Source organism: Lepidochelys kempii, chromosome 7, assembly GCF_965140265.1.
Source record: "Lepidochelys kempii isolate rLepKem1 chromosome 7, rLepKem1.hap2, whole genome shotgun sequence".
Lineage (NCBI taxonomy): Eukaryota > Metazoa > Chordata > Testudines > Cheloniidae > Lepidochelys > Lepidochelys kempii.
In genome coordinates, this window is record NC_133262.1 from 8,834,336 (window position 1) to 9,122,693 (window position 288,358).

Consider the following 288,358-nt stretch of genomic DNA (forward strand, 5'->3'; position numbering starts at 1 on the left):
AGCACAGAGGGGATAACTGGTCCCTGTCATTGTTGATAGGTCACATTCTGCCTTCTAGTAAATTGTGCCACCTCAGTCAGGTCCACAGAGTCACAACTGCAAGTGTGAGCACGGTTTGGCCAAAGTCTGTAACGAAACAAACCTCCCATCCGATGGCGAGCCCCATGCCTTGTTGGCCCCAACACCTTCCTTCCGGCATTTCTGAGATGGGGAGTAGTCAGCTCTAGGATATTCCCCTTGAGGGGAGTTAAAAGCTTTCTCCTCTTCACCCTGCGCTGAATGAAGAAGGCGCAGTGCTGGTGCCGAATCCTTAGAGGCCCCTGCGTTACAACGACTCGGCAGGCGGTGTCTGTTAAATGTGTTTTATCATAAAAACACACACCCATAGGACTGTGTAGGTATATGGTCGAGAAAGCCTCAGCCACGCAGGGAGAGCATGCCCAATCCTCCCTCCTCCACCCACTGACCGGATGGGCTGGAAGGGGGCGGTAACGGATGGAGAGGCCAGAGCCTTGTCACTCCTCCTTCCCCCCCACACACACACATCCACTCCCACTATGCCACTGAGCCAATGTGAAGTGGGAAGTAACCTGCACCCAATAAAAGGATGTAATATCTGACTTCTCTGCAGGAACACAGTTCCTTTCTGGCGTTCTCCTAGTGTGGTACAACTGAGCGCTTCCCCTTGCCCAGGGCTGGGCCAAAAGCTCAGTGTAGCCCATATTGATTTCTGTGGCAAGATTTCATTGAATATCATTTGGTGTCACGTGCTGTAATCACGTGATTACACTACTGAACTGTTCTCCTTTCAAGTGCACAGAATTTCCATTAGCATTAACGGGAGTTACACACACACGCATTGAGGTAGAACAGCCCCTGAAGTGTTCTAACAGTAATTAATTTCTTCTTGTGGTGACTTTGTCTTCATAGCAATAATAGAGCCATAGGGCTTTATAAAATGCAAAACAACTCTTGCACGTTAATGAGGCTGTTATTCTAAACCATTACCTATGTGAATTTCCATCCAAATGAGTAAGAGTGGGAGCTGACACCTACATTTATGGAACTGGACTATGGGGACTAGCTTGTAAAAGACAATTTTTAAATGTTGGGTGGGACTTTCAAAAGTGCACGAGTGGCCAACTGTGTCTCTTCACTGCGAATAAAAGGAGTGTTCTTAACTTGGGTTAGCTAACTTGGATTCATTAGCAGGGAAGACACGGCAATTCAGCCTTTAACTCAGTTACGCAGGTTCCCCTACAGGTTTTAACTCACGCTGCTAATCCAAGTTTAAAAGCCAAGTTGCTGTGCTTCCCAGCTATTTTAACCTCAGGGTTACACAGGTGAGTTAACATGATTTAAGAACACACCTTTTTTTGCAGTGTAGACATACCCAGAGGACCCCACGTTTCATTGGAAAATCGGTGGAACATGTGCTCCTAAATCACTTAGGGTAGGGCTGCACTGCAATAAAAGGGCCGTGGCATTGCCTAGCAGGCCAGAGTCAGCTGACTCAGACTCATAGGGATCGGACTGTGGGGCTCTAAAATTGAAGTGTAGATATTTAGAGTTAGGCTGGAGCCCAGGCTCTGAGACCCTCCTCCCTTGCATCTACACTGCTATTCGTACCCATGCAAGAGCAAGCCCCATAAGCCCAAGTCAGCTGACCTGGGGTCAGAGACTCGGTGTCACGGGTTTTTTTTAATCACAGCATAGACATACCCTTAGGCACTTTGGGCATCCTACCCTTTTATACTTATTTATATTATGGCAATGCCCAAAAGCCCCAACATTGTAATGGGGTCCTGATCCCTAAGCTAAAATGTTAATACAGCTCAAGTGGAGCTCAATATATACTGCAAGCACCACAAATAGATTGAAGATCTCAGCAACCTTGCTTCCATGCAATGAGAAGTACTGTAGTCAAAATCTCCAACGTTAGGCAGAGTAGGTCAGCGTCTCTACTTGGACAAGAGAGACCTCTGGGGATGTGTCCACACTGCAATAAAAGATTGGCAGCACAGACACCTCTGGCCCTGGTGAGCTGACTCAGGCTTGCAAGTCCCAGGCTGTAGGGCTATAAAACTGCAGCACAGACATTCAGGGTCAGCCTGGAGCCCGGACTTTGAGACCCCGCGACAGGGGGATGATCTCAGAGCCCAGGCTCCAGCCCCAAGCCCAAACATCTACACTGCAATTTTACAGCCCTGTAGCCCAAGCTCCACGAGCCCCAGGCAGCTGACTCAAGCTCTGCGACTCAGTGACACTTTTTTTATTGCCGCGTAGACCTACCTTAAGCCCAGGCTCTGACTCAAGTTTGAGCCCAAACTCCCCTTCTGTCCACGCATCGATCAGGTCAGACCCAGACGCTAGAACCCTGCTACTAGGGGTGGGTCAGAGTACCACTGTGATTCAGGTCCAACCCTGGTCATTTTGCAGTGTGGACACAGGTCAAGCTGCAGACTCAAGTCAGAAGGGCTGCATAGTGCAAAGTGGACATGCATGGCTGTGAGACCTGCATCCAGCAATTGTAAACCGAGGTTTATAATGCAGTGTGGATGCTCAAGCATTAGCTTGGAATGACCAAGTCCACAAGCCCAGGGTTTACAGTGCAGTGTAGACATACCTGAAGTGCTGGAGTCAAGTGCCACAGGAATTAGATGAGCACTCCTTTCTCTGAGTCTACCCAGATCAAGGCCATGGCCTGGTGCTTGAGGATGTTGCTGCAGGTACTGTCTTTCAGATGAGCTGTTTGCTTAGTGGACATTAATTATACCATTACAGATTGTGCAAGAGTACATATGCTAATACCAGTGTCTCTCTGAATTCCAATTTAAGCAACTGCATTGTGCCTACCCAAAAGCTCCATATAATTTCTGCTGGCTACTATATTCCTCACTTCAAGTCCAAAATGGTTCATAGGGTTGATGTGCGCTACCAAACAGTTTAAATGTTTTGTGCAGAAGTTGCTGTATTTCAGTAGTGACTGAAGTGATTCCTATTGTTATAGTGAGAGTCACCAGATGGTACTATTAAACAGTCTTACAGATTACATATATTTTTCTTAGTGTGTGAGCAAGGTTTTAGTCTGTGAAGAAATGCTGTATTATTGTATGTTTTTAATATGCTGTGGTCCTTTTGAGAGATGCTGCAGCAGATAGAGTTTTCTCTCTCCATTATTGTCTATATTTGGAGACAATTCTCAGAAGAGAGTAGCTTCCTAGGAGCAAAGCAGTCTGGGCTGAGATTTCTGGAAGAGAGGATTGCCTGCATGCTGTTTGTGACCATCTCTGTTCCAGGATAGGTGTATATAGGTAAATAAACCAAGTTACATTTAGAACATACCCAGACTCTGCACTATAGTTTTCTCCTCCAGTAGGAAGCTGACTTGTAAGGCCCTGTAATTCTACCACCCAGCAGAGGGGTGATGCTGATGTCGGAAACGGGACACTGGTGTTAGAAGAAGGGGCAGCACCATACCTAAAGCTAGATAGATTACAGTATGTGCAATGAATCCAGAAAGGGTGTATATCAACCTGAGATCCTTTGAGAAGAAAGCTGCTTTATAAATATAAAATCATTATCATAGGATGATGTTCTAGGAAGGCAAGCTGTACATTGCATAACCTGTGTTACTGAACTTATGTCATTGTTTTCTTCCTCTTTAGTGGCTCTGAAATCTTATCTTCAGTATGTCTGCGTCAAGGTACGTAAGGTACTGTATTGCCTTTATTCCATCCATGGAGAAGGCGAATGACCTTGTGGTTACTGGGACACAGAATGCCTGGGTTCCATTCTCAGCTCTGCTACCGACTGACCATGTGTGATCTTGGGCAAGTCACTTAGGCCTAGATCCATAACAGACCTTAGGCATCAGCATTGCAATGCCTGACTCTTTGGCTATGTCTACACTGCACACCACGGGCAGCGGCGTGTACATGCAGCTACAAGCCACAGTGAAAAGCAGGCTTGTCCACACAGCAGTATGCAGCTACACCATCCGTGAAAGGCCCTGGGAAGGACGAAGCAGCAGGGAAAGGCTCCTGGAGCCGGAAAGTAGCAGGACACTACACTGCTAAAAATAGTGGTGTAGATGGGGGAGGGATTGCTTAGGCATGTAGAGTGCCATATGAGGTATATACCCACAGGCTTCAGGCATGTCTTCACTCACCTATGCAGTGCCTCAGCATCTATACCGCTATTTAGACCCATGCTATGTGAGCGTGCAGTGCACATACTCGACGGGCCGCCACCAGGAGTGCACGGTGTAGACATACTTTAGCTGCCTTGCTGCCCAGTGAATCCACAGCTGCCCATTCTCCCCGTACAATGCATGGGGAAAGCTAGGTGCCTAAGAAAGGGATTCATAGAAGCCAGCAAGCTGAGACCCATCCTTGACTAGCCAGTAGCCTGAGAGCTAGGGCAAGCTCCTGGGAGGTGGGAAACCTGCGTTTGAGCCTCTGCTCCAAATCTGGCATAGTGGAGAGTAGCTTCTTTCTACCAGCCTTTGTCCACCTTGTCTATTTAGATTATAAACTCTCTCAAATAGGGACAGTGTTTTATTCTGCGTATGTTCAGTGCCTACCACAACAGATAAATAATAATCAAGCCTAGGCTACCATGACAAAGTAACAACAATCTTCACTTAAAACTATATCACTGGGCATGTGTGCATACAAATAGTTTAAATCCTTCAGGTGATTCTTTAAATTTACTCTTAAATTACAATGAAAAAAAATCAAAATGTTGAGTCCATTCGAGGGGCAAAGGCTGTTAGGTGGAATAACTATGCAGCTTTCAAAACATGTAGCAGAAAAATTCTCATTTACTTATTAACAAATACAATAGCCACCATGATCTCAGCAGTGATCAAAGGACATAATTAAAAGTGAGAGACCAAAATCAAAATATAGGGCCTGCTCTTCCTCCCACAGGAATCAAAAGGGAGTTTTTCCATTGATTTCAATGGGGGTAAGACTGGGTCAATATTTATACTCACTCCAACAAAACAAACTAAACAGCTTCACATTGTTGATGGTATTTTTCCCATAAGCTAGAAAGCTTGTGCACAATGAACTAAATTAGTGCAACAGTCTCAATTTTTTGGCATTTCTGGATATATAAAAAACCAGTTGCATGTTATTACAGTAATATTTACATAAAGCATAACAATGTATTCAATAGCTGGGTTAGTAGCAGTTCATCTGCATGATATCTGTCTGCATCATTGCATTTAATTCTGTCCCAGTGCACCTGAAGCCATAAAATGATGCAACCATGAAATGACGGACTGCAACTGCACCTCCTTTTACAGTTCTATTTATGAAGTCTGATGACAAAAAAAAGTGTAACAGTCAGGCAAGTAAGAAAAGCAGAATGAGATACATCTAAAATAATATGAAACAATGATGTGTCACAAAGTATATCAGCTTGAAAATTTAGTCTGTCAAGGAAGTGGACACTTAATTATTATCATTATAAACTAGAACTAATTGAAAGTGAAGATCCCTTTTTTATCTAGGACTTATGAATTTTAAGTAAGTTACCTATTAGAATACAACCAACGCTATGAAAATCTAAACAGATTACCGTTCTTCCAGAAAGCTTTCCTTATGCAGTTCTAGTTTCTGCTCTTGTTTTGAAGCATCTGAATGAATGTTTCTAGCTAATGGCTAAATTCTCTTCCATATCTTGTATCAAAGAGGCAAGGAATATTTATACTTTGTTATTCCCTTAGAGAACGGATTTATTTAAGACAATAAAATCTGCATCTACTTTCAGATTTAGTCTCTTCCCTGCATTCCCTCACTGCCACTTATGAATGTAAAATTTAAAATAGCTGGAACTATCTACGGAAATAAATATAATTGCACAGATTGTAAAAAAACGTATGGCATACGCTAAATGCTACTGATTTACGAGAGTCATTTTTTCACCTTCATACATTACCAATATTTACTAAATCACAGCTGAAAATGCATTGAGACATGGTTTACCACCATTATCCCTTAGGTTCATTTAGCTTTTAGACCAGCTTTACATTGGTCCATTGTACTGCATGATAGATGGTACCGTCTAATGAATTTATGCCAGTTCTTTCTAATGTAACCATCTTCCCCCAAGCTACTTGAAAGATCTAAAATCATTTAAATGATTTCACAGCCGTCAGTGCCGTAAATAAAGTCTTATAGTTGATGTGCTTCAGAAGAACAGGTCTGCATTTCTATGAATTGCTTGCAGGTGTAGGATCCTGGAGAATCCAAAGTGTATTTTCAGTAGAGTCATAAAATTCTTCCCCCCCCCTTTTTTTTTTTTTTAAATTAAAAGTGTATAGTTCTGCATGGGGAAATCCTGCATCAAGAAGCGCCACCATAGTCAAAAGAAGTATTGCCCTTCTAAGCTCACTAATTTTGTAAGTTTGAAGTGTAAAGTCTACCGTATTCTCAGGAAAAAATGGGACTATGTAAAATAGAAAAGGAACACAGCTGCAAATCCCATTGTTCCAGCAATGACACACAGGTTTATCCTTTGCTATCGTGTTACCTACAAAAGGAGAGAGAGAGAGAGAGAGTTACACACATAGAAACTATCAGAGCAATGGTGATAAAACTGTTTTGTTCCTGCAAAGGAATTATTTAGATGAACACATGTTAAATGATTACATTACATTCAGCATATCTATGTACTGCATATTACTTGCATGTAACCAGAAGTCATATAAACTAGTATAGAGTACAATGCTATTTGGCAATAGAAGGAAAGATTCTCAAAAACACATATTTACAGTTAGACTCCTAATTCCCTTTTCCTGGGAATAAGATGCCTGCGTGCCATTTGTGCCTTTGAAAACCTCTCCTTATGGCATTATCTTGTATAGCACCTTTCTTTAAAATGATATCCCAGAATGCTTTACAGAGCCAGACAACATGAGGCCCAGTTAAACACTAAAAGCACAATGAGAGCCAACGTAGCGGTTTAGGGAGGGAGAAAAGACGGGTTTTCAGATAAATGTGGAAACCAGATGGCGCGTCAATGACGCAGAGAGATTCAGGGCTCTGGAAGGCATGAGCTGCAGAGTGGAAGGCACTTGCACCACCAGAGTAATCATGTGTAAGGCCTCGGAGAGGAGGCTGATGCTAGGTGAGTAAAGAATGTGAGGCAGAAAAGAGACAGAACATACAGAGAGTCAGTAAGGCCAGCGGAGCAAGTCTGTGCAGTTTCATAAATAAGGAGGGTCATTTTGAACTGGATTCTGGACATGGGCAATGGAAACTAGTCGAGTTTAGAGATTCAATATCTTCAATATGTTCATAAATAATTTGGATAATGGCACAGAGCAATACACTTATAATGTTTGCAGATGATATCAGCTGGACAGGCTTGCAAGCACTTTGGAGGATGGGATTAGATTTTAAAATGATCTTGACAAACTGAAGAAATGGTCAGAAATAAATAGGATGAAATTCAATCAGGGCAAATGCAAAGTCTGAACTTAGGAAGGAATAATCAATTGCACAAATACAAAATGGGAAATGACTGCTTAGCAAGGAGTACCGCAGAAAAGGATCTGGGGGTCATAGGATCACAAACTAAATAGGAGTCAACAATGTAATACTGTTGCAAAAAAAGCAAACATCATTCTGGGCTGTATTAGCAGGAGTATTGTGAGCAAGACATGAGAAGTCACTCCTCTGCTCAGCACTAATAAGGCCTCAACTGGAGTATTGTGTCCAGTTCTGGGCAGCACTCTTTGGGAAAGATGTGGACAAATTGGAGAAAATCCAGAGGAGGCATCAAAAATTATTTTAAAATGAGGAAAGATTGAAAAAAAATGACTTTGTTTAGTCTGGAGAAGAAAAGACTGAGGGGAGATGTGATAACAGTCTTTAAGTGTATAAGAGGAGGGTGATAAATTGTTCTTCTTAACCACAGAGGAGAGGACAAGAAGTAATGAGCTTAAACTGCAGCAAGGGTGGTTTAGGTTGGACATTAGGAACAGTTTCCTAACTGTAAGGATAGTTAATCACTGGAACAAATTACCTAGGGAGGCTGTGGAATTGCCATCATTGGAGGTTTTTAAGAATAGGCTGGGCAAACATCTGTCAGGGATGGTCTAGACAATACTTAGTCCTGCCTCAGTGCAGGGGACTGGACTAGATGACCTGTCAAGGTCCCTTCCAGTTCTACATTTCTCTGATTCTGTGAGTCAATGTGGACATGCTCCTATATCTGTGTGAGAAGGTGGGCAGCAGCTTTCTCCAGGGCAACTTGAGAAAGCCTTGGAGAAAGGAGTTGAAATAGTCCAAACTAGAAGGTGGAAGCATTGAGGAGGTCAGAGGAGTTGGAGCTGAGGCAGTGGCAAACACAGACAGTGTTTCCAGAGAGGGAGATGGGCAGATTTGCAGACACGGGAGTTAAAGGAATCCTCAGACTCATGAATGACACTGAGATGATGGACAGTGGGGGCAAATGAGATGCCTGAGTTCAGAGGAGATGAAGCCCTGCTTGAGAATGTTGCTTTTGCCCAGGCAAGTGCTTGTATCTTTACAAACAGTGCTTGAAGTTTAACACATGTATATACTCCCTGTTAAGTTTCCCAGAAATTTTTCAATTGCTAGCTAGCTGGTCAGCAATTAAGCACATCAAAAATCTAGTTTCTAATCACAACTAAAATGTATTTTAAAACAGCTCTGTTGGTCTGCTTTCCTTGATGAATATAAACATGGGCAGAAAGTATTCCATTCATTTTTATTTGACTTCACAAGACAATTACTCCAAGAAAGAAGCATTTACTTGTTTCACTCTCCTTGATTAGTCATTGTAACTACATCTATAAATACACAATAAATATATGAGTGTCTCAGACTGCATGTCTGGCTACTATTTTGATGAAATTGAAAGTCAACGTAAAAAGTGATCAAAGGAACTTGCTTTCTGCAATGCATATTTAGTCTGTGGAACTCCCTGCCACCAACTATCATCGAGGCCAAGACCTTATAGGCTTCAAAAAGGAATCAAACATGTAAATCAATTAAATAAACCTTGTTTTTAAATTTGGAATGGATTTAAACCTTCACAACTTGAGACATAAGCCAACCACTAAATTGTGGGCATTAAGAAGAATCTCCCCCTTTGGGCAGGTCATTCTAGAGCTGTCTATCTAGAGGTTTCTTATAACTTTTCCCTCGGAAGCATTCAGCCAGCTGCTGTGACTGGGTCACCCGGACCACTCGTCTAATCAGATACAGCTATTCCTATGTTCTCCTATTTTATATCAACTAGTGTCCAGTTTCAGTACCACTCGCCTAATGGGGAATCAAGATTTTTGTCCATTGAAGTGCTATTTTTGTCAATTCTACTTAACTCGTTTTTTAAAAAATCCTGATCGCTGATTACAACATACATAATTCTTCTCCCACAGGACAGTAATGATTGTAAAATCAACCTGTTTATTTTACAGTAAAATCTTCTACTGTACACAGTTATTTAGAAACTGCAGTGCCAGACTTCATAATTTTTTGTAACGGCCCTACACGATAGCTGGAAGCAGTAATACAAATGAATTTACTGTATATGCATAAATTAATCAAGGACATAAAATGTTTTATACCTTTCCAGTCAGTCTTGGCTGGATTAATAAAGTTTTATTATTTGAGAATTATTCTCAAGTGGCAGAATCCTAAAAACCAATGATAGTGTCATGACAACTTGGGGAACAGTACTATGAGATTTTGTCTTTTTGCAGTGCTAAATGAAATGTCACTACTACTGGGGATTTAGCACTGTTGCATTCATAGTCCCACCTCACACAGTACACCTCACAGGTTTACCTCCTGATAAAGGAATGCAGCACCATAGATAGATACAGAAAGGCCTGGATGGGTAAGCAAATTGTATGTTTGGCTGGTGAATCTTGCCCACATGCTCAGGGTTCAGCTGATCACCATATTTGGGATCGGGAAGGAATTTTCCTCCAGAGCGGATTGGAAGAGTCCCTGGGAGGTTTTCGCCTTCCTCTGTAGCATGGGGCACAGGTCACTTGCTAGAGGATTCTCTGCACCTTGAAGTCTTTAAACCACAATTTGAGGACTTCAATAGCTCAGACATAGGTGAGAGGTTTATTGCAGGAGCGGGTGGGTGAGATTCTGTGGCCTGTGTTGTGCAGGTCAGACTAGATGATCATGATGGTCCCTTCTGACTTTAATATCGATGTGTCTATGTATATGAATACAGAGCATAAGCAGTAATGTGTCTGCATTGTCCGCACGCAAAATACATTAAACAAAATAACCACAAAGAAGCAGTGATCTATCATAGAGTTCATACTAAGAAATGTGCATTGCTGGGCAGCTCATTGGGTGGCCTTTCTTTTGAAGAAGCTATTGTCTTGTGCCCAGAAGGAAATGCAGCCTGTCACTGGTTCAAGAGGATCCCAAGCTTAGGTGACATTGAAACATAACGCTACTTATTCTTCATCTTTGTATTTATATTAAAGCAGTGCCCAAAGTCCTGAGTCAGAATTAGGGACCTCATTGTGGCGGATGCTAGACATACACTTATAGAAAAGCAGTCCCTGTCCTCAAGAGTTTACCATCCAAAAGGAGGGAGAAAAAAATTCCAAAGGGAGTGGAAAAGGGAAAAAGCATGCACACAGCATAGTCAGAGCATTAATTCCAGTATACCTATCTCTCTGTATTTCTATCGATAAGTATTTGCCAATATATGAATTCACATATCTGCCCATTTAAGAAAACAATTTTTTCCCCTCACTGCATTTTACAATGAACATTTCTTATATTTAAAATATGCTAGAACAAGTGACGTGCACCTGTTCTTTGCATACCCTTTCCATTAAATGTCCCTCCAGAGTGGTCTGCTACAGTGCAGAACTTACTCCACGCCCCAGCCAAGGAAAGGAGGGACTTCACGAAACAACACTAGCTTTCTCAGGGACAAACTCTGCCCTCAGTTGGACCCCAATGGGTTTGGGTAGGTCTAGGAATTCACACAGGTCTAACTGAAGGCAGAATGATTTGCCCCACTCTGCCTTTCTGAAGACATCCCCATGGCCATCAAAATGCATTAGCCTATTCTTTCGTTTGCTGGTTGCAGGGTGTTTTATTTTAGGGATAATAATATAAACGGCACCTGCTGAATTTGCCCCACGCCAAGCTCCTGCTGCCTCTTTTCACTGTTTATGAGCCAGGCCCCTCAAACACTCACATACATCAGCAGTTACACTCAGATGCCTGGTCAGTCCCACTGAAATCAGTGGGAGCAAAGGAAACCAAATGCGTTGAAGTGCTTGCAGCACCAGCCCTTATGTTATTAATCCTGGCAATGTTCCTAGTTTGGCCTTTTAACCCTTTCCTTTGTTCATTTTTAAAGCCATTGAGTATACCTAACCCGTGCCTAATTTTTAAAAATTATTTTAACTTGCCTTTTACTAGATATATAGAGCTAGATCCCTCACTCATGTCAATGGGGGTAGCTCTGTTACTTCCTATATATAATTTCTACTTTCTCCAGCTCACTCCTTTGTTTGAAGTCATCTCTCCTTATTCCATGTCTGACTTACTGCCTGATCCCATGAGAGCACGCCACTTCTATGGACTTTAACACAGATGGAAGATAATCAGCAGTTTGCAGTAGGAGCTTAGCAACTCACAGGAATGGACCCATCCCCCCGCAATCCTGCAATTTACAATGCACTGTACATATGGACGGTCAATTGCAAGATCCGGGCCAGAGATGGTAAGCTGCGGGAGGCAGGGGTATGGCAATGATTTATATGTTTTTACCAGGACTATAGTATTACGCAAATATTAATTTTTAACAATTACTCTAACCTTGAAAACAGCAGCAGTGTTTTTCAGACTATGAATTGTACCTCTCTACTTGGGTATTTAGTTAGCCCATCATCATGGGATCTGGGTTGTTATCCCCCAGCTAATGACTACTCACAGTATCACATAACAGTTGCCTGATACACTTAATTTTTTCTGATCTAATATAGAATTTATTATATCCTTTCACTACTGTGTGAAACAGTCATTGTCAAATGGAATCTGGCAGCAACATTTGCTTATTAACTCATAACCAACAGCCGAATCCATTCTCAATTTGAAGCGATGTGGAGAGGGGTCAAAGGCTAACCATTTAACTTTACAGGTTGTTGCCTGCTATTTTCACAATGTATTTAGACACACAGTCCACTATGTGTTGCCAAATCTTAGCTCCTTGAATTAATTTTAGCTTGTTAAATAGTCAGAGGGATGAGATATTTGCCTCATAGTCAGTGGTCATTAGTTAGGAATCTGGGCTTCCTAACTAAGACCTTGGCCAAGACATTAAAAAATGGGCAGCTGAAGGTAAGCCCACAATTATGCCCCTAAGTTGGTGGGCAGACCTTCCATGGTGCAGAGAGCTTTACGGCTCCTCTCAGAAATCAGTGCAGATCCTCCACACCTTCGAAAGTCAGGTCACTCATTTTGGTGTCTAACCACAGAGTCGGGAACCAAACTTTAGTCAGCCACTTGTGAAAATCTTGGCCCTGCAGTCTCATTTTGCAAGTCAAGGTCATTATCCTGCTATCAATACAAGTGAGCTGTCCTTCCTCACGCAAACAGTCTGACCTCCAGGGGACTGTTCACAGCAGCATGGTTTATTCACCGATCAAAGGCTGAAGAGTTGGGCCCAAAATGAATTTGGTGGGCTTGCCTGACTGAATATTTGCCCGTGACAATGACCCTCTCTGCTGACGGGCACAATAAGGCATGCTCAGCAATCTGTCCTCAGGACAGACCAAGCCCGGCCAGAAGGGGCAAATCCTGCTCCTGCCGTAGGGCACTGGTGACATCCTGCTGAAAAGGGATGAGAGGGCAGGATTTTGGGGAGACAGTGCAAGAGATGCTAACCCCCATGCGGTGCAAAACTCAGCTCTCTGGGAAGACTTTTGAGTTTGAGGCAGAGCTAGCCACGTGATAACCCACTAGGAGGATCCTAGCCCTTCCTCCGTTGAGAATGAGAGAGGTGCTAGGGATGTGCAGGCCCTAACTCGGCCCTCTGTCGGATCAGTATAGCACCCAGCTAATTTAATCAAGCTAGGTGCTGGAGAGAGGAGTATTTGCTCCTCAGCTAAGATCCAGCTGGGAGCAACCACACACATCACTGTTTTAAAAAAACCCAACACTGAAGATGGCGAGACTGATGCTAACTGCGGAGCAGGGGCAATGGAAACGAGCGCATGTTGTCACCAGACTGTCACCTTTAAATATAGAGAGACAAGGTGGGTGAGGTAATAGCTTTTATTGAACCCACTTCTGTTGGTGAGAGACACGAGGTTACACGGATAAGAGCTCTAGGTAAGCTCGGAAGCTTGTCTCTCTCACCCGGTTAAATAGAAGATATCACCTCACCTACCTGGTCTCTCTAATATTCTGGGACCAACATGGCTACAACAACACTGCATATCTTTTAAATATACACTCTCTCTGTACTTGCCTTTGTGGTTTTGACTTTATTTCCGCTGCTGCAAGACCAGCCTGAATAGTCCGGTAGCACTTTACAGTCCTCTCCATCCAGGCAAGGGTTCATGCGACACCACCACTTCTGGATGACAATGGAGGCTAGAAACAGAAACAGAGCACAATCTTTTCTATTCAGTTGATCGTTTCAGCTACAGGAAAGTGACCTGTGAGCCACTTATTTGTTTAAAAATTATAGTGTCCTGTTCTTTTTATATTTAATCTCGCATTTATCCATTCGGCGGAAAATGTATTCACCATGATTAACCAGTCTGCAAAGACCTGATTCTAAAACCCTTACTCGCATGAGTACTGCAGTCCCCTTGAATTCCCTGAGTTGAGTTATTTATGCTAGCCAGCGAATGTTTAAGTTGCCCTGGCTTCTTGCCTATGGATGTTAGCACTTACAAGTTTGTCTACACAGTGCAATAATGCATACCAAAACTAGTATTAGGTTAGCAGGCACGAGGGGATTTTTGTACACACCATCAGGGTGGACACAGGCCGGTTAGTGCGCAGCACATTGGTGTGCGTTAGAAGTCACACCCCACTGCTGAGCATTACTGAAGTGTGTAGCCAAGTACTACTTGTCCACAACTGCTGCATCCATGTCTCAGGATAGACAGGATATCGGTTCCATGATGCTGGTGTGGAGATGGACGCTTAGATATCATGGTGATAAACTACCTTAGCTAGACAAACAGGTGTCAGAATGGCAGTAAGGATCATAGTTAGGCTTCAGTCCTCACACCCTGCAGCTGACATGGTCAGGAGGAGGTTGGGGCTGAAGTGGTACCATCTCTTTCCCATTGTGATGGACTGGGCATGGCTCATGGTCTTGTCTCTAACCAAAGAACTATCGTCCCAAACAGGACATGCAGGGACTGGGAAGAATTCTGGCAATTACTTCCTTATGACCACTCCAATCTGGTCTGAACTGTTAATGAAATGGATTTCCAAGGGAGCCCTGAACCCAGCCACAGCTGATAGGCCCAAAAACCTAGTGACAAGATGGAGAGTAAATGGCACACGCAGATGATGCTCACATCAGTGTAATACAATTAATAAGAACAGCAGCAGCTAATGAGAATATCACACATGTTTGCTATGAAAAGTGTACACTCAAATGGAGTCGATCTGTTGAGTGCAGGATAGTAAATGTTTAACCTGGATGTATGTGCTAGGCTGGAAGCAGCTCTGTCAGTGGGTAAGAAAATATAATGGCTCAGACCTTTGAGCTACAAGAGTTCTCTCAGAGATTCACGTAGAACAAAGACCCAGAAGTGGGGACTCTATTTTAATACCATTGAAAAAAAACTGAATAGGAATAGTTAACTAAGAATCTACTTTCAATTGCATCCTGTAACTCTTACAGTAGACTATTATACTTTATGCAGATTTAACAATTTTCTACTCAACACAATTGGTCTCCGACTGTGCTTTTTAGTTTTACAAAAGTAGCCGTGACTTCTTACTAATGCAAACAAACAACAGATATATTTTGCCACAAAATGTTACAAACTTTTGCAATGCGTTCCTGACTTAACATTAGTACTGTAGGTGGGATTAATCAAATCACAGAAAACAATTTGGAAGACATGGGTCTGCAATTTTACATAATCTAACGTGGATTGCAAAATAAAATAAAGCGACAAATGTTGATTTAGTTCCTTTGCACTATTTTACTATGTGCACAAAATACTGAACTTCATACTTAACAAAGTACCTTGTTCTAAAGAGATGTACAAAAATAACACAGTTTACTTCATGTAAAGGATAAACAATTTTTCATTAGTCCAAAGGTACTTTCCTACTGCTGCAACCGTCAAATTAGGTTAACGAACAGCAAGCTGACACTGGAAGATTCAGTTGCTGAAATGCTGATTCAATTACTTATTTTCCAAGGTATTCTTTCAGTCTAGGTGGCATTTAGAGGCATCTGTGGACTGAAAAATACCTTTTTGGAATAACAGTTTGACTTTTGATACTTTCCATTCAACCTATCGGAGATATAAATGAACAAATACATGGTTCTTGTCACCAGATATTTGCTTCTACTCCAGCTGATTGATTATTGATTGACTAATTTGAATGAAACTTAACTGTGCATCGTAGTACTTTAGAGATCATTTCCATTCTGAGTTTATTACCAGCTGATCAGTTTGTTTTATATCTTTGCTATTTGCCAAAATTCTGATTTGTTTTCCATGCTACATGTATTTAGGTAAGCATGTATTTCTAAGTACAAAGTTGTTTCACTAACCGAGCACAGATTCTCTCTATTAACCTCCCAGTTTCCATGTACACATGCAATTATTTCTTTTCTTTCATTGTTCTATCCAGCTTCTTTTTTGTACTGAGAGCAACCATTATAATTAATTGGTCATGATATGTTTTGAGACTAACCCACACTGGGCATCACTAAATGTGAGGCTATTTTCGTTTGTGTTCTCAACCTACATTCTCCTCTCAACCCCTTTCCAACACCTGATTGAATATCCCTTTCAAAGCAATACTTCAGGAATGAATCTCCAATGCCAGCTGAATAACACTGCAATATAGAACCTGATTCACTCCTGCACTATTAGAGTTTTACGTCCGAGTACCTCCGCGGATTTCAAATGGTGTAAAAACGGAATAAATATGACAGTGAATCAGGCCCATAATTTCCAGAAGTACCCTATTCCATAAAAAGCCAGCACAGCCACTAACTGAAAGCACCAAAGAGTAAATCAGGCATTGGACCTGCAAGCTCTTAAATGGCCCAAATATTTCAACTTCAGCTCATTTCTAGTTGTGATTCTTTTTCAATGATATTCCAATTTCTTTTCTTTCATTGGCTGGTTTCTGCTCTGTGTTGATACCTTTCTTCAGAATAAGTGAAACCCTTTCTTGATATACTTAATATATTTTACTCTATCTGATGTAGAAAACCACCAATTCTTTGCTATAGTATCGCACCAATTCTTATGTCAATTTATGCCAGGATTCTCTTGGGTCCATAATGTCTATATTGTAGTGCTGTATTTCTTAGGTCTCTGGGCACATTTACTCATTTGAAAAATGCATTCTGTATTACTATAATAGGAAAGTTCTCAGGCTGGATTTTAGACTAAACTCTTCTTCATAGAAACAGTTACTTAACTTTTGCTGTCCCTACCACTGTTTGAATCATGGAGTGATTCAAAATATCTCCTCCCCTTACCAAATTGAAGAGTTCTTGGAGAGGTTTCAGTAACTATTTTTTCAAATAGAATCATAGAAATGTAGGGCTGGAAGGGACCTTGAGAGGTCATCTAGTCCAGCCCCCGGTGCTGAGGCAAGAGCAAATATACCTAGATCATCCCTGACAGGGGTTTGTCTAACCTGTTCTTAAAAACTTCCAACGATGGGGATTCCAAACAACCCTTGGAAGCCTACTCTGGAGCTTAACTATCCTTATAGATAGAAAGTTTTTCCTCATATCTAACCTAAATCTCCCTTGCTTCAGATTATGCTACTTACCTTAAGCCTTGTCCTACCATTAGCGGACATAGAGAACAATTGATTTCTGAGTATACTAATCTCATATACTACCAACATCTTGAGGGAACAGAAGACTAGTTTGGCGTGACATCTACCAATCGACTGTGGACTGCCCTACCTGGAATAAATCTGCTGACACAGCTCCGCAGGGAAGTGATAGTAGATTTCATTACTAGTAAATAGTGTATTGCCCTGGGTGAAGGATAGTTCAACTTGTGATGATTTACTTAGAGATACATTTAACACATTTAGGAAAGGTAGCTTCACCACAGAGAATAATTATTAATGCTTTATCCTCTTGGTAGTGTCTGTCATCCTAGCTTTAAGTACTTACTCAAGGAAGTTTATTTCTACAAAGGAAATGGGAGAAAACTAAATGTCATAATGATCACTTTGAATTTAAGTGTTTACCGCTTGTTCATAGCACAAGGAGTTGACCTTTACTAAACCAAATTTTCTATGGCTCTGATCACATCTTACAGCTGCAACACTAGGCAATTATGCAGGTTCTCTTTTTTTTTTTTTACTCACTGTTTACTAAAAATTCTTCCTTTCATATTCTGCGCTCTCTTCTGAGCTTGGCAGCTTAATTTATTGACAGTAGTATTTCTCAAAGCATGCGGCTGGCCTGTCTTCGGAGGCTCAAAGAACCCCAGGGAAATGAGGCTTGCAGGGCAGGGGGGAAGAAATAGTCTTCCCTTTTTTTTTTTTTTTTTTGCTCAAGACTTTCAAAAACCAAAAATCTAGCCAATAGCGTTCAGTACTAAAATATCTCTCTCTGTATATACGATACGCGTACACACAAATAGATGGTTCCTTGTTTGCTGTACTCAAAGTGCAATGACCTTAGTGAGAAAAAATGTAATAAGTTGGCTATCATGAACATGGAATAAAAATATACGGCCCCCATGCCTTATTTTAAAAGGAAAATACTCTTTACCCCCTGCACCCTATTTTAAGAGTATTTCTGCCAGGGAATACCAGAGGGGTTTTCCTGTGTTTGGTGGGAAAATACACCTTTCCACTCTTCATTTTAGAGAGCTACTTTGACTTCTGCTACTACCAACATTTTAAGTTCCCTGGGTGAAAGACTCTAGAAGTGCAAAGCATGTTACAAATACTAATTAAGCCTCACAACACAGAAAATATTACTAGACCCATTTTACAAATGAGATTGGGTAAAATGAATGAGGATTCAATTTAAGGCTCGATTTCTTACATTCAAGGCACTTAAGGCTTTCCCAGGATTTAATTAATGTTGCATTCCTTTCTGTAGCACATGGTTAGTTGCCAACAATCTTCTGACCAACCTTCGCCTCTCCAGGCACATTCCAGAAGAAGGTGTTTTCCAATTAGCCCCACGTTGGTAGAATTCCTCACCTCGCCAGATTTGCTTGGGAAATTTTAATTTCTACATAACAGTTAGGGGCAGATTCCCAGCAGATGTAAGTTAGCATAACTCCATTATGGCACTCTGTATCCCCTGATTCCCAGGGTGGCGGTGTGGATAGATTGACCATGTATGGACCTCTGCATGCCCTGTGCTCTGTAAAAAGGGTTCTGTGCTTGTCAAAACCAGGCCAATGCACATTGGTAGCTAGAGCTGAGCTGAGTAAAGACCCAAAGCATCCATGACTACGTATATCCAGAGGTCCTAATACACTACAGCGGGTATGCTGAGCAGCAGTAGACACTATTCTAGCCTGTGGGTTTGGATAGTTGCTGTGGACAGGCTGCATTGTGGCATTCCATCTCTCTCACTCCCAGTTTGTGTCCCACCCAAAGCCTCATTTCTATATTTATGCAGCTAAGGTGACTGCCACACTCGTTGACCAGTGAAGTACCAAGTTTCCATGCCTAACTCTGTAGTGACATTATTTTCTAGAGCAAACATGCAATATCCAGGTCTACACAAAATGCACATGGGCACTCACCTTGACCGCATAATCCCAAATTTACGTGCATACATGGCCATTATGAATTAGCACAAAACTGAGGCCTCATTGAAAATTTGGCCCTAAATGTCACCATGTTTGTTTGAATGTATTTTTAAGTCTGACCCACCAGTTCACTACATTGTACTCTATTTTAACATACAGTATTCCTGTAGTAAGATTGCTGTTTTAATTTGACCTTCTGTGATATTCTTTAACATCTGTCCAAGCTATTTTAAAAATTCAAATTACCCAGCTGAGCTATGATTCTACTCCAAATGCCATAAGGATTATTTTTTTAAAAACCTATTTCATGGCCTACTTACACCAAAAGCCATAACACACAGAACTTAATAACAAAGGTCACTTAGGGCCCAATCCAGATCTCATTGAAGTCAATGAAAAGGCTCCCATTTACTTCAATGGGATCTGGTCAAGAAACAAGTTAATGAAACAAGAGAAAGACCAAACAAAAAAAAAAACAAAAAACACTCCACCCGGGAGCCAGTATAATTTCCCAATTTGCTGAAGAGCCAAGAAAGTCTCATGCTGCTAGCAGCTATGCAACTGACAAGAATGTTAATTTCAGACCCCAGGGCTTCCAGACTCTCAGGTCAGCTCAGGAATTGGTAGCAACTGGCCCAGTAGTCTGGAAGCCCTCCGGTCCCCATCCTAAGGCAGTCCACATGGCAAGACTGGTCTGCAACTACAGACCCTGGAAACCTACTCCAGGACCTCCAGGGTCCTGGTTCCACGGCAGAGAACCTGGAAACCCCACAAGCCCTGTCCAAGAGCCATGTGTAGGCCGTACTTAGTATGAGTGGCCCCAGTAGCCAAGAGCAGGAACGAGATAAGCTATAAAAACAGGGGCAAGAAATAATTGGGTCAGAAGCAATGGCTACAAATGTGTAGCAGGAAGATAAGCACAAGGGGAGGAAACTAACAAAATACAAGGAGGAAACTAACAAAACAGGCTGTGTGCATGTGGCAGGTGAACAACGGATGATATGTACAGGAATTGATCCTGAAAATAACCTGGCCAATCATAAAGTTCACAATATGATGTAGAATGGAAGACGCATGTGTCAATATAGGTTTCATTTTTATATAAAGTAACGAATATTTGTACTCCTTGGATTTGTGGTATGCCCTGTACCCACCCCTACCCATGAGTCTGATCAGCTCTGTGTAGTTTGATTGTATGCCAACAATGAAACCTGATGAGGAGTCCGGAGTCGAGTTGGGTCCTTGGGAACCTGAGAGAAATCCCAACACCACAGAAATAGAAACTCTGGGATCCCTGGCCCCAGGATAGTCCACATGGCAGACCTTCACCAGAGCCACAGATCCTGGAAGCCTGGGGTACCTGGCCCTAGGGCAGTCTGCATGAAATTATGTCCATTACAAAGACTACTAAGTATAGACTGGGACTCAGGAGAACTGGGTTCTATTTTTGGCTCTGACACTGTTTTGCTGGGTGACCCTGGACAAGTCACTTCACCTCCCTGGGCCTCAGCATCCCCATCTGTAAAATGGGGATAATGATGCTGACCTCCTGTATAAAGTGCTTTGAGATCTATAGACAAAAATCACTAGGTAAGAGAGAGGGATTATTATTATTTAAGGTATTTTTACTAAGGGCTTCCTATTCTTCCTTAATGATTTTTTCCATTCTGGCATCATAATTCTTCCTGAACTAATACCATTTGTATCACCCTTGTTTACATAACGGTACATAAACTGATGTGAGTAGCACCACTGAAATCAATAGGACGAATCATGTGAGTAAGTATTCATCAGGTTGAACAAGGGTTTCATGTTCTGGCGTAATATGGAGACCTAGTCCTGGACCAGGACCCCACTGTGAAATTGTGTGTCAAGTCTTTTGTATTTCACTTTTCTCCTACTATGGCTGTATAGATGGTCAAGAATTTGGGGGCAGGAACGGGCTTTTTAATATTATTATTATGTCATGTATACGGAGTGCTTGACACAAAGGGAAGTGTGCTACCCGAATATAAATAACATTAGCTAAGTTTAAAAGAAGATACCTTAAAAAGCCACTCAAAATAAGCACTCTAAATTACACTTTGTTTCAGTTAGAATGTCACCAGTAACACTGCGCTTTCAACAAGACCTTAACTCTCATGCAGAATGTGGTCCAACTAAATCTTCTTGACCTTGGTACAATCTCTGGAAAAAGAATAATGAATCTCTTTCATTATATTTAAAATAATTAGTTATACAAGTCGGGCCATGTTGAACATTATCTCTTTCTGGCTTTTGCACTGTTGAGGCTTTCAGAAGTCTGTGTATATAGTCAAAAATCCAATTTTGAGCCTGTGAGCAGATAGTTATGGGTTCTGCGCAACAGGAGAGGAATAAAATGTCATCCACTTACAAAAATACATAAAAGTATATTAAAACATCACCTTAAGGGGGAAACAAATCAAGAGCTTCTGCTTTTATAACTAAAAATCTTGCATTCTAAATGTTTGGTCTTATTTAATCTCAAGCACACTTGAAGGAAAAGAAGTCATTAAATTGTTTCAGCAAGTGTTTGCTCTGACAAAATAAATTAGACTTCCACTGCACCATGCACTTCATTCTGTCATGAAAGCAGAGAGTGTTACCTTTGTAACGCTAAAGTATATTTTCATAAATGTCTAAACTTTATTATCCACCATAAAGAACAGTAAAACTGTTGCATGGAATGTTACATAAAAGGTACCGGTACTGCATATGATTCTACAGGAAAAATTATTCAGTAAACTGAAAAATTAAGGTTGAATTGTGCCCCTGCATTACAAGATATTTCAGACATCAAGCCAAATCTAATTCCTAAATAAAATAACAGGGTCTCAGAAATAGAAAACATATAAATAGGTAAAAGTAAGTACTAAAATCAGACAGTTACATTTATTTGTAGGATTGTTCCTAAAGTGAAACATTATAGAAAGTCAGAGAAACCGAGGGTATTTTATATTTAACTTTTAAAGGTCATGATTTTGTGAGAAAAGCAATGAAAACAGAAGATAAGTATCTTACTTGTGGATTAACAAAAATGTAGGACAGTGATTTCTGTGTCAATATTAATTAGCAGTAAACTACTAAAAAATTTCTGCTTTATTTCAATTTAAATGTAAATTTCACAGACTTTTATACATAAAGATCCTTTTAATTCTTACTGACAAAGAAGCCAATGAAGACTTATATTAGCCATTTCCTAACATAAAAACATCCCATGGCCAGAAGCAGAATATGTGTTCGGAGACAAACAATGAAATATTTAGATAGATTTGAGTCTTTGGGGGTTGATATTTCAGCTACACAAATTCACTCTAGCTGGCTGCATTATAAAATCTCAACTCAAGAGAAAATTTCTTCTTTCATAACTTTTTAATTTATAAATCAGTCTAGTCCAGTATTATTTTAAAAAAAAGAGATATTTAGCAGTCCCAACAAACTGAAGACTGTAAATCTATCTTTAAACTGTGCCATTGTGCCTATGGATTGTAAAGTTCTTCAAACTAACCCGAAGGCAAGGGTGATGGACTAGATCAGTTTGTACTATGCTTTTGCATTTATCAGATCATAGGGGTGCCACCTACTGTTTGTGGTATCCAATTCAATGGTACATAATCAACTCTCTTGGGATTCTTCGCCCACCATCTCATTTGGGTCAGAATGCACAAAAAGTTGATTGGATATAGGCCAGAGGAGACACATGGGGGTCCAGTGCAGACGCTCATCATCAATATAGGGTGCTAGATTACGCCAGCCTAGAGGAGAGTTCGCACAAACCAGATGTCCCAGTACTAATCTGCTTGCCCATGGCTACGAAGTACTGGATCGATGACCAGCCAGTGGTTTCTTTACATCCCAATGATTCCATGGCCATGCTGCTATGTCTAGAGGCAACTGGATGAGTTAATGATTAAACTCAAAATGTCTTGACTTGTGTAGTTTTGAGGCTAGTTTAAAGTACAATTGTTTATGTGGAGAAACTAAGAAGTTTTATTGGCACAGACATGAAATGAACAAGAACATATATTAAGGAGATTAATTACACCAAGATTTATGCGCACTCATTATCATCAACAAACAGAGATGTTTCCAAAATTAACAAAAGGAAGGATTATGCTTTCTAGACAGCAAGAAGTCAAATAATCAAGGAGACTAAACATCTCAGAGAGCCAAAGAGCAGTAGGAGTGAGTGGGAGATTGCTTACCTTCGACGCAAGAGGGCTGGGCCCTTGTTGTTCCAGCCACCTGCCCCGGGAAGCAAGAGCACTTGACTGTTTGCGACCGTTCTTCAATTCGGTTCTTATTGCAGCAACGATGCACTGCGACGACCTCACACGTTCCTTGCTTGACTTGGTGGTGGCCTAAAAATCAGAGAGGTAGAAGTGTTAGAGGAGAGGGGTATTACTGTCATGGTGCCAAAAGGGAATCAATGCAAGGAAAATGTAGCAGTTTACTGTGGCGAGAGTACGCACAGTCCTGCAAAACGATGAGCCACTTTGATTCTCGCTGGAGCCCCTGGAAAGGAAGGCACAAAGTGCCCCCTGCAGGATCAGGCACATGACTTGCCCATCACATGTTATATTTACTTCAGATTAGTTCATCATAACAGGGCTTGTTTTTTCTATCTGCCTCCCTCCATCAATTAGCCAGCCCTTATAAACGCATAGAGAGAATGACAAGTTTACTAGATAGACTAGACAGGCGGATGATATAGACAGAGAGATCTACAAATACATCTAAACATCACTCTCCTGCTTAAATACTTCCACTGGCTTCCTGTTTCTTATCAGATCAGATTCAAGCTCCTTGTCTTCATCTATGATAATGTTACCTTGCTCTCCTTTCCCCCTACTCATCCTCCAATTCCTCTCTTACTCTCCCCTTCATCTCTTTCCCCCCACTTATCTTCATGCCTCCTATCAAGTCCCCCACTATGCAGGGGAGGATTTCCTTCTCCCTATCTGCCAAACACCCGCTCTCCGACTTCCAACTCCTCCCCAGTACCACCACTTCAAACAATCCCTCTCCCCTTCTCATCATTAATTATCTCCACACTCTCAATCTCCTGAACTGCTGACAAGTGCCTCGCCTTGTGTTTGTCTTGTCTTATTTAGATTACAGGGTCTTAAAGGCATTGGATGGGTCTTATCTATGTTTGTAAAGCACCCTGTCCATTACCAATGCCATATAAAAGATTTTTTTAATGAGTTAGCTGGACACAAAGATGAGGCAGAGAGTCGGAAAGTATTTGCCATCAAAGCAGCTCTGGGACTTTGTCTGAAAAGAATGCAAGGTGCACACATAAGTGTAAGCAGGTACATAGTATCAAAGGCCTGGTTAAATAAAAAGAAAGTGAAACCTAGACGAAGACCGTACAAAATAGTACATCAGCTACATCAAAAAAGCGGGAGAACTTTCTGGCGACAAGCCCTGGAGAATTGTTCTGTTCTCCCAGCCACAGAAAAGCTCACAAGTCAGTAGCAGTAATGAACTGTAGCATGGACAGTTCCTAAAAGCTAATGACCACCTGGGCCAAGATGAATTAGCTCCCCAATTAACTGCCAAGAAATTCCCTCCCCATTGTCCACTAGTACTCAGTGACAATATGTTTGATTATTAAGTGATCATGACGTGCCAGCAAATTGAAAAAAAAAAAAAAAAACCACATTGTCCACAATGGGAAAAATATGCCCTGGTGCATTTTAACTACACCACAAGGCCGCTCCAAGGAACTTGTCATATTAAGACGTTGCCATTCAGTGACTGCTCTACCCTACAGCATGGCTCTGGCCAGAGCCATCCTACTACCCCTCAATCGCCCCTTATTGGGGACTGTGTAGGAGAGACACATAGGCACTGACTTTAACTACCCCTAAGGTAACATTCAACGTGAGTGATCAGATCGGAATCAGGCCTTTAGTGCCTGTCCCTTATTTCTAATATCAATTGAATCAAAATCATTGATCTGAACACCCCTAAATTTAGGGAAAGTGAACCTAGAACAGAACTCTGCAGTTTTGACCCATCTCTAGTTAACACATGAAGACAGCAGTGCACAAAGCAGACATGCATTCTCTATTAACATGCATCAGCAAATATCAGTGGGCTAAATCCTGCTCTGCTCACTCACGCAAAAACATCCCGTTGAAATGAATGGAGTTTTTCCACTTGCAAGCGCAAAATACCCAGGATCCAGCCCAGAGTTTGCAAAACAGAAAGCCACAGAAAAAAAATCAGCAAAGCTGGGAATATTATATTTAAGCTTCTAAGGAGGTTTTTCACACATGGAGAGTATAAAAAAATTTAAATTTTTTTTTAATTAGATTGGCTTATTTCGATTCCTTGTGTGTGTGTGTTTTGCTTTCACAAGTATTTCAAATCCAGTGGGAGATATGTCTGATTTCTGCTGTCAAATTGGTATGTAGAACAATATTAATAGACAGAAAACTAGATATATATAATACTGAAAAAGGAAATTTACTCCTCCATTTGGAGACTCAAAATGTAAAATATATGTATTATTTTTTCCAGAGAGGGGGAAAACACACACACAACTGTTTTAAGCAAAATATGCGACCACAGTAAAATACATAAGGCATTTTATAGAATGAAAAATGTTGAACACAGCATAAAAGTATCTCTCTTATAGTTACCGTATTAGATTTATTGGCAGGCTGTGTATTTTCATGCAAGTCCCTAATAGTCATATAATAAATAATAATAAATAAAAACCCTGCTTCTAGGACAGTAGGTGTTCCATAAGTCAATATATAAAATAAAGAATGAAACTGGCCACACCACTTTATTCCAAACGATTGTTCTACATAATTTCTCTGTGTAGTAATTTTTAGCCACAATAAACAGAAGCCTGAAGATCTGCAAGATTTTATAGAAGCTTGTTTTTAGTTTAAAAGAGCTATTTATTTATTGTTAAATAGAATCAAACAAAGGGCCTGATCCAATGCCCAATGAAATCAATGTAAAAACTCCCATTGTCTGCAGTAGCAGCAGAATGGATTCAATGACTGAGATGGTCCCTTCCAGTCTTATGTTCTATAGGTAATAAGAACTTGATCCAGTGCTCATTGAAGTCAATGACAAGACTCCCATTGTCTTTAATTGAGCAACATCAGGGCCTAGATTGGGCCCAAAAAGATGATACCTTAAAACAGAGTGAGGAAAAAAATCAAGAATTGGTACACATACGTTACATAAATGTACATATTTGAATCTGTGATGCACTATATATGAAACATCAACGCTTAGCATCTGGTGTCCAGCAATTAACGACTAGGAAAAGATGCTAACCTGTTATGCTGAGAGATACAAATCCTCACAGATTTGTATATCATATGGATGGAATATATCCAACAATAAATATGTAGCTGAAGGAACATACATTTTAAAAGTCAAATCCTGCCTATTTTACATGAGTAGTCCTGTTAAGCCAATGGGGCTATTCATCTAATTAAGACTAGCAGGATTCAGCCTTAGGCATGCAGCCTAAAAAAATAAGACCTGTTTTGAAATGATTGTGTGTGTGGAGTTTACAGCCATGACACCATGTTAGCAAAGTGCAGGGTTTAGGCCATGCTGGTGCTCAGTGACAACAGGACACTTGAAGAAAGCAAAACTGAATTTTGTACCTTGGCTTGGTAGCTACTGTCACTCTGTCTGGAGTAGCTCACAATAGTGAGTGCCTACCTCAGGGCAGGCTGTCAGAAAACAGGGCAGACACCCCAAACTGGTGGTGTGTTCTACAATTAAATTTCACCCAACCAGTACCAAATGTGAACTCCTGGATCATTATACCAGTCTTACCATGGAGTCACAGAGAGTCCCCCTTTGACACGCTTGCTACCCAGATAAACTGGACTTTATGATAAAAGCTCACTTAAACCAAAAATCACATCACGTCAGGGTGCTCCCAGTCCCAAGAGACCAGTCACTTACCCCAGATCAATCGGTACTCCATAGCTTATACAAAAGACAACACTGGTAGCCAATTCTATAGTAAACTAACTAAAGATTTATTAGCTAAGAAAAGGAAATGAGAGTTATTGAGAGGTTAAAGCAGGTAAAATATATATACAGATAAGTCACAGTCTATAATTCCAAAGGGTAGCAGAGATGTTGTAATCTGCCAGTTTCCCAAAAGTCTCTCAGAGCTACCCAGAATAATTCTGGGGATCTCCATCTTCTCATTCAGTTATTCTGCCCTGTTAGAATCCAAACAGTCCAGAGATAAAGGATCTTTCTTTTAATCCATTCTTATAGCTTCTTCTCACGGAAAACAAGCTGACTGTCACTACCTACATGGTCTTTTCCTTTGATGACACTGAGTGAGGAATGTATTTAGAGCCTTTGACCTCCGATCATCACTCACAATGACCACTTGCTTTCAAATTAGCACTCTTCTGTTAAAATTCTTAATTTGCATTCCACAAGGCTTCTTCCGCATTTGGTGCGTTATTTACTTACAGGGGTATGCACAATGTAAATACTTGCTACTACATTATAACAGGATACAAATAAGTGAAAACAATGCAAGTAACAACCTATTAGTTTTCATGAAGTTTACAAATACAATTACTTTAATCTGTACTAATACACAAGCGAATTGACCTGGGGCTTCAGCATGAGCTGGCATCTGGTCTGCCAGCATCACAACTACATTACTATACAATTTTTCATATTTCCAGACTGCTCAAGAAGGCTAGGAAAGACATCCTCCAATTGTCTCTTGGTAAAGGTAGGGTGCTCAGCTTTGAGAGTGGAATAAAAGACCTTCTTGATTGCCCTTTCTCTTCTTAGTGCAGCTCTTTAGTTCGTTGGGGGTAAAGCCATTCCTCCCACTTAGCAGTGGAAGTCACTGAAAAGCCAGATGATGTCTGCTATGTGCATCATCTGCATTCACTGCATTGCCCTTTCTCCATCCTCATGGTCATGCCTACTTTTTGCTCATCCATGCACATCTTTAAAGGTATTTACGCTGATTGCTGAGCAGCAGGCACTTTCTTCTACCTATAAGGAAATGTCTGTGAACAGGTGCTGAGCGAATGCTCAGTACTCAGTGTCCGGTGGCACCTTAAAGACTAACAGCTTTGTTTGAGCATAACCTTTCGTAGGTAAAAACCCCATGGGGGTTTTTACCTACGAAAGCTTATGCTCAAATAAAGCTGTTAGTCTTTAAGGTGCCACCGGACTCCTTGTTGTTTTTGTGGATACAGACTAACACGGCTACCCCCCGGTACTCAGTGTTAGCTTGCTGGCTTTCCACACTCCGCTCCTGAGAGCTCAGCAGCCTGGAGCGTTGAGTCTTTAGCTTGTGGTGCAGCTTTTAGAGTTAGCAAAACCCACAAAACTAACGACCAACTCAAACAGACTATTCTTCTGCCTAGATCTATTGAAACCTATTGCACCCACCCAAAGGCAGAGAACCCCATGAAGGAGGAACTTAAGAATGGGGATTCCACTTTTCTGCACATTTTAATCTTCATCTTGCATTGAATAAGAAACCTTCCTGTCATGCTTTTAAGGCACAGCTTACAGCATAAGGACAGAACAGCTTATGAATAGCCCAAAAATATCTTGTAATCAATGCACTCTTGGGAAGCCAACACAATAGAGAAGCAGGGATTAAAGAATTTTAAAAGACTGAAGACCATAGGAAGTGAACTCTGTGCCAGAAGACATCAGGAAAGCCATTAAAGAGTGAACTGCAAAGAGGGGTAGGGGAAGGTGATCTCTAGAGAGTCAGACTTTGAAGAGCAAAGCCCCTATTAGCTCTCTTATAAAAATGCTCAGAACTCACAGTTGTTCCCCTATTAAGAGCTGCAATCCAAATACTGCCCTTAGTTACATCCTGGCATGCCAACAGGGGAAATCACCAAGAAGGGATACATTCTGTTGGTAACAGATCAAGAGCAAGGTTCTCCTCAGGGAGTTTCTTTGGCCACCTCCATTCAGGGAGGAGGGCATTCATACCTGGCAGAGAAGACAAGGTGTGAAACCCTGTGCGACCCGCGGTTCCATCCCCACAGAAACTGGGCACCTATGCAGGCCACCAAATCCCTATTCCCTTGTATCTTGGCTCCCTTAGAATGGACAGTTCACTCTTCACATAGGCCTTAACTCGCCCTCCAAATGGGAGAAGCAATGTAGGAGAGGACTCGATGCTGCTTGGTGCACTACTAACTTGCAGATTTCTGCTCAGAAATTCACCAAGTCCCAAAAGGAAGTATGTTGCAGCTAGCAGATGCTCCCATGTACCTACCCCCAGAATCCCTCCTCCCACTCTGCATAGGCCCAACTATGTGGAGTTGCTGCAGAAGGTCCCCACGACTCCCAGGGAAGAAAACACGCAACACAGCACCAGATTCCCCTCCCAGAGAATGGGAGGAAAGCATTGCACCCAGAGTATTTTCTGAATTAGCCTTCAGGGATGCTCTGAGGGACAGGCGACCTGGGCAGCCACCCAGGGTGCTGTGGTCAGGGAGGCACATGGGGGTCAGGCCAGGAGGGGGGCCCTGGCCTGGGGTGTGGCTGGAACATGAGCACAGCAGCACAGGGTGGTTGGAAGGGCAGCATGTGGCCAGCATACACAATAAGCGCGGGGCGTCGCAGTTGTGGACACTCAATGCCCCCCCTGGAGCAGGGTGAGGGGTGGGGAGTCCAGCACGAGTGACTATGCAAGAAGCCACTGGGAGCTCCAGCAGATTGGGTTGTGACCAAGCTGTAAAAGGACTAAAGCAGAAGGTCTATATTAACGATCACCACTGCATCCCAACTGTGTCCAATTTCACTCGTCAGAGCTATGAAGTTGATGAGAGCCAGTGTGAAAGTCTCAGGATGCTAGTCTCAAAGGAGGGCTCTGGACTGCGGAGCACCTCACCACAAGAGATTAGAATGAGCTCAAGCCCAGCTGCTTTCAGGGTAAATATTTAAGATGGGCCTTTTAACAATGACCTGGACACAATGAACAAAAGACAACGTGGTGCAAAAAACGTCTACTAGGCAATAATGGCCATTCCAAACAGCAAGGAGCTAAGTCTGTTGTTCCTTGTTCTTGTGCTCCTTAAATACATAGCTGATGCCCAGCTATTCTACCACGATTGTTGGTGCCCTAAAATCATCTACACAAAGCAAGCAAGCAAAGATGTGGTGCACTCCTTATTTTAAAAACTGATTTCAATGCTTAAGGACTTCTGAGTCCCAAAGCATTTATATTGTTAACCTCTTTGCCTTGAGCAGCTAGTCAAAAGTTTGGGGCTATGCAGGTTGTTTCCACTATGAGGAGAAACTGATGATAGAACCAGGTATTTTCTTTGATGCAGTCTTGTTTATTTACAATAATTATGTATAAAGTCTAGTTTCCCTGAACGCAGTAGAAATCAAATAGCAGGAGACACTTCCTTTGGTCACTGTTCCATACCTGCCTTTCCAGCCAGCTCCCCATGTCCCAAGCCTACCTCTCTTAGCCTTCTCTCGGGGCCACATTATCCAGTGCTGTCTACTTTGCCTTCTGGCCACTCGGTCTCTATTCTCTATCTGGAGCACATATTCAGTCTCCTGTAAGCTGTAATATTTTGGGTTGCTGGGTTTAGGGTAGGGTGCTCGGTGGTGTTTGGTGGCCAGATAGATGATCTGGTGGCCTTAAACTCTATGACTTTCACTTCCTATTCTCTCACACGCTCTCAGACAGAAACAGCTCCACCAAACCAAACCCCTTCATCTGAAACCCCTCGGGCCCCCTAGTTCAGCTTCTTCTCAAGCCTTCCATGTGCCTGGGTTTTAGATGCTACTGCTATTCTTTCAGCCAGTTCATTGCATTTATCCTGAATGAAAGGCGGCAGCCCATAACACCAAGATTTAACCCAAACCACAACGTGAATAAGACTCAAAGCGTTAAAGCCTTCATTCCCTCGAATATATTTGCACTCCCTGGGTCACGCAGCGTAAATGATACAAGCACATGCAAAGAACAACAAGCCAGCATTGCAAAATTCCAGCTGGAGAATGAACGCTGATCACATTCCTCATTTTGGGCTGGACGTGATGAGCTGAGGCGACAACTCCCTTCAAACAAGCAACTTATTTGTGTGGAATCCTAAGGGCACAATAAATCTAGAAATGTATTGGCAAGCCAGAAGAGACCCAAGAAGTTAATCAAATCAAAAGCATGACCTCTCAGATATGCAGGCGCATGGACGTGCTGACAAAGCTGGAGTGAATCATGTAGTACAGTGAATTCTTTGGCCGGTGTCAGAGGGCACATCCATATGGAGATTAAAATCCCCTAAAATAAGTAGTGTAGGTGACTTTAGATCAGACACGAGCTCCAAGGCTTCACCAAGGAACAAAGTATTAAATCAGAGTGGTCGATAAATCAAAACAGCTGTGACAGAAGCAGGTGTTGCAAATGTGGGGGGGCTGGGGGGCGGGGAAAGTTGCTGCACAAAAAAGGACAGTGATTGGAGAGTGACCTGGACGCAAATGAAGAATTAGAAGATGAACCACCCTGCATGCTTTGGTACCGAGGTAAAGTTAATGAATACGGATTTTCCTCATCCAGGTATCAGTAATCAGTCTGGCCCAAAACGTGTGTCATTTATATAAACGAAATCTAAGATCATAAAAAGAAAAGGAGTACTTGTGGCACCTTAGAGACTAACCAATTCTTTTGTCACTTTGGATGGGCTATCACCATCAGGAGAGTGAATTTGTGTGGGGGGGTGGAGGGTGAGAAAACCTGGATTTGTGCTGGAAATGGCCCACCTGATGATCACTTTAGATAAGCTATTACCAGCAGGACAGTGGGGTGGGAGGAGGTATTGTTTCATATTCTCTGTGTATATATAAAGTCTGCTGCAGTTTCCACGGTATGCATCCAATGAAGTGAGCTGTAGCTCATGAAAGCTCATGCTCAAATAAATTGGTTAGTCTCTAAGGTGCCACAAGTCCTCCTTTTTCTTTTTGCGAATACAGACTAACACGGCTGTTACTCTGAAACCTAAGATCATAAAGTGTCTTGCACCTCAGAGTACACGGGTGCTAACTGTTTCTTGTCTGGAGCTTGACATCTTAGTCCAGTTCTTTTCAGTTCTGTGAACATGTGGTTCTGAAGGAATGCAGGGAAAGGATTGCATTTTCCAGTCTATCTTGTAGCAAACAAGCAGTATTCTTCTCTACACTGCATCAATATTTCCCCCATGGCCCATTACCATTCACTCACTAGCATATATATAGGCAGCCCTCTTCCTGTTATTTGCCCCTTCTTTCACACTTTTATCGTGAGTGAAAGAGAGAGGGAATGTGACTAGCACCCTGGAGGACTCTTCAGCTCCCGGGGTAAGGCACCCACCTTGATGGAAGTGGCTACGTACTATACACAGAATACAGTATGGAGGTCCTGATTTTGTAAGTTATTTAAACAGAGGCCTAATTTTAAGTACACAAGTAGTCTCATTGGATTCAGTGTTTAAGTACCATGATGGACTGGGTCTATAGCCCCTTAATTCACCTGTTAGTGAAAACAAATGCTAGGATGACAATATTAATATAATTAAGTGGACGATGCTGCTAATGTACAGATACAAGCAATATCTGACTAGAGCAGGAAAGCAGTCCCTTCATATAAAAGCACAGATCCTATTCCTTGGGTCTGGTTCACTACCAAATTACCCCACTTTTATGCCAGTGTAACATCATTGAAATCAAACAGAGAACTGCAGTGAGGCAGATGAAAAGGCTTAGAAATACATTTGCTCTTTTCCATCATCAAATAGATTTCCCATATTTTTCTATCACGGTCTCACCCATCCCACCCGTCAGCCTCAGAGACATCCTTGATTTTTGTTTTATTCTTGTGATGGTCTCAGATTGTTCTGGAAATTTTGTATCATTCAAAGATACAGCAGAGAATTCTTTTAAAATATGCTTATATATATTATGTGAGCTTCCCCCCTTTTTGATGTAGTATTCATAATTTATTTCTACATATAACCACTCATCCACTTCCCGGTCAGATCATATACAATGGATGAGCATTAGGTTATTCATAATCATGTGCCTCTTGCATACCTGTTATTTCCTTTGTGAAACATATGGCTCTCTGCAACACAAAAAGGAAATTAAGTTCTTTTAACCAAACAAATTTTGAGGATCAAGCCTTTTGGATACCCCATCACCTGGGATGTCAAGTGGCCAGTTTTGGCCTTATTGCATTGAACAATTAATCTAGTCAATTCAAAATGTATCATCCTCCAGGCGACAGCAATGACGTGAGCTTGGAGAGTGTGAAACAGCATTTTTAGCTCCGAAGATATTGCTTTAGCTACCTGTAGATTAAGTAAATGTCACGTGCTAGAAAACAGAACACATTTGGAAAGAAACATTTCCTTAATTTTAAATGAAAATCAGCCCCGTAGCCTCCAAGTATGAGGGGTGAAACTCAGACAGCCCGCACAAGGCATATGAGCTAATTAAATCTCTCTGAAGCACTCAGAATAGTATTTAAATGGAATTTAAGCAGTGCAAAGAACCTGTGCTGGTCCTTTATACGAGGGTGTATTTCACCTATTAAATAAAATCAGTTTGCCAAATTCAGACACAGTCCTATTAACTTGGACATCCTCTACAGAAAAGTAGATAAATAATTACTCACTATTTAGCCATCATGTGAGATTCTGCACATGAAAGATCTAAGAGTGATGTTTGTCTTTAAAAGGTGGGGTTGTATAAAGGTTTTTCTTTTCCTATTTCTCCTTTTATTATTCTTAATTGGAAAGAACAGCTTCAACAGTAATTCCTTCTCACTGTTAATTGGTTTGTGTTCATTACAAACCATGTGATGCCACTAACAGAACTGGTTCCTGGAAAAGCAAGAGCTGGTGGAGGTTACTGTGAATGAGTAGGACACATTTGGCTGGGAAATGTGAAATGACATTTTAAAACAACAGGCACATATTAAAATATAAGGTGACTGGAATGTAAAGAGATGTTACAAGAAATCAGATTGGCTAACATACCGGGCAGAGGGCCACCAACAAAATCTCTGGGAAAGACCCTGTGCCTTGATCATTGTTGCTTAATGATGTTCAGAGTTTGCCTTGTTTTAAAACAAGTTTTATATAGCTGTCATGGTTGTCTTGGGTGTATTCTGATGAAATAGACAAGCATGATATTGGAATAGTCTAAGTTTAAGATCCAATTGCCAGCTAAGCAATAATAGGTCATGAAACTAAACAGCGCAAATACGTTTTTAATTCTGAGTGGCATGAGAACATTTTAAAAGGTTTTATTATCTACCAGAGCTTCTGTTTTGGTTATACAACTATTTGGACTTGGGATATTTTAGCAAGTACATTTTTTTAAGTGCAAAGCACGAGTGAAATTTCAAGCACACTGAAGAAAGAAACAGCCATTTTTTATTGCTGCTTTTTATTTTTAACCCACCTCCCCCCCGCTGCATTTGCATCGTATTTTATGCCACTCTGCAATTGTGAAAGAGAGAGAGCCATGTAAAAATATTCTCCCAAGAAGCTGCAGAGCACTTGATCCTCTCAACCGTCCCTTTTTATCTGCCTGGTCTTTGAATAATAATTCTTGAAAATTTCAGTGCTTCAGTTCAGTTAAAGTCTGAGAAAGAATGATGATGTAGTCCAGGCACTGGACTCAGAAGATCTAGGTTTAATACCTGGCTGTTTCTGTATGTACATACAGGGCCAAGCGCAATGAGCCCTGCTCTCAGCTGGAGCCTGTGAGAGAGGTACACACTCAGGTTTAAGTCAAACCTGTATTTTAAGCAAGAGCATTCCTTGAAATTATAATTACTATTAAAGTAGGAAATGACAGACGTACAGAAAAAGGAAATTTTCCATTCTCCTGGAGAGCAGACAGGTCGTGTTAGATTTATTCTAGGATGTTCCGACAGCCCTTACAATCTCTCTCTCATATTTATACTCATCCAAATTACATAGTTATTAGTTCCTCTTCCAATCACCACTGAATATCATGAATATTAAGTATCTTACATACGTCATACAATATGCATGAATCAACTTTCTGTTTGTGCTGTCCAAGCTATTTTCGTGCTGTTATTCTCTTTTCTGGTTGGTTTACCACGATCGATTACACATTATTTGTGCAAGTTTGGCCAGGTCATTTTGACCAGTTTCTCTGCAGAGGGACTTTTTGAAAATTTCCAGTCCTTTCCCACTGGTCTTCCCACCCACCCCGCAGTTACTTCAGGCAGAACATTTTATAGATACGTTACGCACACCCTGGTTTAAAAAACATCACCTTTATTCCACATAGCAACTTATAAACACAACAACATCCAGGCCAAAAAAAGTCTAGGTCAATAGTCAGCCTCTCCGCACATGTCCAAACTTACGCATTAGAAAAGGACCCTTAAAACAATTCAATATGTAGGTACTATTGTAATACAAATAATTAATGGTTCTCTATTCCCCTTATTCGTTGGTAATCCCTCGAGGTCGAGGCTGATCTCTTTCACATGTTTTATTTTTCATGGGTCCTTTGGTGACTGAGGAGTCCAATCCTTGAGCCACAGGTTCACTAGCAGACATTGCAGGTGGTTTTGGAAGACAGGGATGGGCCGCGATTGCTGCCTGACAGTTATCTTTCCTTTCTTTTCTGGGGTTTTCTTTTCCTGGTCGCAGAAAAATGCCAGATTCCCCTTATTAGTCCCTTAGTGTTAACCAGAGTTGTGCATAGATTAGACCAATAACTGCATTTTTATTTTCCAGTGCAAAAACCTGCCGTCTCTAACGATGCGGTACATTGTATCCTAATTTGGTAGTTTTCTCATTTGGCAAGTTGCAGTAATGAATATTTCTTGAAGCTATATTTATGTATCAGATATTTTCCCAGGCTGATAATATGATGGGTTAATACAACTTTCTATGAAGAAGGCACCATTTAAAGTTACATATATGCATGTGGGTGTGTGCGCACGCATGTGTGTCATTCCTGTAGTCAGATGGCAGTAGTTACTTACAGATCCCACTCGGAACACAAGAGACTTTGCCAGAACATTGATAGGTCAAAATTCTAAGGCATCTTAGTTCTCTAACTCTCAGGTCCTGCAGCAAGAACACTTCAGCATCGGGGCCTTCAAGTTCAACCTCTTAATTGAAACAGACCCTGTCCGACAATGAGTCATTCGCATTCTCAGGCGCACTTGCTCTCCACAGACTATTCCACTGTGGATAAATACTACAACGGTCATTGGACCAGAGAAAGAGAGAGGGAGAACCGGATTGACCAGTGCTTAGGAAGCCCACCTCGGAGATGGGAGACCCCAGCTCTAGTCCCCCTGTTCTAACCACCCTTTCATTATTTATCCAGAGTGCAACAGCTTCAACAGGAGAGGCTAAGGGGGCCCCACCTCAGAATATCCCATAGTTAAGAAGTTAGAGCACTTTCCTGAGAGTAGTAGATCCCTCTTCAAATCCTTTCTCCCTCACCAGCAGAGAAGGAGGATTTGAACCGGGGTCTCCCACATTGCAGATGAATGCTCTACCTACTGGGCTAGAAGTAAGATCTGCTCCTTGCCCTCCTCTTTTGCATGGAGTAAGGCAGGGGCCTAGTTCCCTCTCTCAAAAGCCAGCTCAGGCACCGAAGCATCCTGTCTTGAGGCAGCAGGTTCTCGTTTGTGGATCACTAAGCTGACAAAGGCGCTTACTTCTGAGAGAGAGAGGTAGGGCTTAGCACACACCCCTCTGAGCAGCATCTCCCATAGGCTAACATGCTAGGTGGCTGCCCACCTAAGCTAGCTTTTCTGGATTGTATCCTTAGCTGCCTGTCACCCCCACTCTTCCCCCCACTCACGGCACAGGGCGCCTGGGCACCTAACTCAGCCTTGGGGATCGCAGGAGTGTTCCTGTGATTTTCTAGGAGCCTGAACAATAGACACTCAGCACTGCAATGCTTACATCCCTTTGTGGATCTCACCCTAACTACACAGTCACCAGGGCACCTCCATAATCCATGCAACAAGAACAGACCGTAGAAAGCTTCGCTAGCCCGTGCCTTACGCCTGGGCTAGAGAGATCGCTTCTGGGGAAAGCCAGTATGGCATTTCAATCCTTATTCTCTTCATTAAAAGCACTGCCAAGATGGACAACTATTGCAGATTGCAATATTTAGGAGGGTTTTTTGCCCCCATAACGTGGAAACCCACTTGCTGTGAACTGAGCTGAAGCAGCCAAACTCATCTCAGAAGCCAAGCAGCTGTGATTACTTCTACCTACGTTTGTAACAGGAAACAATGACAGTGCAACAGTAGCCAGCAGGTCAGTTGTTACCACAGCGATAGCAGCTACAGGCACAGCGGTTAAGACAAAATTTTTGAATATCTGGATTTTGGTCTCCACTGAAACGCAAAGGAGTAGGAGAGTTTTCTAGAAGGAGTGTGTGAAAAACAGAAAATGGCCTGCTGAAGAAAACAGGGCCGGCTCCTTCTAAGCAGAAAACACTCAGCATACGGGGGAGGAGGCAGAAAAATTGCACGGAAATGGCATTTTCAAAGCACACTGGTGAGTGTCTCCGCTCTGAAGAACGTTTATTTTTCAAGAAAACGTTGGGCTTCTCACCAGGTGAATGTTCCCCAAACCCTAATGAGACTATTCTAATTCATTTCTGCACTTGCTGATAGCCATTAAGGAGGCAAAGCATAAAAAATGAGCCACAGGAAAGGTCAGAGCAATGAGGGCGAACGAAGAGGAGCATGTGCTTTGTCACAGTCGCTGCAGATGTGAGGGAAACAACTAGGGGAGAGAAGCAGATGTCATTTCTGAAACTGTTAGACATTCGACGGCTGCTTTGAAGGAGAACGTAGCAGCCACAGGTGGCGTGAGAGGGCACACCATTAACTTCTGCAGTGCTGCTCACGCTCCCCGAAGAGCCATTGACTTTAACAGCCATGCCCTGCCATCTCCCCTTTTAGAATAAGATTAAAGGTGACCTCGTTCAGTGGTCATTAGTTCCACTATCTTTCGACAAAGATGTTCCTCTAATTAGAATGGTCATTTTCCATTGTAATTTGTGCACGTTACCAAAAAAAAAAAAAAGAAGAAGAAGCTCTCAAAATGTTCCCTTTGGTCATATTCTCAAAAGACGAGCTCAACTGTTCCAGTTTTGTTTTTTCTTTTGTTTTAATCCCTGTTGCTTGTGTCTCATTAAGAAATATCAAATTCTTGTTAACATGGTTGGGATACTTCTTCCTGATCTTAAACTGGCTATCACCTTATTTGCAAGCCAAGTCATATTAATGATAACCAAGTTCTTAGACCTATAGGCATCTTAAGAATGTACTAGGCCCCTCTGTACCTTATCCAGTTCAATGCACCAAAGGATAGAGTTTGGATTAAGTGAGTAGATGAGGGGGTAATGGTCATGGGATATGGAATCCCTCATTTTCATTGCTGAAGCAGGGTTGATGAGGGAAGCGAGCAAAAGGCCCTGCTCCTGACAGATGTGCCGCCGTGTAATAGAGGGCAGAATGCAACGGGTCTCTGCAAGACATCTGGTTTGCAGGTGCTTGAGACCTGCATGAAGTGCAGTTTAATTACTGCTGAATCATGACAGCAGGTGCAATCAACTTTGTTAATGATTTTATCACTGATCAAAATCTGCAAGAAAGATGGAGGTTCATATTATGAAGACCTACACACACACTGCTCTGAAGTAGGCTTGTTTTGGCATCTCAATTGGGCAAGGTGGTGTTTATAGGTGAGGCTTCCCCAAGAGTACCATTCCTCCTCCTGCTCACTCAGGCACACACTTAACCCCTTCCTTCTCCAGAGCCTCCACGCTGGGGCACTTCTGCCACTCTAGGTCTCTAACAGCCTCTACTTAATGGGCCTTCCCCCATGAATAACTTCACTTCCTTCCCCTACCGCCACTCATCACCTTTCCAAGCAGCGGTAGTAGCCGTAGCCACAGAAAAGTAACATTGATTCTGGACCGTTCCCCCGGCTGCCCTCAAGATTCTGAACAGCAGCAGTGAATCTGTCCAGAATCTTGTTAATTTCACACTGCTGCTTGCCAAAATTATGAGCAGCAGAAGCACTGTGTCCAGTACAGGCCAGAGGGTAGTTTCCAGTCTATCTGCACTCATCCCAGAACCTCCCAGAAGAGACTGCCAAAAAGAAAGCCCCTGTGATGGTGACTTTTCCGATGGGGCTATCTATTCACTAACAGTACTGAGACCTTCAGCTCATTTCACACCAAACACCTGTCAGAAGGTACTCGCAATCCCTCCAATCAGATCTGGATTAGAAACAGTGACCTTGAGGTGAAAGGCTCTGTATCTTATTACTAATGCCCTAAGCCATCCAGTCCCCTTGCAACTGCATCTGTGATTATATAAAACGTTCCTCTGAACACAGGAAATTAGAAGACTTGCTGTTGGGGGAAATTAAACATCCAGTTTAATTTTTGGAGTACACACTACCAGTCACTGGAGATTAAATAATGAAACTATAATGCCAAACTGTATTTTTAAAAAACCCGAGCACTTTAATATCACTGTGTAAAAAATACCTAATAGCTTATTAAATAAGAACCTCAGTTGTTATTAGACAACTGGCAAAACATTCAGCATAAAACTGCTGACAAAGTAATGGCTTTGCAAAAGCTTTTTATCTGATTTGTCATCTTATATATGATATATGGCCTCAAAACTTCCCGCTGACATATTGTTAGCCACTCACTGATCGTAGATATAAAGTGGAAGAAAATTTTGACGTAGGTTTCCATGTTCTTGCTTCTAAAAGCATAAATATTACAACACAGAAGTCAAAGTAAAATTTCCCCCTTCATGGTTTTCCTGCCCTTGCTGGGTGTGGGGGGGGATTGAGAGAGAAGAACAGGCTGAAAGATTCTGACATAGATACAAACCAGTCATTGGATTTAAAACAATAAAATACAGTGCCGGATATACAATGTTGTGAGTCCTTTGCTGTGATGAGGCTCTGTTTATGATTCTTCTTCATTCTGAGATCAGTGGCAGATCAGGAGATGGCTTGGGGTGATCATAAATATGCAAGCCCTGGCAGTGGCCTTAGTTGAAAAGCTTTCACAAGGCAGCTGTGTTCCACAACAGTAGCACAGAAATGGTTGCTTTCAAAGCAGTTTTTTCACCCCATAGAAAGTGTCCCGAACATACTGTATTTTGAGAATCTAGAAAATAATGATACATGTTTAATCTCAACCACCTGAAACTACATAACCGGCTCCGTTTAAAAAGGCTACATCTTGATGGATTTAGGGCTCAACTGGCGAAGTGCTCAGTGGTGAAGAGCTCCCGTTGGCTTAAAGTATAGGTTTAAGAGCCTCAGCACCTTATAGAATTGGGCCTTTGGGCATGGCCTATAAAAATGAAGTTTGCCTATGTACTTCACTTCAATTATTTTGTTTACACTAAGAAGAATTTAAATTACTACCTCACTGAGAATGGGTCAGAATCCAAACCTGTTCCCAGCAGTTACAAATTCTTGTCCTGGGATACCTGAGCTATGATCAGCTATATATAATCATTTTAGCTTCATCCATTGCATCCCTGCATGTCAGTTTTAATGCTAATACATTCGAGGAGTGAGAACATAAAACTGGTATTGTCGCTAAACACAAGGACAATGATAATCCACCAAGTAATCCACCTCACTGGGAAACCTACATCCACTGGGCTGGATCCTGGGCCCCAAACCACCTCCCTTTGCATTGATGGATGGTGCAAGGGAGAAGAAAACAGACAAGTCCCCAACTAAGCCAGCGTAACTGACTACTGTGGTGTACTTCATGCACCATGCAGTACAGGAGGCATGGCCATGGCCAGCCAACATAATTTAGAGCAGCCCATAGGCCTGGCTTCTGAACTGGCCCTGAAATCAAGGACCTGAGGATCTGGCACACTATTTAGTGCACACACAACCTCCTCCCTGCCGTTTAGATATTTGGTAGCTCAAATACCAATAATGAAAATCTCAGGCTTTCTTCCTAAGCTTGGCTTTCCTAGGGTTTCCCTGCAGAGACTTCTCTAGTTCCCTTTAACCAGACAGCCACTCCATCTCCTTTATTTCCAGGACAGAGTTCAGAAGCCCCATCTGATGCAATGATTCAGGGAGATTCAAATCGCATTTCCTTACTGGATTCCAGCACTTCCCACAGGGCTGTGGGGAGCTATTTGAACCATCTCGGTGCCCCACTATTTTGGCGGGAGGGGAGGTTAGATCGTGGGCTGCTTGTAGATGCCCAGCTAGTTTCTGTAGCAAAAAGCACTTTTCCCATTTGTGGCAAGATGAGCGTGGGCCGCTCTCTCCAACGCGGACCTTGCCACAAGTATCCGCTCCTTTGTCACCTCAAGATCAGATTGCCCGAATGAGCTCTACTTGGGGCTATGCTTGGGGATGGAATGCTACAGCCGGCTCACTCAGGGGTTATACACTGGGAGCTCATTAAACCCTCGGTAATCTGCACTGGCTTCCCACATGCTTCCAGGTAGAACTCAAGATGCTGGGTTCAACCAATACATCCTTACACGGTTTGGAACCTGGTTACCAGAGAGGCATTTCTCTCCCTGTGATATACTGCCCAGCCCGAGATCAGCAGAGGCATTTGTGTGGGAGCCTCCTCTGTACAAACAAGCAGCAGCTCTGGGCAGAGTATTCTCCGAAAGGGGTCCTTGGTTCCTAGAATTTCAGGCCAGGAGGGGCCCATTAGAATCAGCTAGTCGGACCTCCTGCATAACAGAACCACACCCAGTAATTTTTGCATCAAGCCCATAACATCTATTTCAGCTATGCCAGCTGTTTTAGAAAGACAGCCAGTCTTGATTTAAAGACTTCAAGAGATGGAGAATCCACCACGGTCCCTTGGTAACTTATTCCAGATACCCTCTTTTTTGAGCAATGGAGCCTTCTTTCTAGTCTAAGTTTGTCCAACCTCAGCTTCCAACCCCTGGCTGTCATTAGGCCTTTTTCTGCTAGATTAGTGAGGCTTCTAGTAACAGAAATATATCTTACCCATGTAAGTACTTGTAGACCATGATCAAGTCACCTCTTACCTTTCGCTTGGATAAACTAAATAAATTGAGCTTCTTTAGTCTCTCACGACAAGGCAGGTTTTCCAGACCTTGAATCATCCTTGTATTTCTTTTCTGAACCAGGTTTTGGAATTCCCTCCCTGCCTTAGTCCAGATTTCTTAACCTTCTGGTCAGCCACAAAGTCTACCCTCCACCCCCCTTCTCTAAGGTAGCTGAGGAGGGTCTAGGTTGAGGTGGATTTATTTATGGGTAGCCTTTTGTCTATGTTCATGGTGTGATTTTTTTTTTTTTTAATTTATGGAAGGGACACCAATAGGGGTATTTCACAAAACTGAATGAATATAAAAAACAAACAACGAAGTGGGTCAAAAAGAAAAAACCCAGCAACCCTCCTACTGGGAGCCACTGCAGTCTGCAATAAGTATTCATTAAATTTTGCTAACTGCTAGACACTGAATCAGAGATGCTATTCAGCAGCAAATTTGACAGCTACTTTCAATGTACTAGAAAAAAAATAGTGTTGTTTATCCCCTGCAGTAAGACGTTTTGTATTCAGCAATTAAAAGGTACACAGCATCTGTAAAGCATGAGTTGGGGGGTTTTTTCATTATTTAAAATCATTGAAATTTCTCATCAGGAATGCTTAGTCATATAGAGCTAGGAAAGACACGGAAATTAGGTAAAGGAGACTGAAATGAATAATTTTTTAAACACTCGACAGTTTCAACTACAGGTAGGTCTTTTCTTTAGATAAACTTTTAAAGTGTCTGTCAATTCAAAGCAGCAATTCAGCCAAAAAACAAAAGTAACAGATAACTGCTAATCTAACCATGTAGAGCACAGGGGCACTTCAGTGAAACACCAGAACATATCCTCCCTTGAATTATCTTGTCAAAAGTGGGACTGTCTTCTTTTACAGGATTTCCTCACTCTTCCTTGTTAACAGTAGCAATCATCATGTTGTGACTGATCACGATGCACAGCTGGAAGAACAGGTAAGGTCCGGAATAAGGATACCTGGCAATATACTAGAATGAATATAACCTATGTTTAGATTCAACATGATAGCAGTCCAGTACCTTCCTTAAGAGCATATAAAGGGTAATTTAAAGCATTTGAGGAGGGTTGGACTATTGGCTTGTTTATGTTTCAAGGGATGCAGACAATCAATTAGCTTAACATTAGAAACAGAAAATATCTTTGCTCATAAGGTTCTCTCTACAGCTCCATAAAATATATTCACCTTGCCCTACCTGACTTCTCAACTGAGAATCCAAACAAAGGAAATGCATCTCAACCTCAGTTTGGGGCTATGGAACAGCAAGAGGAGTTTGATGAGGCACCAGTACCAGGAAAAAAAAAAAAAGAGTATTTTACAGTAACTGGCAGAAGAGACATGGTCTTAACTTCACCCGGTAAGAAGCCAGGAGACCAGATACAATTTGGTTTATGTCCTGTCTTGCCCCTTCACCAGCACCGAGCAGAGATAAGCAACTGTCAGATGCCATTGGGCTCGGTATGATAAATTATTTTGTTGTTTACTATCCAGTATGCTGTAGCAGGGGCTCAACTATAAAATCCTTTCCTAGAGGTCTTTGCCTTGCCCCTAATTCACTGCAATCAAGACACAAGATCACTGCTGCCATTTTAATCCATTAAGCTACCTTGTGCCCAGTTATACAGCAAAACCGCTTAATATAAAGAAAAAATCTTCCCCTCTTCCCTCGCAAAAACTTCACCTCTAAGGGCCCAAGTCTAAGCTCTCTGAAGTCAGTGATGTCACTAGTGCAAGGTAATGCCTTAACTTTTAAAAATGTAACATTCTGAATTATTTGATGCACATATTTAGCTCACAAGCACTAAGCACTTGTCACCCATAACTACCATTCAACAGTGAATACATATAATTACTGTTCAATTAGCTAATCTCATTCTGACTGCTTTGGAAACGAGCAGAAAGATATCGACAGCTTCAAACCATGGTCAGCAACTGACACATATTTTGCTTCTATCTGAAGGAATTGCTGTCACATCAATCACTTGAAAAGGTATTGGATAGGTTTTTACAGTAAGTCAGGGATAAAGACTGGCTAACAAAGATTTCTGAGAGTATTTGTTCTTGCTGTACTATCAAGATCTAGGTTAACAAAATGAAAAATACTGGACTTCCTTCCTTTATGGCATATGGTATTGACAAATTTGGAAAGCTACTTATTTATATGTGGCCAGTATTTTAAGGGATAAAAAAGCCATTTGAAAATATCAATTGCCAAAAACAGAGAGGCAAATCTTGACTTTTTCAGCAATATTCACTAAATATTTAATAAGGCATCCTGGAGCTCAGGAAGGTTGAAGACAATATGTTAGGGTATTGAACTAACAAGCTCTTCCAGAAACCCTCTAAATGCATATAGTTAAACACTACCTCGTTTATTTTAATTATTTAGCACAGAGACTGAAGGAGGTTAATATGACCCAGTGGACTTGTTCATGTTGAAAACTAGTGCCTCCTCTTACTCAGCTATCTGCATACTGCATCATACCACAGGGTTACAAGGGAGAGATACTGAATTAAAATGTACAGCAGTTTGAAAACATCCTCATGCAGAGGTGGGCAAACTACAGCCCGCAGGCCACATCCGACCCGTGGGACTGTCCTGCCTGGCCCTTAAGCTCCCGGCTGGGGAGGCTACCCCCGGCCCCTCCCCTGCTGTTCCCCCTTCCCCGCAGCCACGCCGCCGCGTGGGCAGCACTCTGGGCAGTGGGGCTGCGCGCTCCTGCCGAGCGGAGCGGCAGCATGTCTAGCTCCGGCCAGGCGGCGCAGTGGCCGGACATGCTGCTGCGATTGGCATGGTAAGGGGGCCGGGGGGGGGGTTGGATAAGGATCAGGGGGTCCCAGAGGGCAGTCAGGGGACGGGGAACAGGGGGAGTTGGATAAGTGTGGGAGCCCCGGGGGCCTTTCAGGGGACGGGGGTGTGGATAGGGGTCTGGGCAGTCAGGGGACTGGGAGCAGGGGGGTTGGGGTCCCGGGGGGCGGTTAGGGGCCGGGGGTCCCAGGAGGGGGCAGTTAGGGGACAAGGAGCAGGGAGGGTTCTGAGGGGGACAGTCAGGGGACGGGAAGTGGGAGGGGGCCAGGCTGTTTGGGGAGGCACAGCCTTCCCTACTCAGCCCTCCATACAGTTTTGCAACCCCAATGAGGCCCTCGGGCCAAAAAGTTTGCCCACCCCTGTCCTAATGGTAGTGTTTACACCCACTCTGCATTAATGTAAATGAATGCACAAGGTGCCCTCTTGACCCAGGAAAGCACTTAAGCACATGCTTAACTTTAAGCAGGTAACTGTCATGCTCAGTGATCACTCAGTCCCAGATCCTCCAATATATGAGTTAAGTGTGTGATTAACTGCTTTCCTGGATCTGGATCGGGACCCTCATCTTCAAAACTGGTTTTCCCCTTTTGTCCACCTATGAGCTGACAAATCATTAGTGCAGGCCCTTGGCCATTCTCTGCTACTAAGCCAGTCTATCCTTCCTTTTTGTCTTCAGCCTCTTCCTCTGGTTAGGATGGCGGGACAGATGACTTCCGTTAATGAAGCCTGTAGCTGCCACCCCCAAAACTAGTGCAAAAATAAACCCAGTTAATAAAACACATAGGACTCAAAGCAAAGCACAAAATTAAAAGGGAAAACATTCCTAAGTCCATCTACGGTATGGCTGACAAAGGATGACATCCAAAATATTAAACAAGAAAAAAAGAAAAGAAAAAAAAAAGAGGGAAAGATAATCATTGTAAAAAAATCACCACAGAACTAGACCCACAATAGGAGGAAAGAAATCTAGCAGCATAACCTAAAATCCCTCCTGAAGTATCAATTATATTAATCATAGTTTTAGATAATGCCAGCTGAGCCCAGTGTGTCCACTTGAACATCCTTTCTTCCTTAACAATATTATACCAACTGCTGAGTCCTCAGCTGAGAAGGAAGGGTTTGATATTCATTTTAACTGATAGTTAATGAAATTTTGTTCAGTGATACAGCAACCCCCTTGCATTCTTTTTCATTTGTCATACCTTACAGCATGCAGGCATGGTGAAGAAGCTCTCTGCAAAACCGATGCTTATGTTGAGTTCCTTCTGGCCTGCTGCTCAGTGATCTCTTGTAGATGCACAGCAAAACTCAAGCCACACAAATGTTGGCATATGCCAAGGAAAAATACAGCTTATCTCTGGCCCAACTGAATATTTGGGGGAAAACAGCCAGGGTTTTCATTTTAAAGTTCTGCAATCTTGTACTTATTCCACAAACAGCTGTTGATTTAAAAACTAAGGGCAAACATATTAGAGTGGCAATCCCACTGTTTCCTAAGCAGTCCTGTGACAAACGATAGGTCTACACTTGGAGCGGGGGGCGTGATCCCCAGCTCGAGGAGACATACTTGCACTACTTCTCATTGAGCTAGCATGCTAAAAATAGTCGCGTCGCACAGGCAAGGTGTCAAGGTTCCTCCCCCACTCTGAACTCTAGGGTACAGATGTGGGGACCTGCATGAAAACCTCCTAAGCTTATCTTTACCAGCTTCGGTTAAAACTTCCCCAAGGTACAAATTAATTTTATCCTTTGTCCGTGGAATATCCACTGCCACCACCAAACTCTAACTGGGTTTACTGGGAAATGTAGTTTGGACACGTCTTTCCCCCCAAAATCCTCCCAACCCTTGCACCCCACTTCCTGGGAAAGGTCTGGTAAAAATCCTCACCAATTTGCATAGGTGACCACAGACCCAAACCCTTGGATCTGAGAACAATGAAAAAGCATTCAGTTTTCTTACAAGAAGACTTTTAATAGAAATAAAGTAAATAGAGGTAAAGAAATCACCTCTGTAAAATCAGGATGGTAGATACCTTACAGGGTAATTAGATTCAAAACATAGAGAATCCCTCTAGGCAAAACCTTAAGTTACAAAAAAGACACACAGACAGAAATAGTCATTCTATTCAGCACAATTCTTTTCTCAGCCATTTAAAGAAACCATAATCTAACACATACCTAGCTAGATTACTTACTAAAAGTTCTAAGACTCCATTCCTGGTCTATCCCCAGCAGAAACAGCATATAGACAGACACAGACCCTTTGTTTCTCTCCCTCCTCCCAGCTTTCGAAAGTATCTTGTCTCCTCATTGGTCATTTTGGTCAGGTGCCGGCGAGGTTACCTTTAGCTTCTTAACCCTTTACAGGCGAGAGCATTTTTTCCTCTGGCCAGGAGGGATTTTAAAGGGGTTTACCCTCCCCTTTATATTTATGACACAAGGCTTGGGCTAGCCGCCCACATAAGTACGCCCGGGGTCCAGACAGGTTTGTACTCAGGGCGGCTAACCCTGCCCACCACTAGTTGCTGCAGCTACACTAGTGCTTTCAGCACGTTGGCTCAATGAGAGCTAGCATGAGTATGTCCCCTTGAGCTAGGACTCAACCCCCCTGGTCCAAACGTTGACATACCCTTAGGGGTTCAGTTTGCAGACCTTATAGTCTGGTGCTTTCGTGCTGTGGAGCATTTGGTGCAATAACTTTATTTGTTCACAACGTAACAAATAATGGAGATTTCACACAACTTTCACAGGAACTAAGAATCTCTCATGACAGATGAAAGATCAAAGATCAATCTGGATCAATGCACCTTTGTGCGTTCCTTCGAAATGTTATGAGCCATATTCTCAGCCAAAGGAGTTTGGCTGATTTACACCAGCTGAGGATCTGGCCCTAAAACTTTAAATTCTGTTTATTTCAGCTTCTCTAAAATGTAATGTGTTAGGTGTGTGTGTTGTGGAAAGAATAATTTTACCACCTGAAAACCAGGCAGCAGGAGACTGGATGGCTCCAGGAACTGGCAATGGGACCTAGAACCTTTCACCGGATTCAAATGTGGCTCAGGTCAGTAGCAACCAAAAAATGAATATCTAATCGATCTTCTGGCCCTTTGGGAAATCAGTCTCAATCCAGTTTCCAGGTGTAATGGACACAAAGAGAGAGAGCAAAGGTAGAATCACACCTCCATCTCATTGCTAGAGGCAGCTTCGAGTTAAGGTACATCGGCAAGGCATTGTGGGAAAGCCTTCACTCTGACTAAATAGAGCTGTCGTTCTCCAGGGCTGTCACTCAGGGGCTTTGTTTTATGTGTTTCATATGAAAACAAATGTAAAACCCAACCCCCACAAAAATAACTAACCTCATTTGAAAAAACAGAGCTATCTGCATGTAAAGCTGAAATAAGCTGGCTAAGGTGTGAAATAAAACCAGGGATATAAGCACTGATAGGATTGTCTTCAAATGCTTAAGACTTCAGAGATCGTGAGATTAGTGGAGAGAAACAAAGGGAGAAAGCTGCCAATATTAGCGCTCGGTGAGAAATGTTCTTCTTGTCCCACACAGAGACTAAACCAAAGAATTTATTGAAATGTTTCCACAGTAAATCGGAGGGACACCCCCACCCCAGAATAGCCACCAGTGTAGTGGTTAGGACACGGAGACTTGAACCTAGATCTTCCGTATCAGGGCCCTAACCACTGGGCTAAAGAATCAGTCTCTCTTGCTCTGACAAGGCGTTTTCGAAATAATTAGTATTCAATTGTTTTTATCTGCAAATGAGTCCGAGTGGTGCCAGAGATTTTTTTTTCTTTCCAGCCCTAAATAAAAATAGCACATGTAAGCCTTGATTTTGTTGGATATTTTTCCCCTCCCTCCCTAACTTCCACGACTGTTTTTCCCCTAAAGCTCTATCAAGGTTCACTTACATGTTCGGAGAGTTTTTTAAAGGAAAATAGCTTCCTCACAGGACATCTTTTTCCAGCCTCTCTGAGCTCTAATTACACGGTAACGATTAAAAAGACTTACGGGTTTTATCATCACATCCTTGGCCTTTTGGAAGGAACAAACAAAACAAAACGAAAAGAGTTGAGCTTCCAACCTTTGGTAAACTGTTGAAGTCAGCAGCTCATAGTGAAGCAAAGAGACGAAATCCAATTTATGGGGAATTTCACTACAAAGCTCACATGCCTTGTGGCAGTCTTGCTTCAAACACAAAGTTGTGCAGCATGCAGGTGACATAATTAGGTCACGAGGGGCAAGAATGCTTAGAACCGTTACACAAAGAAAGCTACAAGACGTCTCAAATTAGCCTCCTTCAGATTTCAAGGGTAGACTTTTCCTTTCTGCCTGCTGGGATTCAAACGTGAGACTGAGAAATGAAAGTGCATCTCTTCTCGAGCAGTGCATTGCACTGCAGTCATCTGGTTTGGCTAACTAAATACTTGTTTTCCAACGTTACGGTATTACCATCTTGAAATTATTTATGGCGTACTGTTAAAATACACTTCACAGCTTTGGCACTGAACATGACGAACAAGATGCGATAGGCAAGTTGCCATCGCTGTTTCCCTGTCATTTTGGAATGAAAAGTGGCATCACTAGCATAATCAAAGCAACTAACAGGGGGCAGATTTCGACAAGTGGGATTTCAGAAGCATCTAAGTCAGTGGTTCTCAACCAGGGCTCTGGGGCCCCCTGGGGAACCGCAAGCATGTTTCGGGGGGGCCGCCAAGCAGGGCTGGCAATTAGACTTGCTGGGGCCCAGGGCTGAAAGAAGCCCCACCGCACAAGGCTGATCCCTGGGGCCCTGAGTCCCACCACCCCAGGCTGAAGCCAAAGCCTGAGCAACGTAGCTTTGGGGGCCCTGTGTGCATTGGGGCCTGGGCAAATGCTCTGCTTGCTACCCGCTAACATTGGGCCTGGCTTTTATATGAGAAAAACAGTGGTGGCACAGGTGGGCCGTGGAGTTTTTATAGCACTAGAATCAGTTACCTGAGCAGAAATCAAGAGATCTGATAAGTCGACCGCTCAGGTATTCGCTCGAGAGGTATGCTACAAAGGCTGAAATTACAGAGCAGTCATAGCTGCTTCAGCTAGCTTTCCATTGCCAGTCTGAGTCCTAAACCTGTGCCAGCGTCCGCAAAAGGAAGCCAACCTTCCTGATGTTAAATAACTCCCCATCTCATCTAGCTTGGGTAACACTCAGAAGTTTATAATTTACGGGGTTTTGAAACTTAACTGATTCTTCACGTTTTTTTGAAAATTGCCTTAAGCTTTTGCTTGCCCGAATACTGATCCCTCCACCCTCCCCTAAATGGCAGACCACTGCTCTCAGTTTTGCTCTGCAACAGACCCATTTGGTCTGACGTGCAAACATTCAAGGTCCCTCCTGAATTCGTCAGATTGTTCTAGCCATTAGATCACCTGAGAAGAGTTATCATCCTACATCAGAATGAACTGTAATGAAATACATCAGCCGGACACGAGGAAGACAAGCTATTTTATGACAGCAACCAAAAGAGTATCCTTCCCAAGCTCCAAACATTCCTGCTGCACAGCAGATGACACCAACATAGGGATCTTACTTAATAGCAACCAGTTCACATAACTATTTCAACTACATTAATCATCTCTTTAGATGTGCAATTGCATCCTCTTCTAGCAAATGTACAAGGCGAATCCCAGTCGACAGTTATGGTGTGCCCTTAAAACTCCCAAGTTATGTGTGTGCGCACGCATGTGTGCCTGTCAGCAAAATAGACTCCAACTGTCCTCTCCCTGGACCTTAAAACATGTGCATTCGTTCATCATCAGCTACCTGGGGCATTCAGCAGCACCATTCCCACAGGGTCAATCGCAGGGCTAGATTAATACGGATAACCAGTTACCTTAGCTGGATGACACAATTAACCCTAATTAAGAGATCTCTTTATTCCTAGAAATCCTCCTTCAAAGAGATTTCTACCTTTGGGTTTTTAAACTAACCAGGGGACCCAAACAGCTCTGACAATTTTATAAGCCTGACAGCCGCGATTTCCATAGCGCAGTACAAGATAATTTATGTAGCCAGTGTATGTGGCTACTACACACACCAATAAATTTCACAAAGGTTTTTTATCTCCATCTGTCCAAGCAAGTTTGGAGATAGGTTGCAAAGAATGTGTTTTGTCATGAAATTAAGGACCAAATTAATTGTACAGGCCTAAAGGAGAAAATTCATATAACTTCCCCTCACTTCACTATCTATACCAGAGGTGGGCAAACTGCGGCCTGCAGGTCACATCTGGCCCATGGGAGCCTCCTGCCTAGCCCTTGAGCTCCCGACCGCAGAGGCTAGCCCCCGGCCCTCCCCTGCTGTCCTCCCTCCACCACAGCCTCAGCTCACCATGCCACCAGCACTCCGGCCGGGCAGCGCGGCTGGCTCCAGCCGGGCGCTCCGAGTGGCATAGTAAGGGGGCAGTCAGGGGACAGGAAGCAGTTGGATATGCATGGGAGTCCTGAGGGGCCTGTCAGGGGGCGGGGGTGTGAATAGGGGTCAGGGTGGGTTGGATAGGTGTGAGAGTCCCAGGGGGGGCAGTTAGGGGCGGGGTGTCCCAGGAGTTCTGAAGAGGAAAGTCGGAGGTGGGAAGTGGGAGGGGGTGGATAGGGGAGGAGGCCAGGCTGTTTGGGGAGGCACAGCCTTCCCTACCCAGCCCTCCATACAGTTTCAGAACCCCAAAGTGGGGGCCAAAAAGTTTGCCTACCCCTGATCTATACACGCTCGCCTGGTGTCATAACAGATACCCTCTGGCTGGGATTCCTAACGGTCCTGCTAGAACTACTGTAGAGAAAACCTGGATTTGTGCTGGAAATCACTTTAGATAAGCTATTACCAGCAGGACAGTGGGGTGGGAATAGGTATTGTTTCATATTCTCTGTGTATATATAAAGCCTGCTGCAGTTTCCACGATATGCATCTGAGGAAGTGAGCTGTAGCTCATGAAAGCTTATGCTCTAATAAATTGGTTAGTCTCTAAGGTGCCACAAGTCCTCCTTTTCTTTTTGCGAATACAGACTAACACGGCTGTTACTCTGAAACCTGTAGAATCACAGTTCACTCTCCATTCCCGGCTGCACAGCATGGAGACCCTGCTGCCTGTAGGGGGAAATAAACGGTGTGATTCAAACTTGTATTCCCTGTTTGGAAATATATAGCACTGCCTATCCACTGGACTCTAATACCATTTTCAGATGCCCTGGAAAAATAAGATCACTTCTTCTTAAACTAGGAACCAACTCCAAAGATAGAGAGTATGATATTCATATGAACATAAATTGAAATTGACCACAGCTATTACAAAGTAATCTAGAATACAGGAGAACACATTGTCACCAGACCCACAGATGTCAGGAGACTAGAAATCCAAGGATAATAAAAAAAACTCATGCTGTTGATTTAGGGTCACTCCCAAATGTTGCATTTCTCAGAAATCTCACCTTCGTGAACCTGGAGACTTCAAATCTATCACACTGCAGACAGCGCCTTTACTACGTGAATCTCTCCCCTCCTGCTAGATGGACTGTACAAACAAATAGACTGAAAATACAGCACCAACACTGATGTCAATTTCCCATATTTTCATTCTAATAGATTGTTAACTTCAGAGACTAGCTGGCCACCATTTAAATGCAAACACTCTGAAATGAAGGAGCGTGTGCACAAAACTACACCATAAAACCTTGATGTTTAGCTATGAAACATTTTATGCTGCAAATGTGCAATGCAATACAAAATTTTGTTACAAATTTTAGTGAAGTAGATTGCTTTTTTTAAATCACCACATCCGTGCTGAAGCTGCTCTAAACAACAATGGGACTTTTGAAGGGCAAATATATTTACAAAACCAGCTAAGATGGGGATAATTTTTAAGCGGTGATCAATTAAATTGTTTGTTTGAGCTATCTGGAAGTAAATTCCTGCATATTTTAATTGCTTTTGATATAGCCTAATAAAAACCAGAGGGGAAACGTTCATATTCAGTGCCAGTTATCTTTCCAGGTAAAATTCTGACCTGAATGTTCAATGGTCTGGACTGTTCATTGCTGCAGTATGACCCATGAAATTCACCCTGGTACATCTCTAATGTACTATGTAGTTACTCAGCCACCTGGGTCTTTTAACAACCAGTACAGGGATTTTTTTTTTCAGATGCAACAGAGGAAATTAGATAGTTGTTGTGTCTCATGGATGCAGAGTGACAAAGTATAGAAGATTAAATAGGATCAAAACCCCTTAACGTTGGGGGAAATATGTTCTAAATTGGACAGCTCTGTATGTTATTCAGCCAAGAAGCTGAACATAACATGTTGCTATATTCCTGTACTGCCTCCTAGTGGTGAAGATGATTTTTTTTAAATCAGTGAGTAAAGATGGCTGACCACTATAAGGTATGGGATGTGGGTTCTTGTCATATGCTTAGCTGAAAATTATTGTGCATCTTGCCATCAAAACTCAGCATAGCTGTCACTTTCAGAGGAATAAAGAACAAGTCAGCTCCTAAAGAATCCTAATGAGATATAATTGCGCTTGTCTACTGTTATTGTACTATGATGGAAGAAGTACTTTGCCCAGCAATTCCTGCTTTGAGCCACAAAATCTTATCACAGCTGAAAAACACATAGGATCAAAATGGAAAGAATCAGCAGAGCAACTCTCACAGGCAAAGTCCTATGACCTGTATCATACAGGAGATCAGCCTGTAACATAGTAATGATCCTTTCTGGCCTGAATAGACCGATAGAATTTAAAAGATGAAGTGGAAGAAAAGGCTGTTTTCTACATTAATCTGTGTATCAGGGGCAAGGCCTCCCAGAGAACCCATAAGAAATACTGGGAATATATCTTTTTTCCCCTGAATTAGGAGAATGAAAAGCCTCCCTCCTAAGTACCGTATCTTTGTAAAGCACCTAAATTCACCAAGTGAAAATATCAGTTTCTGAGCTCTAAGGGCCAGTTTTACAACACTATTTAGGCACCTTTAGGTACTTAGGCTTTTGTAAATATCTAAATACCACTAGGTGCTTATCCGCATCTTCAGGTGCCTAAATACCTTTACAAATCTGGTCCTAAATTCCTGTCTCTGCCTTGTCGTAATACTTGGAAGCTCCATGGCTCTGAAATACAACAAAGCTGAATAAAATACTAAAACTTGATTCTCTCTTTTCTCTACTTAAACACCCCATGGTAGGTAACTGAAGGCCTCTGAATTGATAAATGACAGCTTTACATTTTCATCATCCACATCATTACTGGTGAATAATGAAACAGAGGCCATGATAATTTAAAGCCAAGACAAGTTGCCAGAGAACAATCTATGACAAAGGTAAATTCCTGATGTTAATGGGCTTTTACAACAAGGCATCAACATGTGGAAATTCCTGCAGCAAATCATGTGAAAGTGTGTGTGGGGGGGGGGGGGCGCCTCATGTTGAGGCTAGAACATGAGGATGAATCTGTCAGGCCATATCTTCAGCATGGTTTTGCCAGTAAAACACTGCTGCACCTGTGTGTTATTCTCCCACCCCTATCCTTTGTATACTTTCATAAGATGTGTTATGGAAATACAACAGATTTAAAATTATCATTGCATCCAGTCTTGGAACAGTCCCACCTCCATTTGTTCTTATCATGGTCGGAACTTTCCCAAACAATAGCCAGCAATCAAGATTCTCTTGGTGGTGGATCCCAAATGCCCGCTGACCCCTTAGCTTGCCAACTCCTGACCCTCGCATGCTCATTGGACTTTCAGCCCAGGAACAACCTTCCACTCACCGTGGTGCAAAGGGGCTATAAAGCCAGTTTACCTGGTCACACAGGATTTCCTTCTGCTTAAGGACAAGTCCCAAGTAATGTAAAGCCAGCACAGTGATTCTATGCTTCCCTCCCCTTGAAGCTCTTGGTATAGGGGGCATTCCTGGAGATGTGGAAACACAGCCAGAGTGACTCTACTCTCCAGCAACTCCTAGCTTCTAGAATATTCCCTTGGGCTTATGGGCAGCTAAGCATAATTTAGAGCAGCCCTGAGGCTGCTGGAAACCAAACTAGACCTTGGTCAGCCACAGGGCAGGGATCTGCAAGTGTAGCCTATACCTGCCTTTGCCCCACCACTCCTGTGTTCAGTGTCACTTGGACCGAGAAGAGAATTGTGCCCAAGGTCCCCAACAGTGTGCTTAATTCTTACAGCACTACGGTCCAGTTAGTTTATATTTCTGAAGAGCTTTTCAATTTTATGGTCAGTAAACAAATGTCTTGGATTTTACTACCGAAGCTGTGGTTTATAAAAAAACCTCTCAAAAATAAACATTAACAAGATGGCTCTATAATAGCAAAGAGCCAGTAATTAATAAATGCATATAAACATTATACAGACAAGATTGCTACAGTGTGTAACATGAAAAATCATCTTTGTCTTGGCACATTTTCAGTGGGTTACTGCTTAAAATTGTTTTGGATTCCAACCCTTGTTTGAAAACAGGAAAATGGAATTAACTGAAGAAGTGCAATATATTATTTAATCTCTGATTCTAGTCAAGAGGGGATGTAATCACTAGAACAGACCTATTTATCTCCATCTCATTTCATCACCCAGTAATTTAAATCTGATTTCTGATCCTCAAGCCGCTTATCAAGCGCTAAACATTATCATGAGACCCTGTCTCCACCGAAAATGATTTTTTGCCTTTCGTCCTCCTTGCAGACTGTCATGTCCTGCTCACTTTATCAATCAGCTTGACATTCTCTCTCTGTCACAGCATGGATAGTTTATGTCATCAGATTTATGCAGAAAAAACAACAAGTAGCTCTCATAGCACAAGAGAGCTCTTTGGAATTGGATGACATTCTTTATACACCAATACTCCTCTCAAGGTTCAGTGTTTATCCCGGTGTGTGTCATATCCCCTTGTCTTTCATTTTCATCCATTTTTTTCCTTTACACTTTATTTACAGCATGTTACAGCACCGTTGACAATTTTTCTTTAGTTTATTACTTATCAATTTTTAATCAGATACAGAGGAGAAAAAAACCCCAAAGGGTGGAGAGAAGTGACAGTCTGATATTTAAGGAACACATTACAAAAGAATGCTCTGAAATAAGATTTGCAATGAATATATACTTGTGAGTTGCAGCCTAGAACTCCTCTAGTGACACACAAAACTCTACAATAAATGCACCAGCAGCAGGAGGATTAGATCTGTGCACTTCCTTGCTTCTACACCATTTGCCTTCCAGCATGGACAGAAAATACCTTCTCCTGTAAACTTGCCTCTCATTCCCCAGCCAAACAGCATCATAGAATCATAGAATATCAGGGTTGGAAGGGACCCCAGAAGGTCATCTAGTCCAACCCCCTGCTCAAAGCAGGACCAATTCCCAGTTAAATCATCCCAGCCAGGGCTTTGTCAAGCCTGACCTTAAAAACCTCTAAGGAAGGAGATTCTACCACCTCCCTAGGTAACGCATTCCAGTGTTTCACCACCCTCTTAGTGAAAAAGTTTTTCCTAATATCCAATCTAAACCTCCCCCACTGCAACTTTGGCATCTCCAGAGCCAAAAGCAAAGAAGGGTGTCAGACTTAAAAACAGATTATTGGATTTATCAGAGCATCTGAACCAGAATCTTACTGAACCCAACTCTGCTTTAGGACCCAATTTTAAGGCACTGACCCCTGCATTAGGAGCAATGGGGAACTGTACTGCCCCTGAAGTACTCTGGGACCATTGTGCAAAGGACCACTGTGATCTTCTAGTCTGACCCCCTATATGACACAGGCCATAGATTGCCCTCACAATAATTCCCAGGGCAGATCTTTTAGAAAAACATCCAATCTTGATTTTAAAATTGCCAGTAACGGAGAATCCACTATGCCCCTTGGTAAATTGGTCCAATCATTAATCACCCTCTCTGTTAAAAATTTACACCTTATCTCCATTCTGATTTTGTCTGGCTTCAACTTCCAACCATTGGATCATGCTTTCTCTGCTCGACTGAAAAGCCCATTATCAAATATTTGCTCCCCATGCAGGTACTTCTAGACTGTGGCCAAGGCACCTCTTAACCGTCTCTTTGTTAAGCTAAATAGATCCTTGAGTCTATCACTCTAAAACATGTTTTCCAATCATTCTCATGGCTCTTCTCTGAGCCCTCACCAGTTTACCAACATCCATCTTGAGTTGAGGACACCAGAACTGAACACAGCATTCCAGCAGCGGTCACACCACAGATACAAAAGACAGAGATAAAATTACCTCTGCTCCTACTTGAGATTCTTCTGGTTATTCATCCAAGGATCACATTTGCCCTTTTGGCCAGGGTGTCGCACCTGAGGGGGTTCAGTGGGCACTAACCAACATTTCTGCTGGTTGGTACAGTGGGCAGTCTGGATCACGGCCCTGCCTCTGCCCAGCTCTTCTGGAGCTGGCTAGCGACGCTATGGGCAATAATGAGGAGTAGTGCTGACAGGCATGAAGGTGAAATCACCCCTGTGCAGGGGGCCAGGGCAAGCACCCTTTCAATACTACCGTGAATGGAGCTTAAGTGACAGGTGGTCTTGTAGAGGCCCCCTGCAGGAGATGAATTGTTACCCACTGGAGTAGACTCTCAGCAGCTGTGCCAATCCCTGCAATGGAAGTGCAAGAGAAGCTGAGGCGCTTTGCTTTCTTCTCTCCAACACACTCCCATCCTGGGGAAACCACAGTCTGGTGATTAGCAATGTCCGCTTTCTTATTACAACCATCTGCTAGAGCAGCACCAAAAACTTGTTCTTCTCCTCCCCCTCCCCCCCACCGCATTGTCTGTTCCCTGCTTGGTTTCATCATTTCACAACTCAGTTTTTCCTTGATCGGGCATAAAATAATACTTGCTAATACTATTTACTATGTCACAACACTCTGTCTAAGAGTCCCCCTGTCACATTCCATAATAAAATACAGTGAGCAAAACGTAATAGACTGTAAACGTAAGTAGTTAGCATTCACTGCAAAATGCTAATAATATTTCAAGAATACCATTTCTGTTCATGGCCTTTTGGCCAACTTAGCTAATGGACTGACGCCTAGGAAATACTGAAAATAATTTCAGTCGGCGCTTACCAATCATTTGTCAGCCTGGAATTTTGCATAGCTTTGGAGCAGCTAGCCAGCAAATGCAGCTATCAAAAACTAGTTTGGTGATGTTATTTAAGCAATTGGTCTATACTTTGCATAAACAGGAGCTAAGCTGCAAAGTCCAAGACAAGGCAAACTAAAAAAATCTTGGGCACAGTTCTGCACCTAATCCAATTTGCTCATCCCTTAGGCCTTGAACTTGCAAATACCTAACATGCACATGGATAATTTTACTCACCTGAGTGTGTCTCAGTTTTCTCATCTGAGCAATAAGGATACCTACCTCCTTTGTAAAGCACTTAAAGAGCTACAGATGAAAAGAGCTTTATAAGTAGGTAGGCATTATTATTATTATGAGTAGTCTCTGAGCTCAGTGGATCTGTTCCCGTGAGTAAAGTTACCCCATGGACAAGTGTTTACTCAGGTCATGTTTAAAACAGGAGCATTTTACCAGTATAGTATTATCAGAAAAGTGCTCCTACCACTTCTACCAATATAGCTTATTCCACCACCCCCAAAGTGAAAAACTATACTGGCAAAAATAAGTTGGTAAAACTGCACTGGGGGCTTTTGCCAACCCAGCTGTGTTAGTCAGGGATCATACCTCTTCACATCCTGCACCCACATAGCTTTGCTGGCAGATGTCTGCACTGCCCACATCCCCTTAGACTGTAAACTCTTTGGTGTAAGGAAAACTTTTTGGTTCTGTGTTTGAATGGCACCTAACAAAATGGGATCCTGGTCCATGACTGGGGCTCCGAGGAGCTATCACAATGTAAACAAATACTGAGCATTTTGCATGATTGGGGCCAAGCTGAATATGCCACCCCAAATGTTTCTCTCTAGAACTGAGCATTTAAGCAGCATCTTCCTTAGGCACTGAAACAAGTGGCCTGATTCTCAAAAGGTACTGAGCACCTACATCTAGTCCATTGGGTACTCAGCACCTCTGAATGTCAACCCATTTATTAGGAGCCTAAATCTGGTGCTTTACTTTAGGCATTCATGGCTAAATGTTGGCCTTGGAGCTCATCCTCCAATGATGGGTGCATGTGTTGCATTTTATTTTCTTCAAGTCAGAACGCTGTTTTGAAACTTAGAAAAATGTGTCAAGAAGCCCATGTTTCAGTCTACGAAGTACTGTAGCCCGGGTACTGCCTAATATGGTCACTGCTAGAAATCAGACAAAAATTGGAGTGGTTTTGCAAAACCAAAACCAGGTTTGGTTCTGATCCAGGTCCCAGCTAATCCAAATCTCCACATTTTGTGGGAGCTGGATAAATGCTTCTAGTTTTTGTCCCACTGATAGTCACTGTTCCACTATTTAGGTGGATTCTTCCCATTGGAGGGGGGTATGCTTTCACAGTAAACTGTATATCTCTGTTTAGTTTGGCACAAACTAGCATGCGATTCAGTCAGATAAAAGGGATGTTTCTTGACATCAGCACAGCAGAGTTATTCATATGCTGCAGACTAATCATCTTGGCTCCTCGTTTGGGGACTGGGACATCACTCAGAGTAAACTGCATTTTGCTGATGCCAGCATTTTCACACTGTTTCAACAGAATGTCTGCCTTCGGTGGCATTTTTTGCCTTTCCGGTGGAAATAACGAACAACAACAACAAAATCACCACACCCCTGTCACGGTATTACCAACAGAAATATCACACAAATGCTTTCTTCTGTAGTTCAGACACAGAAACATAGCATGGGGGCAGGCTGGAAAAAATTACTGTAATCTCTCCCTCTCCTTTGCCCAGTTCCATGAAATGATAAAAATCAAAGAGGTGAGCACAATGCAAGGAAGTTATTAAAATCTCCAAGACAGAGGGCACTCCCAAACTCAGACAGCTCATCCTGACAGACAGCCAAGCTGGGGAAATCTCTAAAAGTCAACTTCCAGCACAATCATGGTATTGTTTTTTAAGCAAGAGTCTTAGAAATGTAAAAAAATCTGAAAGGAAAAAAATCACTGCAGGTAACGTGAATTTTCAGAATTCTAGCAACACCAACTCCAAACAGAACAGAGTCAGAAGCCAGCAGGCCCCCCTCTGTACAGCCACAACAGTTGGGATGAGAAAAACTGAATAATTTGAACCCTTTTGTTACAGCTAGATGACTTAGCAAGAGAAAGATACATCTATATTTATGTACACAGACTTTGGGCCAGATCCTCAGCTGGTGTAAATCACTGGAGCAATGTGATGTCAGTTGCACTATGCCAAATTACTCTACCTTTTTATTTCTTTCATTCTCAAATGAACTGATTTGGGGGGGGGGGGGGGGGGCGGGAAAGGTATCTGAAAAGGACAACAAATGCCAGTGAGACTATATGGTGCATCTCATCTGAAGAGGGCCCCACCACTTCAAAAATGTCAAGTCTTTGAAGGAAACTCATCATTTCCATTGGTGACATTTACTCTGTCATTTAAAAAAGCACAAATCAGGATGTTCCCAAAGTTACTGTTCATGTGAACTGTAATCACATGGGTCCAAATGCTCCTGCGTTTTCAGACCGTGCCTAGTGTACCAACTGGACCTTGCCGAGGACTTCTTTAAAGGGAACAAAGAAAGCTATGACACCTTCTAATGACACTGTGTGCGTGACACTGTAAAACAGTGGGGAATGGGTGCACACAGCGGGGGCTGATTTACAAGAGGCATGGTCTTTGCTCCTTCAAAGGTGTCCCACAGCAATTGAACCTGCTGCATCAGCCATTGTCTGACATCCAACAAAGATCTCGTAGGACTCAATTTCTGGCTCTTCAGCAACAGCTGATGTGAAGGGGGGCAGGGACGTAGCTTGGCTCTTTCTGGGGAGGCTAACATTCGAGCCTGCGTCCTTGTGTTTAACTCCTTATGCTGCCTCCAGCCTCTGCCCAAGGGCGGGAGGCATGAGGAAGGCTCATTGTGCTTTCTACAGCCTGTGCAAAGCTCGGCACAGCTGAGCCAATATTCTTCTGAAAAACAGGACTTGAGTAAGGGGGGGGGCGGAGAACTGGAAAAAGTAGGCTGAAAAAACAGGACTTGAGTCATGGGGGGGGTGGAAAATGTAGGCTGAAAAAGAACAGAATCTAAGAGATGCACTAGGCATGTCACTTCAGTGCACAACTGAAAATGGGGTTACCAGTCTCAGCATTGTCCAATCTTTGAGCACATCAGAAACTCCCCAGAGCTTCTCTTGAGACATACGAGTTTACACGAGCAAGGGTGTAGGTGGAGTAGATGGTCTATGGCAGTTTGCACAATTCAGGGTTTGAGTCTGTGCTGTTAGCTGATCGCCCTCATGCGCAAAAGATTACGTTAAATCTTTTAAGTACGTTTATTTTTGCCAAGCAGGACTTCAAGCAAACATAACAGGAAACAAAATCAAAGACAAAAACATAACGAAAATACCTTATGAGGAGGATTGTGCCATTCCATACCAGAAGCCTTACCTGTGACCTACTGAATATACTAGCGACTCGCGTCATCACTCAAAGCAGAAAATAAAAGCAGGGTATATCTTTCCATAGCACTTATGGGGGGGTCTCATGGTGCCCTTTGAGAAGATTGCCTTTAGGAGGATTATGGGGAGAGATGCTGATGAAATATTGCAAGAGGTACATAAAAGCTTAATGACAGGTTTCAGAGTAGCAGCCGTGTTAGTCTGTATCCACAAAAAGAAAAAAAAGAGTACTTGTGGCACCTTAGAGACTAACAAATAGAAACTCTTCCTCCTACTTATCAAACAATATGGCTTAAAATTCTAATATAACCATGACAGCAATGGACATCATTGGATCCACTGATATGTGGATGATGCCCCCGCAGGAAAATGAAAGTGGAAACCCCCAAAGGAAGGTGGGTCAGATACCAGGTAATAGAAATGTTGATCCTGGAGTTGCCTGCTCATAATTTTTTTGTATTCTAGCGAGTACTGTTAAAGATTGCTATCCAGGAAGATAATGAATGTTGAGCGTGGCATCCATTCTTGTGCTGATGGATATCATTTCCAGTCTGATGAGAAGAGATTACCCTGCTGAACCCAACAAGACATGCTTAATCTCCCCATTTAGACTCCACTGTCCTCCAGGGGTTGTCACTTTTCTGAAAGAATGCAAGATTACCGCAGTAAACTAAAAAACAGACAGCTGCATTTCACTTTGAAAAGCAGCACTTGGGAGAGGCTCTTTGACCAAAGCAAAATGCCAAGGAACTGTTGACAGCTTCACCCGCTATAAATTAGCTATTCTTTGGTTTACAGAAACAGAGGTCAGGACAAGAAATATTCAGACAGTCGCGAAGAGCCTGATCCAAACCCACTGAAGTCAATGAAAAGACTCATTGATTTCCATGGATTTGTTATCAGACTGTAGGCTGGTATTTGTTCAGGGTGAAATTCATCCCTGTGCCGCACAAGGCCTACGTATCACTTAAGTGCCACTTCAGAGTCCTATTCTGAAGTTCATTCTAAGGCCCTTATTCGATAACCCGGGGCTACTCAGGTAAGCGCTACTCAGCATGAATATGGGTACCCGAATCAGGCCCTAGAGCAACTTCCATCCTTCCACACAGCAGTGATTTGCAGCGCACTGCACTTTGAGTCATGGGCGCCAACTCTGGGGGTGCTCCGGGGGTGGAGCACCCATGGGGGAAAAAATGGTGGGTGCTGAGCACTCTCCGGCAGCCCCCCCCGCCCATCAGCTCCTCCTCCTCCCTCCAGCGCCTCCCGCCCACCACAATCAGCTGTTCCACGGCATGCAGGAGGCGCTGTGGGGAGGGAGAGGAGCAAGGGTAGAGGCACACTCAGGGGAGGGGGTGGAATGGGACAGCAGTGGAGCGGGGGCAGGAAGAGGCAGGGCGGGGTGGGGCCTGGGGCAGAGCCAGGGTTCGAGCACCCACCGACATATTAGAAAGTCGGTACCTCTGCTACGAGTTCCATAACAATGACTGGTCTCCTCTTCAATAAAGGTCATATTGTAAAATCTAACCTTTTCTGCTGAGAGTTGTTGTCCCAAATATTCTGGGTTGTACAAACTTCAGTGAGAGGTATCAGACAGACAGCTCTGGAGTGTGAAGTCCTCTATCCACAGACGAGCCGCAACATGTGCATTGGCAATACAGAGCTTCTCTACTTACCCCGTAACGTGCTCAGACCTGAAGAGATCACCTCTACAGGTTCACTCTCCTTTCCACTCAGTCCTGGGCATCTCGGTGGAGACTAGCTACAAAGCTGCCAAAGTGGGCCCTTCGTACTGGTGAAGTGAGAGAGGTGAATGCTTGTCCACTGGGAACTGGACCAAAAGGATGGATTTCAATAGACACAGGCTACCAAACACTGTTAAGAACATAAGAATGGCCATATTGGGTCAAACCAAAGGTCCATCAAGCCCAGTATCCTGTCCTCTGACAGTGGCCGACGGCAGGTGCCCCACAGGGAATGAACAGAATAGGTAATCATCAAGTGATCCATGCCCTGTCACCCAATCCCAGCTTCTGGCAAACAGAGGCTAGGGACACCATCCTGGCTAATAGCCATTGATGGACCTATCCTCCATGAATCTATCTAGCTCCCTTTTGAACCCCATGATAGTGTTCTGATGGCCAACACTGAGCACCACTAGGCTGAATTCAAACTGATTAAACAGAAGTGAAAGGGTCTTCAGCCCCTTTCCCTGGCCATTCTAGGCTCCAGACAAACCACCCTCCTGCCCCCCACCCTCACCCCCCAGATTAATTAATGAAAAGTTTTGACCTGTTAATCATTAATCTAGATGATTTCCTTCATCCTACTTTTTACAAGTACAATAATTTCCAAACACTCGGCAGAAAGGCAAAATCAGCTGAATCTCCAGTTGTGTTTCTTGTAGTTCCGGTTAAGTTAATATTATACCCTTTACCATTATCATCATCATTTGCATTCCAGATGCACCTATAGACTCCAACCAACCTCAGAAATCCACTTTGCCAGGCACAGTACAGGCACATAGGCAGAGACAGTCCCTGCTGCCATGACCAACTTACAATCTAAACAGACACTACACAGTGGGATGAAAGGGACCTGACATTCAAGGAAAAGATTGAGAACCTTTTGAGAATTCTGAAAACCTGAATTAGTCCAAACAAAGAGACTCCTGATATAACTGAAGTACTGGGTTAAGATCCTGTCTGGTAAACAAAGCGTGGAACCAAAATTCAATTAACCAAAATTGTTGTGTTGGAAATTAGGTCTAATTGGTGGACGAAATAATAAGGGGATGAGCTATTCCACCATTGCTGACTAAAAGAAGGGAAGAAGTGAGTTTCCCTAACATGAGTACCACCCACATCATCTCTTGAGATGCTGGGATCAGAATGACAAAGGCTCAATGATGTTACAGTTACTCCTGGGGGAATTCTGCATCACCTCATGTGCACAAAATTCATGTCCCCCACAGATTTCTTTACTTCCCCGCAGAAAAATGACTTCTGATGGGGAAGCAAAAGGAAGCAGCAAGAGTAGTCATATATCCCTTCCTGGCAGCACAGGCAGGTTGGTTTGGGCACCCGGAGCAGCTCGTAGAAAGGTAAATCACTGCTGGGGTGGGTGTGGGGGAGAAAGATGGGCAGTCATGCGTGTGAGAGTGACACACTGTCCCGCTCGCTTGCTACTGTAGCATGCCCAGCGTGGAAGGGCAGGGCTTTGGGTGTTTCTGAGGAGGTAGGAGTGGGGCAGGCTCTCTCCCCTCAGGCAGAGCAGAGTGTATACTCCTGCGGGAATTCTGCACCACTGCACAATTTTGCAGAAATTAACGTGCGCATGGAATTCCCTTTCCCCCACAGAAATGGGCTGCAGTGCTGCTAGCTGCCACTAGGGGCCACTAGACCCACCCAGCAGAGCCCAGCGCACACATAGAAGGCACTGCTGGGGGAAATGAGGGTTCCTGGCAGCTGCAGTTCCCAGCATGCCCTGAGGGACGGAGGGTGATAAGCAGGCAACTGCATGGAAGCCTGGTAGCAAGCATCAGGCTGTTTCTCCCTCTGGGTCCCTGGAGAGGGAGGGGACGGGTATCTGGGCTGGGAGAGAGGGGCACTGATGGGCTCTGGAGGGGAGAGGGTGTGGGTATCTGGGGAAGGGGGGCCTTGTGGCTGGGCTCTGGGGGGAGGGGGTAGAGAAATGGGAACTAGGTTGGCATAGGGTTTTCTTTAACTCTCTGCTCCTGGGGGAACTTTTGTGAGTGTCAGTCTTGTTATAGACATACATGCTGACAGGTATTTTGAAATAAATTACCCAAATAATTGAAACCTGCATGAATATGTAGTGCTATTTTGATCAATAAAATTTGAAGAATTTTGCAGAATTTAAAAATAGTGTGTGGGATTTTTAATGTTTTGGCACAGAATGTCCCTAGGAGTATACAGTGAGTCTCAAGAAATGTCCTGACCAGACCTGGCCAAGAGAGGGACTGTGATGACATCACCAGTTCCACCGGATCAAGATGAATCCCAACCACCACCTGGGATGTGAGACTGTGTGTGTGTCTCTCTCTCTCTCTCTCTCACACACACAGAGTACTTTTTCTTCTCCATCTTATTTCTTCTCTTTCCTATCCTTCTCCTTTGGCCTTCAGTCTAATCAGAGACTGGCTTAGCCACCCAAGACTGTATACTTTGCAATGCTTCTCTGAGCCGGTGACCAGAGAGGCTGCTAAAAGCAATGCCCTAAACAGCCCAATGCTGGTACAAGTTCGCCAGGTCTCGAAGTGGCTGATGAGACATTGTGCAGTGCCTGTGGTTTTCCAGCAGCGAGGCTGCATGTGAGACTCAACACCAAAGATAGTTACATTTTCTATCTTCACTGTTCTTTTCTTTCCCCTTCCACGTGCATCTCGTTTTATCTTCCAGGAAACAGAATCAGACTTTAACGATACCCATCCCAACTCACTTCTCCTCCTTTCCCCAGAAAGGACAGGTATTACCATCTCAAAGACTGTCAAACAAGCCACTTTTCCTTACAAAACCTCTCCAGTTAAAAGGGAAAGGAAACAGAAACCTAGGATATGGTTTAAACAAAAGCCTAAAGGCATACTTTACATTTGAAACGTGTCAATGCTTTTTCCATCTTTTCTGTATCTTTAATAAAAGGTTTAAATGATTTTAATGGTATTTTTGCCATGGTACTAAGCAGCCCTGAGGTCTCTGTATATCAAACCCTGAACCTTGTTTAAAATGGTTTAATGCTGGACAGTGACAGGGTCATGTTAAAACTTTTGACCTTTTGGGCCTATGTAGAACATCTAAATTAAAGCAACAGGTCACCTGGGAAGCCTGTAAGAGCCAGGAATCGAATTGGAATTGTCTGATTTCCAGTTCAAGGCCCCAGAACCTTCCTTCCTCCCCAGTTCTGTCTTCACTAGAAATACTGGACACATTAATGACTGGTTGACTTCCCCGGCACACCTCACAAGGTTGTCATGGGTGCCAGCCACCATCCAAGAAGTAAAACCTGCTCCCCCTCATGCACCATTGCTACCATGCTCAGTTCACTCATATGAATGCTGAAGAGGAGATTCCGTTCCATTCTGGCTGAAGATTTTGATTTATCAAGCAGGTCCAGGCCCCAGCCACACCAGCCTTCTAGTGCAACAGAAGAAACTGCTTCCATTCCCTTCATATTTGCATGATCCTGCTCTTTTACAGCTTTTTCTTTTTTTAAAAAAAGCCCAAACAGTTATAAAAAATAGATCAGGCAAAGAGGAAAAAAAAACCGCTTGGTGAGGACTTTGGTCAATGAGATGTGAGGCTGTATCATTTATTGCAGATAGCTCGCTTATAAAAAATGACGCTGTCAATGTAAAATGAATAAAATAAGTTGGTATTTTCACAAGCTTTTCCCAATGGCTTTAGAATAAGGTCACCTTGATATTGTGGGAAAGAGCATAATTTCAGCCTCGTGCTACACAGATTGCTACACTGTAGTTGGCCGTGTGTATGTTAAATGAGACAATCATTCAGAAAGCCCCCCTTCCTTTGAGAAAGGACAGTATTTTTTTCAGGATCCTGAAACACGTTATGCAAAAGCTTTGCATTAATCAGTTAATCTGTAATTTTTTCTGGCTTTTTACAATACAAAAGTCTATTCACATACGATCACATTCCACAAGGCAAAAGTGCACTTTTGTGGAAAACTACACCAGAGGCTATATTTCACATTATAAAAAGACCAAATTAACGTTGAATTACTTCCTAGTGGTAGCAGACCCATGCATCCAAAATGAAGTCTTTGTCAAAATCTATCCTCCGCGTACCAAGCCCCTATTGTTATTTAAAATGAATAAACACTACAGAAAATAGGAACAAGGTTTTTTTCCTTCTATTTCTGCTCATAAAAAAATTTCCCGCAGAGAACTCTGTCTTTGTAAAGGGATCCTATTGTTAAAACGGAGTTGCCTTTCGCACTTTAGTACTTGAAGAGCCAGGACTTCATATTGCGGCTACCTTTATATTTGGTAGCAGTGTAATAAAACAAACACTGAATAACAGGTTTCAGAGTAACAGCCCTGTTAGTCTGTATTCGCAAAAAGAAAAGGAGTACTTGTGGCACCTTAGAGACTAACCAATTTATTTGAGCATAAGCTTTCGTGAGCTACAGCTCACTTCATCGGATGCATACTGTGGAAAATACAGAAGATGTTTTTATACACACAGATCATGAAAAAAAAATGAGTGTTTATCACTACAAAAGATTTTCTCTCCCCCCACCCCACTCTCCTGCTGGTAATAGCTTATCTAAAGTGATCACTCTCCTTACAATGACAGGTTTCAGAGTAACAGCCGTGTTAGTCTGTATTCGCAAAAAGAAAAGGAGTACTTGTGGCACCTTAGAGACTAACCAATTTATTTGAGCATGAGCTTTCGTGAGCTACAGCTCACTTCATCGGATGCATACCGTGGAAACTGCAGCAAACTTTATATATACACAGAGAATATGAAACAATACAATGTGTATGATAATCAAGGTGGGCCATTTCCAGCACAAATCCAGGTCGCGTTCCCCTCTCCCGGAGAAAACCTGGATTTGTGCTGGAAATGGCCCACCTTGATTATCATACACATTGTAAGGAGAGTGTAAGCTATTACCAGCAGGAGAGTGGGGTGGGGGGAGAGAAAACCTTTTGTAGTGATAAACACTCTTTTTTTTTTCATGGTCTGTGTGTATAAAAATATCTTCTGTATTTTCCACATACTGCATCCGATGAAGTGAACTGTAGCTCACGAAAGCTTATGCTCAAATAAATTGGTTAGTCGCTAAGGTGCCACAAGTCCTCCTTTTCTTTTTGCGAACACTGAATAAAACATTAAGACATAGGAGGAGCTAAATGGAACAAAGGGCTAAAGCATATTGTGCACTAACCATGTCTGCCTCATGGAAATACAAAGGGCTCACAATTCTAATTAGTAAAATGCACAGTTATGACTTAGATCATGAGACAGAGCTTCCTGCCTGTCTGCTATTCTGCATTATCAGAGCTGGTTTTTAGCATCACAGGGCCCTCTAGTGGAACTGAAAGCCTGCTGGAAGTACACTTTGACTAAAGCACCTTCAGCTTGGAACGACGACTGTCCCCATACATGCAAATGTCATGGGGAGAACCACAGCAGGAGGGTTCTTGCCAGAAAGCTGCATTGTTGGTGGCATGCATTGCATGACTGCATTTTTTGGAATCTAAGGTGTTCAATCAAACACATAGGGTGAAGTCTAGGCACCAGTGAAGTCAAATGAGAGTTTTGCCACTGACTTCAATGGGAGCAGGATTTCACCCATGAAGTTGACAGTCTTCATGGCTGAGCTGAACTGTTGTCTTGAGTCTGCAGCAAAAAAGCCTGACACAAAAACATGATCAAGAGAGGAGAATGTCCCTCACTGATCTTACTAGAAAGATACATTTGAATTTCAGTTTCAGTGACAATGACATTTCAAGTTCATAGGAATGAGAAGGAATCTCAGCAGAGCAAACATTGTTAGACATATACACTGAAACACAAATTGCAGTTTTGTGCTTAAGGAATGACCCTCTGTTTTTTGCCCTTCTGGTTACAAAGATTTCATTTGTTCTGCTGGCTGCCACTCGGCTCCCTAATCCACCCCAACAACATCCAGTCCTTCTCACACACACACACACACACACACTCTCTTTCAGACTTTTACTGTGTTGCTACACTACTCTTTCCCCTGTTTCTGATCAGATTCCCAAAACCATACCCTACTTTACTTATGTAATATTTCCCCAACACCACACACACACACACACACACACACACCCATTAACTCCTGATAGCAGTTAGGCTGTCAGCTATAGTAGGCCGTTATCTTGTACTTAACTAACCACTAGAGAGGGGGACAGTACACACTTTGCCCGTGCATTACATTAGCTTTTGCCAGGCTGATGATTGCTTCTTCAGCTTTGGTTTGCTGAACAGAAAGGGAGTTGGTTAAAGATATGATTTTCCAAACATTCTCTTCTGGTGCTGCAGACAGTCTGCCAGTCCATCAACGGTAGCTCTTTGCTCCCTGCCCATACACATAGAACACTCGCACACACTAAATGACAGGAGGTTCTCGCATGGCGGACGAAGGACTTAATTTGATGGTCCCACTGCTAGGCAGAGCTAACACCTCCCAGGAAAGCACGGCGAGAAGGGGGAAAAGCACATTTGAAAAAGCCACTTCTTTCCCTAAGCCCAGCAAGCAAGAAGGGAGAGTCTTTGTTTTCGATGTCTCCTGTATTATTCATTAAGATGGTTTGTATAAAAACCAAGCCGTTACATATCTTGGTGTTCCCTATTCATGCATCACTTATGTAAGCAGTGTCAGGATGAGCTCCACCCTGACATCTGGTGGTGAGGTGTGGCAACTTGTGGAAAAGAACTTCAGGGGCCGATCTCATTTGCATAGGCACACCCACCACGCCTAGAATGAGACCATAGCTGCCCAAATGGTCACTTTGGCTGCTGTGGGATCCCCAGTGTCTCTGTTATTGGGGCAGGAAGAATAAATTGTTATTACCCTGATAATGGGAACTGTGCTTGGAACTGTACGTGGCCTTTTGTTATGCTGGAGGGATTCACCATCAACTAAGTAGCACTCGCTAGGCAAGGGTCATGGGTTCCAAAACTGTGTGAATGGAGAGAGGCTGGGGACAAGTAGTAATACTTGGTGGTATAGGCCCCTTGGTGAGGGCCTTACATGCTAATTGCACTTCCTCCTCTCTCCACTGTGGAATATCAGAGCTAATTTTGATTTCATTAGAAGTCTAGTTAGAGGCTGCTGAGCTCACTTTGGGCTGACAGTGCACCAGCACTGGGGCTCCCCTACTACAAACTGAATTCACCTAAGAGCTGAAATCACTGAGTGTTGTGTTAAGTAGTGGGGGAGCCTGAAGATATATTGTGGAGCAGTTTGCGGGACGGCTGGTGAAGCAGTTCAATGCGGATCAGTGTGTGGCTGGCAGGAGCTGCTTGTGGGCCATGGAGCTGAGTGAAGGAGTTCGTGGGGTGGCTGGCGGAGCGGAGCGCAGCTGAGCAAAGGAGTTCGTGGGGCGGCTGGCGGAGCGGAGTGCAGCTGAGCGAAGGAGTTTGTGGGGCGGCTGGCGGAGTGGAGCGCCGCTATGGAGCTATGGGGCGGTCAGCTTCAGATCATGTAAGGTGCCTCTTACCCCCGTCCCATTTCCACCCAGGTTGGGAGGTAAAGCTCTGCAGATAAACTTTCGAACTCTGGGGCTGCCCTGACCAGGGACAGAGACTTTTGGGGCATTGGACTTTTGGGACTTTGGGACTTTGGGTGATTTGGGGTTGCTGGACTCAAGAACCAAAAGGAAAAGGGCATGCCCCAATTTGCCTGGGGTGGGTTTTTTTTTTGCTCATGGGTTGTGTTATGAATCCGGTTGGTGGTGTTTCCCCAACATAATGCCACATTGTTTCTCTCTGTTATTAAAAGGCTTTTGCTACACTCAGACTGTGTGCTTGCGAGAGGGGAAGTATTGCCTCTTGGAGGCGCCCAGCGGGGGTGGTATATATTTGTCCCAGGTCACTGGGTGGGGGCTCGAGCCGGTTTGCATTGTGTTATTGGAATGGAACCCCTAGATACTGAACCCGGCCCTTGTTGCTGCCAACTCTGACGGGCAGAAGGGTTACACTTAAAAAATGCAAAGTAGAACACTAGTGGAATCCCAGAAAATGGTCATCAATATGAGTACAATCCTGCCCCATCAGCGTTTGCAAATGAAAGCTGGCCCTTGCATTCACTATAAATCGCTGTTCCTGTGTAAACCATACAGAGCAGGGCTCTGCTTTAAGGAGTCGCTAGAGAAGGTTGCGGGCTTCAGAACACGGATTTTCCATTGCTGGGTAAGAACAAGCCAAGTATTATTTGGTCACACTACCCAGCCACTTGCAAGCAGACCCAGGGTGGGAGCACTTCAGGTAGCTAGTAAAGGAACAAGGCACAGCATGAAGAAAGCCAAAGCTACCCAGTTGGCTTGTGATAGAGGCAGTGAACAAAAAATAACTGACCTGCAAATCTTGCCTCTAAATTAGCGGTTAGCTGAGAAAGCATTTATTCCACACATTCTAACTTGCCATCTAGGACTGCTGAACAAAGACAGAAACGATACCTTGTTGGAGTAAAAGTGGCCCCACCCCATTCCAGCACAGTATAGGGATGATATTTCTTCCTGCTTGTTGCTTATTTACCTCTGTCTTAAAGCATGTTTTCGAAATGTACGTCAAACAGATTACACTATTTTAAGTACAAACAAGCCCAAGCCTCTATGTTGGGGTCAAGATCAGGATCGCGGAGCTCTAGTTTTAATGCATTGTATCTGGACAGTCTACGCTGTGTTGCTGCCTTCCAGCAGTGAAGGATGTTTTGCAAAACAAAGGAGACAGAGCAGTGGGGCAGTACAGAGAGAGGGTGCAAAGATTAACCCTTGGCTTTTCTAGTCTTCGTATTACTGTAGTGCCTAGATCCTATTTCTCAGACAAGATGTTCCAGGATACCTTCTCCACTTTGACAGCATTCTGCTGATTGCTGGCTTCTTATGGACAGAGTCACTCGTGCAAGCGGAGTATTGGCGAGACTGCTATAGAACTTGGTCTGGGCCATAAAGAATACAAACACCAGTGAGGTCAATGGGAGTCTCTCCTTGAATCAGGGTCTTAAAAAGGGGAGGGGGGGGGAACCTAACAGGGTTTTCCAGCTTGAATCCTACCAGCCCCTGTCATTAGGGGTTAATCACCTTCCTCAGTAATAATACTGGTATTTGGATCTACATTTTCACAAGTGACCAGTGCTTTGGGAACTTGAGACATTTTAGGGGGCCTGATTTTCAGGGGTGGAGGCTCGGCACTTTCTGAAAGTCAGGTCCTTTTAAGATGTTTCAAACTGGGAACCCAAAACCACTAGTTTCTTTTGAAAAGCTAGGCCCCTGGGGGATACTATGAACATGCTGTAATGTTACCTGTTCAGTGTGCATAAGCATTTCTCAGAAGGTGTGCAGCCTCTCCTTCTGGAGTCTATCCAGACCAAGCTCTGTGGACTCCTGTTAAAGTGAAACTATTCTTAAAAGGGAGACTGAACATTACTACCTACTGGCAAAAGGTTCCTCTTACACGATCACTTTTGAAAAACAGTGGTGCTGTTTTGGGGCTGGAGGGAGAAGGTACAAAATCCTCAGAAGTTGCTGGAACTAAAGAACAGCTCTTTGGGAGCAGAATGTCGGGAAGGAAGGTCTAATCTGTGAGTCTCTTCCCCTCGATCATTCCTGGTGTACAGTGAACTCGAACACAGATGGTGCAGTTTTAACCTTTGCTCAGATTTCCATTGTAATGTCACTGTAGTGAGACATATTTCTTATCTCCCCATGTGAACGACACACTGCAGCTATTTGACAAAGGGGCGAAGGACGATTTCTGCACTGAGATGAAAGGTTGAATTTGTTCTTATGCCCTCTCAGTGCCTCCATGGTTAACACTTTCTCCCAGCCACTTTGAAAGCAGCCTATCGATGTTTTCCTAGACCTCCACCCAAGAATTGGGTCATTGCTTCTGTACCAATAGATAAGTTTAATCACTTAAATACACAGTCTTATATAAAACAAAGGTCAAATTCCAGTTGAATGGGAGCTCTGCCTGAGTTCGCACCACAGATTCTGGCCTAATTTATCATAAAAAGCAAAAGTTTAAGAGTCTATTAGTTGTATGTGTCTTGGACCAACCCAAGAGTGATCCACTTAAGCAGATTGATGTAATTTTCAAGTAGGTTGCTTATACTCTACAATAGCTGCTTGATATGGAGAGAAAGAATTTTTTTGTCAACTCAAAATATGCAATTAATTATTCTGACATGCAAAGTGACATCATTTGCACTGTTTCATAAACACCCATCATGCATACACATAATAGATGTTCTCTTCCTGTCACAGGTATTTCCCTTGGGATTGTCTGTAAAGTGCAGTTTAAAAGGCATGAAAAAGCTAATTTTTACAAGGCTGTGATTGAATTCTTGGTTGAATGACAACATCTATAGAAGCGTGTTTTCCGACTGCTAATTTTCTTGCATTCTAGAAAGAAAATTCAACTGTTGGGTCGGATCAGGAACCTGCTGCTCAGAAATGACTTTTCAGGAGAGGCCACACTCAATTGTCTGCATCCAATCCTTCCCTTGGTCAATGTGCAATTGTCTGTAACCAATCTTTCCCCTGTAATGTGAGCCATTTCCACAGAGGAGGAAAAGGACTACCTGAGAGACAAGGGTAGCACTAGATCATCCTATGATGTTCAATTAACTGAAGTGCTGAAACTTTTTAGCCAGGTACAGAACATTTTACAGTGTGTCTTACCTAATTAGAAGGTCATCTATCAGTTGGTGCAAGCAGCAGCAACCAAGCACTTCCAGCACACGTACTACCAAGCTATCACGTCTGTTTCAGATCAGATTTACATCCAACCATACATATTACGCCGTATCCACAGCTAGTGTAAATCAGTTCATTCCTACTGACATGACTGGAGCTATGTCAGTTTTCCCCAGCAAATATCAGTCCTCAAATAACTAATGTTTACCGTTTCTTTTCTGTTTAATTTCCCATAAATCCTACTACTCCAGGCATCAAAGTGAGCTTGAGACCTTTTCTGAACAACAGAAAGGTTAAATTGCAATAGCTCATGAATCAATCAGTGCACTCAATGTTTTCAAGTTGCAAAAACAGTGCCAGGTAACACATAGCAGCCTGATAAAGAGGCTTCACATGTTGGAGAACCCCAGGTGATACCTGGGTGGCAGCTGATTGTTATTTATAGTACAAATCCAAGTTAGTGCTTTGTACAACTCTTCAAGACGCAACAATGCTGATTAGCATGAGCATGTAGACAAATACAGCAGCTGTATGGAGTTCAAATCCAGGTTGCTGGAACTTGTTTTAATTAGAGAAGGTTTTGGCAAGAACACAGGGATCCTTTAGCTTCCACCTGGACAAATCACTGGAAGAGTCTTAGGAAGATCATCAATGTATTGTTTCACCTAAAAGATGGAACCTCTAACAAATGAAGCTCCACTTTTTAGTACTGAACAGCAGAGTTAGCACTGGGAATGAGCCCAAGTCTGGGAATCAGACTTGAGCCAGACTTGAGGTTCTCATTTAGAGATAAGAGTGCTACCATCTAACATAGCAAGAAAGCAACTTCCTCTTCTGATTCAAATCATATCTTCTCACTGTTTGCCTCAATACCCATGCTAGGGAAATGGATAATATACAGTAAGGATTAATTTAACAAGAAGGGTATGGGTAATTTAATGGAAGGATTGACTCGGGTAGCACTAAGGGCCTGATCCAATAGGAATCTTTCCATTGATAAGGGCCTACATTAACAGAAACTATCCGTATAATTGTTTAAGATTTTAAAAAAAAAAAAAAAAAAGGAAAATAAAAAATAAAGTCCCAAAATCTTAACAACTGTGAAGTTGCTCCAAAACTGCCTTGTGAACAGCACTACATAAAATTACAACAACTCTTTTTTGCTGTTATTTTAACCTTTCACACTGATTATAACACATTGTCAACAGCTTCATCAATTATCCATGGCTAAAAAGTGGACTCTAACGTTCTGCAAGTGTTATTAATTGGTCTCAGTGGCATGTAATGAGTTTAAAAGCTCCTACCTGTGTGCCCTCGGGGATGGTGGCTAGAGGCGGACAACAATTTACAGCACACCATTAACACATAGACCAGAAAGAGCCAGTGAGATAGCAGCATTGATTTGGCACAGAATCTCATCCTGTAGGCAGAAAAGAAAGCAGCTGCGTGAAAGAACAATATAACTAGGGAACAGTGTAAAAATGCTTCTGGGAAGAGGAAAGCTGAAAAGATGCCGACGAGTGATTGAAATGGTTTATTACCAGGTAATACTGACAAAAATCAAATTCACAATTGGGTTGGGATCAATTCCTTGCTAAGCGTGTTTCATCATTAGAAGCGCTGCAGTGGTTATTGACACACCCATGTACGTTCTTAGTGACTTCATTAGGCTCTGTGAATCTGAGGTTTAAAAGTAAGAACCTTGCACACTCAAAGCAACATTAAATTTAAATATCTACAGATTGAATGTTACTTTGAGCAGGTGAGGTCTTAAACTGGACCCAGCTCAGATTCAGAAACAGAACAGGAAAATCCCTTTATGAGTTAATAAATTTTCAGAACACATTTTCAAAATAAAAGCTCAGCTCCCATTTAGGCACTTAAGTGAAGTAGCTGGGTTTTTTACAAAAGACTCAGTATGCAACAGCTCCAATTGAGAATAATGGGGGCTGAGCCTGGGTAGAAACCTGGCCGCAATCTGCTTTGCGAGCATTGCCTACCACATCAAGGTGTTGGGGAACTGCTCCTCACAGCACTGCTGCAATATAAAAGGTCAGATTCCTGTATTCTCATTCATGCTGAGTAGCAAATTATTCCACAGCTCATTCCAAGGAAATCAATGGGACTATTTGAGGAGTAAGATACATTGCCATGTAAGGGTGGCAGAATCAGGCCCAATGGAGGGCAGCGTTAGTGCCCAGGTCTTCCCGGCTTTCATTCCTCTGCCATGGCTTCCACAGTAGCATTCATCGTATGGAAAGGTAATGTGATCATTTTCTTAAATTGAATTATGATGATGTATTATTTATACAAAGTACCCAAGAGCGTGCTGTGCACTTGTACCCTTAGATTCCATCTTTTCAGCAAATGCTGTACGCGAGAATGTCTCAAACGAATTCAAAATTAGTTTATGGATGTGCATAAATTGAACTAAATACGGTTTTCAGAGCAGCAACTCCTGATCTGCAGTTAACCAGCATGTTGGGATTTGGAAAAGTCTACCTTGAGCATTCTTATTGATACCAAACCACCACTCAAAAAATGAACACCACAAAACTACATGGTCCTTTTTTTTTTTTTGGCGCAGATTTCAGTTCAGCTTTCCCGACGCAATTGCAAGGCAGTTTGTTTATTCGATTATAAAGTCAAACTTTATCATCTAAAGGCTATAGTAATCTAATCTAAAGGCTTTATAATCTAAAGGCTAAAGGCTAATCAGATCACGCAAGTGGGCGAACATTCTGAATGTTTACAAATTATATAAAGAGGAGACCTCACGAACTGGACACCTCGACCATAACGGCTTGAGAAAGCATTTCCATTTGATTTTAAACATTTAAAATACATACCCCATCAAAACCCAGATCTCATGTTTTCTCATTTAGAACAACTTGCCTCTTTTTCCTTTCCTGCATTTCCTTCTCTGCTTTTTCATTAGTGGCAATATTGGTGCGGCCCAAACAGCTCACAGGAGTACTTTGCAATATCACAAACCATCAGGCTAAGAGCCTGTTGTAAATATATTTTAGCAACACCCATTATCTTACGATTGAAAAAAAAAATACACTGGTGAAGAATTCAGAGTAACAGCCGTGTTAGTCTGTATTAGCAAAAAGAAAAGGAGTACTTGTGGCAGCTTAGAGACTAACCAATTTATTTGAGCATGAGCTTTCGTGAGCTACAGCTCACTTCATCGGATGCATACTGTGGAAAATACAGAAGATGTTTTTATACACACAAACCATGAAAAAATGGGTGTTTATGATCTTGTTATAATATATATTGTAAGGAGAGTGATCACTTTAGATAAGCTATTACCAGCAGGAGAGTGGGGTGGAGGGAGAGAAAACCTTTTGTAGTGATAAACACCCATTTTTTCCTGGTTTGTGTGTATAAAAACATCTTCTGTATTTTCCACAGTATGCATCCGATGAAGTGAGCTGTAGCTCACGAAAGCTTATGCTCAAATAAATTGGTTAGTCTCTAAGGTGCCGCAAGTCCTCCTTTTCTTTTTACTGGTGAAAAGTAAACTGATCAGTGCCTGCTCAGCTGTCCTTGCAGCATCTGCCGCTCCCCGCAAATTTCTTTTATAAACCATCTTTGTTGTACGGTGACTATTTAAAAAGTAAATAGTGTCTATTGATTTAAGAAAATGGAGTTATACTTAGAGCAGCCAGACAAGAGTTTAAGATCTTCTTTAAAGGGAAGGAGATGTCTGCCTATCGTAAGCAGCTACCTGCCTCTTGAAGCCAGTGTGTGGTTATGCTGTGCAAACAAAGCTGTAAAAGGGGAAACACACAGGGCCTGATTCCCATTTACACAGCTACAATGGTGTAAAAGGAGTCTTGGTGTAAATGAGGATCAGACCCACAAAATGGAGACTCACACTGGGCCATGCATTGGAAGTACTCCCCATGTGGAACTCATTCAGGACTGGGCCAGCTGTTAAAGTTTGAGGAGCTCCATTTCCGCCGATCAGTCTGGGGTTTGAGTCACCTCTCACTTAAACCAGTCTGAATCCAGCAACTCCATTAAAGTGAATCTGTGAATCTGGTGTAAGAGGGATAATCAGTGTTTTCAGCTAGGGCCTGATCCTGGTTGAAGTCTATGGCAATCAGGAAAAAAAATAATAACCTACTCAGCTAGGCTTTAGAATCCGCTTACCTCTGCCAAGATAACTTCTTTTAGTTAACTTTTAGTTAACTTTTAAGATAACTGCCAGATCCTTCTTTTATTTATCCCCATAGTCTTCGAAGGGGAGTCACTGCTTAACAGAGAGCAGAATTTCACCTTCACACTTCCCTTGCTTCAAATGCCCCTGAATGCATGATCTGGAGCCCATGATTAGCACGGTGTTTAATAGTGCACACAAAATATGTAGCTTGGATATATGCGGTTATTCTGGTCATCAAGATCATTCAATTGTTCTGAGCATAAACGTTGGAAACAGACCAAACTATCTGCTGCTAACCCAATTCAGACCTCAGTTTCCCTGCTGTAAACCTGAAGGAGCATGACTGAAGCCAGCGGTGTTCCTGCAGACGCACAACAGTGTAACTGAAAGCAGACTTAGACCCTTAGAATTTAAACATTTGGAGCCTGATTTTCAGAACTGCTGGGCACCCACAACTCCAGGCGAAGTTAAGGGGAGTCTCCAAGATCTGACAATCAGGCACAAGGAGGCAGATTTTTGAAAATTCTTCCTACCTCATTTGGACATCTAAGTAAAGTGCTCCGGCTCCCGCAGCTCCCATTATTCTCACTGAGGGAGGAAGCTGATTCTCCATTGTTCTCGATAAAAGCAGCCGGGTGCTGAGCACTCTTGAAAACCTAGCCCTCATGTAGGTGCTTAAATGGAAGTTGAGCTCTTTTAAAAATCTGGCTCCAATTAGGAGTGCTGGACTTGGCTGAAAATCTGGCCTCCGCAACCTGCCAAGTTTTAGGTAGTGCAGGGAGGAGCAGTTTGCTGCCCACGGTATCATGCAATTACTCTCTAAAAAAGGCAAAAAGTTCTTAAATGTACTGATCTAGAGAGAGGAGCCTGGGCTGTAGATGTGAATATGGAACCCCTGCAAAGGTCAGAGGAGGCGTGAATCCAGGATTTCAGTTCAAGGCCCTCTTGACCAATATGAGACAAATTCTTTCACTGAGGCCTGGCCTACACATAATAAAAAAAATCAACTCCCTAAATGAAATAGTTATACTGGTACAAAATCTAATGTAGTTACAACTCGTACTATGGATGCAATTATACTGGTATAAAAGATGCCTTATACCAGCAGAGCTTATTCCCATTATCATATAGAAACAGCTGTACCAATATAAAGCACCTTTAGACGGATATAAATGCATTGCCACTAGGGGGTATTGTACCAATTTAACTGTACCTGTATAGTTAAGCATTACAACCTTTGCATTAATAAGAAAATGACTAAGGTGTTGTCTACAACTCACTAGTATAAAGATCTCTTTTAAAAGAAAAAAAAAACTGAAGTGAGATGACACTAAATAATAGGAGGTGGGCATTTCACCACATTTAGCAGCAGGTGATGTCAGCAGAACTCTCTCAAAAATGAGGTGAAAGCTGTTAAGAAAGTTAAACAGTCCTATAACCAAGTGGCTGTGCTTGGCCAGCTTGTTGGGGAGACAAGGTTGTTGAGAAAGGAATGTCTCCATGCTAGTTCTGGAAGTGAACAGTATGTGGCCCAGGTCAAGATGCAGGCTCTTAACCAAGAGAGCCCGAATTGCAGCCCTCCAGACTGGAGCGCTGGGAGAAGACCCGATCCCAGTTTGACCCCCGGGGGATTTTGGGGTGGCAAAAGGGCACGGGCCGCATAAACCTTCCCACATGCGGCATGCGAGTGCTATCGACCACCCCCAACCTAAGGGAGGGCGTGAAACTGGAAGGGCCTGGTGCAACTCCCACCAAGGAACGGGAGAGATGCTGGGGCATCCATGGGAACGTTGGTGACTTTGAATTTCAGTTAAAGTGACCCTGCTCAGTTCGGTCTCAAAGGGGGGAGAGATGTGACGAAGCGGGACTGTTCTTAACGTTTCCTCTGAATAGTGTGGGGGTGCCTCAGTTTCCCCTATGCAGTTTCTAAGTATCTAGGTGGTGGGATAAGGGTGTATGATCATTGCAGAGAGCAGGTATGTGCAGGGGTCTGGACACAGAGAATGGCCAACACCCTGTTTCCTGGCGACTGAGGGCCTGGGCCCTTCCCCCGTGCAAGGTGAGAGCTAAAGGGTTGTCTGTTCCCTTTGACAGATTCAAATGGGCATTACTGCTAACCAGAATGGCAAATCTTCATTGCCAATTCCAAAGATAAAAAGTTGTCTTACCTTGGGGACTTTGCAAGAATTTTGTTCCAGTCAAACACAATTATTTCAGTGCGATTTTCACAGTTATTCCAAATTCCCATTTGCAGCTACAAACAAGCATTTCTGCATTTCAGAAATTTTCCTTCACTCTGGGGACCTGCAGAGGAAACCAGATAAGACAGCAATTAGAATTTGGAGTGGTGATGTTTAATAGAGTTCTGTCAACAAAATCATTGCTTTACAGTGCCATCTACAATGCAATGAGAGTCAAAAGGCAGCAAAGTATTGGAGAGCTAGTTAAAACTGTTTTCAAGTATACAGAGAAAATATTACAAGGCAGTTTTGAAAGATCACTGGATTAACTATGCAGAGATCATCCCATTCAAAAATAATAAATACAATGAATACAGTATTTGATCATACATGTAGTTCCTTATAGCCATAAGGCTGCCCAGCCACCAAGCAAGTTCTAGGGATTGGGAAGGGCTCCAGACCCCTCTGGGACCTAGGAATGGCATTATGATCCCATGATCACCTGAAACATTGTCTGCTTCCTGTCCTGCTCAGGGTCTAAACCAAAGGCCATCGGCGTCCCTGCAAAAAATCCCATTGACATCAATAAGGTTTGGATCAGGCCCTTTGACTTCAGTCTCTTATTCCATCAGGTAAAGACCATGGGGCACATTCTGCATCCCACCTAAGCATTGCAGAGAGCCATTTGTTCTCTCCCTGTTCCTCAGCAACCTGGCCCCAGTGCAAGATAGAGCTGCTCCATGCAGCTGTAACTTCTATGCAGGCATAACAGAGCTCCATTCTGCTGGGCCACCTCCCCACCCACCCATTGTCATGCCCGCTCCTCCCTCTTACGATGTGGGTGGGGCCAATGCAGGATGCAGAGAAGAGGGGGAAACTCTCCACGGGCTATTGGAGTCCCACAGGTTCAGATGCATTTCAGGAATTACCCAAACCTCTGGTGCCTGCAGAATTGGGCTGGAAATCTCACTAAAAAGGCTTTCTTGGGAAATTCCTGGTGCATTTGGTGTCCAGTTGAAACAGAAATACTGGAAGAACTCCAGTATTTCCACATCTGGCCAAATCCCAGCTGTTCAGAGACAGCATCACACATCCACACCCCCATCCCCGTTCAGTTTCAGGGTGGGGAGGGGTAGGAGATGGGTGGGGAGTAAGCACTCCATTTACTGAAACCAAGTTGCAATTATGACACCTTGCACCATTCCCATTTTGAATTAACTGCAACATTAGTAGCGTCACCCTGGATCTAAAGAACAGAGGTTCCGAAGGATCGCATATGGCTACATTTTGACAATGGATCACATTATTCTCCGGGTCTGCTATCAGGACTAGTCAGTGACAGTCACCAGATCTCATGCTGATAAGTGTGTTTTTCCAGAAGCTGCATTTTCAAGAAATTGTTCTGCAGAGAAACTCTAATAGCTTTATTGACATGTGTTCCATAAAATAATGAGCTGAAAATTTCATCGCATAAAAATTCGAGTCCCTTTGCTTTTATTGTTTATATTTGTTCTCTCTCCTACCCCGGGCTCAACTTGACCTTCCACTATCAGAAATATGACACCGTGTAATTTGTCAGCGCTCACAATAATGTGCTCTTTGCCTACCGAGTGATCAAAATGACCTTTTCTTATTTTCTTCTATCACCACTATTCTTATTTTGCTACGCAATGGGAACAATTAGGAATTTGCTTTTAAGAAATACAAAATTACACCCTTCCTTTGGAGGGCATAGCATCTCTGGGGTCATTAAAGCATGTTAGCAGGTGCCTTTCAGTGGCTGATGCTCAGAGCAGGAAAGCCCATGCTTTGCAATGTTGATCTTTTGCTGTTCAGTTTGCAGTGAGAAAAACAGAAATTGTTGGAATTAAAGTAATATCAGGATAACAAGCTACAAATTAAATCACTTTCTTCCTCTTCCTTGTTTGACCAACATGGAGAGTATTGGCATGTGCCTGCATCCAAACAATGCAGCAACTCTATTCAAGAAAGGTTTTAGTAAGGTGGCATCTGAAGACAAAGATCTATTGTCTTTATTAATAATTTCTTCTATAAATATGAGTGAAGAAAAAACAAACTTCTCAGCTTTAGTTAAAAAAAATTCTAGGATTTTTTTTAAATACAAGAGAGAATGACTGATGTGTTTTGTGTCCGATACATGTTTGTCCATTTCAAATTAGACAGATATTTTTACATTGCCCTTTCAGAAATCAATACCATACTATACTACTAAGTTTTTAGGTCATACCGGTTTCCTACTCAAATGTAGTAGTGTATATATCCTGCAGGTTTGTCTAGAAGCAAAGAGAATTTTATTGTAACCTGCTCTGTGTGTTTACTGATTAAAGAAAAACAAAGTATGGGTTATTCCAATTTGCAGTCACTAAACAGAGAGAGAAAGACTGAGGACACTGCCACTACCATAATTCAAGGCTTCCCCATGCTATCTGGATGCAAAACTTCTTGAAAGAATGGGGTTGTTTGTGGGGACGGGATTGCCACAATCCAGTCATGGGGCCGAGACTAGCTGCTTCAGGTCAATAAGAGAAAGAAAATAGAAAAAAAAAAAATCCTCACCTGATTATGTTAAAAGAAATTCCAAGATTTTAGTCCTGACACTGGGTTTTGTGCCTGTTTTCCATATAAGTAATGTTCCCCTTGGCAGATTTTAATGCTGGTTCTTGCATCACCCAGCGGGTGTGGCAATGCTTTCAGCAGCAGAACAATTACTTGTTTACAGATTGCACAAACAATACAATTACTCCTGACCTTCCGAGTCAAGATCTCTCCTGGGGAAGTCTGGATTTCTAATGCAGCCAGTCCCCAGTGCCAGGGGCAGGTAACGATACTCTCATTGGCCAGTTACAGGCTCAGAGCCTGATCCCGGAAGGTAGCAAGCGACTTAATGGCAACTGGCCTCAATGGGCCAGATCCTTTACTTCACTGGAGATGTGCTTCGCAATAACCGGCCCATGGGCATTGTGGGTGCTCAGTACCAGTAAGTGGCACTCTGAAATTTGCAGGATTGGCCCCCTGATATACTTGCATAAGTAAGGGTTTGCAGTAAGTCTGAAGGGCTCTCTAGGGACCCCAGTTCTGCCATCCCTGAGCACCCTTTCAATGGGGTTTTCAGATGTGTAAGTAATGTAAGATCATGCCCTTATTCATTAACCTGATTTCAAAACCTAACTTAATGGGGAGACTGTAAAGCTCTCTCATGTTACATGGAAAATGCAAAGTCCATTTAACCTCCGTCTCCTCATGCTCTAGAATAGTACTACAGAACCCAGTGACAACTCCCTGTCCTGAACAACATGGTACAAGACAACAGGTGTCCAACAATTCATTCTTTTTTAGCCTACCAGTGAAATGAAGATGGTTTGTTGTACAGAGTAAGTGTTCCATCCATCTATTAACTGAATCTGAATCAAGCAACCTGTTTTCTTAGATGCACATTGACAGAAATTTAACTGTTCTTTCATAGAACGTAAGGTTTTTTACTTCCACATATGTTACTGTCGTGTTAATAAATACTTAAGAACACAAGAAAGGCCATACTGGGTCAGACCAAAGGTCCACCTAGCTCAGTATCCCGTCCTCGGACAGTGGCCAAGGCCAGATGCTTCAGAGGGAATGAACAGAACAGGGCAATCATCAGCTGATCCATCCCGTTGCCCATTCCCAGCATTTGGCAGTCAGAGGCTTAGGGACACCAGAGCATGGGTTTGTATCCTTTACCATCTTGGCTAATAGGTCCATCAATGGCTATCTTCCATGAACTTATCTAATTCCTACATTAAGCTTCCATTTATGACATTGAAACAGATTATGCAACCGTTATTCATGCAGGTGAGCACTTACTTACATGAGTAGTTCCACTGAAACCAATGGGACTGTTCACATGAGTAAAAGCTTACCAGCATGAGCAAAGGCTGAATAAGATGGGTCAAGTCCCGGCTCCCCTACAGACTCTGGCAAGTCACTTAGCCCCTCTGTGCCTCAATTCCCTAACTGCAAAACACTGCCCTGCTTCACAGTGGGAGGTTGTAAGGATAAATACATTAGAAGATTGTGAGGTGCTGAGACACTAATGGTGATGGGGGGCAGATAACTAAACAGAAGTACAAAAAAAAAAGTGGGCTTTTTTCCTGCCAATAGTTGCATGTTATAAAGTATCTTTTTATAGCTAGTTTTAACATCTGTGAAGAGGTTATTACCAGTGCATTTTATAACATCCTTTATAATGAGCTATTAAAAGATAAGGGTGTCCAAGAATTTATAAATAGGACCTTAATTTGAAATGTACCCAATATGTCCTCAATTTAAAAAAAAAAAAAAAAGGGGGGGGGGGGAGAGAGAGACAGAGACAGATGGCCCATCTCTTAAGAGGCTCTTCTTCTGTAAAATAATTTGCATAAATGAAATAAATTCACATGCCATATATTGTACAAGGAGATTTGTCAGCATGAGAGCTGAGAAATTCCTTAAACTACTGAAGGTCTTTATTTAACCATTTTGAACCATTACATTTTAGTAAATGAAGCATAATGGGGGGTAGCTATCAAGATATGCAATTTGTTAGTGGAGGGGGCGGGGGAAGAGATTAAGGTCCAAGTTTTACAGGCCACACATTTCAAAACCATCCATGCTCAGTGCTAAGGTTTGATTGGAAAACATCTGGCATGACATTAAAAGTGCTAAAACAAAATGTCCAAGTTGTCCTAAAGAGAGACCACCCATTTCTAGAACTAAACAAATGTGACCAGTAGTGGATATTTAGCTATTAATCGCCAAAGGCCTAATTATCTTTACTAGAGAAAATTGTGTGTGTTTGTTTTAATTAGTCCAGGTTATTTAATTGGACTTTGTCCCTCATCTCTAATTCTTCATGTAATCTAAACGGAGTGTCAAAGATGCAATTCTCAAAACAATCCCAAACCTAATTTATTCTTCAGGAAATGTTTCCACCAGTTAAAACCACCTGATTCAGTGAACTGATTTTAAATGCAGCAAGCATTCCTTATGACTCTAATGACAGGCAATTTTGTCTAGTGGCTACCACACTGCACGAGGAGTCCCAAACCCTGGGTTCTATCCCCAGCTCTGCTATTAACCTGCTGGATATCTCGGACATGACATCTCATCCCTTTGTGTCTCCACTTCTCCATCTAAAATGGAGGATAAGGCAGTAAAATGTGGATAAGAACACTGACCTCCTTTGTAAATCCCTTTGCCATCTACTGATGAAAAGCATCTATATAAGCGCCAGGTATTTCATAGTTGATCATGAATGGTGCAGAGCACCTCCTTGTGGCGTCAATGGGAACTGAGGGAATGCAGCACCTTGCATGGGGGGGGGAAGGTCCTCATACATAAGAGCTATGCCTGTGTGACTGACAACATTTTGCTGTGAAGAGAAATAAACTAACATGTAGCATTTATTTCTGAAATAAATCAAAACTCATACAACGGGGGGGGGGGGGTTGCAATCTATTCTTCTCTCACTGTATTTAAGATCATTTGGTCAGACACGTCTGCAATTGTTTAATGCCATCCACATAGGCGTTATTTCCTTTTAATGTGTAGCAAACCAAGTATTTTTAAGGCAATAGATAATACGATCACTTCTCTTTCAAACCATCCTGAGGCGAAGTTCAGATTAAAAGAGTAAGAGCAGGTTAAAAAAAAAAAAAACAAACAGAGTCTGAAAATACTTTGCAGATACTTCACAATGCTCAGCCTTCCTTTAGTGGGACATGGGTGCCCCCTAGTGGGCTAGAAACATATTTCCAAAGAATGTCATGCCAGCAAAGCCACTTGACTCTTCCATTCGCTGTAATTACAGTTGTGTTTTAAGATATCGGAAATGGCCTAAATGGAATTCTTTGCAATTTTATAGTAAAAAAGAGTTGTCCCAGGCTGATGTGAAATAAGGCAGTGCCCTGGACTGTGTATACATAATTTAGCAAAGCGATATTAAACCGTTCCAACTTTCGACATTACTGGAAAAAAAATCTCATTAACTCTCATCTATAGAATACGCAGCAACTGCTCCTTCTGAAACCTCACTCCTTATTGTTCTAACTCAGAACCAGCCTCTCCCTTGGAGAAATCCCCTCAATGTCGCCTGCTTGCTGCAAAGCCTCTCATTTGAGAGTTCTCCTTTGTGTTCGAATGAGCCATCCGTGCAAATTAAGTTTTGTCATTAATCATATTAATGTGCTGGTGTCAGTCTCCTCCAGTCATGCCCCCCCCCCCCGGCACCAAACAAATGTTGTGAGCACCGTTTCTCTGCCACGAGTAAGATCCACTCTGTCCATTCAGTCCTGAACTACAGGGAGGCCACTCACATATTCCCAGGAATGGTATGCCCACCACCACCAGTGTGTCCTCGCATGCATGGTGATGTAAGGTCACACCAGCGGGGGCAGAACCTCACGTTCCATTTTGTTTCAGTACTGCACAGGAGACAAACCATCCAAAAGGAGGACTGCCCAGTTTAAAACTGGACAAGTGGCCCGCCTACCTGCAGGCCTTCTTGCATAGCTGGCTGTCTCTGAAGACTCTGCCCAAGACCTTGGCCTGCATACTGGTGCAGTGGCAGAAAAGGGATCAAGACCCTTGTCCCTTATCCTCTTGGTCTTGGCTATGTAGGAGGTGAACAGCTCCTACTCCTTGCCCCCCATAGCAGGAGCCTGGGGAGCAGGTGAAGAGAGGGTAGGCAGAGCTGAGGCAGCGCATGGCAAAGGGGGTCATGATTTGCAGATAATATAGGCGACTAGAGAAGTACTTACCACCCTGAGCTGGCCCTAGACCAAATGGTGCCACAGGCAAGGAGCGTCTTTGGTGCCCCTCCCCTCCATTTGTTAAACTTTTGAATACCTTATTTTTTTATTGCATTTGTAGCCCATTTCATGACGTTGAGAAACAATTTGTATGCATGATTTATCGCAGACATTTAAGAGGATACAGATTTACAGATCCTACCGTGCAAATGTATTTATGCATGACATATATAAGCAAATAAAAAAAAATTGTATCCTCTATAGAAGCTTTTTAATTTTAAGAACGCCTGGAAGGTTCCATGAGATTCTAGAAAGGTCCAGGACATTCTAGGAGGTTAGTGAAAAATGAACCCACATACGGAATACCTGAAACATTTTACTTCAAAAAGTTCTCTTTTCCCTTTTGTTGCTAACAACTAAAAGAGCACCCCAAGCCCGGTGCCCCCAAGCAGTCACCTGGGTTGCCTGGCCCTAAATCCAGCCCTGTTACTACCTTCCACCCAGAAGCAAGGGTGAAACAGGCAGGGGGACTGTGGCTCCATGAGCCACAATTCTTTCCTTGTTATGCTCCTGGAGTGGAAAAGCAACATGTCGCCCTTTCCTAGGGGCCATGTTCTTGTGACACAATCTAGCCCCCTGTAGCCACCCCAACCACATTTCATAGATTTTTTTTAAGGCCAGAAGGTGCCATCTAGTCTAGTCTGACTTCCTGCCTCACCTGGTGATTCCTGCATCAGGCCGGTAACTTCTGTTAGAGCTAGAGCACAGCATTTAGAAAGACAGCCATACAACGCTAGATGAGAGCTAGACAGTCTATTATAATTATTGATTTAAAGACTTGAAGTGAAGGAGAATTCACCACATCCTTCGATAAGTCGTTCCTGTGGTTAATTAACCTCATTATGAAAAATTTGCACCTTTTCTATGCTCAATTTGTCCAGCCTCAACTTCCACCCAGTGGATCTCATTATGCCCTATTCTGAAATATTAAAGAGCCCTCCCCTACCAGAAATCTTTCCCTCCATGTCAGTACTTACGGATGGGAATCAAGTCACTGCTTAAACTTCTCTTTCACAAACTTTAGTCTCTCCCGGTCAGGCAGGTTTTCCACACTTGTACCTCTTTTCTGCAACCTTTCCAACATCCTTTTTGAAGGGCAGACTCCAGAACTGGACACAGCATTCCAGTAAGTGGGTCACTAATGCCATATACAGCAGTAATAACACCTTCCTATTCCTACGTGATATTCCTCATCTCATCCGTCCAATGACTGCGCAAGTCCTCTAAGCTACTAGAGAGCATGTTGAATTGGTTTGCTACCATGACCCTTAAGTCCCTTGCAGATGGTGCTATAATACTCTTTAAAGGAAAACGGAAATGACTCTGCTTCGGGTAACATCTCCTTAGTTGAACTCCAAGACATTCCCCCAATATCCCATCACTGTAAAAGGCAAGCCCTTTAAGGGCCAGATTCTGCCAACTGGACTCTCACGGAGTAGTATCTTACTACATGAGAGGTCCTGTGTAATAAGACATGACCCCGCATGGGTGAGGCTGGCAGGGTTGTGCCTTTAATAAATACTGAGATGATTTGGAGATTGTGTGTGCAAGAGGACAAAAAGAGCACCGTACCCTTCATACAATGGGCCTGATCCTCTTCTCATTTTACACCAGGTAACTATTGACTTCAGTACAGTTGCCCCTTATTTACACCAGAATACAGGAGGAGAAAGTCAGGCCTTATCACTTCCAACTGCCTACCTTACATCTAACTGAAGTAAGAAAGCTCTTCAGACAGTGAGGTAATAGAAGCTACAAATGTTCTGTTAACATTAACACACACAAAAACTAGGCACACGGCCTAAAATTCAGTTACAAAGAGATTGCAGACAGTTCCCAGCACCTTTCAGACTTCTGCAGGAACACAACAGGCTTTACTAGCAATTTTTAAAACCTCTAAGCAAAACAAACCCTCTCAAAGTGCTTTTTAATGACGTCACATTCACTCTCCGCTGGCAGCCTTTCAACCTGTCACAGCTAGTCAGCCCTTTCCACTGGAATATTTCAAAGCCCCGTTTAACAACGACTGGGGGAACAAACAAGACAATACTAACGAGACCTAAATAAAATAAAGCCATCCAGCCCATCAGTGCACGCTACACATAGAATATGGGATTATCTATACAGAGCCCTGAGGTGTCCATCCCTGTGGCATCCGGGCTGTTCACACAGAATATATGCCATCTCAGGGCGTCTCAAACTTCAATTTCACCACAACCCCCTTTGACAACAAAAATTACTACATGACCCCAGGAGGGCGGACTGAAGCCTGAGCCTGTCTGCCCTGCCACCCCGGTTGTGGGGGCCTAAGCCAAAAGGCTTCAGCCCCAGGTGCGGGGAGCTGTATTCTGACCCTCCGACACCCAGGGCTGAAGCCCTTGGGCTTCGGCTGCAGGTGGTGGGACTTCAGGCGTCAGCTTTGGGCCCCAGCAAGTCTAACGCCAGTCCTGGTGACCCCATTAAAACAGGGTCACGACCCACAGTTTGAGAACTGCTGCGTTATCGCATACCATATACTTGTGTGGAAACACCTGCTCTTGTCTTCATTGACATGTGATGTTCTCTCTCAGGAAGACTCTTCATTCTCAAGATTATGGGAGGGGGAGTGGGTGATAGACACCTGAGCAGCCGTAATCCCCTCCTAGTCACTACCAACTGCCTCCGGTATGTGTCTGTAGTTAGTTCTGCAACAGAGCAAGTTATTTGTTAGGTGGGAAATGGTCTCTGTGAATTCATGTTGGGGAGCCAAAAATCGAGCACAGGGATGCTTGGGTCTAATCAATCCCCTTTTTGCCCCATTGTCTCCAGGGCGCAATCCTGGTAGGTGTAGAGAGCAGAGCAGGAGCATCAAACACTGGGTGCCCAGAATACAGAGTAAATACCCTGCATCCGGGGTGCCTCCGTCTCCTTTTTGCCGAGCACCCAGCCCCAACATAGGCCAATACAGCATCAGCCTCTGAAGACAAAAAGATGCCCCCAAGGGCAGGCAAGGAAACAGCTAATACAGTTAAATAACTCCTGGTACCATTAGCACGGCTACAGAGAAAGGTCTGCTAGTGTTTACCCTATAGACCCACTCATTCAAGAGTTTTATAACGAAGACCTGTATTCAGATGCATGGCCAGCTCCCGGTGTCACCCTTACTCACGCTGAGTAGGACTTTACTCCTCAGGCAGTCCTGTGCAAATGAACGGGACCAGTGATGCAATAAAGGTACCATGCCCAGCGAAACAACAGTGGCAGCAGCAGTCTGTGGAGTATTCTAGTTGCTTTTGTCTAGACAGAACAAATTAGCAGGGGGCTGGGCGTGCTTCAGCCCTGGGAGATAGGAGGCTGCTTTGTGTTATTCAGTGTGGACTCCTTCTGGAAGATGAAGGAGCATTCTAACACATGTGAAAGGGGTTCTGTGCACATCTCAGCTGGAATGACGCTACACAGGCCCACAGAGGGGTTAAGAGAAGGAGCAAAGGGCACAGGGATGACTTCTCTCTTCCCCACACCAAGGCAAAGAAGTTGCTGAGTGCCTGGAAATGCATTCAGAGAAAAATTTCCTGAAGATTCAGATTACTGCACAAGTCTAGCAGGAAAAACGAGACATCTGGATTACAACATGGCAGACCAAAATGGCTCCTATCAAGCCAAGGTAGTGTATTTAATCCAAGTTAACCGAGTGACTGAATCAGCTCATTTTACAAGTGTTGCATATATTAGAAAGCACTTATGACCAGTATGGCCCTTGTGGAATGGGGACGTGGGCGAAAAGTCTTATTGCACACCCCACACAAGGGCCACTCACAAATCACAGCTCCCAGCTACACACAGAGTGTGGGGGCGCTCAAGGAAACACCATCTTGAGGGTCCTGCAACATATCAGGCCACTCAGGATTGGACTGTGCCACTTAGCGGCCCGTACAATTGGTGCAATTCCACGCCACTCCCAACATGAGCCAGTGACTAAACACCACAACAGGGCTCTTAGTAGAGGTCATTTCTGTGCTTTGAATGTCACTAGGGGCAATGAAGCCAAGGGGATTGGACGTTAGCCTGGGAAACCTTGAGTTCTTAATCCCATCTCTATTGACACCTCCTGGCATAGCCTTGGATCAAGTCGCTTGTGTACTTACGAAAATTTTGGCCTCAGTCTTGTCATTTGGGGCCTGATTTTTGAACGTACTAGCCTGACGCACTGCAGTTTAAAACAAGTGGGAGTTGTGGGATGCTCCATACCACTAGAAATCAGGCCCACGTGGTCTCAAGTTGGGCACGCACAAATGGAGGGCCCCAAAGATGAAAATGGTTTTTACCCTCTGCCAAAGCCTCCCCAACTGAAAACGGGGGACAATACTACTTACCAACCTCACAGCAGCATTGTAAGGACCAGCTAATATCTGTGCAGTCCTTTGGGAAATATGGCGCTGTTCTCATTGCTTTAAAATTGCAGAAGTGGAATGCAGAGACAGAATCCGGGGCTAAAGAGTGAGGCTGGGACTCAAAAGTTGTGTGGCTGTTGGAACTGGCCTAGTAACAGTTGAGCAGGTACGTGTTTTCTGCGTACACACCATTAAGAAATTACTATTGCTCGCTCTAAGAGCTTAGTCTCTCCGTATGATGGATGCAACAGAAAGCCTTCTAACTAAAGTATGATCCCTAAACAAACTCTGAACACCACATCATCATCCATAAGGTCAAAAACCTACCTCTTCCAGCTTGTGAATCATGGATTTAGGCAAACCAAGTAATATGGATATTATAGTGACTGTCCAGCTACTCAGCAAGGCATCAATCGGAAGTTACAGCCTGTCAAAAATATTATAGAATCATGGATTTGCATGGGGAGAAATCCTTTTCCCCCTCTGTCCAATGGCGCAGAGGGCCAACAAGGTTTCACCTACAGGAGCAGAGCAAGATTTATTTTTTGGAGCAGGGATGTCTATGCTAGGCACACACATGTCCTGTGTGTTCCCTTGCTCCATGGGTGCTGCACCTGTGTGTGGTCATGCAAGGCACTGGAGCAGATAAAGGTTGGGGCTTGAGGGTCTACCACTGTATAAATGCATCAGCCACCATCCCTTGCAGCATGACCACATTAGACCTGGAGGAGCCACTCTGCAGCCAGATGAAGAGGATTCCATCCCCCTTTTCCCTGCAAAGATCCACAAACAGCCAAATTTCTCAAGCCAGGTAGAAAAATTTTAAAATTTCCATCTCAGATCTCGTGGAATAGCCTTCACTCCATGAGTCATCCCATGAAGATCAACAGCACGACTCATACAATAAAGTGCAATTCAGTGTGAGGATGGGAGTCAGAATAGGGCTCCTCCTTCATATAGCGTTATTTATTATTCATCATCATCCTACCTGAGAGGTAACACAGATAACACTGCTCCACTGGGAAGGCTACAGAGCCAGAAATCAGAGCTTCCCTACGCAAACACCAAAGGCAGAGAATCTCTCAGAGTCCAAGCTTTCAAGTCTTTCATTGAGATTTACCAGGGAGATTTTTTTTTCCCCCCACTTGCAGAGAGCCAAGCAAAGCTATTCTGCAGCCTCACGCTCCTGGGCAGTGCTTCCAGCCAATCACACGTGCTGAGCAGGGCTTGGCTAGGAGGTGTTACAGGGAAACGTAGATTGCCGCAGGAAGTGGCGCGGGTGATCCAGCGGGAGACGTGTTTCCCTCCAGACAGGTGCTGAGTCTAAGCCAAGACTACATTATCCCACAGGGAATCCCAGGAAGGATCCAGGGAATCAGACTGTAATTACACTGAGTTGGCAGGATTAATACGAACTCTAAGGGTAATGAAAAGCGAAGCATGCCATTAAAGTATAAATACAGCTCCTAGCTCCCCCAGGAGATCTGTCAAGAGACCTGGCCATTACAGAGCGGGAAAGGGCTCAGAAACCCTTCCCCACTCCCCAGCTGTAGGGCCCACAAAAGGGCCATGCAGAAACGCAGTCCCTGCATTCAGAGAAGCACAGGGACTGCTCCTCTCCTACACCTAGAGAGGGCAGAAAGGAAACAAGCCCCCATCCCACTCCACACTGGCCCCAGAGCAGGGCTGGGGTACATAAGGAAATGCAGGCATGCTCAGGGGTGCTGGAACAATTTGTATAGTGGGGGTGCTGAGAGCCATGGAACCAAACTGTAAACCCCGTATATGATGGAAACCATTTCAAGCCAGGGGCTGCGGCAGCACCCCCCGCACCCTAAGTTCCAGCACCTATGGGCATGCTCCCTCTGCACGCAAAAGAGGAATTCTGCTTCCTTCCAGCAGGATGCCTCCTGGTGCTCCCCTTTGGCCCCTACTATGGGCTCTGCCTAACAGGCATGATGTAGCCCAGTCAGCAGCTTTTGCAGTCATCACTCAGGTTGAAAAGGATGAGCCGGTTCATATCCATGGTTTGGAAGCAATGCCAGCGAGATTCCCCCTCCTTTTAAAGGAAAGCATGGCTGACCTGCAGCCTTGTGGCCGCTCGGTGAACTATCCCACTTGCAGACCCAAGTGTGGGCCCTGAGACCCTCAAGACAGCAGCCATTTGGTGTCCCAGTGCAGCTCCCGGGGGAGAGGTCCCCTCACATCACTGCCTTGCTCTGCGGCTAGACATGCAAGGCATCAGGGCCACCCAGAGGGGGGGGGGCAAGTAGGGCAATTTGCTCCAGGCTCCAGGCCCCACAGGGGCCTCCACGAGAGTTTTTGGTGGCAGGGGGGGTCCTTCAGTGCCCCCCCCCAATGCCTGAATTGCCCCCAGGTCCCCTGAATTCTCCAGGCGGCCCTGCAAGGCAGAGGTGGTGGGCTGTAGAGGAAGCTGCATGCAGCCCTCCTCAGTGGGTGCGTGGGGGCTGCTAGGACAAGCCATGGCTCAAGGAGTAAAGGTCTTCCAGTGGCTTCCTCCTAGCCATGCCCATCACAAACAAGATGTGGATGGTCACTGGCTGTGAATAAGCTGGAGGATAACACTCAATCCTAAAGCCAAGAGAAGGGGAAAGATGGCCCCATGGAAACCCCAGCAAGGGTATGTAGAGGAATGGAGCTGGAATGTAGAGGCTGAGTGAATGGCCACTGTACAACAAGTCTGTGTTACAGAGACAGGGCCACGATTTGGGTGTATTTAGGCCTCTTTTAATGCTTCTCTGGTGGCAAGATCTGGACAGTTCAACAAAATTCTCTTAATGGAAGGAAGCTCTCTGATGTCACATCGCCAACATACCTACTCCTGTGCTATCCCCAAAACCAGCCCCACTTCTGGAGAGGGGAGTGTCGGGGCAAGGAGGTGCTTGCCACAGGCATGGCCCTCACACAGGCTGCTGTATCATACCCTGGGACCAGGACCAGGGCTGAGCCTGATGGCCTCCCTCATTCAGTAGCCCCAAGCAGAGTCTCAACCTGGGCCCGCCGCTCATTTTGTCCCAAGTTCTTAAAACTTTATGCAAGGAGAGAAAAGCCCAGCAATAGCTACGGTTCGAGGTGCAAACGCCGCACCGTGTGCTTGTCGAACGCATGCATCCATTCTGAGCAAGAGAGTCAGACTGGCAGAGTCTCTGCTGCGGAGGGGTAATCACGCCACATGGGACTCATTAGCTAATTGTTACAAAAAAGTAATGGAAAGCATTTCAGAAATGCAGTGCTAAACTTCCAGAAGTGTCATTACAGGCTGGACACACATTTCTGGCAGCCATGTTAGCATGAACGTGGCCAGCAACAGAACATCTCATTTCTCACAGCCCACTGCACCACTTAACGCACCAGTCCCCATAATCTATAGCAAGCCCAGACATTTTCAGCTTACCCGTTTCTGCACATGCACCTGCCAGCAAAAATGGCTGTTGAGCTAATTAGTGCATTCAGCTAGGGCAGCTGGGCACCCAACCACATGCTCTGCATGCATGAAGGACCCTATTTGCTGCACTGGCTTCAGTGGAAGTTTTGCCAGAGTACATTTCAAGTAAGGAACGCAGGACCTGGTCCAAAACAGATCTACAGCCACATCTCTGTGCAGAGCAGCTATTGCAATGAGATCAGTTTGGGACTAGCTGAAAATTTATCCTTAGAAACCAAGGATTATTTCTTTGTTTATACCGTCAAAGATATACATGGTGCTTTATGCAAAAATAAACATTAAATAACCATGAGAAATGCAATATACAGAAGTCAGGGAAGCATAGGGTCAAATGGCTATACCTTCAACCCTCAGCATCCTAATAGCATTCTGTCTAGAAATCCTTTAAAATGGTTCTTTTGGGGGGGACAGTAGTGCCCCCAAATGGGAAAGCATTCTGCTGCCAGGCCTAAAAAACTGCTCATCTAACCTAAGGGAGCATGTCCATAAAATTTATTCTGATGAGTGAATGCACTTTTAAAAAGCTGTTCCTTGTGAAATGGGGAAAGCCCCATGTTTCCCTCCCTCTACAGATCCTGCAGTTCAACAACTATTCCTGAAAAGGGTTTGTTAAACTCCACTCCTCATTGTTCAATAATCACTGACTGAAAGCAAAATACTGCTAATAGGTTAGCAGGGCATTCCTGCTAGTAGGATGAGTCAAAGTGAGATCAATAAATAATTGCATTTAAAAGATTATCCCAATCCTGTCCAATCTTTTTCCTAGTTAAAAGGCTGAAAATACACCCAGACAGGGGTTCTCACAGATCTTTACTTATTTATGGATTACCAGCATCACAGCGGATAATAATGTCTAACATTATACAGGTGCTTTCAAAACCAACGGCTTACCTTAAAAAGGTGATTTGTCTTTAATCCTGAAGGAGGGGTGAGCAAACAGGTAATGGGAACAGCTGATGTAACGCGGCAATTGGGCATTCAGGATGAATACTGGACTTGACTCGGTGCCCTGCTCAGGACCTCACTGACTTCAATTAACATTGGACAAGGCCATTGTTGCATCATGTTCATGCCATGCTGTTCTGTCACTGGAAACCTCATCAGGTTTCCTAGCAGTGAGCAACAGGCTGCTGAGAAGTCAGATAGGGTGTATGGAGGATGGCAGCATGACTGGAAAGGTGAGGGACTAGTTTAAGGATATCCCCTCAAGCCAGCCACCAACACTGCCCTGCCAAAAGCATTGCCATTTTCCACCTCCACTAGAGAGATTCAGGACATGTCCTAGAAGACGCCCCCTCCACCCCAAGGAGCCCTGCAAATTCCATACAGTTTCCTCCCCAATAAAAACAAAATCTCCCTCCCCTTCTTCCTCCTCTATGCAAACTCCTAGACCCTTCTATCCCTCCCCTTCATTTCCTGCACTTTCCTCTCGTCCCATGTAGGCTGTTCTATGTAGCTCACCTACCTAGCATCCGTTCCTCATGGTGGGTGCCCTGCCATCGGTGGGATGGCTGGGAAGCAAGCCCCCTGCGGCAGTCAGCAGGGAAACGCTCATCTATTCTGGGGAAGGCAAGTATCCTCTGACTGTGGGCGGTCGTCCCTAGCCAGTCTTGGTGAGGTTTCCAGTCCTGATGAGGTTTCCAGTGACAGAACAGCATGGCATGAACATGATGCAACAATGGCCTTGTCCAATGTTAATTGAAGTCAGTGAGGTCCTGAGCAGGGCACCGAGTCAAGTCCAGTATTCATCCTGAATGCCCAATTGCCGCGTTACATCAGCTGTTCCCATTACCTGTTTGCTCACCCCTCCTTCAGGATTAAAGACAAATCACCTTTTTAAGGTAAGCCGTTGGTTTTGAAAGCACCTGTATAATGTTAGACATTATTATCCGCTGTGATGCTGGTAATCCATAAATAAGTAAAGATCTGTGAGAACCCCTGTCTGGGTGTATTTTCAGGTGGAGCAAGGGGGCCTCAACTAGCTGGTGAAGGATCGGTGGTGAGGAGGGTCTCCAGGCTTGCTCCCAGTATTGGCTTTTCTAGCCCTTTGCTGAGGATGGGCAGGCAGGCACTGGCATGGGGAGGCTGGCTGCAGCCATCACTGGGGAAGCTAATTGAGTCTATAGCCATCAGAGAGCCGACCCCACCTGTCAGGCCTCAGCACTGTCTCACCGGCACATTCCCCATGTGATCCTAAGGCGACAGGGGAGCCAAAAGCAACTTTCTCCAGCTGCAGCGGGTGCACCCCGGTGTAGCAGACGACGGAGGGTCTGAGCCAGCTCCCATTATTGCCCTGAGAGTGAAACCAGGCCCTGAGTGAGTGGCAGTCAGATGCATCCCAGGCTCAGAGAGGGCTAAAATTTTAAGCCAAGCCAGGCCTAATAGTTTGGAAAGAGCCTGGGTAAGTTCCCCCAACATATACACCCCATAGCTAATTTCATTATCACATTATTACCAAGGATGGGGAGTGCGCGGGGGAAGTCAGCGAGAAGATTCTTTGGTATACATAGTATTGCCAACACTAAGCATTCAAAAACCATGAGTCAAGACCCTCAAAAATCACGTGACTGCCTTAAAAAAATTGTGACTTACTTTAAAAATGTAATTGTGGGCTCTGTTTGTTCACTTTCTGGTTTTGAGGCTGCATGTGGGTCATGTTCTCAAGCTTGTCTCCACCATCAGGAGGACTTAAAAAAAAACAAAAAAAAACTTTGTTGTTGTAATTAAATTTGAGATTCTCACCCAACCACATGCCTCCAGGAGGTAGGGCTTTATTACAAACAATAGAACGGCGAGGCGCATGGAAAGATCGTGCGCGCTGGCAGCTTGCCTTTTTAGCTCCTACTCCATGGGCACTCCTGCAAACAAACAGTAGGAACAGGCGAGAGTGATCCTTCACTCACTCATTTTACGTTAATGGCTGGGCTACACAGCAAGTTACTGCAGGACAAGCCAGGGCATGACTCCGCGCAATGACATCCCATGTGGACACTGCCACAGTACAGTGAAAATCCCGTGTACACAAGCGCATGTTGAGGCAGCGGGGGAAGACACAGCTTTAGGCCCCAATGCCCAGCCTCCAGCTGGAGCAGCAGAGCTCAGCTTCTTGCTCCTTTCAGCCCTAGCAATCAAGCTGCATGGGTTTCTCTCTTCACAAGAGAAAAGGATAGAAACTTACTTTTGGGGTGGTTTTTTTAAAAAATAAAATAAAATAAAAGCGGAGAGATTCTCCTGTGGGGCCCAGATGCCTGGCTCTGTTAATGAGGAGCTTGTGCAAGTCCCCCTCCACCTGCCAGTGCAATGAGACCACTGCCTCAGGCCTGTAACCCAGAGTGACTCTGCTTCCCCGCCACAGCTCACTTCACCTCCGATTTCCAGTAGCACGGTCCTCCCTCCTCAGCTTCCGGAATTAGAACTGCACCAGCAGGATCTCGCTCTCCCATCCCTACTCTTGCTTGTTTGCAGTAGTGCCCATGATGAAGGAGCTAATAAAGCGAGTACAATTGCTCTAATTGGGACTGCATTTCTGGAGCCCTTTCCAAGGGAGCTGCATTAAGGAGCTCTGATTAATGACAAATATTTCCAAAGAGCTTGGGCTGACTAGCTATTACCTGGGCTATCCGTCAATTTAAAACAAACTGCTGAAGCCATTCACATCCCTAATATTAATCTAGGCATTCCCCGACTCTTCTTTCAGAAGCCTGCCTAATCCCATGCTGTCATTTACACCTCACTTGATGGGTTATCTGTGCATTCTAACTCAAGGGAACCAGCGCACATGTGCTAAGCCAGGTACATAGAGCAGCACAAGTTGTTCACACTAGAATTTGTAATGGGCACAAAACCTCCATGGGTCCCTAAGTACGCAAGCCTTCTGAGTTTTCCCAATGGGACATCCTTCTCCCAACTGGTCCCCATCAGTCATCCTGTGAAAACCCTCTGCCCACTTCCTCATCCACTTCCACCCTGCTCTTACACCCATCTAGCCCCAGACACTGGATATCCCTGAAGTTCATCTATAAGCAAATGAGATCTGGTAACGGCACTATCCACAGCTCCCCAGAGAGGCAGCGGCATCCTGGAACAAATCTCTAAATAGGTATTTGGCCTCTGGGCCGGGGAGACGTGGCAGCCCAGGTCCTGTGGAGGTGCAGGCCAGCCAATGCACTGCTTTTGGCAGGAGGTCACAGGGAAAGGGTGTGTGTCTAGCTGAGGTTGTGGTTTGGAGGTTCTCATAAGAACAGCCATACTGGGTCAGACCAAAGGTCCATCTAGCCCAGTATCCCTGTCTTCCCACAGTGGCCAATGCCAGGTGCCCCAGAGGGAATGAACAGAACAGGTAATCATCAAGTGATCCCTCCTGTTGCCCATTCCCAGCTTCTGGCAAACAGAGGCTAGGGACACCAACAAAAAACACCTTTCTCCAAACACAGAAAGATGCCCTTCTGGAAGGCATGTGTTACTCAAACACATTACTGGGCTCAAATAGAAATTTAATGTTCTGTGAAAAACTGGTCAGACTAGATGATTTAATGGACAGGTGCGGTTTGAGTTAATTAATCACTCCCTAGTTAGGACCCTAATGTATGGATGTTTGTTGTTTTTAATTTAACTTTGGAGATTTAGACTCTTTCAAAAAAAAAAAAAAAAGGATTCTTCTCATAAATCAATCAATCAGTTTTAGGCCCATTTGACCTGCCAGCATCTCTGTAATGATTGATGAGCTGGAACACAAAAGTGAAACCCACTCACTTTAACTGCTCCCATCTGAATTTCCTTCACTGTACAAGTTCCATGGGAGACATTTTTAAAGGCATTTTGAGTTTGTCACCGATTCCAATTCTAGGTTTATAGCATGCCGTACTTCCATAGCATTGTAACATGCAGAGCAGATATACAAATGGAGAATGGGCCATTAGCAAGAAATATAACAGGACTATTTAATGAAAACATGCTCTTATTAGAAATGCACCATGTCTCAGGGACCACAGCAGAAATTTGTTAGGGTCTTTTAGTTTACTAGTGGCTACTAATTAGATGCAAAAAGCAATGAGGAAAATAGTTTTAGATTTCCCGCCCCCTTTCCAAATGAAAACATCCCCTTACAAATGACACACTACTTGGCCAAGATTAATAAGAAGACAGCCTGCAGATAATGAAATCTTCACTCAGCAGAGGGTGTCACTGCATTCAAAAATGGAGGGGAAGCGTTTAGTTCAGAACGGTCATCAGCCTTCTCTGATATGCCGTTGGCATGAGTTCACCTGGTAACCTGTAGATTTCCCATATCTCCCACTCCTTAACGATTCGCTTGCCACCCGAACAACTGTCAGGTGCTTAGTTGTCAAACTCCCAAATGCTGCTCAAATTGGTCAGAGGACTCTCTAATCCACTCCCTTCCAATAGAGGTTGTATGCAACGCCCATGCAGCTTGCTTTCTGTTTTATGCCCTTGTTTCTTGTTGCCTTTTCTTCACTAGAAGGTTAGTCTCAAATAAAGTCAAAAGACCTCTGTAAGTCACTGTACACCGCAGCACAAAGCTTCTATTTTAATCTCTCTCTGGACATACAAAAGTCTCCTTTTCCACATTACTGCAAGGACTGTTCTTTTAAGCCTTCTGAAAAAATCAAACCCCTCCCTGACAATGTGATGCACCCTGACATACTCCGACAATGTGATGCACCAATGGCAAGAATCAAAGGGAGAAGCTACCTCAAGATCATTGAAAGAGATTCAGCAGAGGACTGTGATGTTTATAATAGCGCAAACATTTTCAATACATAAAACACTCTGTGTGCACGTGCTCCTTCACACTTTGCTAATCAAAAGTACACAGTATCAGATGACCCTGAGAACAGACTGATTCTGCTTGTGTCAAACAGAGCTGCATTATCTCAATATTGAATCCTATTATATGAAAAGAGGTTTTCGGAAGGGGTGGGGGGTTAGAAATAAGCCAAATATTTTGCTGCATCTTTGAAAAGTCAGTTCTAACTCCTGTACATATTCCACCATTGTGAGGACCTGCATATGCAAGTATGAAATATTCACTAGCATCTGTATGTCAGAAGATGCAGTCCACATTGGGAGACATGGATGTGGTTTATGATCTTGGCTAATTTTGGTTACCCACAACAAATATGTTCATTTTCCTAACCCAGACTTCTGCGCTGTTTAATTTTGCCTTTCAAATACATAAGGATCTTCCTGATTATTTCTCCATTGGCAGGAGCCCTGATCAACTTAATACCTTTGAGTAGCAGTGTCTCATGAATAGTCAACATTCTTTTGATCCTCCAAGGTCTCCACAGCTAATCTTGAAGATTATGAAAAGTCTCTGGCTTGGTAATGGAATGTCCAGCGAAAGTGAATACTACTAGGAAAAATACGTAGTAACTTCTGCTTCATGCAGTCTTCTCTCCATTCAGGTAGGTTGGCACAATCCTGTCAGGGCAGCTAATGGCAGAGCATCTTCTAGGACAGTGGTTCTCATCCAGGGGTCCCTGGGGGGCCACCAAATAGGACCAGCTTTAGACTCGCTGGGGTCCAGGGCAGAAAGCCGAAGCCGCGCAGCATGGGGCTGAAGCCCAGAGCCCTGCCAAGTGGAGCTGAAGCAAAAACCTGAGAAACTTAGTTTCTAGGTGCCCCTGGTGGTTTGGGGCCACGGGCTATTGCCCTGCTTGCTACCCCTTAATGCCAGCCCTGGCTTTTACATGCAGAAAGCCAGGCATTGTGGCACAGATGGGCTGGGGGATTTTATAGCATGTCTAGGGCGCCTCAGAAAGAAAAAGGTTGAAAAAACCCCTGTTCTAGGGAGACACCTAGGAATGGGGTCTGGACACAGTGTAAAGATCTTGGGATCCCTTAGATTGAAGCTTTTTTTCCCCCATAGATCCCTGGGCTCCATCTGTTTTCAGGACCACACCCCTCAGCCCCTCTACACAGTCACAAGCAACTCAACCACTCAGGAGAGTATTCAATAGAAACTTATCAGCATGAAGCTTACAAAGATCTGGGTCTTCTTCTCACAGTACAATAAGGCCCCAAAACAATATGAAAAATTGAAAGTGAAGATCAAAGTGGGAACATCTGAAGGAAATTCAAGTCCCAGCCTGTTGCTTGCTGAATTCTCACAAGTCAGCACGTGTTTTTGTTTTGTTTTTTTACGACTAAGATCTTCTGAACACCATTTAATAATGGTACAATAAGACAGACCAGACTGAACAGGTTTGCAATTAATTTTCATCAGCTCTAATTTACCTCTTTGCTTCTGGCAGTTTTCCTCTTCTGAACTAGGAACACCAGCTCCCGTTTTGTTATTTCGAATGTAGCAAAGTCCATAACGTGGCTGGTGTTTAAACAGAATATTTGTGTGGATGAAATGAGTAAAATTAAAGTTTGAGATGAACCAATAAAAGTGAGAAAAATCAAAGCTGAGTCTGAGCCAACACTCATCCCGCTACACTTGGATAGCTACCAGTAATACTCGGGGAGAGGGTTCTCTCCCCACCTCACAGAGAGTAATTGGGATGAATTGCATCCAACTCCATAGGATATGGGGATGTTTTTCTGAGATAGGGGGATTTAGGAGGCGTGGACTGTTTGCTCATACAGAAGCCCAACAGAAACACTGGCAGAGATTTACTGCCAACTGGAGCATCACAGCTCCTCCATCCTGGAGGAATCACCTTAAAAGATGGTCCTGGGTTTTAACGGAGGCAAAGGAAACCTTGATGACATGACCACCTATAAGGTGTGGGGAGAACAAGCCATGCACCCTAGGAAAACACTAAAAGGGGATCCTCCCATAGTTCTCTGCAGCCCAGACCCTCTCCTGCAGGTATTTCCCTAGAAAGGGAAGAGATATTCCATGTCATTGGCTGAGACCATTTTTTCAACTTCCTGAAAAAGAAAGTTTTAGTCTAAAAGTTATCAAGGGTCGAATCCTGCCCACCATCAGCCAAGAGCTCCACTGGCCCTAAACTTATTACTCAACTATAGCAACAGTTCGTTACCACTGCTAGGCAAACCAGTGCTAGCACCTTACCTCAGGCTTTTTGTGAATGGTACTCTAGGGTCCCTTTGCCATTGTAATTATGACCCTCTGTGCCTGGCCTTGAGACGTCCCCACTTCCAGTTGGCTGGGCTTGAGTTGCAGCTGGGAGACTGGCAGCTGGGAGACTGGTGTCAGAAGAAGCCAAAGCACAATTCCAAGCACAACTGGATAAGCAGCAGTGGGAGCCAGCTGAGGTCTCGTGCTAGAGAAGCAATAGAGTTGTCTGGAGAGGATGAAAACCACTGAACTGCAACACTGCTTTTGGACAATGCTATAACAACAGGGGCAGTGACCCACTGACCTGAAGTACAAGGAGTTAAACTGCTCTAGTCCCAATTTTCATATATAGCTACATCCTATTCTGGGCAATGGGATCTTCATCTTTGAAAACCACCATGACCTGGGAGTTTCTTGATAAATTTAAGGACGAGGAGATCAATTTAAGCATGCTTTCTCGTTCACGGCATTGTACCGTATATGGGATTCCTCCCATGAGGGCATCCACAGAATCAAGTTCTCTGGCTGCCACACAAAAGTGAGATGAAAAATACAATGAGCAATATGCCCTTATCCCCTTCTATCGTTCTGTCAAAGAAACGCAGATCAGATCAGCTATTGTTCACTAGGGCAGTGGTCCTCTCCAGTGACGGACATTGCCAGAACAAAGGCCACAGACAGCAGACAATTTTACAGGAGTATATGGCCACTCTGACATAACGAAAGCCAGCACTGATGGATCCCTGCACCCAAACAGAGCCCCATTCACATCAGTGGGTCTCTGCACTGATACAGAGGCGGTACCACATCAACTGCAAGACTGAGACCTTAGCATGGCAGCATGTCGGGTACGATTGGCAGAGCTGGTCAGACAATGGTTTTCATGCAGATTCCCATAAAAAAAAAATAATTGGCACTTTTTCCAATCAAAAATTGAAAAACATTTTGACCAGCTATAAATAATTTGTCCTGTCAGCCTACTACTCTCCTCTCCCCAGAATTTTACCCTAGATTTCTATGGGCTTTAGAATAGGCCCCTACTGAATAGTTATACCCCTCCATTTCACAACAAATAAACATTTAATTCATATAGTAGGAAGGAATTTACATAAGGTAAATATAAACCTAAAAAAATGCCGGCGGCTTCAAATTTGAGATTCCCATGTGTAAAAATACCGCAGCAGTTCAGTACTACATAATCCAGTCTCTTTGATGTGGAAGGTTGGTTGGTTTGTTTTGCATACAACTGCACATAGGAAATACAACCCCACGTTCTGATTCAGTCCTTACTCAGGTAACATTCCCAGAGATGACAATGGGAATTATGCTTTAATAAGGAGTGCAGGATTCTGTCTTTTTTTTTCAAGTTGATCTTGCAAGTTATATATTTTAAATGGCTTTTGAGAGATCACATATCTCCTAAATTTTTCAGCTGTTCATATTTTTATTTACTAAAACAAATGAGGATGGATTTGAGTGCATGGGTTAAAGTCAATGGGATTCCACAAGTGTAACAACAGAATTTGGCCCTGTATTTTGCCAGCATTAACATTCATAGTATATTTTACCCAAGAGCAGAATATGAGTTTCTGTACAGTGAAATACCATCCACAACATAATGGCTATGGACCCAGTCCTAGAAACAGGACCAGGCTTACTTGCACCATGAAAGTCAATGGAGTTTTACTGTTGACTTCAGTGGGCACAGGATCAAACCCATATTGTGTTTACGACAGTGAGCAGTCCCATTGACCAGAAAGGGACTATGAGAGGAAGGATGGTCCAGTGGTTAAGGTGCTAACCTAGAACTGGGTTCAATCCCTTTCTCTTCCACAGTCTTCTTATGTGATCTTGGGCAAGTCACTTAGCCTCTCTGTGCCTCAGTTGTAAAAGGTCAGAGAGGGATAACACCATCTTCCTACCGCACAGGGGGATTGTGAGGATACATACATTAAAGGACTGAACCACTTCGAGATCTGCTGATGAAAAGCACTAAACAAAAAGATAGGTATTATTACTCTCAGTAAGGAGCATTGCAGTGTTTTTGCAGGATGAGGCTCAAAGTCTGAACTCAAATATTAATTACACCCTAAGTTAAACTACTGTATAAGCAATGACATGCCATACTACTGCAAACAGCAAAACAAGCAGCAAATTAAACCCCTCTAGTACACAAAAAACCACTATAAAGTTGTGCTGAAAATTAAAGAAGAAATCAGAAATATTCCATACACAACTCGGTTACATTTTAACTTTTGTTATGTATGTAAACATGTCATAAAAAACTGCTAATACATCTTAGTACTTTCCACTGATAAACATAGATGAAGATAAATGACCTAATTAAAAAATTATGAGTCTAGATCTACCATTATTCAGTTTTCAAAAATATATATATCAATGTTGTCCTGATTTGCTTCAGCTCAAACAGGTTAGCAATATTAGCTAAGATGAGAGAGTCAGACAGAAAATAATTCATTAGTGTAATTAACAAATCCTAATAAAATGCTGTTGAGCATACCTCCATACTCACACAAGAAGTGTGAATTATGCATTATTTGCTCCGTGATATGTGTATGACTAAAATATATGCTGGATTTTTAGAACAAGAAGGGTTATCTGGGAAAGGTAAAGAAGAGATGGGGGGGAAGTATTGGTTAAAAGTTTTAAATTAAATGTTTACCAATTTTATTGTAAAACAGTATGATATTGTATTATAAAACTCATCATTAGAGCTTGATACACTGAGATAAATTAAGATACTAAAACTAATCTATAGCATTGGCTGGAAGATAGAATCTTATTTTCCATGTACTATATAGTTTGAAATATTTGAACATCAAAACAGACTCTGCTTTTACACTTGGGATCCCAAAGCTTTATAAAAGAAACTGTGAAAAGAGTAAACTTTGAATCTCAATTTCTTCAGGAAGCAGAGGTTTTCTAGTCACCGTAAGTGTCCTTTTCATCTCAGGGTGACCTTAACTTTCAGATTTGTAAAATGGTTTCCCTTTGTGATCAGTTCTACTGTGTAATACATTTTAAAAATAACTATTTATCTTCTTCAATATATTAGTCAAATATACCAGGAGAAGCCTCTTTGGGTATTTTTGTTCTGAAGTTTGCCCAAGCTTAAGTCACCGCTGATTTAGAAGAAATGACACATTTAGTAACAAGCAAACAAACAATCATGAATATATTTGCTGCAATACCATCTCTGCATTCACCTATGCCAGCATATTTAAGTGTATCAGTTGTAACTATATATCTATGTATATTTACATAGACCAAGACATAACCTAATATAATTTGAAAAGAATGTTTTACACTGCACATTACACTGTTACAAGCCTGATTCATTGATATTGTGAAAACACATAGGCCTGAGTTTCTGAAAAATGTAAGTGAACTGCAAATTGACAAAGATGTTTAAGTTAAGTCGTGTTGTGAAATGCAGGAATCAATACATTACTCAAAAGGGTGTATCCGTGCAAAAGTTTTAATATTAAAACAGATTTCACTGCTTTTAGATTTTGCATTGCTAATCATCATGATCTCAGCTACTTCCACTTTGTAATGACAATAATGAATAAACACGCTGTAACGAAGGACTAGGACATAACAAGCTGATCAATTGTTAATTCTATAAAATGACTAGAACGTGTCTTTACTATCAATATCTAAATCAACATCTATTTGTGAAACTCATGTGACGAATGCATATCCTCCAGCTAGTCTGGTCCTTCTCCTTAATAATGTCATTGTCATTTTGGTCATATTTAAGGGGAACTTGAACAGAATTATTTTCTTGTGATTTTTTTTTAAAGTAGCAGCAAAAATTGGTTTGACATTTAAAAACAAATTGCATATGTATTATATGGAGGGTACAGTTTTACTGTTAGCGCTCCAATTAGAAATACAGAAAGATCCATTCAAAACCCCATTTTATAATGTTATTCTTAAACCTTACTGTTCATAACCAGCAGCAATTTTAGTAAAGTATTCAAAATTTAACTTTTGTTACATCTTTTGCTTTAACCCGCTGTGTAGCAAAAAAAAAAAAAAAAAAAGACTTTAAACAAAAGACTGCAGTACATAACTGTAACAGAACATGTTATTTGTATATAAAAATGTACTTACACCAACATTACAAATTGGTTTATTTAGTATGGTGTTTTTAGCAAAGAGGAGAACCAAATTGGTAACAATCAATTATTACATATAGCTGCCATCATCTGCTACAGTCCTAAGCAAGATTTAACATTAATAGCTTATTCGCTGATAAAGTCCAATTCACTGGGAAATATGTTCAACTTCCACACTTCAAAAGCCTACCAGTGCTAAAAACATTGATTTTCCTCTGGCTTTCATGGCCTTTTGCAAAGAGGCTGGTTAAATGCTGGTCCCCTTAATCCTCCCAACAAAAACAACAAACAGAAAGCTGGAGAATAGATTGTGACTAGAGAACAAATGTGATCTACAGTTTTTCAAATAAATTAACATTATCTGAGAAATACTCAAATTTAGATACAACTTCTTAAGATGAAGCAATTATGGGCCTGATCATTTCACCTTTACTCATGCGAGTAAGTCCCATTGCAGAACCCAATTCTGGTTGCAGGGTTCTGTAGACAGAAACAGGGTCAGAATTTTTTTGTCCTTATACATATGTAACCTCTGCTAAAGTCTGAGAGTACTGGATACCTAGGGGGATGCAGGATTATACCGTAATTAACTGTTTAAATCCTAAACAATTGTATAGCCCTTTTAATTGGTTTCGCTACATACATGCATGGGGGGTGGACTAGTGCAAATGAAATGGGGCTGAAAAACTGATTTAGAGTATCATATGCAGGAATTTGGACATTTCTGGATACATTATTGGTTGGCTTGGAGCCCATGCAAGATTGTTAAGAACTGGAAGTCATGTAACAAGTCATTGGAAGGAATATTTCCCCAACGTTTGCAATAAGCTCTCACATTTGTACAATAACTTTGATGTTATTTCTGAGGGTTTTGGTTCGGGGTGGGCGGTAGAACAGGTATGCTTCTGCACAGGATGGACATAAAGAGATGTTCTGGGGATTTTTCCAGGTTGGTGGGGGTGGGAGGGGAGTTTATTTATTTATCAGCTGACGGAGGTAAATTATCTCCATTGAATTATTTAATGCTGCAAGCAGGCTGAAGTTAATATACACGTTATCATTGTTATGATAAGTTTAATTATTTTTGAGGTGCTCAAAGCTTCTGTATGGTCTTTTTATTGCTAAATCTAAATAATGAATGTCCTGAACTATTAACAACATGCACAGTAAGACGAACATAGATTTTTTTTTGGTAGAAGTGCTTTTAATTTATGAGTACATCCTGAATGCCATTCATTTTTAAAACATACTTTATTTGCAACGTAGCGATCCATTCCTCTGTTGGAGCATTCCATTAATCCTTCCATAAAATAAACCATCCCTCCCTGCATTTATCTGTGTCAGGTACATCTAGAAATTGGGGGAAGATTCCTTCTCAGGTAAGACTCTCCTAAATAGTAGACTCACTGCAGATTTTTAAAAGTAGGCATTTGTGAAGATATTCGGATTATGTTAATACCTACTCATTTATGCTAAAACATATAAAACTAAACAAAAATAATAAAATATCCAGCACCAGACTAAAAGTCAATGTTAGATTAAAAAACTCAGTTTTTCCCATTTCTTTCCCTTGTAGCCTGGAATCAAGCAAACCCTGCAATTGGTAAATATTTTCCCAGTAACCCACCTGAAATATATTTCGGCTTCAGTCATGCAAGTTTCAAGTGTTCTCTTATCCGATTCCTCAGAATAATGCATGTTCACCTGAAGTTTCAGAACGGCTGCTTAAGGAACTGAAATAACGGAAGTGAATCCATCTGTTGAACCCCCTTACAGCAATTCTTCCATATTCCAACAAGTTATGAAACCATTTTCAGATTCAATTGCCCGAGTACTTTTATATACAAATGGGCTTGAACCTGTGTTTTGTTTAAATTTTACTGCACCAATCTTACACTCTAGGTGCTTCGCAGGAATTAAGCACACAATATTTGATACAAAAATTAACATATCAAACAGCTCAAATTCTGTTAACGCAAGCGCAGCAGATAATCCTTATGGGTCCTGTACACCTGTGTTCATGCTGCATCCTTCCTCCATAAGTAGTTCCATTGAAATCAGTGTGACTACTCCTGGGAGTAAGGCACTACGCCACAGGACTAAAGGCAAGAGTCAGGCCCAGCAACAACCACCATGAGTTAAACCCCATATATCCCAGCATGCAGCCTCGTAACCCACCTCCTCCCAAAACACCCGTGAAGCGAGGCTGGGGTGGCTGTGGAGGCCCTACCAGCCACAAAGACCTCCTAAGAAGTTCTACGGACCACTTCAAATCCAGAAACAGCAGCTGTTTGCCTGTTGTTGAAACACAGCTCCTCTAAAGAGCAGTTAGTGAAGCCTCCAGCAACAGGGGCAAGGCATGTAGTTAGCTGCACATGTAGACCAGCAAAGCCAAGCATCCCACTTCTTCTGTTCATTAGAAGAGAGCAGAAGGAACTTCAGAACCCTGGTGCTCAATCAGAAACCATCCACTGGAGCAGCAATAGTAGGAACCTGGGGGAATGGCTCAGCCAATTTCCCCCACCAGCCTGAAGGTCTGCGGCGTACAGGGCAACAGCAGAAAGTAGCCAGGTCCAAAAAGATTTTTTCACTCATCATTCCCAGTGACTGGGAGCAGGAGGCAGGGATGAATGAAAAGGGTTTGTGGGGTACCCACTAAATGTGCTCTAGGATCTTTTATTTTTCCAGAAGCAGGGGGGATTAGGGAGACCCAAAAATCTAATTTTACTAAGATGGATTTACTATGTCATGGCTTGGATCCTCAAGGGTTATTGGTGCTGAAGATCCAAACCAAGTTTCTTTTATTTTAAAAAATAATTACAGTTAATCTCAGCGGGTTGAATTAATTTTACCAGGAAAAATAATAAATGATGCTCTTTTCTGAAGTTGGAAACTTGCTGTCTCCAACGTTATTAGCATCTTGTAGTGGTTTAAATTGAAAAGGATGGTCACCCGGATTTGATTTTAATGCAACATAACATTCTAGAAACAGGAAAAATATCACAGCTTAGCATCCTAAATTCACTACTGTAACAAGATAAATCCTTCCTTAGTAATGAAAACGTCTGCACTTCACTACATAAATACGTCTGCAATGTACTTCTATTCACCGATCAAACTACCAGAAACACAAACTTTTCACTGCGTAATGGGAGCACCACAGATATCCTGAGGTAACTAGACCCAACCAGTCATACATCCCCTGATCCTAAAATACCACAACCTCCACAGTGTTAAGGTGGGTAACAATATGGGAGTCCACTGACACATCAATAACTTATGCTAAGGTTTGAATTCTTAATACATCCATGTCTCTTGCAACAAATGGAAGAACAGAATCCTGCTGTTTAATTGCTGTATCAGATTCTCAAGCTATCACAATTATCTGTGCATTGCAACGTTTGCCATTGAAAGGCATCTCAGTACAAAAACCAAAACTTAATTTTGCAAAGAATTAAACATTCAGTGCCATTCTGTCTGCTTCCAAGAGGTCTAGATTTGGCCCTCACTCTTACTAAAGCTACTGAACAAAGGGCCAAATTCTCCGCAGACTTACATAATTAGTAACCCTTGAAATCTATGTCCAAGGAGAATGTGGTGCATAGTTTGTAAAATGCAAGCATAGTTTCTGATATCCTGGACTGTACAAACATGAGCCAGAGGTTTGCAATTCATTTCAAAATTGTTAAATCTGTTAGTTGCTTTATCCATGCCTAGGGCTTGCTCTGACAACCGGAATCATGTTTTCGTTTTTCTTGATACAGCGTGGAAAAATTGCTTATTGTCCCTTTAAGAACCAAACTGTCAGTGTCCCAACCTACCTTTACCAGGTGTAAGTTGTTCCCACAATTAGGATGGCCAGGCTTAGCCCAACTGAAAACACACACTTCTTATCAGCAGGACTTTACCAACATAATTAAACCTGTACTGCAGCTGGTGGTTCAGAAAACAAAGGCAACAAAGCCCAAACCTGTTTGTTTGGTTTTTTTACCAGGTATATTAACCAAACTGTTACCTTCAGCATTGCATGCAAAGCATGATTTATAAATACCGTTGCTTGCTTTATTTATCATTGCTCAGTCTCCCAGAGCACAGGAGCTGTCATTTCAAACAAGAAAGAGAGACGTTCTTTGTGTGGGCACTTTGTTGAGGAAAATATTCTACAAGAAGACAGACCTGACCATGAAGATTCTATGGTCAAAGCTCTCCCTTCCATTGTGTTTCAATTACTATTACATTTTTCAAAAATTAGTAGCACCACCATGAAATTTAATTCTACTTTCCCTCATTTGGGTTGTCCACTGGCATAAAACCATGGACTCCAATAGAGTAACTCCTGTAAGGAATCAGGCCCATGGCATAAAGGAGCTACAAAGCAATCACTTAAAAAGTGTTCCGTTTCAGTGATGTGGCTTGTGGAAATCTGCAATAACCTGCCGTTTCCTATTGGCTTTCCTGGGATTCTTTAGAGCAGCACGGACACTCTGCTTACAGTGGCACAAATCCAAAGTAAATCCCCCTCGTTTGCAAGCGCTCAGCATGCATTACAGCTGAAAACACCATCCAGCCAGTGCAGGGATGGTAGCTGGCTCTGTGAATATATGCTGCAGAGATTCTAGCATTCCTGGCTCATGGAAATTTCTTTAATACAATGGCTTAGGCAGGGACACATACGCTGCAGGAGAAGTATGAAATGTTTGCTTTGCAGCATCCAGGTGTTACTAACTATATACACCCCTTACGGTAAAATAAAATTAAGCGTAGTTGTAAATGAAGTACCTGATCCTGCAGTGGCTTTACAGCAGGAAGAACACGCATTAATGTCAAAGGGAGTTCCAAGAGTGGAACACTTTCAAGATTTTATAGGGACCTTTCTTCAAGGAGAACCTGAAAATTGTTTACCGTCATTAACCACCCTCAACCAAACACCTCGTTGTTGTTTACCTGCACACATGTTTTTAAAATCAGAAGCAGTATCAGATAGAGCCTGTCCTTACTCAGGCACAATCATCCTGAGAGCGTCATTCTTTACTCCGGCAAAATGGGAGTTCTGACTGAGTGAGGACTGCAGGAGTTGACCCTAACTAAATAAAAAAATTGGCAGAGGAGAATCAATGAAGACAGTATACGTACTTTCACTGCTACTGATCACCAGTTCAAATCCACCCCATGTCACCATGTGATACCTGTTTGGTGGTGTATGTGAACTGAAATGACATTCTTAGGGCTTGTTCCATAGGTCATTGACATCAATGGAGTCTTCTCAACGAGTTTTGGATCATGACCTCAGCAGGCAGTTAAGCACATCACATAAACCACAGTGACCACAGGTGGGAAGCCTGAATAGAGGCCAAAGATTAAGTGAGGCTGGGGACAGAGCTACCATCTCATTTCTAGAAGGCAGAGGACCCCTCAAAACAGAACTGAAGACCATTATCACACTTGCTTTAGCACTGCCGAAGCTGTTCTTGTTCTCTAATTAGGGGATTTCAACCTTCAAGGCTGTCTACCCAACACCCTTCACAAGCGCTAAATTCACTCAAAATAACAAACTGTATTTATTTAAACCAGAAAGCAAAAACTCTGCAATAGTATCAACTAAAATATATATATATATATATATATATTAGATTTCACACAGATGAAAATCATTACAATTCTCTAGAGACTTCCCCTCTCTACAGTAACTCATGTCACTTCCTAGCTAGTAAAATTGTGCCACAGGATATGAAAAGACTATAACATTCTACTAATTTTAATATTGCTCTAATCAAATAATGAGTTGTTTACTGCCTTCTAATTTAAAAGGTAATTCATTAAATGTATCCTGTCACCTCTTACAGGTAGCCAAGGCATGAGAACACACACTCCTGGGGAGCATCAGGGCAATGCGGGAATACTTCATGCGGGTCACTGAAATTTAATACTTCCTACATATGAAAACTGCAGTGATTATTTAATAATTGCTAAGAAACAATATAAATTAAACACTCCAGTGATTGAACCTGGTGCACAAAATATTTTTAAATCGGCTCAAAAGTGTGAACTCTAGGGAATGTGAAAAAAATAGTAACAAAGGAATGTACACCAGTTACAAGCAGACCGTATTTGGTATATCCACACGTGGGTTTGATTCAAATTCCACTGAAGTCAATCAAAATCTTTTCATTGGATCAGGCCCAAAATGATAACATAACAATAATGTTTAAGTGAGTGTCATGAAGTGGAAGAGAACAGATTGTACATAGACATTATGTGCATTACAAAAGTTGGGTCAGATTCAGTAATATCGGCCCAATACTGCAAAAGTTACCGAAAGCTATTGTTGTTGTTTTTTTAATTGGAGTATAGCAAGGTAATAAAAAGATAGGGCCCAGGTCTGCAACCCTTCGTGGCTACTCATATAAAGGTTGCAGTAGGATCACATCCAGAGCACTAATGTTATTTAGTGCCTGCAACTGCAAATATAGGATGTATAGAAACATGATTGTTCAGATGACAACTCATGGTCTGGATTGAGACCTCATCAAGTTGGTTTTTTTATTTTAATAATCAGGCAGTAGCACACTGTACTAATGTCTGGTTTATTGAAAACTAAGGTATCAACATTCAACCGATCTCTTAACCCGAAATCTTTGAAAAGTGGGTATTTTTCAACTCCTTCTGGGGACAGGGGAAAGGCAATCCAAACTTGTTAAGAATCAGTCCATTCTGTCAACACTTGCCCTAGTCATCAGAAGCAATGCAGAATCACTAAATCAGTTTTAGAATACAGTTTTGGTCAATGTGTGTCCAAAGCAGTCACCTGATTGGCTGCTGGTGATGTCATACCCACGCATTAATCCCCACTGACTGCAGTTTTAACATCATGCACATTACCCCAATCATCTACATAGCAAGTATCATCAGTGTAAGTGATATAGTAAATCACTGGAGCAGAGAATAAAGCTACAGTGTTGAAAGAGAGAGGATGGGGTGCTTTTTATTTTCAGAGTGGAATGGGGTCAACAAAGAATGCCTGCTTCATTGAGAGGAATGGGGATTGTAATATCCCTAGCTAAAATAAAGTATGTGTTCAAGAACTCCCATTTGAAAATGTTAAGAGGTTGCCAGCGGTGAGACAATTGGTCCAGGAAATAAAAACTATTTCAGGAACCATAATGTTTAGCAAAATGAAGTCAAATCCATTTCTCAGGAACAAAAATGTAACCGTGACATCTGCAAAAATAAGCTTTTCTGATTGCTCATGACATTTTCACAGGTAGAACAGCCATGAAAGTATGTTATTTACATCAAATATAGATACTCTTAGTAATGTAAATTGACATGCTGGTACTTTCTTATGGGGGTGGCAAGACGAGTCAAATCTGAAGGCAGATGTACTTAAAAAAAAGCATTGTAAAATGCTAGGTCTACCTTCAAGTAATGGAGGTCCTGATTGGTGAATTGATGCAGCTTGCACATACTCAGAGGGTCACTTTGGGAACAGATAAATCGTTATTTATCCATAATGATTCTGATAATTGCATTCATGGATTAAACTGTATTACTACCGGTTTGCAGAACAAATGTTGCACTTTGTTAATAACACTTTTACACTAAATGATCAGCGAAGTGCACATTCCTATTGTGCCCTTTAACTATACATAGCAATTATAGTTACAGAAATATGCACATAGCGCATGCTATGAAACACTGTCAGAAAAACATACATGTCAAAGCAATTTCAAAACACATCTGTGCTCAAGTTGTAATGCAATGATTAAGCATGCACCTTGGAGGATTCTGAGCGGCATATGGGGAGTATGCTGTCAAGAGTTATTCATTTTGTACCGCACGAGTAATCAGTGAGAAAGAGTCAAAATATAGTTTAAATTGGCAATATAAAAAAATCCTATGAACCTTCTGATTTTGTGGATTTTTAACATATTGTCGTCTGCACACACACTGCCAGACAAAACGGAGCGCAGCGGACAGATGCGGACGCGTTCAGGACAGGGGAGGGAACATTTCAGTCCGGCGCTGGGTGGGTTTTGGAGTCTCCCAGAATCAGAGCAATCCCTCTGGCTAAACAAATCCAGCTGTGGTTAGGAGCGATTGAAAGCTCATTCGAGGGCAGGCTCCGCTCTGTAGCCCTTCAAACGCAAGTGATCAAAAGTAAACCCAAAGCTGCGGACACGAGCCCTGATCACCCGCGTAGTGGCCGGGAGAGGACTCCGGAGACGGGCAATAGCAGAACCGCAAGAGGAACCGTAACCACATTGAACTCGGTAGGCTGATGGGACCGAAACTTTGTTCGGCCCCTTCCAGGGCTTCCCTGTCTTGCATCTCGAGCGCTCGGAGGAAGAGGCGAGGAAGCGAACAAGCGGAGCAGACAAGCGAGGAGAGCCCGGCTAACCAGCGCTGCCCTCTGGGCCAGGAGGAGGGTGGATCGCGGCTGTCCCAGGACTTGGGGGCCGAGGCGCTTATCTCCCCGATAAAATTCCCCGTGATTAAACCGGGACCTCAGCAGCGCTTCCTCAGCGGGCCCGGCTGCAGGGTGCCAATAGGCTGGAGGAGGAAGGAGGGGGACCCTCCTCCTGTACCCCACAAACCCCGGCACGTCTCCGCCCTCCCCCAGCAAACCCGATCCGTTCGGCCGCGGCTGCACCCGGGCAGCTCCCACCGGCCACCGCTGGTGCCCCGCTAGTCGCATCAACTCCCCGGCACGGCGGGGTCCTACCCCTGCTGCCAGGGCAGAGCCCACCGCCAGCCGTAGGCAGCCTCTTCCCCGCCGCCTCCCCAAGCTCGCCCGACAGCCACTAGCTCGGGCTCCGGGCTCGAACTCACGGGCAGCCGTTCGCAAGGGCTCTCCCCGGAGGGAGGCCGATGGGGTGACCCGCCTTGGGGCGCTCCCCGCCCCGCAGATCCACGCTCTTCCCCCTGCTCGGGGCCGCTCACATACACCCCACTTCCCCCCGGGGTCCCCCCGGGAAGCAGAGAGCCGGCACCGAGCAGCCCAGTTCCCCCAGCCCCGCCGCCACAGGTTACCGGGGGACAGGCGCTCCGGGGTCCTTTCGGAACAAGCCCCTTCCCCAGACTTTGGGGTCCCCGGACCCCCAAGGAGCCGAAGGGGAGGACCCAGGGCTGGCGAGCCGCCCGCTCCCCCTGCCCCGAAAGTTAGGAGACCCAGGGGGGCGCCCCCCGGCCTCACCTGGAGCCGGGCTGCCTGTCTGTCTGTCTGCTCCGGGGACCGACGGACCCAGCCCTCTCCCGGCCTGTCTTCAGCCGTGCGCCTGGGGCAGCCGGGCGCTCGCCATGGGGCCGCGGGGTCCGAGCCCGGCTCCGGGGCGCAGCTGCAGCCGGCCGGCGCGTCCCGGCGCTCACTCACCCAGGCTCATCGCCCATGGCCCGGGCGGAGCGCGCCCGCCGGAGCCGGGCAGGGAGGAAGGACGTTCCGAAGCGGCCGGGTCGGTGGGGCCGGGAGGCTGGGGAGGGGAGGGACGCGCCCCCCCGGGGACTCCCCCCCAGCGGCCAGCTGCGCCCGACTCCCGGGCGAGCCCCAGCGCGGCGAGCGGAGACTCAGCCGGGGAGGCTGCAGCAGCTCCGGTTTGAAACTAGAGTGGCCCAGAAAGCCACCCCCCTGGCCATGGCAGCCGGCCCTGATTGGCCAGCCCCGCTCCCGCCCCCGCGCCGGAGGCGAGTCACCACCGCTGGCTGCAGAACTGGGGCGGGGGGGGGGGGGCAGTCGGCCGGCCCCCAGGTCTCCGTGCCCTTCCCCGTGCTTTCCGGGCGCCCGGCTGGAGCCCCGCCGTGGCCACCTTAACCCCAGAAGAGGAAGGAAGAGGAACCCCAGAAGGGAACCCCAGATCATTCATAACGGGGCGCGGGGGGGGGAGATTTCATAGGTGAGCTGAGTCCTGAGACCTACCCGCGCCCGCTGTCCCCCATCCCGTGCAAATCCTGGGGTGGGGGGGTCTTGGTGTAACCAACACTGCGGATGCTGCCGGCCTTGGGCCAGGGCCGTCTGCGCGAAAAGCATGAGCCGCCGGAGCTAAGGCACTAACTGGGAGCGATTGCAAACTCACTGATCTCTTACGCGGACAGAGAGACCCAAGAACCCACACTCGTGGGGCGTGTCGAATAGCGGTGCAAGTCATGCTGATGGGCAACAGGTCCAGCCAAAGGGAGCAGACCTCAGAAATCATCTTCTCCCTAGCCCTTCCCCTTTTCTCCGCCTTCCAGTTAATTTTCCTCACCCAAAAAGTATCAGAGGGGTAGCCGTGTTGGTCTGTATTCACAAAAGCAATGAGGAGTCTGGTGGCACCTTAAAGACTAACAGATTTAGTTGGGGATAAGCTTGTGTGGGTAAAAAACCCACTTCTTCAGATGCATGCAGTGAAAATTACAGATACAGGCATAAATATATATTGGCACATGAAGAGAAGGGAATTACCTTACAAGTGGAGAACCAAGGTTGAAGGCCAATTTAGTCAGGGTGGATGCATTTTCCCTCACCCTACAGTAGGACCATGTCCGCATTTTGACAAGCAGTCCCATTCTCCATTACGTGGCCCCTGCAACATAAAGAGTGATGCCTGAGTGCAAATGCCCCTTGGCAAAGAAGTCTCCACTTTCAGTCTGGCAAACAATTCCTGGGTCAGTGAGGGATGTGGGAACTCCGAAGACTCAGAGCTCAGATAAGCATCCTGGAAGATGGATGCTCAGCTGAGCCCACAAAGGCTCCAAGCAACCTTCCCAAATACACTAACCCTTCCTTTAAACTTGGGTCCCTCTGCCTGCTACCTTTTCAGAGGGAGGAAGGAAGCACAGGACCTGTTGTTCTTCCTTTAGCATCTTCCTAAGGCACCCCATTCTCTTTCTTTCCCCCTCTTTCCACTCCATATGGTTCCCAATTCCTCTTGCCCCTGCCATCACAGGACAGCGCACAGTAAGTGCCGATCTACAAGTGGAGATGCCTTTTGGTTCTGGGAAGTGCCCTATCCTATGCGTGCTGCATCTCCAGGGCCTGCAAGTGAGGAAACTCAAGTTGCTGCAGTGCAAGATCTGGATGTTTTCCCCAGGTTGCACAGCACATGCAGCTCTCCCACTCAGCCCAAGCTTTTCGCTGTCTAGCAGACTCACTGCTAGGATCAGAGAGCTGGGCATGCCCTAGCTGGGGGAAGAGGATAAAGCCAATTCCCAAGCAAAGGGTTGGTCTGCAAATATGGTCAGCGTCTTCTTTTGAAAACACTGGCAACTTGGCAAGCATTTTAGCATGCCAGAGGCTTGACCTGCCAACCTTCCTCTGGTCACAGGTCTGGTCAGTAATATACTGCATCCATAAGAAAATGGACTGTCAAATTTAAAATTCAATGACATTTAATAAAAAATGATGTTTTACTGGCAGTTTTCTAGTGGCTGGACTTGGGGTCACTGACCTACTGGGTGACCTTGAGCAACTCCACTGCTCACTTTCCTCTATCCCCCTTTGCCTGCCTTGTCTATTTAGACTCCAGATTCTTTAGGGAGGATTTGTCTCTTACTGTGTGAGTATAATGCATAGTGCAATGGCACCCGGATCTTGGGTGGGGCCTTCAGGTGCTATTGCAGTACCAGCCATCGTCACCATGTAATGCAAAGAGATAGTGGATAAACTGAGTGGACCACCACAGGTGTTTTGAGTAAAACTGAAGAGTTATTCATATTGTGGATTTCAACCAAGTATGGTCCTTCAAATTGACCTTTGTCTAACTTTTCCAGCATTACTATATGCAAGACCTTAAAAATCACTCTACCTTCTCTAGCGCAATCTGTTGTATTATTAAATTTACAGCGGCAAATGCAACCCATTTAGATAATTTTGCAGAGAATGAGAGCGAGGGTCCAACAAAATCCAGTTCCACCAATAAATCCCTTGCCTCCCCTCACCCCTATGGCCCAATCTGACTCCTACGAAGGAGGGGGAATCAATGGGAGTTTTAATGGTGACTTAAAGTGGAGCAGGCTAAAGCCCTTAGTGTCAGATTTCATTTCTTCCTCCATGCTGCCCGTTGTGAGTGGGACTCCATTCTTAGCTTAGTGCTCCCACTCTCTTTTTCTTTCAGTCCTGCCTCCAAATTTTTGTGAAGCCCTCGGACAATAACATCAAGAAAAATGAAAAGGAGTACTTGTGGCACCTTAGAGACTAACCAATTTATTTGAGCATGAGCTTTCGTGAGCTACAGCTCACTTCATCGGATGCATACTGTGGAAACTGCAGAAGACATTATATACATGGTATATACATTATATACCATGGTCTCTGTGTATATAATGTCTTCTGCAGTTTCCACAGTATGCATCCGATGAAGTGAGCTGTAGCTCACGAAAGCTCATGCTCAAATAAATTGGTTAGTCTCTAAGGTGCCACAAGTCCTCCTTTTCTTTTTGCAAATACAAAGTAACACGGCTGCTACTCTGAAACCTATCAAGAAAAATGCCCTGAATCACCCATTATACATATTTTAAAAGATTTGAGATAGAACCAGAGGAAGCTTCTATCTGTGAGTTTTGTGTTGTCCTCCTGCTTCGTTGTCAGCTCTTCGGGGCTAGAGCCACATCTTCTCCTCTGGCTCATACAGTGCCAGCTTCATTGGCAGCATTTGACAAATAATCATGACTGTAATGGGGTTGCACATCAGCGCAAAATTCCAAATATCCGGGCTGGGGAGTGGTAAGAGCATTTGTTGTGTTATGACTGTGTTCTAGGTGAACTATTTTATAGAGAAAGAATGTACATCTTCGGTTTAAACGTTTTTCCTGCTTTTCCAACAGAAAACATTAAAGTGACATTTATGGTCTGCACAGTGCAAATGCACTTTGCACCTAATTGCAAGTTACTTTTTAAACAGACACACACATTTCAATCCAATACTCTTACACAGGTACAATGGTGATTGGTGCACTAGATATAAACTGACACGCCTAAATTTTCAAGTGCAGCTAATGATTTTGGCTAGGCCAATTTTTGGGTGCCTACCTTGAGGTAGCTTAAAGGGGGTCTGCTTTTTAGAAGTGCTGACCACCTACCCTCTGAAAATCAGGCCTCTTTGAAAGGTATTTTACATTGGTGACTCAAAAATGGTGGCACTCAAAATCACTAGCCATTTTTGAAAACTTAGACGCATACAGACTCTCTAGGCTGCGGAGGTGGTATTGTGGTGTCCTTACTATCCTGTTAAGGTAAAATTCACCCCTGCCCAGAGGAACAGCACACACCCATGCACTGCTTACATCCCATGTAGGCCTTGTGCTGAATTTCACTCTTAGTGTGAAGCAGCCATATGGACAATTGTTGGCTGCTCAGAGCTATAATTTAATTTCTTTATAGCTAGGCTGTGTGCAATTTACTACTTCAGCTCATTGCTACTTCACCCTGTATAAGTCTGCACTGCTTCAGACCTATTTACCCTATGCAAAGTACTAGAGTACTAGGTTATACACAGCATTTGTGTGGGAGGCGCTTTGAGCATGAGACAAACCTGTGAACTCATCCCAGCTCTGATGAAGTCTCTGCCTTTGAACAAATCTCTCGCCCTGACTCAGTTTCCCCACCTCTACAGTGGGAATATTAATACCTATCTCATAGGCGTACTGTTCAGATAAATTAGGTAATGGCTGTAAAACATTTTCAACATACAAATGCTGAACATATGCTTACTGTTTTTAGTATATTGAGAGCACTTTTCAAATACTATCTAACTGAATCTGCAAAACATCCCTGTGAGGGGAATTATAGTTCCCATTTTACAGATGGGAACCCCACAAAGGGATTAAGGTCTTAATCCTGCACCATTTAAATTAATGGGAAAGTCCTTGCTGGCTCTAGCCCAACATGATTTGCCCAATGAGATGATCACTTTAGATAAGCTATTACCAGCAGGACAGTGGGGTGGGAGGGGGTATTGTTTCATGGTCTCTGTGTGTATATAATGTCTTCTGCAGTTTGCACAGTATGCATCCGATGAAGTGAGCTGTAGCTCACGAAAGCTCATGCTCAAATAAATTGGTTAGTCTCTAAGGTGCCACAAGTACTCCTTTTCTTATAGTAAACCTATAGGAAAGGATTAGAACTCAGTTGTCCCCAGTCCCCAGTCCTGTGATCAAACAACCTCTTCCTCTTTCACAAGACCCAATCATCACAGCTGGAGGCCATGCCAACAATATTCACGCTGCCAATCAGCTTTTAGCTTTTCAGTTACCAGGGTCCACTGCTTCCCTCGAACAGAAGTAGGCTTGTACCTTTTGACACCTCACCGAACTCTATGACTGTCTCACCAAGATGAGCCAGAGTAAGTCCTGGATACGTTTTAAGTCTTTTGATGATTAGAATAGTTAAAAGGCTCATTATTTCTAAAATGTTTATCCATATTTTTCTATTTCTGCTTGCAAAATTAGCTGATGCACATTTTAAATAAACAGCTATTGTGCAGTTAAACAATGATTAAAGAAGAGTTCCATTTAAATTATTAAGTGGTTAGATAAAAAGCCTCCCTTCTTTTTGTACACTACTTTATTCAGAAGTCAAACTTCTGCAGTCTCATGGAATGCTAATGAACAGCATAATAATGCACAAGGGCAAGAGCAGGCTGATTAATTAAAAACAGAAGCCAGAAATCAAAGGTCTTAAAATAGGCTTACAAAAATAATTCAATTATATGTTATGAACCTAGGATAACCAAGACACGTCCCACACTTTCATTCATCATTATACCTCATTTTAATATCTAAAGTGGCTTGCTTGTACACGGGAAGTAGTGCTAATTGGGTCTTTCAGGTGTGACACTTACATAACAAGACAAAAGCGACTTGACGCTCACGTCCAATTTTAATCGTTCTCTATCTTGGAAATGGCTACACTTGACTAAGTATATTCTCAGTTTAACTGATTTACTCAACTATTTTTAGTCATGACCCATTTCTGTAGTTGTTGAATACTCGATTGCACGATCACTTTACAAATTAATTAATTAAAAGCTCCACACCCATAATGTTAGCCTCATCACAAATCCACCTCTGGTCTCTCTACGTGATTTCACCTCTTCCTAACAGCTCTGCATCTTCTTCCTTTACATCCTTCCCCAGGCCTATGTGTTGCTGTTGTGAGCAGGATCTTTCTTTTTCTGAGTTTGCATTACTTCACATCTCTAGCGTGAGCAAGGTCCTTCACATTCAGTTTTTATTTTCTTTAAAATTTCCTAGAAGTGTATCAGCGCTTGTTACAAAAATTTAAAGAAGATGAAAATCAGTGCAAAAAATTAATTTAACTGTTTTCTGGGTACATGTTGGGGTTAATATCAGGGGACAGGAGGACGGAAAAGCAACAAATAGAGAAAAGTAAGTCTATTGAAAGTAAAAGCAGTTTAATGCTGTGGTTTATTTCATGAACGGTTCATTAACAGTCCATGCATGTGTGTGTGTGTGTATCTTCCACTACATTGCCTTACTTTAACAGAAAGCCTCCCATTGACACTTAGCCTATAGATGAATATAAACACATCTACCTACTGTAGCGTATTGCATTTTGTTAACATAATCAGTATTTTCATGTACTTGAGTGGTCCAAAATTGGGGTTAAAAAAATCAATAAAAATAATAGTTTTTGTAAAATCCAGGCATTTTTCAGTGAAAAAATAATCTGTAAAGACGGCAAATGAAGGACCGTAAGCACAAGAAAGCTGTGTCTAGCAATGGGGTAAATCAGGTCATTAATAAAGTATTGTATCCTGGAGGGACAGTGCTGGGAGCATCTGAGGTCTTGAGGCAACGCAGTAATTGAATTGGAAAAGCATTGTGCAGCCTGTGGTAGGAGATGGCCGTTCTGCTAGTAGGATGAAATTCCCCCTTGTCAGAGGTCCAGCAGCAAAGCCAATGCACCTTTTAAATCCTCAAAATAGGGCTTGAGTGGGATTTAAGTGGTGCACAGAGAGAAAACAAAGGAAGAAGGCAGCAGGGTACCACCTGGACTTGGCACAGAGTGAAAGAGCCTCAAGTAAAAGCTTTGACAGCAAACACTATCTAAAGAGGGAGAGGGCTGTTAGGTAGCCAGAATGGATTAGGTTGTCATTGCAAAGAGAGGCATATTCTTGTGAGGGGGGTTGGGGGGGGGAGAATATGTGGAAGGTTAATGGTAAGTGACATAAATCAGGTTACACAAATCAATGAGAGTTGGATCAGGCCCTAAATTAGGAGCCTTAGTGCAGAGCTGGAGCTTGGGACTGACGTAGGTTGCCAGTATAGATTAAAATAAATAAGGGAAATATATGAAGAAGAACTCTGTGTGGCTCGAAAGCTTGTCTCTCTTACCAATGGAAGTTGGTCCAATAAAAGACATTACCGCAGCCACCTTGTCTCTCTAAGGGAAAGACAGACATTCTGACTTTGTTTGGAGGGCCAAAACCGAACCTGTGTGGGTGTGCCTATCACACTATCAGGGCAATAAATAATAATAATGTGTAGTCTCAAAAGAGGCCATCAGCCACTCCCGGGACACCACGACAGGTGACACAATGAAAGGGCAGCATGCCCTCTCATCACTAGCAACGAAGTCAAAGGAGGATGTAAGACAGGAAGCTGTTTGTCTAAGAGTGTCTAGCATTGGATCTCCAATCAATCATCAATCGAGCACTATGAAACGACTGAGGAAGTGAGAACAGGCCTAGATCATTAATGAGAATGGTGCTGTTCAGAAAGTTTGCAGGTGCACAAGCTGTGTACCATCTTTGGGCACATAATCATGGCAGCTTCAGACATAAATGGGTATGAATACCTGGGTGTACACGCCATTTTGTTAATTGTGTGTGCAAAACCCACATGTGATTGTGTATCAAACCTCAACTTTCTGAAAATTAATCTCCATCTTCTTTAGAATCTTACATATTTCTGGCCACAGAAACCATCAGTTGTACTCTAATGAGCATGAAAGTTGAGAAAAGTTCCTCTGTATCTCACAGACAAAGAACAGATGATATGTCAGCACAGGGCAAAACCTGGTCAAACAACCAAAACCCCAAGAACCTCAGGGTCAGGTTTTCCCAAACTGCACGACTCACTTAAAATAAAGGTTATGACTTTAAAAGATGGACTCCATTTAGTAGTGTCATTTCAGGGCTATTCTCAAGATTCAGTGCATCTGCGATTTTCAAAACACTCCATGTTAAAAGATGTGACTTCAGTGATTTTACGAGTACAGCAAACCTGGATTGTTAAATTTTTCTCCACCGTAAAACAGCCATTATTCTACTTCCAGAAGTTAGCCTCTAGAATAAGTTTAGCTTCTAAAAATGAAAGACTTATTTCACTTGCAACAAAATGTGAATCTTTTCAAAAAATCTTGATCTACAGCAGCATCCTGCAAAAGAGAAGTGGGGACATGTATACATCTGATGAGCAGACATTTAACAACACACGGTGGGGCTGAAGCAGGGGTCCCTCAAGTTTCATTTTCCAGTAGGGGAGCTTTCAAAGCTCAGGAAACACCCATCTATAATATAATGTTATTGATTTTCCTTTGGGAGAAAAAATATCCAAGCACAGAAAAAATCTGAGTCCCCTACTTTCTATGTTCGGTCATCAAGTTCTGTGATGAAATGCACTGGTAGCTATGCAAGTGACATCCTTTTGAACAGGCAAGTGCAATTAACTAAAACAATGTAAGTTAGTCATAATGAACATCTTTCCTCAACATGGATCAGGTCTCCCTCACTTTACTAACATTGTATGGTCCCCCGACTTCAGTGGGACCACTCATTGAAATAAGGCAAGCAGCTGTAGCCTCTTATATCCATCTGGCTTCAACCACATCCTAACAATTGGTGAATGAATTACATTTTCTTTAACATGTATTTATATGTTAAATAAAGAAACATACTTGTTAAAGAAAATGTAATTAATTCACCAATTGTTAGGATGTGATTGAAGCCAGATGGATATAAGAGGCTACAGCTGCTTGCCTTATTTCAATGAGTGGTCCCACTGAAGTCGGGGGACCATACAATGTTAGTAAAGTGAGGGAGACCTGATCCATGTTGAGGAAAGATGTTCATTATGACTAACTTACATTGTTTTAGTTAATTGCACTTGACTGCAATCATCAGTGGTTCTCAAACTGTGGGTCGGGACCCTAAAGTGGGTTGCAACTCCATTTTAATGGGGTCACCAGGGTTGGCGTTAGACTTGCTGGGGTCCAGGGCCAAAGCCTGAGCCCGAGGCCTTCAGCCCTGGGTGGTGAGGCTCGAGCGAGCTCAGGCCTAGGTCTCCCCTCCTGGGGTCGTGTAGTAATTTTTGTTGTCAGAAGGGGGTTGCGCTGTAATGAAGTTTGAGAACCCCTGGGTTAGACTACATGAGTGAAACCACAGAATGACTCCAATGAAGCCACTGTGGAGTTATCTTCTGATTTACACTGATGTGAGATCAAAATATAGCCCTACAAGCTAATGTCCCATCATTTGACAGAGTTGAGTAAGTGGTGCTACTTTTCCTAACTCAAACTCTATAGAGAGACGTTTGAATATTCTCTCTAGGAGGAGCATCTTGTCTTAATATTCTGTCTATCAGTAAATAATGACTCTATAGTGAGAAGAAAAGATGGCAGCTATACAGCTTTCGTTCAGTTCATCAAGTTCAATTTTGATAAGCAACCTGGCATACCGGAAAGGATTACATATGTCTGTATATTTAATTCATGGCTAAATGCAATGCATAGGATCCTTGTGCACTTCGGAGTTCAGCATCTAACAGGCAAATGAAATACAGTCTAATGGTGATATTTTCTGTACTCTGGAGGCATGAGTGACATTCGTGCACCTCACTGATGTCAGCATTGGATGCTGAGGTCTATACTTAATTTTCTCAGTAAGAAATTAATCAGAATCCATCTGTTTCCTCCTCATTCTGGAAAATTTAATTACAACTAAACCAAAGATTATAGGATTCTCATGTCTGTGGTGTTTGTTTCTCCCCCACACACACACCAGTTTTGGTGCTGTCCAAACTGAATGATTAAAGCTGCTTAGTTTAAGTAAGATTGGAAACAATCTTCCTTTCTGGATGGAAAAGTATAATGACAGTGAACAGGGACTAAAGTCTGCTCTGTTACATGGCTGTAAATCCAGAGCAACTCCACCGAAGTGAATGCAGTTCATTCGGATTTATTCCAGAGTAACTGAGAGAAGAATCTGGACCTTAGTCTTTCAATATGTGCTTCTGATCCAGTGATGGGATACATAACGATTCAAAAACTATCACTCTGCAAGTCTTTATTATTTATCTTATACATGCATATAGATGCCTAGCACAATGGGACCCAGATATTTAATTAGGGCCTCTGGATGGTACCCTAGTATAAATAAACCTGAAATTCTCCCCCATATTCAAATATCCAGCCTAATCTGTTTATCAAATGCTTTAATTAATTATTTACTCCTTCCTGGATCTTCTAGTGGATTACAAGGGGAAAACTGGACTTAAAGATTCCCTGAACTTAACCTATTTGTAATGATAACTATCACATGCTGATGGATGTGCTTGCTTCAAGAGCAGTGATGGGGGAAAATTATTTGGGTAAGAAACACAAGGCATGAAAAGCAAAAAGCGAAATGTCAATAAGAGTCTGCTACTGGATGGTTGGGTAACAGCTACAGCCAAACATGATTCCAAGAGGCTCCTAAATGACATAGAAGCTAAATCTACAATCCAAAAAGTAAATGCTTCTACCACAGAAGCCATCCTGGCTTTCCCCCAGATAGCGGAACTGAATGAGAGACTCAGGGAAGTTTAGTAACAGGGGACATGAGCTCCTATGATAGGAATTATTTCACAGACAGCTGCAATACCATGGTACTAATGCCAAGAAGGTAAAGAATCTGGGAAATTAAGAAATCTGGAGCCCTATCCTGCTGCTGTTGCATGCACTGAAAGAAATAGGAGTCACATGTGTACCTCTTGGTAAACTGGGCGCAAGCAAACAATATGTGTTTTAATGAGGCTAATTGTAAATGTACACATCTGGGAACAAAGAACATCAGCCATACTTACAGGATGGAGGACTCTACCCTGGGAAGCAGCAACTTTGAAAAATATTTGGGAGTCAGCTGACTCATGAGTTCCCAATGTGACGCTGTGACCGAAAGAACTAATGAGATCCTGGGATGCATAAATAGGGGAATCTTGAGTAGGAATAGAGAGGTTATTTTACCTCTATATTTGGCACTGCTGCGACTGAAGCTGTAATACTGTGTCCAGTTCTGGTGCCCACAATTCAGGAAGGAGGGCGATAAATTGGAGAGGGTTCAGAGAAGAGCCATGAGAGTGATTTGATGATTAGAAAACATGTCATATAGTGACAGACTCAAAGAACTCACTCAATTTAGCTTAACAAAGAGAAAGTCAAGGGGTGACTTGATTACAGTCTGTAAGTATCTACAAGCGAAAGAAATATTTAATAATGTGCTCTTCAATCTAGCAGAGAATGGTATAACATGATTCAATGGCTGGAAGCTGAAACTAGACAAATTCAGACTGGAAATAAGATTTAAATTTTTACAGTGTGGGTAGCTACTGGAACTATTTACACAGGGTTGTGGTGGAGTTTCCATCACTGACAATTCTTAAATTAAGATTGGATGTTTTTCTAAAAGATCTGCACTAGGAATTATTGTGGGGGCATTCTATGGCCCATGTTATATAGGAGGTCAGACTAGATGATCACAGTGGTCTCTTCTGGACTTCGAATCAATGAATCCCACACAAGAAGACCATGAGTCTTTGTCCCCATTTTGTCTGGTTGAAATTAGAGGATAAGAGCCTACTAAATCTGCCAACTGTTGGAGTTACTCCATTAGCTCAATCAGTGGAAGCTGATGCTTATAGCCCTAGACCCCAATTCAGCAAGTTACTTACGCATGTGAGTCGTTCCATTGACTTCAATGGAATTACTCATATGCTCAGCTCTAGACACACGCCTAAGCACCTTGTCGAATTGGAACGTTGGTGCTGCAGGTCCCAGCCCCAGTGAGAGGTCAGTGGGTTAGGTGACACATGCACAAAGCAGCAGTGGTAATAAAAGGAAGGACAGAAATCCACCAGTATGGCAGAAGTCTCAGGAATCCCAATGATGATTTAGTAGTTACGGTGCAATAGGCGGCAATTCCTCTGAAAAAGACAAATGCAAGGAACAAAGAGCAGCAGCCAGCAGGGCCTCACAAAGGACTGTCCCAAAAATCTGACTATAATGGAAATGGAAGAGCAAGGAGGTGACCAGACCAAACGATACAGAATCAACTACACAGCAAAAATGCAGAAAGGGTTAAAAAAAAACACATAGAAAATAAGGTGAGATGTAGCCACGAGTAATGGAAGTTAATCCACCCACGGGAGATATAATCTGAGACACAGATATTCAACAGGAGGGACAGCCCTGGAAAAGGGTGCCACTGGATGAGGCTTGGAGGTGACAGTGGACAGCAAATTGGACACAAGGTTGCAATAGGACATTGAACAGAAAAGGCTGATGAAGTTTGGGAATGCAGCAGATAAAACAATCACACATCACAGAGCTAGGAGGTTTCTGTAGAATATTGTTACAACCCACAGCTGGATTAAGGCAAACCAGGGTTTTAAACACACCAGAATTTGGGAACCCTTTGGCTGCACACCTGTGACCCCACTTCCTCCGTGTGAACATGCCTCTCACTAGGAATGGTGATAGCAGGGGTCACTATCAGTGAAACAAGGGTAGCAACATGGGGTCTCATTTCCATCCCAGGAGGTGCAAGCGCCCCCCCTTTTCCCCCAAACACACACATACTGGGTGTGCCCAGTATTTACCCAGCAGCCAGGGCATATCTGCTTGGAAAGGTGAGTAGGTCTGCTGCAGTGTTTTCCTCTTGTCACATACAGAGTCCTTTGCTGGTGGAGCTCTGGATTTAAGACGCCATTCAGATGCATGGTACCGTTTACTCTTCTCATAGCTATTGTTTCAGGTTGTTTGCAGACTCAGGCAAACATCCTGGCTTCAGTTTGCTCTGGTCAAGTTCTCAAGCCTTTCTTTTCTTTCTTTTCAGTCATGAGGGCTAGAGAATTACTTTTTTCCTTCAAGGAGAGCTGAGATTGTGATGTACTCACGTGATGCAGGACCTGAGGCTCAAGGGAAAATCCTATAGTGCATATGCCTTAATTTGGCCCTGGTGCAACCACACCTTGTACATTATATTAAATTCTGGATACCTGACTGCCAGGAAGATATTGACACATTAGAGGAGGTTAAAAGAATAAATTTGCATAAATTAACTAGGGATATTTATAGAAACTCCAAATGAAATAATATAGCAGCAGTCTAACCATGGGACCATCTGCTAATCTATGTCCCGTGGCAATTAAGGTCAACAAGGGTGGACCTATTTCATATCTTCTCTATCGAGGGCTGAGATTATGCTTCCACGTAAGCCAGAGCATGCATCTTTGGTATTTTATATTTCTGTCTAGATTTTCATAACATGGATATCACAGGGATGGGCAGAGTGCCTTCCATAAGCAGGGCAGGACCCCAAACTATTTGGGTTTGTTATCTCGGGGATGGATGGGGGCAGAGGGTGGAAAAAATTATATCAATTTAGTTAACTGGTTCTTGGTGGTTCTTCTGTTTTAGCTGGTATATGGCTTTTGTTAGTATAGTTTTGTTTTAGGGATCTGTGGCACTGTGGGGTCAACCCAGACCTGTAAGGTGTTCTGTCACCGCCTGCCTTGTAACCTTGTGGGCCTCTCTGCTGTGCCATTTTGGCTCAGAGCCCTGAAAGCCGAAGACCAAACAAAGGGAGAAACAGGTTTCCTGCCAGACAGGAGGGAAGGCAATGTAAATTAAACACTGTGGAACCAAAACAATGGAAGTCCCATTCACAGGTGCCAACTTTCCGATGTGCCAGGGGGTGCTCGACCCCCCCCCTCACTCTTCCCGCCCCAACGGGAAGTGAGAAAACTACTTTGAACAAAAGCCTCTAGTTTGCTAAGCTTTGTTAAGTCTTAGAAATGTATTTTTCCTTTTGGTTGCAAGTAGCCATTTCTATCCCAATTCTTCACTGAAAGCTCTGTTCTTTGTTAATTCATTTACTCTTGTTTTATTGCACAAGCATCTCAATGCTGTGCTTCAAAGTGAAGAGCGAAATCCTCAGCCACACTAACAGGCGGGTGCTGCCTTCTGTCTCTTTAAAGGAGCAGTGAACCAGATAAGGCTTTGCGAGTGTTCCAGTGAGAGGCACTGGACATGGCAGGGCTGACAGTCTCGGGGAGACTCAGGAATGGAAGGGCTGTTGGTGTCACCCTGCAAGGAATAACCAGGCTGAGGGAATTCAGCCTGAGGCCACTGTGCTGCTGTGGTCTCAGGGCTCTGAGCCAAAGCTGCACAACACGGAGGGACCCAGGGTTACGGGCAGGTGGTGCAGAACCCCTTACTGGTCTGAGTTGACCTCCAAAGTGTCACAGTAATGATTTATATTTATATTACAGGAAAAGCACAGGATGATTCCTATAGCTAAGTTTGCCTCATGCCCCCAGTTAATATATTACATATACTTACACACACACACACTTTTATGGCCTGTGTTTTCAAAAGTGACTAGTGATTCTGGAGGCTTCCATTTTTAGGCATCCAATCCCACTCTGAGACACTTTAAAGGGCCTGATTTTCAAAAACTGCTGAGCGGTTGCCCTCTGAAAATCGTTGCCCTTTAAAGCGTCTCAGAGTGGATGCCCAAAAACAAAGTCCCCCAAACTTCAGTTCCTTTTTAAAACTCTCTCTCTACCTCACACACACTAATAATTCATATTTAACCTTATTTTAGACACCAGTGGGATTTGCAAAAGTGACAAAGTGACTTAGGAGCACAATTCCTATTAACTTTCATTATATTGTTTTATCTATTATTTTACAATAGCACTATAATTGTGGCATCTACATTCATCACCATTAGCGACAAGAATTAATACGGCTCAGAAAAAGTGAAGAAGATACAGAGTCTTAGATTAGAGGAAGGGTTGGCCGGAAAGATAGATTTCCCGTGTGCTCTGAAAGTGAAGAAACCTGTGCTGACAGAGCACAGAAATCCGGGTTCTCATGTACAGGAAACTTAGGCAGAGCTGTACATTACATGCAGCCCAATACATTTGGTTAATTAAAAAAAAAAGTTATCTTTATTCTTCATTTTAAACTAGTATGCTAATCAATTACACGAATAATTTCATTGCATTACCTCTTCCTCAAGGAATTCTCTACCTTTTGCCATGAGCTAATGTCACCGATAACAAGGAGTTTTTTTGTTTTTTTAGCAGAAATGTAGCAGAACATCTATTTTAATCTGGAAATTTGGTCATAGTGACCACAGATTTGTATCAATTTGTTGCTTATTCCAGGGCAGAGATCTCCAGTGTTAAATCCTATGGATCATGCTGTACAAGTAGGGTGTTCTACGGACTCACAATTTCCCTCCCAACATTCCCAATCTCTTCCTCCACTATGTGAGTCTCAGAATGGCTTCCCGAGAAGGGGTACGTGGCCCTCTCAGTAATGCACAGGCCACAATCTGAGAACCCAGGATCGAGAGATGAACTCCAACCACAATGAACATTCCCTGGACGATCCAAACTAGCTGCTCCAAACCTAATGGTTATTATGCAATGTGACAGGGTCGGACCAGATGGCTACAGGAGAGTAATAGAAGGCAGATATATTAGCTCCAGGTTAAGTAGGTCCCTTTTCCCTGGGTAAGGTAACAAAGAAGGTTCCAGAATAATCAGGAACCTTCTGGAGACAAGACAGACAGGCTGATTAGAACACCTGCAGCCAAACAAGAAGCTGCTAGAATCAATTAAGGCGGGCTAATCAGGGCACCTGGGTTTAAAAAGGAGCTCACTTCAGTTGGTGGTGCACGTGTGAGGAGCTGAGAGTGAGAACATGTACTGTTGGAGGACTGAGGAGTACAAGCATTATCAGACACCAGGAGGAAGGTCTTATGGTGAGGATAAAGAAGGTGTTGAGAGGAGGCCATGGGGAAGTAGCCCAGGGAGTTGTAGCTTTCACACAGCTGTTCCAGGAGGCACTCTAGATAGCTGCAATCCACGGAGCCCTGGGCTGGAACCCGGAGTAGAGGGCGGGCCCGGGTTCCCCCCAAACCTTCCAACTCCTTGTCAGACACAGGAGGAGTTGACCTGGACTGTGGGTTCACGAAAACAGCCAAACTGAGGGTTGCTGTGAAGCTCCAAGGCAAGCAAATCCACCAATAAGCGCAAGACCCACCAAGGTAGAGGAGGAACTTTGTCATAGCAAGAATAGAGGAAACCATTGTTTTCGTACCCTTCTTCACTACCTAAAAAGATACAAGAAAAGGAGTACTTGTGGCACCTTAGAGACTAACCAATTTATTTGAGCATAAGCTTTCGTGAGCTACAGCTCACTTCATCGGATGCATACTGTGGAAAATACAGTAGATGTTTTTATACACACAAACCATGAAAAAATGGGTGTTTATCACTACAAAAGGTTTTCTCTTGCCCCACCCTACTCTCCTGCTGGTAATAGCTTATCTAAAGTGATCACTCTCCTTACAATGTGTATGATAATCAAGGTGGGCCATTTCCAGCACAAATCCAGGTTTTCTCCCCCCCCCCCAAAAACAAACCCACTCTCCTGTTCGTAATAGCTTATCTAAAGTGATCACTCTCCTTACAATGTGTACGATAATCAAGGTGGGCCATTTCCAGCACAAATCCAGGTCCTGGATTTGTGCTGGAAATGGCCCACCTTGATTATCGTACACATTGTAAGGAGAGTGATCACTTTAGATAAGCTATTACCAGCAGGAGAGTAGGGTGGGGGGAGAGAAAACCTTTTGTAGTGATAAAACACCCATTTTTTCATGGTTTGTGTGTATAAAAACATCTTCTGTATTTTCCACAGTATGCATCCGATGAAGTGAGCTGTAGCTCACGAAAGCTTATGCTCAAATAAATTGGTTAGTCTCTAAGGTGCCACAAGTACTCCTTTTCTTTTTGCGCATACAGACTAACACGGCTGTTACTCTGAAAACTAAAAAGATACAATAAACCATTACTGGCTAGGGATATACATATACAGCGTGTACTGTTGTATAGATCTAAGCATTTGTGGAAAGTTTTTAAAGTTGTTGCTGTCCATTTTTGCACATTAAACCCCACAAAGAGATTTATTTACAACATTAAATCATTTCTTTGCTCTCTGGCTAGGTTTTTAACTATTAAAAATTCATCACACACCCCAGTGCCAACTGTGTTTTAAAACGACCTTTTAAAGGAATAGTGCCTTTAAAAATACCTGCAGCTGCAGATATGTCTTAAAAGCATGAAAATAGCACGTTATAAACTATCAAAGGGCTAAACAAGACATTAATCGTTGCAGAGAATGATCAGGAGATACAATCGTTAAAACACATTTATTACAGCTGTTGCAAATGGGGGATTCTATGAAGCAAACATTTTACCAGAGCAATAGAGATCTTTTTTCAGAAGCTGAAAAGCACAGCCCTTCCAGGTTGATACAGGTCAATATAACTTCCAATTTTCAACAATACTGAATAATTGTATTTACTGTAAAATGGACATTTATACCAAGAAACACCCATTAAATTTGCCCTTGACCCATGCAGATGTTCAGGGTGTAAACAGCTGGCACCCAAAGTCACTAGTCACTTCCAGAATTCCAGCCCACGCCGGTCACCTTGTTATTGGAACAACTAGTTACTCCTAAATTGGAGGATGCTGTGGAGATGACAAGAAAGCCCCAGTAACTGGCCTTGAAGCAATGGCCCTTCTCAACCACTGCCCTGACTCAACTGATAGGCAGTGTGATCAATATGCATCCTTATTTGGGTACTGTACTGTTAAGGACCCTACCTCTTATGCTGGGGGAACCACTTCAGACCCATCTGGGCATCAGCGGCCAGATAGCAATTCAACAACCTCTTTCCTCTCTCCTACATAAAAATCTTTCTCTGGGTTGCTTGCTCAGGCTGGCATAGCATCAGCCCAAGTTGCAGCTGTGTCTAGTTAAGCAACTGATTGCTGCTACTCTGTTGTGCCGCTCTGACGTTCACTGACAGGGCAATGTCACATAGCCGTCATGTACCGGCACTGTGTCATGTTCCCCTCACACAGCTATTACACAGCGGTGGTGAGGGCTCTGTACCACTGAAAGGGGATGAAAGCTCCGGGTCCTGCTCCCTGGGAGCCTGAGTTTATCTAGTAACCGGGTCTTTAGCACATGGATTCATGAGAGCAGGACTGCTCCCTCCTGCCACGGCAGTGGCTGAGGTTAAACTGCTTGGCATTTTGGTGCGTAGTGCTTTGGAGACAGCCATTCTGACATTCATGCCGGGGTGAAATGGCTCCTATTGTAACATTGGATGTGGAAGCAAGTGTGGTTCATCCCTTTTAGGAAGAGGTAGGACTCCGAGAACTAGGTCAGAAGCTGCATAAGATAATGGGTGCTTTTATCAGCTACTGAGATATTTCCTCTTTAAGGCTCTCTATCGACTGAAACTCCTAGTCAGCATTTTCAGGCAGTTTCACACATGATTTTGTTCCATTGTGTTGTCTAGTGTCTATGTTCCAGAGAGCTTTATTTCACATAGTTTTTGCCCTCAACCCACTTAAATGGACACAGAGGAAAGGGCTCGTTTATTATATATGATATGTTTGTAAATTACAAGGTGTGTGTTTGGACCCAGTTTTTTTTTCCCCCTTAGGAAATGCTGAGTGTATTGTATTGTAGGCATCAGGTTCAGTGAAAAAGGACAAGTCAATCTTTACTTTTAGGGAACTCCAAAGACTTTCTTTTGGGCATGAAACTTAGCACCAAACACCCGATGGCATTTACGGACACAGTAAACACCCATGTGTGAAAAATGTCCATATTCCCCACAAATAGACTTACCTGTTCTGGAAACCAAAAAGGAATGTGCTTTTCTGAGCCCATTTCTCCACTTAAACGTAGAGTAACCCACCAGATTAGTGAAAGGGCCACATTCACTCTTTCTTGTTAGATATGCTGCACATCATATGGAATATTAATATAATTAATGACATGTAACAGTGTGACTGAGTGGGCTCCTGCTACTTCTGAAAACAAGCATTCTACCATTTCCACATTTATTTTCTACGAATCCCCTTGGTTTTCTTTTAGTATTTATCTTCGTGCTGGAGACAGTCACCCAGTCCAATTGCACTGACATTATCTTTTAATTAACTCAAGTAACAATGCTTTTAGTACAGACTATTAACAGATGTTTTCTTTATATGACCATCTGCATGTATATCACGGTTAATACCAACCTCCTAGAACCTGAAAATCCTCTAGCACAGAAGCACCTCAGAGTGGGCATAATCAAAAGCTAGTGCAGTTACTGTGTCTTCTAGGCGTAATCTGGATTGCTGCTGTATGTTATCATTTTATGAATAACAACACAGTCAGTGCAGCAGAACTAAAATTCAGTTCTCTGGCCTTGCACTGCTGATCTGTTTGAACGACTGACACAGCACTCTGGGTGAAATTCACCTTCAGGCCGTGGGGCCTGCAACCAAAGGCAACGTGCAGAGTGCTGTGTAGGTCTCTCTCCAGTATTAGACTTACTCTTTGTTCCCCCGTATGGAGCATGGCCTCTGGCACTTCCGTTCTAATTCAGAGCGGGGCAGCTAACAATTCTGACAGAGGAAGTTTGTTTACACAGGTGATTGAGTTAGGCCCCGGTGCCAGATATAATAATTTCCCACAATACCCTGGACTAACTGTAGTAAATTAAATTAAATCTTACTGAATTAAGTTTAAGTGTTTTACAAGCTCATTGTATTAAAAGTGCAAATATTTATGCATCTTTGTGGGCCAGGGATTGTTTGTAATTCCATGGGAAGGGGGACCACAGCCTTCCAGGAACTAAGAATGGTGGGGGGTGATTAGGCAAATTCACTCAGATTGTAACACCTCTAGAGAGGTATCACCCCCAGGAGAGACTTGCATCTACTGGTTCAAACTGGATTCTCCAGAGACCAGTATACAAAGAAAAGGGCTTTTGAATAAGTAGCCTGAGTTTAGATTGACTCAAGGCCCCCTTCTGATCTCACATATGGACAGCACCTTCAGTCCAAGGCGGGGGAGCAGTTCTTCCTGGGAAGGGTTGGAAGGACTTGGCCCATCTTTGTGCTAGTTCCAAGCAAAGGCTCAATTTGTGACTAAAGGAGAAACCCTTATGTGAGGTTTGAAGGTCACCAACCAGAGTCCTTGCTAGCGTGGGGGGTGGGGCTGGCTGGTAAACTCATTAGCAGGCCTCTAGATTCTTTTAGTGTTTTCTCTGTAATGCTTTAACCTTAAGAATAAATGTGCTTGCTTAGGAAGGTGGTAACTTAACAGGGGCAATTGCACTGTTTACCATCTCTGAGGAAAAAAGTAACGCAGGCCAGCTTCAGGAGTCTGACTTTGTTGGGGAATTCACAGTGTAGGCAGGGAGCTGTGCAGCCTGAAACTACCCTGGTCAGGAGAGAGAGAGAGAGAGAGAGAGAGAGAGGCAAGACAGTGAAGGCTGAAGAGCCAGGAGCCTACACTGGGTGCCCTTGTTGGACTAGAGAATGGTGCAGTTGCCCTGAAATTTAACAGCTCCAACAGGGCAATACAGCAAACACCATATGTGATTAATCTGGTGGAAAAGGAGTAGTCCTACTGAAGTCAACTGAACCACAAGGAGCACATAAAGCTAAAAACGTGCAAAAGTCTTTGCAGGATAGGGCTTTAGGGTGTAAGCTCTTAGGGGCAAGGGCCATCTTTTCATTATGTGAATGCACAGTGCCCAGCACAAAGAGGTGTCCCAGACGCTGATGGGAGCTTCTACTCAATACTGTGACACAAATACATATTAAAAAAGCTATTTGCCAGGACAAATATTTGTACACCCTTTTTTCATAGCAAACCTTCCAAGTCTTTCCTCATAGGCATGACTGCTCAGCATCACCCAGGTCAACAATCCTTCTGCTAATGAAGTCCTGCCAAACCCTTTCTTTGTGGCACACCCAAAGGAAAATTAGAACTGAGGGGCCACACCTCATGCTCCATACGTAAAAAAGTAAAACTCTCTCTAGAGAGATGTACATACTCAGCCGATCTGCATTCTTGGGGGAGACACATTAAAAAGTCTGTCGACGTTTAATTTTGAGGTTATTTTTTATCAACAGGTGGATCTGAGATCCCGAGGTGTCTTTGCATTGACTTCAGTGGGAGTAGGACCAAGCCCTTAACGGTCAGCAAAAGTGCTGAAGTCCACAGAGTCAGCTGTGGGTTTTTTTGTGCTAGTGACTATGTTCAATTTAAAAAGGTAAATGGCCTTCCTTTTCAGTCTAGATTTATTCCCCCTCCTCCACTTTAATGGACTCTATAAACAGTAGGCAAACAGAATGGCATGTTGTATCTGATTCCTAATTGCTTTATTAATCCCTATCTTTTTTGACCCTTGCATAAAGAAGATTATTCCAGGAAAACCAATGGTAGGAATTCCTTTATAATCCCCTTAGTCTAACCTCACTAACTGATACAGTAGAATGTCAGCAAAGTGAGGAGAGCTTGCATTGTATCTATTACAAATTAACACCAAATATTTTCTCTTCCTCGTGCCTTTTTATTACTAACTGATGAACTTCTATAAACAGCACATGCCAGAAAACATGGAAGCTTAATACACGGGTGCCCAAAAGAATGAAGGTCTCTAAGACAAAATATATACCAGTTTTATTTAAAAAGCAACAACGACACAAGCCTCCCTCAAAGTGACAATACATATAAACAGTCATATCCAGCAGCATGTTAAGAGTATGATAGGAATTGGTTTCCTGGCAAACAAAATATTCTTGAGAAATATTTCAAGAAATGCTTGGGTGGAAAAATTGCATTTAAAATGATCTTGCATGACTATAGAAGTATTTGCTATAGATTCGTTAAGCACACTGCAGTAGATGGCATTCTCCTATCTATTGTTCGGTAAATAATTTATACTACTACAAGCGTCATTACATCTTCAGCCTTTCTATCATTTGTGCTGCCATGGAGAGGTTGGGGAATAAATTCTCCCCACAACTGACTATGGTTTCAGTGAATAGCTAGAACTTTACTAAACTCCAATGCACAGAAAAACTCACTACCCACATCCAGGTCAGGGTGATCCCATCCTTTAGTGAGTTGCCATCAGGCTTCAGAGTCCCAAACATTGGAATTCAGTCCTGAACTGAAGTATCCCAACCAGCCCTTTCTCCGGGGAGAGAATGATGGGAAACAGTTCAAGTCATAACTACCGTTGGGCAATTAAAGTATTAGTGACAGCAAGGTATAGTGACAAAAATATAATAAAATTCAATGTCTTTGGGGGAGGGATAGTGCTAAAAAGGAGTATGGTGACAACTTTTGAAAGGGGGCATTAAAAAAAAAGAAAAGAGGAAGCTAATCAAGAAATCCTTAAGTGCAAAATTGAGTAAATTAAAACCCTTAGACTCAGCGTTAGGCTCTGTAAAAGGAAAATTGTGGCTTCCACTCTAGAATTCTTTGAGTGTACCCCCAAATAGTGGTTAAGGAGAAGTGGTAGATATAAATTATGTGGACTTTCAAAAAGTCTCGAACAAAGTCCTTCACAAGCGGCCATTGATATAACTAAGCAGCCATGGTATGAATGACAAAGTACTGTTGTGGATCAGAAACTGATTAAGAGACAGAAACAAAGAGTGAGGTATAAATGGCCTGTTTTCAACACTGAAAAAGGGTTAAGAGGGAAGAGGCCCAAATGATTTGCACTAATGATTAATACATTCGTTAGTGAGCTGGAAAAGTGGGGTGAAAAGTATGTGATAAAGATTTGAGAAGACAGAAGAACTCCAAAGAAACCCAACAGAGTAGGTGAACAGGCAGACAACTTTCATTGTTGAAAAATGCGAGGGAATGATCTGAACTGCTCCAGCTTGTTTATCACATTTCATGAAGCTGTGAAGAGACACCCACATTGCAGAATTTGATCTGAATGATATGCTCTGAAGGGCTTAGAAACCGTGTGCTGTATCTGACTTGAGTATGCTGTTTCATATCCAACGGACAACAATACCCTTATAGGCTTTCTTTCCCCTGTACCACAGATGGTATGTGAAAATAGAATTAGTCCTGCAAAAAAAAACCCACCTCAAGCTAATAGTATATAATTTTGATGCGTTTCTTCTGCCTGGCTTTTTCTTTCTGGTACTTGGGGTACTCACTTTGTTTCCCTGCCTTCTCTGAGTAGACAAAAGTGACTTTTGTTGTGTTTCGAGTGTTTCGAGTTCTGAAACCCATCTGGCTGAGATGTAGCCACGAGAAATGCCATTTTAATAGACTGGAAATACCATGCTGAATAGCAGCTTGTAGATTTAGGTTCTGTTTCCCAGTTGGAAATTTGTAACGCACAAGAGGCTTGAGAATCAAAGCAGTACTCTTGTATCTCAGAGTGTGAAGAGATGTAGTTCAATAATATAGAGGATGGTGTTGAGGGTCTCACACCTGGCTGCTTAAACCTCGTCTACACTACAATAACGATTGCTGAAAATGATCAAACACATTTTAAATGTGAACTGCAGAGCAGGCAAAATTAATTTTAACACCATTTCAAAACGGAGGCTTAAGGCCAGCCTCCAGTACATTTCTGTGAAACTATTAAAATGGATGTGTGTGCTTTAGTTTGAAGCCTCGTATACAGTGGGAAGTTCTAGAAAAAAATCCCACCATTCCTAATACAGATTTCAGTGGTGTTAGGCTAATTAACACAATTTCTACAGTTTCTAACACAGAAAAGGCCTTATGCTTAAGCCAGCACTGGAAGTGACGCTGAAAAGCATTTCCAGCAAAGGATCTATTTTCCAGTGCAAGCAAGAGTTTACGGTACAGGCTGCTAAATCCATGGATGTATCCATCCTACAGAAATCCCAAAGTCTTGGCAGGTCAGATTGGCAGTGACTTTAAGGATTTTTTGCCTTCCTCTGCAGCCTGTGGGTCTGGGTTGCTTGCCAGGATTATCTGGATATATCTCCTGTAATAATTTCCCTTCCATTGAGGGGGGGACACAGACACTGGTACACCTTGATACCTCAACTTCTCTGTCTGTGGCACATAATAGTGTATTACAGCCCATAGGAGACTACTCTGGTCTCATTTTGGTTGTTGGGTTTAGTGCACTGCGTGATGTTGACAGCCTGTGATATACAGGTCCCAGACTAGATGATTTAGTGGACCCTTCTGGCCTTAAACTTCATGGCTCTATGACATTTCAACATGGATTTTTGTATTGAAAAAAACCTGACTAATTTGAGAAGGTGAAGAATATTGGTTATGCAAACAGTGTAGATGTGTTGCTAGATAATCGAGAGAGAAAGAGATCCTGAATGAGTAAATGTTGGTCTATCAAGATGGGGCTATCCACAAAAGCCCTAAAAAAAGAAACTCACAATCTAATGTTTGCATTGCAGAAAAAACTAAGGAAAAGATGTTGGCTTGTGGACAGCTGAGTCAGTGGAATACTTTGAGAAATACTCAAATACTACCATAAGTCCCTTCTGTAGAAAGATCAAGCTTCTGGGACATACAGGGATTCTATATTTTCTACTGTTGTTTCTAAGGCGAGAACAACATTCTGATTTGATGTCACTGCATGGCACTAATATCAAATACTGTTTGAAATCTGATCAATAAAACAGGCTTTACATCAAATGCCCAGAAAGCTGTCAATTTTTTAAAATCCCTATTTCTCCTCTGGATTCTTGATTTCAAAAAGAAAGCTTTAAGGTTACTTAGTAAGTAATGACTGATTTATTACATCACATTCAGAAATGGTTTTCTTTAAAGCATGAATTAAAAAGTCTAGTGTTCCCAATTTTTTTTCCACAGGGTTGAATGTTAAAAATGCTGAATAATATCAAAGGCAGTATTGCAACCAAGGGCACCGGAAGGAGATTTGGAGCATCTGTGTTACTCTTGATTTACTTAGCAGTATTTTAATGAAATGTTTAATATTCTGCACTGGATTAATTCTGCAGTTCTCTCTTGTCAGGAAAAAGACATAGGGTGAACAATTAAGATCCGCTTTGAAGAGACGATAACCTGTTGCACACACGTCCCACAGAGTTTTCATGTAAAGCTTCAAGAAAAACACAAACCAAATGCCTACATTTGGCATTCATTCAAGCACTATACCCAATGAACACATAGATTACTCACCACAGTTCACATTATAGCACTGCTCTCAGTCCTCAAGATGTGCTGATGCATTCTTCAGCTGCGATTTTTTCTGTTGACAGCTATTATCCAAATTAGTAATTAACAACGTCAACAGAGATTACTCTGTACTCGACAATACCTTCCATCAGAGGATTCCACTGCACTTTACAAACATAAATGCATTTTGCTTCAAACCACTCCTGTGTGGTAAGACTTCCCCATTTCACAGATGGAGAAACAAAGGCACAAAAAGGTTTAATTTGACCAAAGGTGCAGGGTTTGATTTTGACCAAGAAAGTCTCCAACACAGCCAGTAATATAGAACCCAGATCTCCTGATTCCCACTCTGGTGCATTCACCACTAACCCATTCCATCTTTTTTTTTTGGTAGAGGAACATTTGGGCTCTGATTCAGCACGTGCTTAAGTCAATCCCTATTCAACAAAGCACTTGCACTCCTCCATAAAGTTAAGCACATATTTAGGTGCTCTACTGACCATATTTCAGCACCGGAGGTAGCCTCATGCAAGGCCCACTGCCCTTCCTCCATGTTTTTTTTTAAAAGTTCTCAAAAGCCTACACTGATGCCTCATTACCATCAGGTGATGTGTGTGGGGGATGGGAACTGGGTTGAGGAATTCAGGAAAGAGGGATTTACTAACCATCAACACTTGTCGCCTGTTGAAATGCTGTTGACATAATTATACAAATGACCAACAACATTAAGCTACAGGGCGGAAAATAGCTTTAAGAAGTTGAGTAGAATCCATGCTTCTTAAATAATGAATTATGACGCATCAAAGGATGTACATGTAAGAGGGCAGAAAGGGAAGATGAAATACTTTAGAGTAACTTAACATCATGATAAATAAATGATGAGAGGCTGAATACAACTCTTCATGTAAAGGTGGCTAAGGAGGAGAAATCACTAGACACTTTCCCCAGCTCTGAGTGAGCTTGGGATTCACCCTTTCACCAATGTTCTTCAACACAACATTTTCATCTGGTCTTGAAAACCTTCATTTAGCAACATCTGTCCTGACTCTCTCAGACTCTTCCACAGATCCCTCTGCAGTAAGGCATGATTAATTGTTATTTTTCTTATGCTGCTCAAGTACTTTTAATTATGACAAACTGAGAATGTATGGTCAGTTTGACAAAGATGAAATGAGAGGTAAAAGGCATATTTCATTATATTATCAGGGCCTTGGCATAGTAAGTGGTGAAAAAAAACAATTCAGAGCAGTCAACTCAATAAACATGCCTTTTTATTGACCAACACTACATTCTTGATGGAATAATGAATGATGTCCAATGACAATCATTGTCATGCACACACTTTGCTCCTTTATCACCTAACAGATGGTAGTTCTCTGTTCATGGATAAGCCCCACGAAATGAATCGGTGGGCAGCAGCACAGTGCAGGAGAAGGAGGCTGCATCTTTATTAGTAAGTTTTAACATTACAGACAATTAAATCCACCCTGCAATTATCATTAGGCCCCAAAACTTATCAAAACAGGAACCCCCCCACCTAAGGCCTCCACCAAAGTTGCAAATGAATGTTCATCAAACCCAAATGGATTAATAATCAAGGCTAGTCCCTCACTTGATGAAGATAGGTGCAGTTCCATGGATATAAGTGGAAATATCATGATATACACCTGGTGAGAATCTGCTCAAGGTGGCCTCGCCATTTCATGCCAAGTGCTGCCCCTTTCAGGCCTAACTCCTGTAATCACCAGGAGAAAACAATAACTCCCAGAGCATCTTGAGGAGCATACCCTATGCACAAAATATACACCTGCCACTGTGCCCTGGGAACGACCTTCCCTTGCTGCAGACAAGCCAATGTTTGGTCTCCATGCCTGCTATAAATTAGCAAACAGTATACTTTACCTGCCCCCCAAATGCTCAGAGCTATGATAATCAAAGAGCAAGCAAAAAAAAACTTAGCAAAAGAACTCTGGCCCACGGCATTCAGCATCCAGACTAAATAACCCAAATCAATGACCAGCTAGGTAGCCCCCCAAATGAACTCTGCCTCCCTCCTGTTGCTACTAAGTAGGCAGCGGGAGGGCTGGCAATAAATCCCCTTCCAGTGAGTGTGTTGCATCCAAATACCTGTTAGACTACAGCAGCCAAGAAAGGATAATGTTAAAGTTACTGTCTTCATTGGATGAAAAGGGACTGACTCATATCATGCTAAATTTCTTCATGAATACTATGCAAAATGTGCTGGATTTTTTTTTTTTTTTTTTTTTTGTTACACTGTACTCTAAGTGCAGACTACTCTTTCTGCAAATCGGCGATCCCTTCATGCTTTCTGCGTATAACCTAAAGGTGTAGCATTTGTGTTACTGACAAGGGAATAGGTTTTGAATTTCATTCCAATTTAAACGCCTCACTCCCTTCGGCTGTTTTTGGAAATCTCAGTGCCGGTGCTTGATGTCACCCTAATTGTGAACATTTTGGCCATAACATCTACCTCCTAACAATGCTTACACTGTGTTATGAAAGACGCCTACCCTTGTTTTGGCCCATCTTGCCTTTGATTAAAATAATGACCCCCTTGTCTTTCATTACTTTTATTTCGTTCAGCTAAAGAAAGTTCTGAGCGTGATCGTACCAAGTGCTGAGATATCTCAGCTGTCAATGACTTTTATAAACAATAAGTGGGAGTTGTGAACATTCTGCACCCCCCAGGAGGTAACCAACACCCTACAGGGTCAAGGTGCATATGTTAATTTTACTTTAATCCTTTTCCTTCCTACTGCAGGTTCCCCATACCCAAGCTTCTCTGAAGAAGAGCGCAAATCCATCCAAGTATCTTTCTTCAAATATGAATCCACTCAGTTACTGCTACCTCATAATAAAACCACCACACGGGCAACAGTTCCGTCCTGCAGTCTTTTCACTCTGATTTGTGAGTGAAAGTCAGCCCTCATTTCTAAACCCAACCACGCCAAGTGCACATTCATCAACCACAACCCCTACCGAACTAAGTGGTAGAGATAATTATGTAGTTGATGATACATAATGGATCATGCAGGCTAGGTAACGCTGTGGCATAAACGGAAATGAGGCCTCCAAGCAGAACAGGAAATGTGTTAAGTGCTAAAAAGTGGTGGTTTAGTACTACATGTCCTTTCACAAGAAAATAAAGGAGTGCTAGAAAGTTCATTGGAAATTGTTTTCTAAGCCCAGCTAAGGTTTTTCATCAAGGTATCAAGAAATGAAAAAAAATCAGATGTTACAGCATCTGAGGAACACCACACTTCAATCTGAAGACTGTCCAGATGATTTTTATTTTCCCCTCTTTCTATTTGTAGAGACAAACTGTGTGAAAAAATAATCATCTCTAGGAGTAGCTTTATTGTACTTGCCTCTGAGTCGATTCTTTGCATTTATAATGAGATTCCATTTAAAGAGCCACAATCATATGAGACATTTGGAAGTCTTCTAGTGCCATCTAGTGCTGTAGTCTTTAGTGCATTCTGAAGCAAGCACTCTCCTTTGGAACTATATGGAAATCAAAAGTCCGCTCAAGGACAAAAGTAAAATAGATTTATAATGAGTGCAGGTCAGCAGGATTACTGCAGACCTCTGAAAAAACCCACCTACTTGGTTAAAGCAAAAATGTTACAACTTTCATTATTTTGAGTAATGCTTTGTTTCAAAAATTAAAAAAGAGTTTTAGAATCTTTTTGGAATTTTTGTTAATAAAAGGATGGAATCTATGAATGGAAAACTAGATCACAGAATATTAAAACTGGATCACTGGTTCTCTACAGCAATGTAAGGTTGAACTCAAAAGATCATGGAATATGATGATGGGAGAACACATATCAACTTCAAAAACAGGTGACTTTTCACACTACCCTCATAATAACCCATTAAATTCTTTTTCTATCATACTTTTCTCCAAAATAGTTCTTATTAATTCTACTGACCAAAGATAGAGCTGGGGAAAAAAATTAAAAAAAATCAAAATAATTTTCATACCACAAGTTTTGGGAAAAAATTTTTAATTTTTTTCATGAACATTTTTTAAAAATCCAGTTTTCATTTTTGGGGGGGTGTCTCATTTGTGCTCCTCTTCCTGTCTCCTCCCTCCACTGACACTCTGCCCCCATATTGCCACTGAAAGAGGAGAAAAGGAACAAGGGGTAGTAGGAGAAGGAAAAATCAATACCTATTATTTCATTTTGGTGTTTCATTGAAATTTAACAAGTGTGTATATTTTCATTAAAAAAGAAAAGAAAGACTTTCTACAAAACATTTGAAAAATTTCAACCTGTTGTACCAAAATACAGTAGGCAGCCTTTTCAGGGAGAAGGGCAACAAGGTCCATTATGACCACTGTCCATGCACTCTCCTCCTTTCTTTATTCTACCACCAATTTTGAAGTCTGCCACCTACTGTCCACTTCCAGTCCCTCCACCTCATTCCCCATTTGGTGATTGATCTCTGTTGCATTACCCTGTCCTTCTCTTCTGACTCTATTTCCTCTGTGCACAAACATTTTCTAATTTCTCCCATCCTCAGAAATCCACCCATGCACCCTTTTACTCTTGACACAGTAGCTCCTTGCATGTGCAATTTATGTCTATATCATCTTCTCTTTTCCTCCCACTCCTGGATCCATGGAGCAACATGCTCATCAAGGCCGCAAACATCCACTCTTCCTACCTAAGGCTTGGTGTCTTTACTGTTCTCATTCTCTTTGATCTTTCCACAGCCTTCAAACTCCTTCCTCCTTCAGACCTTGCCCTCCCTTGGGTTTTATGGCCCTGTCTTTTCAGTGCTTGCTTGAGTAGAAGTAATGGGTGCATGCATAGGCGCTGACTCCGTGGGTGCTCCGGGGCTGAAGCACCCACGGCGAAAAATTAGTGGGTACTCTGCTCCCACTCGCAGCCAAGCTCCCACCTCCTCGCCTCCTTCCCCCCCCCACTTCCCACAGTGTGCCATGTCCCCACTCCTCCCAGAGCTTCCTGCCCCCCCCCCCGACTGCCTAACAGTTGTTTGGTGGCACTTAAGACTTTCTGGGAAGGAGGGGGAGGAGGCAGGGGCAGGGGGTGGAATGGGGGTGGGGTGAGGGTGGTTCGGGGCAGGGTGGGAGGGTGTCAAGCACCCACTGGGAAGTGGGGAAGTCGGTACCTATGGGTGCATGTCACCCAAGCTAGAATGACACCTTCCAGCTTCTGAGTATCTGTACCCTGAGAGTATTCCCATTGACTTCACAGGCACTACTTGCAATGCATAAAGTTAAGCATATGCTTAAGCCTTTGCAGGATCACGGCTTTAAGCAGTATACCCTGATGTCCGCTGACCAGCATCAAAGGTCAGACCTTGGACCTGTCAATTCAAGCACATGCACAATCCAGGAATAAACTAGGCATAATTATGTAAGTATGAAAGGGGGTCAATTTTTATGAATTTACCAAGGTCCACTTAGATTTGAAAGCTGAAATCTGACAAACTAGGTTTGCCAACTGGGTAAGTGCTGTAGTCAACAGAGAATGGAATCTAATAGAATTACCCCTTTTTTTTATTGAGTCCAGGACATTAGCTTACTAATTTTAAAGCTGGGTTCTTTTCAGGTCAATTTTAACTTGAACAATGTTTCTCAAATCAGGACACTTGCTTATTCTTAACAACCAACAATTTATTAATTCATCCAGAACCACATTAGTATACAATCAATCAACCCTTCAACACTTAACGTGTCGACACAACCAGATATTGAAATTTGCCAATCATGGCGGAACTAAGCAAGTCACCTGGCCTTTGTCACAGTATGAAAAGGCACGATACAGACAGCTAGATGCACGAAACACCTCCTCCTCCTCAAGCCCAGGCAAAACAGTGATTAATTCTTTTTGCAATGCATTGTGATTTTTATATAAAATTCTCGCTTTATCAAATATATCTGTGCACATTCCATAGTTAATGTTTTCCTTAGTCTTACAATATTTTAAATTTTCAGTACACGTTTACTAGCTTATTTTTCTTTTTTTAAAAAAAATGAGGTAACACACACAAATGCAAGAACTCTATTTCTCAGATATTTGTATTTTAAAAGGTATTTTTCATGTCAAGAAGTGCAATTTTGCTTATACAGTTCCTTTAAAGTGAAACAGCTTTACATGTCAGTTCCCTAATATCCTGCTCTAAGAACTGAACCAAATATCTTAATGCATTCTGTTTTAGATCTCTAGCTTTCCTATACACTGTTTAAGGTCAGGAGAGATCTATAGGCAAGTTATACTTACAGTAATTTATCTTTACCATTATAGGCAGGACAGTAAATATGCCTACACTCTGTGAAATTGCCTATGATTGTTACAGAATGGAAGTCAATAATATCTAAAATTATACCACTCAAGTGTTTACACTTAACGTAACACATTCTTGCTTTTGCATACAAATATATCTTCTGCCTCAGGGAACTGAGACACTGTACCATTGTAATGCAGGAATGGCATGGAATTCATTCTCAAAAATCCACAGTATATATAACATGGAACTCTGTCCTTCGTCTTCTTGAACTCAATCTTCAGATATTTATACAAATCTTTTACACATCATCCTTGAGTTACTGAAGTCAATGAGAGGGTTCCCACTAGGGTGACCAGATGTCCCTATTTTATAGGGGCAGTCCCGATTTTGGGGGCTTTGTCTTATATAGCCACCTATTCGCCCCCCCCCCCATCTTCTGTCCCGATTTTTCACACTTGCTGTCTGGTCACCCTAGTTCCCACTGAACTCAACGGGGTCAGGATTTCCCCTAGAGTAGAATTTTCAAACACACTCGGCACGGGCCTAACTCTGCCTTCGCTGAAGTCAACGGTAAAGCTCTGACTGACTTTAATGGGAGCTGAGTTAGACCAATACAGAGCACTTTTGAAACGCCCATCCACAGGGCCTGATCCCACTGAAGTCAGTCCCACTGTGTATCAGGCTCTTATTGCCTAGAACAACAATGTTCCTTTCATGATTTAGTTATATCTCAATTTAGTTGAGAAGCCTACACCATCCTATCATTTTTGCCAGACAAAACAGTTAATTCCTTTAAACCTCCTCAAAGAGAGTATATATAATACTGTGACTGTCAAGTTTTCTGCCACAGAAGAGCTGCTTTTGTGAAAAAATTAGAAATACCTGGAATTATCTGAACTACCTCAATATATGATTAAGAAAGATTTCTCACATAAGACCTGATCTAACCCAAACAGGGACCTTTGTCAGAGCTGGTGTTTTTTATAATTGTAACCTAATTTTTTTGGAGAAGTGGGGAGAGCCACAGGATTACACAAACTATTGCTAACTTTAGAAGATTTAGGTTTTTATCTTAAAAATGCAAGGTTTTTATCTGTAGCTGGAAAATGCCTCTGAGTTTAAAATATGACCTTTAGGGTATACACTGTATCAAATAGCAACTGCTTTGTATGGATAACAGGTGCTTTACAACGGAATAGCTTAAAATCTAAAGATAGGAAGTCAATTCCTACCCAGATATTTTATTTGCAACACGTACAATACTGCAGCATAGAAGCTTCAAGACCAAAGACTAGAAGAGGGACGGGAGAACTGTTTCCCCTATTATACTTTAATACATTTGTCATTCATACCATGACCAACTTGAGAAATAGTTCTGTATTAATCCTTCCGCAACACACACAACCCACCCCACCTCTCTCCAATTGTGCACAGCTTGCTACAAGAGGACAATTTATACATGAGACAAATATAACATGAAATGGATGGACAAATCTTTATACAAAAAAGTCAAGTAGTAAGAATTAGCGATGCAAACAACTAGTGCAAAAAATAATCTTGATAAATAGAAGTCACCAACAAAAAACTCTAGAATAAAATGTAGACCAGAAGAGAGAATATGAAAATACAGTAAAAAGCTATGGGAGTGTTTTTGATAGGGGATTTTGTTTGTAAGTTTTATACCAGCATGGATTTGTATCCATTTTAAACACATTTTAATGAAGTGTTGCTTAAAATAATGTTTTAAACCTCAAATTTGACCTAGAATTCATCATGTTTTACCCTAAATGGCCACTTGGAATGTTGTGATACATGATCGGCAGCCAAAAGCACAAGGTACATAAATTCTTCCACATCAAATGAGTAGTTAGTAAACTTTGGGTGTTCTCCCAGTGTTGGGTGGTGTCCCTGGAAAAATGAAACAGGTTTATGCAAGCAAATAAGGCACTTCTTTCATTTGAAAAACCAAGTAGAAAACTGAGTGATCACCATTTTAATTTATAATCTCCAATCCTCGGATCTCCCCTAAAGCAACAGTGCAAGTAAGTAACTGTGTAACAGCAGTGTTATTGACAAGTTGAATTAATGGCCAATTAATTTCATTTCTCTTCCTCCCCCAGCTATTAATATAAATGACTCCTTAATCAGAGCAGGGAAGTTAATTTGGGCTAAAGCACAGAAATCATATTTCATGTACAAAAATCGAGAGGATAAAAACAAATCTACTTTTAAACAATTAAAAAAAAGAGAAAAAATGATGTCCTCCCCCCACGACTAAACGTTACCTGATCTTGAGGGAACACTTTGTTCTTTTTTTGCCAGGTAATGTAACGGATGCCTCGCAGCCTTGCTAAATCTAGGTAGCAGCGTTCATCCTCACAGTTGTATCTGGGGACATGCAGCATCACAGTCATTTTATAGCAGATATTTACCCACAACGACTGCCCTGCAGTCTATCAAGATGGATAAAGTTTACAGTGTGCACGTTCGTTGTCAGTGGATAAAACCGAAAGAACGTGGGCAATGGGCCAAATTCTACTGTGACTTATAACCTTGGTGACTCCACTGATTTTAAAACAGGATTGCCCAGGGTGGAAATAAATGTTCTTAATAAAACAGCAGTATGTTTGGCCATTGTTTTTAAAAGCAAGGGTGTCTAATAACAATACCTTTCAGCCAAAAATATATTTAAGAGAAATGTAGGTAGGACAGAATGCAAATAACAGAGCTGGAATTTAGCCGGGATGCTGGCACTCCTGTCATGGAGTCTTTAAATGTAGTCATGACAGGAGTGCCAGCATCCCGGCTAAACCTTTAAGGGTTAGGACTTCCATTTCCCATCTCATCTAACAGACTCACCTGGTCACCACCATTCCCCCCATACTCCACCATACTGCTGCCACATTGACTCATAGGGAAGAATTCAACCAATACCCCCTCCTTTCTTTGGAGTTTTCCCATCCAAGGACTGTGTAGTCTGCTCCCTGCTTAGCCATGAGTTCTGTTGAAGTCACAGGCTAAGGTGGTGAGACTGTCATATAACAGATCACACATACATACCTTGCTCTTGCTGCAAAAAGACTTAGCAAGAGACTAGGCCTAAAATGTTTCAGCCCAAAAGATGAAAGTTATGAGCAACTGAAGTAGGGCCTTTATAATGGAAGCACACAGGCAACCCTATAGCTGTTGCTATAAATGCTAAAAATACGAACAAGGGAGTGAACATAAAGAACATTTGAAGTTACAGGCTTAAAAAAGGAAAAACAGACTTACAGTTCAAACACAACAGCCCAGTCTGGCAGAAAGAGTAAATGGGTAAGTCCAGCTCCATGCATTCCAATGAATATATCAGAGTTATGCGTGATTTTCAATTGCTCTGAAAATTCAAGTTCCCTGCAGGCAACATAATGTGTGTGGGTCTCCAGCATGCTCATCCATCTTAGCATGAATGAGCTACATGCAGATAATTCTGAAAAAGCGAACACTCCAAGCACTGATCTATTTTAAAAAAAATCTTCTAAACTGTAACTATTCAGCCCAGAACCAATTCAGCATGGAATTACAAAGATCGGAGATTTCAGAACTTCATTCTAGTAAGACTGTTATAGACTTACAGCTTTTTCAGATAGGTTATGACATTTAATTATGTTCCAATAATGATTCTTTGAAATTTGTTTGTTACATTCAAACACTTACTTTATTGGCTAGACCCAGGGGTGAAAGTCAAATTGAAAACTTACCGGTACGGGAGCCGGATCCCAGCCAGCCCTTCCACATTGCCTGGCCTGTGCCGCCTGGAGCTCCAGCGGCGATTTAAAGGGCCTGGGGCTCTGGTTGCCGCAGCTGCAGGAACAGCCAGAGCCCTGGGCCCATTGGCAGCCTGTGTATGTGCGGGGACATGACTGTGTGTGCATGACTCCCTCCTGGGGGGTGCAGATATTGAGCTTCAACTCACAGGTCTAGCATGCAGGGGATTAGACCGGGAGTCAGGGGATGGGCTCACCTCCTCTGTCTGTCACCGACCTGCTGAGTAATCTTGGGCAAGTCACTTCACCCCTGAGGTCTGTTTTGTCTGTCTAGACTCTCAGCTCTCTGAAGCAGGGACTGTTTCTTACTATGTGTGTCTACAGTGCCTAGCAAACGTGGCTGCAGTCTCTAGGCACCATGACACACAGGTCAGACACCGTAACTGTTACAAAAACAAACATGATAAAGGAAATTACAAAATAACCTATTGAAGGGGAGTGGAGGGAACCGACTTTTGGCCTCATGCCTCAGCGGTTCCCTGAGACGTGCAGCTAGCAGTGATCAGCAGCAAACCCAGATGCATGGTGGGCGCGTAATGTTTTTGGGAGATTTCAAAATTTATTATTCTTAACAGTAGGTTCAGTCTGGGGCCTGTCAAACCTCGACACATATTTTTTAATAGCACATTGTGAAAGGGGGGTGGAGAGAGTTTAACTAGTTCACACTAATTCCTCAGTAACAGGATTACTCTTTATATTGATGGTTCTTGCATTTTCTAAAAGCAGCTCAACATAGGTAGGAATTTTTCAGTAGGAGGGTGGGTGAGGGCTAGACCTCAGTTCCCGCATTTGTTACTGGATTATAATCAAGCGCAGCCAACAACACAGACACGATAAAGATTTTCAACCAATATACGTACTTGTACTTGTAATCTACTACTTTGACCTCAAACGCCGATACTGTTTTCAAAGCATTCACAAGCTAGGAAGGAAAGAGGAAAATTTAATGCAGTACTTGTTTTACTTCCTTTCCCCAGCAGCTTTCTACCTTCTCCACACACCCACAAGGAATTCTATGGGAGATGACAGCACATACTCCCACTGCTATATAAAGTATTTTTTTCCCCCAATCTCATCATCCCAGGTAGCAGCACACAGATTCCTTCATATCGTCCTACCTGCAATTAGGCATCTTACTTCTTGCAGCGAGATTAAATGAACTATATTTGTCTCTGAAGCAGCAGCAGATCTGATTCAATTATCTTCTATATGAGCCCTTCAGACCTGATTTGGAACCGCTGAAGCCAGTGGTTATTTTGTCATTGTCATGAATGGGGGCAAGACAGGACTTTTAGGGACAGATTTTCAAAGGTATTGAGGCACCTAAAAGACGCAGATAGGCACCTGTTGGGAGTTCCAGAAGCCCCTAGGCAGGACAGATACCTAACTCAATGGGAAATTAAATTAAATCAATGAAAACTTGACTCCTGACTTAATTAGGAATTTTGGAAACCACCACCAAGGGCCTCTCTGCATGCTTAGGCACCTAAGTACCTTTGAAAATCTAGCTCTTAGTTCTCAGAGCCAGATTCTGGGCTCAATCATGCCAGTATAAATCCGGTGAGATTCAACTTGTCTTTACTTAATCCAGTTTTACACTGGAGTGACTACCATCAACATAATTCAGTTTGTGCTAGGAACTAACATGAGAATTTAGCCCTCACTGCTTAATATAGGGATTGAGGCCCCAATGCAGCAAGGTATTAAGACTCACTGAACTCAATAGGAAGTCTCACATGCTAAAAGCTAGGCACTTGCTTTAGTACCTTGCTGAATCAGGGCTTTAGGTACCTTATGCCACACACTGCAATTAAAATCTACCCTGCCAGCCAACAGACAGTAACAGCAGCTCTTGTTAGTTCAAGGCCTGAAACCAAAGATGCCTTCTAAACTTCATCTGCCACAATGCCTAGTAGCTACTCAGTCTCTGCAGGAGAAAGTCACAAAGGTTTTCTGTACTTATAACCAAGTACAGCTCACACACTTATTACAGGCAATGTGAATGCAAGGTCAATGGGTTACACAAGACAAAACTACTAGCTTTACAAGCTACTTAGTAGACATATTTTGCCATTGGTTAGAACAGATGCAATTCTGGGCTTTTATGGACACGATTATTACTGCTTTTGAAAAAAAAACAGGATGATGGAGGAATGAGAGGGGTCATGAGTGTTTTTCCCCCTATAATAGTATTGTCAAGAAAAAAGATGCTAACTTCTCTCTTCTTGGGAAGTGTCCATTACAAGAAAGCACATTGCATAGGGCAGGGCAGCGGAGGGGAAGCAATGCAGTCCAGTAGATAGGGCATGGGTCTAGGAATCTGGAGATCTGAGTTCTATTCCTGGCTCTGCCACTGACTTGCCTGTGGTCTGAACATTTCTAGGTCTCGGTTTCCCCATCTGTCAAATGGGGCTAATAATGCTTAATCCACCTGTGTCAAGCACTTTAGGAACTAGGAACAAAAAGTGCTATATGAACGCTACATGTTGTTATATATAGGAGCATGTCATTGCAAACATTATTCACTATGTGATTTGACAATGCAATGCAGGGTTCAAGTCCATACACTCAGATATGATCACCTGCAGTTTGGTCTGTCCACATAAAACAAAACATTTCATTAGTCTTCTGGCTTTCAGCATTGGTCTGCCAAAAAAAAAAATAAATGCTCTGGGGTGCGCAGAGAGACAATTTTAAAGAATAACATTCAGCCACAGATAAATTAGCTTTACAATCACATTATTACAGGCTTAGTGGAAGGGGGAAGCTTTAGACATGATCTATCTTGATTTTAGTAAGGCTTGGACACAGTCCCGCATAACATTTACAAAACAAACTGGGGAAATGAAGTCTAGATAAATTTACTATAAGGTGGGTGCAAAGCTGCTTGAAAGACAGTCGGAGAACACTTCAGTCTCTCTGGTCACTCGATTACAGACCTAGAAGTGGCAATTCTTCAACAAAAAACTTCAGAAACAGACTCCAAAGAAAGACTGCTGAACTGGAATTAATTTGCAAACTGCACACCATTAACTTAGGTTTGAATAAAGACTGGGAGTGGATGGGTCATTACACAAAGTAAAACTATTTCCCCATGTTTATTTTCCCCTCACTACTGTTTCTCACACGTTCTTGTCAACTACTGAAAATGGCCCACCTTGATTATCACTGCAAAAGGTTTTTTCCCCTCCGCTCTCCTGCTGGTAATAGCTCACCTTAAGTGATCACTGTCGTTACAGTGTGTATGGTAACACTCATTGGTTCATGTTCTCTGTGTATATAAATCTCCCCACTGTATTTTCCACTGAATGCATCCGATGAAGTGAGCTGTAGCTCACAAAAGCTTATGCTCAAACAAATTTGTTAGTCTCTAAGGTGCCACAAGTACTCCTTTTCTTAATTTTCAGAGAGTAGTTATCAATGGTTTTCTGTCAAACTGGAAGAGCAATCTATTGGGGTCCCACAGGGGTCAGTTCTGGGTCCAGTACTATTCAATATTTTTGTTAATGACTTGGATAACGGAGTGGAGAGTATGCTTATAAAATTTGCAGATGAGCCCAAAATGAGAGGGGTTGCAAGTGCTTTGGAAGACAGGATTAGAAATTCAAAATGACTGTGACAAATTGGAGAATTGGTCTGAATTTCATAAGATGAAATTAAAAAAAAAGTCTTTCACTTAGGAAGGAAAAATCAAATGCACAACTGCAAAATGGGGAATAACTGGCTAGGTGGGAGCACTACTGAAAAGGATGTGGGCATTATCAATGATCACCAATTGAACTAGTCAACAGCGTGATGCAGTTTCAAAAAGGGCTAATATTCTGGGTGCTGTATGTAAGACATGGGAGGTAACTGTCACACTTTGTTTGGCACTGGCAAGGCCTCAACTGGAGCATTGCATCCAATTCTAGGCACCGCACCTTAGGAAAGATGTGGACAAATTGGACAGAGTACAGAGGAGAGCAACTAAAATGATCAAAGGTTTAGAAAACCTGACCTATGAGGAAAGGTTTAAAAAAAAAAAGGGGGGGGGGGGGGAAGGACAGGGGGAAGGGACATGTTTTTTCTTGAGAAAAGATTGAGGAGGCACCTGATAACAGTCTTCCAATAGGTTAAGGGCTGTTATAAAGATGACTGTGATCAATTGTTCTCCATGTCCACTAAAGAAATAATGGGCTTAATCTGCAGCGAGGGAGATTTAGGTTAGATAGCTGGAAAACATTTCTAACTATAAGGGTAGTTAAGCTCTGGAACAGGCTTCCAAGGGAGTTTGTGGAATCCCCATCACCAGAGGGATTTAAGAAATGTCCACATCAACCTGTCTGGGATGATCGAGGCTTACTTGGTCCTGCCTCTGTGCAGGGGGAGGGCTGGACTTGATGACATCTCAAGGTCCCTACATTTCTATGACTGTGGGCATTTTTTTTTTTTTTTTTTTTATTTTAAAGGCAGGCACTTCTGATCTGGCCGCACTACTTCCTGTCCTCTACCAATCTCCATAAGGAAATCGGCAAAGGCTACGAGGCTCACAGCCAGAGATATAGAAATGGATACTGGCTAGAACCTCTGTCAGATTAATGTAGTGTTACCACTGAGCCTGTTCAAGATTTACCATTAGATAGTGTATTGGTTTTATATGAAAATCCTAATGCATCATGCACAATACATAAGATTAAAAAAAAAAAAGTTTAATTTTTACCAAAGACAGTAAAATAATCCAACCTCATTCTGGTTCAATATTTTCCGGTAGTCGGTACTGCGTGCAAGTATTGTGACGCGAATTTTTCCATCCTAAAAAGAGATGAGAGATACTGCAATGCTATATACCCATCTGCAGGGCCTGACGGACCAAAAATACTCAGTAAAACTGCTATGAAATTTTTAAAAGGAAACAATTACTTGAGTATTAAAAATTTCTACATAGGTCTGGAGAAGATAAAGTGTCATATACAGGAGTGCCTCCATACCCCAGAGAAAACGTGGCTAGCTGAAGACAAAGGGCTGGTCTTCACAGACAGCCCTACACCAGTGCAGCTGCACTGCTGTAGTGAAGACGTTACTAGGCCAATGGGAGAGCTTCTCCTGTTAGTGGAGTTCAGCCACCTCCCCAAGAGGGGGTAGCTACGTCAATGGGAGAAGATCTCCTGTCAACATAGCACTGTCTACACAGGGGGTTAGAAAGGTGTAACTACATCAATCTGGGGTGTGGATTTTTCACACCCCTGAGCGACGTAGTTATACCGATATAGCATAATGCCCTCCAAAATTAACATAAACATTTCATATATTTTGCAAAATTCTTGATCCTAACAACAATGGAATGGTTTAAAAAAGTATATACTTTTATGGAGTACAAAAGAATCTCTGCATTGGCCATTACAGGCGTATCTGAAAGCAAGAAAGAAACAGAGGATGATTCATGCACAAGACTTGCAGAAAAAAGTTATTTTGCCTGTGTAGCCGTTCCCCCTCCCTCACCTTTTAAAATCAGTTGGACCCTTAGGGGTAAATTTTCCAAGTGGAACCCAGAGATTTAGCTGCATGAGTCCCATTAACGTCAGTAGGAGACGCACAGCTAAATGCTTGTGCTTTCAAAGCGTATCCCTTAGAGATAACATGTAGGCTACTCTCTGGCAAATACTTCAGAAAATCAAAAGCCGCTGCATCCACCAATGCAGCCACTGTAATGGTCTGAACAAATAACAAGTGTTTTAAAACTGGTAAGCCTAGGGCCTGCCTAATGGTACCATGCAGGGATCAGAGGGCCAGATTTGATTGCTCCTTTCTCTGCTCCCAGGTCATCAGAGACTCTGTGGCTCTGCAGAAGCAGCACCTGAGTCTCTGTAGAAAGGAAGTGCACCATGCATGGCTTTGCGGTGTTCTCTCAGGTGTTCAAGGGCAGCGCTTGATAGCCACTCCAGAAGGAGCTACGCATCCAGCTCTCCTGGCCTGGAAGAACATTTGTCATAATGCAGGTCCTTGGAGACAGAAGGGCTGAAATGGGGAAGAGGTGTGCTAAGGTCTTCTCCAGTGGGAACAGGACTTGGAGCAGCCTTCTACAAATACGTGTAGATATTTGCTAAAAGAACTTTTTGAAACAAAAGGTGGACCCAAAACCTCAGTATGAGGGACCCAAAAAAATAGTAATATTTGCCACTAGTTTCTGCTGGACACTCGCAGCTACTTCTACTTACTGGGGTAAGAACTAGGATTGCTTAAAGAAAAGAAATGCAAGCTTCATACCAAGTTTGTATCAGTCATACCTTGGGTCCTTCTTGTGTGATATTTAATCTGTGTAACACATGCTGGGAAAATGCTCTAAATAATCCTGTACCATGACAGCCAGAGATCTGAAATCAGAGAGGCAATTTATATTATAATCAGATGCTTCACTTACAGTTTATATCACAAGTATATAAATTGTAATAACTCAGCTAGGTTTTTCCAGCATTTGTTTGCTGAAGTTTTATGCTGATACGAACATCGATATCTAGTTTTCACATTGACAGGATAAAAAGGACTCACCAGTGGTGTATTGTAAAATAAGCCATATCGCATTCGAGGCAATAATGAAAACACTGCTTCTTTAAAGCATACCTGAAAGGGAAGACCATTAAAGTTATGATTGTACTCTAATACACAGTTAAAGGGGCACACCACATGCTTGCTCACTGCAGATACTGTTTATATTGGGGCAGCAACTAGAGTCACCAATCAAGGATCATAATGCCATTATATTAGGCACTTTGCAAACTAACAGAACAAAGGGTATGTCTATAACACAATCACAAGGTGGGACTGCAGCTTGAGCAGACATACCTGAGCTAGCTGTAATCTAGATCTCTCAGGTCTGGAGCTACCTGGGGTTCCAGGTAATTACACTCGCAGGGCTAGCCTGGGATGAAGAGCACGCTGCTGCAGTTTCCCTGCTCCGGGACCTAAACAAACTAGATTAAAGCTAACTCAGTTGTGTCTACTCGAGCTGCAGTCACACCTTGTGAGTGCAGTATGGACATCCCCAAAGACAGCTGCTGTTCCAGAGAACTCAGTCTAGGGTTTTGACAAGATGCAACAGGTGGAAAAAGACAAAAAGGAGTAGGTAGGATGGTGAACAAGGGAATAGTTGGGGTTTCATGGATCAGTAGTCACAGGTGTTCATCTAGCTAAGCAGATGCAGCAATCTAGAGGCATTGTGGAAGAGGCAGGTTTAAAAGGAGGGATTTAAGAGAGGACAAGATGAATTCCCACTGAAGGCAGCTAGATTTTTGAGAACAAAAATCAAGGGTAGACTATATACCAGAGTCTTCATATCTTGGAAGCAGGGAAGGAATATCGTAATAGGTCATGAATATCAAACAAAAGCTATATTAAAGACACAGATGAGAAATACAACCCAATGAAAACTACAAGATTTGGAACGAACGATACCACAAAAAAACCCTTAGGGCTTGTCTATACGGCAAGTTAGTGCGTGGCAAGCCAGGGTGTGAATCTACAGCACAATAGCTTGCCACACAGTATCTCACTGTGCAAACCCTGCTACAACATGCTAAAATATCCATAATGTACTCCAATGTCAGAAACAGGCGTACATCTGCTGCTGATGCAAAAACCCCGATCTTTAAATATCTCCTCTCACAGAACCATGCAAGTATGGCTCTGTCTACACAAGAGCTGCCACCACTTCAGGGAAGGGGGTTGCAACCCTGGTCTTAATTTGTAGGGAAACCTCGAGTCTAGCTATGCTTTGTTACCAGGGTAAGGCCTTCTCCTGAAATATTGGCTTTTGGTTTGGCTGGGAAACTCCATCATGGCACTATAGCTTAATATACAATTCCATACCCTTTTAGAGTCATATGTTTTCAAGTGTATTATGTGATAGTCAGTAAATGCCTTCCAGGTCTCACTGAACAAATCCCCATAGCCATACGAGCTCTAGGAGAAAAGAGAAAACACACACATACACGCACAATGAATAAAAGCTCTCATGTAACAATCTGTGGATTCGATATATTAGTTCAGGTTCTTATATTGGCCCCATCACCATAGTAACCAGGACAGCCTGGAGCAAACCACAGACGTTTGCAATGTCTAAAACTGATAATTGTGTTAGCTAACTCAGATTAACTGGCAATGAATCAACTCAGGTTAAAAACAGGCATAAATTCTAGTCTAGACAAACCTGAAGAGGTGGAGAGACCAGCCAGCAAGGGGAGGTGTCCAGCACACCCTCTTCTCCCCAAAGACAAAAGAACTAACACTGGGTGTGGGGTGGCAGGGCAGAGGGAAGGATGGGTATGTAAAGTGGGGCTGCTGAGATTAACAAACCCATTTGTGAATGCATGTGCAGAGCAGGCATTTGAAATAAAGAGTTATTGTAAGCCTGCTCCGGATCCTCCTTGATTCTGGGACAGGCTCCTGGTTCTAGAAACACCCTCTGCACATGCCTACCTGCTTGAGTGACACAGAGCGGCTACTTGATTCAGCCAGTGTGCCTTTGATGGAAACACTTCTATTTGCTGGATGAAATAACAGGCAAATTTGTGATGAAATTCGGCACTACCCGTAACAACTTGTTGCAGTATCTCATAACATAATGGGTAAAAATGCCTCTAGTGGCTGGACTATATAAAGATGGAAGCCTGCTACTGCCTTCAAGCCAGTTAGGTCACATCTACTCTATAAACTTTGTTCGATGTAAGTTACGTCAGTGTACGGTCACCGAAGTTAGTATATCGATCATGCAGACTTAGCTGCTTGTGTTGATGCTGCACATACTCACCAGAAGTCCTTACAAAGCGTAGTACACCACAAGTAGGTATCCCAGTGTGCCACGCACCACCACCCAGCGCAATGCCTTTTGGGAAATTTTTACAGCGTACTGTGGAGTAGAACTTACATCAACCTAACTTTGTAACGTAGACTACTAGGTGTTCAGGGAGGTGGTTTTACTGTGTTGCCATAATGGGTCACTTATGCAGACAAATCTGAGTGTAGACACATGCACAAATAGGTCAATATAAATCACTATGTCAGCCTAACTTTGTAATCCTAACAGATCCTGTCCTTTAGCTCAAGCAGTAGAGGCCCATGCTGTCAGATCTAAAGGTTGGGTTCAATCCCTGCAGGTGACCCTGCCACAGAATCACCACACTTCTGCTCCCTGGTACACCTTCTCTCCACAGATATTAATAGATCACTAATATGTATGGAACAAAGAGGCATCAGTGCTTTCTTTTGGACTACAGTTAGATATGTGCTCAGGAAGCTGGAAGCGGATTGCTTTTTGTAGCACGTACACTTCTTTTGGATGTTGCAGCTGTTTTGTCCATCAGTCTTTAATGTGAAGTGAAAATAATTTTTAATAAAACCAATTTTTTAAGAGAGACTAAAAAAGATTGCAAGACAGAGCAGGCAGCCAGTGAAATGTAACAGAATCTAAAGGATGGCATATTTCATTAGGTTGCAGCTTTGCTTTTCCCCCCACTGCTGCAATGAAGTTTTAATGAATTTCAGGTTCGATATTATTCTCCAGCATCTTGTGTTATAAGAACTGCTCTTCCAGATCAGTAGCAAAGCACTGATCTTCAAAGCTGAAAGCTCTACTCCTATCGCTGCCTATTCTCCATAAAAGAACTGATTGTAGGGGAATTTATAAACGTCACTTTTTTATGTGGCTGAAGGTGGGGTGTCTGCAGATAATGCCTGATTAGATTCCTGATGTATTTCCTGTTCATTTTCTGCTGTGCTTCACCTACATCTAAGGGCATTTCTGTTTAATAAGGACAGTACAGCAATTCTACAGGAGCAAAAAAGTGCATGCATATCTAATTATGTTAAGAAGAAAAGGGAATCAGTAATAAGCTGGAGTCTGTCTTTTAGTAACCACAGACACCTCTCAGCAAATCAAGAAGTTTCTTGGTGCCATCATCTGGTGGTAAGAGGTAATAAAATCTGTGTCAACAAAAAGAAAAAAAGAGTACTTGTTGGTACCTTAGAGACTAACCAATTTAGTTGCTCAAATATACTGGTTAGTCTCTAAGGTGCCACAAGTACTCCTTTTCTTTTTGTGAATACAGACTAACACGGCTGCTACTCTGAAATGTGTCAACAAAAGTGATCTGTTCCAGTAGATAAAAAATTGCATTTATTTTGTGTTACGCATTTGTAAGAAGTAATACAATGTTAAGACCCTAGTAATACAGGAACAATAGGAAAAGTATCCCTGCTCTTTTTAAAAGGAAATCATCATGAGGCTTTGATATATTTGATCTCTTAGGAAGATCACAAATTATATGTGTTCATGTCCCTATTAAACTTACAGATGCTACACGTAAAGGAAGACTGATGCTTATATTTTACATGTATTGGCTTCCAATATATTAGAGAACCTAGAAACAGGTTATTTTTGTCTGATTTGTCCAGGAGGATTCATGTTAAAGAGCAAGGAGATATACCCTGCTGAGACCTGGCAATTCTAGGAAGGTTAACATTCAGATGAGTTAGAACATACAGAGAATGCAGAAAATAGTTGTTAAAAACAAAATCCTGCATCAGTTTGAGACAATGTTCTAGAGAGGTGGAATTTCTGGACTGCAATGTTATTGCTAATTTTTCAACCAAGTGATTAAAAAAAACAAACAAAAAAAACCAACCAACTAGTCCTACATCACTCAGTAGGGGTTAATAAACTCATTTCCCCATGCTTAACAGACAAATTGTCAAAATTTCAATTCAGTAAAGGCCACTAAAAATGTTCAATTAGAAGTAGTGTGGTTAGGTGGGACTAATTTATTTTTAATGTCATAGTAGCACATTTAAAGGCAATCAAGAGAACTGACTGCAAAGAGACTGTTCATGAGCTAGCCATTAAATAGCAAGATTTAGGGTGTTTGCTTGGGGTTTTTTTAAATACAGGTTGCACATTTCTTTTGTGGGGAAAACAATACAAGCAGCTGTATTTCCCTGTCTCATACCTACAAATTCCATAAGACTAAATCTAACCCAAAGTTCTTAGGGGAAATTCTACTTTGAAATTCTATATGAAGAAATAACGTCAGACTGTGAAAGCGAGAGATAATTAGAAAGATTTTGTTATATACAATGAGAAACTAAACACTTAGCAATACAGCTGGAATACAGTGGCAACACTGAGAAAGTACTTACTAAAATTCCAGCATGACTAGGATTGCCGTTCTCTCAGTGCTGTAGCCGTGTAGCATTCTATATGGTAAGCACTAAGGACAGTATTTCAAGACAGGATCTTAGTTAAGCAACATCTGTGCAGGAGTTGGATGTGGCTTGGTTAACAGATCACTAGTGCAGCTGTGCTAGCCAGGACAGGGTTAAACACATCCATGCTGCGCGAGAGCATCTAACCGAGTTGGCCAGCAGACCAGAAGTGTGTGCGCTCAGGGCCCAGTGATGGGTTAATTCGGCCCTCCCTAGCTGGAATGCTGTTTTGCAGTGTGGTCGCTCTTGCAGGAGTGAGGCTAGCTCCAGTGGAGTAACTTGAGCTAGCTGTTGCAGTGAAGACAAGCCCTTCGTCTCACTTTTACTGGTATGAACAAGAGGTGGGTCAAAATTCCACCATGCTCACATGAGGTGTTCTTCAACAAAAACAGTCCTGCAGAGCTGGGGCCTGATACTCCTTCCTGCAGTCAGGTAGGGCGTGTGTCACTCAGTTGAATTCACCCTGCCAGGCAAGAAGCCTCTGAAGGACAGGTGGGATTTTCAGGCCCTAGGACTCCATATTTTAAAGATGCAAAGACTCGCATGTGTCATTTAGCAGGTCTCACCAAGTGATTTGATTACAATGTACAAGCTTGTATAATAAATAAGCCAAGGCTCATTCCAGGGCAGTACTGCTGCTTTGCTAGAAGATAAGCATGGGATGCTGTTCAAGCAGCACACGATACACCGTGTGATACAACCACTACAAATATTTTAAAAGGAGGTCCTACTTACAGTGTCCCACATGACAATGTTGACATCTGTGCTGAACGAATTGTTAATATGCTGAGTGATATAAAGATTGACAAAGTCACAGAAGTGATGGTACATATTAACACCTGGCAGGAGAAATAAAAGCTCTTTACTAATAAAGCAGGATACTACATTATTCATTCCCATTTTTGTAAAAAATCATGTTTATTATTCAGAGGCAAATTACTAAATACGCTCCCTGTTCCTGTGTATAGAAAGGTCTGGATTTTAAATTCGTTTTACTCTTTATGTGACTGAGAACTTGTATACTCCTTAGAGATGCAGCGCTTCAGGGGGATGGAATCACATGAGAAAACTATGAAGTAACCATTCATTTTAAGAAAAAGCCAAGGAATAGGCAGGGCAAAAGCAGTATGAAATTAAACCACAAATTAAACTTCATTGAAGTTACACTTGCTATTGTGATTTTCTATTGTATACTAAAGCTACTGCCACATTAACGGTACTGCCATGTCAAGCTGCACATTGCAAATACTAATATTAGGACTTCAACAAAATGTTTTCAGGCTTTTTTTAAAATAAGTACAGTAAACTTCACCTTGGGCTGTGGGATAAGACACTACTCTTGCGACATGATTCATTTAGCACCTGCTCCAAAGCCCGCTTCAAACAGACCCTGGAGTGCAGTGTTTTTACCCACTCCTATTTAAAAACAAAAGCCTAATCTATTTGTCTAAATACCGGACTAAATATTCTCCCCTATTAATGTTAAATCTCTAAAATGAAGAACATTAAACTAAGATGAATAAACTGCAGAAATGCTAAAATACTCATGATGGAAAGACCTTCTTAAGATACTTCAGGCCTCTCATGAAGTTTGATATGGTGCAGGACAGCAATCACTAGGGCTCTCCCAGATTGAAGTAGATAAGATATTACATACTTTGCAGCTGATTTTCACGTAGCTCAAAGCCTTAAAAGATTTCTTTAAAAGCTTTTTTTATACTTTTAAACTGACACATCTACATAAAAAGTTATTTGCTCGGGGTCTCTTCTTGAAGTACATGACTTCCACCCACCACCCTATAACTGTTACATACCTATGTATGCAGAAGCTGCAATTACTGAAGTCCTAGAGCCAGTAATAAATTATGTTTACTCCCATAATGTGCAAGTGCAATATGAAATCACTCATCATGAGTCAAAGTTTAATGGAAGTGGTGTGAAACTTTTCTGGGTGGTTGTTTTTTTTTTTTTAAGCGTCTATTAATAGTACAAAACTTGCACTGTGTCACAATCTCTCAGATTTGGTTGAACTATGAAAAGGGAGTGAAAACAAAGTCTCATAATCTTACTCTAATTCAAAGATCTATAAACACCACATACATGTTCAGAGTGAGTTTCATACACACACACCCTAAAAATGTAATGTAAATAGACACTACATTATCACACTTATGACACAGAAAAATAATATCGGTTACCTGCATCTAATTTCATGAAGTAAGTTGGCTTTTCAATAATAATGTCACATTTGCCATCTTCTATGGGTCTGAAGCTTAGTGGAGTATATGTCTGAAGTTCGGCAAACCTGAAATTATTCAATGATATGTAGTATGCTTTTAAGATAAAGTACCTATTACACATTCAGAGTTTAGTGACAGTTCACAATGTAAATTTCATCTAATAATGCTGCCAAAGTTTGATAAGGTTTGACAATTAAAAATAATTTTTAATTGTAACTGAAGGGTTTTAGGTCATTAGCTTCAAAAGGTTAAAAATTCTGCCTTTGATCTCGAGAGCAAGCAGCATCTTTGATCTACAAATCAACCCAGCAGAGAACTGTGAAAAGTGTCTTTCCTTCCATCCATATTTCCAGGGTGCAGTTAATTTGAATACATTTCTGTCCCACTGGTTGATCTGCATTTAAAAGGCATTCCACTACAGACCTCAATGCTTTGGCGAGATGAACGCCTGCAGGTGCAAGGCTGATTACGTCCGAAGCCAATTAGGAGAATTCATTTTGCTGGTAACCAACAGTCTGCATATTGACAGCCATCTTTTGAAAATGGATCAGAGGTTCAGATGGCACTGAGATTACTGATCACAGTGAGGACAATGAGGTTAAACATGGCCAGAGAGAGGAACCCAAAGGAACTCTAGTGAGGTCAGAGAAAGAACAAATGGAAGCAGACAAGGAGGGAAAAGGAATCCTTAGATCCTACTTGATGTCTCCTGCCCTAGAGATTAACCTGCAACTATGGGTATGTCTACAATGCAATTAAGGTGGGAGGGTCCCAGAGCAACAGAGCCCAAGCCCCATGAGCCTGAGTCAGCTGGCATAGGCCAGCCACAGGTTTTTAATTGCAGTGCAGACAAACCCTATGTGACAGCAGCACTTCCAGTGGCAACAGAGCCAGGGATCCCACACTACCTCACTCCAAGATGGCGTGTCCTCACGAAACACTTCCCTGCAACCATCCCTGAGCCTTGTAGATTGTTGCACCCAGCCCATAATGTCAAGCACAAAGTCCCTTTTGCAGGTACAGGAGTGTAAAGCACAGATATCAAGTAGGCCCCAATTCAGCAAAGCACTTATGCTCAAAGTTTAAGTCCTTGGCTGCTAATGGTGCTTTTCATCTGTAAATCTCAAACCACTGTACACAAAGAATGATCATTACTGCCTCATTCTACAGATGGGACAGCGGAGGTGCAGACAGGTTAAGTGACAGTACTCAGACACTCAGCTAGGCTAAAGCAAGGCAAAGTTCAGAAGCCAGGTTTCTGACTCCCAGCACTGTGCTCAGTCCATTATTACTTTTCACATTTTTGGTTTGTTTCAGAGACAGTTTCAAGCGGATCTCAAACAAAATGACAGTGCTGTTTTGGATCAAGATGGGACAATATCCTTTTCTCCAACTAACTGTTGGATCAACAGTTACTCAAACTTAACTGTGAGACATTTATAGTCTTTTGCCCACATCAGTGCTGAAAACAGCAGCAGCAAATGTATGATCACATCAAGTTCTGCTATGCCTACGTGAGTGTGGGATTCAATCTGTATTCACTTCTTATTTCCGAGAGTCAGCATTTCTCAGTATGAAATGCATTAGCACTAAATGCCTCACTGAGAACTGTTGATGCCAAAGAAAGGCAGGCAAAGAAAGAAGAGTAAAAACCAACTCTTAACTTGGAAACAGTGACAATTCCAAATCATACCAAGACTGCAGAGGACTCTTGCGCTGACCTTCAGCCATGAATGCTTGACTGTCAAAGTTACAACGGCCTCCGATTTCTCCTTTCTGGAGAAAGTCCTCCTTGAATCTGAGGCGAAAGAATAAAAACTTATGAACATAAAATACCTGGCCCAAGTGCAGCCGTTCAAGAGGAGCCCAGCCCAAGACAGATCAGCACTGAGGTACGCTGCAGTTCTACATGGGTACGCTTGCACAGCAGCCGGCTCAGGACAATGCAGTTAGGTGCAAGGTCAATTCAGCGAAGTACTTAAACATGAGCTTAAGTTTCAGCACAGGTAGCCCCACTGACTTAAATAAGGCTACTCACGTGCTTAACGTTAAGCACGTACTTAAGCACCTTGCTGAACTGGGGCCTTCGTTTCACTTTCTGAGCATTAGAGTCACCCACAAAAATCACTTAATATAAATTATTATCTATTTTCATATAGTACAAGAGGGTTGAAATTTACCAGGAAGTGATAGCACAGACTACAGAAAAAAAAAACAAAAAAAAACCTGGTGATTCCTCCAGCGCAGAATATCCTTCAGCCAATTAATACATTTCATAATATTACAAGAATTCAGATGGCACAGTATCAAAATAGCATTCAAAACCAGCAATACTGTACTTGGTTCATCAATAGGGATATTTTTCAGCTACTAACATTAAATCTTTTAATAAGATTTAAATGTGTGCGCTAGTTAAAGGGACATCAGTAACTTTTTTTTTAAAAAGTCGTGTATTCAGAGGGGAAATGTTTTCTATGATAACAAGTAACACCTAAGATTAACAGAAAAGATTCCCAATTTTTTTTAAAAAAGAAAAGAAGTACTTGTGGCTCCTTAGAGACTAAAATTTGAGCATAAGCTTTCGTGAGCTACAGCTCACTTCATCGGATGCATCCGGTGAAGTGAGCTGCAGCTCACGGAAGCTTATGCTCAAATAAATTGGTTAGTCTCTAAGGTGCCACCAAGTCCTCCTTTTCTTTTTGCGAATACAGACTAACATGGCGGCTACTCTGAAACCTGCCAAATTTTTTTTAACGTCTTTAATTTGTGCATGTAATGACACTGCCTATTCAGTTTCAGAGTTTCCTCTTGTGCAATCAGTTAGCCATCAATTCTGTTTTGATCGCTGCACCCACATGGAGCTCAGTACAGGAGATGGACATTAGTTTTACCTGTTTGTGTAATTACAGTAACACAAACAGTTTACCAAGAAATGACTAGCAGGTGATAAAAGCATGTTACAGACATGGGCAGCATGTGTAATCTTGTTATAAGCATGCCAGTAGGTGCTCTAAGGAACTGTTAAAAGCAATCTAGTGATCTGTTGGGTTCTAATGATGTATTAAAATACATATTAATCATAAATTAACCCTTTAAAAACTTTTTATAAATGTAACCTTACTAGTAAGTGTGACCAAGCACTTTATATAACAATAGAGGCAAGAAAGATATTTATCTTTAAATAGGAAAATGTGATTGTGAAGCCAAGAAATAGGGATGCAGGCTCAGGACAGGTGTAGCAACACACTATCTTGAACTCATTTTTTAAAATTTGTTTTGATTTCAAGTTAACTGCATCCCTTTAAAATGATGTGCCCTCTAAACATGCCTCATTGGTTACATTGCTTTTGCCAATGGTCAAGTTTGTTACTTAAAAAAGGAGATCTACATATTCCTCAAAACCAAATTGCTCCTAAGAGAAAAAAAAAAATCAGATGAGAGTGGTCCTACAGATTTTTTCCTTGAGAATATCAACAAGACTGGTGGTGGTGCCGCCGTATATGGTAAATGCGACACGCCAAAACTCCCCTTTCTGAAATCTACCCGTGTGATTGATATTCAATGTCCAGATCCTGCAAAGACTTGCACTATTGTACAAGTCATCCCACTGACTTCAGTGGGGACTACTCACCACATGTAAAGCACATGCTTTAGTCTCTGCAGGATCAGGTCCCAAGTCTCCCCAGTAAGCCGTTTGGTTTGCACCAGTGTAAATGGGGGAAGAACCTAGCACAATTACTCTTTGGTTCTATAGGTTTTGCAACCCAGGTGCCATGATGACGTATGCATTGAGATTTGTGAAATATGCATTCTGAAGTGTATTTTCCCTGGGGTTTCCTGGTATTGCTGGAACATAAAGTGATTCAGAGACCTGTCATGGTTTCGCTTTATGGTTCTTAAATCAATGTACAAGTTTGTCGCTCTACAATGCTGGAGGTACTGTGAGCAGGCCAGAGATGAATCACCCTGTGCAAAAAGAACAAGTAGGGATTGATTAAAATAAAATACTACTAAAAGCATAAGAATGGCCACAGTGGGCCACACCAGTAGTCCATCTAGCCCAGTATCCTGTCTTCCGACAGTGGCTGGTGCCAGATGATTCAGAGGGAATGAACAGAACAGGGCAATTACGAGTGATCCATCACTATCCTCCAGTCCCAATTTCTGGCAGTCAGAGACTTAGGGACACACACAGCATGGAGATATCCTTGACCCTCTTGACTAATAGCCATTAACGGACTTATCTTCCATTAACTTAACTAATTCTTTTTTGAATGCAGTTATACTTTTGGCCTTCACAACATCCCCTGGCAATGAGTTCCACAGGTTGACTGTGCATTGTGTGAAGAATTACTTCCTTTTTTTGGTTTGTTTTAAATGTGCTACCTATTAATTTCATCAAGTGACCTCTGGTTCTTGTGTTCTGTGTAGGGGCAAACAACACTTACCCCACCCCATTCATGATTTTATAGACCTTTATCTTATCCCCGCCTTAGTCACCTCTTTTCCAAGCTGAACAGACCCAGTCTTTTTCAATCTCTCATCATAAGAAGGCTGTTCCATCCCCCAAATCATTTTTACTGCCCTGCTCTGTCCTTTTTCCAATTCTAAAAGATCTTTCTGAGATGAGGCGACCAGAATTGCACGCAGTATTCAGGTGTGGGTATACCATGGGTTTATGTAGTGGCATTATGTTTAAAAACTGCATTGTTTATAAGTATATCAAAACACCTACCTTTGCTATAGGCTTGCAGTGGGTTTTCATTTCATCCAGCCTTTCTTTAACATAACCAAAGTCAGCTTGTTTCCAGAATATCTGCTGAGCTGTCTCAATGTCATTAGCCCTGATGCATGAAAAAAATTCAAGGACCTTAATTTAATACATTTTAGCTTTTTGAAGTGGCCCTTTATTTCAAAGAGCAGGAGGATGCCTGAGAAATTAGTTTTATTTATCCTCATCTTCTGTGAGATCTCAAAACTAGCCAGGCAAATTAGACTGGAAATAAGGTGACAGTAATTAGCCATTGGAACAATTTACCTAGGGTCATGGTGGATTCTCCATCACTGGACAATCTTTAAATCAAGAATGGATGTTTTTCTAAAAGATATGCTCAAGGAATTATTTGGGGGGATTTCTAGGTGTTATGGTGATCACAACAGGGCCTTTGAGTCTATCTATTTATGAAAGCAGAGCTACAAAAAGCAAAATTTATGCCTCTTGTAACCAGTGCAATGGAGAGTGGAAGCAATGCAATTGGTGGTTAATGGAAGGTTATTTTATGTTTTTAATTCCTACAATAGACAATCTCAGACTAGACAGAACAAAAATAGGACAGTAAAAATGAGAGAGACACACAAAAAGGACACAAAGTGAATGGAAAGAATGTTAGTTATGATGGCACAAATCCTGCAAAACAACCCCACTGTACGGATCCAGCAGCGGGGCTATGAGGACAAACAACATCCTCAGGCCAAATTTCAACAGAAACCAAAACTGCAGGTTTTGTCCTTAGACTGTGCATCACAGAGACTGGGTGGAGAACATGGTCCATAACTGAAAATATCATTCCCCTAGCCACAGAAGGAGTCTGACAACCATCTCATGAGGAGAGAAAGCCTACTCTATAAGCTGAAGTTATTAATACATAAACCAGAACAGAAGAGCCAGCCAGTGTATTGTTTTCATCTCCATTCAGTTTCAAAACAGGAAACGTATCAACTGGATACAGGCAAAAACATCAAGTTTGCTTTTCTTTTTTTAAGCTATGAAAAAGGTACTTGAATTTAAGGCTGTATTATAACAAACTAGCCCAGGGGTCAGCAACCTTTGGCATGCAGCCCATCATGGTAATCCACTGGCAGGCCGTGAGACGTTTTGTTTATGCAGCTCCCACTGGCCAGGGATGGCGAACCTCAGCCACTAGGAGCTGCGGGAGGTGGGGGCATGCCTGCGGACAGTCAATGAAAACAAAATGTCTTGGGGCCCGCCAGCGGATTACCGTGATGGACCACGTGCCAAAGGTTGCCGACCCCTGAACTAGCCAGTCTGCATAAATATCATGACATGAAATACTTCAAAGAATACTTTTTTTTTTTTTCCCTGAAAAAGTTCAATGTTATGCAGGTCTCCATGAAGAGACTAGAGTAATGACAATATCCTCCTTTAGGCAGAGAACACTGCACTATGCCTTGAAACAACTAAGTTAACTCAATAGCCAACAAACAACAGCGTCATATGTTAGGGACACACTGCACTTCTATACATTTAAAATGGAAACTTACCATCCCGTTTCAACATAATCACACACCGGGTATCCAAACCTGTATTCTGGCTTGCAGGATCTCTCATAGCCCCAGCAGGATTTTAGATTCTTCAAGTATTTCTGTAACACAGGAGTTCCCCATTGTGAACTGTTGGCTTATTAGGTTATATTTCAGCAAATTTCAGCTGACTTCCAAATAACGGTTGGCTAATACCCTATCTCTTTGAAATTAGTCTTCCATACAAAGCTTTCAATTTTACGTTTTCTCACACCACATTATCACAAGGAACTGCTTAGATTACCCGTTTATATCTTGGGCCCCAGTCTTACACACACATAGATTCATAGATATTTAGGTCAGAAGGGACCATTATGATCATCTAGTCTGACCTCCTGCACAATGCAGGCCACAGAATTTCACCCACCACTCCTAAAAAAGACCTCACACCTATATCTGTGCTATTGAAGTCCTCAGATTGTAGTTTGAAGACCTCAAGGAGCAGAGAATCCTCCAGCAAATGACCCGTGCTCCATGCTACAGAGGAAGGCGAAAAACCTCCAGGGCCTTCCAATCTGCCCTGGAGGAAAATTCCTTCCCAACCCCAAATATGGCGATCAGCTAAACCCTGAGCATATGGGCAAGATTCATCAGCCAGATACTACAGAAAATTCTTTCCCGGGTAACTTGGATCTTACCCCATCTAAAAACCCATCACAGGCCATTGGGCCTATTTACCATGAATATTTAATTACCAAAACCATGTTATCCCATCATACCATCTCCTCCATAAACTTATCGAGTTTAATCTTAAAGCAAGATAGATCTTTTGCCCCCACTACTTCCCTCGGAAGGCTATTCCAAAACTTCACTCCTCTGATGGTTAGAAACCTTCGTCTAATTTCTAATCTAAATTTCCTAGTGGCCAGTTTATATCCATTTGTTCTTGTGTCCACATTGGTACTGAGTTTAAATAATTCCTCTCCCTCTCTGGTATTTATCCCTCTGATATGTTTATAGAGAGCAATCATATCTCCCCTCAACCTTCTTTTAGTTAGGCTAAACAAGCCAAGCTCCCTGAGTCTCCTTTCATAAGACAAGTTTTCCATTCCTCGGATCATCCTAGTAGCCCTTCTCTGTACCTGTTCCAGTTTGAATTCATCCTTCTTAAACATGGGAGACCAGAACTGCACACAGTATTCCAGGTGAGGTCTCACCAGTGCCTTATATAACGGTACTAAAACCTCCTTATCCCTACTGGAAATACCTCTCCTGATGCATCCCAAGACGACATTAGCTTTTTTCACAGCCATATCACATTGGCAGCTCATAGTCATCCTATGATCAACCAATACTCCAAGGTCCTTTTCCTCCTCCGTTACTTCTAGTTGATGCGTCCCTAGCTTATAACTAAAATTCTTGTTATTAATCCCTAAATGCATGACCTTACACTTCTCACTATTAAATTTCATCCTATTCCTATTACTCCAGTTTACAAGGTCATCCAGATCCTCCTGTAGGGTATCCCTGTCCTTCTCTAAATTAGCAATACCTCCCAGCTTTGTATCATCTGCAAACTTTATTAGCACACTCCCACTTTTTGTGCCCAGGTCAGTAATAAAAAGATTAAATAAGATTGGTCCCAAAACTGATCCTTGAGGAACTCCACTGGTAATCTCCCTCCAACTTGACAGTTCACCTTTCAGTAGATCACCTTTCACACACACAAACTTTTATACACAAGAATTATTCCCATGGACTTCAATAGGACTATATTCATGAGCTGGACACGTATATAGTGCTTGTAAGATTAGAGCCTTAGCACTTAAAATTTCAATACACCTGACAAAGTCTGGAGGTGACAACCAGCCCGATAGGAAGTCTAGAAAATTTCTAATAACTGTATTTAGTATACAGAGCTTCTTTCACACGTCTGAATGTGCTGTTCAGTGTCAACAAGCCTGTTTCTTTTGGCTACATGGTAATTGTTTTTTATTGTTTTCTAGGAAGGGAACGATTTGGGGTGGGGGTGAGTATGTAGGCTCCCAACCACCCTCCTTTTTCCCAGGGGCAAAAAGGGATTCCAACTTTACATTGGGTTTGTACCCCTTCTTCTGTGGCTTGTGCTCATTGGACATGTGGGCTTGCTCAAGAGGCACCAGCCAGAGTGGCCATTTCTAATACAGATTTTAAAGATTTATCCCACATGCTGCTCCTTACATCTTTCGTTCATATACTCAAGGAATGTTCCTGAGCAAAGAGATCAAGCAGTTAGTCATAATCCTCAGCCCCCTTCCCTTTCACTCATATTGTCACTAAGTCATATATCTTATAAGCATATTCACAATGACTCATGCCGGCACTCTTTTTAAAAAGAAAAGGAGGACTTGTGGCATCTTCGCAACTAAAATTTATTTGAGCATAAGCTTTCATGAGCTACAGTTCCACTGAATGCATCCGACAAAGTGAGCTGTAGCTCACGAAAGCTTATGCTCAAACAAATTTGTTAGTCGCGAAGGTGCCACAAGTCCTCCTCTTCTTTTTGCGGATACAGACTAACACGGCTGCTACTCTGAAATCACTCTTTAAGATTTCTAAATGTCAAACTATACATTTCTGGAGCAATCTGAAATGTTTGTAAAACAGCTTTCTTAAATTCAAAATATTTCAAAAGCTTCCTGAATTAGCATTTCATTAAATAGATTTAAAGCTTTACCATACAGTTTTGTAATCAGTGTGGAGACTTTCTCGTCCTGAGGAATACATGAGCCTCACATAGCTTTTGAAAAGTGGGGACGTATTCCTCAATGCAGTCTCACAGGACACAACTGCAGGACACGACTTGTCCAAGCTAAGGGTTCCTTGAGTGGAGAGAGATGTTGGTAACTCTGGGATCTTTCCATGTTTTTCTATCAGGTCCCAATTATTTTTCCTCTCCTTCTCCTTTTTCTTCAGCCTCTTTGTCTTTAGGCTCCCTGGCTCTTTTATGAGCTTCAGTTTCTTGTAGTCTCAGTTCCATGGCTCGCCTGTGGGCAGCTTCCAGTGCAGAAGCTAGTTCTTTCAGTCTCATTTCTGCCTGCCATTTCTGGTATTTGCATTCTTGCTCCCTTTCTTCTGCCTCTAATCTGGCTAATTGTAGCTTCATAGTTGTTTCAGTGATGCTCATTTTTATGCTTTACTGTTTCTACTTCAATTACCCGAAATAAGCAAACAGAAAATAACAAACTAACTTTCTTTGACTGTTCCCAGCCATACCTGAGACTCATTTAAAATTGCTATACCAATGTTTAATGTGTAAACCTCATTTGAAATAACGAGCTATGCACACACCCTCCTTGCCGTGCACTGTGACATACCTAGGATACAATCTGGACTGATAAACAGCTGTGTCACCTCTGCTCTCTAAGCTAAGGTGCCATTTATACTGCACACTGTGAGAGCTACCACTCCTGGTCTCACCCGTAGCCTCCAGCCTCTAAGTTACTCCCAGTTATACTGTCTGAGCGCTGCAGCCAGCCACTCTTGAATTACACAGCAGAGCAACACCAGCAAACTCCCAGTCCCAGACTTTCCTCAGAAATGTACATCTTGTACTGCCCAGCTCTCTCCTGGGTAACACAAGCTCATATACAGTCCATCATCTTATTAACAGAAAATGATATGCACAAATCCTGTTATCCCAAATGGAGTTTCCCCAAACACTTCAATTCAAACACACTGGTTTAGATAAAAACAAGTTTATTAACTACAAGAGGATAGACTTTTATGGCTCATTACTTATGTTCACTTAAAGTCAGAATTAGTTACAACAAAAATAAAAGTAAAACGTAACTAACACCTAACTAGAATGAATTCAGAGTCAGGTCTCTCTCACCCCATGTTTCAGCAGTCCTACTGGCTAAACTTCTTTCAGACAGGTTTCAGAGTAACAGCCGTGTTAGTCTGTATTCGCAAAGAGAAAAGGAGTACTTGTGGCACCTTAGAGACTAACCAATTTATTAGAGCATAAGCTTTCGTGAGCTACAGCTCACTTCATCAGATGCATATCGTGGAAACTGCAGCAGACTTTATATATACACAGAGAATATGAACCAATACCTCCTCCCACCCCACTGTCCTGCTGGTAATAGCTTATCTAAAGTGATCATCAGGTGGGCCATTTCCAGCACAAATCCAGGTTTTCTCACCCTCCACCCCCCCACACAAACTCACTCTCCTGCTGGTGATAGCCCATCCAAAGTGACAACTCTTTACACAATAAGAAAAGGAGGACTTGTGGCACCTTAGAGACTAACCAATTTATTAGAGCATAAGCTTTCGTGAGCTACAGCTCACTTCCTCAGATGCATATCGTGGAAACTGCAGCAGGCTTTATATATACACAGAGAATATGAAACAATACCTATTCCCACCCCACTGTCCTGCTGGTAATAGCTTATCTAAAGTGATTTCCAGCACAAATCCAGGTTTTCTCACCCTCCACCCCCCCACACAAATTCACTCTCCTGCTGGTGATAGCCCATCCAAAGTGACAACTCTTTACACAATGTGCATGACAATCAAGCTGGGCTATTTCCTGCATAAATCCAGGTTCTCACATCCCCCCCACCCCCATACACACACAAACTCACTCTCCTGCTGGTAATAGCTCATCCAAACTGACCACTCTTCAAGTTAAAATCCAAGTTAAACCAGAACATCGGGGGGGGGGGGGGGGTAGGAAAAAACAAGAGGAAACAGGCTACCTTGCATAATGACTTAGCCACTCCCAGTCTCTATTTAAGCCTAAATTAATAGTATCCAATTTGCAAATGAATTCCAATTCAGCAGTTTCTCGCTGGAGTCTGGATTTGTAGTTTTTTTGTTTTAAGATAGCGACCTTCATGTCTGTGATTGCGTGACCAGAGAGATTGAAGTGTTCTCCGACTGGTTTATGAATGTTATAATTCTTGACATCTGATTTGTGTCCATTTATTCTTTTACGTAGAGACTGTCCAGTTTGACCAATGTACATGGCAGAGGGGCATTGCTGGCACATGATGGCATATATCACATTGGTGGATGTGCAGGTGAACGAGCCTCTGATAGTGTGGCTGATGAAGCCCTCTACACCAACATTCCACACAAAGATGGACTACAAGCCGTCAAGAACACTATCCCCGATAATGTCACGGCTAACCTGGTGGCTGAACTTTGTGACTTTGTCCTTACCCATAACTACTTCACATTTGGGGACAATGTATACCTTCAGATCAGCGGCACTGCTATGGGTACCCGCATGGCCCCACAGTATGCCAACATTTTTATGGCTGATTTAGAACAACGCTTCCTCAGCTCTCGTCCCCTAAAGCCCCTACTCTACTTGCGCTATATTGATGACATCTTCATCATCTGGACCCATGGAAAAGAAGCCCTTGAGGAATTCCACCATGATTTCAACAATTTCCATCCCACCACCAACCTCAGCCTGGTCCAGTCCACACAAGAGATCCACTTCCTGGACACTACAGTGCTAATAAACAATGGTCACATAAACACCACCCTATACCGGAAACCTACTGACCGCTATTCCTACCTGCATGCCTCCAGCTTTCACCCTGACCACACCACACGATCCATCGTCTACAGCCAAGCTCTGCGATACAACCGCATTTGCTCCAACCCCTCAGACAGAGACAAACACCTACAAGATCTCTGTCAAGCTTTCTTACAACTACAATACCCACCTGCAGAAGTAAAGAAACAGATTGATAGAGCCAGAAGAGTTCCCAGAAGTTACCTACTACAGGACAGGCCTAACAAAGAAAATAACAGAACGCCACTAGCCGTCACCTTCAGCCCCCAACTAAAACCCCTCCAACGCATTATTAAGGATCTACAACCTATCCTAAAGGATGACCCAACACTCTCACAAATCTTGGGAGACAGGCCAGTCCTTGCCTACAGACAGCCCCGCAACCTGAAGCAAATACTCACCAACAACCACATACCACACAACAGAACCACTAACCCAGGAACTTATCCTTGCAACAAAGCCCGTTGCCAACTGTGCCCACATATCTATTCAGGGGACACCATCACAGGGCCTAATAACATCAGCCACACTATCAGAGGCTCGTTCACCTGCACATCCACCAATGTGATATATGCCATCATGTGCCAGCAATGCCCCTCTGCCATGTACATTGGTCAAACTGGACAGTCTCTACGTAAAAGAATAAATGGACACAAATCAGATGTCAAGAATTATAACATTCATAAACCAGTCGGAGAACACTTCAATCTCTCTGGTCACGCAATCACAGACATGAAGGTCGCTATCTTAAAACAAAAAAACTACAAATCCAGACTCCAGCGAGAAACTGCTGAATTGGAATTCATTTGCAAATTGGATACTATTAATTTAGGCTTAAATAGAGACTGGGAGTGGCTAAGTCATTATGCAAGGTAGCCTGTTTCCTCTTGTTTTTTCCTACCCCCCCCCCCCCGATGTTCTGGTTTAACTTGGATTTTAACTTGAAGAGTGGTCAGTTTGGATGAGCTATTACCAGCAGGAGAGTGAGTTTGTGTGTGTATGGGGGTGGGGGGGATGTGAGAACCTGGATTTATGCAGGAAATAGCCCAGCTTGATTGTCATGCACATTGTGTAAAGAGTTGTCACTTTGGATGGGCTATCACCAGCAGGAGAGTGAATTTGTGTGGGGGGGTGGAGGGTGAGAAAACCTGGATTTGTGCTGGAAATCACTTTAGATAAGCTATTACCAGCAGGACAGTGGGGTGGGAATAGGTATTGTTTCATATTCTCTGTGTATATATAAAGCCTGCTGCAGTTTCCACGATATGCATCTGAGGAAGTGAGCTGTAGCTCACGAAAGCTTATGCTCTAATAAATTGGTTAGTCTCTAAGGTGCCACAAGTCCTCCTTTTCTTTTTGCGAATACAGACTAACACGGCTGTTACTCTGAAACCTGTCTTTACACAATCAAGTTGGGCCATTTCCTGCACAAATCCAGGTTCTCTCACCCCCCTCCCAAAAACCACACACACAAACTCACTCTCCTGCTGGTAATAGCTCATCCAAACTGACCAGGATCCCTCCCCCCAGCCCAAATCTGTTTCCTTTGATCTTCAGGTGTCATGGATTCCACAGGCAGAGAGAAAGGGAGGAATGATTTGAGGCATCTGCCCTCCTTTCACATATTTCTTTCCCTTCTTCGAGAAGCATCTCCAGCTGAGGTTCAGGAGAGACACAAAGTCTGTGAGGATGGGAACCCTAAGCGGTTTCTTTTTAAGACCACCTATGTCCCTTTTCTTGACAATGAATAGCCACTTAAGCAGGTGAGGCTTGTTTGACCTTGCTGACATCTGGCTGAGGTGTCAGCTTGGCTTTTTGTCTCTGAGAAACTGGTTTGGCTGCTTCCCAGACTTGGAATATGTCTTAGTAACACTATACAGCGGAATCATATAACTTTACATACAATGTTGCCACACACATTTTATCAGGACAATATTGACCAGCGAGTTATGAGTTTTCAAATGATACCACACAAGACATACTTGTACAAAGATTATAAGAATAGTGTGCAATGGGTGAATACAGGGGTACAGACCATCACAGCAATTAACAAAAAAAACCTCTTTATATATCAAATCCTATTCTTTTTCCCCCCCATCGTTGTGACAGCATGGAAGTCAGGAAAGAGCACTGCTTAGTAGTTTTAAGGAAGAGCAGTTCTAACCCCAGAGACGACCAACCCATTGGCAAGTAGACCAACTTAGTACCATCTTTAACTTCTATGATTCTAAGAATAAGCAACCCCAAAATTACATTTGAGTAAACATAGAAATACCTACTTTATATGGGCAATGAGAGTCCTGCTTGCAGACTGTAGCAATATGCCGATTGTTGTGCAGAAAGTATGGAATATGCTCTTCTGGTACATTGATACTTTTGTAGCTATATAATGGCACTTCTGGAATGTTTTTGATTTCAGTAAGATTTTCATCTTGGGCATTAGCCAGGATTTCTTGAAGCAGCACTCCAAACGCAAGCAACATTAGCATGGCAGCCAACTAGTCCTGCAGTTAAAGTGGAGAAACAGTAATATAACATATCTATTGGTCAATATTCTGTCAAATAAATACACTTTAAGTATTTTGTCTTGGACCATACAGCTTTTTCCTAGGCAGGGCAAACTTGCACTGAGATTAATTTGTACCGTCTCTGGATTGTCTGAAAAAATGAATCATTAGTCATGAAGGCTTATTAAGCATTGCCAACTCAAATTCAATGTGAAATGGGTGTGTTGCCTTTCACCAAGTCCCAAGGAATCCTGAGTGTTCAAATCAGGAAACTATATATAGACTATATTGTATCTGGACTGTAGGAAGAACTTGTTTTACAAAACGGCCTACATTTTTTAAGATTATAAATAATAAACTTTTAAAAAAATAGGGACCATTGGAAAGTACAAATTGTTTCCTTGCACAAAGTGGGAATGCATCAGCTAGTTGAATGGCAATATATACAACCTCAATATGGCATCTAAGTTTCTGAATGCATCAGCATGGTTATGTTTTATTAACATTGCACATTTGTTTTTTTCAAGGAGTATATTATAACAGTGTAATACACGTATATCCAGTCTTCAAATCAAGAGTGGATGCATTTCTAGAAGATACACGTTAATGGTCAAATAAGTTATTAGGCTCAAAACAGGAGTAATTGGAGGAAATCCTGTGGCCTGTACTATACAGAAGGTCAGACTAGATGATATAATGGTCCCTTCTGGTTTTAAAATAAATGTATCTGTAAACTACTAAAGCTATTTGAATCATAGGAATATCGCTAAAAGAAAAGGAGGACTAATGGCACCTTAGAGACTAACCAGTTTATTTGAGCATGAGCTTTCGTGAGCTACAGCTCACTTCATCGGATGCATCTGTAGCTCATGAAAGCTCATGCTCGAATACATTGGTTAGTCTCTAGGGTGCCACAAGTCCTCCTTTTCTTTTTGTGAATACGGACTAACACGGCTGCTACTCTGAAACCAGGAATATTGCTGTCAGCCTTACCTATCCATTCAAGGAGAACTGCTCTAGATTTTCTGAATACAGGGAAGAATTAAATACATTTTGCATAGAAAATCTCACATACAAAAATCACAAACCTTGAGAATACTCAATAAGCAGAATTGTCAATACGTTTTTAATCATACACTTGTAGCTGTTAAAGCTGTGCACAGAGCCCAATCTATAGCTTTAAATATTGCCTTCCCCAGCCTCTCCGAGTCATACTCCTATGCTGACAAGCTTTCAGTTAGGCAACCTTCCCCTTTCCTACAGGATTTATTACCATGGTTATCTAAGGGTCTTCAGAAGACCAACCCAAACCAAACGAGTCAGTGTTAGTAGGAGCACCATTTTCCTCCTCAGAGGAAACACAAACCAGCTCCCTGCATCTGAGATGAACTCTCTAACCACAGCTCCCTTTTCTACAGTTACAAGTCTCCAATGGATCAAGACAACTAAATTTTTTAGGGACATTCAATTCTGAGCCTGGAATTTGCTCCTGCAATCATCATTTGGGACCACGGTAACTCATGCTCACAAATGAAGGACCAAATGTGGATTGCAACTGATTGCAGTTGAACAGCTACTTTCTGTAACAAGCCCATTAGTTAACTGTGAGGCAAAATTAAACTCTGCTCTTAAAAATGAGGCTGGCCTTTCAGCACAGAGGGGTGTGGGCTCTGTAACCAGACAAGACACAAGGAATAGAACTCTGAAGTTACCCGCTGCTAAGTTTAAGATATCAGAGGTGGGAAATGTGGTTAGCAGGGCTCCTTGCAAACTCAGTGAGTCTGTTCAGGCAGACAAATGCCTAGACAATATAAATTCATGGAGCCTTTCACTGAGTACAGATTATATGACCTGAGCTAAGGCACTGATGGGCAGTTTTGCAAGGTGCCAAGTGCCTTAGACATTCATAGAACCCGACTGCCTGTAGGACAAATTTGACGCCCCGTAAAGTAATGGGACACTAGTGTGTGCAAAAATGGTACTTCCTCTCAACCGCCACAAACCCAGAGGCAGAGGAAATTCAAAGTAGCCTGTCACACTTGTTGCTGCTTTAACTGAGGCAAGGTTTACCTCAAATTGCTCAAATTTACCCTCAAATTGCTTTAATCCCTCCTCCCGCTAGTGCTGGATGACCAATGACCTGGAAGGCCACTTATAGCCCTTTCTTTGACACCAGGACAAGCCCATGCTGGTGTGGCACAGGAAGAATGGAAGAGGTTTCTCCAGCTTTGCCTCTGAAGGGGCTCCAGGTTTTAAATAGGAGCAAGTAACAGGAGTTAATGCTCTCCAGAGACCCATTGGATAACAGAGAAAAAGCAGTCCTCAGCGTAGAAGGGGATGGTAGATAACACAGCCCCTACAAATATACAATAGCCAATACAATTTCAATAACATCCTCCCCAAACTCTGAGCGGGAGATGCCAAGCGCCAGACCCCCAAGTCGAGCCAGTTCCACTTACACACACACACACTTCCAGTAAGGGGCGGGGAGGGAAAGGTCCTGAGCCTGTGCGTGCACCCAGCCAGCACCCGGGGAGGAGCGAGGGTGGGAGAGCAGCACCCAGCCAGCCCCCAGTGAAAGAGGAGAGAAGAAATGCCCCAAATCAGCCACCCTGGGCCCCCCCGAGACAGGCACCAGGGTACACCGAGCAGCCCTCCCCCACCCCAGCAGCAGGCACCAGCCTGGGGGGCAGCCCCCCCCCACCAAGGGGGGAGGCACCGAGCAGCCCCCGAGGCCGGGGGACGCCCCCAAACCCACCCCCGGCTCTCCCACCTGGAGCTGGATGGCGCCGCTGCCCAGCCCGGCCGCTCCGCCCGGGCTCCCTGCCGCAGCCGGCGCCGCACGGGGAGCGGAGCGGGCAGCCCCGCCCGGCTGGCTTCGCTCGCCGGAAACCAGCCCCGGGGAGGGGCGGCGAGGAGGCCGGACGGGCCTGAGGCCCCGGGGGGCTGGAACCCGGCGCTGGAGCCGCCCCTCAGCGGGGCCTCTGGCCGCCCGGAATCCCACCCAGCGCAGCCAGCAGCCGCGGGGCCAGGGGGGCGGCGGGCGGCTCCGGATCCCCGCGGACCGAGTCTAAGCCCGACGCAACCTCACCTGCCGCGCGTTCCGGGCGCCCGCTCCCGGGGAGGCCGGGTCCTGCCCAGCGAATCGGGCTGACTCCGAAGCCTGCACCTGCGGCGCGTGCGACCCCGCCGGCTCTGGCCCTGGGCCGCGGTTCCCTGGAGCAGCTCTCTCAGGCAGGGCTTATGCTTTTGAAGGAAATGGCCACTTAACTGGCTCATGTTGATGCCTGGGTGTCCTGGGAGCCAGCCCCAACCTTCCCTCTAGTTTTTGACAGGCCCTGTACGCAAAAAAAAAAAAAAAACTCTTCTGTGCAAATTGTGCTTCTGTGCAAATTTTTGTGCGCGCGGTGTTTCGCCGTGGGCGCAGGGTTTAGGACCTGTGTGCATGCGCCCAGCTTAGGGGGAACAGTGGACACCCCCCGGTTGCGGTTAGCGGTTAGCAATAGGGACCATGTCCAAACCCTAAATGGTACCACTCACTATACTCTGACTACCCCTGGTTCTCAAACTTTGGTACTGGGGACCCCTTTCACATAGCAAGCCTTTGAGTGCGACGCCCCCCCTTATAAATTAAAAACACTTAATATATTTAACATTATGAATGCTGGAGGCAAAGCAGGGTTTGGGGTGGAGGAGAACAGCTCACGACCCCCCCCCCATATAACAACTTTGCAACCCCTGAGGGGTCCCAACCCCCGTTTGAGAACCCCTGATCTATACTGTACTACAGAATTAAACCACTAACACACACAGCTGTGTAAACGGAGTTATACATCACATTCAGGACAGCACCCTTTGGAAACAAGAGTTTAAAAAAGGTCTGGGAAGTTAGAAGAGGAAGCAGTCCATCTTAACAGAGGCGAAAAGAGCTTGTAGAAGGCAGAGCCCAAAGGGTTGAAACATCACCTCTAAATGTGACCGATGTGGTAGATTGTCCCTCTTATTCACGTCTGCCATAAAATCAGTTGAGTCAATTCTTTACCTCTCAGGGCCTATACCCGTGGTCTCTCGAGACTGCACGATGCCTACTGCTACTTCTGAGAAAGGGAATAAACTGATTGAATATTTGAATAAGGTGCCTTAATATCGCTTTAACTGCAGCCACATTAGTTGTTGTACGGGTATAACCCTAACCAACATAGCTGTACCAACGCAAAGGTCAGTACGTAAAGCAGGCTTTTTCTGTACACTTTATCAGCTCTTGGAGCTTGTTTTCAGTTGTCATGTTCAAAGCCCATAAGGATCAGTCTAATGGACTGGAGAATAGGAGCTTTAAGCAACTTTGTTTTTTTTATTGGGGGGGGGCAGGACAATTAGAGTTAAAAATAATAGTTATTGAACAGCACTTTAATGAATACTTGTGTACCATGACAGAATGTGTGCACCTTTAAATCAAGTGAGATAAATAAGCTTCTGTTCCAGACTGTGTGTCTTATTTATTAATGCATTCACTAAATTTTGAAGGGAGCTGGAGCTCCTCCCCAGGTATCTGCACCCATGATTAAGGTTTACTTTGTTATTTTTGACAAATGTCATATAACTGTGCACCTTCTCATTTGTCTCATCTACCCATTGTGTCTTCTTTTTTAGCTCTTTACAGTAGGGACTGTTATTTACCATGTTTGCATAGCATCTAGTCCACCAGGGCCCTGACCTCCTTGACAGCTAGATGCTACTGCAATATAAATGTTAAATGCTTTTAAAAATCTGTGTACATTTCAGACCTTCCAATTATCTTCCCTTTACCCATGTACAAAGCAGAACATAAATGAAGTACTATAACAGAGCTATCCTCTTGGTGTGCTTAGGATAAGGATGGTATTTTCAGGATGTACCGGAAAAGGGCCTTTCCTATCATGGACCAACAGGAAACATAGCCATTTAAAAGACCATTGTTTTATTTCCTTCAGTCTTGAAGTTATTTCCCTACTTAGATATGGCTTCTGCTTTGGTCAAAAGGCAAACTCCTATTGACTTCAATATGCACAGCATCTCAGTGGCCAAAATGCAACCTTTTTATTTTCAAAAGCCATTCTAAGTACTGCAGGGTAGGGCCGGATATTGGGGCAGGCAACTGCCTACAGTGCCAGGCGTAGGGGGGCACCAGGTTTAAGGTGCGGTTTTTGTTGTTAGCGACAAAAGGGAAAATAGAATGTTGCTACCGAAGAAATGCCAGAAAACTTAGGAGTTGAGCCTGTCTTCAAGGAAACACATATTCATCAGAAGAAGAGACCGGTTGGTTATGAGGGCAGAGATGAAGTGATGGGAACCTTAGAAAAAAAGGTTTCAAGAGGGAGGTTTTTTGCTTGCTTATTGACACTGCTCAAGTGTCCATCAAAGAAAGGTTTGGACAAATAAAGCACCACAAAAAGACCTAGGGTTTTTTGTATGACCTTAGTAAGCTGCCGGCGGACAGGAAAACATTCTTGAACAATTGTGTGAATCTTCACTGGAGGCTGACGCATGGGGAATGTTTGGATGTCAATGATAAAGACCTCCGTGTTGAATTGGACAACATCCGTTACATTTTGCAACATGGAGTGGAGAGTGCTTCCCAAGTTTTCCCATTCATTCACAATGCAAAGCTGAAGGACACTTTTCCTAATGTGTGGATAGCTTTGGGGATTCTGCTCACACTGCCATTCACAGTAGCAAGCGGTGAGCACAGCTTTTTGAAGCTCAGGCTAATTAAAACATATCTTTGATTGACTATGGCGGACGAGAGAATGACATCACTTGCTATTTTATTGCTTGAAAATGCCATTGGCCAGTCTTTGGATCTCTCTGATGCTGTGCTTCAGTTTGGAAGGGCAAAGGCTAGAAAAGGGACCTTTGGAACTAAAGGACTAGGGTTAACATTCTAGGACTGTCACCTACAGTAACATTATTTAATACTGGTCCACCCAATGTTGGTGCACAGTTCAATTTATTGATGTTAGTACATTTCCGTTTTTCTTAAAATTAAAAAGTGTCTATAAGCTAAGAGGAAACAAAATTCACATAGGAGCTGAACACCTCACATCCTTTTAATATATTATTGCAAGACCCCTGTGAGGTAGGAAAGTGCTATTATCCCTGTTTTACAGATGAGGTACCAAGGCCAAACCATTAAGTGATTTGTTCAGGGTCACACAGGAAATCTGTGGCACAGCAGGGAACTGACTCCAGCTCCTCCAAGTCACAGGCTAGCACCCTAACCACTGGACCATCTGTCTTCACATCTCTATTCAGCAAAGCACTTAAGCATAAATTTAAGTCCCATTAATTTTAATGGGTCATTTGATAGATACTTTACATTTACAGCCTAAAGGGAAGTTAGTCCAAATTCTGCATTATCTTAATCCTGTAACAGCATTAAAATTCAGAATTACATTTGGTAAGCCATCCTCTTGTGCCTAGATATTGGGGCACAAACAAAAATTGCAAGTGTTCAGAAACCCTGGTTCAATTCAATGTTCATTTTTTTGAGGGCTGCTTATTTAAATTAGCTAAGATATTTTCTTTGCAGGCTGCCATGTTGACATTTGCAAAGAATCATCTACCATCAGTTAGTTTTCAGTCTTCATTACAGAAAACTAGGAACACACTATTAGCATCCATTTTTATTTTACCCAACCCCTTTTTTATACAGGTTATTTACATTATTTTACAATCAGAATTGAAATATTCAATTTTCATAGTATATTAATCCACTTTCTGTCTTATATTCAAGATAGTTGTAGCCCTTTACATAACCATAACAAAAACTGTCTCATAACAGGACAAATTAACTTTTCTTTAGCAAAAATAAATTTTTTTACACACATACAGGTAGATGGTATTTGGAACATCTACTCCGGTTGTTCATTAAGGATGCAATGCAATGCTCATTAAAGTAAATGAGTGTTGGACTGAACCTTCATTTCTCCCTATTAGACATCCATGGAGCTAATCCAAGGCCAACAGGAGTCTTTCCCTTGCCTTCAGTGGGCTATAGAACAGGCCCCATTTGAAAAATGTACTTTGAGCAAGTCTTGAAATGGTAATGTTTCTTCACACTCATATAGTATTTATTACTGGAGACTGTAACAGATACAGACAAAACAGTTATTCTTTGGGTAATATTTTGATCTATTAATTTGAATAGAAGTTAGACCTTTCCAAAATCTTTTTATAATCCATTTTTCCCCAAAAAAATTTCTCTTACACAATCTCAAGAACAGCACTGCATCTAAGGGACACCGGTATATTAAAATGTTTTAAAGAAACAACTAACAATATTACACCCAAGATCATTAAAACAAAACTTTTAAAATGTAGTGGTGAAAATTTTACTTTTTACCATGTATGTTATTTACTTTTTATGTTTCACAAGGCTTTGATGATTAAAGTATATTAGACGGTTTCATTTTCTGAATTTACTGCACTAGTATAGTGAATGGTTTCACTGCAGGAGAATGGCTGAATTCAAAGTATTTATAAAATCTCTGTCAAGTTTTGTAAAACTTAAATTCTGGGCCTGAAGTACGTGACATATCACTTTATATCTAAAACCAATGAAGAAACAGTGAATGTAGAATGTACACTACTTTTTCCCATTTATTCACTCTCTTCAATACTGAAAAGAACATCTGAAAAATATTTGCAGTTATTAGTGAATAGAGCAGTTGCTATATCAGTTCTTTTGACTGAAAATTACCCCCTCATATTTTAAGCATGGAACAGTCTCTTAGAAAAGCACCTGCAATCATGTCAAATAAAAATGCCAAGCTAGATGCATCTCTCTCTTGGGAGTAGTCCTTGACTTGTCTACTAAGAATAAATCACTATTAGTTTATCTTCATTTTTTAGATACCTGTTCATTCTTTTTACTGGATGAGTGGCTGTCTCATTTGTAATGGGAAACTACTATGTGAAAACAATTCTTAATTGCTGCCCTAAACTAAGTTTAACTCTACTAGAACATTGGTTCCATTACAAATGGCTCAATTTTTAAATATTTACATATCAGAATTTAAACCGATTTAACCAACCCGTAGATGATTCACCCTCTGCAAAATAAGTGAACATTTTTAGTCTGTATTTTGTATTTACCAGCAATTGAATGTCATTTTAAGAAAGCAAAATCGTAGTTTGTCTTTTAGTATAAGAACTATATTAGTTTCCATGATGAAAAAGAAACTATAAGAATTCACTACCCACAAGACAAAACAGCTATTTTAAATTGTTTTAAACATTACTATAACAGATGCAGGCCTTTATAACTTTTAGCATCCTTACAATTCTCTATTGCTTTATTAGAATCCTCTAAATATTTCATTCTAAACCTTAGTGCTAACATTGGAGATTTTTTCCTGTCGTGCAGATCTCCAATCTAGAGATGTTATTCGTTTGAAAGTGTAAATTGCACCAGTGCAAACGCCGTTTTACACGTGAGTAGCTACATCAGTGCAGAAATACCTAGTGCAGGCAGACCCTGAGAAGAAAAGCCCTACTACAGAAGTATCTCTCTAGAAGAGGCTGATTCCTCAGGGCTTGTCTACAGTTAAAAGGTTGCAGTGGTGCAGCTGCACCGCTGTAGCGCTTCAGTGAAGATGCTACCTATGTCAACAGGAGGGCTCCCAAGCCCTCCCATCGACATAGTGCTGTCCACACAAGGAGTTAGGTTGGTATAACTGCATCGCTCAGAGGTGTGGATTTTCCACACCCCTAAGCGATGAAGTTATAACCAATATATGTTTCTAGTGTAGACCAAGCCTCAGTCAAGTCTCAATGTCCCATTAAGTCCAACTAATGCCGAGCTATAACACATTAGGGACTATTCTCTGACACTTAATATGCATTTGTAACTTAACAGGAAGAGAGAGAAATCTCTCAGATTGCAGGCAGTGGTATGATAAGCAGCTAATTTCATATGCAGCATAGTTCACACTGTAAGTATCCATCGTTGCTACAAATCTGAGATGTAATGAACTATTTGCTGTCTGGAATGCAAAGAGGAAGAAGGCAAGCTAATTCTCAGCACTCCCAAGGGTCTGATTCAGAAGTTCCCTCTGACACATGACCTGAAATGTAGCTCTTTATACACTAAGCTATGTGGTTGTTATCTGATTCCTAGCCAATGCCTTTCCTAAATGGGAGATCTTTTCTAACCACTTCAGGCTATCTTAAAAATTATACTACATCAGAATCCACTTTTAAAAATGTTTAAAGACAGACAGACTGACCAAGAATGGCTACAGAAGAGCAGCAGCAATTATTTTGTGTCAAGAGAATTTTATATACATGTTTTTTGTTTTTGTTTTTTTAAACAGTACTGTTAAAAAGCAGCACCCAAAATTACAAGAACCAAAAGAATTGTCTTGCTTATTGCAGTTGACATTAGTTCGATTTACAGCTACAGGCAAAACTGTCTCTAAATGGCCCCGTTATGCTTCAGGAATGCAGCACAAAGAGTATTCAAGATGGAGCAGTGGGTTTAAGAACAAGAGTAGCAGTCTTGAGTCAATCTCCTTGCTTTGGGGAGTGAAGATAAAAGATGTTATATGAAGATAAAATTTTGTCTACAAACATGAAATTGTTACTCTTGCATGTTCAAGATCCCCAAAGTAGAAATCAGAAATTTTCACTTAATAAAAAAAAGCTAAGCCTAAAATATCTACCCCCTTTAGTTTCACACAGCAAGTCATTGCTATTTATAGTCATGTTAAAAAAACAACTATTATTTGTACTATAAAATCATACAAAAAATGTTCAGGACATTAAAAAAATCCTCCAACATTAACTCTTATCTGTACACCCATGAAAGCGTGTAAAACAGTAATCTGCAAATTATCAGGGGCAGGTCTAATAAAGCCTCATGCTACATTATCCTTACGCCTTCCAGTGCTGTATGGTTAGGTAACATTACATTAGTCAAATAATCTCTGTGCTACTGTCTGTACATAATGGTCCACCTTTTGGTTAACCTTAAATAGAGAGGGATGGTTTTATTTAAACACATTTTAAATAATGCACAAATAATTTAACTGCCAACAGTACTAGACACTGTTAAAGCGTAATGATTTTTCCCCACAGAAGAACTCTACAATATAATCCCATTTTTATAGTACATTTTTTTACAAGGCATTTGAATTTTGCATTTACATAAACATCACTCTTTACAGTTTAATGTCATTGTTGGAAAGTTACAGTTTCAGCAGGAATTAGTTGTGTCTTTGTTTTAAAAGTTCATCTATTTGAGTCTTGTACATATTTTTCACATCTTCTAGATCCAGTCGAAGTTCTTCGGCCTCTTCTGCTTTCTCTCCATACATCTGAAGAATAGTATTGTATCTTTGATCCAAATCCTAGAATAACATGGGCTTTTGGTTATTTGGCTGTTTCCCCAATTTAAAAGCAGTGCCATATATTTGTTTTCATTATTTGTCTAACACATTGCCTATCATGCTTTAAGTATTAAAAAAGCTGAAAAGTTAAACTAATGCTAACCCATATAAACACATATTGCATTGTGTCCTGAATATCACCAAATGTGTGCTCTTGGGAACTGTGAAAGGAAGCAAATTCCAAAGGCAGGATTTTTAACTACAAAGAGCAAAAAGAGGTGAGGGAGTAAAATTTTCATAAATGACTCTGGCTTTAATGCCCAAGTCTCTATAGAAAATAGGCACTTTTTGCAAGTTCTCTCTGGTATATCAGATAACAGGCCCCAGACCACTAAGGGTTTTATAGAAGACCACTAAGCTCTTGAAATGTAACTGAAGGCTTAAACACAGAGGTTGGCTGCTCACAGCATTCCATTCAGCAGGTGGGCAGCTGTAGTTTCTATATGAATTTCAAAGTAAAATAATCTGGAAAGGTCCGCAAATCATCATCTAATGAAAAGGCATCTACTACATGATTCAGGTCACTTTAAATTACAATATTCAATTTTAAATCTCTCTCACATCACAGATTTTACAAGCGCTTGTACACATGAAAGCCAAAAACAGTTTCAGAAGTGCTTTTCCTTCATTTTTGCGTAGTACAAAGCAGTCTGAACATTGTGCAGTTGTTAATGTTCATAACTTACAATGAGTCAAGGAGAGAACATTCAGCAAACCATCACTAGATTTTGTTGTAGGAAGAAGCTTAGTGTCAAAAACTTTCTGGTTTGAAAATTTAACATGCTGCATGTATAAAAAAGAATGAATCATTTTCCAGAATGAGATAATTGCAATTCAAAAGATTTGCATGTGTGTGTTCTCTTTAAACAGAACAACAACAAAAAAGGACCCAAGAAGTTAAGTAATAAGAGTGGATTAAAAATGTGCAATATTTATTTTATTAGTTCCATGAGTATCATGATCAGACAGGATCAAACCTTTACTGTGATAGGTTATGTTTTGCTAAACTCATATGGAATACTCTAATTCTTATGCTGGCTCTCAAGACTTCCAATTCACTCAAAAATTATGAGCTCCAAGCCAGATGTTCGGAATGCTCTGAGCACAAAAATATGCATGCCTAATTTCAGTATACAATTATGACAACTGTGTGTGCAAGTGACTATATGGCTATGAAGTGGTCGTTTACACATGCAATTATACTGATGATGTGACATATTTTAGTATTCCTGACAGTGGGCATAATTATGAAATTATGGCTCTCTCTGCATATCACAATTCCTAACTCTTAACATGGATTCTTTTATAGGTATGCACACTCACTGAACTGTATGTTTACTAGCATAACAATTTGAAAATCAATTTGGAAAGTAAGTGATAATTGCCATGCAATATAGCAAAATCTGCTGACAAAATCCATCCGTCTCTAAACTGCATCGTATGAAGTTACAAACCAATTTATCAGTTTTACTGTAAAAAGAGCACTTAATTTTCAAGTCTAAAATTGTATTACTTTGAGTTATTTTTCCACTGCCTAACTTTTAATAATTCAATATACTTTGTGATTCTTACCACATTTTCAACTTTAATGAAAAGAGATTTTGTATTAAGTATCACAATGGGCATCTACAGAGTTACATATTTATTTATGAATGATTAACTTAGTAAAAAGAGTTTTCATAAATCACATGTCAATCTCTCACCTGATTTATATAAATGAAAGCCACCTACCCTTAGCTGTGCACGTAGTTTCGGTATCTCCTTTACCTTTTCTTCAAATTCATCATTTTGATTTGTTAATTTAACCAGCTCTTCTGCCATTATTGATCGAGTTCTTTCAAGGTTTCCAATTTCCAGCTAAGATAACAGGCATTTAACAGTTAGAGCTTTGTGCTGGGAGTGACATACTAAGTTACTAACTTTGTTTTTCATTAAAAAAAAAATTAGAATGATTGATCTTGGAAGTCAATTTATTATACAGACCTGTGATACTCAAACCTCAGTGGTTCAAGAGCCAAAATAGCTATCAACATTACCCAAAAGAGAGAGAGTGCTGCAAAGAGCCACAGGAGACACATTAAAGATACACTTGCAGCTCGCAAGCCTCAGTCTGAGTATCACTGATATAGACAGTACCAAGCGGATGTCAGATTTATAAAGTAAGAAAATAATATAGTATAGGTAAGACAGTATTTGCTGTGGGGTAAGGTGTCAATTTAAAGAGCTCTTTCATACATAAAAATTGAAGCTCAAGGTTAATTTGCTAAACTGAGTACATACACCTTAAACATGAAAAAACACATTATTCAAGTTTAAGACAGGTTTACAATGACACACGTTTAAGTGGTTTCTTTATTTTCCAACCTGCATGCCACATAAATTCACATTAGTATTCCTTACGCTTCCACTATGTTAAGTCTTGGGGATTTTCACTCCCAGATCAGTAGAAACTAGAAGCAATCAAATCAGGTAACACAGAGATGGACAGGGGAAGGAACGTTGATATACTGCTTTTAAAGCATCTTCAATTAAGTGCCCTATGAAACAGCATTCAACACGAACTCCTCACCTTTTTCTTCACCTTTCCCTGGAACCCTGATCAATGTTGAGATAGCCAGGTAGAGTCTACTTGATCCACCTCATCCAAAAACTAGGTAATGCATGCTTACGTCTCTTGTGATGGCCCATTATGACTTTAACAGAACTGCCTGGGGGATGGGTGGGGAGGAGTGTCCCTACATCAGTGCAAGACAAAACCATTGTTTGCACATCCAGACCCTACACAGCTATCAGTAAAATAAACTTTGTAAAACAAACCAGTAAAGTAAAATCATGTTCATCTTTCTACTTATGACACACACAATAAACTTAAAGTGATTCTCACAGTACCTGTAGGTGAGAAATCTCTCCTTCCTTCAGTTTTAACTGCGACTGCAGGTTTTCAATTATACTTGAACCTGCTCCCATCCTTACAGCATCATAAAGATTGCTCCCACTTGTAGACATTGACCCAAATGAATGATCATGAGGGTCATCCTACAAATAAAAAGTGAACCAACCACAAGATCGGACATTGAGATTATTTCACGTTTGAAGACTTTAGCACTAGAAGCAAGAGCCTACTGATTCAATACAAACAGCAAATGAAGACCGTCATCATTAGAGTCAAAAGTTTCAATGCTTCAAATATATTCCTTCCAAACAAAAGCTCATTTTGAATAGCTAAACAAAGCTGCTTGCTGTCATGACAAGTTTGCTTGCTGTCATGTCACCCTTACCACTGCCATTTGGCTAGCATAGATCTCTATATTCTCATAGATAAAGTCATCAGAAGCAACTGCCTTTGGACAGATTGCATCAAGACAGTGGCAGTGTGTCACGAGTGAGTGGTGCACTAAACTAGAATCACTGGATTAACAGTCGAGTCAACTTTAGATATAGTGTCAACTTATTTTATAAAGCACTTTGGAACGAATTACGGGAATAGCACTTCAAGTTTATATTCTCCACATTATTCTACTATATTTTTTTAAATGTGCTCTCAGGCATCCTCGTTCAAATGCTATGCAAACCTAGACATTTTGTAGGTATGTTTAAGAAAGCAAAATAGCTGAAATCACTATTTTTTCAAAGCAGTTATTAGCTAGATAAAATTAACATGCCAATAAAACTATTTGAAGACTCCAACATAATTCATTGTAAACACACAAAAGGTAGCAAAATGGTTTATCAAAAAACATCAATTGATAAATGATACATTACCTGAGAGAGGAAGGATGCCTGAAGCCCTGCCATATCAACTCCGCTTATAGAGCTTGAGCGTGACAATGTTGGAGTACTCGAAACAGTTTCCACTGTTGATAAGGTAAATGACTTGCGCTCCTTTGAAAAATACAACAGCTAGTTAAGAGAAAGTGAATACAAGGAACAAAGATTGTTGAGGAAGAAGACAACAAACAGACCTTTTTGCATATAATGGGGTCTCTTTTTTCACTCCCAAATGTAGAGCACAAATTCATTTTTTCTGTATATTAACTGAAGTTTAAACAGTGAAGTGGATTTAACAGTGTCACTAGTACATCTAGCCCAAGTTCAATTCCTTAGGTCAGTGGTGGGCAACCTGCAGCCCATCAGGGTAATCCACTGGCGGTCCACGAGACACTTGTTTATATTGACCAGCCCGCAGCTCACACTGGCTGGGAACGGTGAACTGCGGCCACTGGGAGCTGCGGGCGGCCATGCTTGCGGATGGTCCATGTAAACAAACCGTCTTGCGGCCCACCAGTGGATTACCCTGACAGGCTGCAGGTTTCCCACTACTGCCTTAGGCTTTCCTGGCTATGCAGAAACAGACGTTACTACCTACTGCAAAGGGAAGTGGTCTTTCAGTAGCCACACCGCAGAATGCTGGCCTAAGACCACAAAAGTACATGAGCCCTAGAGACAATTAAGTGTTTCGCTGAGCTCATGTGCCTCACAGAAATTACACCCTAAATAAAAAGTAGGTTCTTCCCTGGATGAAGGACAGTGAAGAGATTTTTTAAAAAGCGTTACAATGCTCAAACTCAGGATCTCTGAGGCTAAACTCTGTTACTGACGAGTTTTTCTAAATAGGCTGACATCCTCTGCAGTCAGCAACTGAATACATGTTGACTTAAGGATGAAGTAAATAACTTTGAACAGGACTTCGATTTCAGAACTGCAGCAACTAGGAGATTAACAGCGAGGACAGAGTGGTGTTAGAATATCAACTGCTGACTGGTAGTGACTGAAAGCTGTTGCCAACTGATGGGCATTTGGTAACCTATGCTAAACAAAGTGAGTCAGGGCCTATAGACCAGCATTCATATCACACAGACGCATCACAACTAGAATTAACCGGCACCTTGCTGGTAGTATCAGCAGAGGCAAGAGTTTTTCAGTGGCCCCAGACATTGAATGTCATGCCCCTCAAGGTAAGGACAAAGGCACACTGGTGCAACAGTGTGGATCAACCTATGCTGATACTATCCCTGTTTCATTTGTTCTGTGACTAAATAGAGGAATTATTCAGGACTGTCAATACAGTGCCTTTCACACAAGCATTGAATTCACAGGAAAAAAAAAAAGATGCAGAGAAGTCCCAGACACTTAGTTTCATGCCATTACCATGCTAGATCCTCTAAATCCTTGTTTGTTGTTTATATGACATTTTAGCATTCGAGACTTGCTCGGTCATCATGTGACCCAATAAGATTTTTGAAACACATGAATTAACATTAAAGCAAATTTAAATACCTTTTCCTTTGCTGTTTCTTGTACAAAAATTACTCTCTTTTTTTCTTGTTCAACTTTCATTTTCTCCATTTCCAGTTGAGTAGCTAACAGCGTCTAGAAGGAGGAAATGTGGATTTTTAATCCCTTGCAAACTCAGAATTTTATGATGAAGCAATGCAATATTGAATTAACCAATACCTTTTCTTTCTTTGCTTCATCAAGAGTTTTCATACACTCCTCTTTCAGGTTTTCTAATTCAACCTCATATCTATATTGAAAAAAGGGAAAAGTAATGTAATTTTATGAAAGACAATCTTCTCTTCATGTTTTTATTTTAGGTTCCCACAAAGAAAAATAATTTACTGAAACTGACAAAAGCATTATGCACAATATTTGTTTCCTATACAAATATATATCTATATTTAAGCTTAATATTTAACTGCATCAGGAACAGAATTGATTTGTATTACCAAATGGAGAACTAAAACTATTTCTCTACGATGTTAGAAAAATACCCTCACACTGATTTGTAAGTAGCATGTGGCTACTAGAATGTTTGCTAATCTTAAGAACCTCTGTTTAACCACTTGTTATATTTCCATGCAATATCCTCTTACGCTTCGTTTGTTGTGTGCATGCTGCTTTAATATTCTGGATACTTGGTCTACTATTGCATGAACCAATAATACTTACATTAACCTTAAAGCAACTTTCAATAACTTATCTTTAACTATTTCTCATACAAAAAAATAGCGTAAGCATACTACAGAAGTGGACATATGACTCCTCAAATTAACACAATTAAACTCAGAAACCAGGAGGCAAAACTATCCCAGGTGTCAGAATTTCTTAGGACCGGTAGATTGCCTGGGAAGAAACTGTAGTTGACTAGATAGGATGAAGTCTACTGAAAGATCACCAAAGTATTTTGATCCTCCCAATGTACCACCAGGATGCTGAAAAGGGAATTTCCTGATATGAACTGGAATCCCAATGCAGGAAAGCACACCTCCCCCCAGGAACAGCCCAGGGGGTTAAAAGGGAAACAAACACAGTTTGTTGGAGACATAGTCAAGAGGAAGAATTTCACAAGGGTAATTCATAGTTACTTAATATTTTTGCTACTGACTTCAGGTTTGCTTCTACAATAGTGTCTGTGCCGAGGCAGAGGTGGGAGGCCTGTATTGGATGTTGGTGGAAATGCATCAGGGCAGAAGTTCAGAAGGTGGTGGCGTGGAGCCACCAAAAAGCATTAGTCTTCAAGGGACATGTTTTCTTGTTTTTCTACTATTAAAAGCAGGAATATGTTTAAGAATATAGTCGTTGCCACAGTTCAACTTCTTAGCATGCGATAACTGATTGATTTAATTTCTTTTTGGAGAAGATGTTGGATGCTTTCTAATGTCCCAATCCTGCAAGCTGCTCTGTGCAGATGGACCCTTGTGCCTGCATGGAGGCTCACAGACTGCAATTACACAAAGCAGCTTGCAAGAGTAGGGCCAAAGAGATCATCATCATGGGTGGCACATGAACCAGAGGCTGGGGAAAGCTAGCCCTCAGCCCCACCCTTTCGACCCGAGGCCCCGCCCCTTCCCCCACTGCAGCCACCGGCTCCAGCCCCAGAGCACCGGGAGGGTGGGCGGCATGCGTAGACATAGCCCCAGCCCCAGCCATGGCCAGTACTGGCTAGGGGACTGGAGGGGCGCATGCAGAATGGGAGGAAGCAGGGGGGGCAGGGCCAGGGGCAGAGCCACATCTGGCTGTTTGGGATGGCATAGCCTCCCCAAGCCTACGGTTCCTGCCACCAATTATCATTATTTAATATTCTTGTCAAAAGCAAATAAAGTAGGTGAGAGTGACTGGTCCTGGGTGAGGTGAGAGATTTAAGGCTCAATGCATAAGAAGTGCCTCTAGGAACCCTAAGGGTACATGGATAGCCCAGAAGAGCTGAAGTGACCTGAAAGTAGCAGGTATCAAATAAAGAAAAGGATCTCTGTATGTGTCTTCCTTCATAAAACTTGGCCGGCAACACAGTCAGTATTTTATATGGTAGTTATCAAATACATACAAAAGGGCAAGTCTTCCTATTCAAACACAAAAACTTGATAGTATATTCCTTTCATTTCCATATGAATCTAAAGAAACGTGTATGAGCCAAGAACTTAACCCAATTCACCTATTGTTTTCATTTTCCAGTTTCTTGAGTCTGGCTCTCTCTGCTTCTAGCTGAGCCTGAAGGCGACTGTTTTCCTGCCTCAAGAGGCTATTCTGTGATTCAGTGGAAGACACTTGAATTTTATTGGAAAGAAGTTCTTCTGTAGCAGCACGTTCTCTCTCAGCTGCTGCTGCCAGGAGGGCTTGAGATTCACCTAATTCCCAAGAAAGAGTAAATACACAATCCATTATAAAAAAACAAAACAACTGTTAGCTGACTTTTACGCCAAAATAGTCAGTCATCCAAAACTTAAGCCAACTATTTAGGTGTCTAATTGAAATGTTTGGCATATTTGCCAAATGTTTAGATGCAATTCAGCTATTTTTCAAACATTATAAAGGTTTATTCTTGTACTATTTCCAGGCTTCATGAGAAATGTAGTCTTTTCAACAGCATTCAAAATATTGTAAGCAATTACATCTTGGCATTAGCCATGAGAAGCACGTAATAGCAGGGTAAAGGCCTCATTGTGGACGAGTAGATACAGCACTGTTTGAGAACTGATTGGTGGCAGTATGCCTGCCACCAAACAAGAATATACAATTGGCGGTAGAGAGGATTGCCAGGCAAGGAGGATTTGAGATTCTAGTTTTGAAGAGTACATAATTAAAGGAAACATTTACATACCCTACCTGTGGCTTTGGACATTTTATTCCATTGTCATTTTGTTCATCCAACGGGCAACAGTTTTTCATTACAACCCTCAACGCAGCTGAAATATATTTGTTTCACAGCCTTGGACAGTCACACAGTAAATTATACTAGCTGAGCCCAGGTCATGGAATCCAAAAACCACATCTGACAATTCAAGATGTTGGTCCATTTTCACTCCTGCCCCTCTCCTTTAAAATTCTATATATACACATACAGTGCTCTTCACTTATATAAATCACTACTACCATACCATCTCAAGTCTTTTACAAATTCAGTAAATCACGCCTCACAGCACCCTTGCAACACACCTATGTATCATCCTATATTACTGATACACATTTGAACCCAGATCTCCCATACTTTAGACATAAGTCTATGCTCTTCTCACTACATTACTGCCATCTAGTGTCTCCCCGACAGTCACACAATACATTAAAATCTACATACAAGCTAGACTTACCAAGTCTGTCAGAAAGGTTCTTTTCTAACTTTTCCCATGAAGAGGTTTGTGCTCCCAGTGTTGCTTGCAGATTTTCGATCTGCCGAAGAAGTGGCCTGGTGGCAGATGTAACACTGTGACTCAGTTCTTGGTTCCGATTCTCTGCTTCTTGGAGTCTCTGAATTATGAATTAGTTCAATGCCATTAAACCTTAACACGGCATGACAGTTTAAGTTTTACCACAAAATTCAGCTAAAAATGTAACTACAATCCTTACATGTTCTACAATAACTACTATTAAAACTGCACTTTTTTTTTTAATAAAGTAAAGTTAGAGGAGAATAATACATCATCAAGAGCTGGAGTGACTTTTTAGACAAGTCATTAGGAAACAGGTCTGGTGTTTAAAGTCAGACAGTAGAAGAAGATTTAATTGCCAAAGGACCCTTTTTCTGATGGTAGTGTTGTGTTAGTATATAACTGGAGTTTCCAGTATTAAGCAGAAGACAAGCCTCATCTAGCAGGCCTTAATACTTAGCTGACAGCATATTATGGTTTCAATTTTAAAAATTGAATTCAATTTTAAAAATGCCATTACTTGAGAAGAAAGAAGAGCACTCCATTCTGGGGGATTTCTCTCCCCTAATTAGTCCCTACCAAAAGTTCAAGTTTTGACTCTTTACTAACCACTTCACACCTCAACAGGATCTGCTATCAAGTTATTTCCCTCCTGGTGCTAACACATTCATTAGGCAATACTCTCTCCACAGGCCCCAGGAAGAGGCCACATTTAGACTAATCTCTGGACTATTCCTAAAAGAAAAGGATGAAAAAGTAATCCACTCTTCCAGGGAAGACAGGAAGGGATTTAAGTGTCCATTTGCTGTAAGTTTTACAGCATAATCACAACCTTAATGGCTAAATTTTGCTTCATACTAAAAAGATCCGTCATGCTTAAAAAGCTGGCATAATGATTTTCAAAGAAATATATTGGTTGAAAATCAAAGAACAACCAAAGGTTTTTCCTAACATTTGTTCCTAATGTTCTTCTGCACAAGACATGGCCTAAAAGGTATCTTGTGACCTATGAACTTTCAAGTTATTTTAGCATTTTGTATTCCCCTTTTAGAAGTCCCTCCCCTAAACAAATAACTTAACATAATCCTAGGTATGTAGTGTAGTTGTAGCCGTATCGGTCCCGGGGTGTTAAAGACACAAGTTGGGGAGATTAATATATTTTATTGGACCAATTCCTGTTTGTGAGAGACAAGCTTTTGAGCCACACAGAGCCCTTCTTCAGGTCCAGGAAAGGCACTCCCACAGTAACAACAAAATGTAAGCTGGAATGGTTTGTTTAGCATATGTAGTTAGCACATATAGTAAGGGACCATTCAAGGTAGAGTGGCTCGTTAACACCTCTGCAGTCATAGGACAAAAAGAGGGGGGTTAGTGGGTTACAGACTGTTTTAATAAACCATATATCCAGTATCTTGGTTCACATTTAGTGTCTAGCAGAGACATGAATTTAAACTCCTAGGCTCATTTTTTTAAAGTGTTGTGCAGTTTCCTTCGAGGATGAGGACTGATAGGTCAGATATAGAGCGATCGATTTGTGAAAAGTGTCCATCCCACCGGTGATGGGGTGTTTTTCTCTCATAGCATTTTCCTTTGTGAGTTTGAGTGCGAAGTGATTGTCTGTTTTCACCCACATACCTTATTATTTGGGCATTTAGTGCACTGAATGAGGTATACCACACGTGATAGGCATGTGTAGAATCCATGGACCTTGAAATATGTATTGTGGGGGGTGTTGATAACTGTAGTAATGGAGATATGTCTGAAGCTTTTCCATCTGTTGGTCTGGCAGGGTCTGGTGCCACTTTGAGTGGCTGTATTTTGGTCTGTCAGGCACTTGCTTCTGATGATGAGCTTGGAGAGTTGTTTGAAGGCCAGAAGTGGGGGTTCAGAAAAGACACTGGATTTATGGCTTGTTACAACAATCTGTAACCCACTAATCCTCTCTTTTTGTCCTATGACAACAGAGGTGGTAAGGGGCCGCTCTACCTTGAATGGTCCCTTACACTATGTGCTAACTACGTATGCTAAACAATGTGTTCCACCTTGCATTGAGCTGTGACACTGGGATTTCCTTTCCCAGACCTGAAGAAGTGCACTGTGTGTCTCAAAAGCTTGTCTCTCTCACCAACAAACAGAGCTGGCGCTAAACATAAGCGGATTAAGCAATTGCTTAGGGCCCCGAGCAGCTCAAGGGGCCCTTTTATTCGCTTTTTTAGTATGAGCTGGGGCGGGGGGGTGGGCAGGCAGGGAGGGAGGGAACATTCCTGCTTAGGGTCCCCAATGGGTTATGGGTTAGCACTGTCACTGCCAACTGAAGTTGGTCCAATAAAAGACATTACCTCATCCACCTTGTCTATCTCAGTATAATCCTTGCATTTTTTATTTTGAACCAAACGAACACGGAGCAGCTAGAAATATCAATGAAACAAATGGGTGGGGGGGAGAGACACGGATAGCTCAGTGGTTTGAGCATTGGCCTGCTAAACCCAGGGTTGTGAGTTCAATCCCTGAGGGGGTCATTTAGGGATCTGGGGCAAAAATTGGGGATTGGTCCTGCTTTGAGCAGGGGGTTGGACTAGATGACCTCCTGAGGTCCCTTCCAACCCTGATCATTCTATGATTCTAATTGTTACTGCACCTGTTGTAATTCACTGATTTCTTGGCGCAAATAGTCCTCCTTTCTTGCTGCTTGCTGCTCAGCTCGCTGAAGTGCCAGTCTCAAGTCTGCCACCTGTATCAGCAGGAAGTAGAGAATTACTATATTTCATTAATTCTGAATGAAGAATTCAGTTTCCACTTGTCACTGCTACAGCCACGTGTATTTGCATCAGTGAATATTGTACCTGGGGCCCCAGTTTATGAGTTTTACAGGTCAGCTATGCATACCCACACACAACATGTGCATAATAGTTTCACTAGTTTACCCACCCACTACTAGTTACACAGTGCCCAGTTCAAGGAAGTAACACTTAACATCATAACAAGAAAGGCACAAGCATGAACTGTGGCTTACCACCAAAATTATAATCACGAATTTAGACAAGATAAACATATTTAAAATAAAGATTACGACTTTGGACAAGTGGTTTAGTGCATTATGACATTTCTCCTCCTATGTTTTGCTCATTGTTAATTGAATTTATGACTTATCTGGTGTTCATACTATTTTCTATTTACTAGGTTACAGAACAGTCGTGCTAGATTTGTTAAGTATTTTTTTCAAGCTGTTTTTGGCAAAAGCTGTTTTTTGGAGGAATGGAGGAGAATTTTGACATCCAGCTTGCACAAAGCCTGGTTCCCTTCAGCAGAGCACATCATTCATAGCCCAAACTCTCAAATTAGAGGAGAAAGCTTTAATCCCCAGGCTTAAAGCTCACCTGAATTGCTAAAGCCTCTTGCTGCTGGCGGGCCTCGTCTTGGGCCTTCTCCAGAGCTAATCCAAGTTCTTCCTTAGCTTTCATTTCACGACTTAATGCTGCTTCTTGTGCTTCACTATCCTTTGTAGCATTAGCTTTGTGAAGATCAGCAAGTTCCCTACAAACCAAGAATTAAAGGCACCGGAATTTTATATCATAAAATTCAAATTAAGTAGAAAAACTACAGTGATCTTCACAGTTTATACCATGTGACTTAACAAGTAATTTTTACTACATATTATAAACATTTCTCAGGCACCACACACAGGAGTTTCTAAGTGTAAACTTCTTGATTTTTACATGCAAGTATCCGCTTACTTGTATGCGCTGTCAAGTGCTGCTTGAACACTTCGGTTCCGTTCTTCAAGCTCCTCCATGTCGACCTGAAGTCTGCTGAGATCCTTCTCTTGTCGCTCTACCACACTGTTCAGTTGTTTAATGTTCTCTCGATGCTGCTTTTCAACCTCCTCCTTGCCATCAAGCACCTATTAGAGTGAAAAAAAATTGATAACAGTCTACCAAAATAACTGAAAAAACTCTTCAAATTTAAGATGGAGCATTTTATTAAGTCTTCCTGAGTTAAATTCCATTAAACCTGAAACGCCAGCTCCAAGACAACAACATTTTGCACTAGAATGGTGACAGCATACCTGTGAGTCAATACAGACACAGGCCTCTAGAGTGACATTTACTTCTAGGCACGGGCATAGACAACTGGTGACAATCAAGTTCAGGGCCAACAGAAAGCCTCGCTGCGCACTAACGTAAGTTTCAGTGAGTGAAATATCAAGAGCCCAAATAAGACTTACTAAGACCACTGAATAGTCTTTAAATTACTTTTGATGACTGAAAGCCTAAAATGTAAGATTCCTGGAATAGAGCTTTAACTGAAGTTGAAGAAAAAAGGGAGAGGAGTATGATGCTGATGTGATGGTGCCCCCCATAAGGCTTTATGGAGATATGCTTATGAATGTATATATGACATAACTAGAATATGTTTTATGCTACATATGCCATGTAACATCTCTCTGTAAAGGTTATGATCTAATGAATCTATTAATCCTATTTGTATGCATGTGTCATTTTTGTATTCGAAGTTATGAATATTGGCTGTGTACTGACTTGATTTTTAAGTAACCTTTGTAAAGCATTTGGTCAGCTTCTTAAGGAAGGAATGTGTAAATCAAGAAGCACTTGAAGTACAATAAGAAAAGGAGTACTTGTGGCACCTTAGAGACTAACAAATTTATTTGAGCATAAGCTTTCGTGAGCTACAGCTCCAATCCACATAAGAAGTCTACTTGAGGATGTTCAAGGTAGCATGTGACCCATGGCTGCTACCTGGTAAGAAACTGTGAGTCATGCATGGACACGTGACTTGCCCAGGTGACTCCAGAATTCCATCTCGGAGCTGGACTTTGCATAGGAGAGAGGAAGGGGACTCCACCCACAAGAGAAAGTCAATTTAAGCCCATGGGAGACCCCCTCCATTTGGTCTTCAGCTGGCTAAAGAGATAGCCTCTCCACCCCCAAGGATACCGGAAAGAAACTGGAACAAAAGACAGTAACTACAGGGGGTGTGAGCGATTGCTGGACCCAGACTAGAAGGAGATTAGTCTGTAAAAGGAAGCTTACTGGAACTGGTGAGGTTTCGTCTATATTCAGTTTTATTAGACATAGACTTGCAGATTTTATTTTATTTTGCTTGGTAATTCACTTTGTTCTGTCTGTTACTACTTGGAACCACTTAAATCCTACTTTCTGTATTTAATAAAATAACTTATTAATTAACCCAGAGTATGTACTAATACTTGGGGGGGCGGGGGGAGGCAAACAACTGTGCATCTCTCTCTATCAGTGTTATGGGGGCGAACAATTTATAAGTTTACCCTGTATAAGCTTTATACAGGGTAAAACAGTTTTATTTAGGGTTTAGACCCCATTGGGAGTTGGGCATCTGAGGGTTAAAGATAGGTACACTTTTGTAAGCTGCTTTCAGTTAAGCCCACAGCTGTTAGGGGACGTGGTTCAGACCTGGATCTGGGTTTGCAGCAGGCTAGCGGGTCTGAAGTCCTAAGCTGCCAGGGCAGGAAAGCAGGAGCAGAAGTTGACTTGGCACATCAGGTGGCAGCTCCCAGGGGTTTCTGTGATCCAAGCCATCACAGCTGGGATGCCTAGTGAGATAAGGAAACTACCACCATGGGCGACTCGTGAACCTCTGGCTGGGGTAGGCTAGCCCCAGCCCCGCCCCTTCTGCCTGAGGCCCTGCCTATTCTGTGCGCCCCAGAACCCAGAGCCCCCCACACCGTAGCCACCAGCCCCCGCCCCAGACTGGCTAGTGCTTGCAGTCGCCCCACCAGCCCCAGAGCACCGGGAGGGAGAGCACGCAGTGGCACCGCTGCAGCCTCCTCAGCCCCAGGAAAGCGGGCGGCATGGCCCCAGCCTGGGACCCTAGGGGCGGAGTGTGGGTGGGGCCACGCCTGACCATTTGGGGAGTCTCAGCCTCCCCCACCCACTGCCCATGACTACCACTGTTGACTAGGTGGCAACTGTGACACTGGCAGACCAGGTGTCTGCACATGCCAAGGCTCCCAGGTCTCTGCTGAACACTGATGAATACATAGTTGGAACCCATCTGGCTCATCTGTGCGTTAGTACTATTAATATAAGTATTACAGTTATAAAAATGTGTTTTGTATTTAGACTTTATGAAATTCTTGTAAGTTGCTGCCTGCATTAATCTCACTTATAATACCTATATCCCACATTATAAGGTAATTCTTACGTGTTTGCTCTGTAACAGTAAATTACCAGACAGGACAGAAGCATTAACACGTGTGAAAAACTAGGCTTTGTCTACACTAGCATTTTTGTTGGTAAAACTTTTGATGGTTAGGGGCACAGGTGCTGACTTTGTCCTTTCCGGGGGAGGGAAGGGGGGGAGGTTTGTCCCCTACTCCGCCCCAGGCCGCACCCCAACTCCACACCTTCCCGTAAGCCCCAACCCCTGCCCCACCTCTTCCCGCCCTTGCCCACCCCCTACCCCAAGGGCACCTCACCCTCTCTCCTCCCCCTCCCCATCAGCTCCTCCTGCTAAATGGTTGATCTGTGGCAGGCGAGAGGTGCTGGGGCTGCCAGTGGGTGCTGAGCAACCACCATTTTTCCCCCCCATCGGTGCTCCATGATTGTGGGGGACGGGGGAACACCCCTCAACTAACAAAAGCTCCAGCGTAGACAGCAGCATGTCGGCAGGAGAGCTTCTCCCACTGACATAGCTACTGCTGCTCGTTTGGGGTGGTTCAATTATGCCAGCGGGAGAGCTCTCTTGCCAGCATACACAGGAGATCTTACAGCGGCACAGTTGCAGCGGTAAGGCTATGCCCCTCCAACAAAAGATGGCCAATCAAACACAAGATGTACCACTGCAGAACATCAGAAGACAAAAGGTTTTGTGGATTGTTTCTCCCACCCCACGAAGAAGAGACATGCATCTGAATTCTTCCCAACAGTTGAATTTGCAACTTGAAGCAGAAGGGGGAAAGGAATAAAAAGCCCTAAAAACGAGAATGATCTTTTATGCTGCTTGGACTCTGAGGGGCAAGCATTACTAAGCATAAGCAAAAGATCCTCAGTGCTTGGCTTAGCCATAAATGACATACAGAGCTTGTTTATTATAGAAGCTTCTATTACCATTTGAAATTTAAGACAAACATATACACACACAAATGGTTAATCTGCTTTAACTTTGTAAATAACTGTTATTTCCTTTTCCTAGATAATAAATCTTTAGATAGTTTATCAGAGGATTGATGTGAGATCTAAGGTGCAACTGACGTGGGGTAAGTGACTGGTCCTTTGGGACTCAGAGTAACCTGAACATTCTTGTAATTTTTGGTATAAGGGACCATCTATCACTAAGGCAAGCTTGACTAAGTGACAAGATAGATCAGAGTACCCAAGAGGAATGTCTGTGACTCCATGATTAGGCTGTTACACTGCCTGAGGAGTTTACACTTGGTTGGTGAAATCTAAGAGCTGCATACCTCAGCCACTTTGGGGTTTGTGCCCTGCTTCCTGACAGTCGGCCCTGAGGTTGGTACTCATGCTACTGAGCCACCGCAGGAACGCTTGACAGCAACATCGACGAAGAACTACAATAATATCATCAAACTTCTCTGATTGCTCTAATATACCTCCACTCCAAAGTATGAGAATCAATAATGTCTTTAATGCAGATGACATACTAAAAAGAGCCCTTCATAGGAGTGCCATAAACCTAGGTCTGGAAAGCTAAACTGGGAATTTCACATCTGATCACCAAGGTTAAACTAGCTACCTGTTATGGCAGCCAAGAGGATATTAAGCTTCTGAAAACATGACGTGACATTTGTGTCCTGATCTTTCACAGCAAATCACAATAAAATAAACTAAGTCTGATCCTTGTAAGCGGGCATTAGAGATGGACGTTGTTCATTCAGGACAACATCTGCAACTACTGAAGTATTTCAACATCTCAACTAATGCAATAGTGAAACACCAATAAAAAAATACAGTTATTTCAAGTGAAAGTTTTCTAGAAAGACCCCCATAATGAACTGTATAAAAAAACCTAACTACAGCTACATAAATTTATCCCCCAAAGGAAGACTGAGAAAGAGTGCAAACAAAGAAGAACTACAGAATTAGAAACAAATGATGAAGAACAGTTAATGTACTGAGTGAAAGCATCCAGAAACCATATGCCCCAAACTACTGAGAATCAGAAGAGGGACCACGATCTCCAAACCACAATGAAGTACAAGGGAACAAAAGCTATTATGAAACCTCTCAAAAAGACTACCTTCTATAGTCAGAGTTAAAGGCACCAATATCAGAATAAAGTGATTTACAGAATGTGACTGCAAATATATCTAACCTGTTTTAAATGCTGCAACTCCTCTTCTAACTCCTTAATCTTTTTGCTCTGTTTTGTATTAGTATTTTCATTTTCCTTCTCCTTCATTCTTAACTTCTTAATGATGTTGGAATTGTGTAGTTGCTGTTTTGAAAGCTTTTCTCCTTTAAAAAGAAAAATGTGTATAAAGTTAAGTATTAGCATGCCCTTCCATCCTCCAATGTAGTGCAAGATTTGTTTTCTCTAAGGAGTAACAGTATCACCAAGAAATATGATTTTACATTGACTTCTCTATAGTGCTTAATTTCAAATATTAGGGCACCATATAGCACCTATTGCCATAGTATCTGCATGTTACACTGTGCTATATTAAGGATAATTAATGCCACTGCCGTATGGACTACATTATTTACTATAAAAAGACATTGGAATCTACATAAATCATCTATTATTCCAGTATTAAACTAACAGTGAATCAGTGCTAAAGCTGCTTATTTTCTTCTCTCCCAATCACTTCAACCTATAGTATTTTTACACTGCTACTGACATGGCAGGCTTATAATGTTTTCTATTGTCAGTGGATTCTGGCCATCTTAAATGTATAGTCATCATTCCTCCGATCCCATTGGAACAGGCGTAGTGATGTCACAATGCCTGAAAACTTCCCTCTTAAGGGTATTTCTACAGTACAAAATTATGCTGACTGCCACCACAGTTATTAAATTGCTTTTTCATGTCCATACTACACTCCCTCTGTCAGCGGTGCGCATCCTCACCAGGAGTACTTGCACGTACTGTCAGGGTGCGACAGCTTCTGAAAGGCAGCAACAGTCAACGTAAGCAATGCGGTATCTACACTGAAAATGTGTTGACCTAACTACATCTACATTGACTCTACCCCTCTTGTGGAAGTGGAGTTAAGTTGGTGTAGTGGGCGAGTCACACCAGCAGAAGCAACATTTTAGTGTAGACACTTAGAGAGTTAGATCGACGTTAAATTGCCTTACATCAACCTAACTCTGTAATGTAGACCAGGCCTTAGTCCCCTTACTCTATAAAATACACATTTTTTAGTTTAGTGGGTTGGGGTTTTTTTACATGAAGTCAGCATACAATTATTTATGTGAATGAATACATAACCCCTAATAGTATTTCACAATCATTAATATATCCTCTACGTGGTAAGTAGGAACTCCCATTAAACAGATAGGTTAGTAACTGAGGCATGTAAGCAAGTCACTTGATGCCCTAAGTCAACACAGCCAGGATTTGAACTCAAAAGAGTCCCAAGTCACAGTCCTATACTCTATCCGCTAGGCCACACTTTGATATGAATTATAACTGTTTCGCTATGTTGTGGATAGATAAAATAAATTAACTGATATACAAACTACACATCACTCCCAAACGGAAGGAGTCAGTGCATACTACAGAAATGTGTCAGGGTTGGTATGAACAAACTATCAAGAACTGTCAACATATGAATGGAGGACACTTGGAGATACAGTTGAAGACTAACACCTGTCTACATTAGGGACTTCTGCCGCCAGAATAGCTATGATCAGGAATGTGAAGAGGTGTGATCCCTGACCAACACAGCTGTGACAGCAGAAGTAGACTTAGCTATGCCAGTATCGCTTTTTTCGTTCATGGGGGGTGGTTTTACTATACCACTACAAAGCCCAGCTTTGCTGGTATAGCTGCATCCACACTAGGAGCACTTGGCCGGTATAATAAACTAGTAGTCCTACACCAGTAAAGCATTCCTAGCATAGACACAGCCCAACTCCCACCATGGGAGTTGGGCACCTAACCTGCTTAGGTAATTTTGAGAATCCCACTAAGCACCTATATGCATCTTCGGGCACCTAAATACCTCTGAGAATCTGGCCCATGTTGACAAATTGTTTCCTATCACTTCACTATCTACAGTTAATACTTGTTTGTTCAATAAATCAGTTTTAAATTCAAAACATGTTTTGATAAACTTGTTTTTCCTTCTTATGCACCCAGCACATTAAGGTAATTTTATTTAATCAATAAAAATGGTTTTAAAATGTTATTTATATTCACATAATTGAATTCCAATTTCAATCCAAATGCAGCTTGACAAAAATCCCAAGTAAAAAAATCACCTAGTAAACAAGAAATGCATCATTCACCATTTTCTAACGATAAAAAAAGCAAAAGGAAAGAATCTGAATAAACATATGTTAAGCTATATAACTGCTTAAATGAATATGTATAGATATAGTGGATCTTCCTGGCTTCACCAGATTTAGTGTAAATGCTGCATCTGGTTGCAATTCAACAAGTTTTAATAGTTACACCAACTAACAAAAATTAAACTTTAAGAAACGAACTAAAAAGTACAAATGCAAAACAATATTTAAATCAATTATTTAAATCAAAGTTTCCTGCTTACTGATTTAAATCATTATTAAAATTTGTGATTTAAACCACTAATCTAAATCAATCCACACTGGCAGGTGGGGACAGGTGAGTAGCTACACGCATGCCGTCAACAGCAGCAAGAATGCCAGGAACTTTTCAGGAGAAGGCACATCACCAGCATTGAAAATGGCTCTTTACAAGTAGCTCCATTCAGCTCTCAGCCTAACTTTTGTGACTCTTGCCCTAAGTCACTAAAAATAACTTCTTTGAACCCCATCAAGGGCTGTGAAAGACTAACAGTGAACCTGACAGAGGCCAACACGCATTCAAGCAAAAGGTACTAGACATTTTTCCAGGGGATCTGGAGGATAGAGAATTTGACACCTGCTGTGACAAATCTCATTTTCCTAATGTAGATGAATGTATCCCATGCTGCTGATCTAATTTTGTTTGTGACAGAACAAAATATTTACCATATCTACCTGTACAAGGCTTCTACACACAGAGTTCCCTGTCAAATCAGAACGTAGAGACAGGGGATGGAAATTCCCAAGTTCTCCCATCAAATTTGGGGTTTGCTATACCCACACTTTGATGTTTAAAAAAGTATGGATAGGAGTGAGACTCATTGCTTAAACATTTTCCACACGTAGAGGATATTTGAAATAACATGACATTGTCATGTAAAATCTAAAATAAGACAAAATGCATTAAGACACTTTTAAAATCTCTTTACTATAAGACGTTTACCAACTTTACCTTCTTGCATTAGTCCTTTGATTTGTTCATCCTTCTCCTTCAATAGTTCAGCTGTTTCATTACAATTTAGTCTAGTTGCCAATTCTTCTTTAACATTCTTTACTTCCTGAAAAGGAGGAAATATTCTTAGTACTATTTATAAATGTTAGCCTTTTTTTAAAATACACATATGTTAAGTTACATGGAGCTTTTATCCACTGGAAAAATAGATATGGCCCCAAATATAGCATAGTTTCTCAGATTCCTAAAAAGACTTTAGACCAGTGGTTTTCAACTTTCTTTCATCTGCAAACCCCTAAAAAATTGCGAACGGAAGTGCAGACCCCTTTGGAAATCTTAAACATAGTTTGCGGACTCCCAGGGTCAACGGACCTCAGATTGAAAACTACTGCTTTAGACTTATTTTAGAATAAACCTGTAGTTAAAAGAATGAAAACAAATTCTTCTGCAAGAACTAGGCAATAAGTGTGTGAACTCAAAGATGCAGAAGGTGATAACTAGCCTTAAGTGTATATTTTATAAGTTCACTGACACCCCTATTATTTTTGGGGAGTTCTATAGTCTGTATTAAGCAGGAGGTCAGACTAGATGATCACAGTGGTCTCTTCTGGACTTGGAATCTATGAATATCCCTATTTTCTCTTTTCAACCAGAATTTTCTTTTGCCTTTACCTGGGGGAGATATGATTGTTCGCTATAAATATATCAGATGGATATATACCAGGGAGGGAGAGGAATTATTTAAGCTCAGTACCAATGTGGACACAAGAACAAATGGATATAAACTGGCCATCAGGAAGTTTAGACTTGAAATTAGACGAAGGTTTCTAACCATCAGAGGAGTGAAGTTCTGGAACAGCCTTCCAAGGGAAGCAGTGGGGGCAAAAGACATATCTGGCTTCAAGATTAAACTCGATAAGTTTATGGAGGAGATGGTATGATGGGTTAACATGATTTTGGCAATTAACTGATCTTTAACTATTCATGGTAAATAGGCCCAATGGCCTGTGATGGGATGGTTAGATGGGGCGGGATCAGAGTTATTACAGAGAATTCTTTCCTGGCTATCTGGCTGGTGAATCTTGCCCACAGGGTTCAGCTGATCGCCATATTTGGGGTGGGGAAGGAATTTTCCTCCAAGGCAGATTGGAAGAGGCCCTGGGGGGTTTTCGCCTTCCTCTGTATCATGGGGCATGGGTCACTTACTGGAGGATTCTCTGCACCTTGAAGTCTTTAAACCATGATTTGAGGACTTCAATAGCTCAGACATAGGTGAGAGGTTTATTGCAGGAGTGGGTGGACGAGATTCTGTGGCCTGCATTGTGCAGGAGGTCAGACTAGATGATCATAATGATCCCTTCTGACCTTAATATCTATGAATCTATTAATCCTATTTTAAACCTTTGTGACGTAGCAAAATAAACAAACCCAGAACTATTTAATTCATGCAAGTGAATATCACATGATGTGGGATTCTACTTCCTCCTAAAAAGAAGTACAACCCCAGCAGCTTCAACACACATTTATAGGGGCATTGACAAAACAACTTTTATAATAAAGCATTTTTTTAAATCTGAAATTTTTAAGAATGTTTTTCAATTATGCTGTTTAATTTACTTTTTGCAGAATGACTTTGAACAGATCACCCTAAGCAAAATGCTTGAGTGTTTGAGCAGTGAATGTTTAAATCCCAAAACCCTTTTCTTTTTTATAAAATCATGAAAACATCTCTATCAGGTCTTGTGGCGCTTGTCCCACCAAAACACAACACAAAAAAACCCCCCAAACCTTTATATTGATATCTAGGTTACTTCACAGTGGCTCATGTAAATGTCATGTTTTCCTAACCTCCATTTTTATGATTTGCTCCTAAGGGAATCTGAGACTTTTTAGAGTTATAAATACTAATTTAGCTGGGAAGTTGATTACCTTTTTAGCTGCATCTCTCTCTTTGCATGCTAGCTGGACCTTCTTTTCAGCATCTGCTATTCGCTGAGTAAACTCCTCTTTAAGAGATGAAATGCTACTGCTCTCTTCTTTCACTCTAAACATTTCACTAGATTTAAGACATTTTAGAATAGTCCAATGGTTATGCTGACATTTCAAACTGCATTCAACAAGCTCTTATAATAAACTTTAACTAGCTAGACACAAAACATTGACACTCATCAGAAACACAGGTCTTTAGAAGATCTTCACGATTTAGTTAAGTAGTGCAACATAAGGTTGGCACTTCAATTATTTCATCGAAAACACATTATTCACTAATCAAGCTCTGCGAATGAATGGGTAAACATACAGCAGCAGAACAAGAAGAGTTACACGATGTAAAAGACAACTGTTTATTAAGTTATTTAATAAACAAAAAATCATGACTACTTCACAAATAAACAGTTGTTTGAATAAAAATGAAAAATATTTGTTTTATTGTATCACACACCTAAGTAGCCCCCATTTTTGTTGCAATAAGTCACAATTTAACACTTATAAGCAGAACTGTTGCTATTTTGATACTTACTCTTTCAGGTTATCGTAAGCTTCTTCCAGGCTTGCCTTCTCTTTACTAACACTTAATAATTGTGTTTCCCTCTTCTCCAGCTTCTCAGTTAACAAATCAATCATCTGAATAAAATTTTAGATATGAAGGTCAAAAACAGTTAAATGATGGAAATAGCATGTTTTTTTTTTCTTTAGTTGTGTTTTGAGGTTGGAATTCTTTTGATACTTTTAGGAACTTTTGTTTTAAAGTCAATGAAGAATGGCAAGAATGGCAATGGTAAGCTTTTACATCTAATTATATCAGAAACAGACTCTGGACCTTTTGAAGCTATTTACTTTTCTAAACTTTTAACAAAGGGAATTCCTGGCTCAGCTAAAGTTCCCATTAAATTCAATAGTAGCTCTGCCTGAGTAAAGTGTGCTAAATAGGACCAATAGTCTCCACTATTTTCCTATTTGCTTATTTTGTCAGATAAACTTGCAGATTACAGCTTACAATTGTGGCATCTGACAACTAAACTTTGAATCCTTTTTTCATGTTTCTAAGAGATAAAGATGTTATGTAACTGCGAGAGTAATTGCTTCCAAAATGCTTCATTTGTAACAGCTGTTTTAAGTTTTCACAATAGGGAGCAGAAGTTTCATTTTACAACTACTGGCCATAAGTACTAAACAAAAACTCAGACATTCATCAGCATGAAGTTAAGAAACAAGAAAAACAAGGCTCTACACTTTCTAGATTTTTAATAAATAAATGTACATGATTAAGCACTCCTTTATACTTCTCATTTCACAGTTTTGTGGCACTTTACCATAGAAGAGGCATGACAGAATGCAAATGGCATCTACAAACTATGTGTAACAAATATAAATCAAGTCAAATTCCAACAACAGGTAAAGTATGTGCACCAAACATGTCATACAATCTAATTTGGACAAATGTAACTGAAAATCTGCCATATTTCATGAACAATAACAGGTTTCTAAACCAAAAAGTCTTCCCTGTTCAATAATTATACAATTATCTAATTAAACATAATTATGTAACAGCCCATGACTGTATACTTTTCTGCAACATTTACATCATAATTCTGTACAATTTTACACAAACATTAAAGAGGAACATGCTTATTAATTTTCTTTGAAAAGTGAATTAACTAAAGGTGTTTCATAAACTCAGACACTTTTTTCCCATTGCTATTATTAATAGTAATATTACTGCTATGCTTACAGGCTCAAACCAAGACAGGGCCCAATTGTGCTAGGCACTGCAGGAACAGATTATCCACGACGAGCTGACAATTTAAAATAGACAAAGGCTGGGAGGGGAAAGAGGCACAAAGAAGGAAAGTGTCTTGCACAAGGTCACACAGCAGGTCAGTGGCAGAACTGGGAATAGAACCCAAGTCTCTGAATTTCCAGTCCAGTACCCTGAAGCTGGACCATGCTTCCTTTCTACATTTCTCCTTTTTGTATAATTAAGTTAGCTACCCAATTTATACTTATTTTAGTCAATACTCACTATCCTGTTTCTCTCCTTGACCTTAAAAACCTGGTTTACCTAGTCTTTCTAAAATCTGCTAGTGACAAAACCTAGGTCATTTGCATCTTTCGGGTGTAACACTTCTCTAGGAGAGGCAGTGGTGCTGGAACATGTTTTATAGTGGGGGTGATGAAAGTCATCAAAACTGTCGCCAAACTTTTTACCTTGTGTGCCTTACCCCACCCCTGTCTGTACCCCCCATGCCCTAGAACTGGGGCCAGGAGCAAGGCCGTGGCTCCAGGACCGGGGAACATGGACGGGGAAAAGGGGGCAGAGGCTGGGACCACAATTGGGGGTGGGTGTGGAGCGCCGGGAACCCGCAGGCAGGGCCTGGAGCCAAGCCCAGTTTAAAATCTGGGGGTGCAGCACCCCCATCCCCGTAGTTCCTGAGCCTATGAGGAGAGGGCTTTAAAACTGAAATAATGCTGATGCATTGTGTAAATTAAGATACTGTATAATGCAGAAAAAATGTTTTCAGCATGATTTCTGATTAATCAAAGTTGTTTCCCATTTCAGAAAATGAGTTACTACTAAATCTATATATTACAAAGCCAAATATATACACGCCTATGAAAATGTATTAAAAATATTTTCAGGCTGATTCTATGGGTAATCAGTTTTACACAGCTTGCATATCTATACCTGCAAATTGATTGACTGTTGTAAAATTATCAGGAATTATCAGTAACCTTTAGTATTTCATCATAACATTTTCAAGGGGCTCCTTTCACTGTTCATCTGATAATCAGTCAAATTTACAACAAAACCGCTAGATGTATGTACACCTGACAAAAATACTTATTGAGGGCTTGTCTACACATACAGCATTACAGTGGTGCAGCTGCACTGGTGTGCTGTAGCACTTTACTGACGCTGCTACTATGATAACAGGAGAGCTTTTCCCGTCAGTATTACTAATCCACCTCCCCAAGAGGTGGTAGCTATGTTAGTGGGAGAAGCTCTCCCATCAATATAGCACTGTCTACACAAGGGGTTAGGTCAGTAGAACTGCGTCTCTCAGGGCTGTGGATTTTTCACACCCCTGCGTGATGATGTTATACTGAGATAAGTCTGTAGTGTAGCCTGAGCCAGATTCTTGCTAGTAGGCCTCAAGACAATGCACTGAAAACAGCAGTATGGACATTGTGGCTCAGGGTCCCAAGCCTAGGGATCAGATGGGTTTAAGAACCCAAGCCACAATGTCCATACTATTATTTTTAGCATGCTAGCTCAAGCCCCACTAGCATAAGTGTCTACCTAGGCTGGGAGGTTCTCTCCAAGCTGCAGTGTAGACATACCCATTAAGGCCCCAGTCTTGCAGTCAGGTCCACACAGACTGATGCTTGCAACCACGCAAGCTCTAATGATTTCACTGGGATTCTGAACAGATGGAGCCTTACAATGCAGGATCAAAGAATTTTCCATTAGTACAGAATGATGCAGTATGGACTTATTTGGTCCAGATATAAGTCAATGCCTAGGGGTCAAGATCAATGTAGCTTCACTCATATCTGGGATGAATTTAGCCCACAGAATGCATGTTGTATGTTTGCGCAACATATTTTATAGTTACCTTGCAAAGCTCTTCCTTTTCGCAGTTCGCTGTAGGCAACTTTTCAGCACCTTGCTGGTGCATCAGAACCTCCTCTTTGACAGTCTGTCCTTCATCTGTTTGTACAGCAGCAATCAAAACATCTGGTTGCTCAGAGTTAACAGGGGTCGCACTTCTCCCACTTTCCTCCATTTCAGTTTCCTCTGTGTGTACGAGTGTCTCATTCAATTCTTCTTTAGATTTATTTTTCATGGGGTCAACCATCTCAGTCTTTGTTGTTAAAGGGCTGACTGTGAGAGATGCTGAAGCACAACCTCTGCCTGATAATTCATCATCTGAATTGATTTCACTTACACTTCGGCTGTCTAATGACTGCACACTAAATGAGTCAATTCTTTCAAAAGCATCAGAGGAGCTGCAACTCTCAGTCAGTTTCTGAAAGTCATCTAAACGATTATACTCAGCACAGGCAGATGTTGATAAGAGCTGAAAGGAAGTTTGCATGAGATGAAGACTGGATTTTGACTCTGTAGCCTCTTGTCTTGAACTTACCGAGCTCTCACTCATTACACTTTCATGGTCCAAAACTTCAATATCACTAGTTGTGGATGTCCCTGAGGAGAAAGTGCTAATAGGAGGTGAAGGTGTGTTGCTTTGTCTGTCCTCATTTTTCTGTTCCTTACTTTCCAAACCCAAGACCTTTGTCTCTGCAGTAAGAGATTGTGCAGGGCTGTCAGGAGCACTTCCTGGTCCATCATTTCCTGCATTAGATTTCGCATTAACAGCAACTTCCGGTACTTTGAGATCTGGAGTCGCCACCTTATCATCAGTGCCTTTGTTTGTATTCTCTTCATGCTTAGCATCAGTTTCAAGTGCAGAACTTTCTTCTAGTTTTTCCTGGGGAACATCAAGGTTTTCCAAGTCCACTAGCACAGATGCAGAGGAATCTTTTGCTTCGGTCTCAGTTTCTACTAGTGTTTCTGGCTGACTGCTGCATAGAGATTCCTTTAAAGTGCTTTTCACTTCTTCTTTGGGACGCTGTGATTTGGTTGGAGGTTTAGACACCACTGGACTCTGCTGTATACTCTGAATATCTGTTGTAGAGAGAAAGGCACTGAAGAAATTCTCAGATTCATCCACCACTATCCTCCTAACTGGTTTGGTGATTGCTGTTGGTGATGATATTGACGGACTTTGAGGTTCTATATTTGAGTTTAATCCCCAGGTAGAAGTATCCCATCCTCCACTTGTAAGGGAATTTGTTCCTAAAACAAGAAGTAAAGAAAATCAGCCATATGAAAAACATCTAAAATATAAAAGTTATGGTTTTGCAGTACTGGCATTGTAAGATGCAACAATACAGAAAATGAACAAAAAAAGTTATATGATGTTGAACATACAGCATGAAAGAAGATATACAGATAGCTATAGTACCTTTTATTGTTATTGCAACCTTATATTTTTACAAGTAATTGTCATAGTTTAAAGGAGCCATAACGATTCAATGTACAGAAGGAACTCCAGAAAGGTAGAGCAACACAGATGAAAATGACTTTCTTCTTCCCAGCAACTGTGGAGCGTCATTGGTGGATAGAAAGGCAGACAAGAGTTATACCAAGATCTGAGAAACAGCTGAAAAAGGTGGATATGAGTATTAGAGAGAGAGAGTGTGGAATAGGTTCATACAGAGTTTTGAAAATCATAAAGGACTATTTCCAAGATGGAAAGGAAACTAATGAAGGGGATAGGGAATATAAGCCGCTTACTGTAGTGAGAGTAGGCTAGTCACAGTGATCTGGACACACTGAAGTTTAGAGTATTCACTCAGAGCACAAAAGAGCGAATTGCAATTATCAGGGTTTAAAAAAAATTACCTGTCATTGGCAAGTGGGAAACCAATTCTAACAACTCAGACAGTCTAAGCTTTCAGATTTTGAAGAATTTAGGACTAAAAGGTTCTAGCCTTTATGGTTGTGACAATAAACTTCCAAACACAAACCAATGGAACAAACTTTTTGAGGCAGCTGACAAACAACTCCAGTGCCTTGGGGGCTGTTCCGAACCTTCTCAGAAAGGGTAAAACCAAGACATTCCTTTATTTTCACTGTTGCTATGCCCAATCTTGTGGGGCAACAGTAAAACTAACAAGAATCCAGTTAGCTGCACTCTGCTCCTCAGTGCTGTCCCACAGCAGCAGACAGGGTACTGCAACTGTTTGCCTTGGATTTCCACTGCATCCCTCCCAGCCTCATCTCTCATATTAATCTCTGTTTGGACGGTTTTGTTCTTTGCCTAGTATATGTTGGGTAGGATGTGAAGAATTTCATTGTTAAATATTAGTAGTGTCATAAATGCAGTAACTGACAAGACAATACGGAACAGAAAACATTTGGAGTTCAAGAATAATTTCCAAGATATTTCTCACGTGTAATCAAACCACTGGGTATCTCACTACTTATTTCAGACTTATGTAAAAAGAGATTTCCCAACAAATATTTAGTTAAGGCATACAATAGTACACTAACACAAAATCTGTAAGTTATAACACTCAATATCAATGGTTGCACTAGTACATTATTGACTACATCATACTTAGTAACATCAACATTTAAAGTTTGGGTAAGACACTAATGGCTTCATTGCCAAAAGTGCTGAGCACTAAAAACTCTTATTGCCTTTTGTGTGAAATGCGTGTGATTCAGCACATCTGAAGGTCTGGCAAGTTTGACAATACATATGCTTATTTTTAAAAAATAAGCCAAAATCACTAAAATGTGTTTTTATCTGGTCCACACAGAGTTTGCTCTAGTCCTCTGAATTACCTTTACTGATGTCCTTATGAATTTCATATTGTTATCACAAAAACTTAAATACAACTGACATTTTAAAATGATTTGGTATAATACTAAAAGAAGAAGGGATTGAGTTTTGTGTAACCTTTGTTCACACAAAACCCCCACTATTTAACTTATATTACATTGAAGCCATCTGACAGGTGGCTACTGCTTTTTACTAGAAATGCTTATATATTAAACTTTGTTTATACTTCACTATCAGCCTGGAAAACGCTCTCCAACTGTCCTTTGTTCGAGATTCAAGTTTACTCTGCCTCGTAAACATACGGTTATCTCTGTTTTACTGCTATATTATTCTAAAGATATACACAACATTTGTACTAAGGATATTGATTGACTATCATTACAGCTTCCTGAGTCTCTTCATCCTGCATCCCTAATTTTAAAATATTGTCAAATATCAGGATTTCTTCATTTTGAAAAGTATAGCCTAGAAAGAAACTCAATACTATAATTTAAGATGAATTTTTCTTTCAAGTTCTGTATTAATGCTGTGCCTTATATGAAAAACAGACATCACCTCATCATATTTAGACTATGGCAAACTTTCTACAACCTAATTTCTTTAATAGACATTTGCAGGCAGGAATGTGCAGTAGTTCATTCTGTCACAGAATGCATTAACTTCCGCATGAAACTCCACTGAATTTCTATGAATTTCAGGGATTGATGCAGCAGACAGCTGTCATTCCCTACTTCCCCCAAACACTGATAGGAAAGGGCAAGATACCTGTATCAGAATTAGGCAAAGGAGTGGTGGAGAAATCATATTACTTAGCCCTGGTCTACACGGAGGGGGTGTGTATGTGTGTGGGGGGGGAGGATCGGGTGTCAATCTAAGTTATGCAACTTTAGCTACGTGAATAAAATAGCTGAAGTCAACGCACTTAGATTGACTTACCGTGGTGTCCTCACCGCGGTGAGTCGACTACTGCCGCTCCCCCGTCGATTCCGCCTCTCGCGGCAGTGGAGTACAGGAGTTGACAAGAGAGCGCTTGGGGGGTCGATTTACCGCGTTTAGACTAGACGCAATAAATTGACCCCTGGTGGATCGATCACTGCCTGCCGATCCGACAGGTAGTGTAGACATCCCTTAGACATTTCTCTCTTCACACCTGTCATACTCATTGAGCAACAATGAATTAACAAGTTTCTTGAGTACATGAATTAAAAGTTTATCCTCAAGGCATAAGCATATTAACATTATTCAACATTGGGAGTATTACTGTCAGTCATCAATTGGAGTAGAGGAAAAAAAGACTAATATCAGTTCCAGCAATTCCTCATTTTACACCTTTGGGGAAAGCGCTAGACCTCTTTGTGCCTATTTTCCTTCACCTGTAATATGGTAAACATATTAGGAAGCTTAAGTAATTGTTTGCAAAGAGCTTTGAATACCTCCACTGGGGTTATATAATTGTAAAGTGTTGGAAAAAAAATACAGAAGAAGTTGTGAAAGAAGCAGAAAAAAAACTTGTTTTCAAGGCAGCCTCCTCAACACCTCCACAACAATAAATATGACAGCAGATGGTTCTGCCAGAGGGTCACGTTCTGTCCTCAAACACCACTCACTACAAGTGCGAACACTGGTAGGCAGAACCTGGCCTTCAGACAGCACCTACCTCTGTGCTGCTGCCTAGATCAGTGGTTTTCAAACTTTTTTCCCATTCCCGAAAAATTTTGAAATGAAGTGCAGACCCTTTTGGAAATCTTAGACATAGCCCTGGTCTACACTGGGTGGGAGGGGAGATATCGATCTAAGTTACACAACTTCAGCTATGTGAATAACGTAGCTAAAGTCAATATACTTAGATCTACCCACCACGGCATCTTCACTACGGTGAGTCGACTGCTGCCGCTCCCCCCGTCGACTCTGCCTGCGCCTCTCGCGGTGGCGGAGTACAGGAGCCAACGGAAGAGCGCTCGTGGGATCAATTTATCGCGTCTAGACTAGATGCGATAAATCAACCCCCGCTGGATCGATCGCTGCCCGCCGATCCAGCGGGTAGTGTAGATGCATACCCAAAGTCTAAGATTGAAAATCACTGTTCTATGGTAATGACAGAACCCTATAGTTTGCAGGCCCCCAAGGGTCCACAGACCACAGGTTGAAAACCACTGGCCTAGACTGTAAACATCTCAGAGCAGAGATCATATCATTTTCTATGTCTTCTACACCAGCAAGCCCCTTGCGAGCAACCATGAGCTCAGCAGCACCTGGGTACAAGGGGAAAAGTGGGGCATTGCTCCAATGCACTCAGACAGGGTTCCCCAAACTGCCTGCCCAGTTCAGATACCAAGGTGATAATCACAGCAGCATGTGGGTATCGGGGACAGTGTGTCACCACAGTGCAGTCAGACAAGGCACCCCACCCTTGTCTTCCCAGTTCAGATACCAAGGGGATGGGCAGAGCAGTGCATGGGTAGCACATGGGTCAATGTGCTACCCCAGGGCACTCAGAGAAGACGCTCCACACTGCCTGCCCAGTCCAGACACCCTGGTGATGGGCACAGCATAGCGGGGACAGTAGGGTTACCCCAGGGCACCCTGCGCTGCCTGCCTAGTTCTGACGCCCCGGTGACAGGCACAGCAAAGCAGGGGACCAGGGACAGCGGGGTTACCCCAGGGCGCTCAGAGAGGTCGTCCTGCGCTCCCTGCCCAGCTCAGACGCCCCGGTGAGGGGCACAGCACAGCGGGGGACCAGAGAACAGTGGGGTTACTCCATGGCGCCCCGCACTGCACGCCCAGGTCAGACACCACAGGGATGGGCACAGCAGAGCACGGGGCCGGGGACAGCGGGGTTACCCCAGGGCGCTCAGAGAGGTCGTCCTGCGCTCCCTGCCCAGCTCAGACGCCCCGGTGAGGGGCACAGCACAGCGGGGGACCAGAGAACAGTGGGGTTACTCCATGGCGCCCCGCACTGCACGCCCAGGTCAGACACCACAGGGATGGGCACAGCAGAGCACGGGGCCGGGGACAGCGGGGTTACCCCAGGGCGCTCAGAGAGGGGGCCTTACGCTCCCTGCCCAGCTCAGACACCCCGGTGAGGGGCCCAGCACAGCGGGGGCCCAGTGGGACGAGCCCCGGGCGCGGCCCGGACACCCCGCTGAGGGGGCGCGGCCCGGCCCGGCGGGGTCGGCCCCGGGCGCGGCCGCTCGCACACACCTACCGCCGCCGCGGTCGGGGATGACGGGCTGGGCCCAGGGGCTCTCCTCGGCCTGGATGTCCAGCACCCTGTCGATGGATTTCTGGGCCTGCGACAGCGCCTGCTTGGCGAAGCTCGAGAGCTGGGAGGCGTTGAACCAGCTCATGCCCCCGCCCGGCTCGGTCCCGGAGCCCGGGGGCGCCGCGGCCAGGCGGGGAACGCGGCGCGCGGGGCCCTCGATCCGCGGGAGGGCGCGGGCAGCCACGGGCGTAAGGCCGGCGGCACCACCCCGAGCCCGAGGGAGGGCCCCGCGCATGCGCACGTGGCGCAGCTCCACGTCGCAAACTCGTCAGCAAACCCAGCGCAGGCTCACGCGGCGCCTCAGCCGGCAGGTGCCCGGACGGGTGTCATGTGACTGCGAGTCTTGCCGCCGCCATAGCTACCGCGGCACAACACACCTCCTTCCTGCAGCTCGAGCGACTTCCGCCTCGGGACCCTCACCTAGGCCGGGGGGGCCCGCCTCACTTCCGCCTGCGTATGTGTCATGGCGGACGGCAAGGTCGCGGCCTCGCTCTCACGCGAGACATTCCCACTCCTGATCGTCTCAGGTCCGCCTTGGGCCCGGTCAGGGCGAGGGACCACAGCTCCTGCGACTATGGGCTTTGTCTTATACGTGCAATTCTTCCTCCCGTCTCCTGCACTGGGGCGGGGGGGGGGTCCTGATTTCTCACACCGGCTGTCTGGTCACCCTATCTTCCAGGACCCGGCCCCCGGCCACGACTGGGCAATTGCAGATGCAAGGATGGGGCAGGTAGCAGCGAGGATACCAAGAGAGCGATCGCACCTGCGGTGTATTTCTTCCGTCCTCATTCCTACAGGAAAAACAACGAGGAATACTTGGGGCCTCTGAGAGATTAACGAATGTATTTGGGCAGAAGCTTTCAGGGGCAAAAACCCACTTCATCAGGTGCATGCAACGGCTGAAGTGGGTTTTAGCCCACAAAAGCTTATGCCCAAATAAATTTGTTAGTCTCTGAGGTGCCACAAGGACTCCTCATTGTTTTTGCTGATACAGACTAACAGGGATACCCCTCTGATTTCTACAGGAGTGATTACTCTCACTTTCACTTTTAAAAAAGGGCAAGCTTCTACTGCAGGTGCTTGCGGGGGACGGAGGAGAGAATCTAAATACCCGAACCCAGTGTATGCTACAGACACAAAATGCCAAAAGGCAATTAATTTATTTATTTTTAAATAAAAGCATGTTTTTTGCAGCCTGACTGCTGATTTTTGAATGCTTGGAATTGGCAATACAACTCCAAAAGGCCAGGAAAATTTAGACTGGATATTTGATTATTTTGATCAGGAGTACAGAAAGGGCATTTTTTCATATGAGGGCAATTGGTCATTGTTTATTTACTATAAGAATCATGAAAGCAGGGAAGCTGGACCTACTTCTTATTTAGAAAGGTGTGTCAATTTTTAGAAAGTGTCAATTCTAAGAATGACAGGTTTCAGAGTAGCAGCCGTGTTAGTCTGTATTCGCAAAAAGAAAAGGAGTACTTGTGGCACCTTAGAGACTAACCAATTTATTTGAGCATGAGCTTTCGTGAGCTACAGCTCACTTCATCGGATGCTTATGCTCAAATAAATTTGTTAGTCTCTATAGTTCTAAGAATGACATACTATTCGAAGTAATTTACTCAAATAGCTAAAAATAGTTCTCTCTCTCTTTTGACTACAACTTATCAAAACTGGTAAAGATTTATGAAATTTTTCATCTAAGTCCCATATTTAAAAATATTTCAGCCAGCTTTAATTTTAATGTTTAAAATGGTTGTAAATGCAACCATATTTTGCAAGACATGTTCATGTCAGTGTTTTCAGTGTGTATGGTCTTCAGGTTCTTTCTACTTAGAATCATAGAATATCAGGGTTGGAAGGGACTCTGGTCCAAACTCCTGCTCAAAGTTGGACCAATCCCCAACTAAATCATCCCAGCCAAGGCTTTGCCAAGCCTGACCTTGAAAACCTCTAAGGAAGGAGATTCCTCCGCCTCCCTAGGTAACCTATTCCAGGGCTTCACCACCTGCCTAGTGAAATTTTTTTTCCTAACATCCAACCTAAACAAACAATATATACCTTATACATCTCTAAAATCTGGGATGGGAGAAAATGTTTTAAGAAGAGAAAGGGAGGTATGTATCAAATAAAATAACAGATTTCAGATCCATTTGAGTTAATTTGTGCACAAATGACTCACTCTCTCACCTTTTGTACCCATTATGGTAACAGAAACAGCTCTTTTAATTGACTAAGTGATACCCCATCATCTTATGTTTTTACCTCTCTTACTTATGGTCACATATTGTCCTGAATTCCCATTGACATACTGCAGAACAAGTTATCTTTATATTTTTATTAATAAATACCTTGAGAGCATCAATGATAACCAAACATAACTCACCAATCCTGAACATCAGTGGACTTTTAACTGAACTATTGTGCATAGTAACCGCTAATCCACTGCAAATATAAACATGAAAAATACTTTGTTTTCATGCACAGATGTTCATTTAATATAATTACATTGTCTTTCCATATTTTGTAAACAAATTGAATTAACTCTCTGCAATACTTAATATCCGTTTAGCAGGTCAATAAAAATGAGTATTAAATAAAGGAGGAAACATACAATGCTTATTTTACTCTACTGCCCACAGGTTTTAATATAAGATTCAGCAAATGTATATGGGTTCTAAAATTTAATTTAAAATCATCATGGTTCTCCTTAAAGGATATTCTTTTGTAGATGTGGGTGTTCAAACGCAAGCAGAGAACAACTCCTTTGACCACCATAAAATGTCCAAGTGTAGGAAGGAGTGTTGGCATTATTTAACAATATCAACACATAAACCGAAAAAAATCATCACTGTACATCAAGTTCTGTACATTAAGGAGTATTTATACAAATACCATCCACCAAATATTGGCTTCTAAGGACAGTTCTAAAATAAGAGTGATTCACCTGGGATAATCTAACTTCCAGCAAGGCTAGTACTTAAAAGAGACATTTTAGGTTACTCTGAACATCCACATAGAGCACAACATGTTTTACATGGTGTGCAGAATTCTCTCACTGTATGTGCAGATTAATGAGGCTTAAATTAAGTAGTAAAATGAAGCTTGAACAGCATAGTCTGTGGTGTAGTTACATCAGCAACTGCAAGTTCCTGACCATCCACGAGCCCCAGCTCTGAAATAGGAAAAAAAAGAAAGTTGTATGCAATAGATCTATGCTTAATAAAAAAACAAACAAACAGAGTTACAGTTCTACAAAGGCTTAAACAAAACTATCAGAATTCAGTTATATGTAATTCATTAGCTATAATAACCTCAGTGTTAATTCAACCAAAAAGATGACTAGCAGAAGATATTTGTCAAGAACAAAGAAAAAGTAGGTTTCACAGCATCCTTTGCTGACTCAAATATTTTTTCTAATGACATCTGCCCAAATAATGAATGCTATTAAAGGAGTTAATGTTCATCCCCAAAGTAATTTTAAGGACAAGCCTGACTGTATGAAAAGGGGTTAACCAAACTCTACTGCAGGAATTAGTGAGTGAGGAGGTGGGTTATTACCCTCTTATAGGTTTATAGTGAATTAGAAGAGAACAGAAAATGAATATCAGCAGAACAGGAAGAGTGGAGGGGATGTAAGGAGAGGATAACTGAGAAAAATTCTCTACTCCCTCCGTCTTCTGCAATTTGGTTTTTCTTTCTATGGAAGCAGACAGCTAACTGCATCGAAAATCCTGTTCTGTGGTAGGTAATCCCTACAGTTCCTCCTTCAAAAAAATCCCAATTTAACCATTAGGGGAGAGGAATGGGGAATAATAATCCCAGATAAAAAATCAAATCCATTAGTTTTATGACAATCCAGCAATCTGCATATTTGCACATATTTTAAAATGACTTTGTCAGATACAAACCTAGCTCTCTAAAATTAGTCACATACTAATTTTATTTAATTTATATATAATTTTAAAGATTTGTTGCTTAAAGTGCTATTATTGCAAAACATGCAATATGTTATACAGAGGCGTTAAACAAAACAGCACTAAAACTCATGAGTTATCATATCTCTGATGTATATGTATGTCTTGATGTTCTGTGTGACTCAATTAGGCAATACCTTTCAGTGTCTTAGAAAGATTTGGCCTTGTTCGTTCTTCAATTGAAGCTACCGTCTGCAAAATAAATAAATAAATAAATAAAACTTTTTTTTTTTTACATTAAATCAAGCCAAACTTAAATGAAAATGAGTTAACTAAGCAAAAGCAAGCAGATACTGATCACCTGTAAATACAGTGTTTTATTCCCTCCATACACAGTTGCTGTGATTGCTGGAGATTTCATTTGCCTGTATGCAAAACATGAAAGTAAAATATGAGAGCTTTCAGGATAAAATGCAGTTTGAAAAAATCTAATTTTAACATGCTGCAAACTTCAAATTTCTAAAAACTAAATCAAAGAAATCAGAATAGTTGCACACTTACAACGAAGCATTATTTGTCAAATAATCCAAGACCTCCTGCAGTTTAGCTGATGGAGGAAACTCTATATTTTGAGGGAGCTGGCTGCAGGCAGGACAATTCTCCTACCAAAAAAAAAAAAAAAAGTGTAGTAATCAAGCTTATACTAATAGACTTTTTCAAATATACTTATATCAGTATCAGTAATTATTCAAAATGTAGATCTTCGCTATTACAATTATTTGCAAAATTTATAAATGCGTGGATCTAGCAAAATTAATACTTCTGTGAAGATTAAGTACCCAATCCAATACTCCGTGAAATCAATGGGAACCTTTCCATCAACTTCAAAGGGCTCTGAATCAGGTTGTTAGTCACTAACATACAACAATCTATATAAAAAGGTGCAATCAATCTGTATTTTGTTTGGTTTAAAGTTTAGGGTTAATCCTGTATGTTACTGAATTAACTATGTTGTCCTAACCTCTTAATGCCAACAGTTGCTGTTGTGTCCTTAAGGCTATGTACTTTGTTCTGTGAATTATGATTCTTGAGGTCAGAGGGTTAATATTTCCTTGATCCTGCTTTCCAGGCTCAGCTACTGTTTTCCTCCAGCTATATTAGCAAAAGCAATTGCCAGAGTTAGGGATTTAGTCACCTGGCTCACCTTTCTAGACAGGGATTGCAACTTTAAACACTGGATGCAGCAACAATGCCAACACAAATAGCTGGTGGAGAATCCTTCCTGCATGTGGAACTTCTTCCCCCAGCCATTGAGAAGTTTTGACTCAACAGATATAAATATTTCTTAAATAAGGCATCAGTATTTTGTATTTATTATATGATGGTTATTGGTAATTTGATGTGATAGGTGGATCCCAGGCCTACCCCAACTATCAAATAGTCCTCTTTCTAATGCAGTTGTTGCTGGACTGCTTGGCCCCAGCAGAGTAACACTGCTGATCACTGAGAATCTGGAGAACCAATGGAAAGATTTCTTCCCATAGTAACAGCACAGTGCCCAGGGTTGTCTAGTACCTAGTTGTCTAGTTGCCATATCCCAGATATCTGATGTACCCCCAGATCAGCAACAACTGACCTTAATTTACTCCCCTTGAAAGCTGAATAGTCTCCCTGATCTCTGTGAATCTAGCACATCACTGCCTACTAGGCCAATCCTCCCCCCAAAAATATCCTGTACACTCATCAGGCTACTCCTCCATGGGAAAGAAGTTAGACGTATTGTTACTTCTATTTCTAAATATTTCGGAGATATTTAGATACTACAGTGGTGGGGAACAGACACTGAATTTTAAGTTCAGCAAGTAAGTAGCTGCAATTGCAACAGGTGCTATAAAAATCAGGAAACAACCCAGCCAGCCCAAGAGGTTCTTCTGTAATAGTACTAACCTTTCTTTCAGCTTCAAATGTATATGTGTATAATCCATCTACATCATTGAACACCAAGTAGTTATTAAGAGGAATGTATGCACTGCAATGAGAAATGTGTTAATGTTTATACAAGTAAGTTTGTTAAAAATATTTATATTAAAAAACAACAAATTACCTTGTGGCTATTTTAAAAACTTCAGTGGCGCATACAGCTGGAAAAGGAAAAAAACAGTTGCTTTGTTCTCAATCTCAAAATATATCCAAACACACAATCAAAATGCCTACAGATCGAAAGGTTTCTCAGAGATTTAACTGGTAGTACTATACACTAATATGTGGTGGACTTAGTACTCATCTGAGACCGTCTTGGAGATCTACAATGTACTTTTTATCTTTACATTTTTGAGGTAGCAGTGCAACCTCCAAAACTTATGCTTACTCTCAAGTCACAAAGTACTCAGAATTATGCAAGATCATGTGTAGCAGCCATGTAGAGAAAATGGTATAAAAAACCGAAAAATTAGCTAACTAGAAAACGCCTACGTGACCCACTCTCACCCGCCAGTCTTCAACTGCGGCCTCATGAAGAAGCTCATTACCCCTAATAGAAGGGCAAAGTGAAGGAAACTTGTACTCAGATGCCTGGGAACCTTCTAATGAAAGCCAAAGCTTTTCCTTTCAGCATTACTGTACCTGCAATGACGGCATTTGTAGAAGCCACAGCTGGAATGATCCGCTTAACAACCCCTGCAAAGACAAAACATACAGCATTAAGCCTTTTCCAAAACAGTTTCCCCATATAAAGGGCTATGTTACCCAAAATTTGTGCTTGTTTTGACTGCAGCACATTCTATGCTAAGTCACTTTACACCTTTTCCTATAGCGCCCATCACTGTAGTATCTAAACGCTGTTGAAGTACCTTGGTATTTTTCTTGGTATTTATTGTTGCCATTTGCAAGAGGTTACTGTCCACACACACTCACCGAAATGCCAACTGCTGCACTCTCTTACCTTGAGTAAGTCTGTATGTAACACCCTTAATATTGAATTGAGATGCTCTTTCTAAAGACTGTTGGTAAATCCATTGTATATGATCAGGGTCATCTCCATCCAAAGGAACACTCTCTACAGGAAAATTAAAGATATACAGACAAATTTATCTAAATTCATAATGGCTCTTCATCAACATTACTTTTTTTGTCTACAAATTCTAAAGTTTGTTTTAATCCACTAGTCTTGGTGAGAATTAGCACGGTCTTGGAGGTGGTGTTGGCAAAACAATTTAGTTATTAAAACTAATTTCCATATATTTTATGAGCCCTGATGCATAATTTATAAAATCTGCAAGGTCATGACATGGATGGCCATGACACGGTGCATAGGGGAGTCATGGGCAGGGAACTACATTGTGGGGTGGGGGAAGAATAGAACAGGGAGAGCTGGAGTGAACAGTAAGGGGAAAAAACTTATGTGGGAAGGTGGATCTGGTCTGGGGAGGATAAAGAATCCATTTACTGGCCTGGAGAGAAATCTCTCCAATTCAGTCCATTCTATATGGCCAATTTCCTCCAGGGGAATTGCCAGTAGACCGTATCTTGGACTGGGGAGAAGTGGGGGCATTCCTCCAAAGCTAACAAGTTCTGGAGAGTTTAATATTTGAGATTTGCTCAATGCCTTTTTAAACCTCTAAAGGAAACTCCCAGGATTAAAACATTATTAAGCTAGAAATACCTACCGTTTAGCTTAAAAGAGAAAAGGTATGATAATCAGTCTATTAACAAACATCGGGTAGTTGCATTAGATTGCTTCTCAATGATGGGCATTACATGAAGATAAGATTGTCTGATTTTTGTTTATTCTGTGGATAGTGGCCAGGGGGTAGAGTTAATGTTAACTAACCTTAAGTGTGCATTTTCATACTCCCCAGTATTAATTTTTAAGTGTAACTTTAACTTTAAATGTACAGTTTTGTTGCTGGAGGGAAAAAAAACCCTGCATGTTCTCAAGAGTTGAGACCATATAATATTTTTAAGGGCAATGTGAAGATTAGTAGACCAAATATTAGAACTACTTTTTTTATTAAATAATTACATGGACTTTGCAAGATTTGCATCTCTCTTCAACCCCCCTGAAAGTCTCAATACTTCCCCCTCCCCACAAGAAGCATGCAAATATAAGCAATCATAATCAAATGCAGCAGCAAATTTATAGGTATACACAAGGGAAACAAAAGTTCGGCAAAAATATTTAAGCTTTCAAGGGTTTATTATTAATGGCAAATTAATGCCAGTTTTAAAAATTATGAGATACTTTGACAGTGATATAGTATTAAACTCAAAGAATCTAAATAACCATTCAAAGTCAGTAAACCACTGTCATAGACTAAATTTACTATTACTGTAATAAGCAGTGAAAACCATAAGCTACCATCACGTGAATCAATACTGTATCAATTATTCAGCATAATAAAGGGGCATTTCTCAATGGAACCATTCACATGACAAATTCAGTCTGAAATTATACATCTGTGTATTTACATTAGTAACAGACAGTTTCATTATTGGCTTCTAACAATCACATCTGTTCTTTTTTCTGCTGATGGATTAGTAAAAAAGAAAATAAGCAACATGTGATGAACAAGAGATCAATAACTGTTTATTCAACATGATCAGTCTATTGTTTTCTTTCTAATGCAGTTGTAAAATATTTGCTTCAGGCTGAAAACTGACACGTAGGATTTTAATCCAAGAGTGAAGTTTGGCCAGTGGTTGTTGGTAAGGTAAAGTGCAAAATTAAAACAAACTGTTCACTGAATCGAAGTATGATTTTACACCTCTTACTTTGCTGTAAGTGTTTTGATCATTTAATAGTCACATTTTAAATCACTGATTTAAAAAATAAAATAAAATGCAGTGTACTGATTACCTCCAAAAGGATGTTCCTTGGGCCACTGCAATATCCTGACATATTCAATACAATGTTCTGGCAGCCTGGGCATAGATGCAATAGTACACATGGGAAAATTGATCTGATGAGGAAAGATCATAAAATGATTTAACATATATTCTGTGCAGGAGAGGAGAGGAAGGAGAAGGGATAAGTGGCAGAAACTGAACACACAGGGGAAAAAAATATCAATGCTTTTAGTTACCTGAGGTGGATAAAGTTCAAGTGTGCATTCAATACAAGCTGTCATTCCAGGAATAATCACACGAGCGTTTCCTTTAAAACCTTCTGTTCCTCCATCTATCAAGGGTATGATGGAACTTGGATCTAGCATGCCATCTTCATAGTTTAAAAATGACATCTGTTAAAATTACAAGTTTGCACAAGTTGCATAAAAAATTATACCAGATCCAAAGAGTGCCTTCTAAATCATCTATTACTTAAAGATATAACACAACATGACATGCTAAGAAATATTCAGTGTTGTAATAATAATAATCTATACATCCTCCCACTTTTATATTTGTCATTAGATACTTAAGACTTAAACCTCAAATTCATTTCTCATGGAATGTTGTTCCTACAGTCAAGTAGAACAGCAACATTATTAAACCTGCAGAAATTTAAAAAAAAAAAAAAAAAAAAAAAAAGGCACCCACCATTGTATCTGACCAAAATACAAACTAGCCTGTTATTTAGGCTTAGATATAACTATTTCATAGCACGTAACTGTATACTGTACAGACATCAATGGAATATGCAGACCAAGATTCCTTCCTTATAAGTCCCATAAACTGTAGTATGCCTAAATACTTAGCACTTTACATCTGCAAAGCGCAATACAAACATCATCCAGCCCAGCCTCCCAAAACATATGTGGAGGTAGGTACATAATTTATCACCCTATTGTACAGATGAGGAAACAGACATAGAAAGCTTATGTATGGTAGGTAACCGAGCCATTTCAAGGTTAAACATAACAGCTAAACATTTCTAGTATTGTTTGTTTCTGAGAGAGTTCAGTGTGTGTTCACAACTGAATCTGCTTTGATAAAGTAGGTATAGTCTGCCCACACACTGAATTTCCTCCGTTACTGTCAAGATCCGTACAATCACAGGCCTTTTTAAGCAAGAAAAGGGCTACAACTATGAACACAAACAGGCTTTCACCTACAACAGTTCTAGTTTTGTCACCTTTGTTTACAAGGAACCACACTCTGCTTAAAAGTCTATATTGCAGACATCTAGAAGAATACATTGCAAATCCACATAATGCAATTTCATCAATTGACTAGCTGTTGTTACGCTCCCTATTTTCAAACTCCCCACAAGCCAAACATCCATCAACAGTACAATGTCCAGCATCTATTCAAGGATCCTGCTGAAGCCGTGAAATACATGCAAGGATCACATATATAACCTCGGTATCCTCTCAGACAACATGGACATTTTCTGGAGTGGTATTCGTAATGCTATATTACATTCTGCTCCTGGAAAAATCAGTTTCAGACATTTGAGCAAGAATCCTTGGCTTTCTCAGGACGTTGCATCCACATTCATGCCTAGCTCAGGTGGCTGCCATCTTTTATTGACTGAGAAATATTTTTGGACCATGATATGTCCAATCACTTGTGAAACAGGGTTGTGCAAAAAACCAGCGATGAGGAACAGTGGCTAGAACATCTCTAATGAAGGAGACTGTCTGTGTGTGTGTGTCTCTCTCTCTCTCACAGGACCTCATACCAACACACAAGTTCCAATCCACTCAAAGAGAAATCCACTTTCCTTGTGAAAGTTGGCAACTGTGGGCAACCACTGCTCACTGAGACACATGTGGGATTTGGAAAGTCCATAAAAGGGGGCCTTTGTGCTGGAGGGGTGTATCACAAAGATAAGTTTTACTGGGGAATTTGATCAACATAAAATGTCCCCAAAATTAAATTTCTTGAGATAGCTTTCCACTAACTGCATTAGAGCTATAGATGGCACCATTCTGTGTCCATTCAAGCAACGTAAGAGGATATTGAGTGAAAAAAGCTACTGACCTCATGGTGGATCATACAAACATACTGTTCAGCGTTAGGCTGGCCTGACAAAGTACATGATTGAGCTAATTTTCAAGAATTCTAGACTGCTCGGGAACATACAAAAATGCAGTCTCTTCGCCCTACGCCATAGACAAAAATTGTGTCTGCCCCAATTGTGATCCCGGGGGAGAGCGTGGCTAGCTTATGAAAGCTTACCTTGATTACTACATAGTGACAGGTGTTACTTCAACTACTTGGTTCAGCAAAGCCAGAACGGCTGCAGCCGTACAGCAAGATGGAGACACCTCCTGAAGAGACATTACACTTCTACTGAATAGGTCATTTGCTCACTTATTTTGCATTTATGAAAGCAAACAGGAAATGTTCACTAGTGAGTGGATAGAACAGGCAAATGCAGATTTGGCATTTCATCAGCCAGACCCAGATGCTTTGGTTAAGGACATCACAAAGCTGCCAGTAAGCAACATGCTAATATTAGGGATGCCCTCTGCTAGTATTCTGCAAGTGAAGCAAATGGGAATGACAATGCCGATAGTTATAATCACAGTCAATTTACTTCTTACACTAGTAACAGTTAATCAATGCTTTTCGATGGTGAACTTGAGAGGGGATATAAGTCCACTAAATCACTTGTACATGAAACAAAATCTCACACAATATGTATTTTAAAACAAGTTTTATTCAACTATAAAAAAACGAACACGTGCAAGGGCAAAGACAACCACATTGTGTTTGCACAGTGCCCAAAGTCAGAGATCAAAATAACAAATAAGGGGTGGGAAGAAGAAAGTGGGCAGGTAGTAGAACTACAGATAGTGATGCTGGAAATTGGCTGAGGTCTAGGCTGTCTCCGCTGTCCTGCTGGAAGGCAAGCCAGGAAGTGCGTAACAGAGTAGTATTCCAGGGCAGCGGGAACACTCATGAAGCATCACTGCTAGAGGGGTATCTGCTGGAACAAGCCTGGTGGTAGACACGGTCGGGCTGAGAATGTCAGGCATTCGTTTTTTAAAAAGGCTCACCCTATTCCCCATCATCTGCTACATTGCCATGGAATGTTGCTCTATTTCCAGCCAGTTTATTTCCTTTTCGTGTTCCATATAGTTTTGCAGTCTCTGATCCTTCTCCTCCTACACTGTCAGATTTCCACATTCTAAGTTGTTCTCAATAAACAGCTAAATTTGTCAAGCTCACTTCTTCTGCCATCTCCTCTTCTTGGGCTCCAGCAATCAGGCTCCCTCTGTAACTTAGGGAAGCTATCAATCCTTGATTTCTTCTTGTAACGGTTGTTGAGCTGATCTTAACATTACACTCCTTTGTTCTTGCTAATGTATGCTGTCTCCTCCGCTTTCTAATAGCGACTTTTGAAAAAGAAATGAAAAGCAGAAGGGTTAACAGGGATATTTAATTTCTCTTAATCTGTCTCACTGGCAGCTGCCCACCACTAAAATAGGGAGAACTAAAATTTGAAGTAAGTGTCCTTTTTTCAAGAATAGAGGTAACTTTTGCCACTTTTGTGAGGAGAATAAGGAGGTGTTCAATTTAGCATGGGGTCTTACACACATTTACTGTTAAATCCACTGGTGAACACTGTGGTTCTGTATATCCTGAAATTAAAGTTCCTAGGTTACCTCAATAAAATGTGGATTAGTTTTTCAAGTTGATTATAAGTGCCAAGACCCTGGTTTAGGGAGGAGTCATGAAAGGCCAGTTTGCTAACAATCTCATTGCTGAGCTACAGGAGCGAACAACCGAGTATTTCACTACTCTAACACCCAGAGATTGGAGAAAGACTGTAGCTAAAACAAACAGTTATCAGCATTAGTTACATAATCTGGTCCTATTGGACAGAGATTGGACTGATCCACTCAGGTCATGATGTCTACTAGCTACAAGATAGAGTAAGTGGATTTGGCTTTAATACCATCAATGGGTGTTTGAAACTTTCACTTTTTAATATCTTTTTCATGCTATTTTAGTGCTATTATACGGGGCACAGTACTCAAGGGGAAGCCTGGGATCACTGGAACTTCTATGCAGTATGACAACATAAGGTGGAGTTGTTGGTCCCAGGATATTAGAGAGACAACGTAGGTGAGGTAATATCTTATTAAACCAAATACTTGGTCCAATAAAAGTTATTACCTCAACAAACTTGTCTTTCTACCAGCAGAAAGAGCAAAAAGAGGGTTCTGGCAAAGGCAGGATCTGGCTACAAGAATGATGGTGGGGCGAGGGAACTGTGAAGGGCAGCATGCGCCATCATATTTTGGGGGGAGAAAGGGAAGAAAAATATCGGTCTTTTGGCCAAACAGCACTCGTAGGAGGGGCTCAATACTATTCTCACTTGCTCCCCATAGATGTGGAAAGAGTGAAGACTTCCAGCCTTAATGGCCGCAGCATCCATTCACACAACAACAGCGATGAATCACTAACATATGGACCACATTTCTCTCAACTCAAGCATACAGTTGTTATAAATAAACTACACCTTACCTGGAGAGTCTGCTCCTTCCTCTATTCCAACACTTAGCTGGGATCTACAACAGCAGATCCACAAAGTCCAGGTTCATGACCTGCCAATCCAATTTCCGCTTATCAATTCACTTCTCCTGCCCCACCAGATGCTGCTCCGTTGTCCAATGACATGGGAGGCTCAGTGAATGCCTTGGGCCCAAGACTATGTTTTAACATGTTGTAGACAGGGAAAGGTTTGCCTTCCTTCGAGAGACATTCGTGTGTTGTTCTGGATCCAAATGAACGACATTTTCACGCTCTTAATTTTATCCTAAAGTACTGCTTTGCATTATGCCTTATTCTAAGCTTGACCAGATGCTATGACATGTGGCATAAACAAAAGTGCCCTGGAATGAGAATCAGCTCAGAATGGATCCCCTCATCACTCCAGATATCGAGAGCAGCCCTAACACATTTGGCTCAGACCAGCAAGCCGCACAATCATAGGGCAACTGTTGCTGAAGGAATTTCCAAACCAAATGCAGAAGATAGCTAATTCAAGAACATAGTGATTGCACAGAAGTGAATGATTACAAGGTACATGTTTTGTTATGGCAGGTGAATGTAGAGCATTATATACAGGTATAAAACTTCATGTAGGATTGCCATGGTATGCACTCAGCATGGGACATAAATGCCAAGGAGCCCTGGTCTAGAGAGATCACTGAAGGATGAGCAAGAGCACTGTGGAATTGTGTTGGGAGGACTGATAAACTAGTGCAGCTGTAAACATCTCAGGTTTACACAGGTAATGAAATGGTGCTGTTAAAGGCTCATACAATATACTGGAGATGGTGCAATTAGACTCATACGGGATAGCTTGCTAAATTCTATGGGGTGTGGCTGCAGACATACTGTTATGCATATGCCAAGTGCCATAATTTGTTCTGAGGTCTGGAGAGGTTAAGTGAGTTAACAAAATGTTACACAAGTCAGTGGTAGAGGCAGGACTGAAATTTAGGCAATCTTGGTTCCCAGTCCCATGCTCAAGTCCACTAGACCTTGCTGCCTCAAAGGCATTATCTTAACTCAAGGAAGTCCCATACTAACAAAGAATTAGCTTTTGGGGACCAAATCCTGCTTGTTGTACACAACTTCTGTGATTACTCATGTTTACAAAGAGCAGGATGTGCCCTTAATATATTATTTTTACCTGGTACCACTAGAAAGCCATTGAAAAAAATCACAGTTGTCTCACTCATGTACTATTAAGTGCATAGTCCCTGAAATAAAGTGTCAGAAGGTTTTTGGTGGTTTTTTTTTTTTTAAAGAATTTAAGAATAAAATCCAAAGTAATACAAGATAAATACAAAAAACTCACAGGAGCAAGAAAATTCAAAGAAACAGAGGCATCCCTACCTTTAATTCATCCCACTGAGGCAATGAATAAACACCAACACCAAGGAATAAAGTGGTGAGTAGTAATGGAAAAACAGTTTAACCTGAATTCCCTTATTTATATTAATTTAAAATTAGATCCTGCTTTTACTTATTTGTTTTGAAGTAAATGTAATGATCACTGAAGGTGTTGGATTGACAGCCCGGAAGACAGAGTTGTTTATTCACAGAGCACATTAGCACAGGCAGCAGCAAGGAAAACTTCTCCGTGCTGCCAGTCACTGTATCTCAACGCTGGCCTTGATGGACCAGTTCTAGGTATGAAAAGAGAGAGCTAAGTCTCTATGCTCATTTAATCCATGGCCCTTCAGAATGCAAAAAAAGGACCAAACTAGTGCCAATTACACTTGTGGATTTTGTGATGCAGATAGCTGTCCAGCAGGAACTGGAACTCATGACATGTAAGACACTCAAGAAAAAAGGATGAGCTGGTTTTAGTGGCATTAAAATCCATTCATAGTTTACAGGTAAACTGACATTTTTCACAAAATGTAATAAAATGGTATACATTTCATCATGATCCACAAGGAGTTAGAGGTTTAACATCTTACATCAAAATAAAAATATACTCAAATATGAAATATAACGGAAAATGTACATCTTTACTATTATCTTAACCAGTTTCACAATTCTCTTTTAACACCATTTGTTCCATACTACTGCTATATGTTGCATAAAGCTGTTTAAATTTCACTATCTATACTCAAATGATAATGATGAACTTTAGAAAGATTAAAATAAAGTCTTTACCAGCATGCCATTTATCCATCTTCTTGCAATTATAGAGTCCAGACCACATACAATAATATGAAATTCTAGAAGAAAAAATTTTATTTAAAATTTCAATGTGTTTTCCTTTAAATAATCAATATATTTTATTCACACAACAGGAATGAAGTTAACTTAACTGTGCTATGTAGTTTATATGAAAGTTTCACTTAGAAGTTCTGGCTTTTAGTGAATAGTATTTTCTGCTCACTTGAAAGAAACAATAAAAAGTGAACACAACTGACTCAACCAAAAAATGGCAACCATCAACAACTACAGTGCTTTCCCAAAGCACATGTGGAGAATTTGTATACTTGCAAATGCTACTTACGTCGATAGAAAGTTTCATCCATATCCTGAATTTTTTTAAAATGACTGAATGTATATGCAGTAAAGGAATATTATGGTAATTAGTACTTTTATAGTATTATAACCAAATCTAGATTAACAAATACAAAATCAGTAAATCAAAAGATCCAATGATGTATCAATATCATTTTATATAGCACTTTATTAATATTTATATTAAAGTAGTGATCAGAAGCCTCACAATGCCTGGAAATTTTTTGGACTGAAGTTTGGACTATGAAATCGTCGGCTATGAAGACAACAATAGTAGCCCCTCTGGAGAGTGCTGTCTAGTCCCTTCACTCTCATATTACTCTGAAGGCGATGAGGAGCATGGTCTGAGCTTAACTGCGTAGAAGAGCTGTGAAAGAAAGGGAACCTGGAGCAGACCTCAGACACCAGTGAAGTTGAACTGGGAGTCCCCTGACCCCAGGATCAGTCCTACCACAGTAAGGGATACATGAAAAGGGTAGCAGGGGAGAATTCCCTGTTGAAAACCAAACAAGAATATAAAAAGAGGAGGAGACAAGAGTCTGTACGAGACAAATCAGACTGGTGAATAAAAGGGTGGCACAAAGAGACAGGCTGGACACCAGAGATGACATCACTTTAGGTCCAAGAGTCAATGCTAGTGCAGTGCTGGTCACAATGCCAAGAGCAGCCATAGTCTAAAAAAGTCCACAGCAACACAGAAAAGCCTCAACTACCTTAATAATAATAAAACTATAATAATAAATAAAAACATTAAGCTTTCCAAAAAGGGGGCCAGTGGGAGTAACAATGGATTCTGCCAAGTTTCAACTTTCAATCGGAAGAAACTGAGTGGTGGGTAGAGGTGTGTCCCTTTACGCATGCTGACCAGAATGCAGAAGGATATAACTACAGAAGGTGTAACCACAACACATATGGCTATCTATCTATAAATAACTGGTAGGCCCAGGAGGTTCCATGCTGGCCATGCTCCTTTTACATTTTTCAAACATATTTCATTCTAGCTGATGAAGACGTTTATATTTATCACAGATTCTTACTACATACTGTAAGGAATAACACAATACATACACCAAAAACTACTTCGATGCCCATGTACACTTCTGCTGTTCTACAAACTAATGCCACAGTGGGAAAGAACTTAAGCCATCAGTCCAAATAGTAAGTTATTTTTTGAACAAATGAAAAGAAGTGAAGTTAGAGTCTTTAAAATTAAAAAGCCTGACCAAGTACAGCAATCTTAAAAACACAATTAACTTCAATGGCTATTACTTCTCTGAAAGGATACGGTACAACAGCACAATTAGGAATTCGGTTGTTTAGAAATTCTGCTGCAACCTCTGCTTTAGGTCGTCCAACATCTTTGGGTCTGAAAAAAAAAAAGTGCTTTTAAAATTCTGATTCTAATAGCAATCATTAACCTTTGAGAATTCACATCTTACAAATGATTTACACAAGATGAAATATTACTGTAGGAGAATCTAGTAACAGATACTATTAAGGAGTATTCCTGTCATTTGTTAAATGGTTTTTACTTATAACCTTCAGACATAAGACTAAACACATTTAAAGATCTTCATAACAGCTGCTGATACAAAATATTTGAAAATCTGGTGGATATTTTATTTTATTAGGCAGGAAAGTGGTATTTGTGAAGCTAATACTTTAATATGTATAAATTCTTCTATAGTATTACTTATTCCATTATCTTAAGTATCAATCAATTCACTGATGCCTATGTATTACTTGTTAACAGCTTTATTCTGTTTAATTAAAAAAGAAAGGCACCATACTTGTACCCAATAGAAAACTCCTTTTTGTATGCTGTTTAACAATAACAAATTTGATTTCAATTTAAAATTTAAGAAGGTATTAAACCAGAAGTCTGGGGTCAAAGTCTACTCTCAATTCGTCATATGCAACTCCCATCAAGAGCAACTGAGGACAGAACTAATAAAATGACTGGAGGGGTCTTAATGGGCAACTTCACCTCGAATGGTCTCTTGAAGTGTTCACTACTTATGCAAAACAATCTGTTCCACCTTGTATTTAGCTGTGGCAGTCTGAGTACATTTCCCAGACCTGAAGAAGACATCTGTGTAAGCTTGAAAGCTCGTCTCTCTCACCAATAGAAGATGTTACCTCACCTACCTGGGCTCTCTAGAACAGACAGAACACATGAGGATAGATCTTCGTTCTGAGATATTTAGAAAAGCTAACTTGACTTGTTACATTTAATTTGTTGTAGACATTGATCAAGACTACAACTAACAATATTTCAATTAGAACTTTGTTCAGCAAATTGTACAGTTAATTTGAGAAGCTCACTGCAAGTCCCTAGGCACTATATGCATTAACATTTTCTATATTTTCTACCATGCCAGCTATGACCACAATTGATTAGATTTTATCTTATTTTTTAATCTTGGAAAGCCACCAGATTTCCTCATAGAAATTAGAGACGGAAGACTTTCCTACCTAGACGCTCTAGTCTCTCCCTCAACCGATTCAAGACTGTTTTCTATAGGACATGCTCTAATAATTTACTTTTATGTATAGAGGATGTTTGGAAGTGTGCTGTCAAAAAAATCCCAACAATTACTTTTATACTTTTTAAAATAGTATTCAATGCTTATCCATGCCTGCAATAAGGTATTTAAGAAAGCATTCAAAGTTGGGAATAGGCAAGATTAAGATGCTTGCTATAGAGGCTAATATTTACAATAATTATCATCTTGCATATATTAACCAACATCTTTTAAGAGATGAGGGACTCTAATCTCCACTCTCTGTCTTGCATCTTATTTTGCCATTGAAACCTGTGAAAATTGAGTTCAACCTGGCTGTAAAACGCTACCAAATCAGAACAGTAAGAATTTCAGATTCACTTTGCATAGGTGCAAGACACTACAAAAAAAGGTGCAAGGCAGTACAGAATCAGGCCTCTGGTTTAGTTAAGAATAAGCATTCCCTTGATATGAAAAGCTAGTTAGCAATGTTGATGACATTCTACTGGACTAAACAGATACACAATCTAAACATATGCCTTTTGCTTTCAAATCTAAGAATATTTAAATGATGAAAATATTACTTACCGAAACAAAAATTGCCTATTCAGATTAGAAACATCTATCGTATCCATGTCAATAACATGGATTTGTCTAAAACCAGACAATGCCTGTGGAAATAAAGTGAAGCTTATAAGAGGAAGTGAGATCTTTATAGCTCTTCAATAACACATTCCAAGTGCTAAAGGGTTCATAAAAAGCCAGCATCTGAAGGAATCTATAAATGTGTTCAACTCCATATACAGATTGGCAAATGGACATAAATAACATGCAACCGGTTGACTTTTTTTCCCTGCAATAAACATTCTAACGTTAGACTAACTAAAAAAAAGTGCATGTCACAGATGTAGCCGGTGTATTCTGTAGTACTAAGGCTACGTCTACACTAGCACTTTTGTCAGTCTGGGGTGTGAAAAAACACACCCCCTGACCAATATAAGTTTTACTGACAGAAGCGCCAACATAGCTACCACCACTCGTTGGGGGTGGTTTAACGATGCTGACAGGAGAGCTGTCTTCCATCGGCATAGAGCAGCTACATGGGAGACCTTACAGTGGCTCAGCTGCAGCGGTAAAACTGTGCCACTGTAAGGTCTTCAGTGTAGACGTAGCCTAACACTTCATGCTTTAGGGACAGTTCATTTTAAAATTGGTTTTGCAAGAGTATGATGAGAAAGTGTCGGAAATATTAGTATTGTAATGCTTATGTGATCAGTGACTGGACATTAAAATGCATATTACATACATTTTATGTAAGTAATAAATTTGAATTTATGTGCAGTCATTTTCTGGTTAAAATACTTATTACAAAAGCTGGTATTTGGAAAAACTGGGTTAAATACATTAGAAATGGTCAAACTATGTTTTGAATTTAGGACACTTAAGATGAAGGAGACATTCACACTTAGGTGCTGTTGTTTTGTTTTAGCCCATCTTACTGCAGTACAAGGAAGATGGTAATATGCTGATTTACAGTATGAATGGTACCTGCACAACCACAGGGGATAGAATTTTTTTAAATAAGGTCAGACTTTGCAAAAGAGTAAACTCCGCAGAACTATCTTAATCTATTTATCCCTTGCCTACATGGTTCAGAAATGTTCAGGCAGAAAGTTAACGCCAATGCAATTTTAAATACTTTTAACAACCATTTCTGAGTTATGATAAATGCAGACTGGGACTTTCCATATCTGTGCTCAAATCACAGCTGACAATAACCATGAAGAACTTATAGTCAATACTGAAGTACAACCAGAAGTGCAAAATCACCTCATTATTTGACACAACTCAGCAGGCTTAATCTCTCTGCCACTGATGATCTGCCCAATCCTGTTGCTAGTCCAGCCCATCCTCAGTAATGAGGAATGGTACTACAGCACAATAATGTCTACAAAATTATTGTGGGGCTGATCCAATAGTTTAATGATAGTGCCCTGACACTATCACACAGAAGACTTGTCTGAATTGCAGTAAAAAGAATTGAAATGCTATGGAGACAAGCACACTGCCTCAGAGGAAGAAAATGCCTTGTGTTACTGGACAGCAACCCTCCTGCCATAATTATGGGTTCCAAGAAGATTTCAGTTCTGTCCCATAAACCAGCAAGGATACTGGGCTGCAACATGGCTTCTCAAAAATAAGCAACCATCAAGCAGAATAGGTAAAATCTGAAGAATCTGATGAAGAACCTTGTCCTCCAATTTCTTATAGGATTAATATTCAATATTCTCACACATATGAAACATTTATTATTTGACATCCAAGAATGAACACCAAGAAGCCATATTATATGTATTAACTCAAATAATACTGTATTCAAAGCACTAATTAAACAGAAATCAAAATCTATTTTTTTTAAAGTAAAAGCATGTGTTCTTAGGCAGCAGTAGCTAGTGAGAATTTAACAGTGGATATCTGAGTGCTGCATGTTCATCTTGTTTCACTGGATGATGCTCAGTTGTCATTTTAAGTTCATCCAAAAGTCGAAAGAAAATTAAGTTAGATTTTAAACTGAACCATCAATATTTATTTAACATACTTAAACAGTGTTCTGTATCAGATGACTATTTCACTTGCTACCATGAATTTGATTTGAGATTAACTTGAAACTACAGCACTTCTTCTGATCCCTGAAAGAGGCTTTTCAGAGCAAAGAAACTGGCAGGACAACACTTAAGCGACCATCTTGCAAACATTTGCACACAAGAATAAGATGACAGAGCAAAAAAATCTCCTGAGGAAAGGAGTAGAATTCCAAGAAACAAAGAGGAAAATCAAAGTAATTACCAGATTTTTCAGGAGTTCACATCCTAATCCTCCTGCTCCAATAACTAGAACTTTACATGTGTTTAACAAAAAGTCGAGAGGCTGTAAAGAATTAAAAAGGATATTAATATTTTGAATAGGAGAAAACTAAGATTTCCCCATTGCATCACAAAACATACGATTAACTTACAACTTCTAAGCGCCTATAATACTTTTCTTTGATCTTGGACTTTAACAGGTGTTCGGTCCACACAATTCTTATATCTTGACTAACTTTAGTAAAAGATGTCTGCTGATTTCAATATTTCTTTCATTTTTCCTATTTTATTTTGCTTGTGAAATAAGCAATGTGCCCGCCATCTTCCCTGTCAGACACAAAATAATTAATTTGAAGATATTACGGTTCCTTTCTCCCGCTGAAAAGGTTTGCTGCCACACAATACAAAATGAAAGTAAACCTAGAGACAGAAAATATTGTTGGCCTAAAGGGTAGTGAAATACTCGCAGCATTGGGTAATTGCTCTCTGTGGACTATTCCACCAGATATTTATCTTGAACTGGAAACTGATGGAACAGTACACTAATGATAAAAAGGAATAAAACAAATATTCTTGATAACAAACAAGAATAAACTGTGAAATGCACTGAAAAAAGGAGAGAGAAAAACAAAAATAAATGAAAAACAGAAAACCTCTTAAAAAGAACACCTTGAGAAAAGTTTTTGTTTTGCTTTTTAACATAAAGCAAGAGTGCATTAAAAATAGGGACGACAAAAGCACAGGCTGACAATCCAGAATAAAATGGAAAGTAGGAAAAGGAAGAAAAGCGGTAAGAGATAAGAATTTTTATAAAGTGAAAAATCAATGTAGGAAAAACAATGAGAAACGATCAGGTGAAAAGGAACTAGGAAACTGTTCATAAAGAAAAAAGTGGGAGCAATACAGAAAGGAGGGAACAAAAGTTAGTGGGGAAAAAAGCAAAATAAATCAAAAGTACTCACTTATTTTGCTATTTACTTTTTAATTTTTTGTAATTGCCAAGGCTAGCTTATACATATCAGAATTGATATGAGTGTGACACATAGACTCATATCAGCAGTTCAAATAGTTATCCCACCTTCATTTATTGAGTTTTGCTCATTCCCATTAAAAATCTCCTCCCTTCCCAATACAGTAGAACCTCAGGAATTACAAACACCAGAGTTATGAACTGACCAGTCAACCACACATCTCATTTGGTACTCAATCAGGCAGCAGCAGAGACAACAAAAACAAAAAAACCCACAAATACAGTACAGTACTGTGTTAAACATAAACTACTAAAAAAATAAAGGGAAACTTTAAAAAAAGATTTGACAAGGCAATGAAACTGTGCTTGTTTAATTTAAATTAAGATGGCTAAAAGCAGCCTTTTTCTTCTGCATTGTAAAGTTTCAAAGCTGTATTAAGTCAATATTCAGCTGTAAACTTTTGAAAGAACCAGAACGTTTCGTTCAGAGTTACGAACAACCTTCATTCCCGAGGTGTTTGTAACTCTGAGGTTCAACTGTACTGTGACTACTTATGATTAGCTTAATTCCTTGTTTATCTGGGAGATAATTTCTTACTGCACCCAAAATTACTTAAAACCAGTAGAAAGTTACTATTTTCCAGTTCGAACTTCAGGAAATAACCCACACGCACTGTACAATTTATGCATATATTACCGAGAAAGCTTGTAGCTGACAAAGAAGTGTGAAAATGTAGTAGTCTATTTACAACACTGTATTTTATTCTAAAATCATACAATTCAACTGATTCACTTTAAACACACACATGCATTTTTAGTTATCGTGCATTGCTGGATGGTACACCAATAAATGTGTGTTCACATTAGTTCGCAACACAACACTACAAACATTTTTATTTAAAATAAACGTTTCTCACTTGAGTGCCTGGCTCGAAATCAGGGTGTGTGAATGGTCCAGATCGCTCGAGGAACTTCTTTACATGGTTCCAGCGACCTTCCCAGTCTCCAGTGTCCCCACACCCACCATCAACAGCCATTCTGCACAGAACATAGTAAATTCAGCTGCAAAAATCAGTAAAGAAAATGCCATACCTCTACAGCTTGTTTTCCATCAGTTGTGCTAAAAGAAAACCAAACTATGGTCTAATCCTGAAAACATGTCCACATCTGTTAACTTTACTCCAGTTCTGGTTAAGCACATGTGTAAAGGTTTGCAGGACTGTGGCAGCTAGAGAGTGTTTTTGACACTACAGAGTAATACTATTAACTACACACCAAAGTCAAAGACAAATATACACTTGAAAATAATCTGGCTAATTACCTATAATCAGCTAAAGGTGATCTGGAAAGAAAAAGTGAGTGCGCTCTTATGGTGGTTGTTTGTTTCTGATGTACAAAGAATGCCTGAAGGAGTTTTTTCTCAGCTCTTTTCCTTAGAACTATCAGGAATGTCAATGTATTCTTGTATTTCTTTTCTATGTCAGACTGCTTAGGTGAGTCAGATAAGCATCTTAGGTGCTCTCAGCACTTAGCAGGGGTGGAGTGTTAACAGTTTCCCTTCCATGCATTTTAAAAAGACATTAACAAAAATGCCAACTGTCTGAATAAAAGTAATTTCTTCTCAATTAACGAGGTGCCACTTTCATTGTACCTATTTGCCAGTTAAGCATAGAGTATTCCAGGGCAGACAATATAAAATTATTTGTGTTGTTAATTTTCTTTAAAATTAATTTAATTATGAACTACTAAAAGTAACCTGTAAAGGGAGGAAAAATGTGTTATGGCCTCTTTTTGCTTTATGATGTAAAAGAATTCCTTAAAATTTTAATTTTATATCTCAAAATATCTTTTTGGAATACTTCAGAACTGGCTTACTCACTTCAATATTGCTTTTAATTTAAGATCACTCATCTCTTTTAAATTAATCCATACACGGAACAAATAATCTTTCCCTGAAAGAGCATGTCCCATTAAAAAATTTAGTTCAACTCAGCCTCTATAATTACTGTTCAGTGTTAGAAAGAGCTGCGTAAATTAAAAAATAGTTTTCCAGTCTTGGGCATGCACACCCAACTTTGACATATGCAAGATATGTAGTTTGTTTTCTACTACAGATGTTCTTTATATTTCTCATGCAATATAAGATTAATTCATTAATTGCTAGGATATATTTGTCTCCCTCCTCCTCACTTGTCAAAAAACAGGGAACACCAGCTATAGTGGCAAGACACTGCATACCCTTTTTTCAAAATTCAAAACATGGACAATAGGGTTAACTCCATTATAATTTTATTTGATGCATTTTTTAAAAATAAGCTATAACCCTGCAAAAGACTTTCTATAATTTGGGAACAAAAACTTGTAGTAAATAAAGTGTTAAAAAAACCCTACCCTCAAACTGGATTTGTCTGAATATTTCACAAGCTGTCAATATTTTGACTATTTTTAGACAGTTTGCTGAAATATCCCTGGGGGGTAACTATCAATTCTATGGAGTTACACCAGTTACTAATTTATGAAGGGCTTAATAACAAGAACTACAGCACAAAAATCTCTTTTGTAATTGAAACTTGCTTCACTTTCTTCTGCAGTATGTACAATTCACACTCCCCTCTCTGACTCTTGGATCTATGGATCCTCCTGTTGTACATTGGTTCTTAGCATGCATGGCTACTAAAGAAATGCAAATCTCACAGATGTTTTTAACTTATTTTATTTGCACCACAAACATTAATCTGTATCCTGTGTACTGTAATTTAAAAGTTCTGCTGGAAATAAATGTAGAGCCGTGCTTGGTGGTGTTAAGAACTGATTTCTGTGCTTTTTACATAGAATCTAAATGTATCCATTATCCAACTGTACTTTTTTTCATGGGGGGAGGGGAGAGAGAAGAGGACTATATTGTTCTTAATTTACAGTTAACTGTAGGCAGTAAGATTTGGTTTTGAGTTAGACACTTTGGAGACCTGCCAAATCTGTTGTTTGAAGTGAGGTGTTTTTTATTCATTTTTAAAGTCTTCACTTTTGCAGCACCATGGCATTAGCAATTCTCTGTGTAATTACATTTTGATTAAGGATCTTAGAATGTATTTCAACTAACTGTTTCAATTTCTCATTTTTAATTTTCAATGTCATTTTAACTGTCACTGTATCACAGTCCTGATGATGTCCCAGGTCCCACTCTTTCCTTCTCCCTCCCAGCTCCCAAAGCTCCACGATTCTGAGGGGCCCTGTCATCAGCATGCAGCCAATATGCCCAAGAACCTCTGTGACCCCATCCCAAACATACACATGCAATGCCTGTGAGCCTACCTCCCAGGCTAAGTAGCTACATCTGTTCTGTGGTCTTTAGGGAGAGGGTTGCAAGCAGAAGGAAGGATACAGCTTGAGGGTTCCCACATGTTACTTCTTGGGGAGTGAGGGGAGGTGCATAGAGTCTGGGGTTTTAATAAGCCAAGGCAGCTCTTCTGTAGCCTGGATCTTTAATTCTCAGCAGCTAAAACAGCCACCACCTCAGGCCTCTGCCCAGCAGCACCGCCTCTCCCAGCACTGCCAGGCCATACTCATGCCAAGCCTCCAGCACCCCAAGCACCAACCCCCTCTCCGCAGGAGATTCCTCTTCTCCAATCCATTGCCCAAACCCCTTAACACCCAGGAGCACACACTAACCCATCCCATAGCAACTTCCTCCAGTCCCATAGCTCCACCTCCTGCCAGCCTGCCTCGCGCTGCCCCGTCCCACAGCAGCTTCCTCCCACCCCATAGCTCCACTTCCTCCGACCCCACCCCACCCCACCCCAGTCCACAGAAGCTAACCTGTGCCTGCAGCCCCCTCAACCCTAGCTCACTACACCAGGCCCAGCAGGCTCCCAAAGCCCCAGGATCCAACTCCCGACACCCGCCCCCCCCCCATAACCCACCTGCTAGTAACTGCCCCACCCCTCCCCCCTCAGGCCCCACACTAACCCACCCGCCAGCTCCACCCTACCTGACCTCGCACTAACCCCCACCCCCCGGTAGCAACGTCCTCCGGCCCCCCTTTCCCCAGCCTCGCACTAACCTCCCGCCGGCAGCCGCCCCGCCGGCCCCGCCCTACCCCCCTCCCAGGCAGGCCTGACGCTACCCCAGCAGCCCGGCCCTACACTGCCCGCCCCGCCGAGGCCCCACCACCGCACTAGGCCCCGCAGCCCGGCCCCACACTAACCCATCCGCCAGCAGCTCCTCTATCCTCCTTCTTTTCTTCTCCCTAAAAGAGAGAGAATAAAAGAAGGGTCAGTCTCGCGCTACCGAGCCCGGGGGGAGGGAGCCCGGGGCCCACCGAGGCCCGAGGGAAGGGGGGACCACACACACAGCTACTTACGGCTCCTCGCCATCCGCCATATTTCCCTCTGCTTCCCACAATGCCCCGCTGCCAAACCGCCGCGGCCCTTCGGGCCGAGCCGGCCAACGGCAGCGCAGCGCCTCTATGGGCGCAGCTCAGCTAGAGCGCCAAGGCGGGCGGAAAGACCATAGAGAGCAGCTGGGAGGAGAGAGCGCCCCACCCGGCGGGGCGACGTAGTTCCTCGGGGGTGGAGGGAGGGAGAGAGGGCGCGCGCATGACACGTGCTTCCAATAGAGGGCTAGTGTAGAACTCAGCTCCACAGCAATAATGTAGGGAATGGACCCTCTCTAAGGCAGTGCTTCTCAAGCTATCTGATGTGGGGGACTGGCAATTTTTTTTCCCCAATGTGCGCGCAGACCGGCAGCCGATGGCTCGCGGACCGGCAGCCAATGGCTCGCGGACCGGCACCGGTCCCTCGCGGACCACCTCTTTGAGTCGCACTGCTCAAAGGGACTCCACAACCTTAATCGGCCCCCATAGAACTCATCCCTCTAGCCACAGTGCAGGGTATAGTCCCCTATAGGTCATCACAGAGCCAGCATCCCAGGGAAAAGCCCACAGCACATCTCGCTTGATTGCCAAACTGTAGGGCATAGGTCTCCAAAAAACATCCCCCCTTGCCCAAATGAAGGGTATAAGCCTCTGCAGAGTTCACTCCATAATACAAGGTGTAAGCCCGATAGAATTCCCCTTCACACATAGGTAGGTCTCTGATCTGATTGGGGGGAGGGATAGCTCAGTGGTTTGAGCATTGGCCTGCTAAACCCAGGGTTGTGAGTTCAATTCTTGAGGGGGCCATTTAGGGATCTGGGGCAAAAATTGGGGATTGGTCCTGCTTTGAGCAGGGGGTTGGACTAGATGACCTCCTGAGGTCCCTTCCAACCCTGATAGTCTATGAGTCTATGATCTGATTTCCTAAAGCCACTATTTATGCCCACAATGCATAGGAGGCCCTGTCACTCAGCCTTATGTCAATAATGCAGTGTATAAGAGTCTATAACTCACTCCTACAGTCACAGCAACGGAGAGCATAGGCTGATGAAAGCTGGAGTTTCCTCTGAAATTCATATTACCGTTTCTATACAGGCTTGAGGGATCACTGTCAAGCTCTGAGAGATTCACAATCTGTGTTCACTGCACTTTGAACTCCTACAGCCTCATGGAGTAAGAAACCAGATTTCAAAACCGCCTCTTGCCTATTTAATGCAGAGCAATAATCATACAGCCATCTGACCAGCACATCTTCTTTATGTATTTTATATGTTTTTTGTTTTAGTTTTTTTCTTTTTTTTATTAGGGAAAGTGTGAAGGTGGTACCAATTATAGAAAAACTGAGGAATCCAGGATGGTTTGGGCATGTGAAAAGAAGACTGGAAGAATATATGGGAAACGGTATTAATTTAGAAGTGGGAAAGTAAGAGAAGTGTTGGAAAAGAACTAGATGGATGGATGTTATACAAAATGATCTGATTAGCTGTGGAGTTTATGAAGCACTGCTTCAAGACAGACTGGAATGAAGAAGGACTTGAAGAGCCAACCCCATATAGATGGGACTAAGGCTAGAAGAAGAAGAAGAAGAAATGTATGTTTTATCTTATCAGTGTTATCTGTAATTGGCCTTCTGCCTGAACAGAGGCTGGTACGGACAATCTCATAAACACTAATGGATTGAGTAATAACAAATATGAGTAGTCCCATTGTATCCAAAGGAGCTGCTCATGTGTGTCAAGTTACTTACTCCTATTAGTTTTTGTGATATTGATGCCTAGGGAGGTTTCTGTGAGGTTAAATGGAGTGGGGAATGATAGGATGTTTTTGCAGTTCACCTCCCTCCATTAGAATTTAGGGTGATGGAGAGAAGTTTTCCATTCTTTTCATCCCAAAGCAAAAAGCAGAGGGAATGAGATGGTCCAAAGACTGCAAACACAACATATGTGGAAAGTAATCTCAAAGACTACTGAGCGACATTGCACAAACCCCTTTGACAACTACATCCTGACAGGTAGAAGCACACACAGATCATTAATATATTTAAAATAAGAATTCGTGAACACCCTCTACACAATGTAGGCATCATTTTTGTTGAAACCAGGGCTAAAGTGAGGCCTGATCCAACTCCCCTTAAAGTGAATGGAAGTGGGATTAGGCTCAAAAAGAACAAGATAACACTAAGGTACCCTTCCCCGTTCAAAATGATTAATCTGTATTTCTTGCTGAAGTTTCCCTGAGTATTACATTGATTGAGTGCTGCTCTGCATTTTGTGTAGCTGCTTACACTACTATTTGATTTAATACATGGATTTTCCCCTCATTTTGCAATGGGGTAAATGACATAGCAACAGTGGGTTGTGCCCTTAGTGCACGCTTTATTATTTCTCCTAACAAGATTTGATGGAATCGGCCTTTGCTGCTGTACTGATGGCTGGAACTAGCCATCATCATTACTTGAATCACATTGACTTCAAACACATTTCTGCAACACGAATAGTTTAGAATTCATGAAGTGATTTCCATTAAAATAGTATGTTAATTTCAATGTTGATGGTTACAGTTTATTGAACAAAGGGAACAAGCACGTGGCAGTGGCCTGTATGTGCTATAAAACATCAAATGCACTGATGTAAAATATTTTATGAAACATCATAAGCATTTCACATCTTACATTAATATGATTCCACATTTGCTTTATATGTATTTATCTGATCCTTTTGTAAAAATTTCGTGTCAATTTAATACATATATATATATATATATATATATAAACTAATGCTCCTCCCTCCCCATTTTCAGTAAGTACAATAATGTACACAATTAGCCCTAGACTCTTAATCATCTGACCTGATTGTAGATTTCTCCTGGGTTTGACCAGCAGTAAAAAGGCCTGCAACAATTCTCCAATAGGCTCATTCATGTCATTTTATTAAATTACTGAGCGTCTCTGCCTGTGACGAGATTCGCCCAGCTGCTACGATCTCATCCACCGAACCGCAGGCCCATTTGGGATTATCGCGAAAGACTGTTTTGCGACCTCCACAAAAAAACAAAAACAAACCCCAGACCTCGAGGGGGAAGACTCCTTGTCGAAAATGCGGCATTTAACGGACCGCTCTCGGGTGCTTGCCACATCGCGTCTCCTTCGCGCTGCCCCAGCCAGCCACCCCCCTGCAATCCGCGGAGCGGAGGAAGTGGAGGCGTGCAGAAGGGAAAACAAACCCCTCCTGCTGCCGCGGTGCATTGGCGGCGCGGGGAGCAGCTGAGCCCGGCCGGCTGCGCGGATTCGCTGCCGGGAGCTCTTTAACCCTGCCCAGCTGACGGGCCGCCGCCGGCTGGGGAGCGCGATGGAGGTGCAGGTTGCGCCCCGGAGAGCCTGGGACGACTTCTTCCCCGGCGTCGAGCGCTTCGCCCGGCCGGATTTCAGAGACGTGTCCAAATGGAACAACAGGGTGGTCAGCAACCTGCTCTATTACCAGACCAATTACCTGCTGCTGGCTGCCGCGGTCATCTCCATCGTGGGGTGAGTCTGCCTCTCCTGCGCGGGAGGGGTGGGTAGCAAAAGGGGCGCCCCCTTCCTCCCCCCGCTTCCCCCCCCCATCTGCGCTGCCAGGGGCGGAGCTCAGGGTTTGGCCTCCTGGGACTTGCAAAGGGCTGGGCTGGGCCGGGGGGGGGGGTCCCGGCTGGATGCTGGGTCCTGCAGGCTATGGAGGCCGCTGCTCCCTGGGCCGCTGTGTGGACAGACGCGGTCGCAAAGCGGGCTGTAGGGTCAGGACGCTGGCGGCCGTGCCCGTGTGTCCCCCACGCCGCGCCGGCAGCTCCCTGCCTGGGCAGGGCTGGCCGCGGAGGCCGCCCAGGTGTCCGGGCCCCAGCGCCGTTCTGGGCGGTTTCTGAGATCCGGCTCTTATTCCCCACCCGGTGGGCCTGCGACAGCCGCCGGAGCAGCGGAGGCGAAATGGACCGTGCAAGGACTGGGCTGTGTTGAGGGAGGGAGCAAACCTCCTTGGGTTTCAAATTTAAACCAGCAGAGTTGGTTCTGTTCACCTGGAATAGCTGAGAAAGGGTGTAAGTCAGTGGAAGGTGTGGCTTCCTTTTTACAGCACAGTTATGTGGTAGGAGTCCTAAAACAGCTCCTCCCTCTACTCTGCACCGCCCAATCTCCCCTTTCTGGGGGTGCTGCTGTGTGGGTGGGGGGGTAGAGAGCGAGAGGCTTGTTTGGGAGACCTAAATCGTTTAAATTTTTTGTTTTATGTTAAGTTTTAATGTGCTCAGTCTCAAAAAACAACACTGAGTTTAGGAACTGGCTGCTGTGTAGCTCTCGGCTTAACTCTCTGCTTTTCCTCTTAAAAATAAAACCACTTCCTCTGCAGTGATGTGCTTTCTGCTTAAAGGGTTACCAGCCAGAGAGCAGAATCGGACAAGTTGAAATGTAGAAAGTGTGGTTGGCTGTTGATAGGCTTTTTGCGTGTGTTTGTTTTTTCGTCTCTTCTCTTCCGCCCTCCCTCCCCCCCCAAACTTCAGGGGACCAATTTTGTTCAGTCATGGTATTGCATCTGCTGTGTCTGAGGTCAGGATAGGGCTCCAGGTCTGTGGAGGTGGAGCAGGATCAGTTCCTGGAGCAGTCAGTGCTGGAAGTCTGATGATAAGAGCAGGATTGTTTTGCACATGGGGGGTCTCATTCGGGTATCGGTGTACTCTCTGAGCACAACTGCACCATGGCGCCCTTCTGCTCCTGGAGAAAGTCTGGAGACTAAACATTTTACCCCTTTCTGATGGGGATCTGGCGTGGCTCCCTCTCGAGTATTGCTGTAAGACTTGTGTTAAGGTGTTTTAGAAGCAGATGCAGAAAATAGTGATAATGGGGGTGGGGACCTCTTAATCTTCCAACCAAACCATTTGCAATGATCATGTCCAGGCAGGTAAAATAGCGACACTTATCTGAATCCAGAGCACTTAAACAGTGAATTGGGGGTGGTGAGGATCATCTGTTTTGTCTGAATCAGGTCTGACTTGAAGCCTATGAGCCAGGGCACCATCTCATTTATATAGCATGTTGTAAAGATGCCAGCTTGTTCATTTAAAACATTAAACCAGAATGAAAACTTGCTAAAGCGAAGAACCTACATCCAGTCAGACTCCTTGAGGCCATTAACACACACGGCCTAATCTGAAGCCCCCTGAAAGCTGACAATACATTTTTTTTCAATTGACATCAATTAACTTTGGATCAGACTTTGAGAGGTGAAGTACTCTTCATAAGTGGGTGATATTTCTACTCTGTATACTAGCTATGGAACTGGTACCATGGGATAGAATATCTTTTTCTTCTGCCTGCTCTAAGCTTGAAGGCTGCTGGTAACTGGGAGTAGAGGGGTGTTGTATGGCCAAGAGATTAGAACATGGGACTGGTAGGTAGGCAGGACTCCTGGGTTGTTTTCCCAGCTCTGTCACCTTGAGCAAGCTACTTGGTGCTTCTTTAAACACAAAGTTGCACTGGCTTACTCCGCTTTAGTCTACCCTTAACTATTGTCAGCATTCTTGCATAGTGATAATAGACAAGTAGTTTTAGTTTAGACTGGTGCAACATCTCACCGTTAGGTAAATCAGTGTAACTTTGTGTGTTGGCCAGGTGTGAGTTCTTCTCTACCTCAGGTTGCTAACTAATGTTCAGTTCTGAAAGACAGATAACACACTAGTCAGAATGTACTTTGCAGCCAAGGATCTCAAAAGCACTATAAACTGTTGCCAACTCAACTTGAACCTGTTTGGTCTCCTCAATCATTTCCCTACCAGATATACAATACTCAAATCCTCAATCTTCTAGAGTAAGGATTATCTACGTGTAACTGGGGGGAAAAAAATATTACCAATTTTTCTGGCTGTGTGTGTGTATGTGTTGAATCTGCCAATAAAAAACACCAGCATGCATGGTGCACAGATCCAGAACAGTTCATGTTATGGATGTTTAGTTTTCAAAAATAATTCCTGAAGTGAAAACACCAGGATAAGGCACATCTGGCGTCTGAGATCTTCTTGCTCCTGAGTTATGATCCGTACTGTGTGAAGACTTTGCGTCCTAGGAGTGCTGATGCTGCCGCCATTGAATGGAATAGCAAAAGTCCCTTATTTTAGCAAAGATCAAGCCCTAATGGGGAAACGTCCATACTTCTGGGTGTGTATTACATAAAGCTGACCTTTTTAATGGGGGACAGATTGTGGCTGACTTCACCAATTCAAATACTGAGTGGGGAAACTAAAGAAAGCTCTGCCGATAAGTCATAGACTTAGTCATTTGTCTAAATTCTCCATGCTTAACTGTTCACTGGGCAGCAATCCAGTACTGCATCATGGCTCTACATCTTCTAGAAAACCCTCTCGAATATGAGATTTAACTTATAAAAACACTTGTGTAAGGCCGCAGCGACAGGATTCTGCAAAAAGGCCATTGTAGTGTGCCAAATTCTTTCTCTCTCAACAAGGCTAAATTTGCCCCATGGTCAGCTCTGTTTTAGAGTAGCCTAACTCATCTCATTCAAGCTGGGTGTGTCTTGTAACCCTGGGCTGTCTGACTTCTACACTGTAATAGTTTGGCAGTTGTGGTGGTAGCGTTGGGCAACGTGATCAGCATTACTTAGGAATTGTGTGTCTTACACATTGCTAGTAAGACCATAAAACCCCTCTTTTATGGTTGTAAATTGAATCTGACAAGATGGAAACTCATTAGACTTCCAACCACAAGTGAAAACAACGAGGAGTCCTTGTGGCACCTCCAAGACTAATTTATTGGGACATACAAGCCAAGCAAGCCCTAAGATACAACTGCATTTGCTCCAATCCCTCAGACAGAGACAAACACATACAGGATCTCTATCAAGCATTCTTAAAACTACAGTACCCACCTCGGGAAGTGAAGAAACAGATTGACAGAGCCAGAAGGGTACCCAGAAGTCACCTACTACAGGACAGGCTCAACAAAGAAAGTAACAGAAGGCCACTAGCCATTGCCTACAGCCCCCAACTAAAACCTCTTCAGCACATCATCAGGAATTGACCACTGATCCTGGAGGATGATCCCTCACTCTTACAGACCTTGGGAGACAGGTCAGGCCTTGCTGGGAGACAGGCCAGTCCTCGCTTAAAGACAGCCCCCCCCAACCTGAAGCAAATACTCACCAGCAACTACACCCCACACAACAGAAACACTAACCCAGGTACCAATCCCTGCAACAAAACCCGTTGCCAACTCTGTCCATATATCTATTCAAGGGACGCCATCATTGGACCTAACCACATCAGCCACGCCATCAGGGGCTCATTCACCTGCACATCTACCAATGTGATATGTGCAATCGTGTCAGCAATGCCCCTCTACCGTGTACATTGGCCAAACCGGACACTCTCTAAGCAAAAGAATAAATGGACACAAATCAGACATCAAGAATTAACATTCAAAAACAAGTAGAAGAGCATTTCAATCTCCCTGGACACTCAATAACAGACTTAAGTGGCCATTCTTCAACAAAAAAACAGACTTCAGTGAGAAACTGCAGAACTGGAATTAATTTGCAAACTTGACACCATCAAATTAGGCCTGAATAAAGACTGGGAGTGGCTGGGTCACTACAAAATAATTTTCCCTCGGATATTCACCCCTTCTTATCAACTGTTGGGAATGGGCCACATCCACCCTGATTTGAATTGGCCTAGTTAGCACTGACCCCCCACTTGGTAAGGCAACTCCCATCTTTTCATGTGCTGTATACTTATACCTGCCTACTGTATTTTTCACTCCATGCATCTGATGAAGTGGGTTTTAGCCCACAAAGCTTATGCCCAAATAAATTTGTTAGTCTCTAAAGTGCCACAAGGACGCCTCATTGTTTTTGCTGATACAGACGAACATGGCTACCCCTCTGAAATATCCAGTGAGTACAGGATACCTCTACCTGCGATAAGGAGCTGTATATATTTGTATCCCTTATGCTGAGCACACTGTGTAAAACTGCAATATTACCTCTGTATAGCTTTCCCCTAGTTTAATAGAGAATTCATGTGGTACTGAACCATCTGAACACTAATCCTATTCCATAAAAGCTACCACTGTGTGTGTGGTAGTCCCAGATGGCAAAGTATAAAGGCCACTAAGTAATCAGCCTATTATATGGGCACACCCTGTGTGACATTTAAAAAGAAAAATCCTGCGACCAACATGGCTACAACAACACTGCATTTAAAAACAAAAAAATCCTTCATGTGTGAGGTTCCCCCCCCCCCCCTCCCGGACTAAATAGAAAATTGTGAATCCAGAAACTAGAAGCTAACATTTCTTGGCTATAGTTGTTGTTTACGTGTACAATAAAAGTGCCAGTGGGAATGAATCACAGTGCTGTTCTGTGTTAAAACACATTGTAGACAGTAACTTGATTTTTCAAGGCTGGACTTACACAGCAACATAGCTCCATATTAAGACTCTCTCTCTCTCTCTCTCTCCCACTGAATCCCTGTAGCTATTCCAAGATATTAAATATCCCATTAGTGTTCCAAAATCAATAGGAATTGGGTGCTTAACTGTCCTTTGTTGTTAATTTGTATTTCAGCAGGAGCTCCAGGGCCCCGTTGTTTTAGGTGCTTTACAAACAGACCAAAAAAATAACCCCAAAGATCTAAACGTATCTTCTAAAACATTCAACTATAGATCGGTCCTATCATGAAGATTGTAGAGTGTTCGTTTTATTCTGATCAGAGTTATAGAAATATAGGGCTGAAAGGGACCTCAAAGAGGTCATTTATTCCATCCCTGTGCACTGAGGCAGGATCAGGTATACCTAGACAATCCCTGCATCCTAGTGGAGGACTCCCACTCTGGCAGGAGAATGGAATCTTGCCTAATAGATTTCTATGCCTTACTGATGCTGCTTTACTAAAAGTCAAATCACTGCATATTCAGATAAACTTGCACAGTATTTTGGAACTTGTTTGCCATGCACATCAAATGCTTAAATTTTAGCTACTAGAGCCTTCCCAGTGTAAAAATTGCTATAAAAGCTGATCGTGTAAAATGAGCTAGGCATCCCAGAGTCCCTCCTGTGTTAGTCAACAGCTATCTCCGTTCTGTTGTAGCTGTGTGTCCCAGGATATGGGACAAGGTGGGTAAGGTAATATCTTTTTAGTGGACCAGCTTCTGTTTGTGGGAGAGAGAGACTAGTTTTCCAGCTACGTAGAGCTCTTCTTCAGATCTGGGAAATGTATTTACCTGTGACACTTAGTACAAGATCAAACAGCACATACTTTAGCATAAGAAGTTAGAATATTTGTTTTCATCTTAGTACATTTCCCAAATTCCAGACCCGACAAAGAGCTCTGTGGAGCTTGAAAACTTGTCTTGCTCACCAACAGACGCTGGTCCAAGAAAATATATTGCCTCACCCACCTTGTCTCTCTGTTCTGATATGGCTTAATCGTCTGCTTACCTGCAGCCTCATGTTGTGATTTTACCACCTCCATCCCCCAGTTCTTTGATTCTTCTTTTTTTTTCCCTTCCATTAGCTTACTGCACAGTCATTCAAATTGACAAACAGCTTTATTCTTCTCTCCCCCTGCCCCACATTAGTTGATTGATTTATAGTTGGAATAATTCCCTGTGTAAGATGATCACTCCAAAGTGGCAAAATTAACTTGGGCTTAGATAGAGACTGGGAGTGGATGGGTCATTGTGCAGAGGGAAACTATTTCCCCATGTTTATTTCCCGCCCCTACCCTCTTGGCTGTTCCTTGGGTGTTCTTGTCAGCTGCTGGAGGTGGCCCACCTTGATTATCACCACAAGGTTTTTTTCCCCCACCCTCCTGCTGGTGATGGCTCACCTTGGGTGATCGCTCTCCTTGCATTGTGTATGGTAACACCCATTGTTTCACGTTCTGTGTCTATAAAATCTCCCCACTGTATTTTCCTCTGAAGGCATCAGATGAGGTGAGCTGTAGCTCATGAAAACTTATGCTCAAATGTTAGCCTCTAAGGTGCCACAAGTCCTCCTTTTTCTTTTTGCAAATACAGACTAACATGGCTGCTACTCTGAAACCTGACTTTATTTTTAATGGCTTGGAGGAGTTGGGCTATTAATAAATTAAAAAAAAAACTGGAATGGCAAAAACAGCGAGGGTGAGCAACACTTCCATTTTGTTGCTTTAAAAAATAAATAGATCCGTATTCAATAGAGTTAGCTGCCTCTATGACAAAGCAAAATTTGGGAAGCATTGGAGGGAATGGTGTCTAGTGGCCCTAGCAGAGGGATATTGGAAGCTGGTCTCCTGGATTCTGTTCCTAGATGGTGTTTCAGTAGCGGTTTCATGTTTGTGAAGCTTTGAGATCTCAGGATGCTAGTGGTTACTGAAATGCTAAATAGACTTAGTTCACCCAGGAGTAACACATCTGTGGTAACTCATAAAGGTTGGAAACGTACTATCTCTGTTCTCATGCTTGCTTATAGGGTTGCCAACTTTCTCCTCGCACAAAACTGAACACCTCTGCCCCGCCCCCCACTCACTCCATCTCCACCTCCCTCTATCACTCGCTGCCCACCCTCCCTTACTCTCTCATTTTCACTGGGCTAGCTCAGGGGGTTGGGGTGTGGGAAGGGGGTGAGGGCTTCAGCTGGGGATCAGGGATTTGGGGTGCAGGAAAGGGCTCCAGGCTGGGGGAGCCAAGGAGTTCAGTATATGAGGGGGTCTGGGCTGAAGTAGAAGGTTGGGTGAGGGAGGGGTTGCAGACTCTGGGCAGGGGGTGTGGGTTCCAGGGTGGGGCTAGAAATGAGGGGTTCAGGGTGCAGGAGGGGGCTCCAGACTGGGGCAGAGGGTGGGGGGAGAGATGAGAGCTCTGGCTGGGGGTGCAGACTCAGGGGTGGGGCTGGGGATTTGGGGTGCAGGAGGGTGCTCAAGGCAGGGACTGAGGGGTTCAGAGGGTGAGGGAGCTCAGGGCAGGGGGTTGGGGTGTGGGGCTGGGGTCAGGGGTACGGGTTCTGGGCAGCGCTTACCTCAAGCAGCTCCCAGAAGCAGCAGCATGTCCCCCCTCTGGCTCCTACGCTGTGGCACAGCCAGGTGGCTCTGCATGCTGTCCCGGTCGCATGTGCCACCCCTGCAGCTCTCATTAACTGCAGTTCCTGGCCAATGGGAGCAACAGAGCTGGCACTTTCGGCGAGGGCACTGCTTGGAGATCCCTGGCTGCCTCTACACCTTAGGAGCCAGAGGGAGTACATGCCACTGCTTCTGGGAGCCACATGGATCTCAGGTAGGCAAGGAGCCTGCCAGCCCTGCTGCACCACCGACTGGATTTTTAACAGCCCGGTCAGCAGTGTTGACCAGAGCTGCCAGGGTCCCTTTTTGACCGGGCGTTCAGGTCAGACACCTGGCAACCCTACTTTCTTAAATGTACAGGACCAAATTTTGCCATCAGTTAAACCTATGCAAACTGTACTGGCTTCAGTGAGACTGCATAGATGTAACTGAGGGAAGAATTTGATCTGTGCAGTCTTGAAATAACTCATAAGTGAGTAAAGCAGCACTATGCCTGCTCATTTACTGGAATGTGGGTCGGGGGGAGAACACAGGCATAACTTCCTTGGGCCTCTAGAGAAAGGGTGTGTATCTCTCATGTATTCCCTCTAAACAAATATATTCTGTTGAGGGTGAGCCTAGTCAGTCATGAGGCAGTTAACAAAAAGCTCTGCTACGCAATAAGAAACACAGGTTCTGCCAGCATTTTAATAGAGACTTTCCTGCAGTAAGGTAGCATGTAAAACAAAACAAGCTGACAGGCGTGACCGCTACAAAGTAAAGCACAGGCTCAATCTAGCTCTGTTCTTAAAGCATCCCCCCTTTAAAACTTGACCGAGGGCCACCTCTTGAACTGTCCTCGGCCTAGACTCATGTAAAAGAGGAAACTCACTGGAGCACTGTCTGCCATCCTTAATTTCGAAACCATGCTGGTGCTAGCCCACTGGGGGCCATCAGCAGGAATATTTTTGCCCCCAACACATACTAATAATTAACGGGGGCCTTAAGCAATTGTTTAGTCTGCTTATACCTAGTGCCGAGTCTTCTTACAAAAGGACTGTTTGAACTCTTAGCCCAGCTGGCTAGTTTTTTTCAGTAGTTTTTTTTCTATTCCCTCTCCCTTGCAATACTGCTCGACTTCCTTCCTTGCCCTTCACCCAATCAGGCCTACCAGCCTGTCAGCACAAATAAAGTCAATTCCCATATCTGTTTCCTTGCATTTCTTACTGCAGCTTCTATGAAAGCAAACACTGTCTCAGAAAGAAGGCAGAGGGGTACTTCCTGTAATGATGAGACTACAGAGAGATTCCATCTCTAAATGGCTGGCTTTTCCCAACTGATTTGTTCCATTCTCTGCTGGACCCAGACCTCTGGCTCACTCCTCCTTCATCCTGGAAAGGAATGCAACATCCACTTGGCATGCTGTTGGTTCTGGGCTCTTTGTACTTCCTCTTGACACTGTGTGGTGTTCCTGCCTTAATTTCTCTGTGGGAAACAAGAACTAGTTGTTGCCTTCTACCCAAGCTTCTGGTTTTCAAGTTGTCTGAGCAACCTAAAACTCATTGCCACAGTGCTGCTGCCCTATTAGATGCCTTTTAAAATGTTTGAGATGCCTAATAAACCTTTCAAAGGAGAACTGTATTTAGAAAGTATCTAGTCTCTGCAAGTTTGGAAGACTTCAATCTAGGCTTCAAACTTGAGGTCTGGGAAGTCACTATCAGACTGTGATAAGAGATATATATTTAAGCAAGGCCACAACAGTACTTCCTTTGCTGTTGAAGGGAAACTTCCAGGACACCACTTTAAGAGACTGCACATGGGTCAATATATCGCCTATTCTCAGATACAAGCACAAAAGCATGCAGTACCTGGTGCTCTAGTCTCTCCCTCATTACCTTAATCATGAACTGCTTATCATTCACTTGCGCAGCCCATGCTCTGCTGAGTGTTGGGGTGTGATACTGCTTTGGCACGCTGCTGCCATTCTACAGACAGACAAGCAGTGGGTTGGTGTAGCTCATCCCAGAGACGGATTCTGATGATTTTCTTAAAGATAGCCCTGACATGAGAGGAGATGCTTCAGATTTACAATGATGTAAAAAAAAAAAATCTGGCCCTTCGGAAAGCAATTCTGAACCTCACAATCTACAGAACTAATTGTTCTACTTTGGGATGGGAGGAAGTATTCTCAAAGAATACTTATTACCCAATCACTGGTATTGGATAAATGCTGCAAAGAACTCAAACCTATGCTCCAGAACGCAATATCTAGGTTTAACCTAATGAGCAGCAGCTCCACTGCAAGTTGTTGGCATCTGTAACAGGATCCTCCTGTCACTTACTCTGCTATTTTGGACTAAGCTGAAAACCTGACTGTTCACACGTTCAGAGGCAAAATATTCTACCTGGAAAACTAGGATTGTCCTGTTCCGTCTTCCCTTAAATCAGGGGGTGCATTAAATATAGCAGATATCTAGAAAGAGTGATCACAAGTCTGACTTACACTCTCAGGTAGCAGAAGGCAGCCTTGGTGAAATATGCCAGCATTTGATGACTCCTCTCTGATGGAATTTATTTATTGTGAGGGTGATCCTGTTGTAGCACTGTGTGGGCAGGAAGCAGTAGTGCATAATGCAGATGGCTTTCAGAAACTGTTACAGGGAAAATGGCATAAAAGAGACATCCAAGATTGAATTCAGCAGTATTGGGGAATCTGAACCACATGGCTCACAACATGAATATTCATGTTCTTTGGACAGCTTACTACTAATCTGCCTTTATGTGGCTCTGAATGATCTCATTTGATAGTTACACTCACTGCTTCTTTGTACTCTGCAATTCATCCCACTTCAGAAAGCATGTACTTCAGATTAACGCTTTCCTTGGGAAAGCTGTCTTTTTTGGGATCACTTGCAGCAGTCTTTGCATCTGAGGAAGTTCAACTGCACAAACTCCCTAGAATACAATTTTAAAACATGTAGAGATTTGGTATGAACTACCTGTCAATATGGAGAAAAATATTCTTCCATTTAATGTTTGGACAGAAACTATTTATACAAACCCCCAATTCCTAAACTGGAAAAATAAATAAAAGCCTCTGAATGTTGAAGTGGAACAAATCAACTTTGCTACAAATGTTTAACTTGGGACAAGGCTCTACCTCCTGCACCCAAATCTAGTGACCGGCTACTGGCAAACTATTAAACAGACTAGGTCATGTCTCATAGAAGTTAACAAGGTTAATCCTCCTTGTGGAGGGGGAAAGGAGGTGTATTTAGACTTTTTTTAAAAAAAAAAAAATATATATACATACACAAGCACTTTGGTTCTGAAACATATAGTAGCAGTACTAGTGTTGTCTGATCAGAAATCCTGCTGCAGCAGAGCACAGACTTAAAATAACTTCTGCCTGGAGTAATGCTGGTCACTTTTTCCAGCCTGGGAGCTTGAGACCATTTTAACCTAAATATAGTCTGTGGTTGACTGCAAGACAAATGACTCAAATGTTGCAAACAGGCCTTCCCTATCAGAGTTCCTGTGTGCCTTGCTGGAGCTCAGACATGAATAACAGAAGCAGGTGGGCAGCTAACTTGCGTTTTTTATCTTTCAATCCAGTTGTCCCATCCTTGTTGGGACAGCTGACCTACAGAGGAAACTGGAGACGAGTTGTTTCAAACCAAAGTGATTTAGTTTTCCCCTTTCCCACGGAACCCTTTGTCAGAGTAGTGGATACAAATATTGCCAATGTAACTAGATAATGTGTACGAAATGGCTCTTCATTTTTGTTGGACATTAAGGACAGACTATAAATGCTACCATATGCTACTGCAGTTGTCCAACGGGATGAGCCAAGCTTAGTGCTGATGTAAGTGTGGGCAGGTCACCTAGCTTTAGTGTTGCATCTGGTTATGTCTGAGATGAATTATGGCCTGAAATACTGGAATTGTTATAGTAGGGATGACGCCCATTTGACAGTGGCAAATCAGGATCATCTTGGTCATAAGAACTGTTCTGTTTGTAACTGTGGGCTTAAAACAAACAAAGTACTTCACACAATGCACAGTCAACCTGTGGAAGTCATTCCCAGGGGATGTTTTGAAGGCCAAAAGTATAAATGGCTCAAAAAAGAATTAGCCATTGATGGACCTATCCTCCATAAGCTTACCTATTAGCCAAGATGGTCAGGGATTCAACACCATATTCCAGGTGAACCATAACCTCCAACTGATGGAAGCTGAGACTGGATGATTGCCCTGTTCTGTTCATTCCCTCTGAAGCATCTGGCACTGGCCATTGCCAATGTACTGGACAAGATAGTACATTGGTCTGACCTAGTGTGGTCATTCTTATGCATTAATAGACTAAGAGATCGCACTTCATAAGCAAAAATTAGTAGCAGGCTAAGCAAGTTATGGTTAGGGGAGGGGCAGAAAAAATGGCCTACACATAACTGAAGAGTGGTGAGAGCAGGTGGAGTTCCCACCCTACTCCAGATACTCCTAAACTCACTCCCATCCTGGAGTTTTGGTTGTCTAGTTGTCAAAGTTCAGGACAACTGCATCTGTTTTTTTCCTCTATAGCCCAGCAAGGACACCCACTCTCAGGCAATGGCCAGGGAGCAAGAAGCCCTTCTTTGGAGACCCATGTCTCTCTCCATCCTGAGCAGAGCATTTCCAGGCTAAACAGTTCCACTGCCTTCACTGTGTTGTTCCAGCAAAAGACAGTCTGCCTAAGCACACCTGCTTTGTCTTTCTCCTCACTGTTATGGGGTAATTGCTCTGGATATGGTACCATAGCACTAACTGTGCAAGCCTATTTATTCTTGGGATGTAAGATTATGGAGAAAACATAGTAAACAATACAAAAACCTACACACATGCTAATAAGTTTACCAGCAATTCCCCTGCCCACCAAATGTCTCTAACATGTGACCACAAAAGACCCCTCATACCAGTGCCCAAGTTCTTAAGTCTCACCTTGGAACTAACGCTGTCTTATGGGGCCTCAGTAGGCCAAAGTTCTTCCAATCCTTCTCTAAGGACTGGGGTCCTGTCTGTTTGCAGCACCAGATAAAAGGCCCTGAGCCAGTTTAAAACCAGGCCATTTATCCAAAAATTCTTTTGTTTGGAGAATCTAGTTGGAACAACAATATACAAACCTCTCGGGGGTTCTTCAAAGGGCTGATAACCAGAGAAAGTGCATGAACGTACCCAAAGTTGCATAGACTCACAACATACAAGCAATTGCATTTTAAATACAATAGGGCTTCAAAGGATTGAATTTAATTTAGTAGTGTTAATTAAGGTCTGTCCAGTGTGTCTCCTCTATCACACGATCTGAAGTTGAATGTTCTGTTTCCAGTCTTGGCTTTCTTGCTGAACTGGGCTGTTTCTAGAACTTCCCTGCAGGACCTCTGTCCTAGACCCTAGTTCCTTCTGACCCTGAGACGCACATGCTACCTGCAGTTTGCTGATGAAAGTAATTGCCCTACCTAGGGATACACACCACCTTGATTTGACACACGTGATATCTCTGCATCTCTTTTACTTAGACTATATCTGAAGATTTAGAATACAAATAGAAGTCAAAGTCCCATTCTGCATAATATGGGGGGGGGGAACAGGTTTAATTTACATTCCCCATCTGAAGCTCAAGGCAGTACAGTAGGTCATCACTAGCGTCTTCAGGAGGTGAAAAACTAGGTTAGATCCTGTTCTAAGCCACAAATGGAGAAGACTGGTCCCAGCAAGTACTAGATCATCACGCTATCTGGCATGACTGTCCGTCTGCTGCTGCTCAGCAAAGGCCCAGGAGTGAAATGGGTGGGTGGCGTTGAGATGTGCTGATGCCTTCAGGATTCTTTTTAGCCAGATGTGAGTTCCTTGCTTTCATGAGCACTGAACTCCTCCAAAAACCAGGGCAGGGGGAGAATAGTGTGTGTAAATACACATGAGAACAATACTAATTAAGCACATCGCTTACCAATGGCTTGCGGTCTCTGCATGACAACGTTATGGCTAACAAAGCGCGACATGTGAATGTCCGAAGCTGGCTGATAAGGGTTCTGAAGCACTGAAGCATAAGCCTTGTCGACTGTCTCCATCTTCTTAATCATGCAATAGGGAGACACTCAAGCTGAATGCGTAACTCATATGTTATAAAATGAAGATGTTGGTCAAACTTTCCTTCACTTTCTCCCCAGATTTCTGAGCCCACTGAACATGATCCTTGGTGGCACCATAGTGGTGCTGGTGTTCACAGGCTTTGTGTGGGCATCACACAACAAGGACATCCTTCGCAAGTTCAAGAAGCAGTACCCAACTGCGTTTGTGGTAGCCATCCTGCTGTCTAGTTACTTCTTGATATCCTATTTTGGAGGTGTCATGGTGTTCATATTTGGGATAACATTTCCTCTACTGTGTAAGTATAGCTTTTCTCCCTCCCCTCCCCCCCCTTAATGACTAAAACTAAAAGCTCAAGTCTCTTCACTCTGAATTAACCCTTGGCTCCACTTAGTATATGAAATTTGAGGTTTTAAAAATGGTCCCAAAACAAATTTTATACAATTGACTTTCAAGGCTGCTAGCAAGTGAAACTTGAAGGAATCTAATGTTTTCCTTTTAAGAAATAAACTATACTGGAGGTAGACATATACTTACATGACTTCTTAAGCAGACCATATCAGTACATATGTGTTAGACTTTCAGCTTCCTACTTTTGGATGTCCGCTCATTTACAAAGTCATTCAAAGTGCTTTGAGAGATACTGAAGAGCTAAGTATTCAGTGGGGGTATGTCAGTTAACAAACATGTATTTCTGTTCTTAGTGATATTTATCCATGCATCTCTGAGGCTTCGGAGCATAAAGAACAAACTGGAGAATAAAATGGAAGGAATAGGTTTGAAGAAGACCCCTATGGGCATAGTACTTGATGCCCTTGAACAGCAGGAAGAGAACATCAACAAACTGGCTGACTACATTGCTAAAGTGAAGGAATAAGATGCACATAATATGGCATTCTTACCTGTTGCAGGAATTTAGTTTCTATTTACTTTTGTCAAAGCTTGCTTTCAATTTGTCTGAGATGCACATACTGTATAGATTGAAAATGGCAAGATACAGGTATACAAAGCTATGCAGGGCTCCTCTAAGGTTGGGGAGGAGAGATTCACCTTTCTAGAGTATGGTAAAATGTCTTGGTATTGCATACATATGCACCAACTGTTTTTAAAGCACTTGTTTTCTGGCGGGGGAAACAAACATGAATTGCAGTCTCTGAACCTGTTCTTGGTAGCCAGTGTCATGTCTAAGTATTTATAATGCACTTCATTGGAGGAATGATATAGGGGTGGGGCTGTTTAGTGCACTACCAGTTGGCTAAAAATGTCACCAGACAAAAATCTGGCAGTCAGGACTGGCTGAAAGCTCTGCCAATAAATTTTTTTTTTTCATTCCTTCTCCTTCTTCCCCCCCCCCCCAAAAAAAAACCCCTCTAGGGGGTGTCCTCCTGTCAGCTTACCTTTTCAAGCAGGTTATAGTCAAGCCATCTTATTATCTGAAGTAGCAAATGGAAAGAATAAATTGACCAGAGCGCACAAGTCACCTCGCATGCTCCTAGTCTGTTCATAAAATGTAATATTTCTTATAGCAGGAGATCCAAGTCTAAATGGGCAACATATGTAAACTATATAGCTCCCTTGTCCAGCTCTGCCTACAAAGCACGGATGCAGATTTGACTGAATTCAGTAAGAGAGGCACATGTGTCTCTGAAGGTTATTATGAGCCTTAAATGTCTCTGACATCTTTGGCTCTCTTGAGGTCCATGAAAGCTTTTTTGCAATTGCCTTCAATAGAGCCACAATTTCACACTTACAAGGTGTGGGGTTTTGCAATTGGTTTCTTCTTTCTTTTAATACTTAAAAAAAAAACAAAAAACTGTGGACTGTAAGAATAGCTAGGAGACTATCTTATTTGGAGTTCTGGTTTTGTTTTGTTTTTTTTGTTTTAAAACTGTCCCTTGAGATTTTAGGACTTACCTCATTGTCCAAATTGTGCTCTGACTCTTCCTGTTTAAAGAAGACACTGGCTAAAACATACATCTTGCTAATTTATTCCACTTGTGGCTCTATTCAAGGGAAATAAGACCAGATTTCAGACTTGTAAATAAAAACAAATTACATGTTCTTAAAACCATTTCCAAATTCATGTAAGCAATTATTTTCAAGAGCTATTGTTACAAATAGCTTCAGTAAACTTCAGCTTGACTGCAGTCTGTGCTACCTAAACCATATGCATGGAAAAACTTATGCAGATTAACATAGTGTGTAACCATCAGTCTTGCATCTCTCCTCCCTTTTTTTATGAAGTATTTATCTGTAACTGACTTGATTTACATGGCAGGTACAGCAGATATCCCAAAAACCTCTTCAAAGTTCATGTGTATAAGACACGTGTGTGCACGTGCGCACACACTTGGGGTCTCTTCCAAATGAATTGTTTTGGAGTCTGAACACCTCATTCCATGCAAATGTTCCAGAGTGATCAGTATTTATTAGAAGCTTCTTTACGTGTATATTCCAGGGTAAGAAGCCATGACCTGCTCCTTTATTATAGTACATTGTCTTAGCTTTCGATGAGTAATTCTTGCTACACTTACAGAAGAGATACTAGCCTATGACTTCATGAATATATGGTTACATTGTAGAATTTTAAAAATTAGTTGTGAAGAATAAAGTTTAACCATTGTTAAAACAGAGTGCATTTATTGCATTTTTTTTAACTAATGATGCAGAAAAGTGACTTTAATCAAGATCACACTACTCTACAATAATATGATTCAGTTTAAATGACCAACTTTTTTTGTTTTTTGAACTATAGTCACTACTTTACATATAACAAAAGCACAACACAATGCACTGTGGGTCGTCTTTCCTTTTTAAAAAGGGAATGGATTTGGAACATGCCATAGTGAGTCATTGCAGTAGAGCACTAAGGTTATTTGTATCCTTCTAGGTGAGTGGGTTTCTAGGTGGAGGAGAGTAGGGACGGCAGCCTCTTTGGACTACTTTGAGAAATGGTATGCTTACCAAGCTAGGTGGTGTACAGTTGGTTTTTGTTGTTAAACAAAATTTTCCAGTGTTTGGATGTCTGACCTTTTTTTAAAGCCTTTAGCATACCAAATAGCACAAAAACTCCAAAGTGCTTGTACAGAGCACAGCTACCTTATATGAATAATTTTCAGTTTCCCCCCCACCTAACTAAATTTGTACTTTAGATACGGCTTGAAGGGAGAAGATTTCTGCCTTCATCTCCCAACTTAAAAACAACACCTCTCCAAAACCTCAAACTAAGTGGGAGGAAATCAGTACACTATATGCAGCGGGGTGGAGCCTGATTTGTATTTGTACACACGCAGCTTCTGCAATAGAAAGAGGTAAACTGCTATATGTCTTCAAAGGAAATTGAAGCAAAGGGGGACACCTTCCTATATAAGATAACAGATTGTACCTTTACAATAACAATAATCCCAGTTAGTATCTGCTACTGGGTTTTGTGCGGGATGGGGCACACAGCCTAGAGCAACCCCTTATCCTTGAAGTTTGATCCTATTTCTGGCCTTAGCAGAATCCATTGGGACCTTGAAGTACAGAAGGCAAGAGTGAGGCATGTATTGTTGGATTTCTTTTTTTAAGAAGCTATGCCCCACCCAAATATGCTTGGCAGGAACTATAAGTGGCCATCAGAAAAGGGTGGGAGATGGGTTCAGTTACCTTTTTCCAACCCTATTGAAGATGAGGAGTCTGCAGAGGTATTTTCAGTGGAAAAAGTAGTGCAATCCTATTAGGGTTGAGGTAGGAGACTGCAAGTAGCTGATGTGTGTGTGTGTGTGTGTGTGTGTGTGTGTGTGTGTGTATAACTCATTGAAGGAAAAGGATCATGATGTGATCCGCATCCCCAAAACCACCCTTCAGACCTGGGTGAAGGTCTGTGAAATAGCATGACACCAGACATGACCACACTAACTGTAGAAACCTACAAGGCACTAATAGATCTGCATACCATGAGGCTCAGTCCAATGTGGATAAACTTCAATGGTAAGTGAGTGTCTGCTCTGAAACAAACCAGTCCTCCTGTGGAGCAGGGCTTGAATGGGGGTAGTGCTGTAAGCCTCCAGGTGTTTGCTTTTGCATGCTTTCTGACAGGGTGAGAGATGGGATCTTTTCCTGATGCACATTCCTCTCTTACAGTAGGAACTGATGGCTGTGAAAAGTAGCCAACTTGTTTTGGCAGCCTGCCCTTGTGCCTTTTCAGAAGGCACCATTTTTGTGTGGCCCTTTCCTAGATTCCACCTACCTTTCCTTTGGCCACACCTTCCCCTGAACTCTCTTGCACTTACAAGCAAGGGTTGTGTTGATGCCACTGAGATGCATGTTCCAGTCGCTTCTCCATATAGGTCCCTTCTGCATCTTTAATCGATGGTGCCAATTCCTGCCTGAATGTGGCCTGCATGCCATATTAGCATATGGTCCCACCTGTGATTACACATAAGGTAGTGATGGGCTTTTGCTTGCTTTTCCTTCCCTCAGAGGAAGGGATGGGGTTGCCCTATTTTCTTCCAAACACTTAGCCACCCTTCCATGTTGTAAGAGTGCAGAGCAGCTCCTATCGCTCATTTGCTTCCCTCTCTTTGTTACTACACAGTGTAGACATTAGGAGCACACTGAAAATTTTACATGAACATGATAAGCCTGATTCACTAGAATGATCAGCCATAAAATCACCTTAACCGGCCCTGGGAGCATTCCCTTCATGTAGGGATCGGCTGATGGCATAGGGTCACTGCAGCAGCTCTGTCATCCCTCGCACCCTCTCTGGCTGGCGTTGGTGAAGGCGCACGCTTCCCTCCAGACGGACCCTTGAAAAGCAGCTCAACTTAGGCTGAGTCCTGAATCGGCTCTGGGAACAGAGCTGAATAAGAGTGGCTCAAAGCCACTTTGGCTCTTCCTGACCATGCTTCTTTTTCTGCTAGTCGTTCAATTGGAAGAGAGAGACTACAACACTGGCACATCCCAGTTACAATATTCTCTTCATGTGACAGCTGTAAATGAGAAATAAAGTAAAACTAGGTTTTCCTCTCAACATTTGCACAAGCAATGTTGAATCATAGTTTAAAAAATTCCTTTGTACTGTAAATTCATACAGTACCTTATAAACAATAAATTGAGCTCCCTGCCTGCATGTGCCTCCCCCGCAAGAGCCTTAAAGGGAATCAGACAGCAGGGGGAGGGGAACTGAACGAAGTTGGACAGGTGGGTTTGAAAGGAGAGGGTTGATGGCATGAAGAAGGCAACTGTTCCCTATGTGGAAGCAGCAGGATATGAAGCTGTGAGAAGGAGAAAAGCGGTTTGGGAAGGGAGTATGGATTGTGTAAGAGAAATGCAAGCTGGCGGGCAGAAGATTTTGTAGATCTTTGGTGATATTGAGCAAGAAGGGAAGGATGAGGAGAAACCAAAGGAACGGCAGAAAGAAGAAGTCAGATTATTGAATGGCCAAGGACATACAGACAAGAAAAGGAGGAACTGAGCAGCAGTAGTAGGCAGACCAAGAAGGGAATAAAGAGCAAGACCCAGCCCTGTGTCTTAGCTACGAGAGGCAGAGTAGGCCATTAATGGACTTGGTGAGGCTGGTTTGCGTGGAGTGAAATTTTGTGGGGTGCAAGAGGAGAGAGTAACCAACAAGAGAGAGAGAATGGATAGGCTGGTACAAACAGACTGAAGTAGGGGGTCTACAACAGCATGCCTGGTAGCAAAGGGCAAGCATCCAGAAAAGAGAGATTCCTTAAAGATGAGAGAAACTCAGGGGGATTTCACACGCTTAGTCTCTTTGACCATTTAAAACATTTTTCCCCATCGGAATATTTCAAAACAGTTAAGTTGTGCAAGGATGGGTGAGTGCAGTTACCTCCATCTAGAGCTCTGCACTGGCCTTGCCATGCAAGCGAAACATTCAGTTCCTTCCTCAAACTGGCAGGCAGTTTGAGTCCCAAGCAGAGGGAAGAGGGCAAGGGCCCAACAATACTCAGTAGCAGCAACTGTGGCCAGTTAATCAGGAGTATTGAAGGACATCTGAAACAGTCCTGTTCTATTCTCAGAAGGTGACTGCAATGTGTGGCTTGAAGCCTGGGGGTGGTGAAACAGTTCAGGGTTATAGCAAGGATAGAGAGAATCTGCCAGGAGAACAATGATTGCACAGCTCCCAATACAGCTCATGGTTTCATGTTTTAAATGCTAACCAGACAGAATACTTGCCAGAACACATTCTATGGAGTATGAAGTTTGAAACTGTTACGACTTTCTTTTTTTTCCTGTGTACTGTGCCTTTAAGTTTCTAAGAACTCTGCCTGTTTGCAGAGATGGCAGCCATTTTGTTCTCAGAACTACTGCAGTTTGTCATGGAAGAAATGCACACTGTGCTCTCTCCTAGACAGGGCATTTTTGCTCTTTTTTTGTGTGTAATGTTTCCTCAGTCTAAAAATGAAAATTCTGGACTGAAAATATAAGTTGTGTAGATAGAAATCATGTGTTCTTAGTTTAAAAAAAAAAGGCAGTGACATACAACAGTGTGAAAAAGGAAAGTCAAAATAGGGCACTATGTGTTGCAGGAGAATTTAACAGAAGAAAGTATCATGTAAGCAATAGAGTTCATTGACTGAATCTGTAAAACCTGTTAAGTTATTGCTGTTGCTGGGCAAATACCTCTGGACAAACTGGAGACTAGAATCCAACTGGAAGACAGATTATACCAGGGCATCATGGTTACTTAATGGCTGATGGAAATTCTTTTCGCATTGACTTGTTCCATTCCACCCTTTTTCATCATCGTATCAACAGACTGCGTATTACAAGCATTGTTCCCACGTGTTCGTATCTACCCCTTGGCTTCTGAAGAAAGCATCCTTTGAAACCATTGTAAGTGAAACTTGAATAGTCTTTATTTCAAGTTGTTTCTTTCAGGAGACTCTGGTGTTTCACTCTAGCTCTTTTGGTACTGGCACCTGTACAAGACCAAGAAGAAGACACGTTAATAGCAGGAAAATCTGGCTTTTTCCCTCTTCTCTCCAAAAATAAGTGTGCTGCTTGGAATCAGACAGTAATATCAAAGTACTGAAAATGTAACTGAAAATTCTGTGGCTATAATGGTTAAATTCTTGACACGTTGTTCTTTCTTAGAATTCACAGAGCTGATGGTTATTGCTTGATAAATCAACAACACCATTTAGCCCAGACACAGCACTTTCCCATAGCTCTCAGAGTGCTCTACAAGGTGAGAGGGCATTCTTATCCCCCATATGACAGTTGGGGAAAGACCCTCTGGAAAGGGTTTAAGTGATGTGCCAAGATCACACAGTGAGTCAGTGGCAGAGTTGAGAACAGAGCCTATGTGTCTTGAACCCAAGTCCAGTGGGCTGTCCACTGCAGGTATTTTACCTCTAGACAGCGTGACAGGATCTAAGACACAACACTTATACGCCAATGTAAAAGGTCAGAAGTCCTGAAGACTGCCTTTCTTTGCAGCTAAATCAGTCTTTAAATAATCCTTGCCACTGTAGTAGTAACAACAAAAATACCCCAGTGGTGTGAGTTAGAGACACAGTGGCAGCATTAACTTTGAATTTACAGGCGGGGTCATTTTAAGATCTCTCATCTTCTTTAACATTTCAGGCCAAATTCTTGTCTCCGTTACACCTATGTGTAACACCATTGACAACCATGAGTTTGTACAAATGTAAATGGAACCAAAATAAGGCCTTTCAATTAATACATTGAAAAAAATTCAGACAAAGTTATGAAGCAAGTGTCAATTACTTGAGAAATTGGAATGGTACCTTTTGGCAATATACTTTTTAGACTGGACCCTCCACACTCTTGCTCATGGGAGTATTCCTTAATCACAAAAGCAATTCCATTTGGATGATTATTTTCACAGAATTTAATGGGCCTGATCACTTATGTAAGGACTACGGGGGTCAGTTTTAGCTCTTAGAAGAACAGAACGTTAAACACAGTGGCCATGATTTTGAGTGCCCAATCTGAGCCTTCTGAAAGGGGCCTGGTTTCCAGAGGTTGAGGGCTCACTACTTTCTGAAAATCATCCTCCTTAAAGTATTTCAAGTTGGATACACAAAAATGAAAACATCCAAAATCATTAGTCCTTTTCATAATTTTGCTCTATATTTTGTAAAAAAATGCATAACAGACCCAGATCCTACTCCTATTGTTGCCAAGAATTTTGCCATTGACTTAAATGGGAACAGGACCGAGTCCAGTCACTACAGTGATCTACACAGATCCAGGGCCTATATATTATTTTGTTAAATGCTTGCTCACTGTTAACATTTCACACATACAAAACCAAATTCACCACTGATGTAAAAGGGCATATCTCCATTGATTTCATTCCAGGTATACTTGCTCATGCCAGAAGTGAATTTAAGCCATGGTCTTTCTTGTTTGGTTTTGTCTATTTATTAAAAACTTTATTTTTAATTAAAATATTATTGAAGGCATTATATGTGCCCTGCAGACCAAAACAACACGTTAGAGGCCATTTGATTTTCTACTCAGGCAATTTTAAAAATGTGTCCTAGACCAGATAGACCAAAGCAGCTCAGGAGAAGCCACTTCTGCCTGTCTAGCAAATTATTAATTCAAAGTCATGGCATATGCACTAAGTATACCTTCAACATTATTGAATATACAGTCATAGATTAAGGTCCATTCGCAATGTCACCACTTGTATTGTCATCATGATAATTTCAGACAAAGTAAGGAAGAGCTGCTGTCAAACAAACAAAGAAACTTACTCCTCTCCCCACTAAAACAAGAACACAGTCTCATATGAGATCTTATGGGGCTTTCACCACTCAGAAGAACTTTAGAATATCCACTTATTCATAAATGACCTGGAAAAAGGGGTAAACAGTGAGATGGCAAAATTTGCAGATGATAAAAAACTACTCAAGATAGTTAAGTCCCAGGCAGACTGCGAAGAGCTACAAAAGGATCTCTCAAAACTGGGTGACTGGGCAAACAAAATGGCAGATGAAATTCAATGTTGATAAATGCAAAGTAATGCACGTTGGAAAACATAATCCCAACTCTACATATAAAATGAGGGGGTCTAAATTAGCTGTGACTACTCAAGAAAGAGATCTGGGAGTCACTGTGGATAGTTTTCTGAAAACATCTGCTCAGCATAAAGTGACAGTCAAAAAAGCAAACAGAATGTTGGGAATCATCAGGAAAGGGATAGATCATAAGACAGAAAATATCATATTGCCTCTATATAAATCCATGATACGCCCACATCTTGAATACTGTGTGCAGATGTGGTCGCCCCATCTCAAAAAAGATATATCGACTTGGAAAAGGTTCAGAAAAGGGCAACAAAAATTATTAGGGGTATGGAATGGCTGCCATATTAGGAAAGATTAATAAGACTGGGCCTTTTCAGCTTGGAAAAGAGAAGACTAAAGGGGGATATGATAGAGGTCTATAAAATCATGGCTGGTGTGGAGAAAGTAAATGAGGAAGTGTTATTTACTCCTTCTCATAACACAAGAACTAGGGGTCAACAAATGAAACTAATATGCAGCAGGTTTAAAAGGAAGTATTTTTTCACACAACGCACAGTCAACCTGTGGAACTCCTTGCCAGAGGATGTTGTGAAGACCAAGAATATAACAGAACTAGATACATTCAAAAAAGAACTAGATAAATTCATGGAGGATAGGTTCACCAATGGTTATTAGCCAGGATGGGCAGGGATAGTGTCCCTAGCCTCTGTTTGCCAGAAGTTGGGAATGGGCAATGGGATGGATCATTTGATGATTACCTGTTCTGTTCATTCCCTCTGGGGCACCTGGCATTGGCCACTGTCAGAAGATAGGATACTGGGCTAGATGGACCTCTGGTCTGACCCAGTATGGCCGTTCTTATGTTAAGGCTAGGGCACTGAACAGGGGACTAAGTAGACATAGGTTCAGTTTCTGGCCCTGCCACTGGTTTGCTAGGTAATCTTTGGGCAAGTCACTTCATCTCCCTCAGCCTCACTTTCCCAATCTGTGAAATGGGCATAATGATACTCCATTTGTAAGGGGCTTTGAGATCTATGGATGAAAAGTGCTAGATAAGTGTTATTATGGGAACCTCATAGGATTGACCATACATTGTATGATGTTTGGAGGATTAGTAATAAATCATTCATGCAACTATTTGCACCCTAAAAGAAACAGATTTTTACACACACACACAGATTTTCTTCTAATTTTTTTGCTTATCTATTGAGTTGAATCCTTTTCTTTTACCTTTATGATTGTGGGCATACAAAGGTTTGAAATCTCCCTTTAGGACTTTGCGTCAGTGGGACCATTTCACTGACTATTATTTAGAGGGGCTTATGATTTGTCTAGTTATAAGACATAGAAATAATATATATATTATATATTATATTATAATATTATAATATAATAGAAATTAGGCATGAAAATCTCACTCTAGGGGGAAATAATGGTCTGGGTCTTGCCATCCTTGCTCAAAGAACATGAAGTCCTTATATAGGAAAAGCTCCCACTGAAAGTTGGGCTTAATATTTACCACATTTGAAGTAAAACTGTTGTTGGTCATTATTGAGATGTAAGGTGTGAATTAAAGTATGACTTCATCTAACAGCTCATAACAGCCCATCAGCCAACTAACAAACCCTTTATCAAAATTCCATAACATAAATGTACTTAATTTTAAAATGATGATGAATCTATCCATAAAGCATAGCAGCCAAATCTTCACCAAGCGTTAACAATTGCACATGCAAAATTTGTGGTTGTATTAATTTGCCTGTGCAAAATTCTGCATTTGTGCATATAGAAACACGTGACTAATGCTCAAAATCTGTTCACAAAAATGCCAACTTGCATACAATAAACATGTTTATGTGCCTGAAAATGAATATGCCCACAGTTTTTGAAGATGCTTTTGTGGAAGCCTTTAAAATAGAATATTACATTTGATTTGCATTAAATTACAGAGATGGAATTATTTCCCTGTTGCTACCATTCTGTTTCATATACACTTACCGGTTTAAGATAGGCGACATTACTCTGACGAATGTCATTTAAGAGCTTTTCTCTTGGGGTTATCTCAACCAGAGGAGGTAGTCGTTTTTTTGGAACTGGTTTGAGAGTCTTGATCACATCTTTGAGACTTGTTTTTTCAGCTGGTTCTACGTATTCTGGTATAGTGGGCTTGCGCTGAGTTCTCTTGAGTTTGACCATTTTGAAGGAGGCAGGTTCCTCACTGCTCTTTTCTTCTGGGGCTGGCTTTCTTGCATGTTCATTTTTCCTGCTCATGGGCATAGTTTTAGGGACAGGTGGAGGCTTGGGGGCTTGTATTGAGCTATACATCCTTGAATCAGGCATTGGTCCCCCTAGCATTTCCCAAATCCCAGGAGGCAACCCTAGTCCATTTTCTAACATGGCTATTAACTCTCTCTGCTCTTTTAATTGCTGCTGTTTTTGCTCCTCCTGCCTTTTTTGTCTTTGTCTGTCAAGATTTCTGCTGAGCAGATTGGTAACAACCATCCTGGGGCCTGGAAGTTCAAAGTGATAGCCCATCTTCAGCAGCTTAGGGTTGGCTTTGAGAAGCCTGGCAATTTCCATTTCAGCTTGATGGCCCAACATGTTCCTCTGATTGTGAAAACGCAGTTCAGTTAACGTCTCATTATACTGCAGACATCTCATGATCGCAACAATTCCCTTGCCTGAGATAAAATTTGAATCAATATTTAGAGTAGTGATGCTCCTGTTTTCACGTAACATGTTGGCCACAGCAAAAGCTACGTTGTCATCAGCTCCCACATTGGCTAAACTAAATGTTTTTACATGCTTATTTTTTTTCATGGCGTTCACAAAGTCCACCAGCATTTCCTTTGGGATGTTCTCAATGTTGTTCAGATTGAGTTCCTTCACATCTGGATCGTTTTTCTGGACCTTCTGCAAGTTCTCATCTAAATTGGTTTGGTTTCCTGAAGGTCTTGCACTTAACTTAATAAAGCTAGTATCTACAGCTAACTTCTTTGGAATTTGTAGTTTTGATACTTTCTTTTCATTGTTTTCTGGATTTCCCCCTGATTTTGTACATGGCTTCTTAGTTACCTGATCACTGTTGATGTTTTCGTCTCCATATGGCTTCTTCATTCTTGATTCTTCATCATCATCATCCTCCTCCTCGTCGTCGTCGTCGTCATCATCTTCCTCCTCCTCCTCATCTTCTGTCTCTTTGTAGCTTCTCTCTTCATTTGTTTCTCCTGATTGTTGTGCTGAACCAGGTTTGGCCTGTTCGACATGTTCGTTTTTGTAATATGTTTCTTTTCTGTCTGCTTCTGTAGTATCTTCTGCCATTTTTTTCTTAGCAATATCGTCCATATCCCCAGCATTTTCTTCAAACTTCTCTGCAATGTGTCTCTAAAGAAGACAAAATGCTAATAGCTGAAATAATTTAAAATGGTTTTGTTACATTAATTATGCGCTGAAATAAAAATATAGCGAACGGCTTTAATGTATCTCTGTTTTTCCTCACATTATATTCTAGAGAATGCTTTTTGAAAAAAAGAAAGTGTTCATAGTACTTCTGGCCTAAATGTGAATGAACAATAATTCCTTATTTAAATACTGTTATACAGCAATCTCTCATATAAACTTTCCAAGAATGCCAATAACTTCTTTCACATTCCTGATCAAAAGTCTGTTGATGTCGAGAGAAATCTATTTACATCAATGGTAGATCAGCCCTAATTTTCTCTGATATAACAATGTGTTGTCCATCGCATTTCTAGGAGACCTTTGTTTTTCATGTAGCCAAAAAAACGGAGATACATTTCTAGATATTGGCTCTGTGGCTCAGTCTAATTAAGACCAAAGAGGAGAATGTCATAGTAACGGGTAGAACTGTTAGTGTCCAAGCCTTAGGAGTTTGGGCTTCTGTGTAAAGCATTAGCATTAAGGGGGCACCACTGGGGACGTAGGTGAATATTAGTTCAATTTGCTTTTGTGTTCTGTGATGGGAATGTGGTTTCTGAACACTGCTTGATGGAAGGACTGTGCTTTTAGCATCAGTAATGACATCATATTGGCCGCTGCTCAGTTCCTGCCAGGAAACATAGCCACTTTCCCTGAAGGTCTATTTCATGTACAATTTAATTTTCTTGCCCCTCTCTCATGATGGGTAAGAACTGGATTTTACTACTCAGGACCCATTTCACTTTGTCTGCAGCTTGCTATTAGTAAGCAACTAGACAGAAGGCCTGATCTTAGAGTCCACGTCCAGCTTAAAACTCCCATGGACTCCAGTGAGAGTTTATATATAAATAAGGAGTGCACGATCAGGCCCTTTGAAAGTACAAAAGTAAGGGATGCAGATGGTGGTGGTGGTTCTGCCCCACTGAGATCAGGATTGGGACCACAGTGACACTTAACTGCACTTCTCCTTTGTACCAGTGGAGGTTGCTATTTGTCAAGTTCTGAAGTGACAAAATAGAGGATGCTGAAATATAAATAAATCATATCTGTTTGCTGTATTAATGAAACCCTTGGAGTTTTTGTATGGATTTAACTTGACACGGAGCTGGGAATGAACCACACAACCCCCACCTTTGGAATAGTTCAAATCTGGATCCAAACTGTGCAACTCAGGCCCATCTCTACTTTGTACAATAGAGGTTAAAGAAACCCCAACAACTTTCAACATCCCAAAGTATAAAAGGAAACACATTTATATACAAACCTCTTAAAGGCCAAGAATGATCAAGCGACAACTTATCTTCTTTGTAAACAGCTACTGGGACACAAACTTTTACTGGAATTCAAGGATATACAGTACTGATGTACTAGAATACAACCATATTATATAAGGTTGGACTGATGGTAAAAAGTCATACTGCGTTTCTTAATTGAGTCATTTAAAATTCCTACACGTCCTAATCCTGATGTATTTCCACAGGCACATCTCCCCTTGTATTCAGTAAGAGTTTGGCCTGCATAAAGACTATGGCCCCAATTCAGCAAAGCATTTAAGTACGTGCCTAACTTTAAGTCAATGGGACTTAGGAATGTGCTTAAGTGCATTGCTGAATAGGGTTGGACTCTTGAATCAGAGCCCACAAAAAGACATACAACTGGATCCCCAGCTGGTGTAAATCAGCACAGTTCCATTAACTTGGCTGATTTACATTTGCTGAGTATTTGGCCCATGAAGTTTGGACTCATAGTCATTAGTGACTTTAACTCAGTCAAAAAGACAGACATTTTCAATGTGACATTAAGTTCTATTAATGATTACTATTATTATTATCATTTAATTTTAGAGTTTATTAAGCCCTTCTAATTATATTAAGGTTATATGGGAAAATCACGCTAGCCAATATTTATATTCTTATATATATTATGGAGAAATAAAAAGCTTGACTTCTATTTTGTGATTTGCTTTTATATGGTCTTTTTTCAATCAGAGGTTTTGATGAAATAAAAATGTCATTTTCTTACATTTGAAAATGTAGTTAACAATTTAGGGCAAAAAGTAAAAATCTTTTACTGGGGTAATCTTTCAAGTTAGATCCTATAGTTATAGAAAATTTTGAAACAAGATTTGACTGAGTTTAAATTCATTCACTATACTGTGCTTTAATTTGCAGAAGGAACTGACAGAGAGGAAGACAAAAGCATCAAACCTATTATTATGAAGGCCCTGATCTTTGGCAATATACTGTTACAATAAGTCTTATAGCAGATGCATAAAAAACAGTTGTGATTCTCGCTTATTACCTCAGATGGCAAGAGGTTGACAGGAACTCTCTCATCCTCTAGCATGCGTCTTGATGCCTTCTGCCAATACAGGTAATCAACAAGAGATCTGTGGTCAAAGTTTCCTGTTGGAGGTTTTTCAGTCTGATCTTTCTGTATCATTCCAACTGGGACTCTTGGGTCTGGAGCCATGACTTCCATTTCACACTGGAGCTCCCTCAGCTCTTCAGGGGATAAGTTTCCTAAGATTTCATCTTCATCAATGTCCTCGATTCTGACTTCCTGGTCAGAATTTTGGCTGAATTCAGACATTTTTTTAAACCTGAAGAAAACAATTTATAAAACACTGTGCTACTAACAGTATTACACGCTGTTAAATCCCCACATTCGTGTTTTTGTCATGATCTGTGGCAGTGCTTGATCTCAATGTGTGAGAGAGACAGTGGGACTGAAGCTTTTACTAAGTCTATATTAAGCTGCTGCACTTGGCTAGATCAAGAGAATTTATGGAGATGTTGCCATGCTCCGTTTTCAGCAACTTGTCAGCTGTGCAAACCCTTCTGACATTTCAGTACAGCTGGTATGTCTCTGATTGAGTAATAGAGAAGACGATAGTTTTCTAGAGGATTCCCTTCAGAGGATAACTTTTAAGTCTCATCATATTGACGAATCTGCTATATATACAGGATGAAATTCACATTTGTGCAGAGAATCAACACACAAGTTTTCTTGGAACTGGAAAGGGTTCAGAGAAGGACAACAAAGACAATCAAAGGTATGGAAGTATTACAAGGAACTAAAAAGATTAGGGGTCTTCAGTTTAGAAAAGAGACAACGAAGAGGGGCTATGATAGAAGTCTATCAAATCGTGTAGTGTGGAGAAAGTGAATAGAGAAGTGTTATTTATTTTTTCACACAATACAAAAAACAAGCGTCCCAATGAAATTAATAGACAGTAGGTTTAATACAAACTAGAGGAAGTATTTTTTCACAGAACGCACAACTAACCAGTGGAACTCATTGTCATGGGATATTGTGATGGCCAAAAATATAATTGGGTTCAAAAAAATAACTGGATAATTTCATGGAGGATAGGTTCATCAAGATCAACCCCATGCTTAGGGCAACGTTGAACCTCTGACTACCAGAAGCCAGGAGTGGAAGACGGGGATGGATCACTCCAAAAATGCCCTGTTCTGTACACTTCCCCTGAAGTTCTGGTACAGGCTACTGCTGGAGACAGCAAACTAGACAAGATGGACCATGGTCTGACCCAGTATGGCAGTTCTTATGCATAATGTATGTCTCGCTGAAGGCTCAGCACAGGGTTTAGGTGTTGCATAGGCCTTGGACTGGCCCTTTACATAGGAGTGAATTTCACACTGTATTCATAGTCTTTCCTAAGCTTTCAAAAATGACTGAATTCTGAGGGCAGCTTTGCTTCACGTTCAAATGCTGAATATCAGCTTGTAATAGCCCCGGTCACATGAGCAGTTGAAATGGCAACTGTGCTTTGGATAAAATCATGGAAGATTGGGCAAGATAGGTTGAAAAAATCAGAACCATAAAATATGTCATAATAAGGTGCACTTGTTACTACTACCAGGGTCCTGGGCCATGACAGGGGGTCCTAGGTGCTAATAACAACCTGAATCTAAAGAACCAGGTGTGTAGTGAATGTTACCTCTGTAAAGTCCTTATTCATAAGGCCTCTCTACCACATAATAAGCCTCATCCTAGGAGTGGGACATCAGTCCTTGTGCAGGCATGGGTGAAATTCACCAGTAGTGTTTCTCCTGGAGTTTACCATATCATTTTCACACCCATTGTCTAATGTTAGGATATTGTGGTTATTGTTTACAACTAAGGATGTCATGCAAGTTTAAAACAAACTACTGGGCCCATTCACCACATATACTGAACACCATCATGAAGCTTTAGTCTTTATTTAGATTTCCCCTACACTATGTGCGTTGAAGAAAGCTAAAGAGACTTTTGTCTTTCTGGGTTTGTATCCCAGTAGACATGTGTTCTCAATTTTTTTTCCCCCTAGAAAGAGTATCTTGTGTATACAGTTCCTGCTTATTAAATATAGAGCATTACTTGTGATTATAGGTATTTTACAATGCACTGAGATTACAGATCCAAAAATAAGACCCTATTTAACATCCTACTGTGCTCGTGTAAGGAACTAGCTTGGTCTGTAGTACATGATATATTGGTAGAAGTTAACCCTTCTCACAAGAGGTTCACAGCTAAGAAGCAGTGCACTAATCTGCTGCATATCTGTGAATATAATTGGTTTTATGAGACCTAATAAGTACTATATTTGCATCCGTCTAGGCAATAGTGCACCAAAGGGAAACAAAAACATTCCACTGAAGTACCTTGTTACCAAATATCCATGAATGACTGGGACACTCTTGTTTATTATTACCATTTACTGTCCCCTTCCATTTCACTATCAAACCATCTTAGATCAGAATCTCTGCCAGCCTTCTGGACTGTAGTGTGCTCACACAGATGTCAGGTCAGAATCTGGGCTCTGCCTCTGGAACCTGGTTAGGAATTATTTTCCACTAACGGTCTATCTCAAAAAGTTTTATTTTTTCCATCATATGGTTAGGGTGGGCCACCGGCAGCCTGTAATAAGTGGGTGAAACCTCCTTGGGAATCTCTGGGATACATTTGGCAGTGACGTACACAGTAGCGTAAAACAGACAATGGGAGTAAGTTGTGTGACTTAGACTCGTGTGGCATTTAGTGAGTGTGGAAAATGAGTGGCACTTAGTCATTTATGAGGTAAAGAGGAGGACAGGGCAGCCCCAACAGTTTCCGTTGACTCCAGAGTTGAAGCTCCAGGGCACAGCACTACTTTAAGGCTACGGCTATATTAGGAGGCTTTTAGCGACACGGCTGTGCTGTTAAAAACCATGCAGCGTAGCTGCTGTTTGTAGGCAGGAGAGAGTTCTCCTGCCAACAAACAACTTCCACCCCCTCCATGAGCGGCAGTGGCTTTGTCGGCAGGAAAGCACTCCCGCTCTTCACACCTGGCGGTTTTCGTCAGTAAAACTTTTTTGGGGGTGGGGAGGGGTTTGCTGACAAAGTGCCAGTGTAGACATACCCTACCTGTCCCATGGTTTTATTCCAGGGCTTCTCTCGCTTCACAGTGTTCCTGGTTCTCCTGGAAACTCAACAACAATCCAAGTCCTAAAGCCGGACTGAGTGCTCTCACATTCGACTTCAGTCCTGGGCCCGGTTGGCGGAAGGTTGGCAGGCCAGGCTGCCAAGTGCCATGTGCTGGGCAAGTTTTGACACTCATTGCATTTGCCTCTCCCCGCACACATTCCTGCAGCCTTTTGGGATTCTCCAGCCCGTGGCCTGTGTTAGGGGAGTGCCCCAGTTGTTGGTCCTGGGGCTGGTTTTATTCAACATCTTTATTAATGACTTGGATGATGGGATGGACTGCACCCTCAGCAAGTTCGCAGATGACACTAAGCTGGGGGGAGAGGTAGATACACTGGAGGGTAGGGATAGGGTCCAGAGTGACCTAGACAAATTGGAGGATTGGGCCAAAAGAAATCTGATGAGGTTCAACAAAGATAAATGCAGAATCCTTCCTTAGGAAGGAACGATGCCATGCACTGCTATAGGCTGGGGACCGACTGGCTAAGCAGCAGTTCTGCAAAAAAGGACCTAGGGGTTACAGTGGACGAGAAGCTGGATAGGAGTCAACAGTGTGCCCTTGTTGCCAAGAAGGCCAACGGCATATTGGGCTGCATTAGTAGGAGCATTGCCAGCAGATCGAGGGATGTGATTATTCCCCTCTATTCGGCACTGGGGAGGCCACATCTGGAATATTGCGTCCAGTTTTGGCCCCCCCACTACAGAGGAGATGTGGACAAACTGGAGAGAGTCCAGTGGAGGGCAACGGAAATTATTAGGGGGCTGGGGCACATGACTTACAAGGAGAGGCTGAGGGAACTGGGGCTATTTAGTGTGCAGAAGAGAAGATTAGATCACTGTTGTACAAGCCATTGTACCAACAAATGACAAAAAGACGCTCCCAGCAACAGACTGGGATTTAGCTAGTGCACAGCAAGTAACAGACATAAAGGAGAAAAGATGGTAGAAGGATAAGATCCCAGTGGACACACAATGCGCAGCTGCATTAGTTAACAGATGTTATAATTCCCATCTACAACCTTTAAAACATCTGATTTCAAATTTCCTTGCACAGTAACTTCTTTAATACCAAGATCACTACTTAATTCAGAATACATTGAGTTAGGATACTCCTTTGACACCTACCACCCTGTTTGGAATTGAAGGAGGAGTAGACAGTGTAACTTTCCTCCCTAGGTTACTCGGGAGCAGGTAACTCTCCCCTGTGTGCCCAGGCACCTGATGATGTTGATTGTAAAGGAGATGCTGAGTATCCCGTTGGTGCTGTTGGATAGGTGGGGAATAGAGGATCCACCCCTCTGCTGCAGTCCCTTTACTCCTAAAGGAAATTAAAATTGGCAGTGCCTTCACCTGCCTGGGCCCTGCACACACTCGACGGTGTGCTGGGGAGCCTCCAGGAATACACCTGGGGTGATCTGTGCAATGGGTCTAACTCAAAAATACCAATGATAAACAATATACACTTAGACTGGAGTTAACACACCTTTACTTAACAACGTTGAGAAACATGGTATAACAGACTGAGATTGAATGTCACTACTAATTTATTTATTTGAGCATAAGCTTTCGTGAGCTACAGCTCACTTCATCGGATGCTGTAGCTCACGAAAGCTTATGCTCAAATAAATTGGTTAGTCTCTAAGGTGCTACAAGTACTCCTTTTCTTTTTGCGAATACAGACTAACACGGCTGTTACTCTGAAACTACTAATTTAAATCAGCAAGGGGCTGTTCAATAAATCAATTTACAAATACAGTTTAGAGTAGTAAACAAAATTTATCTAACTTGCATTTACACTGCCACCATTTACCCCACCCCTGAATATACACTCCTCTGGATTTCAGAATCCTAGACGCTTGCTTGCGTGGGCACGCTTGAAGATCTTGAACCTGGGGCCAGCGCTCTGTTGGTCCAGTGATTCAGTCCAGCCAAGGCAACAAGGGGCAGAACAATTCTAATTTGGGAGCATTCCAGGATGCATGACCCCTCTGAAGACTGGAGATGGTTTAACCAGAGGTCAGCAACCCTGGACAAGACCCTCTCTGCCTCTTCTCAGACAACCCATTAGAGGCTCTTCGCTGTTCCCTGTCCCTTGCAAGCACCTTCCCAAACAAGGGTGGTGGTTACTCACACTGCCCTGACTGCAAGGCCCACCTCAGTCAGCTCTGGGCACAGCAACGGTCTCTGCCCTGGCTCCAGTGAAGCCACCAACAGCCTCTCAGGCTCCCTGCTGATTTTTTTGTGGCTTTACACTCACAGGGCCCTGTTTTAAAAAATGTTTTTCTCTCCCCTGTTGTGAGATTAACACAACAGGGAACGAGCTGCCTCTACAAGTAGAAAGGGAAGCTGGCCAGATATAAAATGATGTGAAGTGTACAAAGTAAATGGACCACACTGGTGAGTGTGTCTTACCAGTCTCCCCCACTTCTGTGCCAGTCCACAGAGATTCTGAGTTGTTACAGCCCTGAGCTATAGAAGTTTGGCTCGTTAGTTGATGCTTTTAGTGCTGGAGGTCCTCACTTCAATCCACAGTGTGGCAGCCAAGACTCACATAAACAAATCAAAAAAAGGGATTTTTTTCCCCGCTTCAATCCCTACCAGATTCCATTATTTTAGGTGTTACCTGTAACAGGGAGTAAAAAAATTCAAACAGATAGGTGAGTTTTTGTCAGCAATGTCCCTTTAAGTACAACAATGTGTCACTCTAAGTGTTGTGCTCATTCAATGGAGACCTTCAACTGACAGTGTCACGTACACACCCAGGTCACGATGGATTCTCCATCACTGGAAACTTTTAAATCACAATTCGATTTAAAAAAATATATATATATATGCTCTATTTCAAAAGGAATTATTCTGGGGGAGTTCTCTGGCCTGTGTTATATAGGAGATCAGACAAGGCCTTCTGACCTTGATATCTATGAATAACTTGTCTTGGAGCATCTGAAGTTACATGTTTTATATTTTAGGCTTAAAACTTAATATTCAAACTTTAGGCCCCATTAATCTAGGGCTCTGGGCAGGTGCATGGCTCTGTCTGTGTGCCACAAGTGGCAGGATTAGGGTCTGAGACATATTTTTCCTTCCAAAAAGGGGTGTATTATGTTCACAACTATTATTTGTTATCATAGTTTTACTGACTGAAGCATTTGTAGGTCGTGCTCATATTGCATCAAAGTGCAGCATACAGGGATCTGTAGAGGAAGATATTTTAAAGAAGGAAACTGCCAACATTTTTATTTTTATTAAGCTGATGCTAACAATCTTTAAAGCCAACTGCATCACATCCCCTATCCCATCTTCCAGCCAATGATTAACAACTTGTTTTGAAAGCTTGGCCATCTCACGCAATTCTCCTAGTCTGACTGACATGGATGATTAATGGCTGTCAAAGAGTCACAATAATAGTACTGAGTAAACACCATGTTAATGATTTCCCACGTGGTAGAAAAATAATGACCTTTTTGCCTTCACTGCAGAGCTGGCATAGATAATTGAAGTGCAAGTTACACAGCCACTAATAAAAACCAAAGTGTATGTTTTATGGCACTCTATAAAGCTGAAGAACTTAGTTATTTTTTCAAAGAGGCACACAGAGCTCTGAGAGTTTTGCATGAATTGATCTGAATACATTGAGTTAAAAACTCCATACTTGTACAGAAAACTGCAAATAGTAGTAAGCATTAGATCCGAACTAAGTGTTAATTCCTTCTGTTAATTATTCCTTATTATTAAGGTGGCATTTTTGAATATGGAACCCAAAATATGGATGAGAAAAAAGTCACTTTAACTGAACACGAGCCTGTTTAATATAGGGAATAATGATGAGCTGGTTCCAATGGCTACAATTCTAACGGTCATGTTGACTAGGTACTTTACAAGCGCTGAATACGAGCAGTTAAGGAATAAGCGTTAACTGTGCTGAGAGATGAAACATGCCTATAGAAATCAAATGACCGATTAATACTTAGTGCTCATTGTTTCTAAGGCAAGTACTTAGAGCATGAACATTTGTTTGAAACCCAGAACATTTGGGTACTGTATTGTTTCACTTAAATTGATTTCTCTTTCAAGTATTTGCTTCAGAAGCTCCACTCCTTCAATCCGTCTAGAAAGTAAAAGCAGCAACAAGCTTTTAACTTGAATAGAGGAGACGACTTGTTCACCAACTTCTCTCCATGCGTCACCATGCGACTCCAAGGTAGCAGATCATCAAAACATGCTTCAAGTGCCTAAAACGTTCAATGGGTTCTATTTTTAAGATAACTGATAGGGACATGTGCTGACTCCAAGTCCTTTATAAAGCAAATTCTGTACTGTTGGATTTCATTTTTGTTGATAAAAACCCACCCATTTATTGCCTTCTACCAATACATGCCATTACCAAGTGCCAAAGCATTAACTGGAAAAAGGCTGGAGAATGTGTCCATGTAACATAACCTGGCATCACTTGTAAAATACTTGTAAGGGTGATGGGGCAGTCTAAAATTGAAAAACACAGACCGGTTCTGAGTATGTCCAGCAGTTCCCAGTAATGCCATATGGGGATTATCAAGGGTCAGATGATGGCTTTTTAATAATAAGAACCACCAAGTAACTAGAGGGATCATAAAGAGAGATCCTATGGTAAAGCCAGGAATCTTCCGGAAAAAAACAATACATGTTTGCTCTGATTGGTTGTTAGGCAGCTCCCCTGAGAAATGACTTTATCATCTGTTAAAGTCACATGACAGAAAGAATGGTATTGATGTAAAGGTCTGATCCTCTGCCCAGTGGCCTGGGCTAACCGGCTGGTGTGGGGAATTCCTGGGTGACAGACACTGGAGAAGCTGGCCCTACACTACTGCCTCACATACTTCATCTTAGGGAACATGGACAGAGGGAAGCAATATGGGCAGATGGGTGCTAGATTAAAGAGGCTGGGACTTTTCAGCTTGGAAAAGAGGAGACTAAGGGGGGATATGATAGAGGTATATAAAATCATGAGTGGTGTGGAGAAAGTGAATAAGGAAAAGTCGTTATTTACTTGTTCCCATAATATAAGAACTACGGGCTACCAAATGAAATTAATGGGCAGCAGGTT

At 42.1% G+C, this 288,358-nt stretch overlaps 6 protein-coding genes across 22 annotated transcripts; 1 reads left to right on the top strand and 5 right to left on the bottom strand.

Annotated features, from left to right (window-relative positions):
• Positions 1-4,807: 4,807 nt before the first annotated feature.
• TAFA4 (TAFA chemokine like family member 4) lies at positions 4,808-116,728 on the bottom strand. 3 transcript variants are annotated; one of them, XM_073354808.1, is made up of 6 exons: positions 116,570-116,728; positions 80,309-80,444; positions 75,271-75,386; positions 23,218-23,373; positions 13,504-13,628; positions 4,808-6,543 (listed from the first exon to the last, which is right to left on the bottom strand). In XM_073354808.1, the coding sequence occupies exons 2-6, from the start codon at positions 80,386-80,388 to the stop codon at positions 6,532-6,534; spliced, it is 489 nt and encodes a 162-aa protein (XP_073210909.1). In that variant the 5' UTR covers positions 80,389-80,444; positions 116,570-116,728; the 3' UTR covers positions 4,808-6,531. The 3 variants fall into 3 exon arrangements, with proteins under 3 accessions (XP_073210909.1, XP_073210907.1, XP_073210910.1); XM_073354806.1 differs by lacking the exon at positions 116,570-116,728 and adding an exon at positions 116,393-116,556; XM_073354809.1 differs by lacking the exon at positions 116,570-116,728 and adding an exon at positions 97,594-97,675.
• Positions 116,729-147,168: 30,440 nt separating this feature from the next.
• Positions 147,169-182,784, bottom strand: EOGT (EGF domain specific O-linked N-acetylglucosamine transferase). 3 transcript variants are annotated; one of them, XM_073351055.1, is made up of 16 exons: positions 182,500-182,784; positions 179,181-179,405; positions 171,348-171,448; positions 169,801-169,909; positions 168,937-169,031; positions 166,759-166,863; positions 165,024-165,130; positions 163,561-163,664; positions 159,436-159,528; positions 158,119-158,190; positions 157,857-157,943; positions 156,316-156,384; positions 152,454-152,515; positions 151,061-151,180; positions 150,073-150,175; positions 147,169-149,695 (listed from the first exon to the last, which is right to left on the bottom strand). In XM_073351055.1, exons 2-16 carry the CDS (start codon positions 179,388-179,390, stop codon positions 149,549-149,551), a joined length of 1,584 nt encoding a protein of 527 aa, XP_073207156.1. In that variant the 5' UTR covers positions 179,391-179,405; positions 182,500-182,784; the 3' UTR covers positions 147,169-149,548. The 3 variants fall into 3 exon arrangements, 2 of the variants coding, with proteins under 2 accessions (XP_073207156.1, XP_073207155.1); XM_073351054.1 differs by lacking the exon at positions 182,500-182,784 and adding an exon at positions 182,182-182,302; XR_012159756.1 differs by lacking the exons at positions 147,169-149,695; positions 150,073-150,175; positions 182,500-182,784 and adding an exon at positions 182,182-182,302 and having other exon boundaries at positions 151,155-151,180; positions 151,791-152,515.
• A 3,268-nt stretch (positions 182,785-186,052) lies between these two features.
• Positions 186,053-221,847, bottom strand: TMF1 (TATA element modulatory factor 1). Of its 6 annotated transcripts, none has more exons than XM_073351057.1 (17): positions 221,560-221,846; positions 215,556-216,799; positions 212,459-212,562; positions 211,870-211,996; positions 209,941-210,046; positions 206,809-206,951; positions 202,212-202,378; positions 201,855-202,011; positions 201,116-201,208; positions 198,421-198,577; positions 197,268-197,460; positions 195,290-195,359; positions 195,113-195,205; positions 193,598-193,717; positions 192,725-192,871; positions 191,567-191,692; positions 186,053-189,796 (listed from the first exon to the last, which is right to left on the bottom strand). In XM_073351057.1, exons 1-17 carry the CDS (start codon positions 221,699-221,701, stop codon positions 189,653-189,655), a joined length of 3,333 nt encoding a protein of 1,110 aa, XP_073207158.1. In that variant the 5' UTR covers positions 221,702-221,846; the 3' UTR covers positions 186,053-189,652. The 6 variants fall into 6 exon arrangements, 5 of the variants coding, with proteins under 5 accessions (XP_073207158.1, XP_073207157.1, XP_073207159.1 ...); XM_073351056.1 differs by having other exon boundaries at positions 193,598-193,735; XR_012159757.1 differs by lacking the exon at positions 186,053-189,796 and adding an exon at positions 192,405-192,570 and having other exon boundaries at positions 191,610-191,692; positions 193,598-193,735; positions 221,560-221,847.
• Positions 221,848-223,939: 2,092 nt separating this feature from the next.
• On the bottom strand, positions 223,940-251,412 carry UBA3 (ubiquitin like modifier activating enzyme 3). 8 transcript variants are annotated; one of them, XM_073351069.1, is made up of 18 exons: positions 251,037-251,412; positions 248,022-248,063; positions 244,735-244,855; positions 242,831-242,911; positions 240,572-240,654; positions 238,765-238,845; positions 237,469-237,512; positions 237,120-237,184; positions 230,615-230,770; positions 230,389-230,491; positions 228,475-228,588; positions 228,156-228,209; positions 227,638-227,674; positions 227,481-227,562; positions 226,095-226,195; positions 225,895-225,958; positions 225,731-225,785; positions 223,940-224,791 (listed from the first exon to the last, which is right to left on the bottom strand). In XM_073351069.1, exons 3-18 carry the CDS (start codon positions 244,852-244,854, stop codon positions 224,703-224,705), a joined length of 1,329 nt encoding a protein of 442 aa, XP_073207170.1. In that variant the 5' UTR covers position 244,855; positions 248,022-248,063; positions 251,037-251,412; the 3' UTR covers positions 223,940-224,702. The 8 variants fall into 8 exon arrangements, with proteins under 8 accessions (XP_073207170.1, XP_073207168.1, XP_073207171.1 ...); XM_073351067.1 differs by lacking the exon at positions 251,037-251,412 and adding an exon at positions 248,178-248,300; XM_073351070.1 differs by lacking the exon at positions 251,037-251,412 and adding an exon at positions 248,178-248,214 and having other exon boundaries at positions 244,735-244,879.
• Positions 251,413-251,426: 14 nt separating this feature from the next.
• On the top strand, positions 251,427-267,986 carry ARL6IP5 (ARF like GTPase 6 interacting protein 5). The gene is made up of 3 exons (XM_073351075.1): positions 251,427-251,712; positions 265,438-265,655; positions 266,062-267,986. Exons 1-3 carry the CDS (start codon positions 251,537-251,539, stop codon positions 266,232-266,234), a joined length of 567 nt encoding a protein of 188 aa, XP_073207176.1. The 5' UTR covers positions 251,427-251,536; the 3' UTR covers positions 266,235-267,986.
• A 4,276-nt stretch (positions 267,987-272,262) lies between these two features.
• Positions 272,263-280,401, bottom strand: LMOD3 (leiomodin 3). The gene is made up of 3 exons (XM_073354732.1): positions 280,111-280,401; positions 276,370-277,755; positions 272,263-272,289 (listed from the first exon to the last, which is right to left on the bottom strand). Exons 1-3 carry the CDS (start codon positions 280,399-280,401, stop codon positions 272,263-272,265), a joined length of 1,704 nt encoding a protein of 567 aa, XP_073210833.1.
• Between the last annotated feature and the right edge of the window lie 7,957 nt (positions 280,402-288,358).

Bases quoted from the DNA above. Each gene is read 5' to 3' on its own strand.
- ARL6IP5 (XM_073351075.1), top strand. From the start codon at position 251,537: ATGGAGGTGCAGGTTGCGCCCCGGAGAGCCTGGGACGACTTCTTCCCC. The intron at 251,713-265,437 runs GTGAGTCTGCCT...CTTTCTCCCCAG, and splicing joins GCGGTCATCTCCATCGTGGG to ATTTCTGAGCCCACTGAACA. The intron at 265,656-266,061 runs GTAAGTATAGCT...TTCTGTTCTTAG, and splicing joins GATAACATTTCCTCTACTGT to TGATATTTATCCATGCATCT.
- LMOD3 (XM_073354732.1), bottom strand. From the start codon at position 280,401: ATGTCTGAATTCAGCCAAAATTCTGACCAGGAAGTCAGAATCGAGGAC. The intron at 277,756-280,110 runs GTAATAAGCGAG...TGTCTTCTTTAG, and splicing joins TCAACCTCTTGCCATCTGAG to AGACACATTGCAGAGAAGTT. The intron at 272,290-276,369 runs GTAAGTGTATAT...GGTCTTGTACAG, and splicing joins ATGTCGCCTATCTTAAACCG to GTGCCAGTACCAAAAGAGCT.
- TMF1 (XM_073351056.1), bottom strand. From the start codon at position 221,701: ATGAGCTGGTTCAACGCCTCCCAGCTCTCGAGCTTCGCCAAGCAGGCG. The intron at 201,209-201,854 runs GTGAGCTTTAAG...CTGCTGATACAG, and splicing joins AAGAGGCTTTAGCAATTCAG to GTGGCAGACTTGAGACTGGC. The intron at 195,360-197,267 runs GTGAATTGGGTT...TTTTCAATATAG, and splicing joins CTGGAAAATGAAAACAATAG to ATATGAGGTTGAATTAGAAA.
- UBA3 (XM_073351067.1), bottom strand. From the start codon at position 248,197: ATGGCGGATGGCGAGGAGCC. The intron at 237,513-238,764 runs GTATCCTTTCAG...ATATACATTCAG, and splicing joins CCTAATTGTGCTGTTGTACC to TCATTTTAAAAAAATTCAGG. The intron at 237,185-237,468 runs GTAAGTAGCATT...TTTTTCTTCTAG, and splicing joins GGATGAAACTTTCTATCGAC to AATTTCATATTATTGTATGT.
- TAFA4 (XM_073354808.1), bottom strand. From the start codon at position 80,388: ATGGGAATTTGGAATAACTGTGAAAATCGCACTGAAATAATTGTGTTT. The intron at 23,374-75,270 runs GTAGGAGCTTTT...TCTGATTTTTAG, and splicing joins CCATCCCCGAGGGCACACAG to GCCACCACCAAGTCAAGCAA. The intron at 13,629-23,217 runs GTAAGCAATCTC...TTCTGTTTCTAG, and splicing joins CCAGCCCTCTTGCGTCGAAG to CCTCCATTGTCATCCAGAAG.
- EOGT (XM_073351055.1), bottom strand. From the start codon at position 179,390: ATGCTAATGTTGCTTGCGTTTGGAGTGCTGCTTCAAGAAATCCTGGCT. The intron at 171,449-179,180 runs GTAGGTATTTCT...CCTGTGTTACAG, and splicing joins ACTCTCATTGCCCATATAAA to AAATACTTGAAGAATCTAAA. The intron at 151,181-152,453 runs GTACGTATATTG...TGTTGCCTGCAG, and splicing joins GTAGTAGATTACAAGTACAA to GGAACTTGAATTTTCAGAGC.